This window comes from Amphiura filiformis, chromosome 3, assembly GCF_039555335.1.
Source record: "Amphiura filiformis chromosome 3, Afil_fr2py, whole genome shotgun sequence".
Taxonomy (NCBI): Eukaryota; Metazoa; Echinodermata; class Ophiuroidea; order Amphilepidida; family Amphiuridae; genus Amphiura; species Amphiura filiformis.
Window position 1 is genome coordinate 75,267,597 of NC_092630.1, and position 288,358 is coordinate 75,555,954.

General features: G+C 36.8%; 9 protein-coding genes across 10 annotated transcripts in view; 3 read left to right on the forward strand and 6 right to left on the reverse strand.

Moving 5' to 3' along the window:
- Positions 1–5,917: 5,917 nt before the first annotated feature.
- On the reverse strand, positions 5,918–12,562 carry LOC140147770 (uncharacterized). The gene is made up of 3 exons (XM_072169522.1): positions 12,263–12,562; positions 6,728–6,873; positions 5,918–6,178 (listed from the first exon to the last, which is right to left on the reverse strand). Exons 1-3 carry the CDS (start codon positions 12,345–12,347, stop codon positions 5,993–5,995), a joined length of 417 nt encoding a protein of 138 aa, XP_072025623.1. The 5' UTR covers positions 12,348–12,562; the 3' UTR covers positions 5,918–5,992.
- Positions 12,563–34,760: 22,198 nt separating this feature from the next.
- On the reverse strand, positions 34,761–37,251 carry LOC140149124 (uncharacterized). The gene is made up of 3 exons (XM_072171305.1): positions 37,034–37,251; positions 36,042–36,186; positions 34,761–35,217 (listed from the first exon to the last, which is right to left on the reverse strand). Exons 1-3 carry the CDS (start codon positions 37,226–37,228, stop codon positions 34,916–34,918), a joined length of 642 nt encoding a protein of 213 aa, XP_072027406.1. The 5' UTR covers positions 37,229–37,251; the 3' UTR covers positions 34,761–34,915.
- LOC140149123 (uncharacterized) lies at positions 37,251–106,494 on the reverse strand. Its single transcript, XM_072171304.1, has 28 exons — positions 106,395–106,494; positions 86,453–86,610; positions 85,975–86,109; positions 85,470–85,556; positions 83,080–83,214; positions 79,140–79,250; positions 77,872–77,953; positions 77,127–77,224; positions 76,609–76,803; positions 73,755–74,049; positions 67,368–67,464; positions 65,886–65,988; positions 65,139–65,223; positions 63,668–63,739; positions 62,211–62,363; positions 60,910–61,086; positions 59,941–60,118; positions 58,692–58,986; positions 57,580–57,838; positions 56,938–57,106; positions 55,827–56,260; positions 55,043–55,265; positions 51,923–52,365; positions 50,363–50,953; positions 48,277–49,167; positions 44,985–45,857; positions 43,827–44,573; positions 37,251–37,755 (listed from the first exon to the last, which is right to left on the reverse strand). Exons 2-28 carry the CDS (start codon positions 86,554–86,556, stop codon positions 37,255–37,257), a joined length of 7,533 nt encoding a protein of 2,510 aa, XP_072027405.1. The 5' UTR covers positions 86,557–86,610; positions 106,395–106,494; the 3' UTR covers positions 37,251–37,254.
- LOC140147501 (uncharacterized) lies at positions 86,990–89,427 on the reverse strand. Its single transcript, XM_072169281.1, has 3 exons — positions 88,869–89,427; positions 88,024–88,704; positions 86,990–87,216 (listed from the first exon to the last, which is right to left on the reverse strand). The coding sequence occupies exons 1-3, from the start codon at positions 89,425–89,427 to the stop codon at positions 86,990–86,992; spliced, it is 1,467 nt and encodes a 488-aa protein (XP_072025382.1).
- Positions 106,495–107,008: 514 nt separating the features above from the next.
- LOC140149125 (coiled-coil domain-containing protein 186-like) lies at positions 107,009–138,748 on the forward strand. 2 transcript variants are annotated; one of them, XM_072171306.1, is made up of 19 exons: positions 107,009–107,088; positions 112,522–113,698; positions 116,435–116,564; positions 117,110–117,238; positions 118,324–118,536; positions 119,033–119,152; positions 120,626–120,730; positions 121,251–121,349; positions 121,944–122,030; positions 122,722–122,864; positions 124,598–124,778; positions 125,570–125,644; positions 126,220–126,384; positions 127,329–127,571; positions 128,205–128,374; positions 128,568–128,637; positions 129,926–129,946; positions 134,189–134,338; positions 135,509–138,748. In XM_072171306.1, exons 2-19 carry the CDS (start codon positions 113,649–113,651, stop codon positions 135,599–135,601), a joined length of 2,244 nt encoding a protein of 747 aa, XP_072027407.1. In that variant the 5' UTR covers positions 107,009–107,088; positions 112,522–113,648; the 3' UTR covers positions 135,602–138,748. The 2 variants fall into 2 exon arrangements, with proteins under 2 accessions (XP_072027407.1, XP_072027408.1); XM_072171307.1 differs by lacking the exon at positions 129,926–129,946.
- A 22,296-nt stretch (positions 138,749–161,044) lies between these two features.
- Positions 161,045–171,720, reverse strand: LOC140147502 (uncharacterized). Its single transcript, XM_072169282.1, has 5 exons — positions 171,287–171,720; positions 170,041–171,149; positions 167,803–169,792; positions 165,302–165,389; positions 161,045–161,494 (listed from the first exon to the last, which is right to left on the reverse strand). Exons 1-5 carry the CDS (start codon positions 171,718–171,720, stop codon positions 161,261–161,263), a joined length of 3,855 nt encoding a protein of 1,284 aa, XP_072025383.1. The 3' UTR covers positions 161,045–161,260.
- A 20,916-nt stretch (positions 171,721–192,636) lies between these two features.
- Positions 192,637–210,350, reverse strand: LOC140147771 (metabotropic glutamate receptor 5-like). Its single transcript, XM_072169523.1, has 2 exons — positions 208,183–210,350; positions 192,637–193,450 (listed from the first exon to the last, which is right to left on the reverse strand). The coding sequence occupies exons 1-2, from the start codon at positions 210,040–210,042 to the stop codon at positions 192,851–192,853; spliced, it is 2,460 nt and encodes an 819-aa protein (XP_072025624.1). The 5' UTR covers positions 210,043–210,350; the 3' UTR covers positions 192,637–192,850.
- A 24,918-nt stretch (positions 210,351–235,268) lies between these two features.
- On the forward strand, positions 235,269–239,593 carry LOC140149126 (metabotropic glutamate receptor-like). Its single transcript, XM_072171308.1, has 2 exons — positions 235,269–237,523; positions 238,526–239,593. Exons 1-2 carry the CDS (start codon positions 235,478–235,480, stop codon positions 239,042–239,044), a joined length of 2,565 nt encoding a protein of 854 aa, XP_072027409.1. The 5' UTR covers positions 235,269–235,477; the 3' UTR covers positions 239,045–239,593.
- Positions 239,594–280,103: 40,510 nt separating this feature from the next.
- Positions 280,104–288,358, forward strand: part of LOC140147503 (uncharacterized) — a 12,293-nt gene continuing 4,038 nt past the window's right edge. Inside the window, exons 1-5 of the mRNA XM_072169283.1 lie at positions 280,104–280,232; positions 281,387–281,613; positions 283,574–283,802; positions 284,084–284,416; positions 284,836–285,048. Of these exons, the coding sequence (XP_072025384.1) occupies positions 280,104–280,232; positions 281,387–281,613; positions 283,574–283,802; positions 284,084–284,416; positions 284,836–285,048 (1,131 nt within the window). The remainder of the gene's footprint in view (positions 280,233–281,386; positions 281,614–283,573; positions 283,803–284,083; positions 284,417–284,835; positions 285,049–288,358) is intronic.

The following is a 288,358-nucleotide window of genomic DNA, read 5'->3' on the forward strand; positions in this document are numbered from 1 at the left end:
GTGAGACCGTGAGAATGTTACCCAATGCGTGAGACTCACGGCCAATGCGTGAGAGTCGACAGCCCTGAATTGAAGACATGTGTGTATGCCACTTACGAGATTTAGCTCCATAGGGTATATTGCTGATCCATTAATTATCCTTTTCTGGTGCATTGTGGGATTGAAAAGGGGGCAAATCGATCGCTAATTTGCTCCCTTTTCTATCCCACAATGCACCAGAAAAGGATAATTAATGGATCAGCAATATACCCTATTATGCAAGTGTTATGATTATGCTCTCATATTATAACTGAAACAACTTCAAATATGTAACCAAACATCAAGTTAACCAGTTACAAAAATGCATTTTATCTTTTATAAAAAAATAATCCCAGCATCCAATTTATACTGTTATATCTGATAGAGCATGAGAATATGTATGATATGACTTTTTAAGTTCGCCTGAGAGCTGAAACATAAATATAAAGACACACAACCACTTTTTGTCACTTGCTATTTTCAAATTAGTTTCCTTGGTGTTTAATGACCAAGGTGCAATTTCCATAACAGGTTTAATATGCTTCCAGTTATCCCGTTTTCCAATACAGACAATTTCTGCATAAATGTTTTTTGGACATTTTAAAGAAACACATTAAATTTGAGTAGGCCTACAGTTCTATGCTCTTATTTTTTCTTCGCTAAAAAGCAACCGTTTTTGTCAGTGAAGTGGTATTTTTTTATTTATTTATTACACTTTATCACTGGCACAGAATTACAAGAAATATATAATATTGCACATAAGTTACATCAAAAATTACACAATATTATGAAAGGAACATTTGTTTTAAAAGTCCAGTGAATGGCTGGAGCGAACAGGTGCCAGGCACCTCTAAGACCGCCCCACCAAAACCAAAAAAAGAAGGGAAGGAAAAATAAATTAGAGGGGAAAATGCAGGTAAGTTACATTTGCCTGCAATTTGGACAATTACAGCTTCATTTGTCATTTTATATAATTTTCAATATTTTTTCTTATTCCAGCTTCACTTTAAGCCATCTGAAGGTACTAAATCGTATTTTATGGTAACTTCAAGTTGGTCTATGTCTATGTGTTCTTTGTGGATATACGTACGGATTTTCTCCGTTTCCGTTGTCCTGAATCCTGGTTTAATTTTTACTACGCTTACAGCAAACGGGGAAAGATATTAAAACAACATTTGCTCGTATAGACGAATCCAATTTCACGCATTCCTATACCTCAATGGCTGCCAAAGTTGGGTCCCCGTCGGCTCAATCTCACCTAAAATGTGGAATAATGCGGCCTTGGAGGGTATTTTAAACTGCATTCTATCGCCCGTGTTACACGTAGACAAAAGAATGATGAGTTTACAACACAAAAGAATCTAACATCGATTTTTAAGCGGTTTTTTTGGTGTTGCGGGGACCCAAAGATGGCCGACCAAATCCTGACCATGACTTGGCTCGTTGGATTCGTCTATAGGTTATCATCATGGAAAATATAAATGGGTTGCTTCTTGCAAAAGCTGAGATATGAAGATGTGGGTAGAACTTTTTGAATGACCCTCGTATAGTTTGATAATAACTGTTTGCATTTAATATCAGACACCATTATCATGATTATGATGATCGTAAATCGGTATTCAATTAATTATGCATGTTATAGTCCATATGCCAATGTTAGCAAAAGGAAACAAATACGAACTTAATTGACAGATTCGAGTACTATTTGTTTTTCAAACAATTTCAAACTCGTCATTTCTGTAATTTGCGCTCGACAGATGGAGTTTGTTATTGTGGTTATTGTTAAGGGATCTGGAATGAGCGTTTTGAGCGTTTCGACAGTATTTTTGTGGGACATGAGAGCACATCAGACATATCGAATTGCATTCTGAATACGAAAAATGTCTTTCTGATATCAAATAATTTTCATTTTTTGAAAATCACGATATAATACAAATTTGATGACAAATTATTAAAATTTGATATTTTTCACAATTTTGATATATAACAGTCCTCGAAGTAAATTTTATAAATATAATGATATATTCTTAAAGTGTATGCAGCTAGGAGGAAAAGCCGACGATCAATTGAAAATGTTGACCTTTCATATTGAAGATATGGATTTTTTCCCCAAAAGACCTAATTTTTTGTGTGTGTTTTGGGAAAAAAATCCATAGGCCTATCTTCAATACGAAAGGTCAAAATTTTCAATTGATCGTCGGCTTTTCATCCCACCTATACATACACTTTTAGTATAAATCATTAGATTTATAAAGTTTACTTCGAGTAGGGGAGAGCGGGGAGTGTTCGCCCTATTTTTTTCTGACCAGCCTAGCGATGTCAATTTTAAGGTTAGGGATGACCTGATTAGCCCATATGAAAGCCCTATGTCTTAGCTATATACGACCACAATCCCGGAACTATAGGCCTTACAATAGCAACAGGATAGAGCAAACAAAAAAGTTTTGCAAAGTGGCGAACTTGCCCCATATTGGGGAAGGTTCGCCCATATGGTGGGGTAAGTTCACCCTAATCACAAAAAAGGTTTAAACATTGCGTAACAATAACATATTCAATGCTAACATTTAGCAAGAGTATACAGGGCATTCATTCTCTTCTGGTGAATCACTAAATTTGTTGCAGGGGTTTGGTCAGGGTAAAATGTAGGGGTCCAAAGTGAGCTTAAACGTATCATGTTTACAACTTCGGGGGCATTATGGATTAGGATATAAACGGTGGTATGAGTAATACTTAGACCACATAACTTTAAAAAACATGCTTTTCAGTAGTTTTACCTTGTTTAATGGTATAATTATCAATATTTTGCATAATACGCCGATGGGGCAGGCCTGCCCTCCACCTTGGGGTAAGTCCGCCTGGGGAAGATATAGGGCGAACATGCCCCATCCTCAAAAGGGCGAACGTGCCCCTTGTGGACATTTTTGTATTTTCTTCAGGATATGCAAAATACAATTCGAATAAGGACTTTATAACTGCATTAAATCTTTAACAAATCCCATATGTTCCCAATACAGATTTCCATTAAAACCATCTGTATTTATGTATCAATGATAATACAACATTATTAATGCAAAGAAAAATTACGTTTTGGTGTAATTTTTTTGTTTTGGCTGCAGTTCCATGAACACGTCCCTATATGTCGCGTAGCTAATATGAGAAGTTTATAATGACCTATGTCACCTAATTTTGCCATCACCAAATTCCCCGATAGCCGTAGTGCTGAGAAACAAGGGGTGGGCGAACCTGCCCCTAGGGCGAACACTCCCCGCTCTCCCCTACTAGTACTGTTAAATATCAAAAATATCAATTTTTAATCATTTGCCATAAAATGTGTATTACATTGCGAATTTCAAGAAATCAAAATTATTTGATATCAGAAGGACATTCTTCGTATTCAGAATGCAATTCGATATGTCTGATGTGCTCTAATATCCCACAATAAATACTGTCCAAACGTTCATACCCCATCCCTTAAATGTATTTTGAAAGGATTTTAGGGCGAGTTACTTTGGTTTTTCTTTGGTATTTTTACACTGAACGTATACTTTTTTCGATGGGGATGTACTTTTAGTGCATATCATTAAATTTATAAAGTTTACTTCGACTGTTAAATGTTAAAAATGTAAATTTGTAACAAATAAAAAAAATATCCTGATTATTTGATATCAGGACATTCATCGTATTCAGAATGTAATTTGGTGTGTCTGATGTGCTCTTCATGTCCCTCAAAAAATACTGTTCAAAGGTGGGTGGCAGAACTAAATAGTTAGGTTTTGTGAATGATTTAAGGGGGTACTACACCCCTGTGGTAAATTTGTGACTAGTTTTGCATTTTTCTCAAAAAATAATAACACACTGGTAACAAAAGTTATGTATATTATTGGGGCAACGAATCCAATTACTACATTGAAATTTCAGTGACTCAAGACAAGCGGTTTATTATTATATGATAGGAAATGAGGTACATCCTAGCGGTACCTTATTTCTTATCATAAATAACGAACCGCTTGTCTTGGGTCACTGAAATTCCAGTGTAGTAATTGGATTCCTTGCCCTATAATATACATAACTTTTGTTACCAGTGTGTTATTAGTTTTGAGAAAAATGCAAAATAGAAAACAAATTTATCGAGTACCCTTAATACCGATATGGACCACAATTAGTCTGGCTGCAAACTATATTGTTTTATCAGGTTAGATGGTTTTACCAGTTAAAGTGTTCTTTGCTGATTATTATTTTATACGTGAACACAGAATAAGATGGGGGGGGGGGTTGTAGAATTGTCACCCCTGAACAATTCAAGATTTCGAAGGTCAAAGTTTATATAGGGGTAAAAATTAAAAACTGCCGAAATGTTCCTCTGATCATAAAGCTTCAGAAAATTGATGTTAAGGCATTTTCCCGCGTTACCTAGGTAACGAAATGTCGCACATAGTAAAAAATATTCTTTTTCTGAATTATTATAACAAAACAAACATTTTGAGACCTTTTTTAAAATCAAAATCGGATAAATTTTCTGTGTTTGACCCATGTTGACCCCAAATTTCAACCTTTAACCTTTTCGCTAATAACTCCAGACTGATTGGTCGTAGGTCAAACTATATATTTTCTGAATCCTTGTGACCTGAGGAATATTTTGGTAATGCTTTTAACCAAATCGGAGCAATTGTGAGTTTTTGAGTTTTGACCTCTCACCATAATAGGCATCAATTTTTAAACAAGAAAATGTTAGTCATACGCAACTTTTACATTGAAGGAGAAAGAACAAAAGGCATCGACTCGACTACAGATCGAATGACGATCAAAGTAGTAACCGTATCAATTATTTATTTACAAATTTTCATTAGCATTAGTCGTGTTACTCTTCCGACCCGGGGGTTACCGCAGTATGTTATTAATTTGACGTGGAAATCTAAATATCAATTGAATACCTGAGTGGAAGAAGGGCCCAACTCCATCAAAACTGTTTTTTGAGATATTAAGAAAAAACTTAATATTTGGAAAAGTTTTAAAGACAGAATGTTTTCATCTTCAGGGGACCTTTAATACATGAACATACAATAGTACATACATTCGAAATTATATATGATGCATCCATGGCAACGGTACAGGTCTTAATACGAGCTGGAGTTGGGCCCTTCTTCCACTAATATACTGCAAGTGCCAGTTCCGTAAGCAGATATGTTATAAATAGCTACAGAAATGTGATAATTATCCATTAATTGCACAAGTAGAAGCATGTAATATGTTAGCAAGAAAGTTTATTGTAGTGAAAAGCAGATTTCCTGGATGAACAAAATTCCTCTTTAACCTAATATTTGTGGAAGAAGGGCCCAACTCCATGGATTTGGGCCTTTCTTCCATGAAAACAATGATTAAGTGTACGTGGAACACTATTTAGAGAGTGAATTTTGGCTCATCTTTCACGCACAAGGAAGAACAGTCTACTGGCAATAAAATGCTGGGTCTAACTCATTTTTGTAAAAAATTGGAGTTGGGCCCTTCTTCCACTCAGGTATTCAATTATTTATTGACAATGACAAAGTTAATCTGTTATATAATTTTGATCTAATTTGAGAAGGGATTCTTGCTAAGAACAAGCTCTTGAGCATGTTGTATATGGTATGACATTGGAGAAGCATTATTATACTCTGTGCCCGACATTTCTATAATTCTACTTCAAATGTCATTTAAAATAATGTAATTCATATATATTAGACAACAGTAAAAAAAGAGTTATTCTTATCCAAACATTATTCTGCCGGAATGAGCCCTTTAGTTATGCTATAAAACTTTGCAATACGATACTAAGAAGTTATTTACTTAATTTTTTCATTCAAGATCCAGATTAAAATAATTAGACTTTGTTAAAAGCTGGTATTAAATGCTCCAGCGTGAACAAATTCCCGCGTTAACGAATTTAGTATTAAACGTTGTATATCCCGAATTAAAATATCAGGGGAGAATTCGAAAATCACACGCGTGGTTCAAAAAAGGGCACTAGTTTGACATCTGCTGTCAGCCCTTTGAGTTTGTGGAAGGTATCTGCTACAAAGAAGGCACGAACACTATCTCCTGGTTGAAATGAATTGCCGTCACACCGGCTTCGAACACGGAATCTCTTGTGGTTGAAGTGGTCCACTATATCGGCGTTGCTCACCTGTAGATAAAGAAAGAAACAGGACATTTTTAATTTATATATGATGTACCAGCAGACAATTCAAATCCAAATATACAATCCATTCAACATACTGAGATCAGTGAGATGATCCTCTAGGATACATGCTTCAACATGGCGGCACAATGATTTGTTCCAGGGGGGGGGTTCAATGGGGTCGGATAAATTGCCTACAATTTGACAGTTTTGCCCAAAACATAGTGGGTTCTTTGGTGATTTCTTATTCTGACTGGGTACAGGGGGGGGCACGGGGATCTCACATTCCATCCCTTGTCGTCGCCACTGGTTTCAATCCACTGGTATACTAACGATTTATTTGTGTGTGGGGCTCATTTTTTTATACCAACAACTTGTTAAAAAGGTGCTCAAAATATTTTACGTTGACGTTTACGTTGGAGAGGGGGACGCACCATATCGGCCTCTTCTATAATGAAGACTCTTCCTTTGTACGTTTTTGATGTTACTGTGTAAATCTAATGCTCTATATAAATGTTATATATATCATGGGTCTGATATCTGCATGTAACATACCTCTAAATCAAAGACTCTGCGAGGGAACGTGATGATAGCGTCCCATGATGTAGCTGGATTCTCCAGTTCAATCTCAAACTCTCCTACAAATCCACTGTACCAGGCCTTATGGACTGTGGTCTCACCGTAGACAGGCTCACCACGGACTAGATAGGGATGGAAGAGAACCAACAAAAATCAAAATCAATGACATGAAAAAGTTATTCTTACATTCAGTGTACCCAGGGTTATATCATAAGGGTATACGTAATTGTAACAAAGGGTATAAAATGTTTGAATAACATTCAAAAACAGTTTCGAAAACTGATAAAAATCATCCATTATTTGCCATGAAATAACTGCATCAGTCTTCTAATTCTATGTCATTCGTCATGTTCGTAAGTGGTGCAGATTAGCTTTCCATTATAAATTCCAATATTCTGATGATGCATATGTTGATGCAAAAAAAAAAGGCATAAGGTGGTCGCTGAACTTAATATTTTGACTTTATTGTTTAGTCGACAACTCGTCGACATCGAATCTTGAGATTTGACGATTGTCGACAATGTCAATCTTATACTCGACAAAAATGTTACAGCCCTTCTTTCAATAGTAAAATGCAGCAATTTGCGTTTGTATTGCTAATTTTATACCAGTGGCGTAACTACGGGGGGAGGGGGGGGGGGCAGGGAGGCAACATGCTCCGGGCGCCACTCTTAGGGGGGCGCCAAATTGACCAATTTAGTATCGATTCTGCGCCCCTCCGAGCTCCAAGCGATGAAAGTAAACATTTTCAAGCACGCGAAGCGCATTTCAGCACTGAATCTATTGAAAGAACATTTTAAGACCGCTATTCAACTTCTAGTAACCAAAATTAATTAGTGGTAGGCCTAATTTTTCCAAAAGTTCACGCGCTCCGCGCGCAATTGTTTCAAAAAATGCCCGCGTCTAAGATATTCTCGGGGGAGGGCGCGAATTTTGTTTCTTGCCCGGGCGCTACCAACCCTAGTTACACCACTGTTTTCAAGACTGTTTTATACACGTCATAGCTCATCGACGTCGTTTGGTCAGATAATTTAAGGGGCTTTGCAATAATTATGCGCCCGGGGGAGGGTAAAGTCATAAGCGGTCCCCTATATTGTTTCCATGGGAGTCCCTTATAAATCCTAATAGAAGAAAAACTGAAGTAATAATTACCCTGTGCATTTTCCTTTATAGCCCGAAAAATAGTGTATTTTGGGCCAAAATAGGTTAAAATAGCACAATTTTGCGCTTCGCTCGCACTCGCTAGTACGTCAACTGACAACATTCACCTTCATAGGCTAAGGCCATATAAAATTAATATTTTGGTTCTCGTCCAGAGGATTTTCTTGAATTGATGAGGGAGGGAGGTGTTTTTTTTTTTTTTTTTTTTTCAATGTAAAATCAGCATTGTCAGTAGTTTTCGGTCTTTTCCAACAGTGCTTGAGGAAACGATGAGGCACTTTTTTTTTTTTTTTTTTTATATTCTGTTTGATAAACCCCCTAGAGTACCACAAAAGACTTGGAAGTGATCCCTGTTCTCTAATAAACTTATTTATATGTATGAACAATTCATAACTCATTCCAAAGTCTGAAATAATTGAAAAATCTATAAAAAAAAAACGAGAACGGACGAGAACCAAAACATTAATTTTATACGGCCTAAGGTTAAATTGAAAATTTATCGCCCGCAAATGTCCTAGTAAAATCGGAACAAAATACTATGCTCGCACCCCTTAAATTTCAAGCTGAAGGGGAGGGGCTCGCCGGGGATATATTTTTTGGTAAGCAGAAGGGGTGGCAAGCGATTTATGGCACATATTTTATGAGGACACCTTTTAAATATAACGCTCTAAACAGGCTTAGGGAAACAATACTATTTAGTAAACGTTTAGATATTTACGCATAATTTCCTAGACCATTTAATGTTTATAGGTTTGGGTTCCCAAACATTTGGCATGTCGGGGGGGGGCTTTTGGCAGGGGTGAGCAATAAAGAAAGTTTCATAGTAAATGTAAACCTGTAATTTCAGATATAGTATCTTGAGAGGGGGACAAGCAATTTTAGCTTTCAGATAGAGTACATTATCTCGAGTTATAATAGGCCCGGGGGGGGACAAACAATTTTAGCACACCGTTTGTGGGGCCGTATTAATATTATTGCTCAGCACCTTGGTAAATTATGGAAGATAATATGCAAAATCACCGTGAACGCTAATACATATCACATCACTCAGTCACATTTTCTAATTTCTTGTGTTTCGAAAGATGTCTGCTGACCCCTCCCCAGTTCCAATAATTGAAACTCCCCGCTCCGACGGGGAGTTCCAACAGGTGCTGTGTATGTGTTTGTATGTGTTTAATGTGCATTCACATACACACTTAGCCGTCGGTACAAAGAAATCGTTGCTCCAAAAATGATTGCAAATTACACATTTGTTATCATTTTTCACCACAAAATATGATATGAAAACACAGGTGAGCAATGTATGAATATATGGAGAGGTGAAACAGGTTGTTAATTATTGTCAATATTAATATTTTGCGACATTTATAATGAAAATGATTAAGGTTACACGAAGAAACGTATAAAAAACGTATAAAAGACGTATAAAGTTGTTCTCTAAAACCGCGTTTTCTCAGCAATCAAATATCGCAGTGAGTCAAATGTTGGTGCATGGATGTATCTTAACATTATTTTTGTGTGTTTATACAAATTTTTAGAATCCGTTTGAAAATCCTTCGTTTAAATCATTTTTACGCACCATGTTCACAAGATCAAAAACACGTTCCATGCAGTTTTTTTCAAATATTCGCTCCGTATAAAACCACGCCGAGTGATTATTTTCTCCTTTTTGCTGAACCATGAAATGGTATCAGCCTATATGAGTGAATGTTACTAGCTTACTTACTAGCTTACTTATATCTTACTTACTAGCTTACTTACTAGCTTACTAGCTTACTGACTAACCATTTGGTCTGAAATGGACATATCTCTAAATGCCACGAAGGTATGACCCCATGAGTGGTGTCATATGAAAGAGGAAAACATAAAGAATATAATAAAAATATTTCCAAACGTCAGAGGTCATCCTGGGGTCACAGGGGTCAAAAAATGTCATTTTAACCGAAAATGCTCCGATTGAGCTCAAATTTAAAAGCAATGATCCTTCTGACATTCTAAACATGTTTAAAACATTTAAACATTTATTTAAGAACATTAAGGGGTCATAAAGGGGTCAAAGGTCAAGGTTTTCAAAATGCTCCAATTGAGCTGAAATTTAAATGCAATGATCCTTATGACATTGTAAACATTTAAAAAATATTTTAAAATTCATTTAAGGTGATTAAGGGATCATATAGGGGTCAAAGGTCAAGTTTTTCAAAATGTTCCAATTGAGCTGAAATTTATATGCAATGATCCTTATGACATTCTAAACATTTTAAAAACATTTTAAGATTCATTTAAGGTTATTAAGGGGTCATAAAGGGGTCAAAGGTCAAGTTTTCCAAAATGCTCTGATTGAGCTGAAATTTAAACGCAATGATCCTTATGACATTCAAAACATGTTTAAAATATTTTAAAATTCATTTAAGGTCATTAAGGGGCAATAAAGGGGTCAAATGTCAAGTTTTCAAAATGCTTCAATTGAGCTGAAATTTGAATGCAATGATGACAGTGGTATTATGCCTACCACAATAAACTGCCGAAGCCACATGGTTCAGCTATGGTGCGGTTATCGCTCTAGTTTGTATTGTACTACAAATCGACCAAAGAAATAATGTTGCCATGGGGAAGAACCAAATACAGTACCGATTAAATTTTATTAGCCCGTTTTTGGGAACAATTTTCGAGAATCTTGTACCACAAAACACTGTTATGTTACATTATCGATATCTGGATTGTGGAACGTTAATTTTGATTTCTAACTGCCTACATTATTTCTCAAAAGTATGTCGATTCCTTTACCATTTGGATTTCACTCCAAATTTAAGCTACTTTTGCAAAAATCGAGGTTTTTCGCCATCGATACCTCCGACATTTACAGCGGTGATGAGATTGTTTATCATAAGAGCCAGGTATATGCACTATTCCATAATAGTCAGTTTGAGATCAATCGATTTCACAGATCACTCAGTAGCTCAATCGGTTAGCGCGCTGGACTCACGATCGACTTTATAATACTATAGTTTTGAGCTGGAAAACTTTGGTACGTGTTCGAGTCCCTATGTGGTCCATTCCATCTATTTTATTTTATTTTTCTCTCACTTTTTGTAGATTTCTTGTTCGTTTCTTTCTTTCTGACTGCAGCGATTTTGCCCGTTTTTTTTTCATTATATAATTCAGGAATTTTTAGGCTATACTATACTAGTCTAATAGGCACGGCCTATGAATATATTTTTACAAATTAGATTAACAAAATATTGGTTGTTGGTTTTGTTACTGTTGTTGTAGTTATTGTTGTAGGCCTATATATTGCATAATCAGGGTATAAATATGCATACTATAGGCCTATTATAGCCTATAGAAGCATTGATTTATTTCACGACAGATATCATCCAGGATAATTTTAATAATTGAAAATTTAGAAAATCCAAAGGAAAATTGCCGAAAACGGCTGCCCACAATCAGCCCCCCCCCCCATCAGCCCATATGGTCCTATCATGGTCGCCCCTTCCCTATCCCTGCAACATATAGGATGACTCACGAGCCGCGGTTTGTCCGTGGCCCTAGTTCAGATTGATACACTATACGCGTGAGTTCATTCTTTTCTGCATGGCTGTTTCCATTATTAACTCACGCCCCTCTGGAATCAAGCCTTGAAAATCAATTGTATTTAACCTTAACACTGAAGACACCCTATGGCACCTTCTACAACTTGAGAACAAGTCCTCAAACGTTCGAAATTTGTAGTTACTACAACTGGACCCCTCCCTCATCTTTGGAGAAATGCACCTATAACATGACCAAAAAATGACTTTGCGGAACGGCCGTTAATTAGTCTTCATTAGTCCCAGTGCCGTACTATTACGCTGACTTTCGTATTCGGCGAGGAGGACGATTTCGACCTCCTGGTTTGTTTACAAACAGAGAGGTAGACAAAAAACCGTTCCGCTTGTCCAAACACTCAGGTATCAGAAGGATGGTCCACAATAGCGTGATTCACGTAACCTGAATAGGGATTAAAAAGCTGTCACGTAGAACCATGTGCTTCTATTGTCCAATTTGCCATCAAGATTTCATATGGAAACAGTTCAGACCCAGTACACGATCATGTCAGAAATTAATATTTTGTTCTGGGTCTGATTATTCGGACTACATTAGTCCGTCGTTTATCTACTTGCTTTCCGAGAATTTACAAGAGCTGCGTGACTTCAAGATAAAAAAAAGTCATGCGTTCCGGTGGGGCATCATTTACTTTCGTTCGAGATCTCTGCCAGGTCATGCGTTCCGGTGGGGCATCATTTACTTTCGTTCTAGATCTCTGCCAGATCTTGTAAAAGATATAAACTATCGCCTATAAATACTACTTACTTCCTCTGTTGTCATCAATGACATCACACTCAACAAATGCAAGCAGAACACTCAAACTGCACAGCAACACTAATTTCATCGCCATCTTTCCCTTCTTCCCCAGGAAACTTTGCTGGAGAGTACAAAGTCAAATGTAATTCTGCACTTCCAGGAGTATAAATCCCTTGCAATCGCAGCCTGCTTTATGTTTTGTATTATTCCAAAAAGATGAACACCTTCGGAAATCCTTCTTTACCTATGCGATCTCTTTGGGTGTACCCAATTTGAGCTACTTTATTCACGATGTTGCCGTTACTTATTATTCATACCAAGTCAGGCATTACATTGGAAGAGGCACACAATGAAAATAGAATTCATGTTGCATAAGATGTGAATATTCATTGACATTTCTTAAATCCACTTGTCTGGAGAAGGCCTTCATGCTTGAGTGGATACATTTGGAAGATTTCTGGATTTATCTTTTTTAAAACGACAAGGCTTTATATTTATATATCGTTATTATATACAGGGTGTCCCAAAGAAACAGAACCTCATTGCGCCCTGTTTTTCTCTTATTTCTGAAAAGTTGGTCAAATATATTTAGGTATGTAGGCCTAAAGAAATCATTATTCGTTAGCTTTAATAAACCGAAAAAATATTTCAATCGGCTCACAACTTACGCTCTTTTAAAGAGATGTACCTTTTTTACTCTGTCCACGGAGGAGGTTTGGTTGCTTCAAAGATTGAAAAGAAGTACCGTGCATAAATATCAAAGTATACATTTCTTCCCCCAAAAGACCTACAAATTTCAAGTCTTTTGGGGAAAAAAATGTATAACTTCAATACCAAAGGTCACAATTTTAAAATGACTGTTAAATATCAAAAATATCAATTTTTAATAACTTGCCACAACACTTTGTATTATATCTCGAATTAAAAAATAATATAATCAGGACATTCGTCGTATTCGAGCGGCAATTTGATGTCAGTGGCGTACCGTGGCCGCTCCTACCCCGGGGTGGGGGGCTGAAGGAAATTCAATTTTGTGCCGCCCCTTCTTCTACAGCCCGAAAAGGTTGACCCCAATTTTTTCCGGTCGTTTGAAAAAGTGAAGAGCAAAAAAAAAAAAAAGGATTATAAGCGCAAGCGCCCTATGAGCGACACATTTTGATGTAGAGTACGATTTTTCGAAATTTTTATAATTATCAAAATTTTTCCGCCCTTTTTCTTTAATAATTCTTTTGCCGCCCTTCTTCTTCCACCGCCCTTCTTCTTCCGCCGCCCCTTCGTTTTGGCCGCCCCTGCTTTTACCCCGGGGGCTGGCGCCCCCAAAGCCCCCCCAAATACGCGCATGGATGTGGCTGATGTACTCTCAGGTCCCGCAAAAAATACTGCGCAAACGTTGCTATCCGATGATTCCTAAAGGGAGAGGGTGAAATTCAAGTTAGGGGTTGAGTTACAAACCCATCTCATTTGGGAGTTCACCCCCCCCCCGACCACACTGATTGGTTATTGTGAAATAAAGCAAAATAACACAACACAAAACTATACAGCACATGAGGTCACCATACTATTTATCATATTACCAAGTTTGATATAAAATTGGATGGATTGAGCATATATCGCAAGATCGCTAGAGTTTGCAAATACCATGTGAGACAAAGTCGAGAACGATATTCAGTTGAAAACTCTAGCGAGACTGATAAATTCAAGTATCATTAGAAAAATCCATCCAATTTGGTAGTTGTTTTAATATATTTTCAGAATAAATAGCCTTAAGAAATATGCAAATGTGGTTACTGTCCAAGTGGTGAATTAATCGGACAGATGAGTTATGTACAATGTGCCCCAGAAAAAGGTTACATGTAGAAAAGGGGATTTGCCGTTTGGTCTAATACCATTTGGTCTAAAATCCATTTCATCTACATCCATTTCGTCTAAACCCATTAGGTCTATATCCACTATGTCCAATAATCATTTGGTCCTTTAACCATTTGGTCCGATAACCATTTGGTCCGATAACCATTTAGTCTAATAACCAATAAGTCTAAAACCATTTAGTCTAACAACCATTTAGTCTAATACTCATTTGGTCTATCACCAATAGGTCTAATAGCCATTTGGTCTACACACCATTTAGTCTTACAAGCATTTAGTTTATTAATAAATAGACGAAATGGTATTAGACTTACTGGTTATTAGACCATACGAGTATTAGACCATACGAGTATTAGACCAAATGGTTATTAGACCAAATGGTTATTAAAGAAATATTAGACCAAATGGTTATTAGACTATATGGTTAGTAGACATATCGGTTATTAGACCAAACGATATTAGACTAAATGGACATTAGACTAAATGATTATTAGACTAAGTGGCAATTAGCCTTTCTGGTAATAGACCAATTGAATATAGACTAAACGGAAATTAGACGAAATGGTATTAGACCAAATGGCAATAGACCGTAGAAAATGAACCGCATTTTGTGATGGTACAACAAAACAATGTAATTTTTTCAGATATTATTTATTCATCCTTCTTGTAACTGTTTGGTAAGTTTCCATTCCGTATCTTAAACGCAAGATTACAGGGGTGTCAAGAGTGGCTAACCATCAAAATATCGCACAACGAAAGTTGAACACAAGCAGATTTGTTTCTTTATTACTCTTTTATGTTTCTCTTATTTTTCATTGTTGAACTTATTGCACAAAAGAAACATATTGAACAATTAAATATTTCACACTGAAAATAAATCAGTTTTAGAGCTTTCTTGACTCTTAGTGGTAACAAAATAAAGATGGTCATTAAAGAAAAACAGGTTTTTGGTGAAAGCAGTTCTGTACACTGTATATCCTGTCATCAACATAGTGAAATGAATAACAATCTTTTTCATTTAGGCTTTGCTTGGATTTTGTTGACTTGAAATCGCTGCTGTTTGTTTTTACATTTCTGACTGAACTCTTGAAATAAAACTGAACAAGTTTTATTCTTTGCTTCTCAGATTAAAATACTGCATCTGCCATGTCATGGCTGGGCCTACTCAAGTGCCCCGCCAAATGCACTGTGGCTGTGACAGTGGTATAATGAACCTCGTGTTGCATTATGTCACGTAAAGAGCTTGGTCAGGAATGCGGGCTAAGTACGTAGGTTGTGAACTTGACATTCACAGGGGTACTAAGTAGAGGGTACATACATTATGTCATGAAAAGGAAATTTATATTTGTTAACATTAACTTAGATTATTTTCAAAACTCTACATGTAACCTTTTTTTGGGACACCCAGTACATGGTATAGGATTCAAGATTCTGAAATTGATCGCATTTCGGACAGACAGTTGACCGACCAACCCGCGCTATAGGGCATAACAAGAGCCCCACATCACACATGGGGGGGCAGTGTACCTTTCAGGCAAGTACAAATAATAGACAAATCACAAAATGGAACATATACAATGCAATACTGTAATATGTTTATTTATACTAACTTATTTTGCTTGTGAGTAACTTCTGAGTGAAAACTGAACTTTCAGTATTTATACTGCTGCAAAAATCTACAAACTACAGGTATATAATTGGTGTGGTTAACAAAATACAAAATAGTTTGGGTAACTTAATGGTCTGGGTAACATATTTACAAATACTTCACCTCCTCTTGTGTGCTGCTGCTGCTGCACACTAAAAGAGTAACCTTGCTTCCAATAGCATACCATAAGTTCAAACTGCATAAAATTCAATACCTGTATGTTTCAAAGGTTTGGCTAAATACTCACCACAACAAATTGGCTTTAGTTTTAATGATACAATACTTTTCAAATTGCTGAAATTCCAAAAAAAAAAAAAAGTGCACCATTAGAGGCAATGTTTTTCAAAACGAGTATCTCTTAAATTAGTTGCTTGATTATGTCTTTCTAGCCTAAAAATGAATTGCAAAGGTTTGTCTACATGCAATGTGAACAAGGTTACATAACATCCTCTACTCTACTACCTTGCCTCAAGTATAATACTTCAAATGCTGTAAATCATAAAATAACTGGGAATGCTCAAAGAAAGTCTATCAAAATATGACTTTATGACACATCAAAACACACATTAGTAATGCACACAGATTTAAGAAGTGTCAAGTTAAAGCCATATTGTAACATTTCCATAAGAAATAGAATTGCATTTTTCCCCCACAAAATGTTAGTTTATACTGTTAGATATGTCCTCTTAATTTTGGCCAATACAGATGAGGCAATAGCTATTTAATGGCGCATACGTCACCAATGCAAGCCATTCCTTAGAATGTGATTTGGATTGGCTCTTTTGATGTCTCGCACTGTGTGTACGTACTGTGTTATGAACATCGCATATGCGTTTGACTAACATTTCCACCACAATAATTTTGTTCAAAATCTCAGATTTTCTCACAACTGCAGCACCTAAAAACTTGATTTTTGAAGGTTATATATATATTAGTTTACTAAAGTACATTAAGTAGGTAATCAGTGGGAGCTGATAGCCTAATGGATAGATCGTCCATCTAGAGATCGGAAGATTGTGGGTTCGAATCCCATGCCAGCACATTCCCGTGCTTTTTTTTTCCCTTCAAGTTGGGTTGTGTGCCGGTCAGAATTTGTGTTTACTTGTCTTGTTTAAATTAATTGTAACACTTTGGGTCGGTAAACTGTTCTTTCTTTCTTAAAGTACATTACAGTCATGTGAAAACAGAATTTTGAAAAACATTGAGGGCATCCTCCTCAGCAAATGTTTCAATATGGCTTTATCATGATCATGCTCTCCTGCATTTCAAGATGATATATAAAGAGTGGTATATTTTCGTGGATTATTGAAACTATAGCCCAAACATGCAAATATGGTTATTAATATGCATACATGTGAATAAATATGACACAAAAATAAACGGTATTTATTTTGCTTTATCACTCTGATCATGCAACTAAGTTCCAAATTAATCCAACTTAGTGTTTTAGCAGGTGACCATTACTGATTTAAGTGCAATTCCTGTTTGCATCAAATGAGCTACACTACACCATGGGGATAGGAGTTAATATCACCATCTTATTCACAACTTATTCATGAAGCTTCATGAATTCTCTGTTGTTGATGATTCCTCTTCTTTTAACTAACCAGTTATCAAATTATTGAATTAATGACATACCGTATTCATTCTAATAAGAGCCCAGGGTGCTTAACAAAGTCATTTTTGGTGGGCGCTTATTTTTTACCTGGTTTACCTAATTTTTTCGGCAGGGGCATTTATTAGAGACGAATTTATGTATATTATAAAAGGGTCCTGAGACGTTCTAGTAGCTTTTCTGATGCAGAAAATGTATTGCAAGTTTACACAGGAATTCTAGTCCTCCAGCTATTTCACTGTATCCATCACTTCAACATTGATGGTACCCTTTAGCAAATTGAAAATACCCTGGATGGGCGCTTATTGGGGCATGGGCGCTTATTGGAACGAATACGGTAATTAATTGGGAAAAGAAGATTTTGAGGCACTAACACATTGTTTCCCCCATTCCAAAATAAAAATTGAGTTCCCTCAGATTTATGACATGTCTGTAACAGATCCATGGATGATGATTGGCATAGAATTAAGATCTTAATAAAGATTCAAGATGAACTCTCTTCATGAACAACAATTAGACTCCTCAAACATGACTTGCATAACAGAGCGAATAAAAGTGGATGAAGATTACTTTGTGATGACCAAAAAAAAAAATCATTGTAATACCACCAGTCCATACTGCCAATACAGCACTGAAAGAGACAACATGGGAACCTTACAACTTCCCTGAGTAGCCAAAGGCCTGACCCACAAGCTACTTTACTACTTGGAATATTCTATCAAGTAAATAAAGAACTTGAAAGATGCAACTCAAAGGAGACTACTCACCCTTTCACAGTTTTTCAGAAATTGACATTACAACCCTAGGTGCCGGGAAGATACAAATTTGGGCATGATTTCACCTCCTAACAAGACTTAGTATCTTTCTCCAAGAATTATGTGCCTGTCTTAACAGTAGAAGTCTTTCCTTTCTATAAGACTTAACTACCAAAGCAGCGATCATGGAAGAACTAATTTTGGATTAGTTGTTGGATTTATTGTGGCACAGAATCTATTCAGAGTTCCAAAGTTTGGCTGTTACCATAATGGAGCTTACAGAAACACAGTCTTATGTTCTATCACTATGGTCTTCAATGATAAATTCTCAAGAGAAATGACAAATGAAAGATGGACGTGAGAGGGAATCTTAGAGTACAGGAAGTACCAGGCATGAGACTGGCTTTTTTGAAAACTGCCTTTAAAGCACAATAATCGGCCTTAAAAGGCCCAAAACAGGCTGAAAAAAAATCAAAATGCGTAAATTTGGACACCAAAACTGCCTGAATTCAGGCAAAAACCTAAAAATTCTCTTGCCTGAATTTTTTTCATTAGTGGAGCATATATGTTATATACTTTGATGTAAACCTCTCATCTCTCCTAGAGCTCTGACATGTATGAAAAGACGGATACCCAAAATAATAAGCATTAGATCACAAGGATATGTTCTCAAACAGTCACTACTACAAGAACCACACTCCTGAGGCAAAGGTAACCTGTTCATACCAACAAGGATATGCCATCATAATTTGCCAGGGTAAATAAAACTGAAATTATGTTTCCACTGTAATCCTTCAATTTATTGACTTTTTCAATATAAGGTCTGCCTGGCTTTTTGAAAAATAAATAAATAAATAAATAAATAAATAAATAAATAAATAAATAAATAAATAAATAAATAAATAAATAAATAAATAAATAAATAAATAAATAAATAAATAAATAAATAAATAAATAAATAAATAAAAGAATGAAGAATAAGAATCGGTCTCAATACCTAAAATGAACTTGATTGTACAAAGACACTATGTACAAAGACACTATGTACCTCATGAGTCTGTAATTATTATAGGCAACCAACCATTGCTGATCTGTAAATTAATAAAGAGGAGTCAACTAAAACGGTCAAACTCAACCACTTTTGCATGACTTCTGCATAGGAAAGACATTTGCAGTTCTCATGGGGACATTTGTGATAAATGTAAAAGATGAACCAGTTATTAAACTGACAGAGGCAACCGATACATGCCTTCAGATGCAAAGATATTCCTGTGTCACTGAGCGTGTTTATAGTGAATATACCGCATTTTGAGTATACCGTATACGATAATCCTTGTATATGTACCGATACTCCTGCTGTTTATAGCGAGACACAGTTACCGCACAAATTATATACCAACTAACATTATCGTACATTTGCAATGACTCCGAGGTCACACGAGGAATGTGTAAATATTGTGGCGCGAGCTATAAACAGCCCATTCAACAATATGATCATGGCGGCAAACATGTAGCTTCTGTTTTGATAACTCGTGGGGATAAGAATCGTTCCGAATATCCTGCGCGCATTCTACGCATCATGAAGAAGTTCCTACTTCCGGTAATACCGCATACAATTTATACTGGTGTGTTTATAGTGCAAATATCTCGCAATAATATCCTTCGGTTTTGAAGGATATCGATGTACCGTACATACATATACTGCTAGTGTTTATAGTGGCCAAGTATCCGGATAATTTCTGACCGGATAGAAATTATACCGCAATGTACCGCACATCTGCTCCCACTATAAACACGCTCACTGCGAAGACTTCCTTTCTGGAATTCACTTGATACTGCTAATAAAAGTTGACTCGAGTTTAAACAAGGCAGTTCGCGAACCACACTATCCCCACCTATCACGGTACATGTAGTAAAAGGGGAAAATTAACTGAACATCAAGGTCACAGGAAAGGTTGTGATGGAAATAGGATTTGACCTGGTGACAAATGACACTCAACCACCACCTACTAGTATTCCCTTGTCTCTGAAATGTGCCCCAACTGTTGACAGTTTTAAGGCAATGCTCAAGATGCATCTTTTTAATTATAATGGTATCTTTTTATCATGTTTACTGATTCTGTACATGTTTGATATTTGTTTTCAAACATCTTTGCTGTAATACTTGGTTGTTTTAGATTACTTTTTAAGGTGCAGTTTTTAATATCAAGTGTCATCAATTTTGTACATTTGTTTCTCTTGTAATTTTAATCTTCTTGAAGAGGTTCATTAGGTTTGTAGAAACTCAAAAAAAAAAATTTCATCTTGACAAAACCAATTTGTTGTAAGGGTAAATGTCATATTGTATTTTATGTATGTACATTTCCTTTTTTAGTTATAAAGCGCAATGGGGCTTCTGCAATGCCAATTAAGCTATAGAAACATTGGTTTATTATTATAACTATTCGAGATACATCTATGCTGTGACAATGACACCCATATACTCACTTAGATCAAGAGATATTGCGTTGAGGTTTATGGCAATTTAATCCTATATGACCCCATTTGAACCCATCTCTTAACTCAACCAATGCCTAAATGAAATACATGTATGCTGCGAAGGTGGAAACCCGTACTCACTTAGATCGAAAGATATTGTGTTAAAAAGGTAGGGACCCACACACGGATGCTAGTATTTCTATAGCATCCTTCGCCAATTCTTGGTGGGGGACAGAGGCAGGAGGCCTCAGAATCAACTTTAATTAGCCCGATGTCTTTTCTTATTAGTTGCAGTGAATTCAAATTCTCACACCCAGATGTGCAATGGTTTTTTGGGCTGTAGTGAGTAGGGGTGGTTTGGGGTTAGGGCATATAGACGGTAGTGGTCGCTGGGTACGAGTCCGAGTAGCACACATTTCAGATGCAGCAAGACACATTGAAACACTTTTGAATAATGCCAACCCTTTAGTTGCTGCCACTGCTGCAGAGCTCCATGTGCACATTTATCTCCCTCTTTCTCAACCACAAGCTGCAATGCAACACGCAGAACACTACCAATGCTTCATTGATACCACCAAGCACAAACCAAACATTGTTTTTCAAAGTCCTAGCTCAAAAAATGCACCAGCATTTTCAGTTCACTTGTTAACAACAATGGGTACATTCATCACTGAACTAGATTTGTATCGTGGGCCAGATGCCGCAACTGCTTTTCATAATGCAGGACTGCTTATCAATAACCAACCCAATGAAGAAGATGTGCGATTGCTCTCAACAAAGATGAATCAAACATGGATTTGAATCTACAAAATAGCCATATGTACAACGGAAAATTTGGGTCTGGACCCAAAATGCTGAGAAATCAATTTCGATGAGTTTGACTATTGTTGTGTATCCAAATCAAACATGTGACATTTCTCACAATTTTCACAAATACTGTGTTTTGTAGGACATGGTCAAGAGGATAAAGGGGGCAAATATGTTGATTGGTTGCCATTCAAAAGCTTGAATCGGAGCCCCAAATTTACAAATGTTATTGACACCATTACCTGGCACTCTCCCAAGACCTAACATTCTGGCACTCAGTGCCCAGAGATTGATGAGGAAGATGTTGTCAACACCACCATAATTTATCTGGACAATTCTGCAACCCAGTACGGCTGCACTTTGGTGTATGTTGTACATACGCAAGAAAAGTTAATTTTGTAGGTGTCATTGTGGATCTTGGTCTTGGATCCCATCCACCCAGGCAAACCGATCATATTGTTCCCAAATACAAAAGGGAAAAAAGAGAAAATGGGGAAAAAGAGAAAAAAAAAAGGGGAGAGAAAAAAATAGAAAAATGGGGAAAAAGAGAAAAGTGTAAGGAGGGGGGGGGATAAAATGCTTTCTAATAGCAAGCACATTTCTTGCTTTCAGCAACAAGATCAATCCATTAATGAATGTGTGAATTTGCAATGGAGTTGGTAAAAAACAAACAAACATTCTTTCATGACCTTGCAGTTACAATGTTGGTTTATGACATTCTTTGTTCTGAGAATGTAAGACAACTTAACAACTGATGAGAAAGAATAACAAAGTGCCTATACTATGCCAACTCATTGAACTCAGCTCCTGGAAGATTGTGGGAGACTCAAGATATTTATTCCTGGTTTTAAGAATGATGTACCACATAAATCTATCTCTTCACTTCACACAGCAAGATGGGAAATTTATGGGACAACATTATAAACTTGCACAATCACACAATTCTGTTATTTCACATAGATAACAAGAAGATTTGGATCATGATCATGCTGATCCTCCTCACATTGGTCTCATCCATAAGAGACTCCAATCCACTGAAGGTATGTCTGTGATCCAGATGGCATGGTTCTTCCCAAGAACATCATAGTAATATTTAAAATGGACCATATCCACTGATCAATACCATAAATTATTTAAACAGGATAATTTAAAACAAAATATCATCGTCAACACTTTTGTGTTATTCAACACCAGATATGAAAATGAAGTGGATGCAACATACAATTTAGTTTCCGTATTTTGATTCTGTTATGTGACAAGTGCCAATTAAAGTGGGAGTGATACTTCAAACATCACAAGTCATCATTGAAATGAAATAAACTGGCATGATGATGGAGAATGAATAAACCTACACATTGAGACTATTCATCATCAGTATGGTGCACAAACCACAAGCTTCCTCCAACTGCTGCAATTTTGGGCATTTGATTCAACTTGACCCTACTAGCATTCCATTAAGATCTGATCTCCATAGACTTGAATATGCTGTAAGAATTGTGTGTACTGTCATTCAGTCTTCCATGTGGTGGAATGTACAGGGCATTTACTTTTTATTGGCCAAAAGTGAGAGCAAAGGAAATTTTGGAAACAAAAACCTTCCACACAGGAAACAGAGACTCTCCCACTAGAAAAAGAAAATGGACATCAAGTGTCATCAATAAATTATTACTAATTATGGCAGAACCTGTATAAATGGAAATGAAATACTTTATGATAGGCAGTATTCACTGTTGTAGTGCATGTTATTATAAAATGACAGTTGCTAGGTCAACTGGATCACGCTTTCTTTGTTACGGACCACTGAACGAAATGATCACAACTATGGCATTTCAAAATGCGGAACAGGTGTATGAGCCCAGGCTTGGAGCAGTAACCAATGGTTACTAACGTGCACCATGACAGTGAATACTTGAATTTAATTATATAATTATTGAAATATTTCTTTAAACCAATCTACCCACCAAAGTGATGGATGCACTGCCTGGCAATTATCATTTACTTCTTTTTGTTTTCAACCAATCTTAGTGGAAAGAATGGATGCATATGGCAACTTAGCAACCGCATTAGCCGGTGTCTAATTCATTACCACATTGCTACAATGAGGGTGACTAGAAAGATGAGAAAACCAATAATCATGCCTGCATGCAGAATATGCACACAGATCTGTATGACACAGGGCTTTTAACAAATCTGATAAAAAACTACATGGATGCATAAGGCATATAGCAAACATGGAATAACAACGGTCAGCCAAGAGAAAAAAAATCATGGGAAGACACCTCCTTGTAATTTCAACCAATTTGTGACACAAAGTACATGGACATACTATCCTGATTTCAGAAACCAGATACACAAGTTCCACATGCAATGTTTTCATTCAGCACAAGAGTGCAATGTAAGAAGGGAATGATGGCAATTTCACATGGGATACATTCCTGTACAACTTCATCATACACATTCATTGTTGTTATATTTCCATTACATTCAAACCCCAAAGGAGTGGTGTGGCTAAACACCATCCACAGTGAACAGCTTCACAGGGTGCGCTTTTCAATTTTCCATATATATTTTGTTTCTTCTATTTCCAGATTTGACTTCAAATTATGGTGCTATTCTAACTTTTTACCACATTGTATAAACTTTGAAGTAGGAATGCATCTTTTTGTTACTTCTTGCTTTTTAGCTGTATTTATAGGTAATGACTATAATATCAGTCTTTTGGACTTTTCTTTTTCATTTGTTATAGGCATGGTCTATAGCACAGTGGCTATACCCAATCCATGGGGAGTGAACATTTGCCTAGAGACTGTAAAGACATGCAGAGAGATTTTGAGGTCATTTTAAGAGAAATTTCTTGTAAATGGTTGAAGGTTGATAGATTTCGTTATAAATAAATTTGTTAATTTCCAGATCTCAATGGATCTTTTTTAACAACTGGTTTGACAAATTATGCCAAATAAGCCAGACAACCAATCATAATTTGCAAAAGATGCATGATTGGGTCTCATGATTTTGGTGGTTTTAACATAAAATCAATATCATTGTTTGTCACTAAAGAACTTGCAGTTGTCTCATGTGGCTAGAGAAGACCGATATACAGCCCAGCTCCAACAACATGCATGTAATCAACATTGCATGCATCTTGTTGTTACTTCTTTCTTTATAGCCAACTATAATATTAGCCTTCAGACAATGCTTTATCATTTCTTAGGCATGGCCTATAGCACACTGGCTATACCCAATTTATGGAGAGTGAACATTTGCCTAGAGACTGTAAAGACTTGGAAGCAGTCTACCCCATTGACAATAATGGAACTAGACTACTCGAACAGACTTCCAAGAGTTCAGTAAAGACCAGAAGCTGTTTGCCGTACTGGCAAAATAATGGAACTAGGCAAGCCGCAGAGACTTTTAAAAGCCTGCAAAGACTTGATGACATCTATCCCATGTGCATAATAAGGGAACTTGACACATAGATATTAAGGTTGATGCAAGACATAGACATTTCTCTGCCCACTTGATACAAGCGGCAAGGTGTGCACATTTCTGAAAAGAGCACTTCTTTGCTCACTTTGATAAGAGCCATTTTTCTTCTGTTTGATTTCGATGCAAGATTGGACATTTCTTTGCTCACGTTGTAAGAGTCTTCTGTTTGAATTTGGTGCAATGTGTGGATCTTTCTTTGCCCGCCTGGATAAGGGTCATTCTTTTCCCGTATTATTGCGATGCAAGATGTGGACCTTTCTTTGCTCACTTTGATAAGAGCCATTCTTCCATTGTGTTATTTCGATACAATGTGGAGATTTCTTTATCCACTTTGATAAGAGCCATTTTTCCTCTGTTTGATTTTGATGCAAGGTTGGACATTTTTTTGCTCACTTTGTTTGAATTCTTTGTTTGAATTCAAACTTCTGTTTGAATTCTTTTCCCGTGTTATTTCGATGCAAGATATGGATCTTTCTTTGCCCATTTTGATAAGGGTCATTCTTTTCCCGTGTTATTTCGATGCAAGATGTGGATCTTTCTCTGCTCACCTTTATAAGAGCCATTCTTTTCCCCGTGTTATTTTGATGCCAAGATGTGGATCTTTCTTTGCTCACTTTGATAAGAGCCATTCTTTTCCCGTGTTATTTCGATGCAAGATGTGGATCTTTCTTTGCTCACTTTGATAAGAGCCATTCTTTTCCCGTGTTATTTCGATGCAAGATGTGGATCTTTCTTTGCTCACTTTGATAACAGCCATTCTTTTCCCATGTTATTTTGATGCAAGATGTGTATCTTTCTTTGCTCACTTTGATAACAGCCATTCTTTTCCCATGTTATTTTGATGCAAGATGTGGATCTTTCTTTGCTCACTTTGATAAGAGCCATTCTTTTCATGTGCTATTTCGATGCAAGATGTGGATCTATTTTTGCTCACTTTGATAAGAGCCATTCTTTTCTTGTGTTATTTCGATGCAAGATGTGGATCTTTCTTTGCTCACCTTTATAAGAGCCATTCTTTTCCCGTGTTATTTTGATGCCAAGATGTGGATCTTTCTTTGCTCACTTTGATAAGAGCCATTCTTTTCCCGTGTTATTTCGATGCAAGATGTGGATCTTTCTTTGCTCACTTTGATAAGAGCCATTCTTTTCCCGTGTTATTTCGATGCAAGATGTGGATCTTTCTTTGCCCACTTTGATAAGAGCTATTCTTTTCCCATGTTATTTTGATGCAAGATGTGGCTCTTTCTTTGCTCACTTTGATAAGAGCCATTCTTTTCATGTGCTATTTCGATGCAAGATGTGGATCTATTTTTGCTCACTTTGATAAGAGCCATTCTTTTCTTGTGTTATTTCGATGCAAGATGTGGATCTTTCTTTGCTCACTTTGAAAAGAGCCATTCTTTTCCCGTTTATTTTGATGCAAGATGTGGATCTTTCTTTGCTCACTTTGATAAGAGCCATTCTTTTCCCATGATATTTTGATGCAAGATGTGGATCTTTCTCTGCTCACCTTTATAAGAGCCATTCTTTTCTTATGTTATTTCGATGCAAGATGTGGATCTTTCTTTGCCCACTTTGATAAGAGCCATTCTTTTCCCGTGTTATTTCGATGCAAGATGTGGATCTTTCTTTGCTCACTTTGATAAGAGCCAATCTTTTCCCGTGTTATTTTGATGCAAGATGTGGATCTTTCTTTGCCCACTTCGATAAAAGCCATTCTTTTCCGTGTTATTTTGATGCATGATGTGGACCTTTCTTTGCTCACTTTGATTAAGAGCTATTATTTTCCTGTGTTATTTTGATGCAAGATGTGGATCTTTCTTTGCTCACTTTGATAAGAGCCATTCTTTTCCCCGTGTTATTTTGATGCTAGATGTGGATCTTTCTTTGCTCACTTTGATAAGAGCCTTTCTTTTCCCGTGTTATTTTGATGCAAGATGTGGATCTTTCTTTGCCCACTTCGATAAAAGCCATTCTTTTCCCGTGTTATTTTGATGCATGATGTGGACCTTTCTTTGCTCACTTTGATTAAGAGCTATTATTTTCCTGTGTTATTTTGATGCAAGATGTGGATCTTTCTTTGCTCACTTTGATAAGAGCCATTCTTTTCCCATGTTATTTCGATGCAAGATGTGGATCTTTCTTTGTCCAATTTGATAAGAGCCATTCTTTTCCAGTTTTATTTCGATGCTAGATATGGCTCTTTCTCTGCTCACTTTTATAAGAGCCATTCTTTTCTTGTGTTATTTTGATGCAAGATGTCGATATTACTTTGCCCACTTTGATGAGAGCCATTCTTTTCCTGTGTTATTTTGATGCAAGATGTGGATCTTTCTTTGCCCACTTTGATAAGAGCCATTCTTTTCCCGTTTTATTTCGATGCTAGATGTGGCTCTTTCTCTGCTCACTTTTATAAGAGCCATTCTTTTCTTGTGTTATTTTGATGCAAGATGTCAATATTTCTTTGCCCACTTTGATAAGAGCCATTCTTTTCCTGTGTTATTTTGATGCAAGATGTGGATCTTTCTTTGCCCACTTTGATAAGAGCCATTCTTTTCTTGTGTTATTTCGATGCTAGATGTGGATCTTTCTTTGCTCACTTTGATAAGAGCCATTCTTTTCTTGTGTTATTTCGATGCAAGATGTGGATCTTTCTTTGTCCAATTTGATAAGAGCCATTCTTTTCCCGTTTTATTTCGATGCTAGATGTGGCTCTTTCTCTGCTCACTTTTATAAGAGCCATTCTTTTCTTGTGTTATTTTGATGCAAGATGTCGATATTACTTTGCCCACTTTGATGAGAGCCATTCTTTTCCTGTGTTATTTTGATGCAAGATGTGGATCTTTCTTTGCCCACTTTGATAAGAGCCATTCTTTTCCCGTTTTATTTCGATGCTAGATGTGGCTCTTTCTCTGCTCACTTTTATAAGAGCCATTCTTTTCTTGTGTTATTTTGATGCAAGATGTCAATATTTCTTTGCTCACTTTGATAAGAGCCATTCTTTTCTTGTGTTATTTCGATGCTAGATGTGGATCTTTCTTTGCTCACTTTGATAAGAGCCATTCTTTTCTTGTGTTATTTCGATGCAAGATGTGGATCTTTCTTTGCCCACTTTAATAAGAGCCATTCTTTTCTTGTGTTATTTCGATGCTAGATGTGGATCTTTCTTTGCTCACTTTGATAACAGCCATTCTTTTCCCATGTTATTTCGATGCTAGATGTGGCTCTTTCTCTGCTCACTTTTATAAGAGCCATTCTTTTCTTGTGTTATTTTGATGCAAGATGTCAATATTTCTTTGCTCCCTTTGATAAGAGCCATTCTTTTCTTGTGTTATTTCGATGCTAGATGTGGATCTTTCTTTGCTCACTTTGATAAGAGCCATTCTTTTCTTGTGTTATTTCGATGCAAGATGTGGATCTTTCTTTGCCCACTTTGATAAGAGCCATTCTTTTCTTGTGTTATTTTGATGCAAGATGTGGATCTTTCTTTGCTCACTTTGATAAGAGCCATCCGTGTTATTTCGATGCCAAGATGTGGATCTTTCTTTACCCACTTTGATAAGACCCATATTTCTTCTGTTTAATTTTGATGCAAGGTTGGACAAATCTTTGCTCACTTTGTAAGAGCCTTTCTTCTGTTTAAATTCTTTTCCTGTGTTATTTCAATGCAAGATGTGGACCTTTCTTTGCCCACTTTGATAAGAGCCATTCTTTTCCTGTGTTATTTTGATGCAAGATGTGGATCTTTCTTTGCCCACTCTTGATAAGAGCCATTCTTTTCCTGTGTTATTTTGATGCAAGATGTGGACCTTTCTTTGCCCACTCTGATAAGAGCCATTCTTCTTCTGTTCGATTTTGATGCAAGGTTGGACATTTCTTTGCTCACTTTGAAAGGGCCTTTCTTCTGTTTAAATTCTTTTCCCATGTTATTTTGATGCAAGATGTGAAGATGTGGACAAACTCTTTTTGCCCACTTGGATAAGAGCCATTCTTCTCTTGTGTGTTTAACGATGGATGGGGTGTTTAGGTACTAGGTATTTGTGTATTAGTAAACAAATTCAACAAAGGACATTGACCAGAATACACTTCACATAACAGTGGACACACACCAACCGTGGACATCTTGGTAATGTCTTGTGTACCCATGTAAGGTCAGGTCTCAGTTGGATTGTAAAACTCAAACTGGGTCTGTGGCTTCAGGTGCAGAGTTTCAGGTGAACAAAGTCCTCATGTGGAGAGTTAAAGACCCTCTGAATATGGGAAATTTTCTGATGTATCTGCATTCAGGAGCAGCTGATGTGGTGTGAACAATTGGACTATCAAATAAGTCTTCCTTGAAAGACCTGTGTCACTTCAAATATTCACTATTTGAAAATGAGACTAACATCATTTTGAAACAAACCTGTAATGTAAGGTTTATGCGGGAATGGCATCAAATGGTATCTGAGGAAAGATCTTCATATGGAGTATGCTATTGAAGTTTCATACATATTCCAAGAGGTGTGTTGAAATGAATCAATGAAAAAAGGCCAAACAAGCTTGTCAGCATCAGCCACAGAGCAAAGATATCAAAAGAGGAAGAGAAAATATAATGACTACAATTATTTAATGAGAATCTAGTATGGATTTAAGACAGAATTTAACATACTTTGCTGCCATGCTATCACAAAATATGAATAATCAAGGAATGTAAGCACATAATCCAGACTAAGCATGATTGGGCAAAGCAAATTTGGACCAGATAGCAAAAGTCAGAATTGGATCTTGGCGCTAAATCAGTCAATACTTGAAAACAAGAAACATCTCATATTAACTATTTGAGAACCATTCAAATAATTGTTTAGGAAATACATATATGCATCAAAGACTATCAAGAGTCTAGTTGCAAATTGGTTGATTTTGATGCTGAATATTTTCCTCCAACTGGAAAAATTATTCTCTTCAGCAAACAGGTGTTTAAGAAATTGAAGATGGAAATAAAAAAAAAGGCAAGAAATGTGAAAGGCAAGAAATGTGATAGAAAAAATAAGTACTTTGATAGTGAAAAAAAACTGACAGGAAGAAAAATGCAAAGGGAGCAATAACCCTAGGAAGTCAAATATGTAGACTGAATTCTGTTAAGTAACCTGAAATCATAAGTTACACATCTTTTTCACAGAAATGTCTTCATCACTGGCATACAAAACACAACCTGCATATGGGGCAAGATCTAGTCTTACCAAACAAAATGATATGCTTGAAACTAGAAGAACTATTAATTGTAAGTTTCACATGAAGACAATCAAAATTGAAACTTGGTGAACTCAAGGAAAGGATACTATTCAGTCAACGCTGAACTGTACAGCATCATCACAACTCCCAACCACCTTAACCATACCAAACACAAACAACTTGAGTCAGTTTCTTTACTGACTATCTGAACGCAAAAAAGACACACTTTTTATAGTGTAAGGCACTGAACTTGTTCAGATAAGAAATGTAACTTGGTACCCACCAAACTGCAATATAATTAGTATTAGATACATTTTAGCAGAAACTATATACCGATATATAAAAGAAACATATAAAAGAATAGTTAAGAAATAATATGTTGATTAAACTCATCTACTATAGGTAAGAATCCCTGCTATATTCAATTATACATATTCATTTCTTTTAACAAACTTTTTGTAATATGTTGTTTTTAACTTAGGAAACAAATACATTTGTATCATTGTTTTTATCTTCAAGTAATTTCACTAGCTTTTTAAACATCCCTGATTAGTGGCAAATTGTTTTATGTGGACTTTTTTCTCCTCCATTACCTGTTTAGCAGGAATTCTTACCCTTAAATTTCTACAAATATAGCTTTACTGACTAATGTTATTAACAATATTAGAAGCAACATATTATGAATATACATAAAAAGTTAGGTTTCTCACCACCATGTTAATACCAAGATACCACATTACAACTCTTCTGTAATGTCGTCATAAAATCTTATACAGGCTCTACTTGATGTAAACAACCATATCTACTTGATTTGAGTAAACAAATTTTACAATGAACAGAGTTTCGAACACAAATTATGGGTTATTATCTGTCTCAGCCAGGATGTCAGCCCATCATTTTTGAGGAGGTATTGGAGTAGTCAGATGTAATGAGACAGGTGCCCTGTTCAAAACTGACATTCCTGGGTAATGCTAAGATGTAGTGAATCTACTTTATTTACTCCATTGAAGTCAAATCAATAAATCTCCTCTGAATGGAATGTGTTTAGAATAATGTCAGAGGTGATAGCCTGACCGAGATATAGTACATGTACATTAGTCATTCTTGAAAATGAATCAACCCTGTTTTCCATTTGGTAAAAAGGTTATTTGTGTAATGCGATTCTTGTGACATTGCAGTTTACAAATCGAAAAGACAAGCATGCTGTTTGAAAATAGAACAAGTAGGCATACATTATTCAATATGTCAATGCAATGCCCAATGTTTAATCCACACTGAAATTCTAGCTGCAGTTGTGATGATTGGTTGATGGGAAATTCTGGGTTATGTTAGAATCAAAATTGGTTTGATTTGACCGTGATATCAGTGTTGTATGCAGATTGGCATTTTTGGTGATCACATAAAATCTGCATCCCACACATGTAATGCACTTCCGCATCACACCCTAGAAATTGTGAAATGGGTCAGCTTCAAAAAGGAGGTAACCACTTACTTTGGCACTTATCCGCCAGCTTTACCATAAAGATTAAAGCAGTTAATGCCCCGATGTCTTTCTAGCAACATATCGCATGGGGCTCATATCACAATGTTGGCATAGAAAATGATTACTGATGATAATATAATAGTGGAGTATACATTGGGCTTCACATAGCAAAGTTCTGTATCTTTTGTGGGAGTATGTTGACTTATGTCCAATAATAACACATAATAACAATAATTCTACTTCATATTCCCTTCTCTGTAACAAATTCAACATTATCTCTCCACCTAGGAACTCGACTAGCTTCTCTATCTTAGCAGTATTGCAATTATTTTATTTTAATCTCTGAGATTGGAAAATATGTTGCCATCCTTTAATCTAGTAATTACACACCAGTGGGTTCGCTCCTGGTTTCTTGGCCAATTGTTATAAATATACTTCTGATATACAACCCAACTTAGCGGAGATTGGTCCATGATTACGACAGGTGTTTGCATTTGATAATAAAATGATTTGCTATAGCTTTACCTCAGTATGAATAGTAGAGATAAATTAATGTTGAACAAGCTACAGATCAGTGGTTTGTGGAACAAGTCACATAAATTGGTAAACTATTCTACACTACTTTTCCTTAATAAAAAAATCTTAAATCAAAATATCTAAACCATGTCAAAGTAGACAGTGTTTACAATAACTTTCGCAAGACTATCTTATCTTTTTCCTCTATATTTCTAACAGAAAACTTAAAAATATAAAAAGGTATTCTCTTTACCTTTAAATTATGGCACTTAATTTTAAGCTGACTTTGAAACAAACTGTTTTGAGTTTTTTTAATATAAAAAAAATAAATTTCATTAATTTCAGTGGAAAAAAGGTGTAACCTAATGAAAAAAGGTGTAACCTAATAAATGTGTACATTATTGTCATAAATAAATGCTTGAATACTTCAATTCAATCATATCTAAGAAATTAATAACACAATTCTCAATGACTTAACATTATATGAACTATGGAATTTCTGATAAATTACACACAATCATGCTGAAACCAGACAATAAACAGTGTGGGATTACTAAACTCATTACTGGTACAACCAACTGAAGTATCATCAATGTTTACATCAAAATCATTATTATCAATGTTCTTCACTGCTTCTACACCAATACTTGGTGACAACAACAAATTCAGCTGTATCATTCTTGTGTTTTCATAACTATGAATTACTAACAGATTTACCTAACTAACAGACATAATTTTTTTTAATTAGTTTTTTTTTTAAATGTAACTGTAATTAAAGTTTTGATCTCACATATTTTGTCCAACATATTAATTTTTAAACATAATTTTGTTTAAAGTTGAACTTATTGGATAATCACTTTCATTATTAAAAACAATCAGTTACCACTGATTTTAAATTTACTTAAATGAAAATAACTGTTTCAACAAATTGCTCCCTGCAATTTTAAGTTTAACAGCAACAAACAATACTTCTTGTTCTTAAAAAAAGTCAAGCAACTTAGAAATGAGGGATGCTACCCCAACCTTCACACTAACTACCAGTCTCAAACTACTGCTAAGAATCCGCTTGTTTATCTAACACTATACAAACCATAAGCCTAACTATACTCCTACAGGAACCCTACACCTGCCAAGAATCCTCTTGCATAATCTAACACTATCTGAACCATAATCTTCACTACACTCCTTAAGACTTGAAGTAGCAACCCTTATTCTGAAGTCATGCAAAAACTAACAGGACTTCGGTGGTATAAACATCATATTTGTAACCGCCAAGACAAATCAGACTTCAATTAGCACCACATTATTTCCTTTACGCAACATACATACTATAAGCATGACATGCAATCATATCAAGGTACAAGTTTAGTATGTTTCATACAATGATAAAAACCACATGATTGGTTGACTTACAGCCTCATGGCAGCAAACAATTTATCCGCACTTTGGCAAAGAAAAACAATTTTCAACGTACAATTTTAGTATCATTTTTAAGTTAGTAATTCAATGAATGTAACTCTTGAACAGATTATACAATTAAGTACTTGCCATGATTATAACATTTCAATATTTTTCATACAGGCAAACCACCTTAGCAGTATTATATCTTACAAAATTCTGATTCAAAATTCAGATGTCAGGATGGAGAATGTCACATCAAAACGGACTTGGTTGGACATGGGTCTATTGGCCTGTATAACCCAATGTGCCATACTAGCTTTAGTCTTTGCCTTTATATATGATACTTTACATAATTATACTATACTGTATACTAATACAGTAACAATAAAATACAAGTCTTTTTAACAGTTACCTTCAAAATGGTAATACTAACAAATGACATACACAATTTGGGAATGTCACACACAGTCATTGTAACGACACTGTCAAATTATGATTTTCTGCATGAGTTGTACTTAGTAATGACTGAATTAAAGAAATTTTTAGTCTTTCCAACTTGCACCCTTTTTTATATATTTACTCACTGGAATCTAATCAGTCCTGTATTTTGCCTCTCTATTTAAATGTTTAAAATATAGAACCAATCATAATGAAAAAAATGTTAAGATCCAGGTTACTTACAATAGAGGTTAATAACTGCGCATCGGTTATTGGAGGGCATTGTGAAAAATCTAAACATTTTGCCTTTGGAACCGAGGAATATCCCGAGGGGCGTAACCCCGAGGGATATTCCGAGGTCCAAAGCAAAATGTTTAGATTTTTCACAATGCCCGATATATTACCGATGCAAAGTTATTAACCTCATTCATAACCGTCACTTTAATCTCATCACCTTACAAAATAACACAATTTTGCTCAAAAGTTTATAAAAATAGATGATTTTTACATCTTCCCTTGCCAAAAATCGATCAGGCTAAACAGAACGACCAATAACAAAAGTGCGTATCACAATCTGTGCAAATATGGTAGCGCACAATCCAAATACGGCAGCCAGCGCAGCAAGCAGTTTGTTGGACGCACAATACCGCGCACGCAGAAGTCAATTGTGTGCGACATTGGAACAATTACGCATTTTGCGGTCAATTGTGAGATATTAATGACCTCGATTTGCGTTCGCGTTTTGCAAATAATAAAATATGATTGGATCGCACGCATCGCGTTTATTAATGAGGTTATGAATGCTCACTTAGTTCCCTAAATTAATACTAACTAAAGCATTAACTTGTAGAATATATTGGAGTAGTCCAATTTTAGCATGTAATGCTTCCTTCAGGATACACAGGGATGACTCATTTTTACTTGGCCAGCTTAGCCATCATCATCTGTGTTAATGCTTCTAGCTTTCTCTTTTGTTCTTCCATTTCTCTTTTTGCTCTTCTCTCTGTCTCTCCATTTCTCTTTTTTGTTCCTCCATCTGTCTCTCCATTTTCCTTTTTTGTTCCTCCATCTGTCTCTCATGCTCATTCAAGGTCCTCTGCTGTACCTCAAGCTGACGGTCTTTCTCAGTAAGCCTTGCATGAAGCGACTCCACATCAGACTCACCTGATCCTATAGAAGCTCGTGATAGAGAGCGAAGACCATTGCTGGCTGTAGGGGATGGTAGTGTGACATTGTTGGGACTGGGAGTAGATGGTGCTCCTGTGTAATCAAATGGAATCTTGACTTAGTAATGCAACTTTATCATCTTTATAGTAAAAATCTCAATATCTAAAGTCTGCCCATTGCATTGTTTTTCTAAAGTGAACTTCAACATACAGGATTGCAAAAATTAATGCCTGCAGCTCCAGCCATGAACATTTATTTTGGTGGTATCTGTGTTTTTCTGATCGTTGGTTAAGTGGTGTCTGACAGGCACCTTTGTTCCATAACCATTAAGGTATAGGACACTTTTTGTTTGTTTTTGCTATAATAGCCCTTGAATGAAATGTATTTAATTATGTTCGTAGCATTGTGTGTGAATTTTATGGCAATTCCATATTCTATTCTAAAATGGCCCAAAATAAGGTTTTTTTAATATTGTTGTCCATTTCTAATCCTCACCCCCATAGACTTCTACATTTAAAATAAAAAGACCCATAAAAATTGAACAAATTTTGGTTCGGATGTAAAATTCACACAAAATGCTTTACGAGTCATTACAAAGATAATTAAATAATTTTCATTCAGGGCTATGTGGATTGTTTTTACGTATTGCTTGTACAGTGAAATATAGAGTCCTTTCACAATAAAATGTCCATCTGAAACAAATGTGCAGGGGACACTAGCTTAACTTCCTTGGTGAAACTATGTTCTTCTTCTTGCATATGAAACCTAATAACCGAGAGGTATTTAGACCTCAGGATGCTTACTGAACAGCCAGTCCCTTATTTCTGCATTAACTTCATTGAGACTAGTTGCTCCATGTTGAACACTTGCTTTGTGAAACCAATACAACATGATGGCGAGATTTACTTTATACTTACCATTCTGTTGAATGGGTTTGGCCAATCCTTTGGTGATCATCTGTTGCTTGATGGTACTGCCACTCTGGGGTTTGATATCTACCAGTATACCTGGGATACCTTCCTTGTTGCCTGCCACTCTCATTTTACATGGCTGGTTCAAGAACTGAAATAGGCAAATAAATAAACAGTAATAATCATTATTTGCCTTAATGATCAATCACTTTCAAAAAAGGACATTGTCAACAGGAAGTAAAGTGCATACATCAGTCATTCACCAGTATCACACCGCTGATGACGGAGTATGGTTACTCTGAAATTATTCGGACAAAAACGTGAGTGTTGTTGACTAGTTTTAAACTCAGCACATGTCGCTATAGCCTTGTGGGGTATGAAATCTGTAACATGCTCTAATAATGGCAAGAACTCTAATATCTTTTTTCAAAGAGAAAGATTGAAAATACAAAGCTTACTTAATTAAGGCAAGCTTCACACCATACCAATTTAGTCAAACATCCAGCTTTAGCCAACATGAGCATCTTTTTTCTAGACATCATTTGAACAAATCACTGAATTAGATATAGACCAGGAAATTCAGACTTAAATTTGAGGTTTTGTTCCAAGCTGGATAAAGTTGTAGATTTTAATTACTTTTGCTTCTATTGAACAGAATTTATTTTTGAAAATTGCACCCCAAAAAACGCAATTGAGGCTGTGAATACTCTGATCACGTTTTCCTTCGGTGCCGACTTTAATGTAATGAAGGCAATTTGACTTATTGCTATAATTTATATATTTATAAAGGCATGCATACCTTTTATTGAACTACAGAATTATAGATTTGACCATTTATTCTTGATTTAGTTGGTGGAAAATGGCAAGAAATATAGACCACCCTATGTGTTTAACCCTAAGACAAGTCAAACCACTGACTTATCTCATACCCTTAAACGTGGTAAAAAGGTTATTCTATGCATATACCAATCTTATTATTATCAATATGTGTGTTTTACCTGGGCAATAAATAGAGTTGCTTCTTTATTCCAGCTGCTCCCAACAGGTGTCACTCCAGCTAGAGAGCATCCAAATGACAAGGCTGGTACATCTATGATAAATTTATCATCCAGCTTACGTGACATTCTCACATCCAACAACATCTGTGTTACCATAGTCAACAAAGAACACTTTGATTTTATCCTTGGACTCATACTCCAGCGCCACTGCTCTACACCAATCACCTGTTTCTGCAAACAGAGCTGCGCATACACTGCCTGTGACTGGGCGGTACGGGTGGTAGCGCATCAACAGCACTTGAGTAGTACATGGAGGCTTCTTGAATAACTTTATTCACAGCCTTGTTTTTGTCGCATATTACAGTGATGTAGAGATCTTCAGGAGTATTCACCCATGATATAGCACCTTCAAAAGTACCCGTTGGTGGTTGTGCTTGCTGGATCTGAGTGGCTGATCCTCTTTTGGTACTGCCCTGTTGGTTGTCTTGCTTAGGCTTTGCAGCTGCATCTTTGGGTGTGGGAGTTTTCTGATGAAGGTTACTTGGAGATGGTTTAGGTGGTGCACCAGCCTGGTTAATAGCACCATGGCTGGCTAAGTTTTTCTTGATCAGATCTTCTGAAAGTTTGGTTGAATTTCCAGTTTCAGCATCATATACAAGCTCAACAGTGACTGGATTGGTAGAGGCATCCACAACTTGGATCTGACAAAGCCCATTAGTAACCTGAAATCATTACAGAATAGAGTAGAATATGAGAAACCAATCTACAACTATCATGCACCTTCTCAGTAGTGTGTGTAAGGATATTACAGTTAATTTTTTATTTCTTCAGTGGTCGGAGATGTGTGTATCGCGTACATGAGCGTAAACACACAGGAGATAAACAATCACGCTGATTGGCTGATCAACAGTCTTGACAACAAGACGGTTCACCCATTGGTTGTTGGCGTGTATAAAGGGAGGAGACCTTGCCACTTCTACGCGATCGCCAATCACCAACGACCTCAACCACAGAAGAAATAAAAAATTAAACTGTAAATGCACTTGAAATGAAATTGAATATCAGTCAACTGTACTTGTTGTACTTTACTTAGACCAAGAACAAATAACTGGCATGTGAATCAAGGTCAAACGTTTTTAACATTGCAAGCAATAATGGTTGGGACCAATGCCTTGATATCATTGATGTTGCAACTATAGGCAAAATATTAAATTCTCGATCATGAGAGCAAACTTGGGTATGCACAGATATTTGCGTCGAGCGTACTACGCAAAGACCGGCGCTTACGGCGCAAACACAGCTTTTGAGAATTGACCAATCACACGATCGTTGCTAGGCAAGGTCAAGGTCAAGGCGCGATTGTGTTATTCTATGAAAAGTACGCTGACGCAGAAGGTTCATCCTCTCATGATCGAGAATTTAATATTTTGCCTATAGTGACAGGTGGGATACAAAGCACATTCTAATGGATTAGTATCCTTCAGGTAAAACTTGCTTGTGAGTGTAAAGTTGGGTATGACTAACATGTTTTCATTGTTTTGCTTTAATATTAATATCTGGGGTGTATCGAACACAAATATAATGGGTGCCCAATGGGCACCCTTGGACATTCCCAGAAATTCAGGGTCAAAGTTTACAACTCAAAATTGTTTCGATTTGGTTTAAACATATTCCAAAATATTCCTTAGGTCACAATGATTCAGAAAATATATAGTTTGAGCTACCTACAAATATGGAATTATTGGCAAAAAGGTCAAAGGTTGGAATTTTGCACCACCTTGGTCAAACACAGAACAATTATCCAATTATGGTGAAAATGGTCTCAAAATGTTTGTCTTTTTTATAATAATTAATAAAAGAAATAGTTTGCGCTACCGGTACCTACGATGTTTCGTTATCATGGTAACTCGGCAAAACGAGTTGAACCCAATTGATGTTGACTTATTTTTCCACGTAACCTTGGTAACAGAATGCTGCACATAGTGAAAACTTTTCTTTTCCTGAATTATAACTCCAGACTGATTGGTCATAGGTAGACCTAACTATACAGTTTCTGAATCCTTGTGAACTGAGGACAATTTTGGTATATGCCTATCTGTTAACTAAATCAGAGCAATCTTGAGTTTTTACCCCTGTTTAACCTTTGACCTTGTATTTATTTTATTGCCCAAGGGTGTCTACTGGGCACAAGCCATTTTTGGGCACCAGCCATTTTTGGGCACCAGCCATTTTTGACCTCCCAACCTGTTACGCATCAACTTTAAACAACAAAATGTTAGTCATATGCAACTTTACACAAAAGGGAAAAGAACAAAAGGCATTTACTAGACTACATACCCTAAACTTAAAATCACTTGAGAAATTAGTGGACAATCAGTATATGACAGTGTTCAAGCTTTGACTTACGTTTGGCGGACAAAAGTGTGAAAAAATTATTTAGGGGTGAAAACAATAAAAATTCTTGATTGTTTATATGTTTCCAAGGGTAAAATATCATGTAGTTTCAGATTTTGGCACTTAAAACTCCCTATCTTTTATAGATTTCAAGAAAAATTCAATTTTATGTCCGATTTTGACTGAAAATAGCCGTTTTGGGGTGACAAAAAATTTGACTTGCAGATTTCCTGTGAGTGTATGAACATGAACACTATTAAATAGAGCCTAATTTTCTATACTAATTGTGTTACAAGGGTACAATTGTGATATTAAAAGCATTGAATGGGATCAACATCTTTCTTTATTTCCGTAGCAGCAGTAGAAACTTGAGTGTTCGGGTGACAATTGATTTGGAAAAAAGTACGATATTTGCCTCATTTTCTATTTGAAAAGGCCATATCTCCTCATTCGTATGAGCTATAGGGATGCTTTAAGTGTCTTTTTGCTCAGTATTTCAATAGCTAAATGGTAATATAATAAATAAGTAAGCTTCATTTACAGAAAAGAAAATAACTTGCAATATGCTACCCCCACCCCTAAGAATTTTGAGGCGTGAAAAATTAATGGATTCTCTAAAAAATAAGTCCTTCAAAACTGGGAGGTTTAAGGCTAAACAAACACAAACTTGCTCTTGCCAATACCTCCCTCTAGAGCAAGTTTATGTTTATTTAGCCCTAAGTATCCCCATTTTGAAGGACTTATTTTTTTTTAGAGCAAATTTTCATGATATTTGAGGATTTCGGGCAGAAATATGCCTGTACAGTGCTATGGGGAAAATTTTCAAGTTGATAATTATGCATTTTTTATGTCAGATTCAGATTCTACACAAAATTTCACCCTAGAAAATGTTCCTTTAAGTAGGATATCTTTCACTTTATGTTTTCACCATTCTGTCCACAAAATGTAAGTCAAAGCTTGAATGCTGTCCTATGTGCATGTTAAGGGGGTATGCAGGATCACTCAAGTGCGAAGTTTTAGACATCTAGTAACCCAGCATCGTCCATGGATGTTGCACATTCAGCTTTCACAAGGCAAACAATTAGACTTTCCTTTATACAAATTCAGAATCAAATTGGTGTCAACATCAACTACGTTTATAATCAATTTATCATGCCAATTCAGATATAATTCAAAACACAATTCAATAATGACTTTTGCCTAATATAAACATGGTATTGGGATTAGGGATGAGACTTGGGATTAGCAAAAGATCAAGAGAATTGAAGTTGGGAAAGGTTCAGATCAGATCAGAATTTGGATGATCTCATTTTAGTTTACGTTTCTTCTTTATAATTGAAGTTGCCTATTTCAAAATTCATCATAAATTCAGGCTGTTTGAAATGCACAATTTGGACAAGAGTTAGAAGAAAACCAGTTGCCCCATGTCTCTTATATCTGAACTGAATGCAATTATTCAAGATTACTGTGCAAACATCAACCTTACAGTACTACAAGGTGTATCATAATTAAGTACACAGTTAGAAAAATGCCACTACTGTCTGTTCAATTAGCTTAGATTCTTGAATTTTTAAGATATTTGAAAAAATAACAAATTGTGGCCATAGTCATCAAAGAAAAATGTTAACAAATACTTTTCAAATGCCAAAGTTCAATTTAAAACCCCATTTCTTTTGAATTTTGCCTCATTTTAGGCAGTTACTTGGGTCCACCGAAAGGGTTCGAGACCTTTTTACAAATCGAGTGGGACGGTCCATTATCAACTTAGGGCATAGACCCTATCCAATTTAGCAAAACAATCTGTCCACCAATCTGTCCTGCCATTTCAATTGTTAAACCGTTCCGGTTATTGGATAGGTTCTATAGGTGATGATGGTCCATTGGTTTTTGTTACACGAAATTGAATGGTGCGATTACGTTTTATGCATAACATTATTCTGAGCATTATTTTTTTCCTAAACAATTACATTAAAATTATGGATTACAAATGTAAGATTATTTTAAAGGGCATTTCGTGATCCACAGCCTCATCCCCCACTTTTCTCAAAAAAAAGTTGAGATTTTTATATCACTGGAAACCTCTGGCTACATAATGTTTATGTACAAAATATTTCTTGCAGATTAATTCGCTTTGCAAAGATATCGTGAAATTTGAATTTCGTTATGGTGCACCAGAACGCAAATTACAACGCATTGTCTATGGAGCAGTGTAATACACATAATCATGCATAACTGCATAAGCGCAAAATCGGAATCAACTGAAATTTTGGGAATAGGCTTTTTTCGTGGAAATGTACTGAAAAATGTCATAAAAAGAGGATGCTCGGATCACGAAACACTCCTTTAAATAATATTTTCTTGTACAAAAGTTCATTAATTTCACAGTTTTTCAGTTTGTATTCAACAAGCAAAACGAAATAACAAATTGAAAATAAATGTGTAGTTTTATAATAGCCTACACCTTCTCAGACCCATTCTCAGACCCATTCGCACAATAAATAAATAAATAAATAAATAAATAAATAAATAAATAAATAAATAAATAAATAAATATATGCATGGAATATATTTATATAAGCTGGGCCTATAAAAAACCTTAGTTCATAAATAATAACGTAATGTTTCAAGACGGGTTTCAACACAAATTAGGCATACTGGCAAATATTTTGCTGGACAATACTTCCTGATGCGGATGGTCGAATAAATACCATCTCTGCGCATTGTTACATTCGCCCCCATGCTCTAAATGGATTGATTCAAAAAAGTTTATGGTACCTGACGTTCTACGGCTTTTTATAAAAATATCGCGGGAAAAGACCAAAATTGAAACTTTAGAATTTGAAAGGTATAAATCACGTTAGGTCTAAGGCTGTGCTAACACATTTCTTTGACGACTTTGACCACAATTTTTTATTTTTTCAAATATCTTAAAAATTCAAGAATCTAAGCTAATTGAACAGACAGTAGAATTAAATGTATGAGGTATTTGGTCAAAATGCTTGAGTCGATAGCTGAATCAACATCTTGTCCTCCTACAACTGTAAAATCACTGGTGTGTGACCATTAATAAAGACTCCATGGCTGTGTAAAAATGCACTTATCACACAACTGCATTTTTACTTGGCTCACAAAAATAGTCAGAGTCCTTATTAATGGTCATAGCCAGTGATTTTACAGTTGTGGGAGGACAAGATGTTGATTCAGCTATCAACTATAGCATTTTGACCAAATGCCTCATACTTTTTTAATCTAGTGGCACTTTCCAAACTGTAAACTTTATTTTGATACACCCTGTATTGATATTATTTTCAAATCACTGCATTGACCATAAAGTTTGTATGATCATAATGTTAAAGCCATGATGTGTGTTTTTGCTCCATAGTGACGCCCTCAATTTTTGTTGAATTTCTACTTTTTGCATGATTAAAATGCCCGATGGTGTACTAAAATACCATGCAAAAAGACTAAGCCTGAAGTGCTTTAATTGCAGTAAATTTTAAGTTTTTATATTAAAACCGGAGATCTCAAGTTTTATTCTGAGTTCACTGATCGAGTGGTGGCTAAACACATCGTGTGCATATGTATTATTGAATCATTTTTGTTTTTCGTCCTAGTTGTGTGAAGCTACACCAATATTCATGAATATGATTGGTGAGCGCATTGTAGGGGCTGGAATGAAGTAGCAATTTTTTTTCGTTTTATCTCATTTGTTTGGCTCAAAATTTAAAGGGACAATGTGATCAGCGAAAACTAACATTTAAATAGGAATACAATTATTCTTTATGCAAATCACACATTATGGCTTTAATTGCTATCACACATTATGGCTTTAATTGCTATAAAACAAACTTGTTAAACTTCACTGCACTGGACACAATTACGTGGTAAAAATGTTAATTGCTTTAAAGAAAGGAAAAAAGTTAAGATGTGTCAATACAAACCAAACATGGTCACAAACTTGCAAAAACACTATTACAACACAAAACTACTTGAAAACTTGCAGAAGATAGAAAATTAACTTGCTCCACATTGATCACTATCTACACCTTTGAAATAATAGAATAACCCTAACTCCGCTGAGGCTTTTCAGCGGCGGGGAAGGAAAGAAGGAAGGAAGGAAAAAGATGAAGAGAATTTTTATTTTCTTGGGTGCGGTTTTGAACCCCCGACCCCTCGGGTGCCACACACGCTCACGTCCATACCTAGCCATGGGGGATTGCCTTGGCTGGCCAAGCTTTCCGTCACCATGTGCTTTTGCATGATGACGCAATCGCATCACATTGAATACTTGCGCTTGCAGTTTCTTGCTCTTGTAGATTTTTGTGGCTTTTGGTGTGGTTAGGGTTATTTAGTAATGTGAGATTAGTTGAAAGATGTCCTCAAGTCTGTAATAAATTACCTGACGACGCATATATGTTGCTGCTGCCGATGATGAACTCCACTGGCCTCCTTGGTCTGCTCGTGGTTGTACATTACCTAAACAACAATGTTGGGCCATAACTGGTATCTTGTGGAACTCCTCACTCAATTTCTTAATGGCAGTATGATTCACTACTTCTTCATTACCAAAATCTACAAACAAGACTTTAGCTGAATTGTGTGAAGCTGCTCCAACCACCTTCGCCCTGTACCAACCATTGTCTTGGCTAAACTGTGCAGCACACAGTCCCCCTTCCTTTGGCATGATGCTCTGTCTATCAGGCTGGCTATAATAGCTGTTCAAGTCAGAACCCAATTTTGTTATGGCATGTGCGTTCTCTTCATTGGCTATGTGGATGAAGAAACTTCCTGGGTGATTCACAAACACCACAACTGCTTGGAATTCACTGGATGGTAAAGGCAACTTTGGTAGAGAGATTGTCCTTTCTGATGGTTTGCTGCTTGATGCACTAGAACCATCTCTGGTTTCAGCCTGATGAGTGACTGCTGCTACCTCCTGGTCGGGGAACTTAATAGCCAAATCTGGGGTTCGTCTTCCAGTGGGGCTTTGATTAGCAGCTGTGGTTGATGCTTCTGTAGCCATTGTGCTCTTAATCAAGTCTGCTTGTACATCTATGGTGATATTGTCACCAGTAACAATCAGATTGACTTGGCAAATATCACCTGTGTTATCTATCACCTCTACTTGACATAGTTGTTCCAATACCTATTTATGTGTTAAACAAAATTGAAAGCAATATCACAACCTATTTATACATCACATCATACACCTATAGGAAAAAGATGTCCGTAAAGTAGATTGAACAGTGCACTTCGAAACTTCCTGAAAATAAAACACTATTGAGAATTACACTTCAAAACAATCAAACCATATTATGTGTCTGCTTCATTCCATTATTCATGCAATATCATAGGAAATTGTTTTCATGGTCAATGCTTACAAACAACATTTCAGGCATCATTTATTTCCATTGACCATAGCATAATTATAAATGGTTAATTTTGTCATAAAACTTAGACAAGAGGATTATGCATTATCATCATTTTCTGAGGTTTTGATGCAAATGAACATTGAATTAAGACTTTTGCACACAGCAGTTGCAATGGATTGCCTTACCTTTGGTTTGATCATCTGAATTGAGTCTTCACTCCAATTCTTGCCACCTGATGGCACTATACCCGCTACAGCACAATGTAAAGTAAGTACCGGCATTGCTCCGATTCTATCTGGCATCTGGCGTATTGCATTTGTTGGAATAGTCTCCTCATTGCCATAATCATAAAACATGACCTTGGCTGTAGCTCCTGTGATGCTTTCCACCATTGCACGGCACCACTCGTTTTCATACTTGGCCACTACCAACTTACCGACAGTTGGTCTGTATCCAGGTTGAGGATCATCTGTGAGGCTTTGCAGGGCCTCATACAGCTTTATAGCTTGCTGAATGAACTCTTTCGGTTGGACGTAGAAACTTCCAGGGTGGTTGAACCATAGAACCGAGCCAGTGAATGTCTTAGAGGCTGGAACCTGAGCCTTTGGTATTTGAGATGACTCGGTGGGCTTAGTATTGGGAGTAGGAGATACTGATTGTCTTGGGCCTCTTTGGGGATGCTGTTGAGTATTGGGAGTAGGAGATACTGACGGTCTTGGGCCTCTTTGGGGATGCTGTTGTACACCATCTGGAGACTTGGAATGAGCTGGTTGGTTCTTTTGGTACTTCTGGAATGCACCTCTATTAGATGCTATTTGGTTGGAATCAGGTGATCTTCCTTGTTGGCTTTTGAATGGTGGTGATAGAGCTTGGTTTGGACCCCTAGCATCAGGGGATCTGGGCATGCGATTTGATGGAGTGGCTAGCTTATACTTGATCATTTCATCCCTGACCTGGAGAGGCTTGCCATTCTTCATGGTAACTTCAAGTTCCACAAAGTGCAAGCCAGACTTTGGTGAGACTCCTTTCACTACAGCTTTGCATGGACAGCCAAGAATCTGTTGATAACATAGGGAATGAAAACAAATATTATAAAATTACTGCAGCATTTGATCTAAAAATCAAGCTTATTCACACTTAACTGCACTTGCAGTGTATTGTACGTGCCCTGTTTTAAGTTGACTATAATATTTTCATTATTTTGCTGCCATTCCATAGTGTTGGAATAGCCAAGATCAGTTAAAAGAATGATTCAAATTATTGTGTATATGGTGCAATGTGTTATGCTGTCAATATCAGCTATACTAGGTTTAATCAGCCAGCAGAAAGGTAACCATCTTTGTGATGAATCTAATGTGTTTCAATACAATGTACTGGACCACTAGAGTTTCAATACACTGTAGTGGTCAAGTAACATGTATACTGTACTCGGCCCACTTCAGCTAAACAAAGTAATTGGTAATTGATATCTGCCCCACATAAATGCAAATCACTGCTTGAGTGATCAAATGTTCTGCACACTTAAATCTTGCTTTCTATAGAGGGATGTCAATTGGTCAGTGCCTAGATTTGTGGTTGGGCATACAACACCAGGATGCTCATTTCTAAAAAGGCACAAATGTAGGTCTGTTTAGCTAGCCTAACCAGGTTGCATAATAGTGTGTATGCAATAAATCAAATGGAATGGTGTAACAATTGAAATGGCAGTAATATTGGAGGACAGTTCTAAGATAGCTTAAAGCAATAATGTGTGATTTGCAAAAAAATAGATTCCTATTTAAATGTTTGTTTTCACTGATCACATTATCCTCTTTTAATTTTGAGCCAAACATATGAGGTATAACGAAGAAAATTGCGATTTAATTCCAGCGCCTACAATGCGTGTACTACGCTCGCCGATCGTAACTTGTAATACTGCACGGAGCATTGTACATATAAGCTGACATCCACAGGAGATGTTATATTAGCAAGCAATCGGTCGATGAACTCTGAATAAAACCGGGTCGACCAGGTTTTAATATAAAAAGTTAAATTTTACTGTTATTAAAGCACTTCAGGCTTAGTTTTTTACATGGTATTTTAGTACACCACTGGGCATTATAATTATGCAAAAAAGTAGAAATCCAAGTACAATTGAGGGAGTGGCTGTGAAGCAAATCACACATTATGGCTTTAAGATGACAGAGGGACAGGTCTCTAAATTGATTCTACAACCATTCATACCCAACACCTGTTTTACTGTATTATCAATTTATCGTGCAAATTGCCATGTGGTACCTTTTGGAGGAAAGAATTTTATTTAAATGAGGATGACTCTGTCATGAGTGATGTCATATTGAATACCCTCTACTGCAGTGCAATTGTCATTTCAATCTGGAGGGCAGCAATTTATTTACGCAACATAATTGTCTTCATTCATAGCATAAAATGCATGTTCCAATGATATTTTGGGGTTAAAATTAGTTGTGGTATATATATATCTCATGAATTGCCCAAATTTGTGACAATGTCATTGACAGCTTATGGGTTTAATAGCACACATTGTCCAACCTATAAGTGGTGAAATTGATGGGTTTTATTACTGCGGGTGTCAGTAAGTACCAACTTGAACTTACACTCGCATAAATTCACATAGCCCATGCCAGTCACACATAGCATACACATTAAATAGGTACTACCGTAAAACCTCGTCTACAAGCATATGTGTTTTTGACGAAAGCTTAATTAATACGAAACAAGCGTAAATATTCCAATACAATAGATTGGTCTTACAATAATACTTGTTTGTATATGCTTGGATCTGTAATTTATTTGTTCAAACTCCATAATGCCGCATGGAAAAATTTAGCTTTTATCAGAGGCACTCTATATGCTTGTAGACGAGGTTTTACGGTATGCCCGTATATCAATCCACAAAGTTATGTTTTGCCACTTTAGGTTGAACTTTACAGACCCAAAAATTGCCTCTGAAAAATACTGAAATGCTCAAAAACCTTAAAACAATTTGGAATAAACATGGACATGGTAAAATAGCTCAATTTGGCTGAAAATAACAGAAAACTCTGAAATTTCTATATAGAATGCCAGTATGTAACAATCCAAAACATGTCTCTGCAGGGCACCAAAACATTATATGAAGAGCTTTGTTTCAAACCCCTTACATCCACTTGCCCAATTTTGAGAACACATCAAAAAAATCATCAAAATAATCACTGATATAAGGTGTTTTTCAACAAAAGCAGTTTTTGGCAGGATGCAAACTGCTTTTGTTTCAAACCCCAGTGATTTTTTTGATGATTTTTTGATGTGTTCTAATAAATGGGCAAGTGGATGCAAGGTGTTGTGAAACAAAGCTCTTCATATATGCATCAAATTATGATTGATGATATCTTGGATCATCCACCACTAGTTGATAGCAATTGGACTTACATTCATCTGATATCAACACAACTTTGTACGATTCAAGTCATACTGTACCTTTTCTCTGACTATGCCGCATGTCTCTTGTGGCCAGAATTTCTTTCCTGGAGTAGTGTTAGTGATGTCCGCGAGCCCACAACGTACAGCCATCATTGGCAACTCAGCAAATTTAGCTTCCATCTCACGGATGTTGTCATACTCAATGTCATCTTTTATGCCATAATCAGCAAACAGAAGTCTTGCTTTGTTTGGGATAGGTTCCCCTAAGACTAGTGCTCTTCCCCACATGCCTTTTCTCTCTGCAACTACATGATCACCTATCCCTGGTTTGTAACCTGTCTTTGGTGCACTGCTATAATGTTCGCTTAATTCACTTTTCAACTTCTGCATGGCTTGTTCATTCTCTTTAGTTGTTCCATGCAAACCAATGTAAAAATCAATAGGGTGCGTCACCATTATCACCCGTCCTTCAAACTCTGGACCCGCTAGAGATGGAGGTGGAATGCGAGGTTTCAATCCAGGTCCACCAGATTCAAGTCCAGCAGCACCTTGAGATTGTCTAGGAGAACTGTATTGTGAACTTTGACTCTGCACATCCTTTCTTGTTTGATTGGGCTTTGGAGGTGACACGCGAGGAGCTTGATTGGTCGTTGGCGGTGATGCATTTGGAGTTTGATTGGTCTTTGGTGGTGATACACTTGGAGCTTGATTAGCCTTTGGAGACAATGCATGGGGATCTTGATTGACCTTGGGAGGGAATGTACGGGCAGCTTGTTGTTTCACCTCTTTTCTGGGTGGGGATTGAGAAGGATCCTTAGCAAGCATTGTGCCGATGAGCTCTTGGCTAACTGACAATGATGGACCATCACGTTGGGGAAGGTTTATGGTAACCGTGTAAGTACCAGGTGACTCCTTGACCACCTTAGCTAGTATCAGCTGGCCCATTATCTATTAAAAAATACAGAAATAAAAGTATCAAAATTTATAATGTGCCATTCCAAAGAGAAAGCACTAACAAAATGAATAAACACTACTTAAAATTTAAAGGACAATAATCTGACAATCCTGATTTGCATTCTCCCTTTTCTGATCTCATGGTGTTGACCAAAGTGTTTTTCAATGTCATTGGACCTCAGTACTCAGTAGCGCAAGTGCTCTGTTGCTTGAACATTACTGAATGAAAGGACATTCATCTGATTTTTAATGTTAATGTTGTTTTTGAAAAATGCTAAGAAGTCTGATGCTTTAAATACTTTGAGAAGTATATAAAAAACAGTAAGAGCAAACATCCAGTAAAATGGATATAAGTATGACTTTAACATCTTTTTGAAAACTGGAAAAGAGCATGCCTCCCTGAGGCAATTCCACAGCAAGGGCGAGTAAAACTGAATATTTTGAATACAGTATTGAATTGAGTATTACACTTAATTTCAGTATATTTGTTTCTCAGGCATGAGACTGCACCTTCCTAAAAATAACTGAAAAAAAAATGAAAATGTGCGTGAAATTGGGCAAAAAGTACCAAAAACTGGCTGAAATTAAATAAAGGTTAACTATAAAAAAAACTGAATTCAGTTTTTAAACTGAAAATTCTCATGCCTGGTTCTGTATAAGTTGTATTGTACAGCAAAATGCTCCACATTTTAGGAAAAGTGCAATTAAATTTGGTACAAAGCCAAATAGAATTTTGATGTGCTGGTTTTGTTAAATGTTCTTCAAATATATCTCTATAATGACCAAATTTGTGATGAACTATCGTATAGTTTTAATCACAAGACAGTGATAAAATTGCATTTTCCAGTTTCTGCAAAATTGACAGACAACACAGACTCATATCAACTTCGGCAAACAAAGCCATTGGCCTTTGACCTGTTTTGGCACATAACTCCACAACCACAGTTCATAAGCACACAAATTTTACATTTATGTAATCCTTATGACCAGGCAGATAATTTGATATGCTTTTGAATAAAATAAGGAGCATGTGTAATATTTGACCTCTGTATAACCTTATGGGGTTATTTTGGGTCAGAATGGACCCCATAAGACAATATTTCGTGATGGGTATATGAAAATTTGTTAAATACCGGTACTATTATCTATTCCAAATATGTTCCATGATAGCCATGATTACAACTCTCACCTTGTTATGCAAGAAAGATGTGGCTTCCTTGCTCCAAGTTTGCCCGCCACCAGGGGGACACACATTGGCCAATGCACAGCGTACTGCCATGGCGGGTAACTGCGCAAATCGTTCCAACAATAGGTGGGTATTGTTGCGTTTCACCTCTTCATCATTACCAAAATCAACAAAGTTGACTTTGATGACATCTTCGTTGTGGCTCTCTATGACTCTGGCTCTATACCACTCACCATCACTGGCTTTGGCCATGCAAAGATCTCCAGTGGCCAATTTGCTCTGTGAAGGACCAAGATTGGGGCACAGAGTACTCAAGTCAGTAGTAAGCTTTTGGAATGATCTGACTTCTTCATCTCTGAATATGCTAATGAACATATCAGAAGGATTGTTGATGTGTAGCACCTGCCCCTTGAACTCTCCTGCAGGTGGTTTGATAGTGCCAAGTGTGAGTGGTTTAGCCACTGGCTTTGGTGTAGGCGCTGATGGTTTGGCATGTCCTGCTGCTATCATCTTCTGAGCAATGCTGATATCTTCTTTCAAGATGGTGATGCTGTTGTTTTTATCTCTTCGTACTGTTACCGGTTTGTTAATTAACTGTAAAAAGATTAAATCAAGTGGACATGTGTGAATCCATCTAATTATTATAGTTATGAATAAAGGATGCTATCCATGCTGCTTTATAACCCTGAAATGAATATTTGGCTGCATTTTTCAATTCTTACCTGTGTACTGAGAAACAATTCTAATTTGATGACTTAAAAGTGTGTGATCCGATTGACAGACTCATCTCCAACTTTATCCCATAAAAATCCAGATTTTGGTATCAGGTAAAGCTCATATTTTTTTCATTAAAACATATTGAAATTAGGCACTCCCAATTAGTATATTTCTGAAGAAATCATCAAATTAGTCTTGACTGTGTTAAACCATGTTTGAGACTAATTCAACAATTTTTTGATGATATCTTCAGAAATACACAGAATAGGAACTCCTAAGTTCAATGTTAAGGGCTCGGATAGCGATGTTTTCACATATTTTTTGTGGGACCTGAAAGCACATCGGACATACATGTACCAAATTGCATTTTGAATACAAGTAATGTCCTTCTGATATCATATTTTGAAATTCACGATAAAATACACATTTTATGGGACAAAATTTTTTCAAGTTTTATTCTCGCTTTGTTAAAAAAAATAAAGACACAAAAAATGAATTTCTTGATTTTCAAAGAGGACTATGTGCATGATTTTCCTAATGCCCGAGGTAGCTTTGAGACACAGGATTCAATTAAGATGGCCTAATATCACCCTGTCACGTCATGATTGCATAATTTAATTATGTGACATGCTTGTTTGAAAATTGAACTGCAGTAAATATACTTCAGACCATTTCACATGCATGCATTAAAACATTTTGTCCTTGCAATCTGTAATTTTTTAATTTAACATCCCAATTTCATGCATGCACAGCCTCAAATAGACCAGTAGGACTACTTACACATACAATTTGGTTTGAAACATTCCCAAAACTTGTCTTGGCATGGTTCAAATAATAAACACTAACCTCTGTATTGAGCCACTCTATGGCTTGTTCACTCCACTGACTCTCACCAGCTGGATCAATATCTGACAGAGAAACTTTCCCTGCTGCAGCGGGGTACTTGGTAAATTTGTCATCCAGCATACGAACATCCCCTTGTACAACTTCTTCATTTCCATAGTCAATAAACTGGACTCTGTAACCGTTTGGTGCCACGCTGCCAAGTACTCGTGCACGCAACCATTCATATGTTTTGGTCACACATATTTCTCCTACTTGTGGTTTGTATGTCCCTGGAGGTAGTGCTTCATAGTGGCTTTGAAGACCAATGGTCATCTCACTGAAAGCTTCTATGTTTTCCTTGAATGCAATCTGGATGAATATCTCTGATGGGTTATTCAACCATGCCACCATAGCTGGAAATTCACCAATGGGCATCTCCACATCTGGTACCCGAGTCAATGCCACTGTTAAAATACAAAATATGGCTCAAGTAAAAATGAGACCAATTTGGAATCTTGATGCACACCTATATCCACAACCTTTATCCCCTTGCCCACTGTAATACTCCAAATGTTTAAACAACCATTCAACCTTGTAGGCATGTATTACAGCAGATTGGGATAAATCACTTCTAACAAACACATATTGCTACATTATAATATTTGTTTTCATTTCAAGAAAATGCAACATTAATAGGAATTGAGTGAGATATTGGATATAATTGGGATGATACACCCCCCCCCCCCACACACACAAGGGAAAAAACCTTTCTTACATGGGTAAGGGTAGCAGAAAGACAGCAACTTGCAAGCATAATAACACTAACAGCTAGGCCCTTCACAATTGATTGTGAGCTTACTGTTTCCGGCTCGCATCCCAAATTGAGAATTGCAAAGTATTATAATGTAATATGTAATATAAACCACACACTTTCCTTTATTAAACCCATTTTTTTTTCAAAAGTCACTCTCTAGCAATGAATGTGTTACAAGTGGACTTTTATACATACTGGATTTTAATCAATGTGTTACAAGACTCAAATCATGGAATTGGGTGATTCTTTCATACATGCTATTTTTCACATGCTCAATAGACACAGAGGATAAATTTGAGTTGTTCTTTCATACATATGACAGGCCTATGTATAGCAACACTTTCCCATGCTTAACTCAAGTTGGCTTAAGTATGGACTTGGGTGGCTTTTGTATTCATATATTCAATTATAGGTCCAATCTAGTCAGTGGTAGTAGTATGAGATGTTGTTGCTCAAACCACAAGGCTACCCCTGCAGTGTAGAGTATTCCTACGGGGTCTAATTATGATAAGAGAGTCCCCTGTATGACACAGCAAGTCAATTGTTAAATAGATTATTGTAATGTCAAGTGGTAAATAATTATTTTGAAAGAATAATTTATCTAGATGTTGGAAAGAAACAGGAATTTTTGAAAGTCATGGTGAAGCCTATATGTAATTTTCATTCTCTAACTAAGGACACTGAAGGCCTTGAAGCAAGTCCATAAAAATATCAACACGTACAGAAGTCCTCTCTGTTTGAATTTGCCAAAATATCTGTGCGTGTAAATAACAACTGATACAGGAATCAAGCGGTTATGCACTGGATAATGACAGTTTGTAAATTATCAATTGTTATAGTTGTGTCAAAATTCTCATCCATTTGAACTCAATTCTCAAATATCCATGTATGTACGTCATCCACCAGTGGAGCTCCTGCGCCCCTCCGCAGAACTTCCGGTAGTGGATGTTCTGCGCTCGGGGCGCAGAACATCCACTGTCGGAGTTGATGCGCCCGGGCGCAGTCCCTTATATGTAACGGTGGATCATTGCTGCGCTCGGGCGCAGAACATCCACTGTTGGAGTAACTGCGTTCGGAAGTAAAATAATAGATTTTCTTATTATAATAACTGTGGATCATTTCTGCGCTCGGGCGCAGAACATCCACTGTCGGTGTTGATGCGCCCGGGCGCAGTCCCTTATATGTAACGGTAGATCATTGCTGCGCTGGGGTGCAGAACATCCACTGTTGGACTAGCTGCGCCCGGGCGCAGTCCCTTATATGTAACGGTGGATCATTGCTGCGCTCGGGCGCAGAACATCCACTGTTGGAGTAGCTGCGCTCGGAAGCAAAATAATACATTTTCTTATTATAATAACGGTGGATCATTTCTGCGCTCGGCGCAGAACATCCACTGTCGGAGTTGATGCGCCGGCGCAGTCCCTTATATGTAACGGTGGATCATTGCTGCGCTGGCGCAGAACATCCACTGTTGGAGTAACTGCGCTCAGAAGCAATATAATACATTTTCTTATTAGGCCTATATTAATAAATATGCACGGCGCAGAAATGATCCACCAGTATTATAATAAGAAAATCTATTATTTTGCTTCCGAGCGCAGCAACTCCGACAGTGGATGTTCTGCGCCCCAGAGCGCAGCAATGATCCACCGTTACATATAAGGGACTGCGCCCGGGCGCATCAACTCCGACAGTGGATTCTCTGCGCTCAAGCGCAGAAATGATCCACCAGTAGTATAATAAGAAAATCCATTATTTTGCTTCCAAGCGCAGTTACTCCGACAGTGGATGTTCTGCGCCCCCGAGCGCAGAACATCCACTACCGGAAGTTCTGCGGAGGGGCGCAGGAGCTCCACTGGTGGATCACGTACATAACTCAAATATCTACTAAAATTCCTAATTCTCCTAGCATATATGCTCAATGTACATTGATGTACTACAGTGCTTATAAAATGCATGAGGTCATAAATATGCATTAAAATTCAAATTACTTGTTAAAAACCTGCAAATGAGGTGACACATGACAACAGTGAAGTGATCAACTGATCACATGCTCTTATCTCAAGACCAGATGCTACCCTATGCTTATAAACAATGAAGTCACCTCATACACTGCAAGAACTCATCAAATCACCCGACCAACAAAAATCACCAACAACTCTTTACTACACCATAATCAGCCGATACAAAAATTATTTTGTAATGACAAATGATATGCAAGTGTCAAATACTAGTAATGATTGTATTTATGTAAAACAAAGCAAGACAATACTGGCCCAACAACATCATTACACCTGCTAATTAAATGTCATCACACCTATCCTTACCTGGTGTAGGTTGTGCCTCTACAACTAGTTGAACCTTGGTCACAGCTTCCTCTTTGTCTGGTGTCGGCAGAACAGGTGAACCCAAATCCTCCATAGCTACCACTTGTGCCAGCTTGGCCTTCACCAATTCATCTCCTATGTCCTTCTGTTCTAGTACTGCCTTCACATAACTTTTGCCAGCTATAACCCTTGTAATGTGGATTGTACATATTTTGTTCTCAAGCTAGACGAACGGAGAAAAAATAAACAGAATCGTAAGCATTACTTACCAGTTAAAAACAATCTTGACTTACTCAACAGGCAAAAGCAATGTTAACCATTAATAACCATATTGACCATGTAACTTGATTGAACACATATACATACAATATTTTTTAGAGCACATTTCCAAATGACCATACAAAATGCATGAAAAGATAAAATAAAGATTACGAAACAAGCAATGCAGTTTGAAAAACAAATGTATTTTCAACCATTATTTGAATGCAGGCAATGAAATGGAAGTGCGTATTAAGATTGGGAGCTGGTTCCATAGCTTTAATGCGTAGGAGAATGTGTTGTCAGTTGCAGATTGAAGTGTCAAGATATGCATTTTGGGCTCACAAAATCTTGCAATTTTACTGTGTTTTTCTGCAAAAAAGGATGAAGCAAAGGATAATTCTTGTTAATTTTTCTTGGGGTTTGAGGGAGGGACACAGCCAACAGAAAAAATGAAATTCAACTATCACATTTTATTAAGTTGTTTAACATTTAGACAAGTCAGCCATCAAGTTCAACTACCTACCATTTCTTTCATTTTCACTATGCTTTGTTCACTCCATTCTTTCTGCCCACTTGGCGGTGCTATCATGTCCAAACCACACATCATAGCTTTTGGTGGTATATCCTTCCACTGTGGCTTCAGGGCACGGATATTGTCATTCTCTATCACAGACTCATTACCAAAATCCAGAAAGAACACCTTAGTACTGATAGGGCCCATACATTCCAACACCTTTCCACGGGACCAGAAACCATCAAACAGAGCAGCGCAGAGATCGCCAACAGCAGGTGTATAGTTGTCATTGGCAGAGTTCTCATAAGAGGTCTGCAGTTCAACAGCCAATGTTGCGAGGATTTCTTGATCCTCTAAATTCTGAATGAAGAATGTGGATGGATCGTTGACCCATACCACGCTAGCAGTGATGGCTGCTGGCTGGACTCCACTGGGTGTACTTACTGCAAGAAGAAAAATTGTTGGTAAATATTTAGTAAACATACCATATTTCACAAAATAATATTACAGATTTTTGTTTTATTATTTCAACACATCAGTTCGGGGCTTTATTGACAAATTCCTCTGGAAATATAACCCTTAGGCAGTCCGTTTAATACATTAGATAGTTAATGAGCTTCAAATTCATCTGTGCAAATTAAAATTCTATGTGTGCAATTTTTTTAAAAGAGCAAAATGACTCAATGAAGCAAAATTAGCTGAAAAACTTGCAGCATAACTTTGTTCACTATTTTTTAAAGATACTATGTTGTTGTATAACATAGGAAATATTTAAAGCACAACAATATAAACAACCTTGTAACAAAATGAGCTAAAAATGTAATAAGAAGTTAGTGAGAGTATTTGAATTCAGAGATGTTTATGAATTCAGAGGTGTCTCTGAATTCACAGCACCCCCAAACTGATATTGTTACAATTTTTTAATCACTTCTTTACCTTTAACACTTCCAAAACTACCCATTTGTTTATGACTAGCCCTTATAATTAAACCCAGGAGTGTTGAACAAATTTGAACAAGATCTCCTGCAAAGTGACATATGATGACTCTTTGATGGCCACCTATTTCATTTTTATTCTAATAAAATTTTATTGCATGAGCATAGCCAGTTGGTTATTTTACCTTGATGAGTAGCTGCAGGTTGCTCAGCAGAAGTGAAACCAGCATCAGCAAGTATGCTGTTGAAAGACTTGGGTGGATCAGGACCTTTAGGGTTAAACATCTCTACTTCAAGATATTCATCATGTTTGCGTACCACCATGCATTCAACATCCCCTTCACCTAACCATACCTGTAAATGTATTGAATGAAAAGGTCATTGGTTAGATTCATTTGAACTTGACCATGATCACACAAAATGATAATAGCAGGTATTTTATTACAAAAATTTCAGCACCAATAGGAATGATTTCCAACCATGCATTGTACATAATCTCCACTAAAATGTGACCCATAACTTATTAATTAGATATTCCATTCAATAATTCAAAATTGGAGTCATAATAAAGGGAAGTCCACATATTCCAGGTAATTCATTGCAACCATTCCTATTTTATCTTTTTCTTTTCTGAAAATTTCCAAAAGATTTTCTACATATTAATATTTTAGACCTGAAAGATGAAGATATGGTTCCCTAAATATGGAATAGTAGCTAATTTGATGCAAGGATTGGGTATCCATGTGATGTCAAACTGAGCATGACTACATTGTGAATCTATTCTTTCAGTCATAATACTCTTTTCTGTACAGTGGAATCACACATACCTTGAATGCATCGTCTATTTCCCTGCCCCAACCCTTCTGGGGGCGCTGTATGCCAGCCAAAACCAATCCCATCGCCTGGTATGGCGTTGTCTCAAACTGGGCAGGCAATACTTGGCAATCTTTTATGGCAATTTCTTCTCTGTTGCCATAATCTACAAATGACACACTACACTGCTGTGGTGTGGTAATACTGTTGACTCTGGCACGATACCACATTTTGTCAGTGTAAAGTGCAGCAACAAGTTGGTCACAACTAGGTCTGTAATGAAAAGAAAAATGAGTGATTGTAAAATATACAAACAGAAGGAATACACCATCACAATCCCTCTTACAGCTAAAGGGTGCAGAGGACAAGACCAGGGATAGCATAACCCCCTTTCTACTTCTTGTCAAAGGGGATGGAAAGGAAGGGAGGAAGAAGAAGAAGATGAAGAGAAAAGCTGTTTATACCAGTCCGGTTTTGAACCACCAACAACTTGGTTGCAGAGGACAAAACAGGGGATAGCAAGCCATGAGGGTTGACACTGCCCAGACATTGTTTTAGTGTGTATATGTGTGCTTGGATGATTGTGCAATAGGATCATATGGGATGCTTGGGCTTGCAGTCACTTTGTGCTGTCCGTGTTAGGGTTAGTTAAGGCCTCAATGAAGGGATCATTAATCTTAATTTACCCCAACTCTCTTTCTGCTTTTTGCCAAAGGGGAATGAAGTAAGAAAAGCAAAGCTGTTTTCACAGGTCCGGTTTTAAACCACCAGTCCCTTGGGTGCAGCGGACAAGACCAGGGATAGCAAGCATTGTGTTGAGCGTTTTTGTGTGCATGTTTATTGGAACGATTGCACAATCTGGTCATGTAGGATGTTTGAGCTTGCAGTCACATCATGCTGCTGGATTTTTGTGGGATTGGTCCATGTTAGGGTTAAAGCTTGGTCCTCTTGCTGTATCATTTAATTTTACTAGTAGATTTTTGTTTTATGGAAACATTAACAGTAAAATAGTTAGTAAAACAATGTTTCTATAATGATTGGCATAAGATGTCAGGATATAAATTTGAAACGGGTAGTGTTATGGAACACATCTTTCTTTGATTAAATGTTTTTACATAAGACTCACAAGAAATATGTGCGAGATGAGTCAGGCACCACACCCGCTGTATTGAGTGATGTTTGCAATTCTGCTATCTGGCTAGAATTCTCAGCTAATTGTCCATAAATCAGGTCCATTGATGCAAAGTATGTCAGCTTGATGTCAAGTTTACTGCCTTCTGCAATGGTGTCCATTATAGACACTGGCCTTTCAGTATCCACTGCTGCTGTAGCTGCTGCAGCTTGGGGAGATGGGCTGCTGGTAGCACCTGTTGTGATACCTTCAGCTAGTTGGGCTGAAATCAGTTCATCTGAAACAGAAGCTAATTAAAGGAAAAGATGATGACAAGAAAAATGCATGTTAACAGTATACCCAGTAGCATATTAGTCAAGGAGTTTTAACAGCTACTGAAATCAGTTTTTAAGTTGAAACAAAGATGCATAAAATGGCAACCATCAAGGCATTACTATGTAGCCCATTCAGAGTGTTGACATTCCAAATTATGAATTACACACTATGGTCTATGATAGAATTATAATGAGTTTAGACTTTCATTGGGGTAAAAGACTTGTGATGCATTATATAACTCAAAAAGTGAAATGCACCATAGGTTAGATTGTATGTATGTGCATAATGCTATGGGACTGTAACAAACTGTCACATATAGCCCCAAACATTTAAAGTTCAAACATCCAAATCAAATGACAATTAGTATCTTGGAAAGTGTTAGTGATTAAAATGTTTGCAGATGTCATATAATGCTTAGTGTGCATTATCGATATAAATGCTTCACATAGCGATTGTAGACAAGCATGCTAAAAGTCAAATTTTGCTGAGAGGAAGACAAAACCAAGTCAGATTTACAATTTCCCCTGCCAAAATGGCAGTCTATCTTCAACAATATATTCTAGAGTTATGCTAAATGATTTCATCCACAAAATATAAGTCTCACTACAGCCTGCTTGGTGAAGTGTGTTTGATTCCTAAAAATAAAAAAGACTGCCTAGAATTTACATTAAAAGGGCTAAAAATATGCCTAATTTTGGCCACAATTAGGATCAGTCTAATGTTTGTATAAATCAATAGACTGGGCTTGCGATATTAGAATACATAGTAACACCTATATTTTTGCTTGGCATGTGCATAGTTAATAAATGACAGGCATCAAATTTGTGTAGTTGGCATTGCTGCGTAAGAAAAAATGGGTAAACAAAGCAACTCACAAAGCCTTACTCAAAGAGAAGCATAAAATCTGCATTCTAAATTAAACACATACCTTGTGCACCTTGGGAGGCAAATAAGTTGATCTCATGCCCTTTCTTGGCATCATAACTTTTGAACTTTGCACTGCACTCTTTCTTCAAAATTCGTGCTCTGAGGAGTTCTCTTGCTCTTGCTGACCATCTGTCATCACCTTCTGAAGGACGAATTCCAGTGAGGAAACACTTCACACCCTGCGGTAAAAAGAGTCGATGGCATTGCCTTGGTTTTAATGATCCAACAAATGAAACTAATGAATGAATGGATCATTCCCTTTGCATATCCTTCAGGCTTACTTGCAATCCCCAAATTCTGCACCTTCATTTTGATCAGGTTCCATTTTTCTGTCAGGGGATATACATGAATGCATATGATATGTGTTTGGACTGTTTCAGTCCAGCTGAAAAAGAAAAATCTAACAAAGGCCAAAGGAGGTGGATGGATTATGTAAGGTTTATTATTTATTTTATTTATTACAATTTATCACTGGCACAGAATTACAAAAAAATATATAATGTTGCACAAAAGTTACATCAAAATTTACACAATATCATAAAAGGAACAAAATTTGTTTTTACAAGTCCAGTGAATGGCTAGAGCGAACAGGTGCCAAACACCTCTAAGACCGCCCACCAAATCAAAAAAAGAAGGGAAGGGAAAAATAAATTAGAGGGGGAAAAATGCAGGTTAAATTACCTTTCCATGCAATTTGGACAATAACGAGGTCCAAGTGCAAACACAAGTGGCATCAAAGGTGTGAGCAAATTTGGACTGGTAAAACTCCAAAACAACAGAATTTGTAGATCTGATAATACTAGGGAGCTGTACATCAAGATCTTCCAAATTATGTTTATTTCATGACTATAGACCCATGTTTAGCCAGTATATTCTCAACATGAAAACAAATGGAAGTACAAAGAAATAATATTAGACAGGATCATATGTGTTGCAAAGGAAAATTCATCATGTGACTAATTCCTCTAACCTGTTTAGGCAATTTGACCATCTCTTCCTTGAGCTTCTTCAAATTGTTTCTGGGTACACGCATGCGTTCACCAAAGTCTACCAGCATGACATCCACTCCCTCTTCAGGACTGTTGACTGACAGGATCTCTGCCCTATGCCATTTACCTTTCCATTCAGCTGCACAAAGTTCACCAACCTGAGAAGAAATGTGTATACCATTATTACATCTCTAAACTTCACAACCATGTTTTTCTTCTGGATCCATTGGCATTGTTTTATGCTAGCTCAGAAGTCTTTTGACATTATACTACACAGCTGAATGAATGTAATTTATTGACAGTGAAACAAATTATTATAATATAATACATGATTATTTTCTCATTCAAACAGATTTACATTCTATATAGGATTCTGTTACTAACAAAATGTAAAACACTCGTGCTGTACGAGGCATCAACATGCTTTAAATTTGTGAATGTAGGACCAATGTTACTGTTTAAGCACTCCCATGACAATGTTGTGTCACAAGAAGACTTTTCCCCTATATCCACCATACATTATTCCAGAAGTTATGATGTAGTACTCGTGTGTAACTGATGGTAACCAAGTGGTCTTAATTTTCTTAATATGGGCATACTGATTTCATATGTGGATCATCACAATATATGACAATGTTACATATATATGTGATACGGTTGGAGACTGGAGAGCGATGTATAACATCTGTGTAAGAGATGAAGGTTTTGACATTTTTGCTGGCAGGGGAAAACTAATGTGCTCTGTTATTAGATATGCACCTTCAGATCTGTTAATGTATAAAAAGTTAGGTTTAAGCAAGTGGAAACTTTAGCCAAAAGACCCCATGTGAATAATGCCTAGAAAAACTGTTTGCCTCATAACAGTATTGGTCACCTTCTGCCATTTGTATGAACTACATCGCTAAGGAGATTCCTTTATTCCTATGAAGGCACCAGCTAACATATTTGTATCATAATGAACATAACACCCCGCGCGGATGATGTCTTTTGTGACACTCTTTCGATGGAATGTGGAGAAAGTACCCCTGGAGTGATGCATGATGGGAAATAGGGAACAAGGTCTACATACTTTTGCTTAGAATACTTCAGCATCCCATACAGAAATGTTCTATCCCAGGGCCGTAGCAAGGGATGTGAGATGGCCTCAAATTGAAATAAAGATATAAAGAAAAACCATAACAAATTTCTCAAAAAATGGGACGGCCTTGGCCTTCCCACGGCCCTGTTCTATCCGAACTTGGCCTCCCCACTTGCTACGGCCATGTTCTATCCTAACACTTACTTGTGTGAGGTAAAAGTGCAACTCCTTAGCGGTTGGCAGACCAGGATATGTTGCCTTCATTAGGTTGGTTAACTCAACATATGGTAGACAGCAGGTACGTTGTATCAGGTTCACATACACACATTCCGGATTTAGTACTGCTGTTACTAGCACCTAGATGGGTGGGTGGTTGGGAAATATTGTGTGAAGTGGTTAAGTTGTAAAATTGAATGACAACATTTTCAAAAACCAATACTTTACCTGCAATTTTAGCCACCTGGGCATAACCCCTATATTTTACATCAGTTAAGTTCAGTTTATTTCATCCATTCAAAATACATGTTAACATAATACAGAATCATATTTTCTTTTATAAAATAGTGTGGAACATTTTAAATTATATGACAAAAGTATGAGAAACAGAGGATGAGGATGCCACCAAACGCACAGCGTGATGTTGTGGCACCCTATACATATGTTTCAATTTTACAATAAGCAAAACAAAATTAATACATATCATACATACTATAACTAAAACATTCAAGAACAACACTCATTATGCTGTTTTCGATATCAGACTTTAGATACTTTCAGATATGTAACTTTGCAACTTGCAATAGTTAGCAAATATTAAAAAAGCCTATTTATTATGTAAATTTGCATATTAGCAAAGAGGAAAATGACTCTAGCAGACATTTGGAACACTGACCCAAGTTTCAGGTAAAATACTGCAAGATAATGGAAGATTGTGAAGTACTGGTAAAAATTGACATCCCAAAAACTTTCAGTCAATTAAGCTCACAATGTACCATTTATAATATTTGAATTTAATGATTGAATACTGTATTACTTAAGGGGGTACTACACCCCTGCCCAATTCTGTGCCTATTTTTGCATTTTTCTCAAAAAATATAGTGTATTGGTGACAAGATATATATATTATAGGGGCAAGGACTACAACTACTGCACTATAAATTTTATTTCTGCACAGACAACAGTTGTGGAGTTACATTAAAAAATGAGGGAAAACCAATATTTGATCAATAAATCAATAACTACTTGTCTTGAGTTGCTGAATTTTCAGTGCAGTAATTGTAGTCCTTGCCCCTATAATATACATATCTTACTTGTCACCAATGCGCTATAATTTTTGAGAAAAATGCAAAAATAGGCACAAAATCGGCCAGGGGTGTAGTACCCCCTTAAAGTGATTACTTTATGCTTCTTATGTATCTTTGTAAACGCAGGGTCTCCTTGGAAATCAGTTTTTTGACATTGAAGGAGCTACCCTGGGTAAAGATAGTTGAAATAAATTAATATTGATCAGTGTACTTGGGGCCCTCATGATGAATCTGTTTAAAAGATGCCCACAACACTTTCAAAAAATATCTTTTAAACTTGACTGATCAAGGACTTATACTTTAAATTATGTCAAAATAAAAGCAAAGATCATTATACATGTAATTATGTCTACTTACATCCAGTGTTTTTTCCTCTGGCTTTGCCTCTGGGACATCCTTGGAGAGAAATCGTCCATACACAGCACTTGCCTGAGGGTGAGGAACATAAGCTGGTTTACTGGCAAACAGGGGACTTTTTGCTCTTGTACTAGGCTAGATGAATGATAGAATAGATGAGGAAATTGCATAGATGCAAGGAGGCAAGAAGCAGTGTTAATATAGCACAATACAAGCATAGGCAGAAGCAATGGAATATAATATACAAACACCACAACAAATTGCTACATTAGACAATACACAATAGATGAAGTAACTGCAGTAAAGATCAAATACATTGCTTATTTTCTCCTTCAGTTTTATATAATTGCACATAGCTTTAACAACACTTCAGTTAAAATTTTGTTTTGATCCTAGAAAATACATTAGGAACAAAACAATGTAATACTAATTAAAAGTAAATCTTTGTTTTTTTAAATTTTTATCAAGTTTGTTATGTTGTAACATGAAGAACACAATGTATTTCGCCCAGACCTCTATGCACAGGGTGCAGCAGGTCATGTAACAGTGATTGCATCTGCTGGCGCAACATTTAGCATTTGTACACAAAGGAATCAAAAGCTGAAGAGGGAAGGGTACGGATACCGGTAAAATACATTTCTGGACAGGCTGAAGTAGTGTTAACATATTTCAGGTTTATGCAATGAAGCAAGCAACATTAAAACTAACATTAGAATCATGATTCCCTTCTGCAGAGCTTACTTCAGGTGAGAACTGTATCAACATGCACTAAGCCCAAAGTTGCTGCTGTGTCATGTACAGCACACATGCTGTTGTGCACACAGTTATCCCAGTCAGTGATCATTGATAGTGCCTTGTTTTAAGGAATCTGTGATTTTCATTTTAAATGTGACATTTATTTAGGGCCCATACCTATTTACCAGTGCACAGCCTTCCCTAGCCAAGCTGCAGCCACAATGCTTGCTCCCATTCATTGAGGGATTCTGCAGCAAAGCTGGGGAAAGCTGCACACTGTTACTTAGGTATGGGACCTTAAACAGACAGAAACAGAAACTTTAGAAATAGCAACAAGAATAAGCTAGTTTATTGGAACACATGCAACTATTTTGGCTAGATATGGCCTGTTAATGTATCCAACAAAAATGGAGGAAGGAATTGGACAATTAAATTAATACAAATGTTGAATACAAATACCAAAACAATTTGCACAAAATCATATCATATTGTTTGTATTATTGATTATATATATATTTATTGACACAAGATTGAATTCCAGTAAATTTTCTTTAAAGAAATTGTAATTAGTGAATCGGAAACAAAATTTAAAGGAACTGCTTATCCATGTCATCTTTGTGAAAACACATTGAAATGCTTGTGCACATTACATTCAGAAGGCTTTATTTCTTGGGGAGGGGGAGTTATTTGATCCATGAGGATCCACTCTTAGTATGGAATTCTGCCTTACGCTTACCTTCTTCACCACTTGCTGTGGCCGAGGTGGTGGTGGCTGAGGTGGTGGTGCCTGTTGCACCTGAGCAGGTTCTGATGGCATTTTTCTGAAGAAAAAAATAAGTCAGAAAACTTTATATAGCAACTTCCTTTCCTTGAATCGATTACCTCCCACGTTGCCATGTTATTATAGATGTCTGTGTTTATCATAACATACACATAATGGTATGCAAGTGTTAAGGACATCAACACTCCGATGATACAGAATTGAGCCAAACGTATCATACCTCTAACCCTAACCCAACCCATGTTTTTTTTTGCTATCAAAAGGGAAGGAAGAAACAACAAAGGGGAGAAGATGAAAGAAGAAGTCGCTTGGCACCCCCGAAAATCGAACCTCAGACCCCTCGCATGCCACGCAGAAGACCACCGACCTGTAGCCAAGGGGGTTACGCGGGTATATGACTTGGCAGATTGCGTCATCGCATCATGTGGAATGTATGCACGTGCAGTGGTTATCATAATGAGCTTTAGTGAGACTCAGTCGGGTTAGGGAACAAACCAAAATTTTCACGACTTAGGGTGGAAGGGTGTCAAAAAATCTGATTACATTGGTATGAAGCTAGTAAAAAATTGATTGCTTGCAACCATTATACATCTTAGAGGGCATGTGATAAATTAATGGAAATCTGAGAGCAATAATTGGCTCATCCAGTCACTCAGCATATAAAATTGCCAGATCTTTTGTAGCGTGTTTGTGTATACATACCCTTCAGCAATGGCTTTACATTGAAGTTTGTGCTTTGGCCAGTGTTCAGCTTGACATTCCTTGGTACAGTATGGCGTCTTGCACTTTGAACATTTATGCGATCCTACAGAAAACAAATATACACAAACATAATATATAACCTTCCAGCGTACATCATACACTACTAGCAGGCTTTATTGGCATCCAACCTTTTTTCTCCCTAATATGAAAGTTAAGATGCAAAACCCGATATATCCATTTTTCTCAATTTGAGATATAGGCTATTACTTTTGATAAAAGTCTCTTAAGATTTCCCTTGAAATTGTTAGAGTAGGGCATCAATTATTTACAACCAACATTATACTGAAGTTTGAAAATGAGGTTTATCAGCTTTTGCATTTCAACTCTTCATAAACTGGCCTCAAAAAGAAACTTATAATTTTTCACAAGGTCATATCTTAAAATCCTCTCCATAAAAATGAACAAAAATTGCACACAGGATTACTTCAATAATCTACTCTAAACACATGTCAGTAACCAAGCAGTTGTCCAACTAACACAACAGCAAAATGCATTGACATGGAACACCGTCCTGGACCAAAATTTACATCCCAACAGATTTCTTTTGTTGGGTTTCAATTATTCGCCTGTACATGAACAAAAATTACACACAGGGTAACTTCAATACTCTACTCTAAACACATGTCAGTAACCAAGCAGTTGTCCAACTGACACAACAGCAAAATGCACTGACACGGAACAGCTTCCGGGACCACATTGACAGGCGAATAATTGGAACCCAACAAAAGAAATCTGTTGGGATGTGAATTTTGGTCCAGAAAGGTGTTCCATGTCAGTGCATTTTGCTGTTGTGTCAGTTGGACAACTGTTTGGTTACTGACATGTGTTTAGAGTAGGGTATTGAAGTAATCCTGTGTGCAATTTTTGTTCATTTTTATGGAGAGGATTTTAAGATATGACCTTGTGAAAAATTATAAGTTTCTTTTTGAGGCCAGTTATTTGTTCCTTTGGATAAAATCTGTTTTGACATTATTAATTTAAACTTTCTTTAGACAGGGTAGACCCTTCAATGACAAAGCACTGATTTCCATGGGGGCACTTATTGACTTATTAAACTTATTCATCGAATTGTATTTTACATATCATGGAAATAAAATAAATTCGAATTATTCTGAAATTAAGCTGAATATAGCAAAACTTTCATACAGAATACAAGTTAAATCTCCTGAAGATTTATATGATAGCAGAAGGACATTATTTGTATTCAGAATGCAATTCGATATGTCTGATGTACTCTCATGTCACACAAAAATACTATGCAAACATTGTTATCAAAGCACATATAATAACTGCAAGCTTTCTCATAAGATTTCCAAATAACAATACATTATCTTTTAAATCTTCAAGTGTTTTTGTATCATTAAGTACTGTAAAACTTAACAACCTCATATTATTTGGTGTACTAATAGTACTAGCACTCACCTAGTCCACCACAGTTAGCGCATGGCGATCTCTTGCTTGTCTTAGAAGGGCTAGGGGTCTTGGATGTAGCACTGCTATTAGCCCTTTGTGGTGGCTGCTGTAATATTCAACAATATCAAGACAATTTAGGCACATATATTACACAGGATTCATATACAATTGTTTTGTTGCAGTTAGTTCATTAATTCAACATTTTTTGTATTGGTTGGTCAATCAGTCTAGTTCAGACAACCACTACAAAGTATTTGAAACATTTGGATAAATTTGGGTTAGTTGCACAAAGATTAGCACCTAAATAGACAGCAGTAGCATATACATTATCCTTTATTTGTAGCATGCAATGATATGCCAATATCATGGCCTGGTACTGCAAGCCAAATTGACGAGTGGAAAAGGTGAAAAAGAGTTTTGCAACAAAAATGTAACTAACTACCAATTATGGATAACAGTATTGTTAAGATTTCTCCAGTGGCACATATGGGCTCCCCTGACATAACTGGAATTTTAGACACAAACTAAAAATGCCCTTCCATAAAAATCTCACCCGCAAATATGGGCATGGACCCTTGATTCTTATTGGAGTCTCAGAGGAGGGAGCTCTCTATTAGTACCTGAAATTTACCCATATGTGCCACTAGGAGAATCTTTACGGTATTAGTTTTGAAAAATATGTTCATAATTTTAAGTACTACTGATATAAATTATTTGGAAGGGTATCAAATGTTTGCAATTATGAGCAAATCAAGACTAATAGGCAAAATATGTCTAAGCGCTAAACTGAATATAAATAAACCAGTGTAATAATGAAAACTGTCCCCGAAACAACTAAATAAAATATAAGTGATGTGACATACTCTGCTCAACAAATACAGGTCATCTTAGCCATTTAAAAAACTTTTTAGTCATTATATAAGTACTTGTTGCCTTGTATGTTATAACAAAACATGTCACATGATCAGTTCATATACAACAATCTTCTATATAATTGGGGCATGTTGCCATTTTATGAGGTATCAAATATTTTACATATTTTTATCTTCATAAATTGTAATATCAATAATTAAATATCAAAACAACAGCATATAATGCAGATTACAGATCATAATCAGATTTGTCCTTTTAACAAAATACTTATAATCACCATGAACAGGATTTAATTATACACTACTATAGTAGGAATTCCAATTGAATGAACGCAGCTTTCAGCAGCTGTACTCGATCCAACCGCGATCGTATATCGCGTATTTCAAATTACAACACGAACGCACACCTTGGATACAATGCTAACCAATCACGAGTGCGTTGCCATGGTTGATTCACTTCATGCGTTACTCACGCACAGTCGCTGCACGCTGGCGTACATATCGCACAGTGTACGCAAAAATTAAATCACGCTATTGAAAGCTGTGTTCATTCAATTGGAATTCCCACTATAGAAATATTTAAAAAAAGATCAGACTTTAATTATTGGCATTTTTCAAAAACAGCATTAATATAGTAAATCGAATTAGTGTTATTTCATATATAAGGTCAGGCAACAGAACATTTGCACTGACAGTGTACTTAAGTCCCACAACACTTCGGTGAGCACCATGAGAACACAAAAGGTAGGATACAAATCAGAATTGTCAGTGCCTGATCCTTGATTTGAATAGCGTAAAATAAATCACCCAGGAATTGTATGGACACTATGCTCAGAAAGGGTAAAACCAAGATACAGCTTGTGAGATGGTTTCTTTTGGCATAGGACACTCTGAACTATCTGTATTATATGCTAATGCAACAGAACAATTTAAAGTTTTTAACAGAAAATACCAACAAGATTTAAAAATAGATTTGCAACAATTTTAAGTTTTAAACAGAAAATACTAACAAGATTTGTTAGTAAATCGAAGTGGTGAAAAACAAAATACGGAATGCAAACATGAATAGAACTAACGTAACAGACTGTCCTATGCCAAAGGGAATTATTCTAGAAATGTCACAACAATCTACTTTGTATAACATACATTCAAACTTTAATGTTTGATATTTTTACAGTATTTTTTTTAAAATTTAGCTGTGTAATTAATTGACAGTGTCCAAATATGGATATGGCTTTTCTCATAACCTTTTTTTTTTATAAATGTCCTGTCCTGTCCTCCATGAATGTTCTTGTTTTTGATGTGTTTAAAGTACGACATTTCATCATTGCTATGTGGCGGAAATAGGAAAATGAATGCATCCTAACATTAAGTCTGAGTTATAATATATTTTATCTGGCATTGACATTTGCAGTCAGGGCCACAAATAGTGCTAAAATAATAATTTTACAAAACAGTGATTCAATTGGAATCTGACCCACTGCTTAGATGTAATCATCTGACACAGTACTCACTCCCTATTCCAAGAAATTACAGCAATATTGCTTTTTGGGATTAAACAATATAATCATGTTTTACCAAATGAAACATAACTAAATCTTAATCATTTAGTTAGATCTAACTGGCAAATAAAAGTAAAATTTGAATAGTTTTGCCATTTCAGGGGAAATGGACCAAAACATGCAATTTTGCATGATTTCTGACAATTTCAGTCACAGAATTCAAAGACTTGGCACAGGTCTAAGCATTTAAAATTTGTTGTATGCTATGAGTTTGTTCATGAATTTAATATTCTATATTAATTTTGATAATGGGTTATAAAAGATACTAGACAATGTGTTTTCCAAAAATTAGTATGCATATCCTGAAATTAGAATTAGTACAAGTCTTTCAGCTTGATTATCACAGCACACACTATAAAAATGCATGTTTTTGGCTCTTATTTCCAAAATTTGGCCAAATATTAAAATTGGACTTTCATTGTCAGTTAGAATTAACTAAAAGATTAGGATTTAGCTATGTTTCATTTTGCTAAACAAGATACTGTATTTTTCTGGAATAGGGAGTAGATGTAGTAGACATATAACAAGAAATACCCATGTCATGGACAGTCAGAAAATGTTCTAAATACAATACATATAGCTAGATTACTTGGCAGTTAAAATTTCATTGCCCTGAATAATGGCATATTCCCTCAAGCATAGGACAATAAATATTACAAACAGAAATCATATTTCAACTGTATGAACAACTTTAAAACACAATGCTAAATAATAACCAGAGTTAAAACAAAGTTATAAAAATCTATGAAACCCTTCACATGGTGACATTTCTACTTTTTGAGTTTTGTAGACAAAAAAAGTGGAAATTTAGACTGTGAATGAACTGTTTTCATTTTATGGCTCTGACTTCAACATCAAAAGTTATGAGCAAAGAAAGATTTAAAAAGTTTATTTATTTATATTTTTATAAAACAAAAGATAATGCGACACATGAAAGGTTTTCACAGATCACATCACATTTATGGGAATTTATAGAGTACTCTACAATGAACACAACACATCAAAACCCTTAATATATCATTTTTGTCCAGCATGTACCCTCAGTGGTGTAGCCAAGGGGGTCAGCAAGTCCCTGTGAGAAGTCTTGCCCTCCTTGTGGGATGCTGGCCACAGTAATATTTAAGATTTTTAGGCCTGTTTAGAATTTTTTAGCCCTTTTGGTCAATGTTTGTCCCTGGCTACACCACTGTGTACCATGCATTTGAAACAAAAAAACAAACATGTATTATACTACTTTATAATACAACTTCTACTGCAACATGCACATACTTACAGATGCATAATAACAATCTGATTCCTATTATTTAACAAAATTAATTGCCTTGTTCAACAATAAACAGCTTTTAAGAGCTCAATAAACTCTAAAATTGAAGCAAGTTGCAACTGGGTGATGTAAACTGTAAAAAGGCTGAAGTGCAGAGGTGTACAATATTTGCTTTTCCTTACTTTTCTGTTTCCTCACTCAAAACTCACTCTTCTAAACTTAACATCCAAAATGAAAACAATTAACTGAAAACTTTGAAAGTCAACATTAGTCTGGTCCTGTTTTATGCAGTGAACCATTGAAATAACGATAGTTTATCCCTTCAAGCAATCAACTTATAAGTGATATATTCTGCTATTTATAGATTGATCAAATATTAATGATTTTATGAGACCAGGTTGATTAAGCAAAAGAGAATAAAAATAAGAAAGGTTCCTTCCAAATTGCATTCAGTGACAGATGGAAATGGCCATCCATAATATAGTTCATTCCAGTTGCAAACTGGTACACCTCCACATATCTCACTCACCACTACCTCACTATCATTGGTAACTGTTTCTTTGCTATCAACTTGTCTTTCGCTAGCATTTGTCTCTTTCTTGATCACTTCTGGTGCATTAGAAATCTCGGGCGTTATCACAACAGTCTCTAGGACTTTCGCATGAGCCTTTTGTTTATTCTCACTAATCTCGGATACCACCTGAACCTCTGGAGTTGTGATCAGAACATCTGGAGACATGATCTGAACCGCTGGAGATGTGACCTGAACCTCTGGAGATGTGACCTGGACCTCTGGAGATGCAACCTGAACCTCTGGAGATGCAGAATGAACCTCTGGAGATGCAGCATGAACTTTTGGAGATGCAGCATAAACCTCTGGAGATGCAGCATGAACTTCTGGAGATGTAGCATGAACCTCTGGAGATACAGCATGGACCTCTGGAGAAGACGCACAAACCTCTGCTGTTACTATGTCAGCATCTTGTGTTTTCCCATCAACTTCTATTATTTCACCAGTCTCAACCCAATGCTGTATTATCTTATCAGCCTCACTTTCAAACACTTTATCAATGTCCATCTCATCACCCTCTGGTACATTCACATCTTCTCCAAATGTCATCCCTTGAGATATCCCATCTGTTTTCTCATCAGATGCTTGCGATGCTTCTGATGATGTTTCACATGTCTCCACAAGTACATCGCCTTCTTCCTGCACTATTGCACTTGGTAGACTTGGGCTGGGTGTCCGAGAGAGTTCAGTTATCTGTACATTATTACCTAACTGATTGTGATTAAAATATGATGGTGATGGAAAACGAGGTCCATGTACATTGGGTGCATACATCCTGTGAGCTGAGCCATAAGGTCTTTGCTTATATCGGTGAACAGGCATTAGTCTATACTGATGTGGACTTCTTGGAGGAGGTGGCATTCTATTCATACTTCTTGGATGGAAGTATTGAGGTGCATAGCCACGATTATGAAACCGCAGCCTTCTAGGTCTCCATATCGGCATTGGTTCCGGAGGGTAGTATCCATAGTAACCACTCCAAGGAGGAGGAGGAGGGGGATATGACCCAAAACCATATGCAGGTGGTGGTGGCGGCGGCGGTGGTGGAGGCGGTGGTGGCATGTATGGACTTGGATTGGGGTATGTTTCAGGAACATCCCTGAACGGTTGCGGAGGACTGCGTGTCTGTAATTTCTCTTCAAAATCAGAGCATTCTTCAAGCACAGCCATGTACTTGGCATTATTGTCACGATCATACAATACATACTGCTTCTCCTTCAATACCACAGGTCTAGATTTATCCTTTGTCATCTCTTGTTTGTTCTTGGAATTTGTCATGCTCACTACAGCTTTGCTATGCCCGGGGATTGGTTGCTTATGATCGGTTTCATTTTTGCTCTGAATAGCCACCTTTCCTTTTGACTTTACATCTTTCACAACTTCCTCCTTCAAAGACATCCTCTTTTCTTGCATTCTACTATTCTGCATCTTCAATTCACCTTTGACCCCTTGTTGTATCTTAATATTTTTTTTATCTGGCTGATTCCTGAATTTCCCATGCTGTTTGGCTCCTTGCTTATTTTGCAACTGTGTGCTCTTAGACTTATTCTGTGAACCTTCACTTCTCTTTAAATGCTTCATCTTGGGTTGCATTCGCCAATCCTGCGAACCACTGGTTCCCTTGCCATGCTGCTTATTCTCATTCTGCAAACCACCAGTCCCTTTACTATGCTGCATCTTGTCTTGACCTTTCCCATTCTGCAAACCCTCAGTTCCCTTACCATGCTGCATCTTGTCTTGAACTTTCCCAGTCTGCGAACCCTCAGTTCCCTTACCATGCTGCATTTTGTCTTGAACTTTCCCAGTCTGCAAACCCTCAGTTTCCTTACCATGCTGCATCTTGTCTTGAACTTTCCCATTCTGCAAACCCTCTGTCCCCTTGCTATGCTGCATCTTATCTTGCATTTTCCCATTCTGCATATCATCAATCTCCTCACCATGCTGCATCTTGTCTTGAACCTTCACATTCTGCAAAGCATCAGTTCCCTTACCATGCTGCATCTTGCTATTCAACATACTGACATATTCACCATAGGAAACTACACTGCCTTCAGATGTATCATCATCCTGCTCTTTGTCTAACTGAAACTTAACATGCTCCCTACTTGCTTCTGTTTTACTACTTACTCTGCCAACTGGTTCACACTGTTTTCCACTCATAATACTTTGCAACACATGTCCGCGCCCTTTGTTAGGCATAGTTCCATCTCTAGCACCTCCTGCAGCACCAGTCTCCTGATGTTGTTTAGCATTGTACATATTACGAGTGACTGACATTGGTACCATATTAGTGGCACTATGCTTGATTTCATCACCGCTGTTATGCATTCCATTCTGCAACTTGTGTTCATCTCCTGTTGGTGATTTGGGCACTGCTTTACCATAGCGGTTCTCCAAAGTTCTTGGTGTAATTGGGCGATTTCTGTAGGAAGTTAGAAATGAAAAATTCATTGTTAAAGGTGGCATCACACGTTTTCTTGCTTTGCTTTGGCTTGTCCTGAGCAATTCTACTTCAAAAACTACAACTTAGTTATATTTATGTTTTATTTCAGGTTCCTATCACTACTGTCTCTGGCAGAGAAGAATGGCTCTTGTTTACATTTTGAGAGTGTGAACATGGAATTGGGGTTATGATTGGCTGATTCAATTGTCTGACATTCAAAACAACAAACCGATAATCTGATTGGCTGATTATGCATCAAGGCATTGGTTGGCACAGAGTGGAACTCTTAAAAGGAAAATACAAAGCTCTGCGAATGTTACTCATTAACAAGGCGCTTGCGTCAATCAGAGCAAAAGTTTGCAATACTTCTCTTGTCTTGTCAGCTACTGCACAAAACGCCTGGTGTGGCTATCAGCGTACAGATCATGCATCGATTCGCTGATAACTTATTAAATTTTCTTTACTATTGGCTTATAATATGAAGTAAACAGACAGACTAGTGAGACTAGTTTGCATCTGACGTCACACAGTGTATTTTACCCATACGAAAAATCATTCCGTACGGACCGTACCGTGCATGCACAGATCACTGACAGTGACGCAATCAACCAATCAGCAGTTGGAAAATCGTTAACCCAATGACGCCATCGCTGCATTTTCATTGATAAAATTCAAAATCGCTCAAAAACACAAGTTTTTAATTGCAAATATTTAATTTTTGTGTGTGTGAATGTCAATGTCTATCTCAAATTAGCATTGTGTATTATCGTAGCGTTGAATGCGTTGAAGCTTGTGAGGCGGATCCGTTGCAAATTTGGCGGATCTTTTGTTATTTGTAACATTAAAAATCCATCTTTCGCATGGCCGCTGTGTGTGTGTGTGTGGGAACGGGGTCACCCCTGCACGCACCTGCATGCATAAACACAAGTACTGCTGACTGAGTGTACCAATCGTAGCAGGGTGTAAAATATAAAACAAAGTCAATATTTAATCCCAAATACGTTATGGGGTAAATATAAGCATTTGAATAATTTAACAATAATTTGAACCTGAAAAATAAATGAACATGAAAGTTAATGAGTGATTTTTCAACATATTTGACTGTTGGATAAATATGGGTGCTGCAGCTTTGGAGCTATGGCAATATGGCGCATTACTTTGAAGTTGGTAATGGGTAAATTACACTGTGCGTCAGGGCAAAGGAGCGGCGTGATTGGTCGCTGACCTGCGCAGTTCGGCATTTTTTGGTCTGGTTGACAGGACGTCATACGCAAACTAGTCTTTTTAACTGTCTTCATATACAATTCCCACGACTGGGACAACGTGCGACTTGAGCTATGATAAAATACATCATCATGCACGGCTTGTGCATAACCCATCAATACAATACGGAAAGAATCATTATACATGTATCAGCACTTTCGGCTAGCAACTTAAAAATGAGAATATCATGTGGCAGGAGTGGGTGACAGGCTGTTTCAATCGTTTCTAGGTTTCTGTAAGACTTCAAATTGACAAATACGAATCAAAACACTGTGCACAAAGTGGGGATTTTTTAATAAGGTATACGCAGCACCAAGACAAACCTTTTTCTTCCTTCTTAGAAGTTGTTGAATTAGTTTAGCTTTTCTTACAAACCGAATTTCTATTTCATTACCAAATGGTATGTCTCAATTTCATCTAATATAGCACCTAAATACAGACATCAAACATGGACCAATTAAAAACATAATATTGCACAGATTTATAAAATACAAATTCACAGTTACAAATAAAAAACAGGAATGATTACATGTTCCTAAATAAAGATGGCACATTACAGAATTTAAAAACTTGGTCAGGAAAAAAACAAATAAAAGCTAGGGCTGTTGTCGACAAGGCTGTTGTCAACAATATTGTTGACAAAGCAATTTTCCTGATTGTCAACAAGCATGGACTAATTGTCGACAAGGACTAGTCATTAAAAATATTAGAGATAAACTTAAGTTCAGCATTTTTTACCGTGAAATAATTTTTAGGTATAAAAAAGTGATAAAATTGAGCATAAGATGACAATGATAGACTTCGACTTTTGTAGTGGTTAGTTACCTATTTGATTATGCGTAATTGACGGTAATATTTTGATGCACATAAATGACACATAACATGGTCTCTGAACTTCATATTTGGACTTTATTGATGTATTGCTTTGTCGACAACTGCCGATGTTGATCTAGAGATTTGCCGATTGTCGACAATGAAAGTTCTACTCGACAACAGCCCTAATAAAAGCACACACCAAAGTTAACGATTTGATTACGTATAGTTGACGGTATAAATATTTTGATGCATATAAACAACGCATAACATGGTCTCTGAACTTAATATTTTGACTTAATTGATGTATTTCTTTGTCGACAACTGCCAATCTCTGATCTTTATCTTGAGATTTAATGATTGTCGACAATGAAAGTTCTACTCGACAACAGCCCTAATAAAAGCACACACATGCATCCCACCTAGATACACAAGCATATAAACATAGCAATATTGTCTTACTGCATTGTGTTGTTATTCATCTGAGATTCCTTTGGTCTTGCACCGTAACTCATCCCTCTGGGACTACCATCAGCTCCTCTTGTGGGCTCCCTTGGGTTAGCAAGACTTACTTTCAATATCTTCTCCTTTAATCTGTACCCATCCAGTTTAGCTATTACTTTCTGTACCTCATTCGCTGAAGGCACACTGAAAAATCTGTTAGGAAAAAAACATCAGCATCTGAAATTATTTTGTAATAAACTCCTCATGTTTATATATTTCTTTAAAGTGAAAAAAAAATACTGAATCAGTGTCAGTAATGCACAAGACAAAACTTTGATAATTGTTAGAGTCACATCAAAAACAAACTGAAGTTTGGTGTAATTTGTTCCTCACTTGTATAACTTCCACATTTTACTACCATTGCTAATACTGACAAGGCAAAAATTCTGAAAAGACCTTGACAATGACACATTTTAGTTCACTTTTACTTAGTTTGCAAGTGTGCACAGACACTAACTGCCACACACATAACTTACCCATAGGCAAATGATTTGGTCTCATCTGTAGGATTGACAACTTTGATATTTCTGACTTGGCCTTGGCAGACTTGTCCAATTAGGCTAGCAAGACCATCCTGTGAAAATCAACGGTAATAATTGACATTTTACTCATACAGTTCTTCTAACCTTGAGTTTGGGAGTGACGTCATAACTCATAAGGCGTTGCTACACACACAAGAGCATTTTGATTATCCCACATTTTTCAGACGAGCATATTATGCTGCGATACCGATAACAGCATGCGGAGTTCAAAATAGAACTAGCTCAGTTCCCTCCAATCGTAACATCCAAATACGAGTGCGCAGTGTGAGCATTGAGCACGTTGGCGCAAAACCTACACATCAGCTTGGCAAAGCTGGCTGTTGATACTCGACTGGTTGGGATTTTGCCATGGCTCTAAACTAGAACTAGGTTCAAAAGTTTGGTTTTGGTTCATCTGCTCGCCAAAGTACATTACTATTTAATCTTATCCTACTACGCTCAATCATTACCAAATAAGTAAAAAAGTTTGGTCTTGGATCATCTGCACACCAAAAAAATTTGCTCATACACACCCAATTATTTTAACCACACTCACAATTCACATAGAAACAGTTTGGTCTTGGTTCATGACATTGCAGTTGTTGTCTTTTCACTGCAGTTACAATATAAATCTTAAGTCTTGTAAATGATAATTTGGGACTAATTGACATGGTATTATCAATCATTCAGATATATTTACCTCAGACATTTCTCTTGGCAGACCACCTACATGAAGCCTAGGCCAGCTTTCACTTCTTTGATGTGACATGTTGATATCTTGCCTGTAAGAAAATGATGTGCTATTAGCTATTTCCATTAATTCACTCCATAGACAATGGTATTTAATAGAGGTTATCCACTTTACTCATGTTTGACTACTAACAAAAGGCGCTGGTTATTTTTCTTGTATAAAATCTTGGCCTGGATAGAGGGATTAATGGTCGATTTGATGTATGTGATAAATTAAGTTCATGGATGCGCTAAAAAGTATTAAAAACAGCTGTTCAACATTTGAAAAAAAATGCGCTGTAGCAGGCTTGAAAAAGTCTAACCGTGGATGCAGCAAGCAGCGATTTTACGGGTAATTTTCATTACTTAAACGCGGAGCACGGACGCGATATAGCCGGTAGAAATCGCGGTAGTGTTCCAGGTCTACGCGATGGCAGGGTAATGGCGGCTTCCATACTTTATTACCTTCATAATGAGCTGTCATATCCCAAGAATGCATATGTTTTACCATCTGATTAAACAAACCCTACATTTCTATTACTATCCAACAAAGGCTATGATGGGTTAAAAAATGGTTTGCATGTCTGCTTTTACAGCTCTGTTGGGTAAATTTTGACTGATAATCACTTGACCATGGAACCTATTATAATGGGCTGTGGCACTACATTTTATTCAGGGCCTTCTTTCCTGATAGGCTTTATATTTAGATTAAAAATACCATACATATTGGTTGAACTTGAAGAGACATACCGCATCATACCTATACCGCATCATACGTATAACGCAGTCTCAGCATTTGAGGTAACCAGTTCCTCCTTGCACTGAATGAATTGACTTTGATCTTGTAACAGCTTTATCACACTTGTGAAGATGAAAAATCCTTGCCGATTCCTAACCTATTACGGATAATTCATACATATATCTCTAAACCAGACCATTTTCTAAATTTGCTGAAGGGATCAATGCAGTATGCCACACAAGTGATCTTTCTGCACATGTGTCAGCTAGCAAAATGACACACTATATTGCTCTTTTGAAAATGATAGATTTAGTTCATGGACTACCTATTTTTAGGCCTTTTAGGCCTATATAATAAGCTATAATATGGGGAAGATTTATAGTTAAACACTGTTTAGATCAGATCCAATTGAAGATATTGATCCAAAGATGATCGAGCCTACTAAACTTTTCAACTTGATATTCAATTCCCTAACTAAGCATGCAAAAATATTTGCTTACCTGCCAGACAGTCCTGCAGCAGGTCCACTGTTGTAAGAGTTGAAGCCTTTGGACTCAAAGTCCTCTTTCATAGGATCCCAGTCATCCATGGTCAGTTCCTTGTTTGGATCTCTACAAAACAAGAGACATGCATCATTAAGTTTTGTCTTATAGTAGACTATGCTATAGTCCATTTTTGAGAAATGAAAATGTTGTTAATCATGAGGAACACATTCAGTTTACGGTACCACTAAATTATACAGATATTTATCACAAGAATTCAATCAATAGTCATAAAAAGGTAATATTTTTTATATATTATTAGTTACAATACAAATATATACAAGTACAGTATACTATACATGTACATATATCTAATGCAACATATCTTGACATAATTATAATGAGGACTCACAATTCTGTTCTAAGATCTACTGTTTATTGACCATGAAACCCCAACTACATGTATACTATTAAAATTTATCAGTGACTTTGAGATATCAGTCATACACGTCCAGCATCTATTTGATATCAATTCAATCTAACTGCAGTGACCAAGCAAGAGTTTAACTCTCTCGCCAACACAAAGCGCCGCAAATTAGACTTAAGACTCGTGAGGTCTCCCTAAGACCACAAGCACCTTGGTACAATGACTCGATCAGAAATGAAAAACGCAAGAAACGACAACTTGAACAAAAGTGGTTAAAATCTAAGCTTGTTGTGGATGAGAACGCGTTCAGGGATCAATGTCGCCACTACAAGAGAGTTCTTGACGGTGCGAAGACTGATTATCACTGTGCTCAAATCGCCGCCAGACACTCTGTCAGATGTTTAAGCTTGTGAGCAGATTGACTGTCTACAAACCTGCTAAAGCTCTTCCTTCACACAGCTCTAAGAAAGATTTGGCTAACCGGTTTAGCAAGTTCTTTGACCAGAAGATCAGAAAAGTTCGGAATTTGCTGGATGATATGTCTGTCAAATCCACTCCCACGACAGATATTAATACTGACATTGTTTGCCAGAGTAGCTTCGAACACTTTCAACCACTGAGTTGTGATGCAGTCCTCGACATTATCAAGAAGGCGTGTGTGAAATCATGCCCCCTTGATCCTCTACCTGCCGTCATGACTAAAGAGTACTTACATGAACTGCTGCCGTCAATCACTCTGATTGTAAATACATCTCTTCAAACGGGGTTTTTCCGCCAGCCTCAAAGAAGCTCTTGTTACCCCTTTGCTCAAAAAAGCAAATCTCGACATTGAAGACTTAAATAACTTTCGCCCTGTATCTAACCTCCCCTTTCTGGGGAAGGTTATTGAGCGTGCCGCCATGAGTCAACTCCAAGCGTACATCAAAGAACACGATCTCTACAACAACAGTCAGTCTGCATATAGACAGTTCTACAGCGTTGAGACCGCATTACTTCGTGTGACCAATGATTTGCTATGTGCTGTGGATAATCACGGGGAAGCCATCCTCGTGTTACTTGACCTATCCGCGGCATTTGACACGGTAGATCACGATATTTTTGCTTGGTAGACTACGCTCAAGGTACGGTGTGTCAGGGAAGGCTCATGAATGGTTTGCGTCTTATTTGAAAAACAGAAAACAATGTGTGATCATCGATGGTGTGGTTTCCGATTCAACTGGACTTGATTGGGGCGTCCCTCAAGGCTCCGTTGTTGGCCCTGAAATGTTTGTACTCTATTCCGCTCCAATTGAGGACATTATCAGGAAGTATGGTCTCTGCAGTGTATCGTACGCTGATGACACGCAATTGTATGTCGTTATTACTCCATCAAATCGTGTTAAAGCACTGGCCAAACTTGAGGATTGTATTGAAGATATTCGTACTTGGATGGCTCATAACAAACTCAAGCTTAATGACTCTAAGACGGAGTTACTTCATGTCAAATCGCGGTTTGCCAAGAATGTTTCTAATGTAAACATCAACATTGGTGACACTATGGTATCTCCTTCAGAGGTAGTTCGTGATCTTGGAGTCCTACTTGATAGTTCTCTTTCTATGAGCAGTCACATTAACAGCGTGTGTAGAAGTGCATCATTTGCCATCAGGAAAATAGGCAAAATTCGCCGCTACCTTGATCAAGCAAGCCGAGAAATTGGTTCACGCTGCTCATCTCGTCCCCGGTTGGACAACTGCAACAGCCTTCTCTTTGGACTTCCCAATAAAGAACTTAATAAGCTGCAACGCATTCAGAACATGGCGGCTAGAGTCATCACATTGAGTAGGAAGCGTGACCACATCACTCCTGTCATGCGCGAGCTTCACTGGCTGCCAATTCATGCTAGAATTGTTTTCAAACTTCTGCTTCTGACTTATAAAGCCCTGAACGGTCAGGCACCCGTATATCTCGGAGCTAATTTTGGAGTATCAACCTAATCGAACTTTGCGTTCTTCGTCACTTCATCTCCTCCAAGAAGCTCCTGGTAGAACTGTCACTTACGGAAGAGGATTTACGGCTGGCTGCCAAAGCTATGGAATTCGCTTCTCTCCAACTCAGGACTCCGCAATCTGCATCTCAGTTTAAATCGCTTAAAGACTCATATTTTTAAAACTGTGTATAATTGATCATGTTTTTAATGGTTCACGTGTATTCGAATTACGCCGCCTTGTATTATTGTATCGGTGGCTGTTTTAAGCATTCTCTCTTGTGTTTACTGTAGATTGTAATTGCTTTAATATGTACTTTTTAATCCATTTTTATGTTTTTCGTATGCCTGTTTTTATCTTTTACTTAGCCTGCTGTAAAGCGCACAGATGCCTTTGCTTGATGCGCTATATAAGTCTGTGTTATTATTATTATTATTATTAAATTCCCCACATATTTGGGTACGCTGTCGTTAGTGAAATCCATGTACATTCCTGTCAAAAATTGATTTTGGGTTGTTGTTATTAATATTAATATATTATTATTACTATTACTCTTATTATCATTATTATTATTATTAGTCAGATCTGTGTAAAGATGCATTACAGCATAGCCAATTTTAGTAGTTCAGTTTCTGGGATTTTCCTTGATGCCATGTTAAGAATTTTTAAAGAATTGAATGAAAGTAGTCCACTTAGGAACTAGCAAACAGAGGGAGTACGGTCATTGAAAAGATCAGACATGGAAAATCTATCAATTGAGCACAAATTATCAGGGTTTATATGTATAATAATTGCATGATGGGCAAGTGGACTAAAGAGAAGTATCTAGTCTTATGGGAGAAAATAATTATGTACAATATGATTGTTTATGCAATGAAATAAAATGATATCTTGTAGCACTTACATTCTTGTCTTCTTTTGACATGCTTGAAAACTAAGCTTTTTAAGGTGGGTTGGAAGGGAGCATGACCTGGAAATGTTTGCAATCAAATATTAAGACAACTAAAGCTGTCACACAAGAGGAATGGTATGGATTCTATAAAGTAGATCCCAAGGCTTGATATAAGGGATGTCATTTCCGCCATCATTTTCTCAGGTGGGGGAGGAGGAATTCCCAAAACTTTGTGATATTGGGCCTGACTCTAGAACCACAAGACCTATGGAAGTATAGTGTGATTATTGGGTTCCTTGACTCATTTTCTATAAATGTACTAATGTTAAGAAGTAAACTGCAGTTCTTCAGCTAAATGACTAAAACTGGACAAATATGGCTCCTTATATATGGCTCACGTAAAATATTTCTCTACATATTACAAAATTTAGTTTAAAACCTTACAAACCAATAAGTGCTTCCAGTGATTATTTCCTAAATTGAAAATACATTTTACTTGTATTGTAAAATATTGTGTATCTTATTGTGATTAGGTTTTTGTAAAGTTTTGCCAGCTCAGAGTGCGTAAGCACAACCGAGGAGGTGATGGTGAACAACAAAAACATCAACAAGGAGGTAGAAATAAGAGACACAGTTTCATCACACAGCATTATATAATCATCACCCTTAATTACCTTTGTGGAACTCTCTCTGGAATATATGGGATTGGTTGAATACTTGACTGTTCAACATATGCTGGTGGCTCTTTGGTATCTACTTTTGGCTCATTCGGTTTGTTTGGAGCAACACTTACAATATATGTTATGTCCCTGGAAATAAAAATGTATTCAACCTAATTAAAGCATGTTCTCTAATATACCCCTGTGCTGGTTGGCTATTCAGAAATGACATGTGCCAACAAGCTACTGATGTGGAGCAAGGTAATTCCATGTGATATTCAACAACAATAGATCTGAGATCTTCATCCCTGTTACCACAGACGGGGCCACAGACTAGATACTGGGCCACTTTGGATGCAAGTGATTTCTATCTATTATCTATTCCAGCTCTAGTGACATCTCATTAATTGAGTGGCCCAGTATAAAAACGGCCCATCGCACATTTTTCGTCATTGGGAGAAATCGGCACTGTAAATGTACGAATGTTCAATAAAATACATAAGAAATTTGATGCTTAATAGATTAAATTGACAACATTCCCGAGTTACATTCATGATGTGTTATGTTTGTATGGATGACCTTTGACATTTTTCAACAGCGCCCTCTATTTTTCAAAAATGTGCCATGGGCCGTTTTTATACTGGGCCACTCAATTTAGATGCATGGTAATAGGTTAGCTATTACCTTTTTATTTGGAACTAGAATTACAGAATTTGTAATTAAGATGGCCCCACAACAAATGGTTGTAAATACAAGAATATGCAATTGAAGCAAAATATGCAAATGAGATCACAAATATTAATAAAAATAAAAATAACTTAACACAAATACGCCACCATATCCTATCATCATGTCAAGGCCAATAAAAAAGTTTGCTTGTCCTCAAATCACTTTCGTAAATATTCTGCTATATTGTTTACAATGTACATTCTTCCACAATATGCACGTTACAATGAGACACTCATACTAAATGCGCTGTTTTCAACTAAATGCGCCACTTTCAATAGAGCCAACATGCATGGCTCACAAATTGTAGAGATGAGACGCTATAATGAAAGACAGAGATAAATGACTTGTTCGCATCTGACATCAGGGCAAAGCCGTGCCATGATTGGTTGCGGACCTGCGGCATTTTCTGTCTAGTTGTCAGAATTTCAGACGCAAACTAGTCTTTTTTATCTCTGTCTTTCATTATGATATGAACAGCAGCAGATACAACTGGACATGGTAATATTGTTTTTCTGTATGTTGGTAATTTTTTGAGGAGAAACGTTCATGATATTTTATCCAAAAAAAGTTCTACGGTCATAGCTCACGAGATGGACAAACAAACATTTTTTTGGCCCAAGTTTGAAGTTGATTGGTTTATTAGTGGATTAATGAAAGTTGAGGCAAAATATGTGAGTAAATAAGCTCATTAATAGTCACAAATATGCAAATAACATGACACATAACTATACAGCATTATGAGCTAGCTACCATACAAAAGTGTATCATATCACCATACTAAGGTTAAAGTTGATCGGTTATTGTGTTAAAGCTGCAGAATAAAATTCTGTCATTTGACAAAGATATTGGCGATTAGTGTTTTCAGGCTATCTACAAGTACTAGAGTCCAAATTTACAACACAGTGGCCTATCGAGCACTGTATTACAATGTACATGTATTTGATACAGAACTCCCAAGTTACTCAATGTCCCAATCAACTGACATTTTGCAAATAAGCTTTTCCTGTGGATATCTATTGAACCAAACATTTTAAAATCATGAAATACCCCCTTAACTAAACCTAGATGTGAAGTTGTTATAAAGTATGCTTGCATTAAGCATAGCCTATGTGCAGTTAGTCTAAGGTGTGCATTAAGGGGGTACTACACCCCTGTGGTAAATTTGTGACTATTTTTGCATTTTTCTCAAAAAATAATAACACACTGGTAACAAAAGTTATGTATATTATTGGGGCAAGGAACCAAATTACTACACCGAAATTTCAGTGACTCAAGACAAGCGGTTCAGTATATATGGTCGGAAATGAGGTACATCCTAGCGGTACCTTATTTCTTATCATAAATAACGAACCGCTTTGCTTGGGTCAATGAAATTCCTCCTTAATAATTGGATTCCTTGCCCTTATAATATACATAACTTTTGTAACCACTGTGTTATTAGTTTTTGAGAAAAATGCAAAAATAGACACAAATTTATCGAGGGGTGTAGTACCCCCTAAAGACTGGGCCATTGGATGTCAATGTTTTCTAAGCCATTAGCTGGCCTATGTGCAGTTGGACTAAGGTGTGCATTAAAACTGGGCCACTGGATGCCAGTGTTTTGTAAGCCATTATTTTTAGCAGTTGGACTAAGGTGTGCACTAAAACTGGACCACTGGATGCAGCCATTAACTAACCTATGTGCAGTTGGTCTAAGGTGTGCATTAAGACTGGGCCACTGAATACCAGTGTTTTCTAGGCCATCCACATCCTTGTTTGGATCTCTATATAAAGAAACAACAAACATGCAGTACTAGTTTGATCTTATGGGAGAAAATTACTTATGTACAATGTTTGTTAGTTACAAAGGAAATAGGTTTGTGAGGAGAGTGCAATTTGCAAACATGTTGTATTGAAATGAAATCTTTAGTACAGCACATACTACAATCTTACATTCTAATATTAATTCAAAACTAGAAGCTTTTTAGATATTGTTCTACAGATTGATGCAACATGCAGAATTACATTTTAGTGAAATCTTAGCGAAATACAAAGGCAGCTCATTCACTATTTGTTTGATTTCTTCTTTGGCCTGTATTACTCATTCAGTGGATGTTTTTAGGTATCCTCCAAGCCTTGAAATAAGCGGATAAGCTCCTTTGTTGTAATGGGTCACATATAATCATAATCATCTTTAATTACCTTTGTGGAACTTTTTCTGGAATATATGGGACTGGTTGAATACTTGACTGTTCAACATACGCTGGTGGCTCTTTGGTCTTTACTTTTGGCTCATTCGGTTTGTTTGGAGCAACACTTACAATATATGTTATGTCCCTGGAAATAAAAAGAATATTGAAACAAAAATAAGAATACAAGCATCCACCAAAATATATGAAACCTAGTAAATGCCACAAGCCCCCTCCCATATGGCCCATACTTGTCTTCAGAGTTTAGCTATAATGCTCATACCACTGTGCTGTTTGGTTATATGCAAATGCAAAAATAGGCAAAAAATTGGCCTGGGGTGTAGTACCACCTTAAATACATGAATATACATGCACTGATTTTTTCCTAGCACTTCAAAATCTCCTCACTAATTAATATGCTGTGTATGGTTTTAATGAAAACTGTATGTCGCTCACACAATTCACAGATAACCACCACAGATATGACTAACCTATGTGCAGATGGTCTAAGGTGTGCATTCGCACTGGGCCACTGGATGCCGGTGTTTTCTAGGTCATCCACATCTGTAGAGACCCTGTCAGCAAACTCCGACATGAGCTGCTCAAAGAATGAAGGTTGGTCACACTATCTAGCTTGCAACAGGGAAACCTATTCAAAATAAACCAAAATAAGATTGATTTATTATTAATTTATTATTACATTAGTATGATAAAACCTGAATGTCTAACTATAAAAGGGAAATCGCTAGATGATACCAAGCCGGGGGGAGGGGCAGGGGGAAACACATGAGAGTGGAAGATACCCCCCCCCTTTGCAGAGAATCCTTCAGCTTCCACACACAAGCACCTAAAATTCTACAGATGGTGAGAGCTTCTGGATGCAAGATTTTGGAAGCTCAAGATCCTGGATTTCCTGGAAGCTCCCAACCTCATTTATATTTAAGCTTAAAAAGTTACCTTTTCAGAGTCTGAGTTGAGCAAAGACGTAGCTTGCGACGCCATCACGGCGTCTTCATTCAGCGTAGTGATTACACTCCTCCGGTCACCTGACCACCCTCTGGGTGGTCAAGTGGCAGCAGATCGTCATAGATGGCGGGCAGGTCGTATCCGGCATCCCTGTTGAGTGTAGGTCTTAGGGTCTTGATCTCTAAGGCTTCTCTGATCTTTCGGTTCCAGAAGTGGTCCTCCCTACCGATAACTTCAACATTGTCCAAACTGATGTCGTGCTGGTGATTAGATTTGTGTTCACCAACCGCTGTCAGAGGAGCTGTGGTTCTAGTGTGTTCTTTAACCCTAGTGGCTAGGGCTCTTGCTGTCTCTCCAACATAGGTGTCCGTGCACTCGGGGCAGCTGCTTTTCTATATCACTCCACATTTATTGGCGTCCGGGGTTTTGTCCTTGGGATGGACAAGAAAGGATCTTATAGTGTTGACCGGCTTGTGGTAGGCATTGACCCCGTGGTCACGGAAGATGTGGGTCAGCTTTTCCGACAGACCCTTGACATATGGGAGGGGGACATTGATCTTTCTCGTTTGGACGGTAGTGTCTTTGAGATCTTTCTTCTTCTTAGGCTTAGGCGTTTTGAGCATCCAAGTCTCAGTATCCATTCGCTTTAAGCGCCAGATTTGATATGGTTTCTTTCTTGCTCTTTGTCGCCCTCGGAGGTAACAAGTTTATCAACTCTGTCCAGTAGCGTTCTCACGACTGACCGCTTATGCTCAAGATGGTGGTTAGAGTCAAAGTTCAAGTACTGGTCAGTGTGTGGGGCTTTCTGTAGATTGTGACTTTCGTACTACCATCATCGTTGACGTGTATGCAGGTGTCCAGGAAAGGGAGTTTGCCCTCCTGTTCTGGTTCCGTAGTGAACTTGATGTTTGGATCTAAGCTATTGATGTGAGTGGTGAAAACATCAATGTCGTATTCATGAATGAGCACGAATGTGTCGTCAACATAACGAAACCAAACAGAGGGAGGGCGGGGTGCCGTAGCGAGGGCCCTAGTCTCAAAAGTCTCCATATATAGGTTCGCAACAATAGGGAGACTGGCGAACCCATCGCCGCACCGTGGGTTTGTTTGTAAAACTGCCCTTGGTAGACAAAGTACGTGGTGTTGAGACAGAATGTAAGGAGTTCAAGGATGTGATTAATTTTTAACGGCGTGCGGTCTTTGAGAGTGGTATCGCTTTCCAACTTCTCCTTAACGGCTTCAATAGCATCAGGTACCGGGATGCTCGTGAAGAGGGCCGAAACATCATATGAAATAAGTTTTTGGCCAGGGGGTACTTCTAAGTTTTTGATCTTATCGACAAACTCACCGCTGTTGTGGATGTGGTGCTCCGCTTTTCCCACCAGAGGACTTAGGATGTCAGCAATGACTTTTGCAGCATTGTAAGTCAGACTGCCCATGCTGGACACAATAGAGCGAAGAGGAGCATCCGGTTTGTGAATCTTTGGAGTACCGTAGATTTTTGGAACTTCTTCAGTAGTTGGATAAATCTTGTGCTTAATATCCAGAGGTATAGGGTCTTTGTTTTGCCATTTGCGAATAATTCCAACAAGCTCGCGTTTGTAAGTTGCTGTGGGATCCTTATCCAGCTTTTGGTACGTGTTGGTGTCATTAAGCAAAGCTTCCATCTTTTTCTCATAGTCATTGGTGTTGAGTACTACGGTGGCACGACCTTTGTCGGCCGGTAAGATGGTGATATCCGCATCTTTTTTCAGATCAAACAAAGCTTTTTGTTCTCCTTTTTTGATGTTACAAGGTGGTAATTTAGATTTTCGTATGCACTTTACCACTTCACCTCGTAAGCTTTGAGCTTTTGCCGGCGGAAGTTGTCGACACGCTACTTCCGTGTTGACAATGTAGTCTTTGATTGGGATTTCTCGCGCGTAACCGCATAATTCAAACCTTTTTCCAGGACTGATCTTTCATTGTCGCTAAGTATTCTGTCAGATTTATTTATAACCCATCTGTTCTTATCGATCTCACTATCCTGAGCTCGCTTTTTGAGCAATAACTCTTGCTTTGATGACACCAATTTCGCAAATTTATCGCGTTGTTTACCTTTCACATTCTCAAATTCTGTACTGCGCATGCGCGATAAGTGAGTTTCCACTTGTTGTTGTTGTTGGTGATCATCTATGGCGGAAACCAGTTCGGTTTCCGAATTTTGCAGTTCGTCCTGTAACTTGGAGATGGTAAAAGAGCAATTTCTAATCCGAATATCCAGTAACTGCTTCTCCGCTTTGTGGATCACTTTATTTGCTTTTATTCCCGTGACTGCGGACTTCAATTTGATGCTGCGAGGTGTAATATCCGCCTTAGCACATCGGATGTTGAATATACGATGGTTGGTCCATCTCGCGATTTTCAAGGTGGTATTTTCTGCTTTCCGGAGGATTTTGAGGACATCGCGTCCATGTTGACGTAAAATAGCAGCATGTAGACTGATATTGGACTCTGTCATATTGGCAGCAGATCGTCATAGATGGCGCCATAGCAGACGTATCTGTTGCCATCACTCTGACCACCCAGAGGGTGGTCAGGTGACCGGAGGAGTGTAATCACCCTACGCTGAATGAAGACGCCATAGATGGCGCCGCAAGCTACGCTGCGCTCAACTCAGACTCTGAAAAGGTAACTTTTTAAGCTTATGTCAATATGACAGAGTCCAATATCAGTCTACATGCTGCTCATTTATATTGTCTTTAAAAATAATAACTTGTGTCACAGTACTTGTATATTGCGTCAAATCTTTGCACCTCAAATTCAATAAATACCACAATCTTCAAGGGCCCATGAAAAATGCAGTTTGTGTTGCCATTTGCTTAATGTTGGGATGAATGCAATTTGGGCATCTAAAATTTGGTAACTGCCAAGGGCTTAGTGTGTGAGGAGTTTGTTGCAAAGTGGGTGCTTGAAGATATTTCGAGTGCAATTTGTTTCAAAGGTACTGACAAAAGAGAACTGAAATCCTAGTTGTGATGGACTTCTCCAAGGCACTTGATTGCATCAACCACACTTACATGTACAATGTAAGCTATCCAGAGACTCTACCAACCCACCCTCCAAATTTTTGTCTTGGAAGGGCAACCAAACAATTGTTTTTTGGCCTAATATCATGCCAATAACTCAATTTCAGCCAGAAGTGGCTGTAAGGGCTTTTGCAACAGAGCTCTTCATATAAAAAAAATAATGTAATTAATAATCCTTTGTTTTGTACAGTTAACAGAATTTTGTGAGATACAAAAATGTATTTTAAATCTTTCGCTGTGTACATGTATTTAACAGGATTTTGCCTCAACAAGTGCAATGAATTTCTTTCAGTACCGTAATCGATTATGACTATGTTTTTAATTGAATTTAATGTAATTATGTAAAATTCCATGTAATTTGACCTTAAAAGTCATGTAATTTGACCTTAAAAGTATGCATACATTTACCCCTAGGTAGTGAATTATAGGGGGGGCAAAGTTATGGCAGGCCAAAATGGAGGCAGGCAAGCATTTTAAACATAGGTCGAAAGAGATGCCCACCAGTGATTCATCCCTGGACCCATCGTATGCATAGTGTGTATGCTGAGCTTGGACACCAATGCTTCCTAAGTTTGCTTCCAATAATTATTTGTCACACACACAAGTACATTTTTGAATATACATTGTCAGCTGATATCAATGGTTAGGAAAGTTATCATGGTTCAGATGGTACTTGTGTGTGCAACTGTGCATACTGCATAATAGGCCTATTTGGTGTATAGGGGGAGCTTATGCAATACCACAAGGAGAAAGTACCACCCACCTGGTGCTGATTATTTTGATACAGAAAATAAACTGCTTTCAATAACCTTGTGTTCAATTATTCACTACCTAGATTGTTGCAACAATAATAATAACTAATAATAGTCCCAAACAAAAATGTTTGGTAGACTCATAACCGTGCGATCTTACCTTTCCGATGTTGATTAAGATACTTCTTGCATCGATCCCGAGATGCGGAAAAACCAATAGTCATTTTGTCCCACATAAATGAATAAATAACAAAAACCCCGATCCCCGGTGGACTCACCCAAAAGGTGACGTCACACCATATGATCGCCTTTATCCGACTTGGGATCCCCTACTCGGACCAAACTTGTAGGGGTGGCGGGGTCGGGATAATCAACATCGAAAGGTAAGATCGCACCGGTTATGAGTCTACCAAACATTTTTGTTTGGGACTAGACTCAGTACACGGTCGATCTTACCGCTTCGATGTTGATTAAGATACTTCTTGCATCAACATCTGAAAGATCGATCTAGCAAGTAACCGACGGATGGAGGTACAAGATTGGTCAGCATCAGATCAGGGATCGGGAGCGGGTAACGATGGTTTTCGCGAGGTCAGAAAATATTTTCCCCAACGGTCGGGAAACAAAAAAGACCACGCGATCACAGACATAAACCTCCTTACTTAATAAGTTTGGTGGTTAAGAATAGCGACACTGGTTCTTACCATGCTGAGTATTCTGTATAGTCTGAAAACCTGGTACCCGTACACCACCGTATTATGATCGCCGCACAATGTCCCGGTAAACCTCCCGCCCGTCTCTGATTACTAACGTAAACGGAAGTATCGTAGAGAAGAAGGCGAAGGTGGCTTCCGGGACACCGCCTGCTAGATCTCCTCAAGGGACAACCGAACGGTATACCCAAGATGATGAGATAGCTCGTGTCGAGTGGGTCGTGGGACGCCAAAACCTTCGCGATCCCCGGACCCCACCAACACCTGGACCAGCCATTGCGACAGCGGCTGGACCGAAAACTCTGTAAGGGTGATGAATGCGGTCGTGAGTCCCTCGCAAGGCTTGTGTTCGGAAGAAATAGTGCTGCAGCGCCTTATCGGACACCCCAGCCTATCTTTGGCTTCAGCCGAACCTTGCCCAACCCTGGGGATTGGAGAGGGACGAATGTCGGTATGCACCGCGCCCGTCAGTAGTCACGAGAACAGAGCGCCCGAAACAGTGTCGCTCCAGTGTTTGTGAACACGGAAGCTAACCTCGAGACCGTGTGCAACTCAGCACCGCCGTCCCGAAGCCAACGCCAAACCGGAAAGCCATCTTGAGAGTTACGTATTTAAGCGTCGCTTTTGACGGAAGGTCAAAAGGGTGACCCTTAAAGTAATCTAAGACTGTGTTGGGATCCCTTAGGAGGATCACTTTCCTTTTTGGTAGACACTCGTTGAACATACCGTCGAGGCGTAGACTAATAAGGTAACCATCGGCTATGATAGTCGACCGCCTCGAAACCTCGGTGAATGGAGAGGACAGCTGACTTATAGCTGGCCCCAGTGGCCCGCTGAAGTCTTGCTTGGAACTTTTCTGTCAGAAACTCCGGAACTAGCAGCACAGAGGTTCTAGCGGGAGAGCTATTTGTCTCATTGCACCAAGCGTAGTATGGAGCCAGACTCTGGCTATACGTGCGGAGGGTAGACTTCCGCCCTAGCCCGGCGATGAGAAAAAACAGCTTCTGATGAAAAGTATCCCTCCGCTGCGTGTTCCCTGGTAAGGGCCATGCAGCTAACTGCAGGTGCTCTAGTGATAGACTGGTACCTCCGCTCCGGGCATCCGGAGTAGATCTGGTACCTGGGAGTGCCAGCGGCCTTGCCGCTAGCAGAATGACAATGCAGTCTTCCCACCCGATCTTGGCCACCACCCTCATGAGTAGTGAGATCGGAGGGACTGCATAAGCTGTCATCCTCCCCAGTCTATGGACAGAGCGCCCACGGTGAATGCTTGGGGTCCGTGACCCTTGAGCAGTACACCGGCAGTGGATGATTGCGATGAGATGCGACCAGATCTTTCGAGGGGTGGTACATCCCCTTGAAGATCGTCTGAGCGACCTGCGGAGCAAGGGACCATTCTGCTGGTCCCGACACCCTTCCTCGTGACAGATTGTGCGCGAGGATGCTGGTGACGCCAGCGTGTGTATCGCTCATCGTAATCTGCCTGAACTTGCACCACCCTATCAGGTGTCGTGCATGCAGGCTCAATCGTGGTGGCCCGGAGTCCCCTTGTCTGTTGGGGTAGGCTACCACGGTTGTGTTATCCGTCAGGACAACGGTATGTGATTCCACGATCACCTCCTCGTAAGCGAGGGAGGTTGATGTGAAACTCTGTCTCTATGGCCCCATAGGCCCGAGACGGAGTCTCCGTGGATGTGGACCCCCAGCCCCGCTTTTGACGCTATGGTCGTCACTACGTGACATACCGGGGTGCAGGAAACCTGACACCCTGGGTCAAATTGGGCTGATGGGTCCACCACCAGAGTTCCTCTCGCGCGATCTCCGACAACGGAACCGCGAGGGATATTGGTGACGACTGGGCCTGCAAGCAGGCTAGAAGGTGTAGTTGGGTAAGCCTAACGAGAAACGGCAGTACAGTACGAGGTCTACCATACTGGCCATTAGGCCTACCACCTTCATCCATGCCACATCGGGTTTTGCCCGAGACTCGGCCAGGAGTCAGGCACACCGCACCATGTTCGTCACCCGCTCGGGTGAGAGCACCGCGAACCCCTCCGTGAGGGTGATCTGGGCCCCTACAAATAGTGGTGACTGCGTCGGGACCACGCTGGACTTTTTGAGCTGATCAAAAAATCCAGGGTCCCGCACCCTACGGACTATCAACCCCATGAGACCCGTAGTCTTCAGTGGAGTGCGTCCGTATATGAGCCAAACGTCCAGGTAGCAACTGATGTTGACACCCCTGTGCTTCAGGTACGCTGCCACCGCTCTGACCAAGAGTGTTAAACACCCTGGGAGAGATGGTCAGGCCGGATGGCCGGTATCAAAACTGGTAATTTTGATCCTGTACCTAGAAGCGCAGATGCCTCCGATCTTGAGAGGCGATTGGCATATGCAGATAGGCGTCCGAGAGATCTAGCGATGCTGTTCCCATGCCCCTGATGGAGCAGGCTAGCACCGAGGCGAGAGTCCCCATTCTGAACCTCGTGGGCCTGAAGAACGTGTTCAACAGTCTGCGGTTCCGGATGGGGCTCCGTCGCCGTCTTCCTTGGAGCCAATGGCTCCAAGATCACCCGTAGAACGGGGTAGACCGACAATCGCCCGCTTCGTGAGAAGCTGTGTGATCCCTGTCAGTAGTGCCCGACGCTGGGGGCCGCCTGACGGCACTACTGTGGACCTCTGAAATGTGCAGATGAATGTGGGGAGACTGGGTTGCCAGTCTGTAACCCCCACTCACCACTGACCATACCCAGGCGCTCAAAGAGATGGTTTCCCACCTCTGGGTGAAAGCCATAAGCGGTGGAGTCCACTGGGAGATCCCCTGTGGAAAAACCGCTGAGTCCCCAGGAATGCTCTGCCTAGCTTCCCTTGGAAGAGCGCTTGCTCTTCTTCGGGCTTGCCAGCTGTTCCTGTGCTACCCTTGCGCCTCCCAGAAATGGGTGCTGCAGAGGTAGTGGGCTCGGGTACTGTTGGTGGTGCACGGCCTGCTGAAGTCGGAGCTCCTACCCATGGTAAGGGCAGTTTCCGACCTCTTCAGAGTGCTCCCGTTGGTAGCTTCTTTGCACGGTCCTCCACCGTGCGCAGAAGCATCCAAAGAGAAAAAGGACCCTGCCTTTCCATCGCGTTGAGCGATTGGAGTGGCAGGCCCCTCCCCCCGCCGCTGAGTGGACACCCTATGGGCTAGGCCCATGGAGCTCTCGTTGAGGCTAGCTGTTAGCACCGCTAATAGGCTCACCTCGCGGAAGAGCTCAGATGTTGTCTGAGCGTGATACGCTTGACGACATCTGGGTCCCTCTCGGATCCCCTCAGGTAGGTCCCGTGGTCCTCCCGCGTTACACGCAGAGGAAGCGCAAGCAAGCACGCGGCGCCATAGCTCTACAGCCCTCACGATATCTACCCGTGAGGTTTGCCGGAATGAGAGTGTAGGCGTCCCTGTGAGGAAGCAGCAGCTGAGCATCCTACTGAAAAGGATCCCCTGGTCCTCCTCCATGGACTCCCCCTTAGGGGGTGTCCGGAGGAAGATCAGTGCTGTTGCTCCTTCAAGGGCAGCGGGGAAGGAGACTGTAGTGATGTCACTACCGGACTCAGCTTCCGACTCCTTTCCTCGCCCACAGTATCCGTATCATGCTCCGATGATGACGGTAACTGAGGACGGGCATCTGAAAGCGGGTAAGAAGGCATAACCACTGTGTGGCTCGCCGACTACCTGCCAGCAGAAGAGGGAGTACTCCCGCAAGACCCTGAGGTATCCGCCATGGCACCACTGGGTCCGCCTGCTCTCGCAGCCGTCGTCCTAGCGCTAGCAGCACGGGGCCTACCCTGATCAAGATCTGGGTTAGCCCCATGCCGGCTGGCCTGGTCAACAGCTGATGTTGGTACTGCGTGGCCATCGCTAGGCGACACTTGCCACGGTGCTAGGCCGTGGAAGAAACACCTGCGGCGGGTACCACGGGCATACCCGCCGGCAGCTGACCCTGAAAGGATCCGCCACCAGGGTAACCCCATGGTACTGCAGTACCAGCACCGCCTCCCCTTGTTGCCACAGAGACTGTGGCGACTAAGGCGGTGCTGCGGTACCGGTCGCGGTATCAGCGTGGGTACCGTGAGGGTTCCCAACTGTGGACCGCTGTACCCTCGCCACACTGCGTTCCCTGTTTGGGGATCAAGCTGTGTGCTGCCGTGGTACCGGCGCGGTGCTCGCGTAGGTGCCCGTGAGGGCTCCCGGCTGTGTACCACTGTACCCATGCCTCACTGCGTTCCCCGCAAGGATCAAGCCGCAGTGTATGGGTACCCCGCCATACCGCTGTCCCTTGGCTAGAGGGAGCTTGCCTAGTACCACGGGTAGCTGAGCGCAGCATACCCCGATCAATCACCTCGCCACCTGAATAGGCAGCGCCAATCAATGGAGCTATGCCCTGTTGATTTGACAGTGATCGATCAAGAGAGGGTAATTGACCCATTGACGGTAATGGATCACCCACGCCCGCTGGCTCTCGAGGACATAAGTGGGTTGTTGATCAGCTAGGCTGTTCAAGCTACTTACTGTACCCTCTAGAGCTTCGCCCAAGGTCGCTGTGTGTGGCGGACCACTCACGGCAGCTATGGGCGGGTGCATAGCGGCTACCACTGAAGTCAAGCCGTGCTCGCCTTTGTAGCTGCCACCGAATGCACGTGGGTCGCTGTCCCGTGAGAGACTGCGAGCCCAACCCCTGAATAATCGCCAGCCAGTCCCTGTGGACAGCCAGCAGCTATTCTAGGGCCCAGGGTATCACTCGGCGGTCCCGCCATGGAACGCTGCCGTGTGACAACCCCAGTTGGTTCTGCTAAGACTACACCCACAGCGTTAGCCGCGGTATCGTCTCTGCTGAACCCATGCATGCTAGGGTTCAACCCAGGCAAGCCCGGGGTGCCCTTGCATGCTGCCCGTCGCTGGCTACTACTGTGGCTGTTTGAGCCTGTAGATATGCCTGCAACAGACGGGTGTCCTCCTGCTAAAAACCCGTGAGGATTTTCGCTAGAGGACTGGTATCCTCCTGCTACAAACCCGCTTAGGGTTTTCGCTGGTGGTTACCGCTCTGCTGCCTGCTACTTTGCTCCGGACGTATAGTCAGTGCTTTCGCTGGCTGCTGAGCCTTTGGACGCGCTTAGCAGTCCCGAAGGAACCGCCTTGCTTGTCCGGGGACCGGAGCCCCTTAAGCAGACCTGCCATGACCCATAGGGGCTGTCACAGCAGAATCTACCGTGTCGACTGGTATCCTCCTGCTGCAAAACCCGCTAGGGTTTTCGCTGGTGGTTACCGCTCTGCTGCCTGCTACTTTGCTCCGACGTATAGTCAGTGCTTTCGCTGGCTGCTGAGCCTTTGACGCGCTTAGCAGTCCCGAAGGAACCGCCTGCTTGTCCGGGGACCGGAGCCCCTTAAGCAGACCTGCCATGACCATAGGGGCTGTCACAGCAGAATCCTCCGTATCGACCTTACCAGTGTCCTTGGTAGATTTCTTCTTCGTCTTATGGCGATGACGGAGCCTATCCAAATCGTCAAGCTGGAACTCGGAGAGTCCTAAGCAAAAGAAAGACATCTAGAAGATCGTGAGCACTCCTGTGGGTGAAACAGAGCGGTGTGGGTCCCGCTCCGTCACCAGGGAAGGGCAAGCCCGACAGGGCCGAGGCGAGCGAGGAGAAAAGGGAGGGGGGGCACTACCCCCCCCCCCCCAACACGCGACTCAAGCCCAGTAAGCAAACCTGAGCACGGAGGCTGGTCGCTAACGTTAGTGGTAAAGTAAGGACTGGCTAACTTTATTACTAAAATGTCAGACGGGTCCCTACCAATCCCCACCGTATGAATATCTGATTAACTCGTCTTTATTGGACGGTAATGAAGACATAACGATAGAGTAATCACCCTAACATAGCAACAATAACCTACCGTACATGAAATACAATGTGTATGTACAAACATCTATTGTAACTTACAGGCTGCAATGGTTGTTTTACGTGGAAACAAAATGAATGGCGCGTCGAGCGGCCATTTTGAATTGCTCGTGTGTCCCGTATACAAACGGAGGCACGATATGTAGCTAAGTTTTGGATCGTTTTTGTCACTTTTTCGCCAGAAAATGCCGTCAAAACTATCCTCAGCCGAACAATACCGGTTTGGTTTTACCTAAGGTGTGAAACTACAACCGTATATCTCGCCTTGGTCGAGAAATTGATACACAGTGCTATGAACAATCGATAGGCACGTCTGTGTCAGTCGGAGACCAAGGAGGATAAGGGCGATCATATGGTGTGACGTCACCTTTTGGGTGAGTCCACCGGGGATCGGGGTTTTTGTTATTTATTCATTTATGTGGGACAAAATGACTATTGGTTTTTCCGCATCTCGGGATCGATGCAAGAAGTATCTTAATCAACATCGGAACGGTAAGATCGACCGGTGTACTGAGTCTATTATTTTAAAAGGAAATAATCTATTTTCGGAGCACTCACTGGTAATTACTTGAGTATCCACTGGCAGAAAACCATTCAGCATCATTCAGGCATGTCTGATGGCTCAAACACACTCATAATCTGCAATTCTGCATAATTATGTCATCATCACCAACAAAAAAACCTGGTGTAGAATATACACCTGGATTTCACTACCTACACTCAGCATACTATATCTGTGGAATTTACAGCGCTTTGTGTTGGTGCGAAACAGGGTTGGCCGGTTAAAACCGCCCGGTTTAAACCCTGTGGTTAACACCCATAAAAACCAGGTATAAACCGCCTAGTATTGACCGCTTAAAAGTGGTCAAAAACTGGTCAAAACCATTTTGATGCTACAAAATCAAATAAAATAAAGGAAAAAGACTGAAATTTACCTCACTTGACATTTATTTTTTAAATACATTGTACAAACACTCAAAAATGTTGCCAATCTATAATAAATTACTGAGTTTGGCGAATTGGTAAGGCTAAAAACTTCTACGTTTTACATTATTTCGGAAAACGGATTTTTTTTTTTTTTTGAGTAAAGTTGTCCCCACCCCAATAAAATGTACAATTTTGTTTTTGTTTACGTTAAGGGTGTCAAATTATGTTAATTAGTTTCAAAGGCAGGGCAAAGGCAGTGGCAGCGCACCTGCATGCCAACACAATACACTAATGTTGACATAGCCTGAATTAGGCCTTCTATCCTGTCATCGGTGTGAAGATATTATGCCTGTAGTCTCAACTATTACATGACACAGTAGAAGCAACTATTACATGACACAGTAGAAACCCAATTAACATCTATTGTTTATTCAACTAATTGATCAACATTAGCATGTATTCTGTGTTTTTATGGAGTGAAGGACAAATTAATCAGGGTTGCCAAACCACACCATGAATAGGCCTTCTCTGCTTTGTGGTATAGTAGTGCTATGTTTAATGTTATCAGCATAATGTATGATCAGGTATGATCATAACTTTATATGAAATAGAGTGTAAGGAAATGTGAATAAAATTGTTTCAGCTGCACAGTGGTGTAGTCAAGGACTTTTTCAGAGAGAGGGGGGGCGAGGCAAATTTCATGGGGGATTGTCACAAATGGGCTAAAGATAAAGAGTACGACAAATTTATCCAAAATCGGCTAACAAATAAAAAGTACAACAAAAGCATAGAAATCTAAAATATCAGATCAGCCAGCAGGCCACAGCGGGCCAAGAGGGATGTGAATAAAATTGTGTTCGTCTGCTCAGTGATGTAGCCAGGACTTTTGCAGGAGGTGGGGGCAGCAAGGTACATTTCAAGGTGGGGGCCAAACTTGGATGAAAATGATAAAAAATGAGCTAAAAGGTACAACAAATTTGTCCAAAATGGGCTAACAAGTACTGTTGAAACAAATCCATAAAAATCTTAAATATCAGAGCGACCAGCACCACACAGGGGCAAGACATGATCTAATTGCAATTTCAAGCCATTGCTTTATATGGAAAAGATACTAAATATTATACTTCTAAGTTCTAACTGATAATCTCCTCTCATACCATTAATCACATTAAATAAAACATTTACATGTACACAAAATGTACAAAATTTACCAACCGCGAAAGACCCTGACCGCGAAAGACGGGTGACCGCTAGTATCATATAATTACAACAAACAAACAAATTGATATCACTGTAGTAGGCTCTAACATTACTTTTTGTTACTCTATAGTTTTATAGTGACTATGCTAGAGTTGGTTTAAATCTATTAGCCTAATTATCCAAATTTTATAAACAATGTTTTCCCCCATTGGTTTTAGTAATTAACTAGTCCATGTTGAGACTAAGTTATTTGACACATTTGCAATTCTTCCACAACTAATTACTGTGACAGTAACCTACTACTTGATGTCTTATTTGACAACAGATAACAATACTCAATTTATTTTTATATAATTTGCATTGCATCCATGCATGTAGATCATCATTGCGGCATGCGATTCACTTCATCTTTTGCTCAAAACATGACAGCAAAAATACAAATTTCTAAATTGTGGTACAGTGTCAGCAAGTTTGCATTCACACAATTTGTTATTGATAATAAAAAACATAAATCTTAACTCTTTTAAACATTTTTTTGTCAACCTTTTGGGCTGTTGATGAAGGGAACTGCAATATTTACCTTTTCTGTAGCCCCACCGGTACCGGCCACGGTACGCCCCTGGACATAATGAATGGATCATTTCCAAAGTTTGTTTATGTTGTGATGAATTTTGGAAGTCAACATATAATGTGACAATGGAAAGTATAAATAGGCCTACAGGTGTTTTAACAACATGGTATATTGCAGAACTTTGATGTCCTTACAAATTTGGCAAACTTTGAATATGGAATTTATTAAAAACATATCAACACTACAGGGTTCCCGTTAAGGTTTTAAAATGTAATAAATCCGTAATGACGCCTAAGTTTGCTGACGAGGTTGCAAAAACTCTTGCGTCCGGACAGATTTTTAAAGCGCCCATCTGAAATTCACGATTATGACGATACACACGCACTGCGGTCTACACCTCATCAAATGTTGATTGTTAAAAAAAAAAAAAAGTGCATTTTCGCCATGATATTCCATCCCCATTCGCTATGGTAATTTTTCTCATTTCTGTGTCAGTTTTGGTCCGAAACGTGGTCAAAAACAGGTGCAAAAACATGCGCAAAGTCTCTCAATCTTGAACAAATATCTCGTTCGTATTTTACTTCCGCATTTCTTTTTTTAAATTAACGTGGTGTTGATGCTACAAAGCTAAAACTAGCGCACTGCCACAAATAATACGAAAAAGGGTTATCATTTGGATTTTGTCTTTAAAATTGCTTTTATTCATCGTAACAATAATACTAATAAAGGAAACCTAGATTATTTATGAGAAAATAAACTTAAAATATTACAAATTGAATATTGTCAGGTTGTGATAAATAATTAAATAAACATTAACCACACGTTAGCTTAGCGGCACGTGTTCAGTCCAGCCAGCTGGCTTGTAAACAAATCAATCGGGACTTCCCCAGGCCATCGATCGTTCGGAAAGCATGCAAAAAGTGCACGATTTCCTGACGTTGCATTTACAAATATTGCAGAATTTACTTCAATTCTTAGCAGGTGGGTCAAAATTTTGGGGCTTTTATTATCTTAAAAATATAAAAGAATAAAAATTTCTTATTTTTATCATCAATTAATGATAAAATTTTGAAGTTTTGTCTGCGTCCACATGCATGTGACATGGACGCAAAATACTTGATTAGCCATGTGAACTTGCGTCCAAATTTGTAAAATACTGCGTCTGGACGCAATGACGCTTACACTAACGGGAAGCCTGCAACACTATATTATTCAGCTTGCAAAATGCGTCCGGATAACAGAGATATCCGCCTCCAGATAATTGAGGGCGGATAATCGAGGTCAGACTGTATATTAGGGCTGCTAAGAATACGCCAATTAATTATTTGCGCCGCAATTTGCGTATTTTGGCTCCAATTATGCGTTTTTTACATTTTTGAAAAAATCTAAAAAAAAATAAAAATAAAAAATTTTTGCGACCATCATTAAAAAAAAAAATTCCAAAAAAAAAAAAAAAAATAATGTGGAAAAAAGATACAAAAAATTACAAGTTTGTATCCAAATGGGACCAATTTGTAACTTGTGTTCACTTCAAAATCTATCTAAGATGACTTGTGTACAAAACCAATGCATTTTTATATCTTCAATAGACTATGCAGTGAACACAAGTTACAAATCGTCCCATTTGGATACAAATTTGTAATTTTTTTGTATCTTTTTTCCAATTTTTAAAAATCAACCACAAATGATTGCAGTCTAGGTCAAGGGACTCTCTAAATCCATAAAAGTTTTTTTTTTTAACGCAATTTTTATTTTTTTAAATCTTTTTTTTTTTTATTTTTATTTTTTTCAAATTTTTTTTAATGATGGTAGCACTTGATGTTAGGCCCAGGGACTCTCCAAATCCGCGAAAAAATAAAATAAAAAATCGCGGATTTTTGCATTTTTTGGAAAATCAGGGTGCGTTTTTTGGCCTCCAAAATCGCGTATTCTTAGCAGGCCTACTGTATATCAATATCATTATAGCGCCATCATTATATTTTTGCACAGAATTGGTATTGCGGTGAAACATCTCAAATTAATCCTGATTTCATGTCTTGGCTATCCATATTATTATTAAATTCCCAGGCATGTGAAATTACCCTAAAATTGGTAAGAAAATCAACTTTTTTTTGGGGGGATCTGAGGTCACATGTAGCGCCTGCTGTCACAACTTCACACACAAAATTTTGGGCAATTTGGTGACAAATTTTCATCATCTTTCCTCCTCTCCTAACCCTTACAACCCTCACCCCCGGCCTTCACTACGTATTCTGAACTCCCAAGCCATCGTTCCTCCTTTCCGTCGTCTGACCTTGTGCCAAAATCCATCCACCCTCATGCTCCGACACTCTGGAACTACCTCCCTGAGGTCATTATCCAATGTAATTCTCTGCAGTCCTTTAAGTCAGCCCTCTCTGCCCATCTTGGCTGGCTAGAACTTCCCTTGTTTCGTTTGGTGTTTTTGTTTTTTTCTGTGTTTTTGGTTTAAGTTTTCTTTTTTTGTTGCTGTTTTGGCCTCCCTTTAATTTATTGCTTAATGCAATATTGGGCTGTGCCAGGCCTATGGGCCGAATGATATAAATAAATAAATAAATAAATCTGTAACTAAAGTGTAACTTCAACAGTATATGCACTAGAAACATGATTGACCCCTTGTTGCTTTTTAGGTAAATTGATTCTCTTTGGAATGAAAGAGCTTTCACTTTCAGCTAAAAAACTGAACTTGAAATTTTATGAACATCCCTACCATACCAATGAATGAATGTTTACAAACAGAGGTAGACAAAAGATCTGTCAAAACTGTCAAGTATCAGAAGGATGGTCTACAATAGAGTGATTCATGCAACATGAATAGGAATTCTAATTCAGTTGGTGCATCTTGTCAAGAATACATGTGTAAGCGATTTGATTGGTTTTCACCTAGATCCATAAGGCCCTTCGCACTTGATTATTAGTTTCCTGTTTACCGCCCGCGTCCAAAATTGAAAATCTCAAAATAATTTTTTTTTTTTTATAATTATTTTTATTTCTAATTTTCTCCTTTTAAATAACTTTCAACTACTTCTACTTGCCATTTTCTGACTTAAATAATATCAACAATAATGATGAATGAACAAAGAGTACAACTCCACCTTCACTTATTTATAAAATCAAATATTATTGTGAAATAATTAAATGCCCACTCTAGTCAAAACGAGTCAATAGTTGCTTATAAATAGTTCAAACCAAATAAAGAAAATAAAAGATAATTAATAATTAATAATTAAAAGTCACCTCATCCCTCTTTCAAAATCTTCAACAGGAAACTAATAATCAAGTGCGAAGGGCCTAATGACTGTCACAATAGTGGATAGTCATATAAGACAGTGAGCACGCCGACATGAAACGGTGGCACGCTTGTAGATCCTCAATGATCGGGCGATTATGCGTTCGCGTAATACATGTGCACGATTTAAGAACGCGGTTCGGCATCTTAGATGTTTGTGACGGTTTTGTTCATTTAAAACAGTGGGGATGTACTTACAAACAAAAGTAACATTTTTTCTGGAAATTTAGCACTTTTACTTATTATTATTAAGGGGGTACTACACCCCTGCCCAACTTTGTGTCTATTTTTGCATTTTTCTCACAAATTATAGCGCATTGGTAACAAGTAAGATATGTATATTATAGGGGCAAGGATTACAACTACTGCACTGCAATTTTATTTCAACACAGATAACAGTTGTGGAGTTACAGTCAAAAATGAGGAAAAACCAATATTTGATCAATAATGCTGAATTTTCTGTGTAGTACTAGAACTGTAGTCCTTGCCCCTATACATACATATCTTACTTGTTAGTGCCGTACTAACGCTGCTACTTTCCTAATCGGCGAAGAGGTCGATTTTGACCTTCTCATTTTACATTCGACATTTTACACTTTACATGCTATTTCTGATGTTATATAATTCCCTATAATTCCCTATGTGAACCTATAGGTATAACAACTTACTTCTCACTCTTCTGCAATACTTGAAACTTCTCGATGTGCACTGAAAAAGTGAATTTTTTGGCCCAAACTTTCTTCGACAATATCATAATCACACTGTGATGTTTTAGCTGTCAAAATTCATCATGGTTGACCCGGTTATGACCCCGTATGAACCGTGTTATCTGCAAATTGATAAGGGTCATTCCATTATTTCTTGAAATACCAACCGCGTGGCCAGGCGGCATAGGAAGCGCAACACGTGACGCATGAGGCTGGCGAAGATACAGGGCTGACAGCCCCATTCAAAATACACGGTTAGCAATTACAAATGGAAAATTAACATACTTGCAGTGTGGTACACGGTCGTACCCCGACGGTTTTAGAGTAAGATAATTTTACTTTGACACCACATAACAAATTTAGAATTGTTTATGAAGATTTCATGATTTATGTGTTAATCCAATGGCGACCTCAAAATTGGCGATATCGCTTCCATCACCGCCTGATGAAATTATCAGCACGCCCATCAATGTGATCAAAACACCCCTATTTGAGAAATGGACTGATCAATATGCATTATGCATGCGATCAATCCGATCATTGATCTATGATTGACCTCTTCGGTCAGCCATTTTAAATATACAAATAAACAGGGACATGCGGAGGAAGTCGGTGCCAAACGAAAGCTTAAACATACCTTTTGTGCAAGGAATGTAGGATGGTTTTTGACGTCGATTGTACAGTAAACCTTTTCTGTTAATGCAAGCAACAATTTGGAGTGTGTTATATATCCAAGTGAGTACTAGTGCAACTCAAAAGTGACATAATGTTTGCCATTCAAATTGCCGTTAAAACCCATTCAGTCCCCATATACAGGTTAATGTCAGCAAGTGAATTTTGTATTGGGGACTGATTATTCGGTCTACTTACTTGTCACCAATGCGCTAAATTTTTGAGAAAAATGCAAAAACAGGCACAAAATCGGCCAGGCGTGTAATACGGTACCGTACCGGTAGGCCTACCCCCTTAAACTGAATTTGAATGAGAATAAAAGATAGGATTTTGTCTTTTGCCTATTCAATATCGTGTCAAAATGGATGGGCTGACCAATACTTTTATCGTAGTGGAATAAGTGGATAACAGCTGTGCCGGCATACTACTCAAAATATTCGGCGTGATCGGCGTTGTTTACTTCTGAATTTCCATTGCTTTACACGATGACGATGTCATGCTTCACTGATTCTGACGTGTTTTGATAGCTCCACGTTCTATCCTCATATCCATCGTCGGTTATCAGTAGCCTGGATTGAGGATAGACTTTCGATCAAGTAAATTTAATACGGACCTTATGTCAGACTTTTAATTCACACTCACATAGACTCGCTTGCCAGTCCTATATACGCCGTACCTATGTATATTGAGGACTAGCTCGTTCACGTAGCGTTTTCGTTGTCCCACTGGCCTACTACAACGTTAATAACGTAGATTGCCTGGCGATCGGAGTGTTATCGTCAGAGCACCTCGGACTAATTGAGGACTGGCTTACGCCATTTTGGATGTCAATGGGAAATACACACTTAACGATTTGCGCCGGTTAGAAACTTGTAAAAAAATCTTTAAAATTTCATCAATGTATATAAAAGTGGTACCAACCTTATTGTGCTTGCTAATTTTAAGACTCGGTTGAAAAAAAATTAAGTATCGAATGCATTTTAGTGTCCAAAAAGGCAAAATTATCGTCAAAGTTCTGCCGAAATCGGCACCCTTGCGAAGGGTTCAAAATTCGAATCGGGAACGAAAATATCCGATCTTTGCGATCAAAAACACAAAATTACAACTAGTTAAACATACTATTGGCAAAAGACATTATTACCAAACAATATAGAATAGAAAATTTGACATCATTTTCTCAAAATATTGAAGAAATTTGCTCACTAGACATCGAAGAAGTACGCAATCCAATTCCCGTTCAAACGCGTGGGAAACTGAAAGTGCACAATCCCCACTACACTCACAGCATTTTGAGCTGGGGATATTGATATTGTATGGACGCGGGGACGGTAAATGTTGCATGATCAGACAATCAGACAAAAATCACATGCATGCCATTGGCAATGATTGGCTATTGCATGATTGAATGATTCAAAAACAGAATTTGCAATTTGAAAATGAAATGCATGAATCATGGAATTGCACTGCCGACTGCCACTGCACTGCAGTGCAGATGCATGCACTGACCTGCATGCCTGGCCGGGAATTTGCAAATTGCATTTCAGAATTTCCGATGCACATGAACAACACAATTGATATAACAATTTCGTTAGTACAAATGTATCATAATAATATTAACTTACTACTGCTCAACTTTTTTGGTATGTAACCTATTCCGGGGAATTCCGTCAAACTAAACCCCCTGCAAGAGCACGCACATGAGCTCAGCAGCAGTAAATAAACCAAAACCAGAGCCAAAACGTGCTCAGAGTCTTGGGTAGATCGTCCAGAGACTACGAAGCCTTGTCATTGGTTTAAAAGTTTAAAGGTCTGACAAAAATAACTTGCATTTTATAAGTGTATCAAGTAAACATATATAATACAACCTTTGGATGACAATATTATGGATCAAATACATTGATTTTTAGGCTATATTTTATTTATTATATGGGAAAAATATGGTAAATTGTATATTATAGATATTGTCTTGAATAGTAAAATAACCAATCAAAAGAGGTTTTCTTTAGCCTCGATTTGCCTGTCAATTAAGAAGTGTGGTGGTTTAATTTTGTTAACATTATTCAGTTATTTTGATAATAAATGTAATGATATAAGCAAGTTTAGTCACAAATATACATGACATATATTTATTAGAATATATACCTGAAAAATATTTTCTTATTTTACTTGAATAAAAAACTTAAGATTTTTTTTTACAAAATCAAGACCAACCGAGCACATTATTCTGTTATGATCACGTGACTGCAGTCGTGGAGGATCGCCATCGGACAGCTGGTAATTGGGCACCGTTTAACAGGATTTTGTACGACTTAAACTGTAAGTATTCTATATTTGCATGCATTAGTGGTTACAGTTTACGATATTCTACAGACAAGTATTAAAATTAAGGCGTATTTGTCAATGTATTTTATTTTATTCAACTTCTTATTTTCCGTAAGCATAAATGGTAGTAGAATTCGGAAGCTCAGTCGACAGAATTGCTACTTCCGGTTTGTTTTGTTTACATTGAAGACCCGCCTACATTTTCTCATAGAATTGATTTAAAAAGGGACATATCTGACAGTAAAAGCTAACATTTTATAGAAAAGAAATACTAATCTATTTTTTTATGGAAATGTTACAACATGATCGTCAGCCAAATTGGCCCAACATGATGACATGCCCAAACTTACATTTTAAAGTTAATTTTTTTAAACTTCCGTGGTCCGAGCTGCTAGCTGTGCGCCAAGCGTCTACGAGCGTACACACAGAAAAAATAAGCAATCACGCTGATTGGCTGATCAACGCACTTAACAACAAGTCGGTTGACCCGGCCATTGGTTGTTTGTTCGGCGCGTAGTAGCAGACATGACTGTATAGGTATGCCAGGCAAACACATTTGCTAGTCAGCCAAATTCGCCGAAAATGTCAATGCATTTTTACATAGAAATTTAAAACAACTGGCGAAGAAGGAAACCTACATAAATATGTTTTCTATACTTCACTTGACCCAAATATATGATTTTTTATGGTGATAAGACACTCGCTCATGGAATTTTAGAGGATTTTGATAGCAGTTCCATTAAAAAAGCTGCTATCATAATGAGACAAAAGATCTAGAAACACCCCCGAAATGCCGTTTTGGGGAATTTTGCTAGCTGAATCTTTTTGACATTGTTTGATCAATCTTTGACAAGATGCAACTTTGCTACGGAAAGTGCTATGAAAAAAGGGTTTTCAGTTTTGGCTTTGTTTACTCAAGGGCTTTAATTTGATATATAAAATGATGCAGTTTGATGGCAAATTTGAATTCACCTAGCATACCTAGACTGTAAGGTACTAATTTCGAGGAGCATAACAAACACCAAATTGGTGTCGTATGATCTGACATGCATGCATTCTTTTGTCGAGAGTTAACATGGTCTTTCAATTTAACTATGCTTCAGTGGTCATGAAAGGATTCAATAGATAACCTCTGCCCCACTAATCCCCAGCTATTGTCTGAAATTGCTCCTCAGAAAATATATTATAACAACTCAGTCCTCAAATGATAGTCATATAACGACCAAAAGATAAATGACTGACTATCATTGTGGACTGAGTTCCGCAGTCTAGCGTAGTAGGCGACCTTGTCACTTTTACGCGATCGCAATTCACCAGCGCGTACCCCGACCACGGAAGTTTAAAGAAAACAACTTTACATTAAACAAACAAACACCATGACACTGAACAAGTCATACCAAGTCAAGTCAAGGCAAGTAAAACTTTATTAAATCCACAAGGGAAATTACACTCATTAGTGCTCATACATACAAAACACATAATTACTACAAAATATCATATCATATCAAAAACACAGTGTAAAAGATGAAGCTCTGTCAATTACATGTAGTTCATCACGTAAACTTGTATGGCTCAAAATTTGGACCGCTCGCCATTAACTTGACTGATTTCTGTGTTTTGAAATTTGTTGAAGTTTTAATGATCCCCGATTTCCGGTCGATTATTTTAGCTGTGTCATGTCACGTGCATGACGCTGGTGGGTACCAGCCAAACTTCAGAAGAAAAAAAACATGATCGCTGATAACGATGTGATATGGGACTTACATAGGATTACACAGAGATATTTCTTGCCAAAATTTGACCATTTCTAGGCAAGTTGGACCTACTTTGTCTGCGTTATGTGAAAAAGGACAGTCTTAAGTCAAGTATACGTGCAACGCTTTTGATGTTTTGGGAGACTGGGAGGGATCCGAATAAAAAAATGATGGAGCCTATTCTTGACTGTGTAATATTCCTTCACCACGCTGCCGTACGGTAATAGTCTTAAGGTTCGTTCATACTACCACCGCATTTGCGATGCTTTGCTTTGCGATGCGTTGCGTTGTCGCACTGCATCGTACTGCAAAATACTGCATTGCGATATCACAATGAAGTTAAATACATTTTAACTTGGAAATGCGACGAGTTGCGTTAGGTTGCGGCAAAAGTAATCGATATATCGGCATCGCAAAGCAACGCATCGCAAATGCGGTGGTAGTATGAACGGACCTTTATACGATGGACAGATAGTATCAGTTTGTGATGAGGACATCGTATAAGTTCCTTGTACTAAATTACATGTTAGTTACTAAGAATGGCGCCCCATGTGTAGTTAGAGTTATTATGAAGTCTAATAGTTTGTGGAATGAAGGAGGAAAAATACCAGTTTGTCTAAAGGCAAAAGACAAGCGCATCTGACCAGATCTGTGAATCGGCTGACATGAGAAACGATCGTGGAGTGGATGACCAGAGTCGTCCATCACATCAGTCAGCTTCTTACTCAACAGATCAGCTTAAACAGCTTCGAGGTCCCGCCTTGACACACCTTTAATCCTTCCAGCTTCCTTCACAATTCTATCAATTTTGTCCTTGTCCCCTTTTGCAACATTCCCTCCCCAACATAATAAATAATATCTCCAGACACTTTCAATAATGGAATAAAAAAACAGAGCAATTAATTTTACATCAACATTAAAGTAGTTCAGTTTTCTGAGACAATACATTCTGGAGTTCAGTCTCTTGATCAAGTAATCTACATGTGTATGCCAATTGAGTTTGTCATCAATCATAGTGCTAGAATATCTAGAATATTTTCTCAATTTGAATTTTATCCTTTCTAGGTATGACTGATTTTACCGTAAAATTTGCATAAATTCCCGATGTCATGATATATATATGCGACATGTTTTGTAGGCTCCAATTGCCGATTACATACTACATAGTCATAGACAAGAACAACTGGTAACGGGCGGCACTGTGCAGTACCGGCCTGCTATTAAATTGTGTGGTGCATGGGTTACATGTATTTTACGTGTAAAATACGGTGAATCCCGGTGATCCACCCAAAAAAACAAAATCATCGTATATAGATCCCTGTACATTTTCTTGAGAACTCTAGCTTTGAATTTGCACATGATAAAACTTTACGCATTTGATGCTAGAGTGCTTTTGTATGGTTTTCCGTTCGGTCGGACAGCAGTGCAATTTTTGCACCAGAGGTTATTTATTCTGTTTTAAAATGTTGATATTTGGATGAAAGTTATTTTGATGAGTCAAAGTATCTTTTGAGCAAGATTTGCCTATTTTGGACAGTCTTAAATTTTGGACAGTGTAATTTTAGTAACATTTTTAATGCAATCGCCTGACGTGATCCCGATGTGTTTACTTCTGAACTTCCATTGCTTTATACGGTGTCATGCTTTGAACAGCGAATCCGACTAGATTTTGAATGCAATGATCTCTAGCCTAGAATGTGAAGCTATCGGTGAACAAATTCTTGGCTAGTCTTCTCAAGCAACCCTGTACTAAAACAAATACGGTATAGAAAATCAAAAGTAAAAGATACAGTACCGGGGGGTAGTATAGTTTATTCTTTCTTTGACAACTTCAGTGACCAGCAGGCCCTCAGTCTTGTTTTTATACAAAACATAATATTTATAACTAGTATAATACAGTATGCAAGATAGATTAGATGTACATGTATGTGATGCGATCAAGCAAAATCAGTCGGAACTTGGAAATTATTAAATTTTCAGTTCCTTATATTAAGATAGTAAAAAGCATTTACAAAGCTGGGTTTTGCAGAAAAGCCCATTGAAATTGAACAGCAAGTTCCAAAGATATGAGCAATTAAAGAGTTTCAAAAACAACAGGAAACAGAAGGAACTATTTCTTTTGTTTGGCTATATCTCTAATAATGTTTCTGAATGCTCGTCTTGAAGAAACCAGTTTACCCATGCCGAGAATGGTTACGCCCATTAAAAATGACTTTTAAGGTCATGAACTAGGAGGTCAATCGGGTCATTGTCATGCGGTCATCGATCGGCGTTGTTTGGCAACGGGTGGGCGGCCCATTCGCAAGGCAGATTCCTCCTAGTTTTTTCATTAGCCAATGAGAGGAAGCCTTTTTTAGAGAGATTGGCTTTGTCTTCTTTTTCAAATATCACAACGCATTCAGCTCTCATCCGACTAGGATCGGAAAATTTAATTTTCCCACCCGCCACTCCCATAAGCGTGTCATCATGGGAGGCCATGTAATTGTAATCAATGACAACAAGATGTGGTTGACTAGACTTGTTTGCCAGTCCTATATACACCGTGCCTATGTATATTATGGACTGACATACACCATTTTGTGTGGCAATGGGATTTACACACTTTATTTTTTGCACAGCTCAAACATTTCAACAAATTTCTTTGCAATTTAATTTAAGGGGTACTACACCCTGGCCAATTTTGTGCCTATTTTTGCATTTTTCTCAAAAATTATAGCACATTGGTGACAAGTAAGATATGTATATTATAGGGGCAAGGACTACATTTGTACAACTACTGCACTGAAAATTCAGCAACTCAAGGCAAGTAGTTATTGATTTATTGATCAAATATTGGTTTTCCCTCATTTTTGACTGTAACTCCACAACTGTTTTCTGTGCTGAAATAAAATTTCCAATCCAGAAATTGTAGTCCTTGCCCTTATAATGTACATATCTTACTTGTCACCAATGCGCTATAGTTTTTGAGAAAAATGCAAAAATAGGCACACAATTGGGCAGGGGTGTAGTACCCCCTTAATACATATGAAATTGGTATTCGTATATGATCCTCAGATCATAGTTATCTTACCTGATGTATCCAAGTTACATGTAGTTAAACTTGGACTTCGTGATAGTTAAGATGATATATAAGTCAGTGACCCCACTGTATTCAAGCATGGCCAAAACACAAATTGGAATCCATGCATGCACAGTGCTTTTCATAGTAAGCTTTAGTGAGTTTCGGTTAGGGTTAAGGAGGCCTAAATCTATGAAAAACATGTTAATTAACCCTAACTGAACCCATGTTTTTTTGCTATTGAAAGGAAAAGAACAAACCGAAAAGGAGAGAAGATAAACAAAGTAGTCATTTGGCATGTCCGGGATTCGGCCCTCCGACCCTACGCATGCCACGCACAAGATCACCGGCCTATACCCACGGGGGTTTCTCTGGCCCTGCCAGCGATTCCCTGGGTATATACAGCTGTATGAAAGGAAATAAATAACAAAAACACACACATTGTAAATGAAAAGAAAGTAAGTTTCAAAAAGCGCCCACCTCGGCTCCCTTTTTGAAACTCATTTTGAATATCAACAGCATATGATTTAGATTTAGCAAGACATAGCAATGTGTAATTGTAATACCATTCACTTGCAAATCATTGAAATAAATATTGTCTTTTTTATGTTTCAGAGACAGAGAAATCCAGATTGCAAGCATGAGATATTACTAGTGGGGTTGAGTGTGTTGTGGAGAGAAGACGATGGCAGACTATGATGAGCCAGAGCTAGCTATGGAGGCATGTGATGAAGATATTATTATCACTGATGAGTCTAGCAAGATGTCTGGAGAAGAAAGTGAATCCATGAATGAAAACAACCAGGGTAGTTCTAATGAATCAGGAGTGTCTCAAGAACAGAGTTTGTCTAGTCCCCAGGACGGGGGTGTTGAAGGTGCTGCAGGAGGTCCTGTATCTGAAAATGGTGCTACAGAGGATGATGACTCAGCAGAAGCTTCACAGCATTACTCACATGCTGCAGATGAAAAGCATATTCCAGAAGATACATCAGCAGAGAATGGAGATATGGTTGGGAGCAATACGGCCGAAAATTCTGAAAATTCAGAGGAAGGAAATGAACAGAAAGCAGATTTTAACTCGGCTTTGCCAGAATCAGAGCGTGCAATAGAAGTAGATAGAACAGAATCTGAAAACTGTGCCGAGCCAGAAAGCCTGCAAGAATCTGCTGATGAAGTACATGTAGCACAGGGTTTAGAATCGAAGACATCGCTTGTTGTTGTACAATTAAATGTGTCCAAGGAGGGGGACGTACAATCAGAAAATGTTGAAGCTGACCTAACCTTGTCAACCCCAGATAATCATCCTGAAAGAACACCAAAGGAATCAAGTACTTCCAACAATGATCATGACAATGAAGTAAATGAAGATTTGCAAGTATCAAATCAAAATATAGCTGCAGACAATCAGGACAGTTCAATCAAATTAAATCAAAATTGTGAAAGCACCACAAATACACATTTTACAAATTCCAGCCAAGAAACGGCAGCTGAACAGTCTTCATCATCACTAGAAAATCCTTCCAAATTAAACGTAAATCATTCTGCCAGCCAAGTTGGGACTGTTGATTTACAAAAAAAGAACTGCTAGCAATGTGGATTCAGATGATGATACATTACTATCAGAACTGGATGATCTTTTGCACAAAAGTGAATCTAATGAGAACACTTCTGTTGGCGATTTGCCCAATGGACTGAGAAGAGAAGCTTTGGAATCAGGTGATTCCAAGAAGCTCCTGCTAGAGATGGATGTGTTGAAAAGAAAATGCAGTGAACAGGAACTAGAAATAGCAAGGTTAGTGGCATGAAGCTAGTTGTTGTTTGTTTTACATGTATGGTCTGAGGACACATGTCTGGCATAATAAAATATTAATATGCCATCAGACTAGCAGTCAAAATGTCCTATCATATACTTTGCCAAAGTGGATAGCAGTCTCTTTTGTAAAATATCACTGATAATGCAGCAGTACTGTAAAACAGAATTTTATATAAACTCATATTTTCAGTAAAAAATAAAAAACCAACAAATTAGGGTATGCACCTGTTTCATATGTATAATTGTACATGCAGGACCCTATGTAAGTAATAATATCAACAACTCATTATGAAACTAATGTAAATAGCTTGGTTCAGGAAGCTAGAGGATATGATCAATAAACGTTTTGAAGAGACACTGTAAATCAATAGGTCCTTGTGAATTGTGAGGGTTTGACTGCAGTTAAGGTTTTGTTTAGTATAGCTCTATCTTTCATTAAATATATGCTAAAAACATGATATGTAGCATTAATCTTTTCTGCATGTACATGTAGGAGATTTTTCCACAGGGGCGGGGGCCGGGGGGGGGGGGGGGTTAATAGAAACCAAATAATGTACTTTTTAAAGGAATGTATATGTGCCATGTTTGTGTGTGTTTTGTGTTTGGCACTATTTAGTTTGGTTGATTTTAAGCACCTGGCTATCACTGTCTCACTGTCATAAAGGAATGCCTAATGGAACGATGTGTATGACAATTATATGGTTGGCCTCTAAACAACACTTCCTATCACTACCATAGTAACTCCCTATTGGTGCAAATTGTTCCATAAGAAACACAATAACTTAGTCTGGCAATACACTGATCAAATTATCGATACCGCACACCTTAAACCCAATGCAAACCAATGCAAAATAAATAAATAAATAAATAAATGAGTGGTCTTTACTTTGCTTTTTATTATTTTAGATATTTGCAACACAAAGGAAGGCCTTTTGGTTTTTGCACAAATTTGTACCGTACACGTATTTATCGATGTAATGCTTTGCATTAAACACATTTTTCATCATAGTGAGATGGTCATTTAACCCTTTGAAACTCTGAGTATGGAGTCAGTATCATAATTGGTAGTAACTACATCTGTGTGCAGCGTTTTGACGTCATCAATAAAAACCTGCCAAGTGTAAACTGTGCACACTGAAATTGGTAGGAAAAGATATTAATGATTTATTCAGTTTATTTATTTTGTATAAAACCATTATTGATTTGTTAGTTGATTTTAAAACTTATTCATTATTTATTTCAGTTTGGATTCACTATTTTTTATTTTTTCCACTGTCCACATTAAAAAAATGTAGTAAGAGAACTACCTACATGTACATGTAGGTACAAATCCTTGAAACATTTTTAGAAACCACACAGCATTTACATCACATCTTTAAAATGATGAAACAAATAGTTTCAAAGTCATTAAAACACACATTTCTGAAATAATATATTTCTAATGTATATGGTTTGTATTATGTTTTTGCTTGTTTTACATATGTAGGCTTGGGGGATTGTTAGAAACAATCAATTTTGATGAATTTTTAATGGTGGCAGTGAACATTTTGCAATAAAGAATCAAAATTTTTGTTATAATAATGCAAACATCATTTAGCTTTATTCTTAAAGCTAAGGTAAAAATTTTCTTGCGTAAAAAATACAACAACACATGTAGTGGTAAGATTTTGTGCAAGTTTGCCTGTAAGCCTAATGTGGTTAGAAATTGACAAGTGTGTCACAGAGATCTCAAGAGAACAAGACAAGGTGTTTTTGTGCTGGGAAATTGAATTTAGACTTGATGTTGAGAATGGTGTATGCATGAAGCGACATATATGCATGGCTAGCTTGTTATGATTGCAGTAATAAAATGACATGATGACGTGAGAGGAATTCAATATCAGGTATAATTATTACAATTGATAGTCACTTGAGATAGTCGCTGTGTCTGTGTGTACAAAATACAAATGTATGTATGTGTATGAATGATGTCAACATTGATGCAATAGCCTAATAAGTCAAGTCAGGAGAAGGTCACTTTTAGATAATAACATCCATAAGTGTACTTTTTTGGGACAATATGCCAGAATCTGCCAGGTACTTGTAAATGCAGTATAATACACCTTTTGCGAGGTACAATCATGGAAAAACAAATTGGCACACTTTGACTGTCATTTGGGGAATCTCTGCCCCTGCTCCCGCAATTCAATTTTGGACAAAATCATGTTGTTAGCAGGTCTGTAAGACCCTCCAAGATTGAAAATTGAGGAGCACTTGGAGAAGGGTGAGAAGAGTCTGTGCTTCACTTGCCTCTTCATTTTGATAGGGCTAGCATTTGAATTATTTTAGTACAAGTTTGCCAACTGTTTTGTTTTCCTGGATTGCAATAAAATAGTGACTACGTCAGGTGACTACATGTAGTACAGTGTTTCAGAAATCATGTATTTTTTGGGATTGAGATTGCTTGTGGTGAATGGTGGTGTGTGTACAATGTATGTGTGTGTAAACTCTATCTTGCATTACTTGTACTGCAAACTAGAGCATTCAACTCAATTAGAGAGAGTGGATTTCACCACATTAACTTATTGAATGTAATTGCAGTAGTGTGATACATGTACATACAATTAACAGAAAATCTCAGAATAAAGCTCAGAATCTCTTATTGCAATCACACCAAATTCTGATATATGTATGTATGATGATTCTTGTTCTTATATTCTTCTTGTCCCTACATAGAATACAGGAGGACTGTATGCAGAAGGAAGCTCATATCAGTCAACTTATGCAATCAAGTCAAGTATCTGTATCAGAGGTGGTTACAGATCATGGCGATACCAAAAAGGCACAGAGACTTAAAATAAGAGAGGTATTTACATTTGTACATTGTTAGTCCCACGTTCGCCCAGACTCTAGTCCTTCATGTTTATCCTCAGACTTGACTGTGTAGTTCTGTTTAGTCTTTTCTTCAAATCACTAAATTTCTCATATCCAAAACATTGGGTATCATCACTAAGTCCTTTCGTAAATATCAGTAAAAATACCACCACGCCGTCACTGATCATGCATGGCACCGTGCTCGCGCAGATTGCCGACATTGCCCTGGTAATATTTTTCCATTAACCCATTCACTGCTACAACCATACAACATTCAATAGCGATGTACACATGCAGTACTGATTTTAATGGAAGAGTTTTAATTCTCCTTTATAAATTCTTCTCAACCAATTAATGTTCACACATGCTGCATATATTTTGTTTCTTTTAAGGAGTAGTCATTAAACACAAAAGTACATGTGTACAAAGATGAATAAAAATGTGTGAATTTACATTTTTTTAGTAAGGCACCATTTTAGTTTGACCAAATTTTGATTTTGAGAAAGATGTTCACATTTATATTTTTCACATTTGCAGTTAGAGGTTGTTGTAGAGCAGTATAAGCAAGACTTTCAGTTAGCGAGAGATCGGCAAATAGCACATGACCATGCTGCAAAGAAGGCTATATCACAGTTACAACAGGAGATGATATTGAGAATAGACCAGGTTTGTACATAAAGCACTTTTTTGGTTGAAGTCACTGAGCAGATTTCCATCTTAAGTTATAATGTTTTTAAATATCGTTGCTGTGCAATAGTATACGTAATTGCCCCAGTGGGTTGGAGGAGTAACACCTCTTGGTGACACTGTTGTGATGCTTCTGACTCCACCAGGCTAGCCCATTGGGTCTATTTTCTTTGTTTCCTTTTGTATGTGTTTTGAAATTTTACTTTGCTCTTTGATGTATTTTAACCGAATTTGTAAAATAAAATAATAAATTATGTACATGTCCATTCTGAGGGTTGCTGGCTGACTGATGTCAATGCATATATGGGTCATCCATTTCTCATGATGACCTCTGTATGTAACATACATGTAGTAATGCAAAATCTCACCATGGTAATGTGTTTGGATATGCAAATGAACCATTTATGCACATGTGCATATTGTGTGAGTAAGCTGCATTGACAATTGATTGGTTGTCAAGTGCTTGAAATGAAGCAATGAAAAAACAAACTACTCCAATTTAGATTTAATTGAAACCAGATATATTTAATTGGCTAAGTAAATTGCCTTAAGTAAGGTTGTTAGATTTAATTGGCTGAGTAAATTACTTAGGGTTGCTCAGTCATTTATTATGATCACTTTCTTGGCCATATAGCAATTTCAGCAAACATACCCATAATATTACCAATGAAAGTGAAATTGCAAACATGTATTGATAGTTGATGTACTCGTGTACATGCAGGACCTACCTAAATACACTGGATAGCTTATTTAGAAAGCAATACTGAAGAGAGCTTAAATAATTTGATTATGTGCTCAATTTAATACTTCTATGTAAACTAGACTGGTTGATATGTGTTGGATAATATGAAGTAAGTTATCAACACCATCACATACTGTTTGTAGGAGTGAAAAATCAATCTTGATATTGATGGGCACATTTTGTTTGGTATTAATTTGAGGCAGTGGATGTCATTTTGTTTTTAAAGATGTGAAATACACTTTAATTACTTCATCACATATTTGTGTTTGAGCAAAATCTGATGAGAGAACGAGTCAATAATATTTATTGTAACCCTTTCTAGGTCAAGAAATTATATGAAGAAGCAGTGAAAGACAAAGAAAACATGGTGATCAGATATGCCAAAAGTGAGAAGGAGGTGCTGGAGCAGAAGAAAGTAAGAGAGGCGTTAGAACACAGACTACGAGAGGTCACACAGCAATCAGAAACACTACATGTACAAATCAAACAACTCAGGAAAGAGCTATCCAAGCTTAAAAACTCTACAGAAGTAAAGGTTAGTGAAAGGGTTGTTAAATATTGGCCCCTAATCTGTATTATAATATTGAAAATTTTAGAAGAGATGTTTCATAGGAATATTTCAAAAAAATTACTTTTGAAAATGTATGATTTTTTGGGGAATATTTGATACATCACTGTAGCATACTGAATTGTAAGTATTTGAGAAACATGATCTTTATTGACTCCTAACTACAGTGTACATCACCCAAATCATCAAATGTCATCAAACAGGTCCAACCAGTATAACAGCATATCTTTTTATTATTAAGTCATGGCATTCTGAATCTTGAATAAAGAATTTTTTGTTTACTGAAACATGTCAAAAATATTACTGTGCACCAAAAAAAAGACATTGATCAATTCCAAGAGTATATTTATTTGTTCATGTAAAATCACATGCATGTAAAGAAGGGCCTTATTTAAAGAATGTTAAGCTCATTTTAGCTGATATTGTGATTATAATTTTTAGGTATTGTATCATTTCTTTTTAGGAAAATGAATCTTCATCAAGGCAAAAGGAGATGGATCAACTAAAAGAGGAGATCAGTTCACAGGCAATCAAGGTCAAATGGGCCCAAAATAAGCTCAAAACTGAACTTGATGCTCATAAGGTAAGCTACTCTTGTTTCATTATTTCAAATCAAACCATCTTAAATAATTGTAAGGATATATCACTTTAAAATAGACCTACATGTATGAAACTGTTTTCTTTTTTGCTATTCAGGACAAATAACTGGGTATCAAAAGTTAGAAATGAATCATGAATAGTTTGAAAGTCACAGCATAGAAATTACCTGTCCTTTTATGCTACATATGCATACCTGAGTTGGCAAACATTGTTGACTTATGTTTAGTTGACACACTGACAAAGTTGCATTTGACACTGTTATGTGGTGGATCCTCTTTGCATATTGCAGTTGGCTAACACATTGACAAATTTACATAATTTGACTTAAATGGCAATGTTACATGTATTTTATTTGCCATCCTACAACTACAATAATAATAATGATATGGGGGTATATTTTCCAGAATTATTAATACCTATAGTGACCATAATAATGGTGTTTTTGTTATGACCATGATAATTCATGTGACAGTTTTTATGATATTACTCTTGACCATCAACCTGATGATAGATTAATAAACACACAGATTGGAATTTTTCATGTCTGTGCCCTCTAAGCGTACTTGAATTCAGCTGATGCCGGTACAGCGTTCAGACCTGGCGACTTAAGTTTCTTTTGTGTATGCTCGTGCCATTTGCATTATTTTTGAGTTTGCTCACACAGTACCTAACTTATGCTGGTTTCATACTTTCCTGCTGCTTGCCACTTCACCGCTCTGCAGATGATTTTACTTCACTGTGCAGTCGCACCAGAAACGCTAGCGGTGACCATCGGCAAGCCGATAAATCGATCACTCCACCGCTTTGCAGCGGCGGCAGCACCGCTGGGAGTTGAATTCAAATCAACTCGGAATGGTGCTGCTCTGACGTATGAGAACAAAATATGGTTTCATACTTTCTGCCGCTTGCAGCTCAGCGGTGTGCCACTGTGTGCATGATGAAGCGTCACGCCGCTCATTGGCAAGCGGTAGAAAGTATGAAACCAGCATAAGCTTCAATCCCCATAGGCAACATGCCATGATTCCACGGTATGCATGATATAATCATTTGAGTAACCAATCTAAATAGAGCTTTTAGATCTCTTAGCAATTTTAAACTTAATAATCCCATCAGCCCTACTAACTATTATTACCATATCTCTGATTGGTTCACACATGAAATAGTCCTCTTTGTAACCAATCAAAATCATCCTTATGGCTGGTAGTGCCCCATGGAGTTAATTGGCACAACGCAAGATTCACCTTTGATATGATAATAAGATCACCAAAATTAGACTTTGTAATTTGACATAGAACAGATCCCATTTAAAAAGGTTGTGCTATGTACCGGTACAAAAACATTTTGAGATGCCCTTCTTACATCCAGAATTGTTTTATGTTCCCTTTTTATGTGAAATGGTTTGTTTTATGATTGTTTGATTTATTTTCTTTTGGACTTGTTTTTTTTTTCTGATTAGGAAACCAAAGTGATACTAACCAAGACAGAGCAGAGGCTCAAAGAGGCTAAGGAAGAAACGGAGCAGATCAGAAAAAATTGCCAAGAAATGATCAAGACATACCAAGTAAGATGATCATTAGAACATCAAAGATACCATCATAGTGGATTTGTGATCAGATCATTCAGAAGTTTGTTTTCATATTTTAACTAGTCAGAAATGAGAAAAGTAAAACTTGAATTGGCAAATGATGATGATGATTTGAGTGAATTTTGTGCCATCTTATTATGTGTAATTACATTCATATGCTTGGCTCCATCTTATACCCTGTTGTCAATGTACATTTTGATCTCTGCTTCTAATTTGATTGGAATTTACTTGAGTCAGTGCATGGGTGTTTACATTATCAGTGAAATTTTATACAACTTTAATGTTTATTCAGTAGATATACAAGAGAAACAAATTAATTTTGACTCCCAGTATAGAAGTTGCAATTTAATAGTCATTAAGTTGATTTTAAATTAGACGAAATATCCAACTAACAAACATTTGATAGCAACTTTTCAATATAGTGACTCTACCTGTTTATGCTATGCTTGGCACTTGACCTAATAAGGTTTGTTGTCTTTATGTGATATTTGAACAGGAATCTGAAGAAATCAAATCCAACTCATTGGATCATAAATTGAAGGAGAAACAAGTGGAATTAACACAGCATCTGCAGGAAAAGAGTGACCAAATGGAGGTAGGAAATAACACATGCTATTGAAAATTGCTTTTGTAGCATTATATGAGGATTAAAGTAATAAAAACAAAGTGATTCATAATGGTATAAATGCAGACAGTATAATGCCAGATTTAGATAATATTTCTATTAACCAGGTGTTTTGTGAGTGATAAAATTAAGCATTACATCCTGTAGGTGGTTATTGTGGCATGTGATTTGAATTTTATTACCTTATTGTTTTGACATTTTAATTCACTGATATTTAACTATGGTCAGGCATAAAATATGCTTGTTTGGTATAATGGACTGAAAATTAGATTTAATTGGTCCTGACATTAACATCATTCATGTTGCCTTCACTTAATAAGTTATCACAAAATCTAATTTAGATAATTTCTTTGAAGATAGAATTCAAAATTACTGTTTTGGAAAGACGTTAATAAAAGTCATCTTTCTCCCTATGATTATAAATAGAATGTTATGAGAAGGCAAATGTTTTGCATGTTTGTTTCATTATTGTTTTTGTCCTGTTAAATGGAAACAAGAAAGTGGCTTGGTAAGTTTCAAGCTTATTCATATTTGTTCATCCTATCCTCTCTCTTTTCCATGTAGCTTCATAGTGCAAAATTAAGGGAACTAGAAACTCTGAAGAAAAGATATCATGATAATATGGCTGAGTTGGATTCATTGCAAGTTAAGGTATGACTACAATATATCTAAAAACATATAGATAATGAAATAAATTGCAGCAAACTTCTAACTATGTAAGGGAACTTACATAGCACCATTGGTAATATCATCACACTTTACGACAGGAAAAACAAAAAAATGAGCAATCAATCTTTAATCAACAGGATAAATATGCCAACAATGAAGTACAAGATTAAACTGACATGGAACTGCATAATAGACAGTGTAGGAAATTTTATGAAATTAACACTTGGTGTACTTCAAGAACAAAATAAGTTACCTATTTGAAAAAAATCATAATATATACCAAGGTGTCAAGAAATTGTAACTAATATTGTAATTGCCAATTTGTAAGTGATTTATGCTCAAACATTTTTCCTACCCCCCCACCTTTTTTCGGCCTTGGTGTGACGACTCTGAGAGATGATGTGCACCTACATGTACCTGTTCATCTTAGCCAATCGCTGGTTCTGATAGTACTTGCCATGTATTTTAACTTTCAAGTATTTAATATGTATTTTATTCGTGCAATATGATCACTTGTTTTATCTTTCATGTATCTTAAGATTTGTATGCTAGCCTTGAAATGTATTTAAAGAAAAAAAAAAAAAAATGAAATGAAAATGAAAGATACCATGCAAATAAGCAGATGAATGTGTTGATTAGCCCACTTTCCCCATTATTTTTCCAAATATAACAGACTAAGTGTCTTGAAGATGAGAGACTACAGAATGAGGAACTGCTTTCCAAATTCAAGGAGTTACTCAATTCTCAGAAAGAAGAAAATAGAAGGCTAACAAAGCAAGTAGATGAGCTGAAGGCATTACAGCATAAATTGCAAGAGTAAGTTGTAGGGGTTCTTAATAGGCGGCTAACAAAGCAAGTAGATGAGCTGAAGGCATTACAGCATAAATTGCAAGAGTAAGTTGTAAGGGTTCTTAATAGGCGGCTAACAAAGCAAGTAGAGCGAGCTGAAGGCATTACAGCATAAATTGCAAGAGTAAGTTGTAGGGGGTTCTTAATAGGCGGCTAACAAAGCAAGTAGATGAGCTGAAGGCATTACAGCATAAATTGCAAGAGTAAGTTGTAGGGGTTCTTAATAGAAGGCTAACAAAGCAAGTAGATGAGCTGAAGGCATTACAGCATAAATTGCAAGAGTAAGTTGTAAGGGTTCTTAATAGGCGGCTAACAAAGCAAGTAGACGAGCTGAAGGCGTTACAACATAACTTGCAGGAGTAAGTTGTAAGGGTTCTTAATAGGCGGCTAACAAAGCAAGTAGATGAGCTGAAGGCGTTACAACATAACTTGCAGGAGTAAGTTGTAAGGGTTCTTAATAGGCTAACAAAGCAAGTAGACGAGCTGAAGGCATTACAGCATAAATTGCAAGAGTAAGTTGTAAGGGTTCTTTTATAGATTAATCAGAAATGTTTCAATCCGTATCAGAAATGGTGTCTCTTTGTTATTATTGGCAATTTCCAGTACATTTCATTGCCATGTGCATGCACTGCATGCAAAATGGTTAATGACATATGGTGAGTAGTTATGCAGTAGCTAAACAAGCAAGGTTCCAGTAGCTTTTCAAGACTATTTGTACACTTATATCCGGCAAGTAAATATCAAGAAACATAAACTAATCAACTTCATGCTTAATTTCATAATCGTAGTTATACTAACTCAGACAAAGAATGCTGCATTTTTAAGTTGCTGCCATTATATCAATACTGTGCATGCAAATAAAACGCCATGTCAATGAGCTACTATATGTGCAATTTATTATGTTCAAACCCCAAATGCCAATCAATTTCATGATGTCAGGTATTTGTGTGTATCTCCTTATTTTCCTACCCAATTTCAGTCAGTAATAACTTAAATTACGGCCGCGCACACTGTACTTACAGTATGTCCAGCACCTCCTGGGAGATACTGAAGGGATGCTGCTGCAGCCAAACAAAATTGTTTCGCTTGCCCAAGATCGCATTAGTTGGAGAAAGCTTGATGATGATGATGAATAACTTAAATAAGATAATAATCTAGTAATTGTCTAATTCAAGGATCTGCAAGTGGGGCGCTCTAAGTCAGAGATCCTCAACTGGGGCACGCGAGCCACTTGTGGCATAGTGCCGCATTCCAAATGGTGTATGTCGGCTAGTATGGGGAAAAATGTGTTTTTATACCTTGTTACTTAAGCAATTATATCCAAGGAGAGTCGCCCTAAGCCGTATAAAAAGGATAAAATCCAAGAGCTTCTGGGGGATGGCCCCTGGACCCCCACCAGCGTGTTGCCCATGGACCTCACCAGAGGCCCCAAAAAAGAGTCCATGAACCCCACCTATTAGTCAGTCCTCTCTGTTGTCATGGATATAGTGGTGTTTTAGAATTCTTTGCATTTTAAAGGAGCACTTTAAGAAATTTAGTTGAGGACCTCTGGTCTAATTATTTTCATATTTACTCTTTAAGTTGAGCAAAATGGGATCCTATTTATTGTGTTGGTTATGGGTGTGATGTGGTGTGCTTTGATTGACAAACATTTGCATGTTTATTAACTTATTTATATCCTTAATGATTTGTATGAACAGTGCTAAGGAAGAAGTAAAGAAGATGGAGACAAATATGTCAGGTCAAAAAGAAGAGTATTCAGAACTGGAAACAGAGCTACAATCACATAGGCAAAAACAGATTGAATTACTACAGTTTACTGAGAAAATCACTGCCAAAAATACTCAAATGAATTCGGACAATTCTGCACTAAGTGATAAGGTAAGAAGAAGTGATTTTTCTTTCATGATTCATTAGACAAGGGATTGTGTTGAGTTGTGACAATTCAGTAGGATGTTTGTTAGGAATGGGCAGTAATGGATCAACTGGACTATTTTTGCCTACCAGTTATTCTTGAATAGTGAAGGCAGTCATGTTTCTCAAGGATGAGATTTCTCCTCAGGTAGGAGCATTCCTCCCATTTCATTTCAAATTTTCACCTCTGTACAAAAGTATAGGAGATCAATTATTTTCCCTCTTTTTTGACCTTTTCCTCCTTTTTTGCAAAACTCTAGTCTCATGCCTGTGTTTCTTGATTAATTCATGACTAATATAAAATCCTTTAAAATTTATCCCTGTAGTTGACAAACTTGAAAGTGTTTCTCTTAATCTCTTACTGGATGAGAATGGTTGTCAGCTCTCATGTAGGGAAAACATCTTTTATGTAATTATAGTATCTCCAAGTTTCATAATTGTTTATCGATTTGCCCAGTTCAGAGCTGTAATCGGTAGATAGTTGCTGTAATATTCATAGCTTCAAGTATTGGGAGCCATAAAAAATGATGGCCTACAATGGTAAATTTAAGGAGGGATAATTGTTAGCCAGGCCAACTGGGTATGCGACCTTATCCTTACATGTCACAGTGTTCTTTTATACTGGCCTGGACCTTGGCAAGTTGGACACTTCAATTATCAAGATTGCTATAGAATGTTGAGCTTGTTGAAACACTTTATGAATAAATCCAGATGTGTTGTTTTTTCTTTAAAGGACTTTAATCTATTCTATATTTCAGGTTGATGCACTATCTGCTAATCTGAAGAAACTTAAAGAACAGATGGAGGAATTGCAAAAGCAACACAGCCAAGTGGTAAGTCACGTAGAGGAAGCAACCATTATTAATTACAATTGTTTCTTGTGGGTATGAGACATTAACTGACATCAGTAATATGATCTATTAAGAAGAAATCAGCAGTCATTCATCACAGACGTTCAAGTTTCTTTGATGCTACACCAGCTTGCAGACTTGCCATTATATTGTTCATGGTTTTGTGTGTACATATCACTGTGACATCTAACGTCTCAAGGAGATAATGAGCACAACCTCCTGATTATTTCTGCCATTATGAAGTGACAGTAAGATGATACACCATTCAAGCAAATCAGTGATAGAAGTATACTGATTATGTGTATTGATCTGTAATATATTGATGTAGAAAATTTATTATTACAAAACTTATTATTCTAGATTCAATTTGCCCAGATATTATGAAGAGTTATTTGTCAGGTTTCTCATTGCTATCACTGTTTATTTTTTCCATCAACAAGAAATGACATCTCACCTACAATTAACAAACAAACATGTAAACAGACAAAGCAAGAAAAAAGTTGAAATTCAAGTTATTGCTGTGAGTCCTAACTAAAAACTCCCTATTTTCTTTTCAGACCATGGAGTTGAAGCAAGAGAAGCAGTACAGAGAGCGTGAGTCGACCATGCTAACATCCAAATTGACAGAAAAAGCCAAAGCAGTAGAGCAATTATCAATCCAATTGGAAGATGCTAGGGATGAGATGAAGACACTCAGAAGAAAACATACAGCTAATATCAAGGTAAGATGCTAGGGATGAGATGAAGATACTCAGAAGAAAACATACAGCTAATATCAAGGTAAGATGCTAGGGATGAGATGAAGATACTCAGAAGAAAACATACAGCTAATATCAAGGTAAGATGCTAGGGATGAGATGAAGATACTCAGAAGAAACCATACAGCTAATGTTAAGGTAATATCAGAGATACTGGTTGTCTTGAATATAAAGGTGTTGGTTAATGGGGGTTATAAGTATTGAATCAAATGGCCTTATCATTGCTAGTTTATACAGATTGTGGAGTTTACTTAAACAGCAATTGTTTGGTATCTTCTTTTTAAAATGATAGAAGCAAGTCTATTTTTAGTGCTTATGCTCTTTGAAAGTGATAACAAAATGTTGACAAGCACATTATTTATTCATCTTAACACTTTTGTATTTTGATTGATGTAATTGAGTTTGTTGGTCTCCTTGTTCCATCCAAAAAACCACTAATAAAATATTAGTACCAATAACTAATATTCATACACTCCTAGATAGTGAGAACCAATCAGAGCCTCCGTTAGTAAATTACTAGCCGTGCATAAATGTTGTACAATTGCACGGGCGCGCACTCCAAATTTTTAGTGACAATTTTGTTATAAAAATGCAAAAATCACAGGATTTTTTTCACGCGTATGAAATAGGTTAATAAATCGTATCACTTGTTGTTAGAAATTGTACAAAATAATGCACTTGTACTGAGATGTTGATGCGTCTAGTGCACTCCCCCCTTCGGGGCTCGTGCATTAGACGCATCAACATCTCAGTATGTGTGCATTATTTTGTACAATTTAACTCCAAACAAGTGATACGCATGTATTAACCTATAATCGGTGTGATCTTTCTCTATCACCAGTATTTGGTTTACTTATATCTCAATATTTGTGTAGTATTCTAAAGCTTATATTATTTTTTCTTATCAGGATCTTACCCGTCAGCTTCAGCAGGCACAGAAGAGATTAGACGCTGACTCTAAAGATGGTAGTCCAAAAGACAATGGAAGCCTTGGATCTCGAACCAGCTCCTGTGGTTCCCTAGATACCCTTCCCACTGCTAACAGCAGTAGTAGCAGTCATGGTGTAGGCAGTATGAGTCATAGTAATTCATCTTCTCATATTAATTCAGCTGTGAATAATAGCAGATTTGAGGACCATCATCCACCTCAGGTAAGAACAAATAAATGCCACATTTCTTGGGACAGACAGCAGCCATTTTTGTTCATTTCAGCATATGAGCAGCAAATTGACTATAAAATGTTTACTCTTATCTAAAAGACAAACCACAACCAGGCTCTATCACAAATTTCAGTCATGCTGCAGACTGCTGTTGAACGTAGAAGACTAAGAACTTCAAACTCCTACCCACCACGTCTTGTTGAGCCCACAACCAAATATTTCTTTTGGTGAATTTTCTGTCTGTGCCTCAAAACTGGAATAAACTGCTGGTGCATATCAAAGTTAGCACATTTGAAACATTCAAGAATCTCCCGAAAAGCACATCTTTTTCAGGAGGCATATGAGCATGTTTTATGTTTGTGGTGCTATATAAATGACAATTGATTCTGAGCAGATCAAAAACTAAACAAAGTGTGTGACACTTTATAAATATAGACTCATACTACATTTTGACCTCTCATTGTCATTTAAGTAAGATTATGGAAGGTGCAAAAACTGAATTTTGATGATATTAACAATTTTTTGAATGAGCAAATTGCTGCATATGCCTTCTTAAAGTGGTGTCTATGTTTGAATTAAGGTTATGGATATCTTCAACTCACTGCCCATCTATTTTTGTTTCAGGATCAGCACTCAGTAGCCATAGCAAGTAATGATTATCCAGGTATTGATAAGAACATGTTAGTAGAGAGAATAGTGAAATTACAGCGAGCCCAGCAGAGAAAGAATGAGAAGATTGAATTTATGCAGGAACATGTCAACAGTCTGGTGGAAGAAATCAAGAAAAAATCCAAGTAAGTCATTAGGAAATGTGTATGACTATGTAATTATAGGGACAAGATTGTTGTTAACTGTCTTCCAAAAATGAGTTTCTCATAAAATATAAATGGTACCAGTGTACACAGAACAGTATTTGTTCAAGAATTGAAATCACAAGAATCTTTATTATTGATGCAATCCCTTGCTTCCTTTATGCTCCTTTCACAGAATCATCCACTCATATATCCTACGTGATGAGGCAGGAGCCCTGGCACCAGCAGCAAGTGATGCTAATAAGGTATGGTCATTCCCTGCCATGTACATAATAGATCCAATGTGCCTGATGACATATCAATCTAGCATGAGTTCATGGGTTACTCTTTTGTTCTCAGTCAGTGCACATTCATTATGGAATCTTTTGACATACTGGAAACTGGCTGTGTTATTGTTTCACACTTTTATTTTCTGAAGAATGTATAACAGCATGGAAATGGGGCACACATCACCTTGATTCTTACATTTATTTTCAATCTCTTATTTTTGCCACTGAATGTGGCTTGTGCTTCTGGATTTCCTGATTACGGAAGCATTGATATTTGCTTTGTAGATTGCCTTTTCAGATTAAAACAAAGCCCCAAAATTATCGCCCCAAATGTACATATTTTGCTGTGTGTAGATTGCAGTATTGCTCCTTTTCAAAAGAAAATGTATGCAGTAGTGTAAAATCATGCATTGATATGAAAATTAAATTTAATTTCATCATTGCTTTAATTTGGTTCTTTTTATGATTTCATTCAAAAGTGTTTTATATTTTGTTGTTAGGAATATCACTTTTAAGTTAATGCAAGGCATGTAATTTTGTTCAAAATTTGCTAGACCACCCAGGGTTGACCACTTGTGTTGAATATCAAATCAGGAGTACCACTTCAATGAAATTATACCTTGATTACAGTTTATGTTTTAAAGTATTTTATAAAGACAATACTTTATTGAAGCCAGTCCATTACGGTAGTAGAATTTAATTTTAACTGCTTAGATTTATATGATTAAAATGGGAAAACGTTAGTTTTTTTCCCCTTATAACATTTGGACAGATATGTTTTAGTATTTGGTATATGTCTTTGTATGATAATGTTAAAATAACTAAATTCAACTTGAAAAGTACATGATCATGGGTGTAATGTCTAGAGTAGCATTAGTACAATGTTATGTGACAACATAGTGTTGTGGAATAAATTGTTCTCACTTGAATAGAAACACTTGCTTTGCATTGGTACTATTTTTATCCTCAACTATTGTGCTAACCAAATGAAACCTATCTGTTAAATGTCAATATTTCACTGTGAATTCTTGTGATGATGAAACTTCAATGTAAGAACGTCTCTTACAGTTCTTTTTTAAAATTTCTATACAGTACCAACAAAAAATATTGTCTAAATAACATACTGAGTATATCAAAATTGTACCGTATGTAAACTAATGCTACTAACATACAAGGAACCCTGGGATACATTGCATTTGTAACATTGCTACTACATTGCCTTTCCATGCCGACACATAATGCTACACTGTATATATCCCAGCAGGCACTGGTGCGGAGAACCATGGTAAGGGGAAGACTGACTGCAATGCATGTGCCTGAATGTTGCCTCTCTTCCCTTGTTTAATGGTCCACTTTCAGTCTCTTTAAAATCTTGTTTGTAAGAAATCAAAAGAGGAAAGAATAAGTGCAACCGTAATCATATCAGGTTGTATAAATGTCTGCGCATATATTCAAGTTTCTTGTTCAAAACAAAATTAGCAACTTTAAAGGAATCTGTTCAAATCAATGAATTAAATAGGAGAAACATGCTCAACCATGTTTGCTTGTTGCTTATTGAGTGCAAAGAATAGCATACCTCCGGGCCTGCCTGATAAATTTCCCTTTTGTCTACAGCTGTGTAATGTTATCATGCATTTTGTGCATAATGTTATGTTGCTGATAGCACTGTATGCATAAACTATTGTAATGTGTATACTTTTTAATGAATACATTAAAAGACTGACAAAGCTTAACATATGTAACTAGTTTGTTATATAGCTGACCTTTCAATCTGTTACAAAACCTGAAGTAGGAGAAAAAATCAAGTGTTTTAGGTGTAGACAAGTAAGTTAACCAGCATTTCAACTACCTCCATAAAGACACTAGTTGTGTCATAGGGCTCAATGAGTTTTTGGAGTTGTTCCATGAAAACATCCAAGTACCGTAAATTTCTAGCTTTTCTGGAAACAGTACCAGGTATATGCAATTTTAATCCTCATACAAGACAATTCAATATTATATCAGTTTTTTATTTGAGGCAAGTTTAGGCAACATGAGGAAATTTGGGACATATACGTAGTCTCCTTTTTAAACTCCTTGATTGAAATAAGATTCCATTGGAAGTTTTTCCTCCCAACTTTTGTAGTTTTACTTTGAGAGAGAAGAGAAGTGGACCTTAAACTATCACAGCAAATTTTGTTTTAGTTTGTTTCAGTATTTTTAGTTAGTTTATTTAAATGCACCATAGACCATGTAGCTATCACACTACACAAAGTAACATACAGGGTGTCCCAGAAAAAAATCACTGGGTGAATGAATGTGGACATGGGCATAAACAGCATATAGCCCATCTTATTAGCCTTATATGCTAATTTTACTTGAATCGGTCAACTGATTGCAAAGAAATGAGCGATTACAACATAATGCATGCGTCTATTCACTTCATTCTAAGTTTGAAAGAAAGATCCTTCAACACAATGCGCACTAGTGGTTAACATGTCAATGGACTTTATATGTTGTTTGGCGAAATCCTTAACGTTCTTAAACACTCCGTTTCTTGAAAACCATTTAATAAGGTTTTGTTCAACTTGTGAAAATACTGCAAAATATTAAAAATTAAACATTGCATGTAAGATGATGCTAGGTACTTGTAAATATATATTTTTTGTTAATGTTAATATAATTATTGCATAAAAAATTCCAGCTGGCTAAAAAGTTTAAGTTTTCTCACACATTAATGTCTTTGGAAAATTTCCAAGAAATGGTAATGCAAAATTTAAATCTGTTTAAATTCAACATAATGTTGCACAATATCAAAAGTCACATGTAAAGATGTAAGCACTTAATCATTGTTATTCTTGGCTCAAATGTTCTTTGGAAAGTTTAAATATAACATATTGCACAACATAATGAATAAAAGCTGGGAAGCTTCCAATTCTCGCTATTCACAATAAGGGCGCCGCCAGCGGTTTGCTATGTAATCGTGATGTATCATGGGAAAAGGTCGACATCCAAGTCCGCGCAATACGAATATTACCATGCTATTACATAGGAACATGTGACAATATTTTTTGTTTGTTTAACGTTCACGATATCGATAGAGAAAAATTAATTGTGCACATTTCAAATCACATTATTAAGTATTATTGAGTATCGATTCGCGTGTAACACCTTTATTTTGACAAACTAAAAAAATATTATCACTTGTTCCTATGTAATAGCATGGTAATATTCGTAGTTGCGCGGACTTGGATGTCGACCTTTTCCCATGATACATCACAATTACATCGCAAACCGCTGGCGGCGCCCTTATTGTGAATAGCGAGAATTGCAGAAATCAGTCTTCCTGGTTGAAATGTTGCTTCAAATATTGTCATGAATAATGAATGCAAATGTTTTAACTTTAAACAAAAACTGAAACCATTAAACATAATATTGCATATTATTAAAAATTAGAAGCTAATTCATTCACCCGCTATTTTTTCCTGGGACACCCTGTATATGATTATAGCTAAATATTACTTACCTTATTGAAGTGATAATCATGTATGTCAGAACTTGAAATAAGCAAGGGTTCTGGGTCATTTGATATCATATCATATGCAAATTACTACATTTGTGTTGAATGTGTTCATGTGGTTGAAGTGTTGTGCTTGTCTTGATGACTAGAGGAAATGGTTTGTAAGGTAATTACGACCATACACATGTTCATCATTTCTGATAAACTATTTAGAGAATGTTCAGTTCAATATCAAAATTAATTGTATTTAGAACAACAAAAAAACTCTCCCATAGTCTAAACTGAAAGAACCCATCACAAATATTGTTTACAACTTAACAACAAGGTCAAACATAGACAGCACTTTAAAAAGGCATATTCAGCAATTTGCTCATTCGGAACATTGTTAATATCATACAAATTCAGTTTTTGCCCCTTTGTATGTGCTAACATGGCCTGCTAGTGGGTAAGCTGAAAGCAGTGTATTAAAGACATTTTATATGACACTGCAACTTTGTCAATACTCCTGTTTTCCTCATTTGTTTTTGCCAAATTTTCCATTTTATGACAATTTTAATGCCTTATCCTTCACTTTAAAGCAATTTTTGCACAATTTATTTTTCTACACTTTGACTGGGATCACTGAATGGGATTTTAAGCTAAGGGCACATTTCAAGCACAGTTAAAAAGGCCTGTGAATGCTTTTATGTTGAACATTAATTGCTGTTGGTATTGTTTGATCAAGGAAGGAGACACAAAACCTAGTGTCATTTATGAAGCTCCAGTTAGTCATGACAAATTTTATTTTTGACAATAAAAGTTTAAAACCTTTCAATCAATTATAATACTTCAATACTGATATGTGGCATGTAACATTACTCTTGGAGTTAATGGAGCATACATGTTCATTGATGCATCTGCATTGACATGTTTGTACTGTTTTATTAACCATGACTTCAGGATTGTTTTCAATTCAAATAATGACATATTAATATGATGAAAAGATGGTAGTTGCTTTGGAAATTGCACATGACCTTTACATTTTGTTAGAGCCATTGATGATGAAACCACCTTTATCAGCAGGGATAAGGTGTGGCACCACAAGCATCACACGTGGCATCACACATGGATATATGTGACACAATCTGGTCCAAGGAGTCCAACAGTGGCAAATTTGAAATTGAGATGAAGGCAAAAAGTACTTTTTTTTTTATCACAAAACTTCGTAACTTTAGAACCAATTTTATGTTAGTATTATAGATAACCCAATGTTTGTCTAAGGTAATAATTATAGTAAATTGATTTTCAAAGGTGCCTCCTTTGGCGACTCCATTGCGACTTGCATACTTATTTCAGGTTCTGCATATTTAGCAACCATCTCAATATGAACATGTGTTTTGTTTGTGAAAAAGAAGTTTGATGTTAAGAAAACATTGTTGATTTCTGACTCAAGACATGTATCTTACCTATATATTTGTTCAGTTTTCATAGTTTTACTATTTAAGTACTGGATCCATATAATTGTGTTTAGTGTCAGATGTGATCCACATACTGTATTTGATATTCAGATTGCAACATTATTTCACAGAGTATTCTATATCTACCGATTTTTGAAATATTTGAACATAAAACCTGTGATACTTTTTCCCAGTGTCTCATCAAATTGCCTACTGATGGGACTAACGTGACACAGAATGTACATGGTACCGCATCCAATAAGGAATTAGCACTTGATAACATACTTATAAGGGCTACATGCACTCTGGGAAAAAGAATCATGAGTAATAATATAGACCTACATAGTAATATAGCCAATCATGTGATGTGTGTGTGAAACAGTGTGCATGTGTAGCATATTTAACCATTTTGCTTATTGTTTCCCCATCTTTAACCCTGTGTCATCTTCTGCTTTGTAATCCTTGTTCTTGATTACTGTTATTCATTTCATTTTGGTTGCTGTGGTAATTTTTCTTTTTAATATTTTTGTTTATTTTTCTGTTTGTGATCACTATTCCCATCCTATTCCATTTTGACCTTTGACCTCTTTAGGCACAGATGTCGAAGCAAACAGGAATCATGTCATCATTGTACAGCTCCAAGGCAACAGATAAAACCATGACCCTTGACCTTTCACTGGAGATCAACCGGAAGTTGCAGGCTGTTTTGGAAGACACTTTATTGAAGAACATTACACTAAAGGTGAGAAGATTGTAGTTTAATTGTTGACCTTTCTAGGGAGTACAGCCAAAATGGTTTGCTGAGCTCACCAAGCTTTGCTGCCTTCACTGACGGTTCAGCTTCTCTAGGGCCTTTGATACTAATAAGCGATCAGTATGCCAGTTTGCTTATTTGTATCAGAGCCTTCAGCAAAATAACAGGATTATAAATACAGGTTGATGACACAACCATAATCAATTTCCTTTTTGTTCAGAAAGTACATAACGACCCACGCATCAAATGCTCAAGTGGTCATTAAACATTATGTCTGGGGTCATTGTCTATGGTCAATAGAAAGTCAATAAGGTGGGTTGTCAATTCAAGCATGGTCGTAAAATAGTTTTGATTGATTTTTGATCAACTGTAGTATTGGAGAGGTGTGTGTAAATGCAGGGAAGCCTGCCAGTTTCCTACAGGTTTTTATGGGTTCGGACTTTGCTAACAGCCGCGTACCCCTTTGCTAGAATGTGCTACCAAAGGCAGCGAAGCTTGGCTGAGCTCAGTGAACCATTTTTGGCTATCGTCCCTTATAACTCCTGAACAAAAAAAGCAAGGTATGAAGTTTGGTTCAGTATCATTCCACTTGATGAGGCATTTCAAAGTGATCTAATCCATCATTTAATGTACATAGAGTTGTATTAGTATATAGCAACTCATCTTAAAGGCAGAGATATTCTGTACAAGTTAAGAGGGCATAGTGGCCTAGCAGGACAGACTCAGACTCATAATGGGAGGATTGCTGGTTCAAACCCCCAATGCCGGGTGCTATTGTGTTGTGCCTTTAGACAAGGCTCTTAATGTCTGTTGTCTCTCCTACCAGGTGTATCAAATGGGTACATAATGTTGGGAAGGTAAAACAGACCAGGAGTCAATTCAGGGTAGTCTGGCCCCAAATGCCATGAAAAAAAATGATGGGCACTTTGACCTGTGAGCATTGCTCTGGCATGACTTTACCTTACCTAGTATAGGTCTTACTGCTCCATGATTTCATCAATATTCATTATTTCATCATAATAGGCCTTAAATGTCCATTGGCCCTAGCACACAATAATACTTTCCCGGACGTACATAATTCTAAATATTATACTGCCATGATCATTGTATGATTCTAATATAAACTGATTGCATTTTTTTTTTCATTGCATATGCCAGGAAAACATAGAGACTCTTGGTTCAGAGATTGCTCATTTGACACACAAGCTGAGTGCGGTGCAGCACAAAGAACAGAGACCAAAGAGAAAATGAGAAGCAGCCATCAAAATCAATTGGACCAATCACCAAGGGCTGAATCTTAATATCAATGACCAGAAGTAGCTGTTGTATATAATGACCAAAGTGTGTGTTCATTGCCAAGATTGTCCATTATTGTGTGGGAAACCGATCTGTAGGTGCTTACTAGTGGACTCAGCCCCAGGAATATGAACAAGAAATATGTTGTATCTGTCAAACTTGGACATTTGATGCAATGATTCTCATTTGGTCATATCAAAGTTTGCTTATCAAATTTTCTCTCATTCAACAAAAGGAAACATTTCTTCACACTTAAATAGTCAACTAGATTGATGGACGGATGGATAAGATTGATTTCACCCAAGTATTCACATGATGAATATGCAATTCATTTATTTATTTTGATCAGAAATGTTTGTGACAACCTTGTCAGTGGACAAGAGGACCAACTGTAAGTAGGTCACTCTAAAGCAAGATTATTTTTAACAAAGATTTATTTTTATGATAATTACTTTAAAAATAATTTAGGTGTTCCACTGGCTATGCTTATTTATACATAGTTTTCAGTTAAATAGTGCACAAAGTGGTTTAAAGTTAGTTCTTTTAAAATTTATTTTTGAAAGTATACTTCTTGCATAGACTGGTCGTGGAATGAATGTATTCATAGTTCAGCAGTGAAATGTTCATTTTAATGGTTGATTTAGTATTCTAGGATTGAGGGCAATGATAAGTTGTCATTTACGTAGCACAGAACTGCCATTGAGTCTATAAATTCATGCAATTAGAGGGCCACATACTTGGTGATCATAGATTGGATCATGATTATTTATACTATCAGAAAACATTGCATTTGTATCTTGTAGCATCTGACTTTGAAGTATGTATATGATTGCATGTCATGTAAATCCACTTAATTGTTCCTGTAGCACAAGTTTAAGTATAATATTTAGGTTAAGATTTCCCCATCCTGCACAACTGGTATATTATGTTTGTATATGTTGGCATCAATCATGGCTACATTCCAAAAATAGTGCTACAGGAACATTTTGTTGTTTGCTCTTTCGACATTAGTTGAAGATTAAGATGTAGATCTATGAAAGTTGTCATTTGTTTAGAAGAATCTTACAATTACAAAATGTCACTTCATTGAAAAATTTCAATACTTGAAATTCAATTCTGACTGATTTCACCAGAGCACAGACTTAAAATGTTACCACCGTAGTCACTCATTTTCCTTAGTTCTGTGCATTTCACAAATTTTGTAACTGTTCTTGTGAAAATTGAAAATTACATTATGTATTCCACAATTTAAATTCTGATTCAAAAACAGAAAGGATATCAATGTGTCAGGGTTTCTTCACAGGCCAAAAAGTTTGTTTTCCAACTATAATCAAACAAAAAGATGTTCAGAATTTTTGTATGATTTTATTTGTCAGAATATTAATTAAGTTTGGTGAAAAGACTGGTAGAGAATATAACCTGTTAAACTGTGGTCAGTATGTATGCTAACTTGATCTTTGTGTACTAGAAGAGTGCTACAAATAATAATATCAAGAAAATCATTTCTATAATTGGAAAAAATATTTGTATATATAGATTGATGATTTCAATGTTCTAGTGCAATTAAATGTCCAGATTATTCTAATAATTGGAATTGGACAAAAAATAATTCTATGAAATTATTGTAATTCAGAAATGTAAGATTTTAACCAGGATATGAGCGGTAGTAATTGTGTCCAGAGTATTATACTGATACAGCGTATATTATTTATGTTATTATATTTTTACTATATTTTATGTTAGCACAAAACTATATATGTGCATCATGTACACTAGCTTATTCAGAATTGATGTCAAGAGTTAGTTAATTCCAAAGAGATTAGACCCAAAGAGAACCCATAAAATAATCAGAGGTACACTATTTGCCCTCAATGAGTGACACCCAAACATGGTGGAGTCTGTACTCTTTGGGTGTAATTTCTTTAGTTAATTCAGAGATTGTGCTTGCCAATTATGACATCAGCATTACAAGCTCCTAAAGCATTGTGGGAAGGTTTTGGCAGTTATGAGACACATTGAAATCTGACCTATCAGGGAAATTGCTTTAATTATTATTCATTCATTTATTATCATTGTAATAATGTTATCCAAAATATTTAAAATAATTAATTTATCAAATAACCATGTGTTTTTTTTATTGTGGTAAAACATTTGAAACAATATTTTGTATGCACAGAAAATTTTTCCGATAGGTCAGAGTGCAATGTGTCCCCAAACTGCAAAAATTGTCCCAAAATGTGTTGCAAATTTTAATGCCGATTTGGCGTATATGGTGTGCACTTAATTATTCTGTTGAAATCACTGTGTTTTAACTAACCAGATTTCAAGGTGCAAGCTGTAATGCCTATTTCATACTAGCAATCACGGTGAGTGACAAAGATCGCTAATGATTTTACAATGCTGACATCATTTAGAGGGATTTAGATGCGACTACATGTAGTGTCTGTCGCTAGAAAGTTGCCTTAAGATCAATAGGTAGAGATTTGATGCTTGGACATGCTGGTGACTTTTGATCGATGGGTAATCACTTTTCCGATCAGGCAATGGATGCAGATGCAAAAAGTGTCATGAAAAACATGGGACTGTTTAGTATGATATTGGCATTGGCAACATCAACAAATCACCATCTACATGTAGAATTAAAGTACATCTGTGTTGGTAGACTGCATAATTCATTATTTTAACTATGATCTCAACACAGTCACAACTTTGACCTTTGCCAGTCGGTTGCCAGAAGGTTTAAATTTTGACAATTTGAGGTACATCTTTTAAACATACCATAAATGTTTGGTCACAATTTAAAAATATTGTTTTGAGGTCATGTAGGTTAAAATAATCAATTATTAAATCACCATCTCTCAAACTATAAAAAAAAAATACTGGTGCTTAAGAAGTTGGATGTGATAATGCAGAAATGTCCACATAATTGGAGACGTGCATAGCCTAGAAAACTGACAGACTTTTCAACATATTATGAATTTTGAGATTTGACCTCTTTTCTGTTAGTACCATTCACAAACGGATAAGGTCTGCCAAGCAGTCACCACGGACAAACATTAAAATGCAAAACAAACTGTAGTATATCTAAAGCAGGGCTTTTGTTTTTGTCTCGCCTGAATGTTCAGGGAGAGACTTAGTAATCACTATGGTGTGTGTGTGTCCGTGTGTGGGGGGGGTGGGGGTGTGCGTGTGTGTGTTCGGAAAAAGCTTGTGAACGCGTTATCTTGAGAACCGTAAGTGCTATGATGATGAAACTTTATAGGGGGTAGCATGACCAGAGGGTGTCGACCTGATTAGATTTTGAGCGCAAAATATGGTAATTAAGTACCTAATTTGCATAATTTATGCGTAATAAGCAAAATACCTTGTGAACAGATTATCTGGAGATCCGTATGGGGTACAGTGACGTAACTTGGTGGGGAGTAAGCGTGGCCAGATGTTCTCGACCTGATTAGATTTTCAGCGCAAAATATGCTAATTAAGTACCTAATTTGCATAATTTATGCGTATTTGATGCATATCAAGCAAAAAAACCCTTGTGAACAGCTTATCTGGAGATCCGTATGGGGTACAGTGACTTAACTTGGTGGGGAGTAAGCGTGGCCAGATGTTCTCGACCTGATTAGATTTTCAGCGCAAAATATGCTAATTAAGTACCTAATTTGCATAATTTATGCGTATTTGATGCGTATCAAGCAAAAAACCCTTGTGAACAGCTTATCTGGAGATCCGTATGGGGTACAGTGACGTAACTTGGTGAGGAGTAAGCGGGGCCAGAGGTTCTCGACCTGATTAGATTTTGAGCGTAAAATATGGTAATTAAGTACCTAATTTGCATAATATATGCGTAATAAGCAAAATATCTTGTGAACAGATTATCTGGAGATCCGTATGGGGTACAGTGACGTAACTTGGTGGGGAGTTGCGTGGCCAGAAGTACTCGACCTGATTAGATTTTCATGAGGGCAAAGGTCACATACAAGGTCAAAGGTCAACTGAGGTCACCAAATCTTTTAATAATTAATTTTTAACTGTGCATCACATATCCCAATAACAGCTTGATCGGTCATGTAATTAAGGAAATATGACGACTTTAACATAGTCGCTTTCTTTGTAAAGTATAGCAAAGTAGCACTTTCAATGAGTGATAACTCGTAAAGGAAGCATCTTTCTGTTTTGATTTATTTGATGAAATAGTTCTTTGGTATTGCCAAATTTGATTTTTCAGCGCAACATACTTTTTCCAATTTCGTGAGGTCAAAGGTCACATACAAGGTCAAAGGTCAACTGAGGTCACCAAATCTTTTAACAATTAATTTTCAACTGTGCATCACATATCCCAATAACAGCTTGATCGGTCATGTAATTAAGGAAATATGACGACTTTAAGATAGCCGCTTTCCATGTAAAGTATAGCAAAGTAGCACTTTCAATGAGTGATAACTCGTAAAGGAAGCATCTTTCTGTTTTGATTTATTACTTTGATGAAATAGTTCTTTGGTTTTGCCAAATTTTGGAAGGTCATTACGGGTCATCCGAGGTCACCCAGGGGTCATCTGAGGTCAAGTTATTAAAAACTCGTATGGGCATGAAACTTGGTGGGTACAGTCATCATTTAAAGCCAAATATTTGGAAGGTCATTTTGGGGTCACCAGGGGTCATCTGAGGTCAAATTAGTAAAAACTGTCGTATGGACATGAAACTTAGTGGGTACAGTCAACATTTAAAGCCAAATTTTTGGAAGGTCATTTTGGGGTCACCAGGGGTCATCTGAGGTCAAATTAGTAAAACTGTCGATGGACATGAAACTTGGTGGGTACAGTCAACATTTCAAGCCAAATTTTTGGAAGGTCATGTTGGGGTCATCTGAGGTCAAATTAGTAAAAACTGTTGGATGGACATGGAACTTGGTGGGTACAGTCAACAAATAAAGCCAAATATTTGGAAGGTAATTTCGAGTCACCAGGGGTCATCTGAGGACAAATTAGTAAAAACTTCAGTATGGGCATGAAACTTGATGGGTACAGTCAACATTTAAAGCCAAATTTTTGGAAGGTCATTTCGAGGCCACCAGGGGTCATCTGAGGTCAAATTAGTAAAAACTGTCGTATGGGCATGAAACTTAGCACGAGGGGTACAGTCAACATTTAGAGCCAAAATTTTAGAAGGTCATTTCAGGGCCACCAGGGGTCATCTGAGGTCATATTAGTAAAAACTGTTGCATGGGCATGAAACTTGGTGGGTACAGTTACCATCGGCCAGATAATCGTGCCCAGCCGATAACCGCCAAATTCATTTACCTCTCTACCAACAGTTATCGCAAAAGCAGGCGGTCACAAAAGCAGGCGAGACTCGTGGTTCGAGAACCGCCTTGTTATGGAAAAGGAGCCAATGAATATGTTTTTGATGGTGACAGGAGAAGTAAATTAGATTTCCACACCATGGAATGGTGCTATTTTTGTTATTATTATTGGATTATGGAGACGATCTTGGTGAAATTTGCCATGTAAAATGACAGTAACAATATTTGTGTTGAAATAATTTCTTTTAATTTGTCCTTTGTTTGTATTTCTTGATCACAGCATGTATTGTATAGAGGCAGACACAAGTTACATATAGTTATTTGTTTTTTCAATAGAATCAAATTTTGGGAATTCTATTTATTATATAAATACTGTGTAGAAAACAAGGTTTGTGAATTTCACTATAGGATGGCTTGTAAAGAATTGGAGAACAAATATGCTCACTAACATATTTACTAGTTGTATTTGTGAATACAAAGAGAAATGTGGATCATAATCGGTTAAACTTTTAATCATGTTTATGAAAATATGAATGCATGACGGATATATAGAAAGTAAAGAAATCTATGATTGCCATGAATAATACTTCAATTAAAGTAAAATTTAAAATCTTTTGTGCATTGTGTGGTATGTGCTGTGCGTCAAGTGCATATTGTGACTTCTCTCTAGTCCGAAGAGTCGCTAGTCCAAAGGTTCTCTAGTCCTAATAGAGAATAAAGCTTAGGGTTTAGGGTTATGGTTAGGTTCAGGGTTAGGGTAAGTGAACCTTATTCTATATTTGAGAGAACCCGATATTCAGACTAGCGAACCATTTTCAGAATTCGGCCTAGCGAATGGTAAATTATGTGTTAGGAGCCTTCGGACTAGGGAACCTTCGGACTAGAGAGTTGTCACCGTGTATATAAGGGTGAACGCAGATAAGATAAACAATCACGCTGATTGATTGATCAACGGTCATGATGACAAAATGGTTGACCTGTTGGTGATCGGTGTGTATAAGGGGCTGAGACCCTGCTGCCTTTATGCAATTGACGATCACCAGTCCGTATCCGGACAAGGAAAGAATTAAAATGCTACCAGTTACGCTCTAAAGCTTGAACTCAATTGTTTAGCTTTTGTTCAAGTTCAGTACAGGTTGTTTGTACGTACCTAATATTGATTAAAGCATCAAGCTGGTATGTTACTTGTCACCTGAAATACATAGACTAATCACTGCCTACCAGATGAGTCTATTGATTTACAAATTAATTTACTACTCAAATGATCGATTTACAAAATCCAATTAATCCAAGACCTGTCGGCTGAATCTGTTGTCAATTTGTAAAGCTTGAGTAATTACACTAGAACCAACAACATTGTATGTCATGAAAATGAACTTGATTACATGTGACATATTTTAATCACAGATGCACACAGCCTTCATTTGTTGCATAGGAATGTGAAACAATTATGACAAGCATAGTCTTGTTTTTTGCACAAGCTGTCAAGCATAAATTGAGGGTGAGAGAATCAAGTATGATTTGAGACAGCTAGACAGAAATAGGCTTATATATCTTGCATACATTAGTTCAAAAAAGTGTTCAAGTAAGATCAGTGGATCCAAATATAATAAAAAGCTGGAAATATAGAAACTAGTTTGTGTCTGATGATCCCTTCTGTCAAATTCCAACTGCCTGTTATTAGGTAGTATCGTGCAACTAAAAAGTGCATCACTACCCGATACTAACCAATCATGGGCTGTGCTGGAGTTTGATAACTTGAATTGACAGAATCATCAGATGTGAACTATTATTGTTATTTTTGACTTCTATTATACAAGACATCAATTATTTGCCTGATGTTTTAAAAATATGTGTGTATTTTATTTCCAGATAATTTTATGAAATGGTTTAGTGTGTGTGGCCTTTTTATGTTTTCTTATTTTGTGTTCAAAGGAAGAACATGTTTTTTATTTCTCATATAAAGTATATTTATTTTGTCACTTGGAAAAAGGAAAATGATAGTGTATCATGAAATGGCAAGCAAAATTGTTACTCATTGAAAGTGTTATTAAAACCAGGTAACGGATTACAGGACATAATTGTGCCATATTATAATGGGTCAAGTGGGTTTGGAAGCTTACTTTTCAAACCTCTGGTGATGCAGCATGTGATTTTTGACATATCCATATATCCACTGTAGCTTTTTGTTATTAAGTTTCAAAGTCAGTCCAAACGCTAACAAGCTAATATGTGATGCGATATAGCAAAATCAGTCGGAACTCGGCCATAATAAATTTTCAGTTTCCTAAAGGATAGTAAAAAGCATTTACAAAGCTGGATTTTGCAGAAAACCCCATTGAAATTGAATAACCGGTTCCAAAGATATGAGCAATTTAAGAGTTTCCAAAACAAGAGGAAACAAAAGGAAAAACTTTCTTTGTTTGGCTATATCTCAAAATCAATATTTCCGAGTTCCGACTGATTTGGCTTGATCGCATCACATATCTTGACTATAGTATTGTAAGTAGATGTATTATAGTATTATACTAGCAAGGTTTAGTAGTCAACAATAATGTTGAGGGCAAATTGATTAAACAATGAAGATCCTAACAAGATCAGCATTTATGGTTCTAATAATGGTTCTTATCTGCAGTAAATTTCAATTAATCAAGTATACATATTTATTTCTTAGTTTATGCTGTATAGGGTTAATGTTACTTTGGATTACTGCTGTATTCAAGTAAAGAGAGTTGTAGTATAACCATAGCAACTGTGAAGCACAGGATTGTATTTTGGGTCATATAGAAGTCAGTTTGTACCAAAATTCCTTCCATCAAGGTAATAGGCGCATTACATAACAATAGATACAGCTTGGGGATTGATCCATATGCTTTGTTATTGCAATACACATATTGTAATGTGGGGAGGAATTTCGGTCGAATTGACTTGCGGAAGACGAACCCATGATCCACATATTGTAAAATCAGAAATATAAAACTAAAGAAATGTCAGGGTAAAAGGTAATTGTTTAGATACAGTTTCAAGTTAATAATGAGCTTAATTTAAATAAGTCCCCCTCTCAAAATTTTGACATAACATTATAAAATAAAACTTTGTACCAATAAAACTAACTATGAAATAATTATATGACTGTTTACTAAGTGTTGTGTGAAATTGAAAGATGTCCACGGCTGAATGAGCCCAAATTAAAGACAAAAACTGCCCTTTCCAAAAGTCACAAAGTAGGCCTATAGGCGTATTGGGACAAGGAATGGAACTGGCCATCTTACAACTCACTGTGCTGAACTCTGCACTAAGAAGGGGATTTGCATGGCTGACACATTAAGCATTTAAGAGTAAATGTACACTTGGTGAGCATTTTAAATTGCACTCAACCACATGGGTTTTTCCATTAGTAACAAGACATGAATCAACTTTTGTGACAAGCATAGGCCTACTTTGTGACTTTTGAAAAGGGCAGTTTTTGTCTTCAATTTGGACTCATTCAGCCCTGAAGTCATGGACATCTTTCATTTTCACACAACACTTAGTAAACAGTCATATAATTATTTCAGTTAGTTTTATTGGTACAAAACAAAACCTTACAATGTTATGACGAAATGTTGAGAGGGGGACTTATTTCTTGTGTTGTGTTATTCTTCTAACAATGTTTTTGTTTGGGGGCACTTTTATATCATCAATAGGGTAGCTTAATCACACTGACGTTACTCAAAAAAGGCTAGATAAACTCTGTACACTTGATACAACCAAAAATCAGTTGAAATGGAAGTCCATTTCAGCTCCAATTCCAAGGTGAAATTCTGTGTTGTTGATGTTATGGCTTTTTTTTAATTCATTTTTTTGTCAAAACATTAGGCATGAACAGCTTTTATCATTACAGTAATGCTGATGGGTTGGTGCCTTAGATAGCTGTTAACCTCCTGGGTGTGAGGTGGGAGTACATTCCATGTGCGTGCTGTAGATGGAATGAAGGACCATTCATGATTAACAAGGTTAGGACTTGGAATTTGAACTGCAAGGTTGTGAGATCTAACATAGCGGCAAAGACGAAGGTCAGTCTGGAGCTGGTCAGGAAGTATTTGCCTTCCGCCCATTACTGGCCTCCATTCCTTCTGTGTTCCTTCCTTCCTTCCTTCAAAGTACAGGTTGCCACACAAATGAATATGATTGCACTGCGGAATATTATCACAATATTACCTGCACCAGGTAATTGAATGTTGTTGATGCTGTAGCTCAGCCCAGCATCTTTATTTTTTTTATCAGTAAACCAGGCTGTAAACACAATAAAATTAATACTTTTCTGTGGTGCTGAAGTTCTTTAGCTATTTGTGCTAGTTCCTAAGGAAGATGCTGATAATAATTAGGTTAATTCTGCTCCCTATTTTAGGCAGTGGTGTATGACCAGTGCTCTTCAACTTTTCCCACACAACTGCTTAGATCAATTTGAATCTTTACAATCTATGAAAGGTTATAGTTTGACAAGGCGATTGCTCCGATATTTCTAGTTATCTAGTTAACTGATTTCCCCAACAAAAAATAGTAACCCTATTGCAGAAATGACAATTAAAATGAGTTGTCCGTACAAGAATGAACCAATTAAATTGAGATTCAATGAAGAAAGCTCAGTCCCCTGTAAAATTTTAGACTGGCCGATGTTATTAATGAAAAAAAGTGTTACTGATAGGAAGCCTCATTCCTGGTATACCACCTGTACTGTCCTATGGACCACTGTGATTCTAATATTGCTTTTAATATCCAAACCGTCAGAGCAATTGAACTCAAAACGTGGAATCATTGTATGGTGAAAGTCAATTACGTAAGGTAGAAAACCATATTAACAAAATCAAACCACCCAATTCCACCGTAACAAAATCGTACTGCCCACCTTTGAGGTTGTATTCAGCTAAATACCTTTGTGCTTCTAATGAAAACAAGCGAAAAAAAAGAGTGGTTTTTTTTTTCAAACTTAATTTAGACACTTCTCCCAGTAAGCATACAGGATCTGTTGAGTTCAGTGCAATATTTTAATGTCTTCACACTGCTTTTGTCAATATGTGTGTAAGAGCCCCCTAAAAGCAACAAAAATAATGGACCCAAATAAGATCCAGTTTATGAAACAATAATAAAGTTTCATTGGATATGAGCACCGAATATTGTGTGATAACAGGGCCTTCTGGATTATGGAACTTGTTGCAAAACTGTATTCCTTTATTATTAACACTACAAAATATTTTGCTATACCCATTTTTTAACAGGTACACTCTTATGAAGTTGTTATCAAGTCTATGTCCGAGTCTTCATACACATACAGGCTGTATCAAAGTGATTGTTCTTGACATATTTTCAAGAAAATATTGGAATGCAAATTATACCAGTTTGGAGATAATGTTCTTTGAATGAAGGAATGTGATACCGCAAATTGCACATGCAGTGCAATATAATTCGTTCACTACATGCAAGGTTTATTACACAAGTGCTTCCACTGTGCCAAACAAAATGTTAATTTATGTACTCTGTGGTCATAATTTTGTCTTCATTTGTTCAAACAATATACTGAAATACTTGGGTTGTAAACATGTTTAAAATGACAAACGAACTTACTTTTGATTTCCTTGTGAAATCACATTGTAATATAGGTTTTCTCAGTTAATTTAACACATTTTTCGTTATATTTAATATCCCGTTACGTTTGAATTCGTCCTTAAAATTTGGAAATGTCTATTTGTAAACTTAAATTTCGTCTTTGGTTAAATGAATTCATATTTTGATCAAAAAGATTCATACAATGTTCATTTGATTTCGTCCTAGAGCGTATTGAAATCGCCTCACCTGCTGTATGGACAGTACTTGCACAAATATAATTCGTCTTTGTTCATTAATTTTCATGCTTTGATCAAAGCAATTCGTCGTCCATAATGCATTGTAGGCCTTCTTCATTAATTACATCTTAGATTTCAACCACTGGTATAGTGTTATTTCGATTCAGAAAATGAATTTCAATTCAATTCAGATTCACTTTCTTATTATATAAAATCATTTTGATGCAATTTCAATTCAATTCTTCTCTACTTTAAATCAGTTTTATTCAATTCCAATTCAATGCATTGAAAATAAGTGCTAACCAATTTCAATTCAAATTCAAATTCAATTCTTATTACCAACACTGATATATTTTACCGGGCATTAGGCTAAAAGCAGTTCAGGGAGAAAGTTCATTGTAACTGATAAGCTGACAATACAGGTGAAATGGTAGAATCAAAATACATGTTGTGTGCATTTTCGATTCAATGAATTGAATTGAAATGAACAAAAAATACATTTCGATTCAATGCATTGAAGTGAAATGAAAGAATAAAAACATTGAATTGAAATGAATTTAATTGAATTCAAATGAAAAAAAACCAAAACATTTCTAATCACTTCACTGAATTGAAATGAAAAATGGCCTGAATCAAATTCAATTCAATTCCTATTCTAATGCATTGAAATAACACTAGTTCTCACCTTGCTGATATAAATCCGAACAGACGTGTCTAAATTTATTCTGACCAAATAACAGTTATCACAATAATATGGGAGCGAGACAAAGAGGGCCAACAACCACGTTTGAAATATATAATGATATAAAAATTAGAAAGAAAAAAACCAAAAAAACAACAACAACAACAAAAACAAAACAAACAAACAAAAGAAAAGAAAATAAAGAAATATGAAATATATAAAAATGGAAAGATAAACAGAAAGAATGAAAGACAGAAAGAAAAAGAAAATATGCAGGCCTACTTCTACATGCTTTATGTTAAAGACGAAATTAGATGACCTGAATGTGAAAAGATTTGATCAAAGACGAAATATATTTACACATTAAGTTGATAACCCCTACATTGGACGAAATTTAAATACATTTGGACGAAATTAAATGAACATTGTATGAATATGTTTGATCAAAATATGAATATATTTGATCAAAGACGAAATTTAAGGTTACAAATAGACACTTCAAAATTTTATGGACGAATTCAAACTTAACGAGATATTAAATATAACGAAAAATGTGTTAAATTAACTGAGAAAACCTATACTAGACCTTTAGCATGATTAGAAATTGCCCAACTTTCTTCACAAAATGTGCAATTCTCATAAGGTAAAATTCTTATTAAATCTGGCATTTTTAGCAATTTAAATATTTAAACAAAATTGCCATCAGAATACAGGGACATGGTTAAAACAATTTACTAAAATCGAAAATATTCGGAGAACAATCCTTTTGATAAAGCTTATATACGAGGGGGTATCAAAAAGTTTTAGAAATCGCCCAGAAGTGAAAGAGCTATATCAATGAAATTTTGTCAGTGCAATCACTGGTCCTTATGTGCATTATGGTCCAAAAATGGTCTCATAGGTATGTTTACTTTTTTTACAGGTGGCACTAGATGCCAATAACCTGCTGCCCCAGTTTACTGCGCATAAACTGCAAGATTGAGAAAATTGAGGCAAGCAGCATTATTAAGATCCTGCTTTTGAAGGGTTGCAGTGCCTAGAAAATTGATGATGAAATGAAAGTTATCTTCGGTGGTGATTGTGATATATGTCACTGTCGCTTTTGGAAAAGGTATTTTATTTCATCACAGATTTTCTGGGCACTGTAACCCTTAAAATGGAACTTAATCATGCTCTGCATGCCTCAATTTTCTCCATTTTGCTGGTTATGCGGTTACATAGGCAGGTAGTAACATCTAGCTCCTGTAAAAAAAGTAAACATACTTATGATACCATTTTTTCACCATAGTGTACATAAGGACCAGTGATTGCACTGACAACATTTCATTGATATAGCTCTTTCAGTTCTGGGCGATTTCTAAAACTTTTTGATACCCCCTCGTACTTCTTCACGTATTACGTATTGTGTATAAATTATTGTATGTAACATTACCAATGAATGACTAGTAATTTATCATGTTGTAATAGATAAATTTCTACTTAATATACGAGTATATAGCAAATGTGTAATTGGGAAGACACGAGAGATGCGTGGAATGTGGATGTATGTTAAATTAAAACAGACTACGGTATAATTATTTGAAAATATGATGTGGTTCGTGTTTTTAATTAGCTGTTGTTTCATGACATGTATTGCATTTTGTTTATTTATGAAATTAGCCCGTCTCGTGAAGGAAATATCAGTTTTATTATAGAATGTAAGATCAAAGTACATTGTAAAATCGGAAGTTGAACCCTTTGTACAAAAATGGTATATTGGACCGCAACCTTACCGTTATCTATCTTACATATAGACGCAGCATCGATTTTCTTAAAACCGTTCAATAAACTGGTTCCCTAAATGCCTCTTCTTCTTTCTTCTTCCAAATTTGTGACTTAAATCTGCAAACGCTCTTAGTAAATTTAAAATAATGAAGTTCGCAGGAGGGTTCAAATTTACTGTTCCCAAGAAATCCAACAAATGTTTGTTTCGACGTAGCAATTAGGTTAAGGTTATTAATTATTTTAAACTGCTGTGATTTGGTAGTTCACAGCATCTTACGAATGGTAGTGAGCTTTGGCAAAATTGCTCAATTCATAGCGAGCGTGTAGAAGAATTAAAATATCACAAATATACTTTTATAGGTGCTGCGGTTCTTGAGTTACGTTGTGAAGAGGGCTGAAACAACACTTTTGTAAAACGTACATAACTTATTAACAACAATAAATTAAGCAAGTTTGCAGAGTATACGATTTGTAGAATGAACTTTTGCAAAACATCAAGGTGTTAATTTTCAATAATATATTGATCTAGATAATGAAAATCGATTTTTAGGTTGCTTCGACCAACAATACCTCGTCTACCCTTAATGTAATGCCATTACTTGATTCATGGAAATAATAGATCAACTACTATTTCCATGCTTGATTCATCATCATTTGAAACCATAATGGATTAAAATCATCACCATGGTAACGTTTGTTTACTTAAGGCCACAGCAATATATTTGTAATCCTATTATTTCATAGATAAGAGTGGTATTCATTTAAATTCAAAATAAGTGTAAGAAAGCATTACAAGTAGTTGATAAGATAATCAAAAATAAAAATAAGTGAAGTAAATTCAAATTAAATTAAGGGCTGGGGTATGAACGTTTGGACAGTATTTATTTTGGGACATTAGAGCACATCAGACATATCGAATTGCATTCTGAATACGAAGAATGTCATTCTGATATCAAATAATTTTGAATTTTTGAAATTCGCAATTTAATACACATTTTATGGCAAAACATTAAAAATTGATATTTTTGATATTTAACAGTACTTGAAGTAAACTTTATAAATCTGATGATTTATACTTAAAGTGTATGTAGGTGGGTTGAAAAGCCGACGATCAATTGAAAATTTTGACCTTTCGTATTGAAGATATGAATTTTTTTCCCCAAAACACAAAAAAAATTAGGTCTTTTTGGGAAAAAAAAATATATCTTCAATAAGAAAGGTCAAAATTTATTGTGATTTTCAAAAAATGAAAATTATTTGATATCAGAAAGACATGCTTCGTATTCAGAATACAATTCGATAGGTCTGAGGTGCTCTCATGTGCCACAAAAAATACTATCGAAACGCAATAAACGCTCATTTTAGATCCCTTAAGCATACAAAGTAAACGTAAAATTAAGTAAAGTAAATTACAGTAAACTGATAATATGATATGATTGCTTCTGAAATATTTATAAACCTGGATCCCTTGCCTTCTGATATAGGATCCAGTGAAGTTTGCTGATAGCTTTATTAATTCCGAACACCGCAATATTGTGAATAATAATGGGACCTGGGACTGCATTTATATTCCTTTTGATTCATTTTATTGCCCTGACCTACTTGTGCGCAATTTATCCTTATGTTGAAAGAATGTTAATACAAATAATAAATTTCAACTTGATTTTCAAGACGATTAGGAAAAAAATCATTTCCACATCTTCACCTGGCTAGTATTGGACTTCGCCATAAAAATGTTACAAACGGAAAGAAAGCAGGTTTCAAAAAACCACTACCTCGACTCCCTTACTTGGTCACATTTGAATTTTAAACATCGACAGCAAATACGTGCTGTTTGTTAGTTTATTTTAAAAAATGGCCCAACGTTTTAACTACGATTAACCTAGAGACCAAAGTTTTCTGTTTTACCGCCGTTAAAGAAAACGGAATTCAGCGTTTTGGTGGAAAACCAGTTCATGTCATAACTTCTTGGAGAAGACTTTGTCAGACTAATTAATAAGCTTTGCCTTAAACACTCCAAAGTCGTGCTAACAATAATGGTGTAATTTTGCATTTTGAAAACTGTTGGACACTGGTATTGCAATCCACAAACCGGAATTTGCCTTTTAGAAAACGGAAAATGTTGGTCTCTTCATTAACCTACTACCATTGACCTACTGTTATTAATATTCTCAATCACTTATGGATTAATTATAAAACACGAATAAGATACAGGTGTACCATACAAGAACAAGCAAATAATGACCTTTTAATGTGGTTCAATTTTTAGCAAACAAATTATTAGCAAATATCGTAAGGCAGTATACATCACGACTTGAAGATTTCAACGAAATAAACGAGGATAAGTTTTATTGGCAAACAACCCAATCAATAAGCATGTCTCCCACAAGATCCCATCCTATTACTCAAAATATTAGAAGTCGCGTGAAAGATTAGCCTTGGTTCAAGCCCGTATCAGGGTCTGACACTCTCATTTGCATAACAAAGTTATAAACAAACTAACCACCCAGTTACCCTCCATTGTGTTTGATCATTTGGGTATGACGAGCGATTCTTGGGCGTAGACAAAAGAGAGATTGCGAAGAGGCGTTTACGGCTTACGCTTGACGGCATTCACACGTTCTAACATCTATATGATCAGATTCACGTTGTGATATTCGATATTTCAATTTTTCTTTTTGATATTAAAAGCATCAGTCAGGTAATATAAAGTAGTGCAAACAAATAGGCTCAACTTTGATGGTGGTTTCTAGAAAATGGGTAAATTTATTTTGTTGCAAAAACCATTACATCCACAAAAGGCGCGATATAAAAGAAGTAATAAAATTAACAAGAACGCTTGAAAATTGTACCAAACCTATTCTTTTAGTTTAAATAGAGGCCTTGCATGTGACGTATCATCCCGTAAATATGGCGGACTACTCAAATGCATTCAACAAAAGCATGATTGCAATCTACCGTGACAGTTCGTCTCACACACATAACATTTGATTGAATGGACTGCACTCCGCCATAACTATGGTGAAGGACACCGGGTCAAATCCTTTGTTTGGACTCAATCGATAATTTCATGCAGGGCCTCTATTCATCAACACTTTATCCACTAAATCAAATCGAACAAGTATATTTGCACAATTAAAAAAAGCTGTTTTTCTCAAAAAGTCAAAAAGTGAATGTAAGGGCTTTGCAACAAAGCTCTTCATGTAGACGCAGCATCGATTTTCTTAAAACCGTTCAATAAACTGGTTCCCTCAATGCCTCTTCCTCTTTCTCCTTCCAAATTAGTGACATAAATCTGCAAATGCCTTTAGTAAATTTAAAATAATGATGTTCGCAGTCCAAGCTTTAACCATCAAAAGAGGGTTCAAATTTACTATTCCTATTAAATCCAACAAATGCTTGTTTTGACGTAGCAATTAGGTTAAGGTAATGCCATTACTTGATTCAATTTGAAACCACAATGGATTAAAATCATTACTATGGTAACGTTTGTTTACTTAAAGGCCACAGCAATATATTTTTAATCCTATTATTTCATAGATAAGAGGTGTATTCATTTAAATTCAAAATAAGTATAAGAAAGCATAACAAGTAATTGATAAAATAACCTAAAATAAAATACAGTGAAGTAAATCAAATTAAATTAAGCATTAAGTAAAGTAAATTAAGTAAAGTAAATTACAGTAAAATGATAATATATTGCTTCTGAAATATTTATAAACCTGGATCCCTTGCCTTCTGATAATAGGATTCAATGAATTTTACTGATAGCTTTATTAATTCCGAAAACCGCAATATTGTGAATAATAATGGAACCTGGGACTGTACTGCATTTATTATTATTTTGTTTTTGTCATATAATTTTAGATTCATTGTATTGTCTTGACCTACTTGTACGCAATTTATAAGTAATAACATTCAAATTGATTTTCAAGACGATTAGGAAAAAAATCATTTCCACATCTTCACCTGGCTATTGGACTTCTTTCAATTCGTAGTGTAATCCACCATACAAATGTTACAAATGGAAAGAAAGCAGATTAAAAAAAAAAAAACACTACCTCGACTCCCTTTTTGAAACTTGGTCACATTTTAATTTTAAACATCGACAGCAAATACGTGTTGTTTGTTAGTTTATTTTAAAAAAAATGGATTTGCTAAATTAACAAGACACAACGTTTACTACCATTAACCTACTACCATTGACCTACTGTTATTAATATTCTCAATCATTTATGGAGTAATTATAAAACACGAATAAGATACAGAACTACCATGCAAAAACAAACAAATGACCTTTTATGTGGATCTATATTAGCATACAAATAATAAGCAAATATCTTATATCCTAAAGATTAAACGACTTGAAGATTTTGTTTTGGCCAAAAATAATCACATTTTCTAAAAAATGATTCATTGACATGTACGGCGTTTTCTGGAAGGTTTAATTGAGTCGCTGTTTAAAAAATGGTAAAATCAATTTAGGAGTTACAAAACATTTCTTTGCATAACTTGACATTTATTTTGTTGATTTGAAAAATTAAAAAACATGTGAATAGAAAGAACGAACCAAACAATAGTCAAATTATTAGGAGTAGTAAATAATTAATATTGAAGAGTTGTCTGCAAATTATGAACCAAAAATGGACTCGATAGAAAAGTCAATAAGTCAGAGCTTGGACAATGAGAAACCTTTCAATGGCTGGCAAAATACTCATAGTAAAAAAATGATGGCATCAAAATGTTCATATAGGTTCATATATAGGTTTACCACAATGTTTTGTAAATAAAGTAAATGGTATGTTTTAGTTTGTATGAGGAGATTCGAAAAAGGCTAACGAACAACATTAGTAAATGAGTACGACCGCGGTTGGTTTAATAAATAAGTTAATTAAATAGGTTTAATTTTAACATCCCAACTTGCACCTAAACGGAATCAGCCAAATATCTTGCGTTTGTATGTCAACAGAGCGAAGTTCGACATAAAGTCATAATTCATGAACTATGACTTTATGTCCTCCTATAGAATTAAATTGCATGTTAAACGGCCAAAATAAGCAGTAGGGTTTCTTTCACCTTAAATGGACAGAAACCATTCCCGACAATTATTACGAGTATTTTTTTCAGCGTTTTGAGTATAGAATAACAAATTTAAAATTGGAAGGAAATCGTACATTATGGATTTAAATGTTATGGATAAAAAAATTCGAATATTCCTTAATAAATTATTAATAAACTACTGATAAGTGTAACTGCAATTTTGGGAATATGAATGCAAATTTTGTAAGATCTATAATCCAATATGATAAATTCTTTTGGGGAAGGTAATTTAAAGACATTAAATTAAATAATTGGAGTAACATTTGGCAAACTGTTCATGTAGCGAAAGAACCTTGCTTAATGGAAAATAACCACTAATATTTGTGCAACAAAAGACCGTCTTTACAAAATAGGGAAGGAAAAAGTAATATAAATTTGTAACGAAGTGGGCTATATTGAATAGTTCGTTTTAGGCTGCAAGAAAATTAAGAAGATATGTTAAAATTAAAACCACACAATCACGTGTCATTTTTAGCTTTTAGCTATTATACCGTAGAGGAAAATGTAATACTACGAGGGTCATTCAAAAAGTTCTACCTCGATCATCACATCTCTATTATCTTACCTGCCAGGATTTTGAAATTACCCATGCTTATACCTTTAAATCTTGGCTACAGAATAAAAGTTATTTGCTGAAAATGTTTGGTTCTTAAGATTTGTTGGTCAAAGCAAATACATATTTGGTGCATCGGAAACGGTTAGCCAAAACAGATTGACAGAAGCCAAAAGTTTAGTAAGCATCATATTGTAGCTTTGGATAATGTCCATGAAAATATTTTCAGGAAGTGGTTGTCCAACTACTTGCTCAGGATAAATAGTTGGGTCCTATTTGAGATTCCTGACATGCCTTGGGACTTCAAAACAAAATAAAACATGTGTTATATGAAAAGAAAACATCGAAGGGTTTAACAGACACACAAATGTTAGTGAAATTTGCCAGATTTCGACTAGACCCCACGTTTAAGGATAATTCGTAATTGCGTCCTATTTTTAGCAATGGGTTCATCTTGATGTGGAAATAAGATGAACAATTTGTTAATAACCTCGTATTTACATAATTCAAAAACTGTGCATAAGACTTATTTGATTTTAATTAATGTGACTCGATCGAAGTCAACAACCTATGGAAAAGGGTAAATACGAAGGCTATTCTGAACAGTTTTGTTGTGCAAAGATATGATATCCAGTAAAACTGCTCCTGTTTTTTGCAGTTGAGCACTTTCTGACTATCTCCGATAGACAGACTGACTCTGAATAGACTTTGGCTGTGTTGACACCATGGAATGTATATTCTTTCACATTCCTAAGAGATGGTAGTCCACCCAAAGCATTTCATCGTGTCGTCTGATGATTGCCTTTTAGGCATGAAACTCAGAGTAACGACTACCTATTCTGTCTGTAGGTCTGTTCTTTGAATTTGAATTTTTATACGCTCTCCCTTTTGGGATTGAGCACTTTATTCAAAAGATAGTCTAACTATGAGTAAAATGTTGTTATAGATATAAATATATATTTTAAAAGGTGCTTATTCCGCGTCTACAATGTCGAAATCGAAAACAAGGAAACATTACCGTCAAATCGGCGTCAATATACACAATGAACAGGTTTGTCTAAATAAAAGAATAGATGCATTAATTTAGAGAAATAATGCACCGGCGATTAAACATTTAACAGTTTGATACATTGTGGAATTGTTTCAGTTGACATGTATCAATCATCTTGCACACGCAATTACAGTCTCCCCGGATGGATATTTCCTATTCCATTAAGAATCGTACTCCATACATTTAAAGATATAGCTATCATGATATCTAAACCAACTGGAAGGGCGTTAACACTTACTTCCATGGTCATCCTTTTGGACATGTGTTGGTCGGGTCATGTTTGACCACTAGATTAATCGAGTGTTTTAAGCATACTGCAGTTACTGTCCGTTTTCCTATGCACAATACACAGTGCTCTTTCCCATTGACGCGTGACATCTACAAATAGCCCTACGTTATAAGTATGGGGATATGACTAGTTAACGTCGCTGTGTGAAAAATATCCGGCCAATATTAAAAGTACTCTTCTAAAATTCTATGAAATATATTTTTGTAACATGTCCTATATTTTTTGCTAATTTAGATGTTTGGAAATATTCGTACTTTGGTGTTTTAGTTAATGTTATAGGTAATAGTACATTGCCTAGTTAACGTCGCTGTGTGAAAAATAACCGGCCAATATTAAAAGTACTCTTCTAAAATTCTAGACAATATAGTTTTGTAACATGTCCTAAATTTTTAGCTAATTTAGGTGTTTGGAGAGGGTCGTACTTTTGTGTTTTAGGAAGGATATGTAAACGACAGATAACACCAAAAATATGAAGAAATTATTTCCAAACCGTGTTAAGTCAACAATCATTATGTTGCTCATTTTCAAGAATGCTGGTTTACAAAAGCACGCCATTGTCTCATTTCGTGAACAAAAGTACACATACCATTGTTTCCTTTCGTTTCATTTATAATCGGTTACCCAACTGAAGCTATAATACAAACTTTATTGCGATATCGCACATGAAAACAGTCACATGTGCACAGCCAGAGAAGAGCCGATTTAATCAGTTGAGCTGTTTCAATGAGTGTTATCTTGGTTTAATAGCTTTTAATGGGGTTAAGTCCTGCAAAGGTCGAGATGAATTCTACTGTAGACATGACTGCATCATGGGTGACCTTTTGGTGACGTTTCTGGCAAAAAATTAAAAAAAAATTGAGGAGGAAATTGAATCTTATTGTCACTATAATAAATATGTACTACCCACGGTTTGTATCCGTCTGTATGTAATTAATGTAATGTAATGGATTGAGTCAGTGTATGACAAGTCTCAGCAGTCATAAATACTTTCAAACATCTCTTAGAACAAGAACATAAAGGTCGGTAACGTTTGTGATTATTGTATGTGCAGACTGTAGCTGTGTTTGAGACTTGCTTATAATAATTCAATAACTTACTTTTTCGAGGAAAAATAGATAAAATGGACGTATTACGGACAATATGAGCCCTGTCTTTTATGACTATGGTCCTGTGTCACAACCTGGGGTACCTTTGTGTTACATAGTAAAAAATGAAATGTTTCAAACATTTTACCTACACGTCTCATTTGAAGTGGTTCGCCCTCCTGACGCTACTATTCAGATGACATGTGAAAATGGTAAAAGTGTCAATGTCGGCACTCTTTAACACCACCATGGTATCGTCCACATATCTTCCCCACTAGGAGGGCTTGACAGGTAAAGTATTGATCGCCTCTTCTTCAAATGCTTTCATGAAGATGTTGGCAACCACGGGGCTTCATGGGGAACGCATTGCAGCCATTTCAAATTTGTTGGTATACTTAGTCTTGGAAGGTGAAGTAGGTGGTTGTCAACACAAAACGCAGTAATTCCACAATCTATGAAGGATTCAGATTCGTTCTTTCATGTAGCGTGGTGTCGTACTCAAGTCTGGGTTGGATTATGTCCAAAACTTCCTCAACTGGGGCACTCAACATTCATCATTTTTATTTTATTTTCTCTGATTCACCATATTCACCTTTTTCTCTTTTCCATTTTCCTTATTTTCTCCGGCCAACTTTTTACATGTTCTATCCTGCTCTCCGTATTAATCCTTATCATTTATTGCCTTGATACAAAGCTTCAGCTCTTCTCCCTATTCTTTATATTTTTGATTCCATTCGATCACTATGACCTGTTCAGTATATTCATATTTAAATATCCCTTTTCATTTGCTGTTAGGGTTTCTACTTATACAGCTAACTGTGGCTAAAGCACTAAAGGACATTGTTGGCCTGTTCCATATTTTTAGGAGGCCTCCAAAATTTAGGAGGCCACACTTTTCGTTACTCTTTTAAAATGAACACATCAAATCAATAATGCATGTCCCCAATATGTAGTGTTCGAGTTCTCCTAAATATACGGAACAGGCCCATAACAAACTGCCTATAATAATACCAGAATATAGCACATTGCAAAGAATGGCCATTGACCTGCCTTCACCCCACTCCTCGTCATCATCCCTGTATCTTCGTGTCAGAAATTGCAATGCCGTAGGGCGAATCCACTAGTTCTTCAACAGCCATGTATGGCAATTTTGTTCGATATAGGCCGAGCGATTCGGGCTAAGCTACACCACCTGTACGATAAAAAGGTACGTTTCTTTCCCACTATGAATGCGGCGTTGCCATTCATCAGCGGAAACGACTCATTTTTTACGATATGCGCAAGCTAATTACGCATCTTCAACGAACCAAGTTAAGAAAAAAGCGCAGACTGGAAGGTCAAAGCGCAGACAGGAGCTTACCATATTCTTTCAACACATATATTTAACTGCAAGTCAAGCAATAGGTTTTTACAAATACCAAAAATAACGGGATATCTTCGAGGAATTGAGATATAATCATACATTGAATATCAAAAGAATATACACCACCAGACCACCACATGTAGTCTTTCTTCATTATAGCTAGGAATAAAATCAATTCATCTCTGTGGTTTGATGCAAGTGGAATTTCTATTGGTTCGTTTACTGCCTATACAAAACAATGCTTTACCAGTACGACAGCAACTTAATTTTTACCGGCGTGACCTCTGCTGTTACGTAACGTAATGTTGAAAATCAGGTGGCAAATACAGTTTTTCAGAAAACATCAAAAAAATGGAATACACGAGTCGTTTCTCCCTTCATTTCCATATTGAGCCCATAGATAAGATATGAAACATGAGTATAAGGCAAACAGTAACGTGTAACAGTCCAATTATTGTGGAGAAAATGAATGTTTATTGTGCGCGAAGTAGCCTAAAAATGAGAAAAAATGCATGTCACGATCACCAAAATGGTTATATCTGCAACTATGAGCCAACGCCGGTCGTATGCTTTTCTGTAATGATAGATATTAGCTAACTTGAGCTTGTATTAAATTTTCAGCGAAAATGATTGGTGGAATAATCGAGTCGTAGGTTGGAAAGTTGCTTTCAAAACGGCTTCCCCTCGCAATCGTGCGTGACCATTAGTGACCAGTGTCCAGCAGGAAAATTAACAGCCGGCCTTGTCCATATAATCGATTAATAATTGTCAGGATCGTCCAGTTGACTACAGTGATATTAATTTATTCATACAAAATACTGCCCTGTCTTATTAAATATCGAAGTCAATATAAAACGTAATTTCAAGCCATTTGACTGAACTTACAAACAGTTTATAAAAGATTATTGTTGAACGAGACACTGAATTAGAAATAACATTACCGCAAACGATATGAAAATAAGTTAGCAGGTTGTGATGGTCTAGTGGCTAAGGCCGTGCCTGAAGTGCGAGAGGTTGGAAGTTCGAACCCTACCATAGGGTTTTTTTTTTAAATTTTTTAAAAAATATTTATGATAGTAGTAAACAACTTTCAGGAAGGGTTTTTGATCATTTGAAGCAGAAAAATGAGGTAAAATAAAAAAGCATTTTTTTTATCTTGACCGCTTATGGTGTTCTATTGAAGATAATTAAAGTTACTCTAGACAACGAAACGCTGATTCCAATTATGTGTATGTCTGGGTAGGGTGTAAGAACGGTGAAAATTAAAAATAATATTATGCCAAAATATCAGGTTTGAAATTCGTAAATTATGGCTGACGCTATCTTATTTTTTAATATATGTAGGCCTACGCATAAAGAAAAACATTGCAAACGTGTCGCATTGAAATATTTTCAATTGATCATAATACTGACGGGCCTACACACATACACCATAGGCCTAACAGATCAAGATTCGAACCTTCAACCTCTCGCACTTCAAACCACGGCGTCAACCACTAGACCATCACAACCTACTGTACCATACTTGTATCTTTTGCAATCTTATTTCTCATTCAGGGACTCGATCAACAATAATATTTTTAAAACTGGTTTTAAGTTCAGTCAAATGAGATGATATTACTTTTTATATTGACTTCAATATTTTGTAAGTCAATGCAGTATTTTGCTTGAATAAATAAATATCACTGGAGTCAACTGGACGATTCTGACGATTATTATTTGATATAATGACAAGGCCGGCTGCTATTTTGCTAGTGACACTTGTCACTAACGGGACACGCACGATTGAGACACGGGCCGTTTTGAGAGTAACTTTCCAACCTACGACTAGATTATTCCACCAATCATTTTCGCTGAAAATTTAATACAAGCTCAAGTTAGTTAATATCTATCATTACAGAAAAGCATACGACCGGCGTTTGCTCATAGTTGTAGATATAACCATTTTGGTGATCGTGACATGCAATTTTTCTCATTTCCCCGGCCACTTTGGACATGTTCAAGCTTCTTTATTTTCAATATTATTCAACTTTTACTCGTTTTTTGTTCTTTGCACAAATGTTTGGTATCTTATCCGTGATCATTGTACGCAATTTAAGCAAAAAGCGACCCGTGTCTCCCATTTCTGGAGCTATTTCGCTAAAACATGTTTGCCGGCCAAATTTTCAACATTTAGTTACGTAACCCGTGTTCACCAACCCGTAAAAAATTTCTATCGAACAAAAGAGGTCACGAAGTTGCCGTCGTACTGTTACCTGGTGTGGACGATGTGTCCCATAAACACACTGCAGCTTACATGTCACAGGCGATAGGGTATTCTTATATTAATGCTGAGTTTGGGCAGATATGGTCAACCATGGAAGTATACAGAATCAACTGACTGATTTGTTGAAAGCTTACTGTATGCAATTTCTAAAATAAATTGGCCTATATGGTTGAGTATGTTCTGTTTCTGAAGAATTGAAAAAACAATATATGGATTAAAGGACATGCCTGAGGACTTGCAGGAAATCTATATCATTTACAACCGGTGGAATTTTTATGTATTTTAGTCGCAGTTCATGAGTTATTTGACCAAAAAATAAGTACTTTCTTTAAAGTTGTCATGTAGACTTTTGACGATCTCTCGATTGGAAAAGTTGTCGGTATTCGTGACGTCCCGTTCTATTGACCGTTTCGTCATCGTCATTGGAGTCTCTTCTATGGTCCTCATCACTCGAGAATCCCGTCTTCCAATATCCTTGTGGTGTAGCAGATCGTTGACTGTAACGGTGCTTGGGACAGAGACGAGCACCTTCTTCAACTCTGTCATTTGCTTCCATTTGATTGGTTGTTTCCTGTTTAATTCAAATATAGCAACAAAAGTAAAATTAAGTGTTACATGCTAATACTACTAGTTGTCACAAAGCTAACACAATGGATCAAGGTTCCATCTAGACCGAGTTTTGGGGTTATGAGGGATTATATATTTTTATAATATGGGTTCCACCTGCATCCCTAATGTTAGACTAAAACTTGACAACCCTTTCACCCAGGATAGTGTGTCCACATGTCAGGATAAAACCCAAAACAATTCTTCAACTTGGGACTAGCTCCATAATTGTCAAATTTTTCAATCATATTTGCGCTTCCTCGAAGTTTAGCGCCGGGGTAATACTTGAATACCGCGAAAATCAGCAGTTATAATGCCCAGAAGAATAAGTAGATAATTTTTACAAAATCGAGCTACGTAGGAAACGCATGCAACATACAAAGTGCACGCGAACCGTGTTATCTAATGTTTTTTCAATCGAGTTATCGTAATGTAATTGCGCTTTCCCATTGCAGACGTTCCGTGAAAATAAGTGTTTTCTTACTGACGATAGATAATACTTGCGCAAGCTTAAGATTTTACGTACATTTAGGTTGGAATTCTGCATTATTGAAAATGGCTATTCATTTGAAACAAGTTACAGCAACCTGTTAATTGGATTTGAGAGCGCTAAGTGCGCAGGTGGCTTGTAAGTATATTTGATAGATACTCGGATATGTAATAATGACAAAATAACCGTTGCTTCCCCCTAACAATGCCTAAGAGCCTTATCAAATTAAAAGGAAATAGCCTATAGGTAGATGGCATTTCATCCAAGCAAATATGCCACCTGTGTTACATTATACCAGGTATCCCAAAAAAGGTTACATGCGGGTTTATTTAAATAATCTAAATATAATGTTAACAAATATAAATGTCCCTTTTCACGACATAATCTATGTGCCCTCTATCTTTAATAGTACATCTGTGAATGTCGAGTTCACAAGTCACAGCTTACGCATACTTAGCTCGTGGAAATGCACCGTCGCAGCCACCGTGCATTTGGCGGGGCATTTGAGTAAGCCCAGCCATAGCATGGCAGATGCAATATTTTTTTCTGAAGAATATTGAATAAAATTGTTCAGTTTTGTTTTAAGAGTTCAGTCAGAAATGGACGAACTATTCTTATAATATATAACACAACATGATTTCAACTCAACAAATCCCAAAGAAAGCCTAAATGCAAAAGATTATTATTAATTTCATCAAGTTGATGACAGGAGATACAGCGTGCAGAAATGACTTCACCAAAAGCGTGTTCCTCTCTTATGAACATCGTTTTTATTAATTTTGTTACCACCAAGATTCAAGAAGTTCTAAAACTGGTTTATTTTCGGTGTGCAGTATAAAAAATGTCAATAATCTTTTGTATAATATGTTCAACCATAAAAATTGAAAGTAATAAAGAACAAAATATGAAACCAAAATGTGTGCGTGTGTTTGACTTTCGCTGTGCGATATTTTGATGGTTAATTACTCTTGACACCCCTATCATTGCGCGTTCAGAAGTTAAGTCGCTTTTAAAATACGTAGTTGAAACATAACAGACAATAATATAATCTGAAAAAATATATTGTTTTGTTATACCATCACAAAATGCGGCTTATATTCTCAATGTAATCTTTTTATGGGACACCTTTCGATGATATTCGTTTGCATTACCTAAATAACATGATTGCGTTACGCATTGATTAATCACATTTTTCGTTTACATTTTCATGTGATAAATTTCTGAAACTATGTTTAAAAGTAGCACGTATTTGCTTATTATTATTAATTTCTTTATATTATATCAGTTATATATAATATTTCAAATCATTGAAAAAAGGGATATATCGGTTTTTGTATCTCAACACTTCATATATCTTCGAATAAATCGACTATTTGCTGAAATAAATCATTTCCTATAAGGGCCTCCTGTAACCATCGTTTGCTATTTCAGGCTCAAATGATTGGAGAAGTGGCTGCGAGCCATCAAGAAAATCGATCAAGAATCTTTTGATATTTTGGCCATATGATTGAGATTTCCTTCCACATTTTTCTGTCTTAATTAAACCATTATGCAATGAGTCTATTAGTTTGACAAAAACAGGACAATTTTTAAAATGTCACTGGAGGGTGGTAGGACACCTGATTGCAAATTCGTATAATGAAGCATATCATGATTATGAAATCCGGATTGATTTTTTTCGGGGAGGGGGGGGGGGGGAGCAAAATGAATTTCAGGATGGGCAAAATTGAAGGAACTTTAGCGAAATAAACTACATGTAGTAAATTGGAGACCCATAACGATACTGCATTTAGGTTACAAGATTGCAGCAAAGGCGCTTGCCTCAACAATAAATCAAGTTGTACCCAACACAAATAACACAAAGCAAAAGCGTGGTACAGCTTCAAGCACACGCCTTGTTGACGATATTTGATATACAGCAAAAGAAAATGGAGGTACTACCATGGAAGAAAGAGATCTCTTTCTTCCATGGTACTACAGACCCCGACAGGTCAGGTCCGGATTTCAATAAAAGTGAAATGGTGTCATAGGCGTAGATCCCGGGGGAGATGGGGGCCAATATTTTGCCAGGGGGATGGTCCATACACTTATCCATCCCCCAATGTTGACGCCTGTATGTGGGTTTCTGACCAAATTAACCTCATATTTGACAATTTTAGCACCAAAAGTGTCAAATTGATTCCGGTTTTAAACCATATTTCAGCAGTTTTGCTTCAGACGCCTTTTTTGTCGCGCATTTGTACCATAAGCTTATTTTGTCGGCAAAAGGTGCTGGATTCACATTACTTCAAAAAAAAAAATCTAGCCCACCCCCAATGTCAACAAGAAATCTATGCCACTGAATGGTGAAGGCATTTCATGTTAACAGTGAATGAACAACATTTAGGCTGAATTGAGGGTGCTGAATTCACAAACGTTGTTTATCACTTTCATGTTAGGACCTTGATTCTAAAAAATTAAATTCAAAATTTTCTTCACTAAGAAGTTTATGGTAAGCTGTTGTTCGTATTGGGTAGTTTGTCAAAATGTTGCCTGTTACTTATTGGACTTATTGTACGTATAGAGGTTATCCACTTGACTCATGTGTGACATCTAACAAAAGGCGCTGGTTCCTCATCTACATCTATAGAAATACTGGACAGGACCAATTGGTATAGAACGTCCAGATGTCCTCTTGACCTAGGGGGTTGTGTGCAGATATCAGAAACGGGGATGGTCCCCCTTCTCTTTTCGAATAGCTCTGACACTTTAACGTGCACAAGGATGACTTCCGAATCACGGACGTCGCACATACACTACCTATATCTGCACGTGCTAAGCAGTGTATGGGGGCGAGAAGAAATGCTTCAATTAAATTACTGAAATTAAATTACTGAACTTAATGGGAGGGAAGAGAATTTTCACCTAAGGCAAGCCCAAGGCTCGAACCCTCGCCGATCGTATCACCCGGCCGGCAGCGCAACGCCTTAACCGCTCGGCCATCTCGCCATCTCGCCTGTAGTATTCCTCATTCAAACCAATTCAATGCATGACCTCGAAGTTACCTGCAGGACTTTGGTGGGCTATTTTGAAACAGTTATGGTTACACATGCAGGTACTTCTTTTGAAAGTCCTAAACAAGGTATAGTAGTCGCTGATAGGATATGCAGCTTATAGAACACGGATAACCTCTATTGGGTCGCTACAGTTTCTTTTGGACCTTCATACATGAGGGACGTCAAATCACTTGAAGATTAATATAGTTATAAACATGATCTAAATGTACATCGATTTTATAAATACCTGTATGCATATCGGACAAGTCAATGGTTTTGGTTGCACATGTGTAGTCTGAAGCCAATCACTGTCACAGGCAATGGAGCTGACATCTCTGTAAAGAATTTTTAGAAAGAAGCACATTTTATTGTAAACGAAACGAACGAACGAAAGAAAGTAAAATGTCGTGATGTGACGTGCACCTTTATCATGTGATGGGAGAATCCTCTATGTTTAATATCATGCCACAGAAAAAGTATTACAATGACACCATCAAACAGGGTTTTTTCGGGGTTCCCCCAGAGATCAAAAAAGCAACTAGATTACATACTACCATGTACTACTGGTAAACCCTATTGATTAAGCAGACTTGCTACGCTACCAGTGCAGTTCTAGTACGCAGTTTTATTTTCTGTATTTAGTGCTGTCCCATCATGCCCGTATTAACGAATTACCGTTCATGTTATCCCGGGGATGTTATCTGAGTCAAAGGTCACGTATTTTCTAATCCTGCGAGCTAAACCATGGACTGTAGAAAAAATTTATTTCTACAGTCCATGGCTAAAGAACAGAAAATAGAGAACATGCGCGCTAAACAGTAGATTTAGTTTGGAGCATCGGAGGGGTAAGCATGCGGTACTACAATCCAGGAAAAAAAGGTTGGCACACTTTGCCTGTCTTTTGGTATATCTCTTTCCCCGTTCCCCCAATTCAATGTTGGACCAAGCCATGCTGTCAACAGGTCCGTGAGACCCTCCAACATTGAAAGATGGGGGAGTGGGGAAGGGTGAGATATAGGGGGGAGTCTGTACTTCACATATATATATATTGCATGCATGTTTCACTCGCCTCTCCAATTTTGATAGGGCACACATTTCCATTGTTTAGTGCAAGTGTGCCAACTATTTTTTTCCTGGATTGTAGAAATATTTCTGTATAACTGAATTCGATATATCGATATACCATAATAAAAGTAAGAATATAGTGGTGTTTAAGTCCTGGTTGTGGTAATTGAGGTATATTTTGAAAATCCCTGTAACATTTGCTGAAGAAGCCGCCCTCAATGTTTTTTTTTTTTTTTTTTCGATTGTTACAGTATTGTAATGTACTTCTGAACATGGAAGAAAGAGATGAGAAGGAACCACAACGACTTCGATCGGCCAAGTTTTAATCCGCTTATCTATTGACGCATGAAAAGTAAAGCTATCAATGGTACTTACTTTCATGTATGATCCATTTACCGCGATCGATGCTTGGCAAAATCATTACTGGAAAAAATTTATAACAAACCCATCCACGAACAAACAAACGCTACCCAGAAGTAAGATTATGGAATTTCACTGATGCTCTGAACATGTATAGTAGCTTTGTTTTGGGATCTACAGTCAAACTGTTTTCTTGATCGTGTTGTGTAGAAAATGTCCTATAAAACATCGAAAAGGTAATCAAAATCGGCCGTTTTTTGCTGAGTTTCATCTTTAGCAAATAAGGTAAGATTTTGGTGACTTTTCGATGAAAAATAGATGTAAAATGTTCTTAAATAATGCACAATGTTCCGGTTGAGTCCGGTACATAAAACCTGTTTAATTTAATAGTTTATATGTGTATAATCGTAACTAGCTAACTCGTTTCAGTGCCAAAGACTGCCAACTCTGAGAAAAAGTCATCAAAGTTCGGAAAAATTGGGCAAAATGGAAGAAAAAGATGTAGGCCATCAATGACCGATGATCACGTCACCAAAGAAAATCCTATAGGGTGCTTGCACGGAAGGTCATTAGTTCAAATCATCCTTCACACACGCTCCAGAAGACATGCAAATACATGGAATACAATACCAATCACCTATTTAACGCGGGGTATTGATCAAAGTAAATCCTCATGAATAACAATGTCAACTAAATGTCGGTAAAGGGAGTGGACAAAGTGAATGCGTTCGTTGTGGTTCCTTCTTATCTCTTTCTTCCATGTTCTGAACTAACATGCCCTCCAAAAATCAAGGCTTTAGGTGCTGTATTTATGACAAAATCACGAGATTTTTAATAAACGACGTATCTTGTTGTTTTATTTATAGGATAAAAATTCGCGTACGTGATGTTCATAACACTGTACATACGAGTAAAGGCGCTCGAAAGGCATAAATAGCGATTTTCTTTGTTTTGCCTGTTTTGTGGGGCTCAAAATTATAAAATTAATGGGCGATATCTGATAGTGAAAACTAATATATTTTTTTTGGTAAAGAAATATGAATCTGTTACAATACCGTAAAGGTTCGCCTAATGGCGCACATGGCCACCTTTGCCTTGGGGTAAATTCCATGTACACAGAGAGGGCTCCCTCCTCAGAAAATTCCAATAACAATAAAGGGTACTTGCCCATATTTGCTGGTGGGATTTTAATGGGAGGACACTTTTAGATTGTGCCTTAAATTTCAGTTATGTCAAGGCAGCCCATAGCGCCATTAGGCGAATCTTTACGGTATTGCTTTAACGTTTTGTATTATATACATATGAAAAGGCTGAAATAAATACCTGCGTATTTCTGACTGATCGTCTTCAATACTCCCACTATCATAATTCTCTTCATTTCCTTTGGCATCAACGTTACCATTGCTATCACTCGGATTACAACTTTCGCATGTTGTGGAATTTTCTTTGCTATGCTGATTTTCACCAGTAAAAAGAGAGATTGTTAGAGGTGAATCTTCTTCACTGCTGGTGTCATTAGATTTGACGTCCATGTGAGGACATTCCGTCAAGGAATCTGACTTATTGTTGAACATGCTGTTCTGATCGGTACTACAATTTGCTAATTGTTCTTCTCCAGCAGTCACGTTACATTCTCTGAGATGGCTGGATTCTATCGGTGAATTTGCTAAATTTGGAGACATGTTACATTTGTCTATGTCACTAACATTAGCCTCTAACGTAGATGTAAATCTGCGAGGCGATTCTTGTAGCTGTAGGCGTGGTGTGACACACTCATCTGTCCGGTTTGATACATCATTTGGCAAGGATAGCATGGTGGGTAAAGATGGAATATGCCGAGGGGAAAGTAGAGACGTGTTTGATGCCAGTGAATATGAGTGAGGATTATTCACGGCAATATTCTGGACGTCTGAAAGATCTGCATTCAAGAAACAACGTGTGCCATTCTCTGGTGATAAGTGCTGAAATTTACCGCTTGTTGATATCGACTCCATCATTTCAGCTTGGGCATAAGGTGCAGATTCCTGATTGGTAACTGTTGCCTGAGTGGTTTGGGGTAACTGTAGTGGTAGCTTTGTCACGTATGTAATGCATGGTTTACCTTCGCATGACTTTAGGGTAGTGTGATCCGGGTTATTGTTACAGTCTTGACTAGACATATTAGTATCCGAGGGAGAGTTCGAAGACACGTGGAGGATAGAAGTTTGAGCTGTCACCGTTTTTAAAGGAAGCGAATATGGTCTTGATGGTATCAGATCTTCCATGGAAGTATTTCTGCCAATGGAAGAAGATGGATATATTACGTCGGGAGAAATGAAATTCCCAATATTGCAAGAAGTACAATCTTGTTCATTTGTTGCATACATTGTGTTATTATTTTCTTGATTTGATGTGTTGGTTTCTGACGAACGATTTGAAGAAGAGAGTGCAAACGAAGAATCCGAAATATTGGGATCTTTCGTTGAATTGTTCATATCGATTGACGATGGCGGATCTGTATTGTAGCAAGAAATTAGATTGCCAACATTTCTAGAAGATAAATCATATTCATTTGTGGTACACATAGCGTTATTATTTTCCTGATTTGATGTGTTAGGTTCCGAGGAAGAATTCGAAGACGAGACTCGAAACGAGGAGCGCTGAATATTTGAAAGAAGCGGAAATGATCTCGATGGCATTTGATCTATAACTGAATTATTCAAGTCAATACAATTCCCAAAGCTACTAGAAGTCATATTTTGTTCATTTGTTGCGTGCATATTTGACGCTACTCTTCCTGCGATCAGTTTTACTGAGCAAGGAGTACAGTATTTTAACAAAACATGAGTTTGATCCTGCCTAGGATACCTAGGAGAGCGTGACGAGTTCAAATGGGTATTGCTTACAGACGACGAAGATGAAGATGATCGATGTAAGCGGCGCCCCGACCTTTTCCTGACTTTCCACTTGTCTGACATAAAGGAAGAATCTGTGTCTATGTCGCCTTCATACTCAGAATCTGAAGGGTTATTTGGTACGTCGGATGGGCATTGGTCTGCGGAATTATTTCTCTGCAGAGTAGATTCTATCGAATATGCTTCAGAACTAGGAATATCGTAGTTGTTTCTGTCTGATTGAGACTGCGAGCTGTCATGCTTGTGTTCTATTGTATTCTTCAACTTTAATTTAGTTAATGGTACTGAACATTTGACACATTGTTTCAACAAATCCCTGATGTCATTTGTGACATTTCTGTTAGTCGCCAAACCGCATTGAGGTAGTGTGGATTCAGCACCGTATGCTGTAGACGGTAGCAATGACGAGCGAGAACGATCTGAAGTAAATATTGAAGAGTCATAGTAATCTGATGTATCATTTTCCGATACTTGTCTTTGTTCACCTGCCGATAAAGTTGATCCTGGCTCATCGGATGAAATGGACATTTTTCACTGGAATATGATGATATAATGTCATCTGAATTGGCAGTTAATGATATGGCATTTGAAGCCTTTGAAATGGACGACGACACTACCTGCATATGATAAGTTGTATCATGTTGTGCCACAGACTCGATAGTTTCACCTTTGTCCCCGATTGTGCGTTCAGTAACTCTACTGTTATGTTCAAGATTACAATCTTTCTTTGACGAATTTTCATCGTTGCCGGTATCAAAAGACACGCACATCAAAGACTGGTCTGTATCAATGTTAACACGACGTCGTCTTTCTGTAGCTATAGGATGTAGTTTCTTTCTCCCGCTTCTTGCCTGAAAAGGTTGTTTTGAATTGGTTTGATTTCGAGTTCCTTGGCACAGCGGACTGGTTGCTTCTGTAGTATCTGGAGTTGCACGGATCAGAACCTCCACATTAGTGTAATCACATGTAACTGTTGGTAGTGGATCCTCGTTTATATCTGATAGATGAGGAGAGGGTAAGGACGAAGAATCTGTATTGCTCTCCGAAGTATACGGCAATGGACGGATTAATGCTGATGGAGAAATATTGCGAAGAGAGTTGGCCTCCATTGATGAGAAACTATGGTAACCACTTTCCAATGAAAACGACTGGACATTAGTTGTTAATGGCGAGTTTTGATAAGTGCCTCCAACATTGGAAGTGTTTGACGTGGCTCTTTCAGTCGTTTCTCCAGTCTTATCTGGAGTTGCACGGATCAGAATCTCCACATTAGTGTCATCACTAGGGAAAGATATAGAAGACCTCTTTTGCGAAGTCAAAGTAACTGGTGGCAGTGGATCCTCGTTGATATCTGATAGATGAGGGGAGGGTAACGACGAAGAGTCTGTGTTGTTCTCCGAAGTATACGGCAATGGACGGATTAATGCTGATGGACGAATACTCTGAAGATAGTTGGCGTCAAATGATGAGTAACTATGGTAACCACTTTCCAATGAAAACGATTGGACATTAGTCGTTGATAGCGAGTTTTTATTAGTGACAACATCGGAAGTGTTTGACTTGGCTCTTTCACTCGTTGCTCCAGTCTTATCTGGAGTTGCACGGACCAGAATCTCCACATTAGTGTCATCCGTAGGGAAAGATGTAGAAGACCTCTTTTGCAAAGCCAAAGTAACTGTTGGTAGTGGATCCTCGTTGATACCTGACAGATTAGGGAGGGTAACGACGAAGAGTCTGTATTGCTCTCCGAAGCATACGGCAACGGATGGACTAATGCTGATGGAAAAATATTGCAAAGATAGTTGGCGTCCTTTGATGAGTAACTACGGTAACCACTTTCCAATGAAAACGATCGGGCATGAGTTGTTGATAGCGAGTTTTGATAAGTGCCTTCAACAATGGAAGTGTTTGACGTGGCTCTTTCAGTCGTTTCTCCAGTCTTATCTGGAGTTGCACGGATCAGAATCTCCACATTAGTGTCATCACTAGGGAAAGATATAGAAGACCTATTTTGCGAAGTCAAAGTAACTGGTGGCAGTGGATCCTCGTTGATATCTGATAGATGAGGGGAGGGTAACGACGAAGAGTCTGTATTGTTCTCCGAAATATACGGCAATGGACGGATTGATCCTGATGGAAGAATACTCTGAAGATAGTTGGCGTCCAATGATGAGTAACTATAGTAACCACTTTCTAATGAAAACGATTGGTCATTAGTTGTTAATGGCGTGTTTTGATTAGTGCCTTCAACATTGGAAGTGTTTGACTTAGCTCTTTCAGATGGAGATATATGGCCATATCCGTCGGATGAAGAATCATTTGACTGCGATCTCTCACTTCGATGCATTGCTGGATACAATGTATTACTGACGGCTATTAAGAGATCCACACCATAATCCACACCATATCTATGCTATATGTCTTGTAATTATTCACTTCAATATTGCTTGGTTAGTATAAGTTCCGATCATGTTCATTAGTTTAGCCTACAATTGCAGATTTACCACCATTTCAAATCACATGATACTGCAGTAACGTATTACGTGTATAAAGAAACATTGCACTAAATTTTGAAAATAACGATTACGATGACGTCATATACGAAAGAATGTGTAGACGACCCAACGGTTTTATTGTGCACCTAGTATGTGGTACCCATGATGTTTCAGTTGAACTATTGACTCCTATATGAATAAATAAATAAATGGGTATTCCCGTTTTGGCAACGGAATAAGGCTATATATAGTTTCGATTTTAATAATATGAAATTATTAATTTCTTGCACTATTTTGTGCACTATAAGATAAATGCTTGCACTAAGGCTCAAATAAATTATTGAGAGTATTGATTTTGTTGTTCAATTTAAATTAAATTTCAATTAAATAATATATAAGCATTCATCCAGTCCTATTAAACGGACGCGAAATATACAAAAAAACCTAGGGTGCAATGATACGTGTACGGATATCGCATACAAAGTTCATTACTGATTGGGGTTAGTTCAAAGTTCAAGTAGCTAAGCATAGACCTTTCCGATCAATTAAACAATATCTAAAGCATACGTAAAAGGGACAATCACATTGTTTTACCCTGACCTTTAATATTTACTGTTGAGCTTGAATATGTTGAATCAATAATTATAAGTTACTGTATTATCTCTCGCCCAAGCGAGTAACTCGAACAGACCCTAATGTAGAGTATTAAAGCAATGTAGGGACGATAGAAATTGAAATGATATCTATAATGATTAAAAAAAATTGTCACTTCATATTTATTTATTTATTTATTTATTTATTTATTTATTTATTTATTTATTTATTTATTTATTTATTTATTTATTTATTTATTTATTTATTTATTTATTTATTTACATATTATGTCATGGATGTGTTACACGTCGACCCTCAAGAAACGTGGGAAATCTCAGACATTGTTTTGATTGTCTCTTTAAAAGTAATGATGATAAGTACATTATTATTATTATTATTATTATTATTATTATTATTATTATTATTATTATTATTATTATTATTATTATTATTATTATTATTATTATTATGCATTTATATGGTGCTCCACAAAGCACAGAGCGCCTTACAAGATAACATATACTATATCAATTCAAGCAAATATAAAAAGCAATTCCAACAATTGAAGCAAAAATACAAAAACAAGCAGCAATACTAATCTGGATAAAGATGAGTTTTGAGCATGCGCTTGGACCCAGACACCGACTCCGCCTCTCTGATCTCATTCCATATTTTGGGAGCACCTATGGCAAATGAAGCATCCCCCACCTTTCTAAAAGAGCGAGGAACCCAGAGGCGGGTGAGATCAGATGAGGAACGAAGCCGAGATCTGAGACCAAGCGCAACACTAGATGAATTAGATCAGCCAGATAACCTGGAGCTTGAGCATTAATGCATTTGAAAATGTACAGAAGTAATTTCATAGTGCAGTGTCGTCCACGGCAAATTCACCGTGACCTTTCCAGCCATAAACCCGCTTATTGAAGATTAAACCGATATATGCAGTACTAAACCATTATATAGTAATCTATTGTCCAATGCAAATTTATTACCACCTGATAATATTGATCCAATGAGTGACCGAATTGTCCGCTACGGACGACTAATCCAATTGATAATAACGCTATTGACATGTACGAGCGGAGCTCCACTGACCGAGTTTTGGGGTATTTTTCACTGGTTTACAGCTGTTTGCAGCTGGACCACCGTTATTATAAGGACTATGCCAATTATTTAAAGATTGACATGTAGAGAATAAGCCATAATATATTGACAGAAAGTACTAAATTTGTACCTATGACGGTTTTATGACACCAATCTTCCAAATACGACCAATTTGGATAGATGGTAGGATTTAAAAAAAATAAAAATGTATGTTCCCCCGTTATTAAAGCTTGTACCGGGTTGAAGATTCTGATATTTGGAAAAGAATAAGTAATTGAAACATAGAGCAAGTACTAAAATCATAGCTTTTATACTTTTTGATATATGATGCTAACTAGTTCATCCCATATAGCTACAACACAGCGCTACCAGTAGGGTTCAATTGCCTATTGTGAGTGGCCCTGTGTTGTGTGCATACATGTAGTTAACAATAACTGCATGATGTGAAATGAACCCTTTGTTTTACTGGAAGCCAGTGAAGCTTGTCAAGTATGCTGGCAGAGGGCTGGCCCGTCCACAACTAAAAACCAGGCACGCAGCTTTATTTTGGAGGCGCTGCAAACGCGTAAGATCTTTCGCACGTGCACCTAGTAAAAGCGAATTTTCGTAATCTAGACGAGAAGTAACAATCCTCTGACAGCATTGTGACAAACTTCCTGTGATATAAAACGGCGAATACGCCACAGATTACGTATATGAAAATTAACAGAACTGCATATTGAATTTATGTGAACAGACATGTCTAGAGAAGAATCAAGCATAACACCAAGATTTTTCACAGATGATTTTGGATGAATACACAGATTACCAAGTTTACATTTAAAAAAGGAAACGATGCAAGAAATCCAATTAGCACAGTATATTCGGCATGTCCTGGCCGCTACCCACAATTCCCAGGGGCGTGTGAAATACATCGATTTGGAGTGTCAAATTTCAAGATGGTAATGAGAACAATTGGATCTATTGGCCCATTCTCCGATAAAGCGTCCAAGTTTGGGCTCAGGAATTGCAAAATGCCAACCACGAAGAATTCGTGAAAATCATTCAGAATCGTAAACTTTAATAGTTTCAGAACACAAAACAATGCATGGGTGATTTTTCAACAATACTTCATTTTTGAGCAATATTACTTGTACGCATTGGGGGTAACGTATCAGTGGTAACGTATCTGTGAAGCCCTTTCCCACTTTTGTCTTAATCGTGCAAGTGTAAAAACTTACCGACTTAATACACATACTTGATCAGTCATCACCCAATGTACTAAAGTCTGGTATGGTATTTGGCTTCATTTATCACAGCGTTTTTTCCGAGGGGAGTAGAATTTAGGTAACGTATCTGTGAACGCATGAACGTAACGTCCGGATTTTTTGCCATTAATAGACCTGATTTTTTTACTTTGAAACCATTGTGTTATGTACCACATATATAATATAACTATAGAGCCTGCTTGATCCATAACATATGGGAACATTCATATAGCCAGTTATTTTGACAGATTGTTATTCATTAGAAATATGGTAACGTATCTGTGAACAATTTTGGCGACATAGTCTCAAAGACCTGTTGGAAAAAATTAATAACTTGCGTTGTGATGTTTTATACTTTATAATTAGGGCATGATACCACTAATGAAAAGTACCTATAATCCATTATTATGCGCGCATGTTTAACGAACAGGGACACATTATACGGAACGTACCTTGGCTGGCGACATGGAGGAAAACAATGGACATGCATAATCAGCTTTATTGTTTTATTCGTTCTAGGCATGTTACAACCTCCAGCCCCACACATTTTAGAAAGCAACTCCTAAGTATTAGTTATATTAATAAAAGTCATTTCTTTCTGACGAAACAAGTCTGAATACGACTTGACACTATGGGCGACACAGATTTGGCTTTTTGGACACTTTATCGGAGAATGTGCCTATTACATGATGCCAAAAGCTCATTAATAATGAAAAAATCGGGTCACGGTCCTTTAAGAACACCAACGATGACAAGGACATGACAAAACAACAATAACTAACATAAAGGAAACGGCATCAGAAACACTTCCACCACCTCCAGCTTATTGAATTGAAATTCAAAATATATAGCCTAACCTTTATTTCACAATAAATTGCGGTAATTTTTAGTAGAATTGTGTTCCTAGTCTTAATATGTCATTTAATACCAATAGGCAAGGTAATTAATGATTACCATTCAATTTCCTGTTCATTTGATTGAATTGATTCAAAAGGATGACAAGGTCAAGTATTTGCCATTTCAATACTCCATTACTTTATTGACCAAATATACATAACAATAACCTATTATTATGTTTTGATGAATCCAAGTATTTGTTATAATCATTTCAATACTCCATTACTTTATTGACCAAATATACATAACAATAACCTATTATTATGTTTTGATGAATCCAAGTGTTTGAAATTATTGGATACAAAACATAATGATGATAAAATTGGATGTTTTGTGCCTATTGGACTACGACTACGTTGGGCTCAATCGATCCAATTTTATTATACAAGTTGTGCTAAATATAGTGATAAATATTAACATTCAGGAATGTTAGACACGCTGACAAGAAATTGGAGTACGGGCAATTAAGAAATGATTAACAAAATGTTGCCATTTGCATGACATTAGCTTGTCGCCATGTAAATTGGGGGAGAAGTTTACCTTATTTCCGTTTAAGGAAATCCTCCCAATAAAATGGACTTCCATAACATTTATCAAAAAATATGCGTTTGTATAGTTAAAATGAAAAAATAAAACTGTTAGAAAACCATAATGAAAATTACAAAAAGCAGCATCAAAAGCAGCAAGCGATCACGGAACAGCACTTTACAAATTCCATTCACGTGTAGGCCCTATTTCTATCAGTTTGTGTTGGTTGTCGACAAAGCAAACAAATAAACGCACAAACACACACGCAAACAAACATACACAAACAAACAAAGGATAAGAAATCCGAAATCAAATTTATTTATTTAAATTTCCAAGTACAGACCTCTGGAAAGGCAACCGTTACTAATATTTTCACGGCATACCCTCACTTACGATCATTGCATACTGCAGTTACTGTCCGTTTTCCTATACACAATACACAGTGCTCTCACCATTGACGCGCGACCTTTACAAATAGTGTATGTTAGAAGTATATTGCATTTGCCTAGTTAACATCACCGTGTGAAAAATAACCGGCCAATATTTAAACTATTCTCCAAACTTCTAACAAATATATTTCTCTAACATGACCTAAAATTACAGCTAGGTTAGATGTTCAGAAATAGTCGCACTTTCGTAGAATATGAGTGAGGGCAAAGCATAGCTAGCTCATAGCTAGCCATCTCCCCGTGTTAATTGAATGGAGATTTGACCGAAAATATTGAGCTATATTGGTAACGGACCGCTCCGTTCTGAAGGATGCCACAAAAAACGGTACAAGCTACATTTAAACTATTCTATGAAATTCTAGAAAATATAGTTTTGTAACATGTCCTACATTTTTAGCTAATTTAGGTGTTTGGAAATAGTCGCACTTTTGTGTTTTAGGAAGGATATGTAAACGACAGATAACACCAAAAATATGAAGAAATTATTTCCAAACCGTGTTAAGTCAACAATCATTATGTTGCTCATTTTCAAGAATGCTGGTTAACAAAAAGCAGGCTATTGTCTCATTTCGTGAACAAAGGTCCACATACCATTGTTTCCTTGCGTTTCCTTTATAATCAGTTACCCAACTGAAGCTGTATTATAGCACCTCATAGCGATACCGCACATATAAAACAGACACATGTGCACAACCAGAGAAGATCCGATTTAATCAGTTGAGCTGTTTCAATGAGTGTTATCTTGGTTTAATAGCTTTTAATGGGGTTTAAGTCCTGCAAAGGTCGAGATGAATTCTACTGTAGACATGACTGCATCATGGGGTAGAATACTAGTAACCGATCATCAGACGGATGATCGGTATACCCAATAGAGGTTATCCATGTTCTATAAGCTGCATATCCTATCAACGACTGCTATACCTTGTTTAGGACTTTCAAAAGAAATACATGCTTGTGCAACCATGACTGTTTCAAAATAGCCCGCCAAAGTCATGCAGGTAACTCCGAGATCGTGCATTGAATTGGTCTGAATGAGGAATACTATGGGAACCAGCGCCTTTTGTTAGAAGTCACACATGAGTGAAGTGGATAACCTCTATGATCGTAAGTGAGGGTATGCCGTGAAACTATTAGTAACGGTTGCCTTTCCAGAGGTCTGTACTTTGAAATTTATTTCTACGCTCACCTGTAATGGGTTTGAGCACTCTTAATTACAAAGATAGTCACCTGTGCAATAATACTTTCAATGTCTAAGTTGTGGTCTAACTGAAATGAAGATAACAAAGAATCAGTTAATTCAAACATTTTGCTGGGCAAATCCAATAAAAAAGTAACTCACTACTTTAGCTTTCGCCATCTTGGCTGACGGCTTGATCACAAGTGTCTTGGTCCACTGCTTTTCCCGCGAAACGGCTTGTTGACATTTCCCGGAAGTGATGTTGTTTTTGTTTTGAGCAGTGGGACAAGGTTTGGGACAAGACTCAAAGAATACAAGAAAGACTCTGAAACAATAGCCGAAAGAAAATTTACAAGAGCAAACAGAAAAGAATCAACTTCTGAACAACACAAATCCGCCATTACTGACCACATCGTTCAAGAAAACCACGTCATCGAATGGGAAGGGGCAAAGGTACTTGACACGGACTCGAACGCATTCACCAGAAGAATAAGGGAAGCTATTCAATCCACTGCTCAAAACAAAAACAACATCACTTCTGGGAAATGCCAGCAAGCCGTTTCGCGGGAAAAGCAGTGGACCAAGACACTTGTGATCAAGCCGTCATTCCAGATGGTGAAAGCTAAAGTAGTGAGTTACTTTTTTTTATTGGATTTGCCCAGCAAAATGTTTGAATTATTTAATCTACAATCATACAAATGCATCTATTTACAGAACAAAGAATCAGCTTTTCCCCAGGCCGCATCAGAATATTATCATACTGACTGATCGGAGAACAGGTTTGGAGTTGTTTCGCTTGAAGTTAGCACTAAAATGTAATATGGCATGATAGGGAGCACGGTGCCCTAGCGGAACGGGCACTGACTTGGAAGGTTGCAGGTTCGAGCCCCGGCGACGCCATCGTGTTGTGCCCTTGAGTAAGGCGCTTTATCTCGATTACTCCTCTCCACCCAGGTGTTTAAATGGGTACCGGCATTCTTAAATGCTGGGAAGGTAACAGACTCGCTGTAGAGGAGGTGTAGCGATCCCCCTATAGCAACATTACATGGAGGAGTCTGACCCAATCGCCAATGAAAGAGAGATGGACAATCCGATCACTGTTTATACAGGATCGTCTCCTTTACCCTTTTATGGCATGATGGCAGGACCCAATAGGAGGCAGGTATTGAAGCTCACTAATTTGAGTATCATCATTACAATAAATATGATCAAGAATGGAAGGGTTACCATGTCCAAGGCATGTTGGCTAACAGACATGTTGATCAAGGTTGAAAGTAGCCTTCAAGTCAGCAAGCTCATCAAACAAATAATGGTATTTGTCTAATAAATTGACATTGAAATCCCCCATAAGAACCATTTAGGTTCCTGGAGGTTGGTTACACATGGATAGACTGATACTTAGGGGGAAGAGTATTTGTGGTGCGATAAGGAGGACGGTAATAAATACCAACCATGAGGTTTGAATTTTTAGATCTGCATTTCACCCATATGATTTCACAAGAGGTAATACTAAGCTGAGGGCAAGGAGATGGGTCTAGCGACTTGTGCATAATTGTGTATGTGTATGCATGTGTATCCCGTACTGTGCATACGTGTTCGACTAATATTTCCATCGCAATAATAAAACGCCGGTTCCATTGTTTTATTCAAAATCTCGGATTTTGACTAAACTGCAGCACCTAAAGTCTTGATTTTTGCAGAGTATCTTTATTGACTAAAGTACATTACAATCGTGTAAAAACCAGAATGTAACAATTTTCTGAGGGCGTTCTCCTCAGCAAATGTTATAATATGTCTTTAAGCAAGTTTCAGTTATTCCAGTTATATATAAGTGGAGTAGGTTCAAGAGAGTCCACAGTACAGAACAATTCGTCGAGTTTTTTGGTGATGCTGCCAGACTTGAGAAGGAGAATGGATGTCCCAAATTTGGTCCGATGGTTGTTAAGGTCTATGCTATCATTACTGGTGGTTGACGCATCACTGATATCGGTGGGTGTATCCGAATCACAATTGATAGAGCAAAGAAAGGAAAAGTATCTGTCAAGTTTGTCAACTTCAAATTTGCTATTAATGTGCGTTTTCCAATTACTGGTAAACCACGCCCATTGTTGGTTGGGGGTGTGTGTGTGTGTGGGGGGGGGGGTGTGTGTGTGTGTGTGTGTTTTTCTTTTGGTTGGCGGGGTCGCTCAAAACACTGGCTAGGTCAGACCTTCCTTTGCAGCTAGTTGTAAATAGTTGAATTAGAAATGGGCAACAAAATCAATATCGCGTATCAACTACTATGGAAATTTTAAGGAGTTCTAAATTGAATGTTTCTGATAGGAGTTAAAATATTAAAACGCTTTCTATCGAGTAAAATTAATGTTTTTCCTAATAATAGTAACCTTTTATATAAGATAATAACATAGTAGCAACCTTTTATATAAGACGTTATTTATATTTAAGCTTATGTAAATTCTTGATGCGCAGATGAAAAAGCGATAGGGCCTATAAGATATTTAATTTACAAACTATATACAGGGTGAGTATAAAAATGATAATTCATTAGTGACCTTGTGTGAAAAATAGCATTAGCATTTAGGAATTAGCATTTAGCATCTTGTTTTTATGACACATTTCAGTGTTAGAGACCTAAAAAGAAGAAAAGCACTAGCCTGGGTAGCTTTCTGGTAACTGGTACGCCTTTGGAGAAGCCCTTCCTTGCCAATCGAAACAAAAATCAAGCTGTTTGAGGCAACGTGTGTTACTGTCTTTCTGTACAGGTGCGAGTCATGGGTAATTACCAAGGACATGGAAAACAAGATCAATGCCTTTGCAACATCTTGCTACAGGGTCATGTTAAACATCAAGCGTGTGGATCGGATTCCAAATGAAACCATCTACAACCTGACCAACACCACTCCACTGGTTGCCAGAGTCAAGATTCATCAACTCAAATTGCTCGCCCATATATTGCGTCTTGAAGATGACGCAAGAATATGCCCTTTATATTCCACCACATGGAATGAGGAAACCGGGAAGGCCGCGCACACTGTACTTACAGTATGTCCAGCACCTCCTGGGAGATACTAAAGGGATGCTGCAGCCAAACAAAATTGTTTCGCTTGCCCAAGATAGCAATAGTTGGAGAAAGCTTGTAGTCGCCTGCTCCGCAGCCGACTGATGATGATGATGACTAATGATATTCTTATTATTAAATGTATTATCATGTATATAATAAAAAAAGGGGTCAAAGAATTTAACCTTCAGGTACACCACAACTAGTTTTGAAACTTAAACTTTAAACATTTAATATCATTATTATTATTTTTTGTTACATTTACAATTTTTCAAAATCTTGGCGTATTAGGAGGTGTTGTTGTTTTTAAGAATATTTTACATGATTGGTCACACGATTTAGAATACCGTATTGCAAATAATAAGCATATTAATCAAACGGTTCGTTAGTCTACCATTACCATTATTTTGTGATGTGACCATTATTTTTTTTCTGCCAACTTTCTGTAACTTACAAATCTGGGGTTATTTTCATTAACATTTACGCTGTGATCTCAGTGATATATGTGACGTGTCATGTCAAAAGCAGACACTTTTGGGCAGGATCGTAAGTGGAGAAATAGCCAAAAATTCTGTCCGGGGTGATTTTTTCACAATTTGGGTTTGTTGCGAATTTGTGATGTTATTGTTTAAAATATTGTCTGATAGTTTCAGACTGGAATATAACTGGCATCTGGTATTTTTTGAGACAATTTTCAAGATAATTCCTACTCTTAACATTGTCAATAATATTTTTAAAGGCCGATATCTCAATTTCCAATTTTCTAATACCATAACTTACGAATTCAATATCTTCGCTTAGGAATGTCCGTTTCATTGGGGAAAACGGCGTTGTGGAGCAAAATATCTCTATATTTAAGATTTGTAAAATCCTCAAAATTGATAACCTGCCCAAAAGACCTTACTTGTCTGATAAAGCAACATCATGTATGGTTAATTCACTAATTCTTTCGCGGCTCGATATCCGCAATTCCATCTTGGCATGAGCTTCACTGGCTGTCCGTCGAATTGCATTTAAACTTGTTGTTCTGGGTTTTCGTCACTTCGATGGCACTTTACCACCATACCTGTAATCTGCGCTTTGTGCTTATCAAACTTCCTGCTCCCTTCGATCATCCTCTGAAAAAATACTCAAATCTTATTATTATTATAATTGTTGTTGTTGTTAGTGTTATTATTATTATTATTATTATCATTATTATTATTATTATTATTATTATTATTATTATTTGGGTCATTGCAACAAAGGTGTCATAATGCGCAGAATTAAAGTCTGCTTCGACTGCATATTCCAAATTTTGGCATACCATCAACCATTTATGAGTACTGGCCATTAGTTAAAGGGGGGGGGGGTAATTACTTTTTGGTAGATGTTTATATAGTGTACTAGCGCAAATTTGATCCTAACTCTCAACTAAAAAATCCATGCAAATCTTGAGTGCAGATAAGGGTAGAGCTACTTTCATATTAGAGGCCACCGAATATGAAGAAAAGCTTGGTAATCTGCTTAATGACACCGTCACGTATAAAGAGATTAAGGAAGACCCCACCCAGATATTAAAAGAAGCTTGTCGCCATCTTAGACAGACTTTTGCGTGAGGGAAAATGGAATTTCTTTTCCAAACAGCTGAGATTGTCCCACGCATTTATGGCAGTCCAAAGATCCATAAGAAAGACACTCCCTTACGTCCACGGACACCTTAATCAACAAGAAAGACGATGGGTCCCTCAAACTGTGCATCTGTAGAAAACCAACACATACGGACCAGTACTTGCAATTTCAATCGCATCATCCGTAATTACACCATAAGTGAGGACTCTTATCGACAGGAAAGATTCCATTGTCTCTGAAGAAGCGGATCGCCAGAAGGAAAAGTGCCATATAGAGCAGGCTCTCAGTCAATGTGGCTACCCCCGGTAATCAATCAAGAAAGTTGTTGAGGAAAAAGAATAGCAAAGCTAGCGACAGCCAATACAAAAGCAATGGTCTCGTAGTGCTACCATATGTGGAAGGCTTATCTGAACGGGTTTCCAGAATTGTCAAAAAACCATGGTTTTACATGCAGCATCCCTAAAACCGCATTCCAAGGGTAGGTTTTCATTTTAAATATAAATACATTTAATTGAAATGTAATTTTTTACCTAGCTGTAGCTTGATAAGAGATCAAGGCTAGTTTACTGATATGAAATGAAAATGTTAATCAGAATGCAAAAACGCCTCAAACTCTGCAAAGGTGCCTGCAATTTCTTAAAATGTCGCAAAATTAAGATTTCTGTACATTTCGCAAACATAAGATATCTGTTTTATACAATTTGTCAAAGTTGCATACAAGTATTATTACAAAAGATTAAACGCACTAAATGTCCAAATAGTGCTTAACTTTAAACACTAAGATGTTCAGGTCATAAACATTGTGTTAAGTTATCTACAAGTAATGCACATAAAGGTTTAATACCCAAATGATTTGAGGAGTTTATCATTTAGTGTTCAGAAGCTTCTACAGGATATCTCAATAGAAATAGGCCATGTGGATTGGGGACTTAACTTCAAATATCGGCAGTAAAAATAAAACGTTCTTAAGATCCCAAAACCAGAAAGTTTATTCTTAACAATGGTGCAAAAATCACCACAATCACTAATCTGCTCGTCCCGAGGCTTATTCTCACGAATGACCAAACAAATGGGGAGAAAAGGGAACCGCTAGAGATGTTGGACGACAATAACATTGCTTGAATTTTTCGCAAAATGAAATCAATGTTTGACTGATTATCACAAACTATACACATTTTGCAGATGATTTTTCGACTCGATCAGTCTTACATTGGTCTTATCCTGATCATTTGTCGGGTTGAAACTTGAATATAAATATTTTATGCACGTATTTTTAATTCTCATAGCACGTATTTTTATCCTCACTGCACGAGCGTGCCAGGAGGTACGTTAAAATAGCCCCTGTGTACCAATAATTTTGTTACAGCTTGTGGCAGCCAATCAGAAAGGTGGCTTAATAGAAAATACTGGTATGGGCGAAGTGTTCAAGGAAGGGGCATTGGGACTTGTAATATGTCTAACTGCAATCACCTGCACTCCTCGTGTCACTTGCAGTGCTTTCAAACGCGTTCGTGTTATTTATTTATTTATTTATTTATTTATTTATTTATTTATTTATTTATTTATTTATTTATTTATTTATTTATTTATCAAAAGTAAAAGTAATTACCCCCTTTAAATAATGGCCATCGTTCCTCTAAACGGTTGATCGTATGTCAAATTTGGAATATGCAGTCGAAGCAGAATTTATTTCCGCGCATTATGACAGCAAATTTTTTCCAGCGATATAGAATAAAACTAGATAACTAAAGGACCAATCACAGGACGAGCTACCTGGAGGAATGGCGACCATATGCTAAATAGGAGATTGTTGTTTATGTCCGTGATGTCATTTTTTGCCAAAACATTTTGTGCCGAAAAATGACGAACAATTTTAGTTTTCTTTCCATTACTGTTATATTGTAAAAAAACCATATAGCTGTGGAGTTAGTCCAATATGTTAAGAAAATATTATGTGCGATGACACCATGTTGACACTGGCTAAATAAGCTGTATTTTCACTCGCAAGGGTGACAATCACTGACAGTTCTTGTCGCAATTTCGACATTTTGTTTTTAAACAGAATACTTGACCTTTTGTGGTCATTTAGTAGACTTTTTACCAGCCGTTTTGTTTTCGTAACAACAGTTCGCACTTTGAAAAGTGAACTTCGACGTACGTGGTGCGAAACTTTCTTGCCACCACTTGCCAAGTTTTTTTACAGTGCTTCCCGATTCCTCTTATCGTGTGGTTGATCAGTGCATGAGCGGTAATGACACACGGCACCAGGGCATTCGCTTAACTGCCTTGATTTTCAATGGTCCCAATTTTGATGTCGCAGCTTGCATTTAAATAAAAGTAACCCAAGATTTGAACGTTGCAGCAAAGTCCTATTGCCCTTGTATTCAGTAGGCTATCCATGGAAGATAATATTTTTGGCGCTCATTGGATTCTTCTTCTTTCGTGAATATTTTGGAGGAGGTAAAAACATGTAATAATCAATAAGAAAATGGCATTATTCACATCAGTGGTCATTGGTTACTTAATTCCATGTCAAAATGTTACAAGCCCGGGTTACAAGTTTAACGTGTTTTGTGACCAGGAAAGTCACAAGAAATGGAGACCAAGGATTGCATCTATTGTGAACACCTCTTAATCAATAAATTTTGAATCTAACTTTACCACTGAAAGAACAACTTGCAATTGTAGGCCATCTTAGTCAGAAACAATATTGAAATCTTCATGTTTCAATTTGAAATTAAGTGAATAATGATAACTGATATGAATAATGACAATTGCTATTGATTATCAAATGTTTTGATCCTCTCCATATGCATAAAATAATTATACGAATAATCCAATGTGAGCCGGACAGATTTCCGTCAATGGATATTGAATACAAGGCAGTAGGATTTTGCTGTAACCTTCAAATCTGGGGTTATTTTCATTAAAATGTACGCTATGATCTCAGTGATATATCTTGAGATGTATTGGCTGCATTCGACCTTACTTGTCTGATAAAGCAACATCATGTATGGTTAATTCACTAATTCTTTCTCGGCTCCATATCCGCAATTCCACCGTAGCAGGTATCACTGCTGATCAACTCAACCATCTCTAACGAATTAAAATTGTGCAGCCCGTCTTATTGTCAAAAAAAAAAAGAAAAAAAAAGAAAAGAAAAGAAAGCATGAGCATAATTACAACAATCCTCATCTAGCTTCACTGGCTGCCCGTCGAATTGCATTTAAATTTGCTGTTCTGGTTTTTCGTCACTTCGATGGCACTTAACCACCATACCTGTCATCTGCGCTTTGTACTTAGGGACGCACCATTTGATACTCAGGGGGGGTAGGAAGTTAGGGTCGGGGGAAGAAATTTTTTTTCGCCGCCGAAGGCGGCGAAGTTTTTTTTTTCGCCGCCAAAGGCGGCATGTTTTTTTTTTTTAATTTCATGCATTATACACAGTTAGGTGGGGAAGGTTTTTTTTTTTTTTTTTTTTAGTGTTGGTGGGGAAAGTTTTTTTTTTTTGCTCATGTAGTGGGTGAAGTTTTTTTTTTTTGAAAAACTTCCTACCCCCACCCTGAGAATCTAATGGTGCGTCCCTTATCAAACTTCCCGCTCCCTTCGATCATCCTCTGAAAAAATACTCAAATTTCCTCGGGGCAACCTCAAAACAAAACGCTCATTTCATTTTGTTGCTCCAACTGTTTGGAAATCGCTTCGAAACAACCTTCATAACATCACCATACTTTCTCAATCTAAACGTCAGCTTTAATCATTATTATTATTATTATTATTATTATTATTATTATTATTATTATTATTATTATTATTATTATTATTATTATTATTATTATTATTATTATTATTATTATTATTATTATTATTATTATTATTATTATTATTATTATTATTATTATTATTTTTTGCAACAAAGGTGTCATAATTTGCTCCAAACTCTCTTAAGAGTCATCATGGTCATTGAATTCAAAGCGTCGTATTATATAATAGAAGCCACATCGTTTCCACTACGTGTGTAATCAGTGTGAAAAAATATTGTCAGACGTGTTGCTTGTGATTATCTGTATAATTTATTCCCGTTTGGGTGTGCATATATATTAAGACGGTATATTTGCTTTTGAAGTAGACCTAATATCTTTATACTAGAATACTTTCTTTATACCATGTAATATTTTCTACGGGTAACACCGTGTCAGCTGAGCATTAATAGCTATTTTATTAAACTACGCAGTTGCATTACCGACATACAATCGTGATATGTGGGTGGTAGGGTGGGGGAGGGGGGGGGGGGGCTGTGTGGTGGTGGGGGGGCGTCCTTAATTGTCAAAAGTGGCTAAAAAGAACAAAAAATTGGTCCCCCTGTCCTCTCAAGATTGACGTCCATGCGCAGTTGAACACATGAGCACATGATGCTGAGATTTTGCACATTATTTAGTATCCATATACTATGAGCCTGTTCCACCATAGATTGTTGACACAGTTGCTTTGTATGTGTAAAGTTAAGGGGGGGCAAAGATCTTTTGGCATGTCAAAGGGGTGACAAATGTTTTTTGGCACGTCGAAAGATAGGGGGGGTGCATAGATTTTTAGCAGATCATTTTGAGAATTGACCATTGGTACACATGATAGTTGCACAGCCCCTTATAGTATCAATTCTATAATAATCAAAGATCAGGGCGACGTAGGCTCGTAGGAATACCATGATCCGATAATCGCCCTCCTAAAACTGAGTCTAGATTGTTGTTTTTATTTGTGGAGTTAAAAAATACTATCACGTTAATGGCAATAATATGTACTAGTACTAGCAATCTTACACAATTGTGTCCTAAAATTGGTATTAATGGATGTATAATCATGCAATGAACATAATCAGTTTCGAGTTAATGAAAGTAGGCTATAATGATGCATTGTCTCACTTTCAAAAGGTAGTGTGTCGTCTATATGGCGCTAAATAAATTATGTCAACGCGTTAGTCTGTGCCAAATCAAAATCAAATAATCGTGTTTTGCAAGCTGAAAGAGGTAAAACTTTCACATATAATTGACATATACATTAGTTGATCATTTCCTGCAATTTGTAATACTTTGATTACTACTAACAGTTCGCCTATACTAAGTATTTATTAAAATTATTTGTTAAGTTGGGTAAATGAAAGTGCAATCAAGCATTGTCTCACTTTCAAAATCTAGTGTCGTCTATTTGGCGCTAAACAAATTATGATAACGCGTCAGTCTGGGCCATTCAAAATCTCTGGAAAAGTGAGGCATAATGGACTCTATGGGCAAAATGGAACCATTAGAAAAACCAGGGCTTTTGACAATGCTATTATATCATGTATATTGAGGAAAATAAGTATAAGGCAGGGGAGTTTGCTAAAGATTAAACGCACTGTCTAAATGTCCAAATAGTACTTGACTTTAAACACTAAGATGCTCAGTTCATAAACATTTTTTAAGTTGTCTACAAGAAATTCACATAAAGGTTTAATACCCAAATGATTTGATGAGTTTATCATTTAGTGTTCAGAAGCTTCTACAGGATAACTCAATAGAAATAGGCCATGTGGATTGGGGACTTAACTTCAAATATCGGCAGTAAAACTAAAATGTTCTTCAGATCCCCCAAACCATGAAGTGTATTCTTTACAATGGTGCAAAAATCACCAAAATCACTGATCTGCTCGTCCCGAGGCCTATTCTCACGAATGACCAAAAAATGGGGAGAAAAGGGCACCGCCAGAGACGTCGGACGGCAATAATATTGCTTGAATTGTTTGCAAAATGAAATCAATGTTTGACTAATTATCACAATAAGTATAAGGCAGGGGTGTTTGCTAAAAGTTGCCTTAAACGTCAACATTGCTGAAAATTCTACAAAGTTACAGCTCGCTGCATAAAATGGACAGCAATCTCTGGCAATAATCGGCACCTTGTTTCACCATTATGGTAACCAATATCAAGCTATCTGACGCTAACCTTGCGTGATTTGCTGTTATCTTCCGCAACTTTGAGTAAAGTTGAGCAATTTTTCAGAACTTTTTCAAGTTTGTGTAATGTTACGCATTTTTGCCAATATAAGACAACAATATAAGACAACTACTCCCCAGCGACATGGCCTTGTATGGATGGCCCCATAAATTGACGACAAAATGTTGATCCGCAAATATTGAGTATGGTGCCAAATGGAATACCTAGGGGTGGGGCATTATGGAACCAGTTTGCTCCAAAGCTGTAAAATTACTCTGAATGCTTAAAACAAATTGAGAAGATAATGTTGACTCAATGTTACATTTACAGCTTTAAGCACCTGAAAGACCAATCTCTGGTAATTCGGAAACTAACTTCTAATGGGGCAATATGGAACGGGTGCCATTTTATCCCATCGATAAATACCATTTGTCCACTTTGTTCCGATGGCAGGGCAAAATGAGTAAAGTATGATTGTTGGTCAATGACGTATTTAAGTTAAATACAGAACGTATCATTTTTCATATTCTTATTGCTGTTGGTGACCTCACCGACATCACAGAGCAATCTCAAAGTTATTCGTGTTACGTTATGCCTCAGCTTCCCATATATTGTTTCATCAACGACAAAAGTAAATGCAACAAAAAAGCATTTACAACGCTATCTATCTTATTACCTATATAGTATACAGCGTACACAATCTATTATATTTTGGATATAGTATCAAACCATATTGCAATTCTCATTTCTTTCAATGGGATTTTTATCGGAGAAACGACCTTGAATATAAAGATAGCTTTCGTTAAAATTATTTGGGGCTATTAAAAAGTATTTTAAAATGCCTTCTAGACCCAAGAAAAGCAATAAACTGGTCGAAATATACCAACATTGTTGCATATTTTACAATACTACATCACACACACAAAAATATCCAAATAACTGCTATTTTTATTAAAGAGCGAAAGAGTTTATAATACTTGAATATATATAGGCACTCCTGCCACATGCATATCAATTAAACTGCTTACTGATTTACTGATAGTAGTGATCTTCACTTAATGTTTTCATTTCATGAATTCATATTGTGCTTGATATACGCCCGCATTTGTGATACTTACCGTATCTAGTGTTTAGACAATGTTTACTCAACCATTGCTATCAAAAGACTGTGGATTCTGGATTCTAGTCCAAGTATTAAATGGCATTGTATCAAAATATGCCTACTGCGGATGAAGCTGCATACCATAATTCTCCACTGACGTATAGAGAACATCATTCACAAACTTTCACACTTTTTGGAAGATTATAATAAGGGATTAAAACACTTGAATGGTGTTTTATTCATACTTGCATCTACCGCCGATATCGCCGTCGCCCGATGCTAGTCTTTCCAATATGCTTCTTGCGTGGAGTGTGTAAATTAACAAGTTTGGTGTGAAGCATGTACGAAAGGTTAACAACGTTACTCGTCTGCAGATGCCCATAGGTGCTAGTGTGAACTTATATTTGATATTCTAAATACCATTTTAAACCAAGCCCATGCACCTCAAATCCACCTTCTACCTCTTGGCAAACATAGTCCAAAGGTTCCTTAAACGTGCTATAGTCGGAATTGAAAAATGGTGCAATCCAAACCAAACTTCTGACAAATGTATGACATATAGCCCAATATGATGTGCTTTAGAAAGTTGGGACATGTCTAAGCGAACTATGTTACTTTGAAAAGCAAAAACGTTGACCCCCCCCAAAGACTCATGGAGCAAGTTGAAGCACGTGAAAATCGAAAATCTTATACTAGAAGCCTAAATTTTACTTCTAGGTTTAGCACCAGGGTTTGAAAAAATATACAATACCAAGCAAGTTTTTTCTCTGACATTTACCGAAGAAATGAAAATTATTGCTTTCATTTAACTGAGAAAATTAATTATGAAGTGAAAAGGTGTAACTAAAATTTAAATACCGAATTCGATCGTTTCCAGTGCCTTATTAAGTAACCAAGTGGGTCTTGTGTAACACTAGCCATCGACTGACTGGCGTTCTGAGTGTACAATATTTCATCCTTTACATCAATTATAAATGGATGAAGTCCTCCGGTGTGAAGGACGAAATATTGTAGTGAGTAAAAATTCACTTGGTTTTGTCAAGCAAAATGCATGGAAATAGTCAATTCCAATATTATCACGTTGCTGATGTGGTATACAATGATTATATTATATTATATGTTAAAATTGTGATATTATATTAATTTCGTTACTTATTGTAATACTATGTAGTGAACATACTCTGTTTATATTACATGACGCTGAATGGGAAAAACATTAAATTGGATTGTACTGAATATCCTTGGCCATGGGCAAGGATATTCTGGAGGAGACACCCTGTCATTATATCATGTCCAATGATAAAAAAAATATGACAATTGACCTTTTTATTCCCTGTGATGATAGTATAGTAAGGTTATAGTAGTCGAGTTGGGAGGAATAAGCAAGTCGTTTTAAAAGCCGGTTCGGTCCTAGCACTGGTTGTTCCTATCAAACCACGTCAGTTTGGACCCGTACGAATTGCCGGCTCGCGATGAATAAGTCCAAATTTCCATTTTGTCAAGGACGCTTGTGAGGAAGCAATAGGGATTTCCACTTTGCACCCAGGGGACTAAAAAGTGTGCTACGCGCAGGCAAAACGCCTAGAATTGATCCATAAGCCTCAGCACACTTTACAGGTTGTCGCTGACCACTACAGCCTACATCATTCCATAAACCAATCCACAATTCAAAGACAATCCACAAATGACCCTCGCAACCAGGATCAGCTCCGAGTTTCTTACTGGTAACAACGAGTCAACTAGTAGTAAGTTCCTTGTCCAGGGGAGTTTCAACCCAATTTTTACACGAGAGCGTACTAGCCAACACCAGGGTTCGAACCCGCAACTTCCCGCACCATAGCCGAACGCCTTATCAAATGAGCTAGATTGACTTCTGAAGTCAATGGATTACCATAAAAACGAAACAGTAGGGGAGATTGGGGTTAGTTGGAACGCGGGGTAAGTTGAAACATTGTATTTTTTTCTGACACAAAAAATTAATTTGGTAAAATACTGGCACCTAGTAATAGGTATTAGTAAGGGTCATCCACCAAATTAACAACAGCACTGATGCCCCACCAGTGTTGGCTTGGGAAAGGAATATCTGTTTTTTGACTTACTGACTAATTTCTATACCCCTCAGAAAAGATGCGTTATCTCCATGTTGTTTGAAGATTCAGGGGATTATTTTTTGAGTATCATAAGCACTAGTAGTAAGTCCCAGAATAATGTTAAATAAAAGTTTTATTGTATTTCTTATTTTGTGTAATGAACTTTGAAATGTAAAAATAGGCATCGGGGTTAGTTGAAACTTTTGAGGTGGGGTTAGTTGACACATGAAAATCGCATAGAAAAATATGGTTAAAAATTTGACTTTTTAAAATTTGTAACATGTTTACCATTTCTTCAATATTGCTTTAAAATGGTTAAAAAGCAATAATACAAGCAAAAAGTGCACACAGAAAGTACATTTTATAATATTTTAGGCTTCTCATATTTTGGTCCATGGTGACACTCGTCACCTTGTGTCCAAAGTATTGACCCACACATTTATTTATTCATTTTTTCACACTGATTGTATGTTAAAGGGTGCCTTCAATGGAAGTATAACCCTAACAACATAATAATAATTATTTTGAAATTTTTACAAGCCGTGTTTCAACTAACCCCACCCTATGTTTCAACTTACCCCAGGGGTGGGGTTAGTTGACACACTTTTTTCAAATTTTCAAATTGGATTATATGAATAATCATAAGCAGGTCCAATAAAGTTTAAGGCTGTATTTGTAGCATGTATGTATATGTTTATACTGATATGGTTAGTGTTTCTTGAAAGTAATCGGTTTGCGTTAAAAAGACGATTTTGTGAAAAATGTTTCAACTAACCCCAATCTCCCCTAATCTTTAGCGAGGTTTTTATATTGATATTTAACAATATTTTCATTCTTCATTTTCACTCAATTACAAAATATATGGCACACATAAAATTAAAATAAATATACTCTGCCGTCTAAACCACATCAATTGTACCTCGCTTGGGTATTGGAAATTGTTATATATAATGTACAGTTAATATTCATATATTCTGTTATACATATCAATTTTTACACAAAAATATTTCATTGAAAATCCTCCCACTCGGCTTTTGCTAAAAAGTAACCAGGCTTTAGCCTGTACAATATTTTAGCGTTTTTATACTGCTGTGGCATTATACGGAACGTATCATAGGTGGAAAACAAGAGATATGCCCAATGCTTTCGAGTCAAGCTATTGTGACAAAGTGTCTTTTGTTGTTTCCCCATTGCACTCTTCGCAGGTCTTTTGAGAACTTGATGTACCTTTGCTAATGCCAGCAACATCACCAGAAATAGCAGGGACCACTCGGATCCTGTTATCGTTGGCCCCAATATTTCGTAGTGCCCTTCCTGAGTTAGTTGCTTGGAAGGTGCCCAAGGTGCCACGACGAACCATTTCGTCTGGGTCCACAAATTGAACAGCATAAAGTTTAATAAAGTACACACAGAATAGATTGAGGTAGGCATTTACCAAAAGAGCCAAACTGAGTGTGGCCACTTTATAAAGTGCAGAATTTGACGTACTGTATACAGGTATTATGGACAGAAATACTACTGATGTCGAATACACACTTATGGCGATGAACTTGGACTCGTTGTAGTTGTCAGGAACTTTCCGTGCCCGGAAAGCATAATAGCAACAAGCGAATACGATGAGCGCATTGTAAACGCAGGCTGCGAGAAACCCGTATCCAAACCGACAATATGTTTCCACGTACGGTTTTGACTTACTTGGGGTTAATTTTTCACGTACAGCAGGACCCATTATTGAACCAATTACAACGATGATAATCTGAAACGAAACAAAAGAAAAAAGACAGACTTATTAGAGAAACTCTGCAGCAAGTATATATTTTACATATCATAACAAATGCTTTAGATTTACTTCTAAAATCGGCTTCACTTGTTTTGGTAGAAGTTTTGTAGAAGTAGGAGAAGAAGAAGACGAACTAGAGAGCACTGTGTTGGTGTTTGAGCAAACACGAATATCTATATCTATATGATTTCCACCCTTACACCCATGACCTTGACATGAACTTGACCATTTTCGGCACTCGATAGTGATCACATGCATCAAGTGTGGTGGCAATCCAACAATTTTTACTCGGATGACCTTGATATGACCATGGCCATTTCCAGCACTCGATAGTGATCACACCCCCAAGTTTGATGACAATCCAACAATCTATACTCTGATGACCTTTACATGACCTTGACCATTTTCAGAATTCGATGGTGATCCCATCCACCAAGCTTGTAGAGAAGGCAAAACAGGTTTACGCTCAGATAGTTATTAACATCCTTGCTGAAACTGGCCCGAGGTCTGATGGCAGGGATATGCGCAGGGAGAGCAATCCATATGGGGGTTGTGGATGGTACAGCAGCAGATCTTTGATGGTTGAAAATTTTGATCGTAGTATCTTAGAAGGTGTATTTCTAATCCTCCTGTTCTGTTTACTCCTGTTGTTCATGCTGGCGCATGGCCGTTGTTTACGTTAATTTCCGCGACCTTTTCGATGCTTACAGACTATCGATTTATTCCTAGAAATTATGTAAGTCTTTGGTTTCCTAATGTTGAAAAGATTATTGCATTTACATTCGTTTGTCTTTCAAGTTGGAATGTTTGATAGACTGCAACAATATACTCTTTGATGTGATAAATATTATCATGTATCTAATATTATTGGAATTAATACTGGAAACAAAATTTACTTTATAAATATAAACTAAATATAAAATGAATATGTATTTTATTATTACACGTCCCTGCGATTGGAGCAGTTATTTGCTTTTAAAATTAATCGACTCAAGATCTTTATAGAAAGATAAAAAATTATACGAAAGAAAAAAACCCTTTTATTCAAATTTCATCAGGGTCGTATTATTAAGAGAGCATCTCAAGTATAAGATTTATATTGGTTTTATATTTCTTTACATTAAGGCCGTACTACACCCATATATTGGTTTGATTGGTCTAAAAAAATATTTTTTCATTTATAGCTAGGCGATATATGCACGGATCATGTGAAATAAAAAAATAATTATGAAACAACTTCGTAAAAGTGTCCTATTTCACCCATTTGTCTTAAAGTTGATTGGTTGGTAAGGACGCTTATATCCACTTTTTACGTCTGTGACAGGCGGCGTAGGAAGCGCAACACGTGACGTACGAGGCTGGCGAAGATACACTGACAGCCCCATTCAAAATACACGGTTAGCAATTACAAATAGAAAATTATCATACTTGCAGTAGGGTACTTTGTCGTACCCCGACGGTTTAAGATTAAGATAATTTTGTTTTGACACCGCATAACAAATTTAGAATTGTTTGTGACGATTTCATGATTATGTGTTAATCTAATGGTGACCTCAAAATTGGCGATATCGCTTCCATCACCGCCTGGTATGTGATGTCAATCTCCGTAGGGATGGGCAATACCAATTGTCGATCTAGAGCAGTCAGGGGGGTGGGGGCGTAATTTTTAGAAAAAATTAAATTAAATTAAAAAAAATGGCCGCGGAGCGCGCTTGCGCGACGCAGGAGGTTGTCTGAGGGAGGATGTTCCCCCCTCAGAAGTAAGAAACTTGTGCAAAATGAAGATCTAATTGAAGCGATTTGGTGGACAATTTTGGCACTATTACTAGTGTAAAAATTTAGGTTTGGCGGCCGAAAATTTGTGAAATGTGCGGTTCATGAAGCCTTTCTTGGACAAGTTTCCCTATTGTCGTAGGCCTATAAATTGTTTTAAACATAAATCGGCGAAAGAAGAAGCGAAAATGGCCACTTGTATATCGATTACGCATGGGGAGTGTAAAATGAAGAAAATTGAAGTGTTTTGGTGGACCATTTTGGTACAAGTGCATGTGTAAAAGTTTAGTTTGAAAAAGCCGCAAATTTGTTAAATGATAGTCCATGAAACCTTCCTTGGACAAGTTTTCCCTGTAAGCCTATACCCTTATAAATTATTGTGTTAACATAGGGCTTAAATTGGCAAATGTTGGAAGAAGAACGAAAATGATCATATGTTTATCCACTACGCAAGGGGGAGTCTGAGGGGGATGTTCCCCCTGAGAAGTTTGAAAAATTTGCAAAATGAAGGTCGAATTGAAGCCATTCGGTGCATTGTTTTTACACTACTATTTATTGAATCAATTGCTTTTTAACAGAAAAAAGGGCCCGAACTCAATTTGCAAAACTTGAGATTGGCAATTACTAAAGCATGCATAAATCGATGAAGTCGGTATGGAGTCCGTCTTAATACTGACATTGGTGGCAAAATGTGAGGGGCCCTGCATATCGGCGGACCCGCAGTAATTTTCACATGCTTTTAGGACGAGGACCCGCCTTCAAGCAATGCCTAAAATAATCGCAGGCCTATATAGGACCTACTTCCAATCGTCCCGACTGTGCGGTTATTTACACATGGGCCTACTCAATTACGTGCAATTTAGTTTCTCTCCTCCTTTCCACCATTTTCTCTTCTCTTTTCTCCTTTCTTCCCCTTCTCTTCTCTTTATTTTTTGGGGGTGGGTCCGTCAGCCACCTGAATCCGCGCCTTAATTGAGTCAATGTGTATGTTGGGACCGGGAGGGGAGGGGGGTACTGAGGCGAGGCCTACCACATTTAATAACGAACTAAGGCTTACTCTTTGTGGGATTTCGAATCGCAACACAGGTAATAATAAAACCAGTAGCAAACTTCACTTAAACCAACAAGATAGGCCTACAACAAGTTTACAACTTTCTTTTTAATTAATGAAACAAAGCTTATTTTTGACTCAGAGTTTAAATTTAAGATGCTAGCCGAAGTCAATAACTTTGCACATTCTTCGGGTTCCTTTGTTTCCACTCTTGTTAAAAGAAGACATAAAACCTGATGATCAGCTGACTCTTTCTGTTGACAATTTAAGTTTAAAACATTATTAACACAATTATTTGTTTTCAATTTTCTAATATTTTTTTCAATACGTTCCATTAAATAATTCTTTAGGCCTATTCTGTCATGTCTGTAAAGTACGGTATCGTACGCGTACCGGTATCAGAGAATCCGCGATATCGAGTACCGCTCAACCTTAGTCAAAGGTCAAAACAAATTATAAAAATATGGCGTCATGTAATTTCGTCGGCTTCGCTTGTCTTCGAAGCGAGCAGTGATTTTCACGGATTTTACAAGCTTTTACACATCATTTTCTCAAAATGGAAGGAATACACACCCGCTACAGGTAAGTGACGAAACCGTTACTACACATGACGTTTTAGGGTGTGTCCAACACTTTAATTTTGAGGTTTTACCATTGTGAACATACCGATTCACATTATAAATCGTATTTTGTAAGCTTTCTATTTTCTCAGAAAACTGAGCAAAAATTCACCTAATACTGAAAATTGACTGTTTTGACTGTTCTTTAATTTCAACCTTATCAAACCTGAAACAAATGTGCTGCCTTGCGAACACAAATTTTGCATATCATTGTCAACTGGAAGGGGAAAATAAGTTTAATTTCATTGATAACATGAAATTGATGCATATTTGTGTTTTCAAAGCTGTGCATAATTAATGCATTTCCAAAATAAAAAATATTTTGGTACTATTAGGGTCTGCCATTGATGATAAATAAGTGTGTGTAGGTCGATTCACGCTAGCAGTTATGAAATTGCAAATATGATCAAAATTGTGATGGGGTCATCATGTACCTCTCTTTGGCTTGTACAATTAAAAGCATGTAAGCTACATTATTATCAATACCACCAATAGAACGAGAAGATTTGCCCCTTCATTATGCATACCATTTTGACCAATTTTGTTTCTCATTTCTTCACAAAATGCAAAAAACCCACAAAAAATGTGATGGGTGTAGTACCCCCTTAAGACCACTTCAGAGCACACATTAAGACTCCTTTTTTACTTTTCTTCTCTACTTCCTTATGACTCGTTTTTTAGTTTCTTCTTTAGCGAAAAGGAAGTACAAGTAACGTATAATTTGCTTTATATTATATGAAATTAAGTCCACTTCGGAGCACATCTGAAGGCTAATCTCAATTAGCTATAATATTAAATACAAATTTTGCTATTGTAACGCTGCACATAAAAGCTGTATTGTTGGGAGTAAATTAGTGTCATTGTACACCGTATGTTAGAGCTTGGAAATTACGTGCTGAATATCGTCAGAGTGATAATTATAAAGGTAGCTACCATATAAGTATACTGCCTTCTTGTGTAAGGTGAATTCTATATTAGGGAGTTTAATCCACGCGTACACTACCCACTCGTTTCTACCTGGAATTTCGTTATTTTATTGTGTTGACGTGTTATGATGTCACACTGTTATTGTAACCATAAAATTACGCCAGTTTTGCTCAAATTGTGATAAAACTAGTCCGGTGACTCCTAATTTAAATTAATTTAAATCAAACATCACATCAGTTCGCATATTTTATCAAAAATTCAGCAAGAATGAACAAGTAGATTTTTTGTTATAATCCAAAAACATGTTGGAAATTGGTATTTTCCATTATAACGCCTGCACTGACTTTACCCAAAACAAAAAGGCTTTTTAAAATTTCAATTTCTCAAAGGTTAGCCCGTGACACTCCCCCCTTTTTTTTTAAATAGATATTCAGAGTATATTCATACGTCAGTTCCAGGATGGGCTATTCTATGGACTATACCCCTAATTATTAAGCAGCATTAGGCTATGATAATAACACTTTTGTTACTGTTTATGAATGTGTTGGTGGGCTAAACGAGTTTTGGAAAAGCGCTCTTCAACTATTAGAGTCACGCGGTAGCTGCAGTAACCAGTAAGTTTTAAAAATAAACGACTGATAATGAAGACTAAACAGATGCTCCGCGGTACTATATTTGATTACCTTTTTATCAAAGAAAGATGTTTGATTTTCATTCACACATGATGCAGTCATGTCTACAGTAGAATTCATCTCGACCTTTGCAGGACTTAAACCCCATTAAAAGCTATTAAACCAAGATAACACTCATTGAAACAGCTCAACTGATTAAATCGGATCTTCTCTGGTTGTGCACATGTGTCTGTTTTCAATGTGCGATATCGCAATAAAGCTGGTATTATAGCTTCAGTTGGGTAACCGATTATAAAGGAAACGGAAGGAAACAATGGTATGTGCACCTTTGTTCACGAAATGAGACAATGCCCTGCTTTTTGTTAACCAGCATTCTTGAGCAACATAATGATTGTTGACTTAACACGGTTTGGAAATAATTTCTTCATATTTTTGGTGTTATCTGTCGTTTACATATCCTTCCTAAAACACAAAAGTGCGACCCTCTCCAAACACCTAAATTAGCTAAAAATTTAGGACATGTTACAAAACTATATTTTCTAGAATTTCATAGAATAGTTTAAATGTAGCTTGTACCGTTTTTTTGTGGCATCCTTCAGAACAGAGCGGTCCGTTACCAATATAGCTCAATATTTTCGGTCAAATCTCCATTCAATTAACACGGGGGAGTTGGCTAGCTATGAGCTAGCTATGCTTTGCCCTCACTCATATTCTACGAAAGTGCGACCCCTTCTGAACATCTAACCTAGCTGTAATTTTAGGTCATGTTAGAGAAATATATTTGCTAGAAGTTTGGAGAATAGTTTAAATATTGGCCGGTTATTTTTCACACAGTGAGGTTAACTAGGCAAATGCAATATAATTCTTCATACACTATTTGTAAAGGTCGCGCGTCAATGGTGAGAGCACTGTGTATTGTGTATAGGAAAACGGACAGTAACTGCAGTATGATTTCCTTTCACCATCATGAAATCGAACATTTTCCCAATTATATCCCTTTGAAAAATGTCTACAAAAAATTAACGGACTAATAGCCCAGTACAGGCAAATATCTGAATTTCACTGCAATCCATTGATAATAATTATGTCAATTGTTGTCATCAGGAAATGATTTATATCACGGGAATTATATGCATGTATACAATATTTTTTCGAAGATTTCCATGGTTACTTGGTTCATGAGAAGAAACATGAATAATTTCCTTTGTATTTTTGCAATGATCCAATAACTCGTGAACATGATGAATGAGTTCTATATAGCTAAGAAGTTTATTAAAAGTTAATTAATTAAGGTGTTATGGGAGGGATTGAGATTTTTTCTTTATGATTATCACAGTAAATCCATATTTGGTATGTATAACAAGTATGTCTTAACATAAGTAAAAATGTTTAAAAAACAAATTACGCATATTATTAGCGCAAATTGCTTAACATTGACAAAAATATAGCTCGACAATAAAATATCGTGTCAAGTTGGTTGATGAAAGCTTGTGAAAAGATCTAGAGTTTGGTCTTGGTTTAAAAAGCACCACAGATTAAGGAGGTTAATACCAGGCATATACTGATTTTGAACCACATGGATCTTTGATTTTCTGTCCTGCTGAAAAAAAGCAAAGACTTTGTGAATTTCAAACCAAGACCATGCTCTAGCTTATGGTTTAGAGAGTATTATTGCCAATTTTTAGCTGTGTAGAGGGTGTACCTTTGCCTCCACATTAAAAAAAACCACGCATTTACGCTATAATATGAAATCTACTTTAAAGTTATAACATTGAAATATGAATATTAATTAGCTAATTAGCATAATATTATGATTAGAAATAGTTATTTTTACTGTTATATCACTTAAATTTTATACGAGCATATGCAGCAATTTGTTCTGTTCCATTAATGTATTTTGGCCTGTAATTAATTTCTACTAGTTGATTTACTTAAATAACACTGTTTGAAAACAATAGAATACATAAGAAATATAATGCATGTGTTAATTAGAGAATAAAGGTATTGTTTTTACCCCTGAGTGCATCTATCGTCTCATATAACACGGGCGACATCATTATTTTAAGTAAAACAACGAGGAGAAGCCGAGTTGTTTTGCCGAGTTGTTTTACGCCAAAAATAATGATGTCGCCCGTGTTATATGAGACGATAGATGCACGACAGCGGCTAAAAACAATACCTTTATTCTCATTCTTAAACACTTCAATTCAAATAAAAATATCATACAAATTTTAATCAAATTAAGTCCTACATTTTGCAAGGAATTCCCTAGGGCTTAAAATCGATCAGTCCCATTGTTGCTGTGCGCCTCCGATTGGTCCAAATAGCGAGTACGCGTATCGCGTCGACGCACACGCGCTGTCCCGTGTGATATCGTGTCATATCACACGGGTAAAGCTGGGTAAGAACCAATAAGATTGCAGGAACGTTCTCAAGTGTTTAAGAATATAGGATAAATTCTCATTCTGACAGTTTTTTGCGTCATCGGTTGAAAGTTTTCCACCCGCAACTTTTGAACGCGATGTGCGATTTCCATCAAATAAAAAGTAAAAAAAAAAGGTAGGTAGACAATAGGACTATTTAAATTTATTCTTAAAATTCGCTGTTGTATATTAAATGTAACATATAGAAAGGTGGGATGTTATGAGTCCAGCCGCCTATCACCATGATTACGACATTATCATAATAAAGGGTGTAAAGGCTTGATCAATAATCTAGCATTGTCACACTCCCTACACAACCCCATCCCTTATAGTGACGGCCCTAGAAATACGGGTTGGAATTTTCGATATTTCACCGTACGTTAGATGGAGGGTGATGGGTTCAGCTTCCTTTAACGAAAGGACTAATAGGACTTCATCGAAGTTTTGAGTTGTTCCCTTATGAAAATCCCCGTGGCTATAATAATGTGAATGTGACAGAATGAGCTGTTCTTAGAATGGGTTTGTCCAGTTTTACTACTTTGGTATAAAGGAGAGCTGCAAGAGATTTTCGTGACAGATTTTATCATGAAAGTTGTTATAGGCTTTCTAATGTGTTTGTATTCTTTGTGCCTTCAAAATAACATGTGAGCCAGCCAATGTGCTATTAATCCAGCAATATATAACTTGCTCTTCTCTTCCCAAATGGGGAATATATTCTTCTGTCGACTTACTGAAGTCAGGTTTATGAAACAACACATATGTCAATGTAAGTGGAACAGTCAGGAGGAAAACCTATTTTACAAGTAATTGATTGGTGATAGCAGCACCATTGTGGACATTGTTATCTGTGCAAGGATTTATACGTAAATGATATCTACATTCAAGGCAACAGTGGACTCTGCTGAATAGTTGTCTTCGCAGGACAAGTTTGAATAAGGATATACGTCAGTCGTGCAGAACATTGAGTGCAACAGAACTTTGTACTCAATAACAAGAGGAAGACTGTCGGATAAGTTAAATTATCAGTGTGATTCACAAAGTGTATACATTTATATTGAACAGATCTTTTTTCTCTAAACAGCTAAAATAGCATACCTTTGGGTACCTTTGTTTATGTAAAGGATCATTATCAATCATGTTATACTTTTCATTAAAGATTCAGATTTTGTTAACTTCTACAAACAGTGTATTTTATTGTACATTCTGAATTTGGGTACAGTGTTTTCGCATTGAGTTATTGCAACTCGTAACAATGTTGATTATGAAAATAACAATAAAATTGGTTTAGTACAGAATATTCAAGGGGTAGGGATGCAACAACAACCCCTCTTCGGTAGACATTACAAAAATGCCTCAAGTTGTCATTTTTTTACTTAGATTAGTAAATGTATTGACAAAAAGTATGCATCGTAAAATAATACTTACAACACAAGCACATTTACATTTTGGATTGGTTTTGGGTTTTGAATCTGAGACTAATATATTAGTCTCAGGTTTGAACAGACATGTCGAAACCATTACCATTAGATAAAATAGTCGATAGTCGGCTGTTTTATGTTCATGGTAATGTACAGATAAACCTTGAACATGAACGTATAATCGTTAGAAGTTATTAAGATACGTATTTTGGTATTATTTGTAACAGACTAGTGGTTTTCCTAACATTTCATTAAGCAATTCGAGTTTCTCTGCTATATTGGTGCAATATACCGGGAAGAATAAACCTACACAGTATGTATCAAAATCACTATCATAAAGTGACCATGATATAAAATGACAAGTGCTCATTTGGATCGGCAATTTAAATCATATTATTTATATTACAATTCTGTTCTGAAATTAAGCACTTATCTTCGATATTCAACATTTGAATCAAGTACAACATGCATTTGTAGCTGGCCGTGTAAAACTAGACCGATTGCAGAAAGAAATCTGGTTTTACCTTCATGTAAGCATTATCACCAGTTCTAAGATTTGGGTTTAGGGTTCGGGGTAAAAAATTCCGCGATGCTTATATGAAGGCAAGACCAAAATTCTGCACTAGTTTACATTTAAAATGTATAAGAGGACGATTATTTTGTGTTTCAAAATTATTTAATCATTTCAATCCGACTGATTATTTGGATCCAGAAAGTTTAATCCTCATTGTATTACTTTTGGTTATTCGACGACGACAACGACGATGCTTTCGACAACCAACCGCGTCGACTTTACTGCTATAGCATTCCACGAATTTATCTTTTTTAAGCACCTGTTCCACCTCTGCTATGATCTTCTCGCTTTCGTCCATCATGGATAGGCTGAGGAATTTTGCTCAATTGGCCGATCTTCGGAACATGCCATACAATCTGTATTTAAATCACGTGACATCAAGTATTTTTTTGTTATTGGATAATGGAGAGCGTTTCCCTCTGCAGCGAGCGAGAAAGTTCAACCAGATAAACTTTTTCGTTCTCCGCGGCGGAAGAGTCGTTGCGGGTTTGGCGAAAGACGCAGGAAAGACACAGTGGCTCCAGTGTCTTCCATTTGAAGCTCGGCGAAAAACACGGCGGAAAAAATGGTCCCCAACGGAAAACGCGGCGACAAAAACGACGGACTAATATACCGGGCTTTAGCAGAAAACATCGCGTCCGTCGCAACGGACCTCACGTATTGTAATCAGGTGCTATTATCAATTGAGGGGCTAATAGATGTCGGTCGTTTCCAAGTTATGAGTTTCAGGATTGGTTTTGGTTTTGGTCACGTGGTTTCCTGGTGTCCTTCCTGCCTAATCTCTTGACTGACGTCATTATCTTTGTCTGTACCCTTTGTTAGAAACTTCTAACACAATCACAGATACGTTTACTACATTGATGTCCTGACAAACAATAGAGGTTATCCGTGTTCTATAAGTTACATATCCTATCAACGACTGCTATACCTTATTTGGGATTTTCAAATGAAGTACATGCTTGTGCAACCATGATTGTTTCAAAATAGCCCGCCAAAGTCATGCAGGTAACTCCGAGGTCGTGTATTGAATTGGTTTGAATGAGGAATACTACGGGAACCAGCGCCATTTGTTAGAAGTCACACATGCGTGAAGTGAATAACCTCTATAACCAATCGAATTAATTAATTAATTAATTAAATATTTACAACATCCGTTTGAATATTGCATAACCTTTCAAATCCATCCGGTTTCAATGACGTATAGTATCATATCAATTACCAACATTACAATGAAGTATTTTATTATTATATATCTCAGCAAGTTCTTTGTGAAATCATAATAATTTAAACGTGCGTTATTGAAAAGAAATAAAATTCAAATGTTTTTCCTTCAATATGAAATAAATAAAATTTTTGAAAATGAAATCTAATCAAAGTTATTCAATTTTTAATATTTTTTTAAATTAAAAAATAATATGACATGAAGTTTTCAAGGGACATGTTGTGTTGAACTAAACTCATATTACAAAATAATCAAAAATAATAGATGGAATTCATAATGGAATTTTGATTTCCTATCTGCATGACAAAAATAATTTTTGATCATATTTGCAAAGCTTCAAAAAGAAACACGACAATTACATGCAATAGTCGTTTCACTGCCATGATAATGTGACTAGGTCAAGGTTACCAGAATTCATAATGTGGTGGTAACATTCATAATAACAACCATTGTAATGTGGGTGAATTGGCCTGAATATTCGTTGTGACAATGACCTATAGTTTGCCAACAATCATAATGTCTTGATATACTTTGACATTGATCGACACACCCCAATTGCTTATTGTGCTGATGAACGTTATGGCAAAAAATCCTAATTAACAACTTTTAATGTAATTCGTGCCATACTGTGCGTTGTTTGGTCTACACTTTCCTCTACAAATCATTGTTTGCGGGAGAATGGCGTAAATATAGGGTCTATTATCCTGTTTAAAATGGGTGCATTTGTTCATCCACAGTGTCGATTAAAGCATGGCACTATTTTCTCTGGCGTTCCCCAGGGTTCTGACTTTGGGACAAGATTTTAAGCGCGTTAAAACACGCTTAATCAAAATAAATAATTTTGTCTACCTTAGCTTGCTCGGTAATTTCCCAAGAATATGAAATAGTGATTTAGATTTGTTTGCTTTGTGTACGACATCTCTGTCTTAAAAAAAGGGTTTCTCCACGCATACTTTTCGGTTTTGTACAATAAAATAATTATAATGATTACAATAGTCTCTATGAATTTCAAACTCCTAAAAAGCGATCATCATCCTCATCATCATTTAATCATCATGGATATGTATTATGATGAAATATTACGGAAAACTAAAACAATCGTTATTTTGGCAATATGTTAATGAAAGTTGTTATCAACGTGCCTGTAGGGGCTGTGCAATAATTCTGAGCCCTGGTGGAAGGGTAAAAGGGGGGGGGGGGCGATTTTTGGCAGGCCGAGAGGGGGCAAACAATGTTTGATACGCCATTTGTAAATTTTACCCCCGGCTCATAATTATTGCACAGCTCCGGACACTTCAAGGAATACTGCACAAAAATGTAATGCACTCAGCTTTGTCGGATCCATTGTGGCTATATGCAAGGGGGTGACACTAAATTCACGGTTGTTCTATCAAGCACGCAAACGAATGACAAATCCCGTTGGTTTGCTATCTAGAAAATGAGGCCAGTTATCAATCCGTTATGAACCATTATGAATAATTCATATTCGACCCCATGATCAAGTTGGCGAATACTGACGCCGTTAATTTTACGAACTTTGTCTGTTCAATGAGAGTATAGCGCGCCCTCAATACATCTGGGCACAAAACACTCGAAAACGATCCGATTTAACGAAATGGCGGACAGGCATTTCCCATCAGGCATCGTGATATGTTTTTCAAAGAAAGTCTACTAGATTAATTTGGAAATGACTGTTTGCAATAGTAGTGTCGAAATAAGGACTTGCTGTCAGTAATGCGAAGAAAATGCGTGACAGGTGTAAGGTATGAAATACATGTAGAATTTGAAGTATAGAAAATATTTGACATCACATCTGACCTTCCATTTTGGCGCCATTTTGAATGTGTGTTTCTATTCGTTTCCCAGTCTGCCGCCTGGACAACCAATTCTTTAGAAATGCTTAGTCGCGCTAAAAGTCGATCGATACATGTAAAAATCAGCACAATTCAGAGATACACCTTTTTGCTATGAAATTAATTTTCTCGGTCAAATATAAAGCAATATTTTTTTTTTTCTTCAGTAATGTCAGTTAAAAACTTGGTGCTTGGATATACATTTTTTTAAAATCCTGGTGTTAAAATTAAGCATCAAATTGTGTCTTTTAGTGTGATATTTTTGATTTTTATAGGCCTTGAATTCGCCTGCGAGCTTTTTACGGAATTCATGTTTTAGCGTCTCAAACTAACATAGTTTGCTAAAGAAAGATATTTCCCACCTCTGTAAAGCACATCGTGTGGGTCTATATGTTATAGTTTTGTCAGAATTTCCGTTTTGTTTTACCCTTTTTCCATTCATGATCCGAAAATGTCAAACTAAGTAAAAGTAGGCAATGGTGAGTACTTTTATCTCGAGAGCAACCAGCAGAAATAGTCGATATTTCCTTTGTTGTTATCCAGGTCAATTTTTCATTGAAAGCAAATTGCCCGACCAGCGATTAAATCCCCAATTGGGTGTTCTGGTTAAACATGATCAGTAGGAGCGCTATAGGTCTGGGAATTTCTTTGCTATATTGAAGTTCTGGCAACACTATAGCCATGCCGGTATTCCTATTAAACCCAGGGATATCGATCCACAATGCTAGTACTAGCCTTTAGATTTCACGTGTTGATTTAGAAATTTTTCAGCCGACAGTGAAAGATGGTGAAATCAAAACGGAAATTCTGACAAAACTATGATATATAGCTCACGGTGATGTGCTTTAGAAAGTTGGGGAAAATCCTTCATTAGCGAACTATATTACTTTGAAAAGCTAAAAGGTTGATCCAGAAAAAGCTCGCGGGCCGAGCTGAAGCCTATAAAAATCGAATATCTTACACTAAATGACTGAATTTCAGGCCTAAGTTTAACACCAGGATTAAAAAAAAAAATCAGTATCAAGCATTATAGTTTTTCCAGCCATTTACTGAAAAATGAAAATTATTGCTTTTCATTTGGCTGAGAAAAAATTTTACACTGAAAAGGTGTAACTCAAAATTTTGCTCATTTCAACACCAATTTCGATCGTTTGTATTGCCTCATTAAATGACTGAGTGAGCCTTGCAGAACAAAAGAATCGGTTGTGCAGGTAGCTGACTGTTCCTTGCGTGATAATAATTATCAATCTGCAATTATCAGACATATTGGCACTTGGCTTCCGGAGTGAATAAGTATTTTTTAATGTATGTAAAGAATTTCATAATCATAGTGCCATTTCAGCTATGCATACACAACACCAAAATGAACCAACTTCTGATTGGTCACAGTCTGCGTATTCCGAAAATCGAATAAATCAATGTCCTTGAACATTTTAAGATCCATTGTTGCTTTGACATAGCTGGATGACACTGTGTACACTCAATTATATATCATTGTGAACTAACATGTCTTTTAAATGCAGACGAACCGTGTTTGCTTCTAATGTATTCGATAAAATTCCATATTATTGGGATAGGATTCTATGATGCATTGCCACCAACTGGCTTTAGCTGTAGTTTCAGTCACTGGAGCTCTGCACTTCAGACGATAAAAAGGCATGTAAATCTCAAAGTGTATACACTTGATACATTTAATATTTGGCCTTTCTTTTATAACGAAACGGTATACGAAATACACCAGCTTATATTTAATAAAGAAAGGTGATTATACGTATTCACTTATCAATTTGGCATGGATGCAGGCCCCGTCTGCATAACATGACTACCGCCCGCAATACGTCAGGGCACAAATTTGAATAACAATACGCTATTTACATATCAATGCGCCTCATGCTAATGAGTTGAGCCCTCTCCGGGAATTGCTCTATGCTCTATGCTTTTCTTTTTTGTGTTAAAAGTTGATCATTAGAGAATGAATTTGGAGAAAACCTTCTGATAATTACAAACACTCGCTGAGCAGCAAGACTCTAAGCTTTTAATCCGATAAGCTGATTATCTATTTGTATTCATGAATTGGAAGACATTCTTTGATGTATTACTGAGCTCAATCATCTGAAATTACTGGAGCGTGAGCCACCCAGGCTCAGCATAGTATTTTATTAACAGAAGGTTTTTTTCCAAATTCGTTTCCTAATGTTTACATTATGTTACTTACCTGTATCGCAATAACAAAAGACACGATAACCAGTTGCTGCTTTACCCCAACCATCTTGGGTCGTCTTACAGATTTCTTGCCTGCACGAAAGATTCTATAAATTCTATTTACTTTGAGAAGAGTTGGTGCGTAAGTAAGCGTAAAGCACATGGATATGACGTTATCTACAGCCATGCATGTTGATGAATTAGGTGGCAAGACTAGAATAAAAGTACACATATAGGATAGGACGATGCCGAGTATATTAATAGCACTGAGTTCACGACTACATGCTTTAATGATGGGTTGGTCCGCATACCAACTCATTCCTATTACAGTTAATGCACAGAGGACGATTCCCAAAGCTGATATGATACTTATTATCAATACCAATGGGTCGACCCATCTCAAATGTGTTGGATGTATTGGGTGACATGAGGTGAAATTAACACTTGGCCAGTACGCGTCTAAACACTCGACGCATTTAGTAGCATCCACGACAATGGCGTTTGGTAGGCATTTGTGGCAACCCCAGCAACATTTCTTTTCTAATGGGATAACGATTGATCCAAGGTCACATTTTAAACGACAGGTAGATTCTGGTATTCTATTCGTTCCATTTAGAAATCGTACTTTATCTTGCTCAATTATTAACTTGTCATTATCCTTCGCAGAATCCCACAATCCTATTTTCACCATACGGTGCTCTCCGTCTACAATTTGCCAATTTCGTAAGATGTATTTTCCAGGTGGGTCCGCGTTTTCATCAAAATTGAAAAGTCCACTTTTAGCCATAAAACTAACATTTCTTAAGTGATAGAGTAATTCCTCGCCTTCAACATCAGAATATCGACAAGTATTCTCATTACCGCCGCATTTCTCTGTCAGAAGTGAATGTAAACCATGAGCAAATACATAAACAGCATCAATAATTGGGAGCGTTATATAAATTGCGCTGAAGTCGTTTTCTAGAAATGTTGATATACACACATCGACATTAGTGCAATTGTAAAGGGTTGTTTTCTCTCTCCAATAATCCTTATACCACGGACTTAACATTGGATTATGAAATTGAAGGTTCCTCACGTATCTTTCGTATTCTGGGACACTAACGCTGTAAAATCTAGTAAATATAGCTCCAGTAGTTAGATGCTCGTAACCCCTTTCTTTTAGATCGTAGCCCCAATCATCAGACCCTATCCAGGTCATATCTCTCGTAAATTCTTCTATTTTCATCTGTTCCAGCACCGTATTAGCTACTTTACCAGATGAGAACATCACCACTGTCTTCGCCTCCGGATATTCGTCAAATTTCTGCACCACTTCGTGAAGTTCCTTTTCTGTGGCGCTATCTGAAACAGGAGAAATGAAAGCAATGCAGATACCTCGCGATTCTACCAGTGTCTGAAGCTGTCTTGCCCCATGTATTCCATAGCTATCGATGGAGTGTATAACAGCAATATAATCCCACTGGTAGAGTTCTAAGAGATCAACAATGGCACCAACTTGTAAACCATCTGGTGGTACAGTTCGCAAGAAATATTTAAACTGTATTTTGTCTGTAAGTTCTACGCTACTAGCGTAATATGAAATCATTGGCATGTCGAATAATGCTGCTAATCGTGTGGAGGGTATTGTAGTTGCACTTCTAGATGTCCCTATTATGCCAATGATACCAGAGTTAGACGATTCTTGATCAGCTGATTGATTGGTACAAATTTGATCCACAGCCTTGTAATCAGTCACTAAATCTAGTGTATTTCGTAAAGCAATATCCTCCGACCAGCCATCGTCTAAAATGTCAAAACCGAGAGTTATATTTGGTAGTAATTCCGAGCTATTGTTGATTTCTTCAATTGCAAATCGCATAGATTCTGCCATGAACACTCCACGTGGTTCAAGACCATCTTGACATGGGAATTTGGGGTTGACAAATAAAAAGAAAAAATACCGCCGATGTTAATATCACCAGATTTGCTAAAACGTAAGCACTCTGTTAGAGGAGCAGCATTTCCCAAATTGATGCATCCACTGAAACTAACAAACGTCAGGAGTACAGGCAACATGTTTCTTGCAGCTACTCAGCAGTCGACAGATAATATTGATATCCAGGCTTAAGTTGCACGGAGTGCGATCAGTTTAATTGGACGTATTTTCATCATATTTCACATTGCACACATGTACTGCTAGTCTTGTCACGGCACGTGAAGCAATACTAACAGTTACTTGAATTTGTAGATGTTCCATTTCGTCGACGGGGGTGGTATTGGATTCCACTTGACTGTTTTATGAATTTACTTTGCAATTAATGCCATATTATCTTTAATAATCACATGTACATATTTGTCGTCACATAGCTGTAGTACCTTTAAGTGATAATAAGAAATGTAAAGAAACGTCAAGTGTTTCTGATATGCAACATTGAAGTAAATATATTTCACGGCAAATTACCCTTGGTTCCCGTTCTTGGTCTTATATATTGTCAAGTATAATGGTTTACAAAAACTCCATAATGAGGACGTCAATAGCGAATGCATTATTGATACATGTATAAATGGCCACCTGTCTTGGAGACTAGGGCAAGTGTATCACTAACTCACGTTATGATTATTTACTGAATATATTTTTAAACATTTGTACTGATCCTATGCAGCATTTTGCTTGCCTTTATACTCGACTACATCTTGCCCTTTATTGGTTGTGACATTTTACGTCACGCACATCGTTCGAGATCCTTTAAAATGTATAGACGGGGGTGGTTACACACTACTATTATTCATTCATTCGTTCGTTCGTTCGTTCGTTCGTTCGTTCGTTCATTCATTCATTCATTCATTCATTCATTCATTCATTCATTCATTCATTCATTCATTCATTCATTCATTCATTCAATCATTCACTCATTCATTCATTCATTCATTCATTCATATTATAGATTGTTACATCACACCAATAGATCCACCCACACCCACTGAAACCCTTGCTTGAATATACAGAACGATACAAAGATTGCCCAAGAGTACTCTTTCCATTTTGGCCAAACACTTCTTTCAATTTCTTAAACTACCAATCTTTCCGTTTACATGCACCTCAACACATACACATCACCCACCCAATGCACCCCTGCACACCTCCTCGCCACAAAAACCCCACTCGTCTCGATTGAGCTCTATTGTATCCTAGTGTCAGCAAGTAAGACATCTTGTACCCCAGTGTCAGCAAGTAAGACATCAAGGTAGAATTCCCTGTTTTTGGATGTCTTCACAATAATAAAGCAATGTTATCAATAATTACCATCCCCACACCCCCCCCCCCACACCACACTCGCCTACAAATACACTCATGTTATATGCTCCATTGTATCCTGGTGTCAGCAAGTACGGCGTTAAGGTAGATTTTCTTGTTCCTAGATCAATAATGACATACACCTTCACCCACAACCCACACTCACCACACATCCCGACACAAAACCCACCCACCCCACCCCCACCCTTACCCACACCACGAACACCCACAAATACACTCCGGGTGTTTTCCATGTTACCCCAGTGTCAGCGAATAAGATAAAAAGGTAGACCTGTTGTTTCTGGATGTCCTTACAAAAATAAAACAATGTTATTCAATATTAACACACCCCAACCCCCACCCAACACATTCAGCGCACACACCCCAAACTCACCCCCACCATATCATACACCCGAACCTAACGTCTCATTTGAATGACAATATCGCATGATAATGCATTAAAATGTTGATACTGCATATCACAATATTTGCAATCATAATTATAGAAGAAAATCACATCTACGTGCATTAACAATGAAAAATGAAACCATACGCAATGAAGCACAAAGTCATTAATGCAGAGGGCAAGCAAACAGACAAAATATGGAGCCAATAGATAAGTCACCAATCACTGTTTTATTAATATTTTCATGGTGTAATTGTTTAATTGGTATAATGTCGCACGTAATTTCCACACAAGGAAAGCCTCAAATGAATAGCGTATAAAAGAACCCAGCAAACACAAAACGTTTTCGACATCATTCGCAAAAGGTTATAAAAGGTTGTCAGAAAACGTTTAAATGTCGGGTTATATAAAGGGTATATTAAGGGTATAAAACTTTTCATAACATTAAAAATCATTTTTTGATAATCTACTGCTCAGCAAACAAAAAATGTTTTAGAGAAAACGTTTATATGTCGGGTTATATAAAGGGTATAAACGTTTTAATAACATTCCAAAAACATTTTTGGAAACTTGATACAAAACATTCTAAACAGAATGTTATTTTGGGGTTGAAAAAATATTTTGAGAAAAATGTTTGCCCAAAATATTTACAATAAAGTAATAAAAACGTTTTCATGACCTTTATATAACCCGACATTTAAATGTTATTAAAACGTTTTGAATAAAACATTTTAAGAACATTTCTGTGTTTGCTGAGTGCAAATATTTTAACATAATGTTATTTAAGTGTTGACAAAATATTTGGCAAAAAATGTTTGCAAAAAAAATTGTTTACAATAACATTTTTGAAAACATTTTAAAAATATTGTTGTAGTGTGTTTTCATACAAAACGTTTTAAAACGTTTTCATGACCTTTATATAACCCGACATTTTAATGTTATTAAAACGTTTTGAAAAAACATTTTAAGAACATTTCTGTGTTTGCTGAGTGCAAATATTTTAACATAATGTTATTTAAGTGTTGACAAAATATTTGGCAAAAAATGTTTGCAAAAATAGTTTACAATAACATTTTTGAAAACATTTCTCGCCACAAAAACCCCACTCGTCTCGATTGAGCTCTATTGTATCCTAGTGTCAGCAAGTAAGACATCTTGTACCCCAGTGTCAGCAAGTAAGACATCAAGGTAGAATTCCCTGTTTTTGGATGTCTTCACAATAATAAAGCAATGTTATCAATAATTACCATCCCCACACCCCCCCCCCCCACCCCCACACCACACTCGCCTACAAATACACTCATGTTATATGCTCCATTGTATCCTGGTGTCAGCAAGTACGGCGTTAAGGTAGATTTTCTTGTTCCTAGATCAATAATGACATACACCTTCACCCACAACCCACACTCACCACACATCCTGACACAAAACCCACCCACCCCACCCCACCCTTACCCACACCACGAACACCCACAAATACACTCCGGGTGTTTTCCATGTTACCCCAGTGTCAGCGAATAAGATAAAAAGGTAGACCTGTTGTTTCTGGATGTCCTTACAAAAATAAAACAATGTTATTCAATATTAACACACCCCAACCCCCACCCAACACATTCAGCGCACACACCCCAAACTCACCCCCACCATATCATACACCCGAACCTAACGTCTCATTTGAATGACAATATCGCATGATAATGCATTAAAATGTTGATACTGCATATCACAATATTTGCAATCATAATTATAGAAGAAAATCACATCTACGTGCATTAACAATGAAAAATGAAACCATACGCAATGAAGCACAAAGTCATTAATGCAGAGGGCAAGCAAACAGACAAAATATGGAGCCAATAGATAAGTCACCAATCACTGTTTTATTAATATTTTCATGGTGTAATTGTTTAATTGGTATAATGTCGCACGTAATTTCCACACAAGGAAAGCCTCAAATGAATAGCGTATAAAAGAACCCAGCAAACACAAAACGTTTTCGACATCATTCGCAAAAGGTTATAAAAGGTTGTCAGAAAACGTTTAAATGTCGGGTTATATAAAGGGTATATTAAGGGTATAAAACGTTTTCATAACATTAAAAATCATTTTTGATAATCTACTGCTCAGCAAACAAAAATGTTTTAGAGAAAACGTTTATATGTCGGGTTATATAAAGGGTATAAACGTTTTAATAACATTCCAAAAACATTTTTAGAAACTTGATACAAAACATTCTAAACAGAATGTTATTTTGGGGTTGAAAAAATATTTTGAGAAAAATGTTTGCCCAAAATATTTGCAATAACGTTTTAAAAACGTTTTCATGACCTTTATATAACCCGACATTTAAATGTTATTAAAACGTTTTGAAAAAACATTTTAAGAACATTTCTGTGTTTGCTGAGTGCAAATATTTTAACATAATGTTATTTAAATATTGACACAATATTTGGCAAAAATGTTTGCAAAAAATTGTTTACAATAACATTTTTGAAAACATTTAAAAATATTGTTGTAGTGTGTTTTCATACAAAACGTTTTAAAACGTTTTCATGACCTTTATATAACCCGACATTTTAATGTTATTAAAACGTTTTGAAAAAACATTTTAAGAACATTTCTGTGTTTGCTGAGTGCAAATATTTTAACATAATGTTATTTAAGTGTTGACAAAATATTTGGCAAAATGTTTGCAAAAATAGTTTACAATAACATTTTTGAAAACATTTTAAAAATATTGTTGTAGTGTGTTTTCATACAAAACGTTTTAAAACGTTTTCATGACCTTTATATAACCCGACATTTTAATGTTATTAAAACGTTTTTATGTAAACCAAACGCCAAAATTTAACTTATTAAAAGCGTTTTTAAAACGTTTTTGTGTTTGCTGGGAAATGATCTTTCGGAGCAAAAAACCTATTTGAATGATATTTTTAGAGAAATTATCCCATGGAATAAAAATCTGTTCGGAGATTTTTCGGATCAAACATTTTTCGGAATAAAGTGCTTTCGGAGCATCTACAGCAATATATTCGATATTGGACAAACGATATGAATCGGTAAAATTTGTGATATACGTCAGGTGCTGCATCCTGAGTGGTGCCCGATATTCTTGTGATACTGGTTCTGCAGCCTTTCCTTTTCAACGTGTACCCTTTAATCAGTTACTCAGATATTGTGTCTTAGTTACTAGAATTACTAACAACCAGTAGAAGCGTTTCAAAAGTCGTAAGCTTTGAAGTATTATCTCATCAAGGGAAGTAGGTATTTAATACACTGGCGTTCCCAAGCTTTAATTTAATATATAATTCGATAAATTCTGGGAAAACAATTTTGAGGTGTCATACCTAATTTAAGCAGTTGACACCATAACAGTGTAGATTCATCAAGAGTCTCTCATATGGCGCCTAATATCGAATTATTTTGAGAAATCCAGGATTGCAAAGTCTGTCTTGTGTGATTGTGACTACTCAACCACACCTTTGGGATTCGTGAAAACAATGAAAACAATGGGTATTCATTTTTCAAGTATGCGCTTATACAATTCAAATGGAGTCAATATCAAGCGTCTATTTGCCCTCTCCCTGAAAACATAGAACTGAACATGAAAGAAGACAAAAATGGTTGTAGACAGAGAGCAAAAAAATGATGAGTCTGTGATAGACGGATACCAGATTGAGGAGGTGAAGCAATTTGAATACCTGTGTTCAATGAATAACAACATTGGTGATAGCACTACTGAAATTAAAAGAAGACTGGCTATTGCAAGGACAATTGTGCAAGGCATGTCAAACATACGGAAAAGCCAGAAGAGGAAAAAGGCCACCAATTTTATGAATACATTAAAATAAAATAAATAAATGTTGGTATTTATACAGCGCCTTTCACATGTGAACATGTACCAAAGCGCTTTACATTTATTCCGCCGTCGTTAGAATATGTCAGCTGCCATACAATGCCCAAGGCGTGCGCATACCTTTAGGCGGCGCTCAATTGGCAATATTCATAACAGCTCCCCATTTCACACCTGGGTGGAGAGGAGTAATCGAGATAAAGTGCCTTACTCAAGGGCACAACACGATGGCGTCGCCGGGGCTCGAACCCGCAACCTTCCGATTATGAGTCGTAGCCCGTTCCGCTTGGCGACCGTGCTCACGCTCGGCCACCGTGCTCACCAATTTTGTCACAACGCCAATAAAAGGATTAGGGATTAATCTAATGTGATAATCACAACCAGGCACATGTAGCTTCCACGAGTGCAGAGACAGAGAGAGAGAGAGCTCATCCAGGCTCAGTACACCTTAAGGGCACACAACTATGAATCAACCGGCGTAACTACCTCTTTCTCTCTTTTAAAAAAAAAAGAAAACAAACAAGATCACTTTCCTCACAAGGAAGTGAGGAAAACAAAACTAAACAACTACTACTAACAACTGACTTGCAGAAACCAATCTAACAGCGTATGTGAATGAAGACACTGTTGGTTAGAACACTCAAAATAGGCAATGTGCCAACAGTCAATAACATCAACAGTTCAAGAGTCTTTTTGTCTGCAATGACAAACTGACATTCAACATGAATGTAAAATGGTTCAAAGTTCAATGAAGTGACCATAGGAGGACACCGGTGATGGATTAAAATGTCATAGTACACAGTGACCTGTCCATTTAGTTTAACACATAGTCTTTCAGGGGCTCAGGAAGTTTGTGAGGGCGCGCGGAACGCCTTTGTGTGAGCAATGGTGGCATGATCTCAGGGCCAACCATACTAGCTTGGGGGATACTTTCACTAACCTCACTGCTGTTACCGGTACATGGATTAGACTGTGCAACCAAACCGGAGGTATTGCTGGAGCTATGACCGCTATCGCGCAAGGGATCGCGAGGATCTGACTCAGAACTGGGGTGCGAGTGATAAGCATTCCTGGGCAGGGGGTCACAAGTAGCAGGTGTGGACAACTCGCCAGGTATGAAAGGAGGCTCTGGAGGAGTACATTCAGGGACCACTTCAACAAACTCGGAATCCTCGGTGGGTGGAGACGACTTGGGAAAGGGACGAGAATCCAGGTCAGGATAATACTGGACCTTAAAGCACTCAGATTTCTTGATACGATAAGAAGTATTCCGAAGCTGAGAACCCACAAATTTGCGGATGTTGCACCATGGGCCTTCGATAGTAGTGACTAAGTAGCGATCTCTGGCATGAGATTTCTTGCGATCTGAGTAGAGGTAGACAAGATCACCAACCTCCAACTCTGCTGCTGGGGAGGCAGAGGCTAATGGGGCCTTTGAATGAGCACTGTGTGGGTGGTTGGCTTTTCGCAAGGCATGCTGGGCCTGAATCATTTGACAATCAGTGAAAGGAACCTGCTCATTGGTAAACTGGTCTCGCTGAAACCACATCTCACGGGCTGAAAGACCTCGGGATCTGATGCGAGTATTAAGGGCTGCAGTAGCAATGGCAAGTGATAATGCTGTAGCCGGACCACCTGTAGAATCTTGTCTGAGCAACTCTTCTTCAAGCTCACGAATGGCTTTCTCAGCAACAGGATTCTTGTTATTATTTTTAATACGACCGATCTCAACCGATAGATGGTAACGTGTGAGAATTTTGTCACTGGCGAGTTCGAATCCCACCGCTGCCACCACGCCAATAAAAGGATTAGGGATTAATCTAATGTGATAATCACAACCAGGCACATGTAGCTTCCACGAGTGCAGAGACAGAGAGAGAGAGCTCATCCAGGCTCAGTGCACCTTAAGGGCACACAACTATGAATCAACTGGCGCAAAGTACAATAAATTATACATTTAATTTGACTAAATTTACTTTATAACGACATTTACTTGATAAGATCATTTGATTTTTATTTGCCTTTCCGGATGACGAAAGATAGGTGTTTATTTGTCGCGATACTCACGTTAATTTTGAAAATTTATTTATAACATTCGGCCGAAGCCAGGCAAAACTCAATAGTGCTCAGAAGCTACTAAATTCAAAGGATGCCAACCGACCGAATATGACGGGACAGGGATATCGGAAGAGGTCCGATTTTAGATGCCGGAGGAAAACCGGACCACTCGGAGAAAAATCCTGGGAGGACGAGCATGGATCAGCAACCAAACTCACATGTGGTAACGCGTGGAATTGAACCCGGGCCGCAGAGGTGAGTAGCGAGTGAGAAAACCACTACATTAGCCCGTTCTCCCGGATCCTAATAAATCTTTAAAATAGGGAATGAAGCTGTCAATCGGGACACACACCTTTAAATTTCTAATTATGTGTAAGATCTATATCACGAAATTATTTATTTTTCTGGGTGTTACTGGAGCCTAACAAGCATTGTATCGTAATGTCTAAAGCACATTATGCTGCGTGCAATTGATCTTAATCATGTGCACTAACATGACTAATGTGCAATTAGTAATGTTGTGACATCTTTTTTTTAACACGATCTACTCTCTGTTTTTGGTTAACATTGTCACACACTGAAACACTTTCAAAATACAACGAACATATTGGCCGCTGATAAGCATGGCACAAAATATTTCTAAAAATTTGAATATTAATTTCCATTGTTATGTACAACGAGGGGTATGTTGTTTTATTCGTTTCGTTTAATTTCATAAATTGTGTATACTGTTTCATGAGTTTGCTATAGATTATAAATCTATTAGTTAGCGCGAAGGTTAGGATTAAACTTGTATGAATAATGAGCAAGCACTATTACTGGCAAAAGTGGTAGTACAGTATATAAAAGGAATAGCACCCATACGCCAACACATTTATAATTATCTACAGCAATTCCGTGACCTTGAGAGCAAAGGTTCTTTTCTCAGTAGATTTGTCTCCTATGTAGTTTAATTAGATTAAATATTTTGGCCCTATGTCCCTCGCAAAAATGTGGGCTAACCCCAGGAGAAGGAATTAAAACACATGATTCAGGGGGTCAAATTTGACAAATGCTTAATGCATATCAAACAAACCGTTTGTCACAAGGATTAAAATATTATATAGTTTCTACTATACTAAGTATCTGCGAAAATATGGTTACGGATATATAAGACAAAATGTGCCAAAGATGTAACGTACAGGGTCACAATTTTAAAATTCTCCGATTTCTTTAAAAGATAGACTATTGTTTATCTTATCACAAGGTTCAAACATATAGTTTGCACTATTTACTGCGTTTCCTTTACTGAAATTAAAAGAACAAAAGTCAAATATCAACAGAATTAAATGGCGATTGACCTAGGTTGTGCTGAATCTCGATAAATATAGATGACAAATTTGAGCCTATAACGGTAAATGCGTGTACAGTGTTAAAGTATTATACTAATTTCATGAACTTTGCCGTTCGTATCTCGTCCCTGGTTTTGAGCAGACTGTCAAAAGTCTCGATAAGTAGATCATCGGTCAGGTTTTCAATTATCTGACTTAATATCAAATCTCAAATCTGTGCACCGCACCGTAACATCTATCTACTTATTGAACGATGTGGGCAGACTATTCAGATATAAAAGAGAGACATCAAATGCAATAGCAGTATTCTTGTAGTGTGGTCGGCTACTAATACGCCCTCTGTTGTAGATGACAATATGCTTGTAATTCTAATTGTTTAATGTGACGCTAATGCAACTCGTAGTTAATGGAATTTGTTGTAAATTTTATTTGTATTTGAAATGTCACCTGAAGTTATTTATTATCTGCAGGAAATTTACATTTACAAACTATCAAGCAAATGTACTAAATTTGCAATATTTGTAAAACATAAAAAGTTTTGTGTAGAACTTTACTTGCATAGTTTGTCAACATTGGGGAGATCAAACTATTACACCTGAAATTATTCCTGATATCAGACATAAACTATTGTTTGTTTGTTTGTTTATTTGGTTATTACACCTGAAATTACACCTGAAATTACACCTGAAATTACACCTGAAATTATTCCTGATATCAGACATAAACTATTGTTTGTTTGTTTGTTTATTTGGTTATTTATTTGTTTTCTTCTTTAACCTGGGACGCTCAATCAGTTGAAAACACAATTAATCATCTCTTTGAGACAACGGCCTCTATTTCTGATGTCACCCATAATTTCTTGGTACTTGGTAAGACCCTTTAGGTAATTCCACTGAATTTATCTCTAATATCATAACCTCTTGTTAGTCCTCTAGGAAATGACAACTTAATATATTCTTGATATCACAAACTCCTGTTACTCACAAAGGTCCTCTAGGTAATGACAGCTGAATTTATTCTTCATATCATAAACTCTTATTACTGACAACTGAATATATTCCTGATATCACATTCTGTTACTCACAAGGCCTTTAGTAATTACACTGAATTTATTTCTGATATCATCAACTCTTGTTACTTATAGAGGTCTTCTAGGTAACTCTATTTATTCCCGATAGCATCAGTTATTGTTACCGTACTTCTAGGTCTTCTAGGTAACTCTGTTTATTCCTGATAGCATCAGTTATTGTTACCGTACTTCTAGGTCTTCTAGGTAACTCTATTTATTCCTGATAGCATCAGTTATTGTTACCGTTCTTCTAAGTCTTCTAGGTAACTATATTTATTCCTGATAGCATCAGTTATTGTTACCGTACTTCTAGGTCTTCTAGGTAACTATATTTATTCCTGATAGCATCAGTTATTGTTACCGTACTTCTAAGTCTTCTAGGTAACTATATTTATTCCTGATAGCATCAGTTATTGTTACCGTACTTCTAAGTCTTCTAGGTAACTATATTTATTCCTGATAGCATCAGTTATTGTTACCGTACTTCTAAGTCTTCTAGGTAACTATATTTATTCCTGATAGCATCAGTTATTGTTACCGTACTTCTAAGTCTTCTAGGTAACTGTATTTATTCCTGATAGCATCAGTTATTGTTACCGTACTTCTAGGTCTTCTAGGTAACTGTATTTATTCCTGATAGCATTAGTTATTGTTACCGTACTTCTAGGTCTTCTAGGTAACTCTATTTATTCCTGATAGCATTAGTTATTATTACTGTACTTCTAGGTCTTCTAGGTAACTGTATTTATTCCGGATAGCATTAGTTATTGTTACCGTACTTCTAGGTCTTCTAGGCAACTATATATATTCCTGATAGCATTAGTTATTGTTACCGTACTTCTAGGTCTTCTAGGTAACTATATTTATTCCTGATAGCATTAGTTATTATTACCGTACTTCTATAGGTCTTCTAGGTAACTGTATTTATTCCTGATAGCATTAGTTATTATTGTTACCGTACTTCTAGGTCTTCTAGACAACTATATTTATTCCTGATAGCATTAGTTATTGTTACTGTACTTCTAGGTCTTCTAGGTAACTCTATTTATTCCTAATAGCATTAGTTATTGTTACCGTACTTCTAGGTTTTCTAGGTAACTCTATTTATTCCTGATAGCATCAGTTATTGTTACCGTACTTCTAGGTCTTCTAGGTAACTCTGTTTATTCCTGGTAGCATTAGTTATTGTTACCGTACTTCTAGGTCCTCTAGGTAACTCTGTTTATTCCTAATAGCATTAGTTATTGTTACCGTACGTCTAGGTCTTCTAGGTAACTATATTTATTCCTGATAGCATTAATAAACTCTTGTTACTTACATAATCCCTTTAGGTAATGACAACTTAATTAATTTCTGATATCATCCATAATCTCTTGTTACTTATATAAATTAAAGGTCCTTCCGCTTGCGTGAGGGGAGAAAGTAAAAAAATCCGATTAGATAAAATATCGGTTAAAGTAGATCTCTCTGGTTTGAATTTTCAACATTTCATTAGACTGGAGAGTGGGAGGCCTAACGAAAGGAGTTTCGCTTATAGGGCGTCATCGAACTTTTGATCTGTTCCCTAATGACGCCTGAATTTATTTCTGATATGATCCATTAACTCTATGCAACTGATTCTGATTCCAAAATTCAGATCATGCAATGCTCCGCCACCCAGGCCAAGCGAACTGAGGGCATAGAAAAAACAAAAAGAAAGGATGCGGAGATCAGAACCACACAACCTTTGATTAAAAGTACAATTATAATGCAAGTTCTAGGCACACTGTTAAAATACATCACCCACAAACTCTTCTTACCGTTGGGTAATGACACCTAAATATCTTTTAGATCCACCTATATACTTTCTATAACCTCACCCTTTGGTAAGTGTTTTGGAGCAATAAATGAATTTTTGCTGTAGTGTTTTTCATGTAAATGCTTCTCGCGTTCATTATTTTTCACAATAATATTTTGCTTTTCTTTACTGCAATGTATTTTCACTGAATGTTCCATAAATGATTGGGACAATTTTGTCAATTGAAGTTGAAAATAATGTGGTTTTCCGTCATAATGACTTGTTTATGTTATTTTTCATATCACCATGATCATAATTGGATAATTATTTTTGTAAAGCGCTGGAAGGTACTTTTTTGGCATTTTTAAAATCAGGGCTGTAGGAAATATTGCTTTCTTTAATATATTTTTGATGTGGTTAGAGATTCATTTTTTTACAATCATGAACTTCTTGTTCTATTATTTGGTAACTCCTAAATGAACTTAAATGAACGTGACATTACGTTTGTGAAGATTATCATTCAATCCAGGTAGCTAACAAGATTCTCTAGTCAACCGGATTTACTATTTTTGAGTGGAAATGTTCACGTCCAATCCTGAACGCATCATCAGCCCTACTGATCATCTGGCGGTAAAAGTTCATGTGACATGTTATTTGAGATCTTCTAATGCAATAATATCTTGAATATTAGCATTATGTTTGTGCTTATGGACTGCGCATCACTACTACTACCACTACTACTACTACTACTACTACTACTACTACTACTACTACTACTACTACTACTACTACTACTACTACTACTACTACTACTACTACTACTACTACTACTACTACTACTACTACTACTACTACTACTACTACTACTACTACTACTACTACTACTACTACTACTACTACTACTACTACTACTACTACTACTACTACTACTACTACTACTACTACTAGATGGATAGATAGATGGATAAATGGTTTATTAATATGCACTCGCAGTAAAAACTGAATTGCCACATATTTACAAAATATAATAAACATATTAACACATTATTCATTAAAATTGACATAAAAGATAGCATTTTATCAACACTCATGTACAAACGCTTCGAACAGTAAACTCACCACACTACTACGACTCAGACTCCTAACACATTCACAGCGCCCGTCTTCACACACACCCAACACACCCCCTTTACAAACACTCACACACCCCACTCACCATCGCCAACACCCCGATCCACACCGGCGACACTAAACGCACAACCACCAAACTCACCCCATCACACACCCACTCACACACCCACACTTAAACCATTTACTCCATAAATTCAAGGTGAAAAACATCAAAATACATATTTGTTCATAATATTGCACATGATAATAATGATAAAAGATCACATTAGCTGGTCATTGTACAGTTTGGTGAGATAGGGTATTGGGCTTTCTTGGTAGCGTTTAGTTCTGCAACGCACAGTGGTCAGATGATCTGAATTACGAAGTAGCCGACTTGTGCTATTGCCGCGCAGGGGAGGTAGCCATTCGCGGAATTGATGAGAACTCATCATTGCATTGACGAATGTTACACAGATATGTTTCCTTCTCTCAGTCAACACAGTAAGGTTGCATGTGGTCAAAGCCTCATCATAGGTGGAGTATTTGTTGCCCAGGATGATCTTGCAAGCCCGCTTTTGCACACGTTCAATGGCGGATTGTTGTTTGGCGGTGATGCTTGAATGCCAAACCGGGGCAACGGTGATGCTTGAATGCCAAACCGGAGCAACTACTACTACTACTAATAATAATAATGATAACGATGATAATGATAATGATGATAATAATAATAATAATAATAAGAATAATACTCATAATAATCATAATGATAATAATAATAACAGTAATGTACAGGCATGTACGGCAAATAAGAAATTTTGAGTACAAAAGGATTTTCTTCAATAATATAATGTGCTGTATAAACATGGTAAAAGAATATAAGTCATTTCTATATTGAATTTCTATCAGTTTTCAATCAGTTCTCCGACAGTATAATAACCTCATCTCTTGATTGAAATAGAGTAACAATAAGCAATCTTGCTATGATTGCTGTACTTATATCGGGTCACTTGTTAGATTGGTTTGTACGAGTCTCTCTTACTTCTTCAATACTGTCTTCTCAATATCAGCGCTAACATTGAAATTGGATTCTTCCTTTATAATACTGTATTTTACTCGGCCCTTATCTAGCAGGGGCTCGTGTATTTTTAAATGCAGATAATTATTTCATCATTCCCGGGAAATGATCGCGTAGTGATCGCATTTCTTGGGGTGCATTGGGAGTAGGGCTCTCATGACACGACGCCAAGTGCGTGTATGCTGTTTCAACCTATATAGCTCTTTTACTTCATTTTTCCACAGAACATTTTTAAATCACACCCGTTGTTCAAATTTGAACAAATTAAAATTTGTGTTGAAACAAAATAAAATGTGTGTCCACTGATGAAATATGAAATTCAATCTCCTCTTTCAAGGTCAGCGAATCATGTCACATGATCAAATGCCAAACAATTTTTGTCAATTTCATTAACTAGGAACGAATAATTCATTGAAATTGTTTCATTTTCAAACCCATTTCCCAATAGCGTGAATAATCTAATTTTATAAATAATATAGTTCAATACATTTCAGGCACGTGTTACAGCATATAAATACACTGCGCATACCGTATTGACCAAGGAGGATAGATAGAAAGGAGAAGAAATAGATTACGTAATGCTTTGTTCCTTTGATGCTGATTAGAGATTGCGACAGGCAATTCATAAAAGTGGTACCATTGTTTCGAACAAAGGGGTTCCGCCATTAAATTGGTAACTGATCCGGCATCATATTAACGCTTTACCCAACAGGCGAGTATAAATAAGTGTATTGTGTCAATATGAGTTTGTTTTAAATAAAACCATGTGATTCGTGCTTGATAATTATTTTTCTAACATATAAGGCATAATGTTATGATTGCCGGAGACCCCAATATCAATTCAAACTCGACAGGAAGTCATATTGAAAAATGTTCCTCCACAATCTGATCGCTCTAGCAATAAGATATAATTGTCGTGTATATATATTCATTGCATGTTGTCAGGTTGTCAGGGCGTTGTAACCTCTTTTATCTCCTCTTTCTTGTTGTTTATTTCATACTTGTTTTTAATTCCTAATGAAACAAAATCATACAAATTAAAGTTCATCAGTATTCCCATTGCATTTAGGCTTACGAGCAGTAAAACGTGAATGGTTTTTAAAAGTGTATTTATATCTTCTTCAATATAATAAGCGCCCGGAGTGGAGTAAGCGTTGCAAGTTCAGAATCAAAAGTGTAAGGCAAGTAAACCTATAAGCTGACTAGAATAAATACGAAGCAAACCCGTAAACCAAAAATAAGAAAATAAGAAACCCGTTTGATAACATTTGATAACGCGTATCCTCAAAGAAACACATGAGAAATAAAATAGAATACAGTTATAGGAACATGAGATTTGTGGCAGGAACCTTGTTTTTCTCAATAAGCTTCAATAGACTGTGATTAAAAAAACGGAATGTATTCCGGAAAGTTCAAACACAGCAGATGACCTGGAACATACACCAAAGAAAATAAAAATCAAAGAACAACATCAGACCAATTACACGAAGATCGAAGTTAAGTATATATATACATGTAGGTTCTTTATCTGGTTTCGTATTGTTGAGTTCCGAGGCGTTAATACTAACATGGATGGCGTGTAATTGCGCACATAGGAGAACTATTTTGAATTATTTGTGACACGAATCTATTTCTATGCTGTTATGCTATAGCGTCAGTTATTTTGATAGGTAAAAGGTTGCTTTAAACAGTGTCTTAAAATCATAGACTGCCTCGGAGAAAAACTTGTGGTGTATAACTGATACAAATATCGTTCGTTTGGTACTGAGGGACAAAAACTACCTGGTGAATGTCAGTTGAGATGATAAGATTGAAACGTATTTGTGCCTCAACTTGGAATTGTGATATCGAAATTCATTAGTATATAGTTAGCAAATAAAATATGAAGATATTTTTGGTAAATCACTTTAATTGTTTCAATATAGAAGCACAATTGCATAAGGGAACTTACCGCGCCGCAAGCCTTGGTGTATTACGAATTTAATACCATATTAAAAATACGGACAACTAACATTATTATCCAAAAATCAGTTGTGCCTTGCAAGTGTGGTTTATAATGTGATTAATGCAATATTCTTGCTTAACTTCCATTATTTTCCATTTTAAATTAGATTAAACACACATACTACTTAAAATTCGACTAAGCCAATATTATTTCAAATAATTGGTTTGGCAATATTCGAGATTTGGGATTGGTGAATGTGTTTGGTATGAAAATATATACACACCTGTCAGCGAAGTCTACGGAATAGCTTTTACATCGATTGTGTGAGGTGAGTATTATACTCGATCCAATTATAAACACGCTACCAAATCCATTTATATCTATTCATAAAAAATAAGAATATACAAAATAAGAATACAAAATGATATTTGAGTTCTTACTAAGGAGGTATAAGCTACATTTGCAGAGTAAAAGCAGAGTGAGGTGTGTGGGTGTCAGGGGTGTGGGGTGCGTTGGGGGAGGTTGCATGGGGAGGGGTTAAGCGATAAATGGCGGAGGGACTTGAGATGTTTCAGGAACGACTTTCACCACCTGATGAACAATCTCAAATGCTATACTTCTTAAATCAACATTACAGTAGATTATAAAAAATAGTTTTCATCAGTTAATAGTTATAGTTTATTATTTTGCTTTACCAAAATAAAGAATTAATATCAGTAATAACTGCCAAAAAAGGGAATATCCATTTCAAGCCAAAATAATGGGATAAAATAAAAAATAAAATGCACTATAGGCCCTGCTATATTTTGGAGCTGTACACAGGGAAAAACTACACCAACAAACAAATAGAAAAACATCAAGAAATAGACAGCCATATAGAAAACGGTCTTATCACACAATTGTGACACAAACACACACCACACGGCCCCGTATACACCAAATGACACCACAGCAAAGTATATACTTTATAACTCACCGATAAAAACTCACTTACAAGAACGCTATATTCTGCGATAGTTCATATACTTCGGCGAACACTTTTGATTCTCGTTTATACCAATATCACAGCTGATCTAATGTTATTTGCGGTTGCAATACAGTTTAGACTTTAGAGAAAGAATGTGGCTAGTTGTTTGGTAAAAAAAACCCGATGTTTAAAATATCCATCATGCAGTTATTGTTAACTACATGTATGCACACAACACAGGGGCACTCACAATAGGCAATTGAACCCTACTGGTAGCGCTATGTTGTAGCTATTGGGGACGAACTAGTTAGTATCATATATCAAAAAGTATAAAAGCTATGATTTTAGTACTTTCTCTATGTTTCAATTACTTATTCTTTTGCAAATATCTGAATCTTCAACCCGATACAAGCTTTAATAACGGGGAACATACATTTTTTATTAAAAAGAAATCCTACCATCTATCCAAACTCGCCGTGTTATTCCAATGCACATTTTACTTCACCGGGCAGCCATTTTTTGATCATATTTTGAAGATTGGTGTCATAAAACCGTCATAGGTACAAATTTAGTACTCTCTGTCAATCAATTATGGCTTATTCTCTACATGTCAATCTTTAAATAATTGGCATAGTCCTTATAATAACGGTCTTCTGCCTTGATGAGTAAATGACAGCAAACAGCTGCAAACCAGTGAAAAATATCCCAAAACTTGGTCAGTGGAGCTCAGCTGGTACATGTCAATTAAATAGAGTCATTATCGATTGGATTAGTCGTCCGTTGCGGACAATTCGGTCGCTCATTGGATCAATATTATCAGGTGGTAATAAATTTGCATTGGACAATATATTACTATTATAATGGTTTGGTACTGCATATATCGGTTTAATCTTCAATAAGCGGGTTTATGGCTGGAAAGGTCACGGTGAATTCGCCGTGGACGTAAGTGCACTATGCGGGATTAACGCAGTTACGCAGGTGGCCCATCTAGTGTACAAAAGACACGCAATTATCGATACAAGAGCTTATAAATTAAAATCACGGACAGTAAGATCCACAATATGTATCTACATTCCAAGGGGAAACGCTTTCAGACATTAAATCTTTTTTCAGCAATCGCTAAAACCTAAATATGCAATTCCAGGCGATCTGTAAAAAACAGCGTGAGCGTAAATGACTATGAACTTGGGACACCGAAACAAATGTTTACATTGGTGTCAGACCTATTATAATAATACGATAATTAGGCTCCTAATAATAGCTTTCATTTTAACCGTAATTGGTTAAACTGAGATTTTTTACTTTTAGAGAAATTAATGACTTTATCGAAAAACTTTTCGGAGAACGATACTTTAATACCAAGACCCCTTAAAACTTTTCGGAGAACGACACTTTAATACCAAGACCCCTTAAACAGTTAGATTAGCCTCAGTAAGTTTGAGAAATTCCGCACCCTATAAAAATCAACGTTTCGGGCATGATGATTATTAGGTTATACAATTTAATACAAATGTAGGTTCCTTCAAATTGTTATATGTAAGTCTTTCTTGTTGTTTATTTTTTCATTAATGTTCCAGTTAGTGTTCTTCGACCTTTGTTATTTTACTTGTTAATTATGCTATTGTAAATCCTTTGGTAAGTGTTTCGGGAGCGATAAATAATGAATTTTTGCTGTAGTGTTTTTCATGTCAATGTTTCTCGCGTTCATTATTTTTTACAATAATAGTTTGCGTTTCTTTACTGCAATGTATTTTAACTAAATGTTCCATAAATGATTGGAGAAATGTTGTCAATTGAAGTTGAAAAGAATGTGGTTTTCCGCCATAATTACGTGTTTATGTTATTGTTCATATCACCATGAACATAATGGGATAATTAATTTTGTAAAGACGTTGGAAGTTACTTTTTAGCATTTTAAAAATCAGGGCTGTAGGAAATATTGCTTTCTTTAACATATTTTAGAGATTCGTTTCTTACAATCATAAACTTATTGTTCTATATTTGATAAGTTTTAAAGGACTTTTTAAATGAGCGTGACATTATTTATAGTGGTTAGATTTGAAAATAGTACACATCACTAATCAAACAAAATAGAATACGTGAATGATATAATACATCGTAGAATATGTCAATGATGTATAACAAATTCTATCATTTTGAAAAAAAAATTGTGCCGAATGTGGAATTGTCTGTAAAACATTTTGTGTTTACTGGGCAGTAGATTATCAAAATATGTTTTTTACTCTTATGAAAACGTTTTATACCCTTTATATTTATACCCGACATTTAAACGCTTTCTGGCAACCTTTTATAACCTTTTGCAAATGATGACGAAAACGTTTTGCGTTTGCTGGGTAGACATACTTTCTTTGTTTCGTAATAAGAAATAATAATCGTACAAATAAGTGAAGTATTGTGCGTCAATTTCTTCTTCAAATATTGAATGATAAAATATGAGTGAAGTAGAAACCGGAAGATCCTTGATATTTTATTTGAAAGCTGTAACAATAAGGAGACAAAAATAACTTTTCATAAAACAAGGATAAGCAAAATACGCTTGCAAGCAGGGCACAAGATGAATGTCATTATTCTGAAATCAATTATATCTACTTGTATTACATTATTATAATGTTGATTCCATTCAGAGGAAATGTAAACAAGAGAAGAATATTGAGAAGCATTTTGCACTCACTTTACTGGAGCTGTACGATACGAACATTCTTGTGCGTTATGAATTATGACAGTCATCATCATGAAGACAAATGTACAAAATTGCTGGTTGGTAAAATCATATGATAATTAAAATAAGGAAAATGGTAAGAAGGCCATATCGTCTCTAAAAAACAAGCACTACCAATGTGTTGTTTACATTGCATGAGCTGTTGCATTTATTGCATATTCTGCGAGGTTCTTACACACCCACACAGCTAACACAACCCTACCATTGTCCATCCACCCCCCTTGCACTACAAAAACACCAACAAGCTCACTACACACGAAAACACATTCACACAAATAGCATATACCAATATTTTAGATTGTGTTTTTTATGTTTGCCATTTTATTTCATAAAATTGCTTTCAATTTGCTTTTGCGTATATTTGTGAAGTTGTTTCAGCAAGTCCAACTGTGATGAAATAAAAATAAAAAACTTTTCCATAGCACTTTTCACTCTATTTCTATCGGTGACTTGCCATTTACTACTACTACTACTACTACTACTACTACTACTACCACTACTACTACTACTACTACTACTACTACTACTACCACTACCACTACCACTACCACTACCACTACCACTACCACTACCACTACCACTACCACTACCACTACCACTACCACCACTACTACCACTACCACTACCACTACCACTACCACTACCACTACCACTACCACTACCACTACTACTACTACTACTACTACTACTACTACTACTACTACTACTACTACTACTACTACTACTACTACTATAACAACAACAAGGAAATAGCAACATGGTAAACGAATATCACCAATATCTACATAGAATCAGTTTTCAATCAGTTCTCCGACAGCATAATAACCTAATATCTTGATTGATTTCAAGAGAAAGTAACAAGAAATCTAGCATTGATTGCTGTACTTATATCGGGTCACTTGATGGATCTGTTTATTTGAGTCTCTCTTATTTCTTCAATACTGCCTTCTCAATTTCAGTGCTAACATTGAAATTGGATTCTTTTTGTACTGTACTTTATTTTACTCGGCCCTTATCTAGCAGGGGCTCGTGTATTTTTAAGTGCAGATAATTATTTTATTTCCCCACAAAGGGAAATAGAGTAGAGCATGATGTAGCAACGAGAGACTCCTGTGATGCGCATCCATAGTATAAAGTGTCTACACGGCAGACGAATCCGCATCCGGGAAATGATCGCGTAGTGATCGCGTCATTTGTAAGTACGTTACAGTGCGTTGTGTGTAGCTGTGTGTAGGGCTCTCATGACACGATGCCGTGTGCGTGTGAGGCGCTCATGATGCGATGCTGTCTGCGCGCAAAAGAGGGGATAAGAAGAGATCACATTGAAACGCGTCCGAGGAATCCATTTCAATGCAGATCCCGCTTCCCGTGTAGAATCTCACCCATTGCTGATCTATTTCATCGCTTGGAGACTTTTCCTGTCCATTTGGTAACACAATTTTATGGTGAAGCAAATTGTGGCTTAACAATATATTTTCCATCCAAGGCTCAAATCAATCTTTTACTTCATTTTTCCACACAAGGCGGAACATTGTTAAATAACACCCATTGTACAAATTTGTACAAATTAAAATTTGTGTTGAAACAAATTAAAATGTGTGTCCACTGATGAAATATGAAATTCATTGTCCTCTGTCAAGGTCAGCGAATCATGACATATATAACATGTCACATGATTAATAATCAAGTGCCAAACAATTTTGTAAATTTCATTAACTAGAAACGAATAATTCATTGAAATAGTTTCATTTTCAAGCCTACTTTCCAACAGCGTGAATAATCTAATTTCATAAATCTACAATGAATAACAAGTATTTCAAGTATATAATTGTTCAATGCATTTCAGGTAGGGGTTACAGCATATAAATACACTGTACATACCGTATTTTGTTTGACTCATGATGATGGTGTTGGTGATAGTGCTGCAGTGCTGCAGTGCTGCTGCTGCTGCTGCTGCTGATGATGATGATGTAGACTATGCCATAGTCGAATTTTGATGAATAAAAATATGTTATCTTTAATCACGATGAACGCATTCTGTTGAACTCAAAATTATACTGACGTTTAATTAAAATTAACTTGTTCAATAGTACAATGGTCATAAAGTGTTTATATGATAAGTGACAGTAAAATGTTATTGAATAATGGCCCACTTCAAATTATACTGAACAATTCTGATTTTGGAATCTTTGGGCATGATTTTGTATAAAACAATATAATTATAGGAAAAAGCCTTGGTTGTGGGTCTTCGAATAGACACTAAAATCTGTGTTAAAATCTAGCCTAGCAAGTCATATATTATTCTGGGATTGTAGTATAGTCGGCCATTGCATATTTCTCATGGGAGTTCTTGACTTATTTTAATGAAGACTTGAGTTTCATATAGATTCAAATATGTCCAAATAAAGCAGAGATTTCCAACTGAGAGATGACGGTTATCACCTGATCACTAAATATTCAGCATATCGTCGTTGGTCCTGTCATTGGCCCCTGAACATGTTTAAAGCCAAATCTCCAATGTAACCTCTTGGTAGTTTTGTTTTAAACATGTTCAAAGGCCACAAGTAGGTTTTTCCTGCTCAACGACGATATGTTGGTTAGATAACGTAATATAAACATATTTTATAACATATTTGTCACAGCATAATACCTTATTCATGTGTCAATCTTTAATAATGTTTATAAAGTGAAGCAGTTATGAATAGACTCAGCTATTGAGCTACCCGTGAATTCAAACTCGACTTGGTAACTCCCTTTATCTCCTCTTCCTCGTTGTTTATTTCATACTTGTTTTTAATTCCTGATGAAACAAAATACAAATTACAGTTCATCAGTATTCCCATTGCATTTAGACTTACGAGCAGTAAAACGTGAATGGTTTTCAAAATGTATTTATATCTTCTTCGTTATAGTATGCGTTGCAAGACTGCTTATTCAGAATCAAAAGTGTCAACTAGGCAAGTAAACTGATAAGAGGACTAGAATAAATACGAAGCAAACCCGTGAACCTAAAATAAGAAACTCGTTTGATAACATTTGATAACGCTTATCCTTAAAGAAACACATGAGAAATAAAATTGAATACAGTTGTAGGAACATAAGATTTGTGGCACAAACCTTGTCTTTCTCAACAGACTGTGATTAAAAAACGAAATGTATAATTTCTACCACAGCAGATACATTGGAACAAACACTAAAGAAAATATGCATAATAAAAATCTAAGAACAACATTAGACCAATTACACGAAGATCGAAGTTAAGTAGGTTCTTTATCTGGTTTCGTATTGGAGTTCCGAGGCGATAATATTAACGTGGATGGCGTATAATACTGCAGGCAATTGCGCGCTTAGGAGAACTATTTTGAATTATTTGTGACACGAGTCTATTTCTATGCTGTTATGCTATACCGTCAGTTATTTTGATAGGGGAAAGGTTGCTTTAAACAGTGTCTTAAAATCATAGACTGCCTCGGAGAAAAATAGTTTAAAACTGTACTGATAAAAGTATCGTTCGTTTGGTATTGAGGAAAAAACTACCTGGTGAATGTCAGTTGTGATGATAAGATAAGGTTTTAACGCATTTGTGCCTCAATTTGGAATTGTGATATCGAAATTTATTTAATAGTATAGTTAGCAAATAAAATATGAAGATATTTTTGGTAAATCACTTTAATATTTCAATATAGAAACAAAATTGCACAAAGGAACTTACCGCGCATGTAGTATATTGTATTACAAATTAAATTCATTCTATTCGGCTGCGAAGCAGGAGACTACAAAGTTTCCCCATGTACAACGATTTGAAGCCAAGTGGTAATGGCATCTGGCAGTATTCCCCCAACAGTATTTGCATATATGACAAGTAAGTAGGGCGTTCTTTGCCTTCCAGGTTCTCTTTTGCCATGTAATGGGGTGTAGAGAGCATATCTACTGCATGGTTCATCTTCCTGCATCCTCAAGATATGTCCCAGGAATCGTAGTTGTCGTGATTTGACAGAGTTTATAAGAGGCACAGTGCTGGTGATGGTATAGATCATTTCATTACTAACATGGTCAGTGGGCTTGATATTCAGCAGTATCCTGTAACATGATGTACCAAAATCTTCTTTTCCATGTCAGTAGATATCACCCAGGACTCACAGCCATAGAGCAATAGGCCTACTGTAACACAAATGGTGTGAAAATCATATCGGATGTGTTTCAACACCACTGTCAGTCCCCTCGGCCTGCATGATTCCACGGAGGATATGCGTTTGCTGTGTACAGCTTCTGCCTGGTCGAAATCCGGCCTTTAAGAAATTAATATCATATTAAAAATACGTACAACTGACATTATTATCTAAAAATCAATTGTCCTATGCAAGTAAGGTTTATATAATGTGATTAACCCAAGAAGCCTGAGTACTACAAAACACTACAAAAAACTTCACTGCGCGTGCGTACGTGCATCCCACGCAATCGCCCTAAGTGATATATGGGCACGAATTCGCTGGCCCGGCCAGCGTAAGACTCGTGGCTAAGTGTCGGCAACTTAGTGCCTGGCATGCGAGGGCTATCGAGTTCGAAACCTACCCAGAGCATACAACTTCTTTGTTTATTTTCTCTCTTTATTTATCTTTTCTCTCCCTCCCAGTCGCCAAAAACCTTCGGGCGTTGGGGTTAATGCAATATTCTTGCTTGACTTCCATTATTTTCCATTTTAAATTAGATTTAACACACATACTACTTAAAATTCGACTAAGCCAATATTATTTCAAATAATTGGTTTGGCACTATCGAGATTTGGGATTGGTGAATGTGTTTGGTATGAAAATATATACACACCTGTCAGCGAAGTCTGCGGAATAGCTTTTACATCGATTGTGTGGGGCGAGTATTTATTGGCATACTCGATCCAATTATAAACACGCTGCCAAATCCAATTGCATCTATTTATAGGTTACTTGGAACACATTCATATATCAAAATTAATGTTATCCAACTTTTTAGTTGCTTCGTTCAAATAAACTGTTTAATACAATCGATCATACTTTCACGATTAATAAGGTATACAAATCAACAGTGACACATCCGATTTCCTTGCACTTTATACAATGATTGTTCTGTAAACAACTTTATTTTATGCAAATTTAATCTAATACTTCTATATTGTCGTGTTTAATTTTTCAGGTGTATTTGATTCCCAATTTCTGTTCAAATATGCCAATCTTGTTATTGTCCTATAGGCTAATATTTGTATTTTACTCAACTTTAATCAATACTTCCATATGACCATGTTTATATATTTCAGGTGTATTAGATTTCCAATGAAATTGAGCCCATATCTTGTTATTTTATCAACAATTTATTAAACCTGATGCGGTTTTGATATTCATGCACGAGCTGACTTCTTTATTGGTAGAGAATCAATCGCCTTTTAGAGTAAATACGAATAGCAATTCTCAACTTCAATTTCCATGGAAACCTATAGTTATCGTGCGCCATTCTCATGTGGCCTATATTGCATGACCAAACTGTTAAATACTGCCTTACTGATCACACACAACTATAGCTTGTGGTATACTTTGAGCATCGCAAACCCCGCGATACGAAATACAGATGGGATTTCAAGTTGTTTGTCATTTGCCGTATAGGTTTTCTCCAACGATACATGTATACAAATCACCTAGGCACACTGCTAGTGCTACCACATAAGTCGCCATGATGTATAATTTCTTTGTACTTTTGTGGATTATTTTATTATGGCTTACTACGCGCACAGAACCATCATTTCTCGCTCGTCGCCAACAGTGTGTGATGCGCGAAAAACACGGCTCCTTTAGATTGGCGGGATTATTCTCAATCCATACCGATCAAATGTTTCCATGTGTGAATAATGTGTCGACTACTGGAGTTTTCCAAGCTGAGGCAATGGTATTTGCAATAGAATCGATCAACAAACGATTCGATTTGCTTCCTGGAATAACACTTGGATATGAAATCTGGGATGATGGCTGGTCTGAATCAATGGTTATGGCTACAACTTTGTCACTATTAAACGGACTTGAATGTTTCGAAGAAAATCAATTTGGCAAAGATGCTGAGCTTATTGGTATTGTTGGAACATCTAGGAGTGCTACGACAATCTTGATCACCAGATTGGCAAGAATATTTGAGACGCCAGTCATTTCTTACTACGCTACCAGCGATGAGTTGAGCAACAAGGCACAGTTTCCTTACTTCATGCGCACAGTCCCCCCTGATGTGTACCAAGTACAAGCCATAGTAGACGTTATTGCATATTTTGAATGGGACTACATTGCCGTGATTCATTCCATTGATTCTTATGGAATCCAGGGTGCTCAGCAGATATATGCAAAGACGGTAACCCATGGCATTTGTGTTGCCTTCTTCGTGCCCATATCAGTCTCTCCCAATATCAATGAACTCGATGATCTGGTTGATAAAATCCAGCAACACGAGAAAATCAAAGTGATTGTCATTTTTGCAGCCACTCAGGTTGCTTACACAGTTTTTAAGCATGCCATGCTGACAGATATGCGTAATGACATCACATGGCTGGCAGGGGATGGAATCAGCTCCGATCTTATCGATCACGACTTTCGAGCGGTCACCAAAGGAGGGCTGTTTATGGACTTCTACAGCAAAAAGGTAACAGGCTTCGAAGATTACATTAGAAACCAGATAGCAGATTCTGGCTCGCTGAGTCCATGGTTAAGCAAGTACTGTCGTTGTCAATCTGTGTATGGAAACTGTAGTAGTTTTCATCCATCCATCCAACAATGTCTGTCCAGCTTGCCAGATGGTTTCAGCTCTTCACATGTTATTGGTCCTGTGATCGATGCTGTAAGCACATTCGCTATAGCGCTAGATTTGTACTTACGATCTCAATGCCTCTCGTCAGATTCTGTTTGTGTTACTAATGATTTTGATGCAAATGTATTGCTTGAGTACCTGCACAATGTTTCATACGTTGGTGAGAGTGGTGAAGTCAGTTTCAACACCAATGGTGATCCACAAGGAAAGTACGTCATGAAGAATTTACAAGTCGTTAATGGAAGGTATGAGTTTGTGGAAGTTGGAATCTGGAGCTCACAAAATTCAAGCAAAAGATGGGAGATTAAAACAGACCAAATACAGTTCGCAGATGGATCCAATATAGTTCCAAATGCAACATGTAAAACAGAATGTGAGGTTGGATCTTATCCAGCTCCGCTTGAAATGAAATGTTGTTGGAAGTGCGAAAGTTGTTTGTATAATGAAATAATTGTGAACTCAACTATTTGCCTGCCATGTGAATTGACATATTGGCCAAATGATAACCGCACATCATGTGTGTCTATCAACCCGACACATTTAAACTGGGGGAGCCCTCTACTCATCAGTATTATTACCCTTGACTTTGCTGCTATTATCATATGTGCCATGACGGTTGCTGGTATATGGATCTACCGTGGACATAGTATTATCAAAGCTACCAGCCGTGAACTGAGTGCTGTGAACCTTTCCGGAGTCCTGCTAGCGCTCCTGACGCCATTCCCATACCTATCAGTTCCAGGATTGCTGTCATGTACAGCTGGAGAAATATGCCTTATGATAGCCTTCTGTCTCATCTTTACTCCTACCACGTTGAAGGTCAACAGGATTTATCGGATCTTTCGTGCAGGACAAAAGTCAGCCCGTGGAGCTGGGTTTACGTCTCCCAAATATCAGATGATATTGGTTGCTGTTATTGTAACGCCACAGGTATTGTCTTGCTTTTACACAAAATATTACAAAATAGATGAGTATGGGAGGAGATTTAAAAATGCACATACCCCCACGCACAAAGGAGCATATTAACAAACTGTATTTACTCTTATCAAAGCTTTTCTTAGGAAGTTCTCTTCAAAATCATAAAATACAATGAAAAGACAAAATTCGATATTCGAAAGTGCAATAAATTACTTTAAAATAAAGCAGCAAAGATGTTCTTTTCTGCGTAAATTGTCAATATCGTGTAATATCATAATACCATGAATAGCGATGAATGTTTTATCAGGAGTTTTGTATGAAATGAACGTAATTTAACCGTTAATATTCAAAACTGCATCGCTGAATTAGACCCCCGGGATTAGACCTTAAGAAGATAAAAAAGAATTCATAGTATGAAGAAATACTAAAATTCGGCAAGCAGTTAGGACCAAGTAATTCATTATACTTAAACGGAGTGTTATTATAATGTAACACATTAATTTCTTAAAATGAGACATACATGAAAAAGAACATTAAATTTATTATACACAATAGTCCAACAAAATATTTCAAGATATTGCCTGTTAATGCATTTTGTTGATTTACCTTGACGTATACTTACATGAACAAAGAAGTAAGGTACACTATTGAAAATGATACAAATGGTAGACGTGCTTTTAATTAAGGTTTCTCAGTGTAATCAACTGTTTACCTTCGACATTAATGTTAATTTGGAATAAATTTTGATATTCACTGATATTGGCCGTTATCCTAAAAGCTTTGAAAAATCGCAGCATATACAATATCAAATTTTTCAGAAATAGATAAAAAAGGAGAAAACAAATAGTTGGTTGAGAAGATTAAGAATGGATTGCGAAATTACCATATTGTAATAATTATAATATAATATAATAAAATATAATATAATATAATATAATATAATATAATATAATATAATATAATATAATATAATATAATATAATATAATAACGTGTTTTCTTTTCATTTTTGCAGATTTTGGTCGCCATTATCTATGCCATCATCTGGCCAACAAGAACTGCATACATATACTTTCACAACCAAAATAAACTAGAACAGTACTGTCAAATGGACCATTTCTTCATCATCGGAGGCACTTACAACAGTCTGATAATTCTGTCATGTTGTTACTACGCTTTCAAGGCCCGTAAAGTGCCAGATAATTACAATGAATCAAGATTCATTGCACTAAGTGTTTATTCCACTGTGGTAGTATGCCTGGCAGCAGTTCCCGTATTCGCAACAGCCACTACGGTGTTACAGAAAGTCGCAACTATTTCCTTCGTTTTACTGGTTAATGCATACATTACACTAATTTGCCTCTATCTTCCCAAAATTTACGCCATTTATTTCGATAAAGGTGAAACAGAAACCAATAATGGAATGAATATGTTACAAAATCGAAATAGGTTTCAATTTAATGTCAGCTCTAAAGCAAGAGTTGGGCCAGACAGTCACGGTGATGTCACTGAGGGCAATGTTGATTTGCATTAATTGGATTTTACTTAAGCGTTTAACCGTGAAGGATATTTGCTTAATATGTTACGACAGCAGAAATGCCTGCACTTTCTACCATGAAGATGACTTGCATTTAGAGAATATACGATACGAATTTTTGTTTTCACTATACTCTACCTTGTGATAACGATAAGAGGACCAATATTTTGAGTAGTGAATGCTGGTCCAATTCTTAGTTAGTCAAATATTATTTTAAACAACCAAAACTAGTTTTTTAGGAAAAAAATATTTACCATCATGAAAGTGTCCTTCGAACGAAACTTACGCAACACCCTTACAACTCTCTACATATGCGCAGCTAGTGCATGCTTCGATATCTGCTCGCCTCAACAACCGTGTTCCGCTAGGACGCGTTCACTGTCGTCTACTAGATGACATCTAGGAATTTCCCACAGTTGTTTGATGGGATCATTTATTTATTTTTCATCAAAACATCATGTGCAACCAAATTTTAGGCATTAACAGCTAAAAGTGATATCATGCTAATGTATACAGATGCTTTTGAGTCATTCTCAACTTTAATTTCCCCTCTTTTACAAAATTATTCCCTTTAATAGTATTTTTTAAAGCTTTTTCGGATAAAAAATGTATCTATTAATGACAAAATTGGTGGCGCTATTTAGTTACTGGAAATTACTCTTTCAAGCTTTTAATATAAATAATTCCTTTTATTATTTGATAAAATATATTTATAAAATTTCCTTCTTGCTTGTTTCACCTATTCCAGCTGTTTTAATGGCAGTATTAATCACCTAACCCTTGCCAATAAAGACATATGATTTAGGATAAATAGCGCCATCTATAGTTTGCATTTAGTTAATAATGAAGCCAATTCTGTATTCATCAAACAACCGTGGGAACAAATGAAATTAGGCGCTTACAAGCTAAACCACAGCCTTTTGCCTAAGAATTTATGTTCTTGCGCAATTAAAAAAGTAAATTTGGACACAACTTCTTTTAAGAATGTACTTGTATTAGGAATATTTGTAAATAAATAAAAAGCTTCTGCCAGATTGTTTCTCTCTCTTTACTATAATAGACACATAAAGTATCTTTACATTTCAAAACAACAGTGACTTCTTAAGACATTATATCTAAATCACATAATATAACCACTACTCCAAATATTAATACCTGTCAAATTAATGTTTTAATGCAAAATCTTATGTTTGGCCTCCTACAACTTCCAGCTTGTGGTGGGTCCATTTAACAAATTTAGAATTAAGTAACATTTGACAGATATTAATATGTGGACTAATAGTGGAACATATTAAGGCATATGTGCACAAAGTCACTCTGAGGGCTTATGATGCACCATTGCACACATTATTGTATGCATGTTGGCGGCCATTTTGAAATTTCAAGGTCAAGGCGACCATTTGGATTTTTAAGCACAGTTCTCAGTTCTAATATTAAAAATTGGCACAGTTCTTAGTTCTTATATTAACAATTGGCTAAACTAAAATACATATGTGGTCACCAAAAGTATAGAGGTGAATGGCATGAGGTTTACTGCAGTATTTTTGTAATGTACTCTTCGTGATGATAAAATAAAGTTTGTTTTCCCACGCGTATCATGAAAGTCGAATGATTTGAAACCCAGGTTTGAAACAGGTCTTTCTCCAACTCCAGGGGTGAACATTCCTGTGCCCTTTCAGTCTTCTTAGCTAATTTCATCTATTTCGTACATATCTAAGTTATATAACGTGTTACCGGAAATCGTTTCCTCTTGTTCCATTTACCAGCCGTCAAGTCTGCTGACAAAGCACACAACAACGACAACACCTGGTAAATAATTATATTGTACAGGCAGGGAAACTAAATCACGTGTATCTGCTATGCACGATTTGATATTCAGACGATAAATCTTTGGATACCGGGGTATAAAATGATGAATATCTCCCGTAATTTTTGCTGTCTAAAGAAGCCAACTGTAAGGCTTGCACTTGAATATATGTGTTGAAAGAACATGATAGTCGGTAGCGTGCGTATTGACAAACAACCTTACGTTTTGAAATAAAAAACTGACAAAGATTCACTCAGATTGTATAATGCAAAACAAAACAATGACAAATCAGTAGTATTTATTTACATTATCCATCACAGCAAGTATTAAATGCGATCGTGAAACAACTACAACAACTTACTATACGACAACAAAAACATGGTTAAACACACCGGAGAAGTGCACAGAGTATCTGAATCATAAAAGACAAAAATTGAGCCATATGTAATTACAAATATGGTTGAATAGATTGAAATTATTCTCCCATTGTATGATTCCCAGATGATTAAGAGTATTCACAATTTAATTACATAATACTTTAACAACCCTTTTGAGAGCCCCGTTCAAGAGCAATATTGACGGTGGGGATGTTACATTGTTTCCTTTGTTAAATTTTGATGTACTGAATATTCGGTACTTCTTGTCACTTTCGAAATGAAATTAGAATAATTGTTCCTATATCGAGTTTCCAATAGCTTTAAAGCTAACGATAGTTCTAACCCTGACCATATCCTTAATTCTGTGCATCTTTGAATTGCAGCATTATGATTGGTTGCTATTATATGACTATAATAAATAATGTCACTGTAACTGACATGAAATAGTGCCAATTACTGTAAGTAAGTTAATACATCAATCCTCAATATCTATTAAAATAAAAGGAAAGGCGATGTAAGATATATGTATCGATCACGTGTGCTATACACTAGTGTGCTTTGTTATAAATAATTGTTGTCGTTCATTACCAAGAAAACACGCACCATTAGTCAAACCGGCCATGCTGACAGGGTTCATACGATATGCATGCATGAACGAGAACATTAATGTTATATATATATGATCTGGGGAAATCAAGTGTTATATGATCTGGAAAAATGAGACCTAGAGAGACATTGAAATTGACATTTCTTTGGCAACCGTTAAACATTGTGCGTGATAACCACCAAGTACCGGCGGTGTTTGCACATAATAGAGCAGAAGCAGAAGAAGCATTAGACGCAATCATCGAAAATGTTCAAAACGATTATAACTTTTTAAAAGGTAATAGAAAATATTTGTAGTCATATTACTGCTTTGACCATGTTCCATGAGAATCTACAACCTTTATTTTTTATTCTTAAACTGACGACAATGCTATTCTGTCGCCAAGCAAAAACTCACAATGATAGCCAGATGTAAACACAGGTAAACTTGTTTTGCGGTTGTGCGATTTAGTTCCATGAGTAGAACTGCATGCGCGGTTAAAATATATTTTATTTAAAAAACCCATTAAAGTTGAGATTTTGGCATCTGAAAACCCCTCCTATTTTCTCATGTTTGTTTCGCTCAAATGTATCCCTTAGATAGTATGGAAGTGGTAGGTGGAATTCTCGATACGAGAGGAATACATGCGCGAAATAAAATCGAGGTCAACCGAAGTCAAGCTCATCTAGGGGCTAAATTTAAAATTGCCCCATTGGGATTAAACTTGGTTGGGTAATCCTTCATATGAGGAGAACACGTAAAAAATAGAATCTAGGTCATCCGAGGTCAAAGGTCATATAAGGGCTAAATTTTAAACTTCGCGCAATTGGGCTTAAACTTGGTGAAAGTAATTCTCTATCATCCCTATATCTTCGTGTCAGAAATTGCCATGATAGTAGGGCGAATTCACTAGTTCTTCAACAGCCACGCATGGCGATTTTGTTCGAGATAGCTGAACTGATTCATTTTTACGATCTGCGCATGCTCATTACCCTCTTTAACTATACCAAGAAAATTCGATTTTTTTTGTTTTGTTTTCAATACGCAGAGTGGGTTTTCAATATGCACAGTGAAGATTATTACATTCTTTCAACACATATATTCAACTGCAAGTCTTCCAAAGGTTTATTACAAAAACCAAAAATAACGAAATATGTTCAAAGATGTGAGATCATAACCATACAAGAGTAAATACACCAACATAGGCCTACATGTAGCTAGGAATAAATACCAGTAATGATTTCAAGCATTTCAATTCTATAGAGACAGTGTAAATTCAAGCTTTATTGTCCGACATTCAACAATAGGACAGGGCCTGGTATTTTGAAAGACAACTCATAGCTAAATTTAATTACATCGCTGTGCTATAGCGATTAGTTTTTAGCCAATGAGATACCAATACCAATCGCTCACCGCGCGCGGAGTATAAGTTTTTAACTAGTAGTAGCTACTCTCAGCAGCTGGCGGGGCATTTATAGACCGGTTCGTTTACTGCTATATACAAAATAATTATTTACCTGATGTGGACAATGTGCGAGGTCAAATGTGGGGTCAAACGTTACAAATGTGGTAACAAATAATCCTCAATATGACGGGAACATGTCAAAAGGGTCACCAGGGGTAAAACAGTATCGCTATCATGTTGCCGGTGCTCTAACGGCTACAGGACCCTCACAGCTACAGATGGCTATGTAAACACACACGCAAAGAAACATATTATTTACTTTATTTGCCCTACATGATATAAAATTATCAAAGCTTTCTTCTTTCCTAGGGAAGCTCTCTTTCAAATCATAGTACAATACAGTATCATATTCATTTTCTTGCCAGGTTGGGTGTTTTCTTTAGAACCATATAAAATAAAATAGCTGAATCGCACCTTTGGAAGATACAAAATAATTCATAGTATGAAGTAATACTAAAATTCGACAAGCAATTAGGACCAAGTAATTCCTTATACTTAAAGGGAGTGTTCTATATAATCATGTAGCACAATTTAAGTTCTAAGGGGGCTGGCATTTTCTTCGGAAGGGGGGGGGGGTCCAAATATGTCGGTGACCGGAGTCAATTTTTTATGACCCCCTATCGCAGCCAAATTTTTTTATGACCACCCTTTCCACCTACACAGACTCAAGACAAATAATCCATTGCCGGAACTAAGGCGTGGATCGAGCCAAAAGCTAAGAGCGAAGAAAATGTGCGGAATGCGTTAAATTTTTTTATTGTATTAAAGGGTAAAGAAGGAGCGAGAAGCGCGTAAAGATTTTGCATTATGTGGCTATAGATTGTATGTACATTTTGATTGTGAAATCAAAGAATGCGCGCGCAGCACGCGAAAATTTTGAGTCACCAGCCCTTAATAATTCTATAACCCCCTATTTTGGGTGTTAAAAAAATATAACCCCCTACTTTTGGTCTAAAAATTATATGACCCCCAGTATATTTGGGACCCACCCCCTTCTGAACAAAATGCCAGCATCAAAGTATATACCTTTCGAAAGTAAACATTTACGAAGAACATTAAATGCACTGCCATTAAAACTATAATTAGTCTGGCTGCAAACTATTGTTTCATTGGGTTAGATGATTTTGCCAGTTAAATAAACAGTGGTGTATACAAAGTGTATACAGGGGTCAAAATCTAAAACTGCGCAACTTTTTTAAACCCATACCAAAATGTTCATCAGATTCTAGGGATTCGGAAAATGTTAGTTTGACCAACCTCCGACTTATCATTTCTGAGTTAAAATCCAAAAGGTCAACAGTTAAAGTTGAAGACCCACAGGGGCTTAGAGATAAAATTTGATGAAAAAGGTCTCAAATTGTTGGCACTGTTATCTCAATCTAATAAAGAATAGTTATAACCACCTGTAATTACTCGTTACCATTCAGGGAGGTACCAGTAGGTTAATTCAATCGGTAGATTTAATTTGCAATAACCTATTTTTTAACTAGGCAACAAATCATTCTAGGTGGTTCAAACTATTCTTTATTAGAGTTGTTGGACAGAAAGAACAATTAAAGACCATTTTCACTAAAATTTGAGCATTTTATATTCTAACCCACGTGGAGTTCTTTATTTTAAAACCATCGGCCGTTTAACTCCATAACGATAAGTCGTAGATATGTGAAACTATATATTTTCTGAATCCTGTTTTTTTTTTTAAATTAAATTTTGACACCTGTATAAACTTTGACCTTGGTCATCTCGAATTGCCCAGGGTGATACTTTTACACCCCACGGAATCTGATTTTGTACCAACTGTAGAACAATAATCCACAAATTAAAAACACTTTACTGCTAAAACCAGTCTACCTTAGTCTGTCACCGGACTATATTACGACAGGCGGGAAGTCTTTTTTGAAACCTGTTCCACTCGTAAAAAAATTAATGCATTTTGTCTTCCTTGACGTACAATTACTTAAAAGCCATAATAATGATACTCTTGATAATGATCAAAACTGAAAACATTTAAGCAAGGTTTCTCAATGCTGTCTTCGCCATCAATGTTAATTTGGAATATATTTTAATATTGACTGATATTGGCCGTTATCTTAAAAGCTCTTTGGAAAATCGAAGTATATACAATACAAAATACATAATTATGGTTAAAAAGATAGGGAAATTTTTGTCATACCTAAATATAATATAATATGAAATTAATTGGTATGTTTTTCTTTGAATTTTTGCAGGTTCTGGTCACTATTATCCATGCCGTCGTCTGGCCTACAAGAGCCGGGTACATATTCTATCACAACCAAAATGGAAAAGTACTGTCAAATGGACTATTTATGTATTATAATTCTTTGATGTTGTTCTGTTCTGTCTGTCAAGGCCCGTTAAGTGCCCGTTAATTTCACTGTCGTAGTCTGCCTGGCAGCGATTCCCGTATTCGCAACAGCCACTACGGTGTTACAAAAAGTCGCGACTACTTATACTCCAATTTATTGGTCAATTCGTACATTACACTTACTTGTCTTTACCTACCCACCATTTACGCCATTCATTTCGATTAAAGTGAACCGAAACCCAATAACATGAATAATCAAATGAATTATGTAACAAAGTCGAAATAGGTTTCAATTTGACGTCAGTTCTAAAGCACGAGTCGGGCCAGGCAGTCACGGTAATGCAACTGATGCAATGTTGATTGCACTAATTGGATTTCACTTAACCATTTGACCTTAAAGGAAAATTGCTTAATATGTTACGATAGCAAATATGCTTTCTGTATCTACCATGAAGATTCAAAGTATTCATTCACTTTTATTTTCTTTTCTTTAAAAAACAAGTATGATAAAATGGCTTTTTAAACATTCATTGAACTGAATATGTCAGCAATATTCCATAGTATTAAAATGAAAAACTTCTACCAGATTGTCTATCTCTTCGCTATAAAATAACGCTGTTATTCGTCCACAATGATTCGAGGTAAAAGTTTTAAAACTTTGACTGTTTGCTGGGCAATAATGCTTACATTATATCAGTTCCATTATCTGCCAAAGGTCGTTGATCAATACCCTCTATTAATTCTCGTCATACTTTTAAAGGGGAGAGAATTGGTACAAACCCCCTTATAGTTCAAATAGAAGAAAACAACATACCAAATGACTTGAGGTAATCTCAGGACAATCCTTCGCGCGCTGATTTTAGCTGTATAACAATTGTTTTGGCATGATTATACCATCTTACCCAGAGGTTGGGTGGACGATCAAAATTCGAGTGTCTTCATAGTCATGATAGTTGTAATAAAATACTCGTAGTTGTTTCATTTCATTTATTTTAGCTATGCTTTGTGTATAGCTGTGATTTCCAAATTTTGCGAGGGTGCACTTACATTACGATGGTACAAGCTGGTACAGTTACGTCATATATGAAGAATGTTCCATTACGGGATAGGAGGTCAATCCATGGGTAATAAATAGAATAACATGGGATGTTTAGTATAGAATCCCCCTTAGCAAAGCGTGTAACCAAACATACAGGGTGTTCCTGAAAGAACTGTATCGTCGGAAACTTTAAGTTGTGAATATTTTAATGATCGAACAAAACAGAATTAAACGGATGTTATTGAAGAATAAAACATCTATCACCATACTTTTGATGAATGTTGACAATTGACCGCTCCATTCTTGAATTATAATAATTTGAAAATCATACCTCATTTTGAATTCATTCCAATGAGCCACATAATTATATTCTACATGACATAATCACGACAATAGACATGATCAGTGTTTGGCACTCCTTCATTGATCATTGATTTGAATCCGAGGAACATATCAAAAATTAGATATTTTTTAATCAAATTCTAATATTTCCAGAACGAAACGGTCAATTTGCTTTACAGTGCAATTGCATAAAACATTTTCGGGCATTAAAAAACCCAAATGGTAGAGTTTCTGGGACAGCCTGTACTTCAGTAAGACGGGGATTTAGCCTTTCCCCAAGCCTCCAAGATAATATGGAATATTTTATAGTAGAGCACCCTTTGGGCCTGACAGTCATAATCATCTCAAATTGTAATATCCTTTCTGTAACATTCTGCGCAGTCCAGCATTATGCCTCTATTTTTCGTAACAAAGGTCCATTGTAGCAGGAAGATGAATCGACAATAGGTATCCTGAGGAGATGATGTATGATTTGTCTATTTAAACTTGACAGGAAGGTACTAGGGCAGATTTTAACTTGATCTAAATTATTTGTGTTGATGTTTCGTAAGATGTGATAACCTTATAAGAAAATCCTGATATAATTATGTAGCCAGTGCTTAATCGAATGGGTATTCACTGACATATTATGCTGTTACCACCCAAATACGAAACGAGAGAGAGAGGTACAAACAAATGAATCTCAATGAAACTTGTGGGGATTTTGTTTATTGGAAAAAATAGTGATTTTGTCCTTAGAATTGGTAAATTCATAAATGAAACTTTGAATGTGTTGACACACTTCAAAAATATTCAACGAACAAAAAATGACATCACTAATTCCCAATATCAATGCTATATCCTTTAAACCTTGTCGAAACACAAAGAACTCAATATACCTAATTGAACAATATCATTTCACAATGGAACAACTGACTGATGAAATAGTGTGTGTTTATAGCTTTAAATCCCTTACAATTCTCCGATATGTAAAAATATAAATGAAGCAATTATTGCAGGTGATGAATTCATAGTTGCATGCAATCTCGGTAATTTGTTCTCTGAAGTTGAAATAATGATTTTAAACCATTTTTTGCTTTTGCAGTTGCTGTTGGATATCACCACCTTTGTAACGCGTGATTGAATTTCAACCGTGCTCTTCAATTTTAAATAACTATTATATATGTGCCAGCCAGAGGAAATAGAGTGTCTTTCAAAGCATGCAATTCGGTCACGATTAGATCTTTCGAAGGAAAGTAGCTATTTTATATTCCCATTTATCCCAGACTGGTGAATAATGTTTACGTAAACACATTTACCGAATACGGTAAGAACATTTACCGAATACCTTTTTGATGTGATCTGTATAACCATCTCAAATTGTAATAACGTTTCTGTTGTTACAATGTAACATTCTGCGCAGTCCAGATTCCAGAATTGTGCCTCCATTCTTCGTTACAAAGGTCCATTGTAACAGGAAGATGAATTTGTAATAGGATTGCAATATCCCGAGGATATGATGCTTGCTATATAATATGCTTGACAACAAGGAACTAGGCTAGACTTAAGGGGGTACTACACCCCTCAATAAATTTGTGACTATTTTTGCATTTTTCTCAAAGACTAATAACACCCTGGTAACAAAAGTTATGTATATTATAGGGGCAAGGAATCAATTACTACCCTGGAATTTCAGTGACCAAGAAAAGCGGTTCGATACTTGTGATAGAAAATGAGATACCGCTAGGATGTACCTCATTTCCTATCATATTTACTGAACCGCTTGTCTTGATTCACTGAAATTTCAGTGTAGTAATTGGATTCCTTGCCCCAATAATATACATAACGTTTATTACCAGTGTGTAATTAATTTACAAATTTACCACAGGGGTGTAGTACCCCCTTAATATTTGCGTTAACATGGTTCCCTTTTACGGATTGGAAAACAAAGTTTTACATTTTGTGAAGAGTAAAAGCCATTTTTTGAATCACCTACAGTGCAACGTTATCATATCAGAATAGCTTATTAAGGGTAGACGAGGTATTGTTGGTCGAAGCAACTTAAAAATCGATTTTCATTATCTAGATCAATATATTATTGAAAAATAACACCTTGATGTTTTGTAAAAGTTCATTCTACAAATCGTATACTTTGCAAACTTGCTTAATTTATTGTTTTTAATGAGTTATGTACGTTTTACAAAAGTGTTGTTGTTTCAGCCCTCTTTACACCATAACTCAAGAACCGCAGCACCTATAAAAGTATATCTGTGATATTTTAATTCTTCTACACAATCGCTATGAATTGAACAATGCAGTTTTTGCCAAAGCTCACTACCATTCGTACGATGCTGTGAACTACCAAATCACAACAGTTTAAAATAATTAATAACCTTAAAGGTGTTTGGATTGAGCAATTACCTTCAACTTGGAATCGGATAATGAAATAATTGAAGACTGAATGACGCACTGTCAACCAGACTAAAAATGCTGTACTGCGCAGGTCAGAAACCAATCACGCGCCTTTGCCCTGAAGTCAGACGCAAACTAGTCTTTTTAATTCGGTCTTCATTACTCCTCCAATTGTTAAGGTAAGGTAGGCAAAAATGAACAAATCAGATCAACCACCATTAATTCGGCAATATATATAGTGGAATTAAATAGGAGAGAGCTAAAAGGCAAAGAATGAGAGAGGGAGATTGTAACGCCACATGTATTGTTTTTTCATCGTAAAATAGACATGATATATGGGAATGGGGGTTATTTAAAGTAAACTTGCAAAGAAACATATAAACTTTATTTTACCCTGCATAATCTAAACTTATCAAAGCTTTGCTCGGGATGTTCTCTGTCAAATCATGCAATTCACACGAAAAACTAAATTCTATTGAATATTTTATTATAGTGCATTATTAAAAGAAGATCCTTCAGTACAATAAATAATTTTCAAATAAAACAGTAAATATGAAATAAAACAGTAAATATTAAATCTCTTCATTTAGTAAAGATGTTCTTTTGAGCGTCAATCGTGAATGTCGTATAATATCATTCGTATCATGAATTTGTTGTCACATGTCTTCTATGGAAACGTATAAACTAAACTCATTTACTTAGGTGAATTGCGCAATTGAACTTTTGGAAGATACAAAATAATTCTTAGTATGACGTAATATTAAAATTCGACAAGCAGTTAGAACCAAGTAATTCCTTATACTTAAAGGGAGTGTTATAATCATGTAGCACAATTTAATTTCTAAACACCTTTTGAAATTAAACATACATGAAGAAGAACATTTGATGCACCTGTACTAACACACTAGTCCATCTACGTGATCAGATCAAAATATCGCAACATAGGCGGCAAGTCGTTTATTCTTCACATTTTCCACTCATAAGACGATTACTATGTAATGCATTTTCTTGATTTTTCCTTCACGTAGGTCTCAAAATATAAAATTATAGGTCTCAAAAATAAAATTATACTATTGATAATAATTAAACTTGATCAAGGTTTTCTCAATCTTAATAACTTGCTATCTTCGACATTAATGTTAAGTTGGTATAAATTTTGACATGTTTGATTGACTGACTTTGCCTATTACCAAAACAGGTTGTGATAAATCGAAGCACATGTACATGTAATACATACTAATCCACTAGAAATGGGTAAAACAGGAAAAAAACAAATATAGTTAAGAAGATTAGAAGATGTATAATACATAGTTTTAGTAGCAATTGTATAGGATGGTCTTTTTTCAAATCAAGATTCATTGCACTCTGTGTTTCTTCCACCGTGGTAGTAAGCCTGGAGGGCGATTCCCGTATTTGAAACAGCCATTTCGGTGCTACATTTCAGTTTGTTGGTGAATGCATACAATACACTTATTTATCTTCACCTACCTAGAATTTACGCCATTCATTTCGATAAAGGTGAAACGGAAACAAATAATTGAATGATTATGTTACCAAGTCGAAATAGGTTTCAATTTGACGTCAGTTCTAAAGCACGAGTCGGGCCAGGCAGTCACGGTAATGCAACTGATGCAATGTTGATTTGCATTAATTGGATTTCACTTAACCATTTAACCTTAAAGGAAAGTAACTTCGTACAAATATGTTACGTTAATAGTATATTGTATAGGAAAATTATTGCAATGCTGAATGCTTCAGTATATACCGTGAGGATTCGAAGTATAGTATTTCATTTGTATATTATTTCCTTTCACAATAAACATAGTAAAATGGGAAATTATACATTCATAGCACAAAATATTTCAGCAGTATTTGAGTGTAAATAAATAAAAAGCTTCAACCGCGACCGGATTCTCGCTTTCTCTTCTCTATACATGCTATAAACTGACACTAACTATAATTCGTTCCCCATTGATTTGGGGGAAATTGGGGCTTATTGAGGGTTTCAATCGTTAAGAAAAATCAAGGAATATTCACATTGATGTCATTTGTAAGAAGGATCGTAAAATAATTACCCTGATCCACCGGAATTTTCACTATAGGCAACATGTAGTATGGTTCCTCCCCCTGCCCTGGACAACCGGTACACACGAATTGTGGAACCAAACATTTTTATCCAGGGACTGTCATGTACCGACGACCTGTAATGTATCAAGGGCCCCCACCACCACTGGATACGTCACTGCTGGCCTTCGTTCTCGATTGTTGTTGGCCTTTCCAGTACTCCTACTGTTTTCACACCTCACTCTCATTACAACTCCAGATGTATTTCCGTGCCCTCTTTCAGCCGTCTTAGTTATTTTATTTCACTGTGGACCTAAATTGTGGAATGAGTTGCCCAAAAATGCTGTCTGTTGTTCCACCTTTTTGCCTCAAAGCTCCTGTCAAAACACTCCAGGATTAGTTTCTTGCTTGCTTGTTTTGTTCCTGTGGTATCTTCTGTTTCCAACTCACCAAATCTTGGTTTCAGGAGAAAAAGGTCTTAAAACAAAGGTGTATAACAAGTTTTGTATCAAGAACAAATATTAAAAGGCTACATATAAAGAAGATATACAAAAATTGAGGTAGAAGTTGTGAGGGACCCTCGGATAGGTAATGGCTGTATACTTGGTATTGTCAGTAGTATTTATTTACTTACATTATACATTACTAATGCGCTCCTTCTGTAAAACTATCAGCGTAAAACAACTAACACGACAACGGAAAACTAAGGTAAACACACCAGAGGTGCCAGAGTAATTATAAAAGGCAATAATTAGGCCCTATATGGTTGCAAAAATGTTTTGACACCCCTTTTGAGTGCTAGATTTGATGTGGGATGAAAATTGTTTCCTTTTTAATTATTTATATACGAGGCATTCCGTATCTCTTGTCATTTTTGGAATGAAATTGTGCAAATTTGTTTTGCTGTATTGAGTTTCTTATAGCTTTAATGCTAACCATAACTACAACCCTGTATATATTCTTGATTCTGCCATGTCTGTGCTTCCTAGCCCTAAGACAGGGCCCTTTTTTACACACTCTATACTCCGAGACGCCATCTTGAGAACTCAGGGACAGCTCACAACTCAGTGGGTTAGTGCTTCCGTGAAATTGTAGTGTCATGATCTGTTCATATTATAGAACTATAACAAAGTGTATCACATTCACTGACATGAAATATTGTCAATTACGGTCAATAATCAATCATCAATATCCATTAAAATAAAAGGAAAAGCGATGTAAGATATATTTCACTTTACACTAGTATGCTTTGTTATAAGTCTTTCTCTCTTATAGGTCTATATATTACTGAACAGCCTACATATACATGTACAGCCCTTTGATATAATCGTTAGTGAAACCGGCCATGCTGAAATGGTTCGTACGATATGCATTAACGATAACATCAATGGAAAAGACTTAAAATTTTCATTCGGCATTTCCTGGTCAACTGTTAAGAATAGACGTAATCATTGCAAATGTACAAAACGAATACGATTGCTGTTAAAGTAATGTTAAACTAGATACCTGATAATCTACACGTATGTTCTTTTATTTTGTATTCTTAAACTGAAAAAGCTGGTCACTATTTTGTGACAAAAGAAAATAGATCATCAATTCAAAATGATAGCCAGCTGCAAATATAGTTAAATCTGTGTTTGACAAGTGGTTGTCTAATTAGTGTCTATAGTGTCTAAATATTGCAGTGGAACTGCACGGTAGAAGAAAATTGTATACTCATTTCAAGGCCAAAATAAATCAAATTGATGTTTTACTTAAGGCGTGGGGTATGGGCGAACTTGAAGTAGAGGTATCTGGAGAGGGAAAGCAACGAGTTACCCCAAATCACAGCGACAGGTAGTGACTGGGCCGCCGAGTGCGAATATGTATTTGTTTTGGAAGTTTCGTGTTTGTTTTAAATTTTGGGGCGTTTTTCCAAAATTTGATATTTTTAGTGATATTTCAAAAAAGCGACATGCCAAAGACAACTCTTTGTGCACATACTTTGTTATTGCTATTGCACTTCTTTTCCACATACCTACGTTACCATTCGTTTTAGTGATTTACTAATATTATATGACTGCAATTTGACGTTTTCAATGCAATTTAAGCTTATCATGAAATTAAGAAAAATATCTGTTCAAGCTTCTTTTATAATTTTTACCTGATCGTCGGCTTTTGTAGGCAACAGAATGCAGATTGGCTCACGATAGATGTCGTATTCCTCTATGTGGGTCACTTGATGATAAAATTACTTTGAATTCCACGCAAATGTCCGTCTGGAAACTGTGTTTCGGACTAAATTATGGAAGAGCTCTAGTCTTCGGCGCCGTATCAAATTTATGTATGTATTTATGTTTCCCGCACGAAAGCTTGCGTCTACTTCTGTACTCTACTTCTTTGGAAACGTTGACCTTTGACCATTCTTTGTATACTGCCCTGCTATGACCTTGATATGTACACTTGATTGGGTACTGTTAAAGCATCGACTTTAGTACCTGGTCAGAAGATGATCCTGGAGTATATAGTATAGTTTTTTTTTTGATTTGATTTGTTCGGGTTTTGACAACCCTGGATAACCCAAGAAAGCCTCTATTGAAGCTTATTTCCATTGGGGTCCATTTGAACACCGGGACGGGTTGGGGGGTTGGGAACAGTCAGGGGTTAACACCCTACTCTTTTCGAAACTGGCTGCGAGATACATGTACAGGTATGGCTCTCTGTACACGGAACCGACGGCTTAACGTCCCCTCCGAAGGACGGAGTACTTTCATGATTCATTTACCAAATTCTAAATGAACCATGGGGAGAGCGGAAGTCTGAATTTAATCTACAGAAGTTGCCAATTAATTTCAGACTTTTTTTTCCAAGTCAATATCCCAGCAAATTGCCACCGCCGGGAATCGAACCCGGGACCTCATGCACTAAAGGCAAGTACCCTAACCATTGCGCCACGCTCTCCCGCGTGTTTAACTATTGAGTGAACATAGTGAAAGACCCATTATTGATTAGGCGCGGATATTAAAAGCACAGGTCCTAATCCCGTGTATAGTACTTAGAAAATTATAAATAATAGAATAATAGAATTTTGTACCTAAAATAATACCTGCGTTCTGCATTATGTATTTACTTCTCTTTAGGCCTATGTCTATTTATTTATTTGTTTATTTACTGACTAGTTTGGTAGATTGGTAATCCATGTATTCCAGCCGTTCAAGGTACCTATGAATAATTAAGCAGATGACGTATTTACCAACTCTAAGGACGTAGTGTTTCGTCTGTTTCGACGAATACAACTCTTTGAATGTCAATTCTAATGAATATTACTTTATTCATCATTTTTTTCCTGCTTAGTTCGTTCTACATGAATGTATGAAAGAGGGTGGGGTGTTTGTATGTATGTAATTGTATTTTATTAGACAAATTAAGAAACTTAGGCTAAGGTTAAGGGGGTGCTTGTTCAGGCCTTTTTGGCCTTCTGAGCATCTCCTCATTCAAATGTGTTGTTTTGCTGTTATTGTATTGTTGTATTTTGAATGAAATAAAGATTGATTGATTGATAAAAAAAAAAAAAAATATTACTACTACTATCATTCAATCGTTGTTAATTATTAAACAAAAGAATTATTATTATTATTATTATTATTATTATTATTATTATTATTATTATTATTATTATTATTATTATTATTATTTACATTACTTATATTATTATTATTATTAGTGTAATTGTTGTTGTTATTATTATTATTATTGTTATTATTATTATTATTTACATGATATTAATGATTGCTATGATGATGATGTGGATGATAATAATTCTGATGATGGGTTGGATGATTCTGATGGTCATGATGACTCTGATGATGCGAATGATGACTTGTGTGATATAGGGATGCTGATGCTGATGCTGATAGATGATGATGATGATGCTGATGATAATGTTGATGATGCTGCTGATGGTGTTGCTGCTGCTGATGATGATGCTGATGCTGCTGTTGATGATGCTGCTGCTGTTGATGATGATGATGCTGACGTTGCTGATGATGATGCTGCTGCTGATTTTGCTGCTGCTGATGATGATGCTGCTGACAATGCTGATGCTGCTGCTGCTGATGATGTTGATGCTGCTGCTGATAATGATGCTGATACTGATGATGCTGCTGATGCTGCTGCTGGCGATGCAGATGCTGATGATGCTGATGATGTTGTTGTTGATGATGATGATGATGCGACTGATGATGATGATGCTGCTGACGGTGCTGATGATGATGCTGCTGATGATACTGCTGCTGATGATGTTGATCCTGCTGACGATGCTGATGTTGATGATGCTGCTACCGATGCTGCTGCTGCTGCTGATGATGATGATGCTACTGATGAAGCTGCTGCTGCTGATGATGCTGCTGTTGATGATGCTGCTAACGTTGCTGATGATGATGATCCTGCTGACGATGCTGATGCTTATGATGATGCTGATAATGATGCTGCTGATGATGCTGTTGACGATGCTGATGATGATGCTACTGATGATGCTGCTGATGATGATGCTGCTGATGATGATGATGATGCTGCTGACAATGCTGATGTTGATGCTGCTGCTGATAATGATGATGCTAATGATGATGATGCCGATGCTGCTGCTGATGCTGCTGCTGATGCTGCTGATCATGCTGCTGCTGATGATGATGCCAATGATGATGCTGATGATGCCGATGATACTGCTAATGCTGATGTTGCTGTTGATGCTGCTGATTATAATGCTGATGATGCTGCTGATTATGATGATGTTGCTGATGATGCTAATGATGCTGATGCTGCTGATGGTAATGATTCTGATGCAGATGATGGTGATGCTGATGATGCTAATGCCAATGATGATGATGCTGATGATGATGCTGCTGATACTGATGCTGCTGATGATGCTAAAAAATGGTGATGATGCTGATGATGTTGGTGACGTCGACGATGCTGCTAATGCTGCTGGAGCTGATGCTGATGCTGCTGCTGATGATGATAATGCTGCTGATGATGCTGATTATGCTGCTGATGCTGCTGATGATGCTGATACTGCTACTGATGATACTGATGCTGATGATGCTGCTGATTATGATGCTGATGCTGCTGCTGCTGCTGATGGTGATGATACTGCTGCTGATCATGCATGTCATCATCATGCTCCGGTCATCATGCAGCATCATCATCAAGTCATCATCCGAGGCATCATTGTCATCATCATCATCATCATCATCATCATCATCATCAGTCATCATCAGCAGCATCATCAACATCATCATCAACATCATCAGTATCATCATCAGCATCTGCATCGTCAGCAGCATCATCAGCAGAATCATCAGTATCAGCATCATTATCAGCAGCAGCATCAACATCATCACAGCAGCATCATCATCAGCAGCAGCTTCATCAGTAGCATCAGCAGCAGCAGCATCATCAGTAGCAGCAACATCACATCAGCATCGTCAGCAGCATCAGCAGCATCAACATCATCATCAACAGCGTCATCAGCAGCATCATCAATATCATCATCATCATCATGAACATCATCAGTATCATCATCAGCAGCAGTATCCGCATGGTCAGCAACAGCATCATCAGCAGCATCAGCATAATCAGCAGCATCATCAGCAGCACCATCATCAGTTGCATCATCAACATCGTCATCAACATCAGCAGCATCATCTGCAGCAGCATCATCAACATCTGCATCGTCAGCAGCAGCATCATCAGCATCATCATCATCAGCAGCAGCAGCCGCATCATCATCAGCAGCAGCATCAGCATCGCCAGTAGCATCATCAGCATCATCAGCAGCAGCATCATCATCAACATCATCATCAACATCAGCAGCATCTGCATCTGCATCGTCAGCAGCAGCAGTATCATCAGCAGCATCATCATCAGCACCGTCAGCATCATCATCATCATCATCAGCATCATCATCAGTCCCATCATCATCATCATCTTCATCAACATCATCAGCATCATCAACAGCAGCATCAGCATCTGCATCGTCAGCAGCAGCATCAGCAGCAGCATCATCAGTATCAGCATCATTATCAGCAGCAGCATCAACATCATCAGCAGCAGCATCATCATCAGCATTGTCAGCAGCATCATCATCATCAGCAGCAAAATCAGCAGCAGCATCATCATCATCAGCAACGTCAGCAAGATCATCAACAGCAGCAGCATCATCAACAGCAGCATCAGCATCATCAGCAGCAGCAGCAACACCATCAGCAGCATCATCAACATTATCATCAGCATCATCTATCAGCATCAGCATCCCTATATCACACAAGTCATCATTCGCATCATCAGAGTCATCATGACCATCAGAATCATCCAACCCATCATCAGAATTATTATCATCCACATCATCATCATAGCAATCATTAATATCATGTAAATAATAATAATAATAACAATAATAATAATAATAACAACAACAATTACACTAATAATAATAATAATATAAGTAATGTAAATAATAATAATAATAATAATAATAATAATAATAATAATAATAATAATAATAATAATAATAATAATAATGATTCGTTTGTTTAATAATTAACAACGATTGAATGATAGTAGTAGTAATATTCATTAGAATTGACATTCAAAGAGTTGTATTCGTCGAAACAGACGAAACACTACGTCCTTAGAGTTGGTAAATACGTCACCTGCTTAATTATTCATAGGTACCTTGAATGGCTGGAATACATGGATTACCTGGTAGATTAGTAAGTAATTAATAATATTCCATGATTCATCGGTTTATTATTGATTATTGATTGTTGATAACTTGAAAACATGGTTGATTGATCGATTGATAGCCATTTCACACATATTCCTAGTTTATAGGCCCTTTTAATTTTGAATTGCATTGTACATTAGATAAATAGGGCTATAAATATTGATTCATTCTATTCAGCAATATCAAGGATTACTATCAAACTTCTCGCAGCTAATAGTTACTTGGCTCAGCGGTATGCACTGAGTTTTACAAACGGGAGGTCCCGGGTTCGATTCCCAGCTCTGCCTGTTTTTTTCAAGGCTAAAAAGAAAGCTATTTCTGTAATGCAAACTTATTTGGCGCGCGATCTGAGCTGGTCCTTTTCTGATGTCTGTTACTTCTTTACACCCCCTCTGGAATCCAAACCGGGTTCACGCTGACATGGTCCGTGTCTTTATTCAAAACATAATGAGTGTCACTACTCGCCATACTCACCTGAGCTAAGCACAATCCCAAAATTGCAGCTAGAGGTGGTCAGAAGCTTGGGGCCCTAAGAAGGGTAGCAAACAAGCTTGACGTGAAAGTCTCAGGTTCGGAGTGTTATCATGGTAGCTTATGGTTATGCGCCTGTCACACTACATCGAATAGGTCTTCCGTACAAGAAACGGATGGTTTTTAGTAAATCCGTTGTTGTTCGTCAATGATCGTTTTATGTTCTTTTTATGTCCTGCTATCATCCGCCAAATGCGTTTCGTGTTAGGTGATATTCGTTAAGTTCGTCGGCAAGTTTTGTGCATGCACAAAACTTGAAACGGAGTGTACCGAATACACATGTTCGGTATTTATCCGATGTGTGTTCGTATGGTGCTGCATATTGCCGGAATTTGTTCGCTCTCCTTTCGTTCGTGTTCGTTCTTTGTTCGTTGCACTCGGCCCGGGTTCGTTGCAAATACGTTCCTGTGAGGCCTTCACCCCCAAATATTCTTCCGAACTGGTGATTTCGCCACCGGATAGCATATTTTTGCATTCGGTTGCATGTACGTTGACCCAGATCGTCTTAGTGTCACACTACACCGGATCGGTCTTCCGTATAAGAAACGGATGGTATTTTAGCAAATCCGTTAGTGTTCGTCAATGTTCGTTTTATGTTCTTCACATGTCGTTTTACCATTTGCGGCTTTTTCAAACTAAAATAGTATCCAATGTTAGTGCTAAAATTGATCCACAAATGGCTTCAATTGGGCCTTCATTGTCCAAAGGTTTCTCACCTCTATTGTCCCCCCCCCCGGACGCTGGTTGCCATGATATGTAAGATTTGTAGCCCTTTTTGTACTTGTTAGTCCATTTTTGACCATTTTCGTCAAAGTTTTCCCCTTTTTCTGATGGGGCCGACGTCCCTGCTGGTGCCACATGGGACGGTTTCACCGGTCATTTATCGGACGTTGAACGATCGAATATAAGACGCCTGCAGGATTATTAGCGGCCACAACGCATAGAGAGACGAACGAGAATCGGACCCCCAAATCCGGTCATTTGTCGGACGTTGAACGATCGTATATAAGACGCCTGCAGGATTATTAGCGGCAATAACGCATAGAGAGACGAACGAGAATCGGACCCCAAATCCGGTCATTTGTCGGACGTTGAAAGATCGTATATAAGACGCCTGCAGGATTATTAGCGGCCACAACGCATAGAGAGACGAACGGGAATCGGACCACAAATCCCACCGAATCTCCTGCCGGACTGGTGATTTTTCCAACGGATAAAATATTTTTGTATACGGTGATGTTCGTTAACCCAGTCCGTCGTAGTGTGACAGAGCTATTATGGAGTATGCTTCTGGATGGGTACCTCATCCACCACCCTGAAGCTCCTTGATTCCATACAGAGCAAAGCATTGAGGATTATTGGTGTACTAAACTAAACTAATTTAATAAAATGAATATTAAATCTGTTCATCTGGACTTACTATTTTTGATAGCGACAGTATCGCGTCTCATCCAAGACGCATCATCAGGCTGACTGACCAGGTTGTTGACTATTGACCTGTGACGTACTTGATGGTATGACGTCACAGGGGAGTCGCCGGGGTAGTTTCCGGATGATGCGTCTTGGATGAGACGCGATACTGTCGCTATCAAAAATAGTAAGTCCAGATGAACAGATTTAATATTCATTTTATTATGTTTATCTACCTGGATGACTGAGAATATTCACAAATTAAACTAATTTACTTACATGAATTGCGCAATTGCACTTTTGGAAGATACAAAATAATTCTTAGTTTGATATAATACTAAATTTCGACAAGCAGTTAGAACCAAGTAATTCTTATATTTAAAGGGAGTGTTATAATCATGTAGCACAATTTAGTATCTAAAATAAACGCCTTATGAAATTAAACATCTTGAAGATGAACATTTAATGCACCTGCACTAACAAATAAGTCCATCTACGTGATATCGCAACATAGGCGGCAAGTCGTTTAGTTTTCACATTTTCCACTCATAAGACTATGTAATGCATAAGACTATGTAATGCATTTGGTTGATTTTTCCTTCACGCATAATAGCTCTAAAAAATAACATTATGCTATTGATAATAATAACTTGATCAAGGTTTTCTCAATTTTAATAACTTGCTATCTTCGACATTAATGTTAACTTGGTATAAATTTTGACATGTTTGATATTGACTGACTTTGCCTATTATCAAAACAGGTTGTGAAAAACGAAGTATATGTAATACATACTAATACACCAGAAATGGGTAAAACAGGAAAAAAACCAAATATAGAAGATTAGAAGCTGTATAATACATAGTTTTAGTAGTAATTGTAAGGAAGGTCTTTTTTCAAATCAAGATTCCATCGTGTTAGTAAGCCTTGTGAGCGATTCCCGTATTTGCAACAGCTACTTCGGTGCTACAGAAAGATGCAACTATTTGCTCAGTTTATTGGTCAATGCATACAATACACTTATTTATCTTCACCTATCCAGAATTTACGCCATTCATTTCGATAAAGGTGAAACGCAAACAAATAATCGAATGAATTATGTAACAAAGTCGAAATAGGTTTCAATTTGACGACAGTTCTAAAGCACGAGTCGGGCCAGGCAGTCACGGTAATGCAACTGAAGGCAATGTTGATTTGCATTAATTGGATTTCACTTAACCATTTAACTTTAAAGGAAAGTTACTTCGTAGAAATATGTTAGGTTAATAGTATTGTATAGGAAAATTGTAATGCTGGATGCTTCAGTATCTACCGTGAGGATTGGAAGTATAGTAAAATGGGAAATTATACATTCATAGCACAGAATTTTTCAGTAGTATTTTGGGTCTAAATAAATAAAAAGCGACCGGATTCTCGCTCTCTCTTCACTGTACATGCTATAAAATGACACTACTAAGTAACAATAATTCGTTCCCCATTGATTTGAGTAAATCGGGGCTTATTGAGGGGCTCAATCGTTAAGAAAAATCAAGGAATATTCATATTGATGTCATTTGTAAGAAGGCTCGTAAGATAATTACCCTGATATCGGAATTGTCCAATTCTTGGCAACCTGTAGTATGGTTCCTCCCCCTGCCCTGGACAACCGGTACACACGAATTGTTGAACCAAACATTTTAACAAGGGACCGTCATGTACCGACGACCTGTAATGTATCAACGGTCTCCCACCACCACTGGATACGTAACTGCTAGCCTTCGTTCTCGATTGTTATTGGCATTTCTAGTACTCCACTGTTTTCACACCTCACTCTCATTCCAACTCCAGATGTATTTCCGTGCCCTCTAACTTTCAGCCGTCTTAGTTAGTTTATTCCATGAGTTGCCCAAATATGTTGCCTGTTGTTCCACTTATACCTCAAAGCTCCTGTCAAAACACTCCAGGATTAGTTTCTTGCTTGCTTTCTTCCATATATATTTGTTGTTTTGTTTTGTTCTTGTACAGAGTATGGTGGTATCTTCTGTTTCCAACTCACTAAAATCTTGGTTTTATTTTATACTTTGTTGTCTACAACCAGGAGAAAAGGGTCTTAAAACAAAAGTGTATAACAAGTTTTGTATAACAAGTCCCAGTTTATAACCAAGAACAAATATTTAAAAAAAAACATATACAGAAGAAGGGATACAAGTTGTGAGGGACCCTGGGATTGGTAATGGCTGTACTTGGCATTGTCAGTAGTATTTAAATTACATTATACATTACAACAAGTATCTAATGCGCTCCTTCTGTAAAACTATCAGCGTAAAACAACTAACACGACAACAGAAAACTAAGGTACATACACCATAGAGGTGCGCAGAGTAAATTATAAAAGGCAATAATTAGGTCCTATATGGTTGCAAAAATGTTTTAACACCCCTTTTGAGTGCAAGATTTGATGAAAAGGTGTTTCCTTCTTAATTATTTACATACGGGGCATTTGGTATTTCATGTCATTTTTGGAATGAAATTGTGCAAATTTGTTTTTGCTGTAATGAGTTTCCAATAACCATAACTACAACCCTGGCTATATTCCTGATTCTGTCATATCTGTGCTTCCGTGAAATTGTAGTTTCAAGATCTGTTCGTATTATAGAACTATACAAAGTATCTCACATTCACTGACATGAAATATTGTCAATTACGGTCAATAATCAATCATCAATATCCATTAAAATTAAAGGAAAAAGGCGATGTTAGCTATATTTCAATTTAAACTAATTTAGTAGGCTTTGTTATAAATTCTTTCTCTCTTATATTACTGACAAGCCTACATCCCTTTGATTAATGCATCGTAAATGAAACCAGTCATGCTGAAATGGTTTGTATGATATGCATGAGCGATAACATCAATGCTATACTTGATCGGGAAAAGACTTAAAATTGTCATTCGGCATTTCCTAGTCAACTGTTAAAAAATAGACGTAATCATGTACAAAACGAATATGATTTTTGTTAAAATACTGTATAGAAAATGTTTTGAATCATTATTACTATTAACCATACCTGAGAATCTACACGTATGTTCTTTTATTTTGTATTCTTTTAAGAATAAAAAATAAAAGAACATACGTGTTTAAAAACCGACAATGCTGGTCACTATTTTGTGACAAAAGAAAATAGATCATCAATTCAAAATGATGACCAGCTCATAGTTAAATCTATGCTTGACAAGTTGCTGTGCGATTGATTTCTAATTAGTGTGTCTATAGTGCCTTTATCCAGGTATCTAAATATTGCAGTAGAACTGCACGGTTGAAGAAAATAGTAATCAAATGTTTTTTTACTTAACATGATGAGATGATTTATGACCTTTCGGATATAACTCAAGAACGGTACGACTAGGGGAATACATTGGAATGGTTTGTAGCACAATTTAAGCAACCTCGTACTTATGAGATCTGTACTATTCCACAATACATCGTCATACCGCTATAGACTAGTCAATTTTAAGTACAATGGGCATGATGGGTTTTACATTTACGAAATTGAAACACCAATGTTTTTCAAGTTAGCTCAGTCGTTAAGGCGTTCGACTCGTGGAAAAAAAATTGAGTTAGCTTGAATTTCCGTCCCCTGGACAAGGAAGTTACTGCTACTTTGTCTCGTTGTAACCTGTACGAAACTCGGGGAGCTGATCCTGGTTGCGAAGGTTATTTGTGGAATGTCTAGGGTGTGCGCTCTTGAAGCATTAAAGTCCCTGAATTGTTGTTTAATGGTTTATGGAAAGATGTGGGGCCGTGGTGGTCAGCGACAACCTGTAAAGTGTGCTGAGGCTTGTAGATCAATAGGCGTTGTGCCTGTGCGTAGCGCATTATAAATCACTGCGCTTTTTTTGCTGAACAACATATCAAAAAAAGAGAAAACAGTGGAAACAATTTTTTATGCTTATTGTATAAAACAAATATTGCCGCTGATGCAGGGCGCAAATTTCAAAATTGGGAGAATATGGATAAAAAAGAAACCTCTATATTGTATTCCTCTCATTATCAGGATTTAGAAAAAATTTCCGGGCAAAAAAGTCAAAGGCCATTGAATCGCGTTAACCTTTGCTTATTTTGTGCTGTTACCCAGGTAACAAAACATATGAGATATGGCAAACTATTCTTTGTTTAAAATGTTGTTCCAAGCGAAACAATTCAATGTTTCAATTTTGTCTAGCTCAAACGGAAATGGACTCGTCTATACATGCTATAGGAAAGTATCAACACATTTCTGCCTCCCCTATTCTGGCAATGTACATTGCATAAATTCTAATGCCCTCTTAAATTTTGTCTTTGCAGCCAATATTTTTGGCCTTCGACCCCTCTCTAATAAAGCTCCAATTCGCAAACGTGTCCTTGTTTTTGTTTGTTTTCAAATTGTTGACCCCAATTGACAAATTTAGCTCTGAAATGAATATTTATCTAACCTTTCCCGAAAGCTATAGGATCCACAGGGATGTGTTATAAACACTTCTATAGCTATAAATATATTTTGTCATAAATAAATTAACACGGTGTGTATATAGTTATACAATTGACTACTTGTGCATGGACTGTACGTTGGAAAGAGAGAATAAATTATTACACATTTGCCTCACATAATTATGCTGACAGTCATATCATATGTTACCTACCAAGAGAGGAGAACGCATTGAAAGTGCCCCAACTAAGACCTTCCCTCGCATGACCTGCTCCCTTATTACTTTTAGATGAACTACAGAATCTATGTTGGCAGCATTGCACTCTTGCGCGTGGTGGCGACGGTGGGGAAATATGATGAACAACTGCGGCGCTCTTACTCGGGGCTCAGTAACAAAGTCGTAAGTTTACATTAGTGAGTTATTGAAATACTACTCGCACATTTACAAAAAAAAAGCGATGGTACCAGTACTGCACCTGAAGAAGGTGAGCAGCTTTTATAGATTACTCTCAAGTTCAAACTTTCACCAGCCTAATAGGCTATAATTAGCTTGATTTGAATCACATTCTTCATACAAGTTGCTACTTCTCGTAAGATTTGGAGCTCCTTGCTGTCGTTGTAACGTCCACTGATTGTTTGCTCATGATGACCTTTGGTTGGAACAGGAAACTTTCTGGGCTTGATCTTACTTGAGGTTGCAGGGCACACACTGACATCGCCCGGTTAATAATTACATTATACAGCAAAGACACTGAAATGAATACCCGGGATCGATACACGTGAATGTGCTATGCACGATTTGATATTCAGACGATAAATCTTTGGATACGGGGTAGAAAATGATGAATGTCTCCCGTAATTTATTTAGTCTAAAGAAACCAGATTTTGTACCTTGCACTTGAATATATGTGTTGAACGGATATGATAGTCGTTAGCTTGCGTCTTGATAAATATAAAGCTTGCGTCTTGAACTCAAAAAATTCAGATTTTATATTTGCCGAACTATAGCGCAGTGTAGGACACTCGTGGATGCAGTCTAAAAGCGGATGACCTAATGGCACATATCATGCTCACTCACACACAGAAAGTCACCGGGCTATTGTCAATAGCCTTAGTCGGATGTCCCTCAGCCCATTATGCATGTCAGAACTATTAAATAGGTCGGAACAAAATGGCCATGCGTGGCTGTGGATTCAACCTACCATGGCGATTTCTGTCATGAAGATATCGGGGCGATGACACTGTGGGGCATCTGGTGGTATTAGTAGTGGACTTAGCAGGATTTAAGGTGTCCGGATTATTGTTAAGCTTCCTTGTCCGACAATCACTAAGCAGCTTATGAACCAATACCTTCAGTTCTTCCTGTGATGGTTGAGGAGGGCATCTGTTGGCTTCGTTGCATTGAGCTTCCACAGTAGGGTAGAAGGTTATTTTTCTTCTTCTTACTAGTCTTATTCATTAGTATAGGTGAGTGGAAGAGTAGTTCTCTGCTCTCTCTTTGCTCGTGTATGATCTTGGGTTAATCCGGCTGGATGAAATTGGCAAAGAGTTTGGAAAAGATCTGTTTTTACAGCCTGGGGTATTTCTGATCCGCAAGCACTATAGGGCTGGCTGTTTATATTAGAATAGGCCTTGGTTTGTGCAGCTTCTTATTGCCTTTCTGAGTTGATTGTGGATTGTCTCTTGATGTGCTAGTTAGGTCAGAAGCTTGGATAATTTCAACACTATGGCTTGGTTGAACATGTTTTGTCTGGAGAAGAACAATCAAATTGGCGGTAGAGTTCATACTTCATATCTGGAATTGGTGGTTTGATCAAATTACGTTTTAATTCCTGGGTGGAGGTGGAACACTTTTCAATGTGACTTGAAGAATGACCATTTGTATTGCTTCTCCTTTGATAGTTAATAAGCAAGCTTTGAACTAAAGCTTTCATCTCTTCTTTGGTTGGTAGTTTACGATGTAATGGTGTTCATTCGTGAGCTGTACAACCAGCAAGTTGGAGTGAGTAGTTAACTATCAGTACTTGATAATTGTCTTTGATGGTCTGGAACTCCTTACCATTCATCTGCTTTTGCGCATTAACAAAGTATTTAGCGGGTATTGGAGTAGTTGGATGGATTCAATACGTGGATCAGGAGATGCTGACGTGTTGTTAGAATAGGTTTATTAACACTTTGATGTTCACTGGTAGCTTCATGTGCATCATTGGTACTATGGATGCGGATGGCTTAATAACGTTGGCCCAACATCAAAGATTTGTATTAGTGTTGGGTCAACGTTGGATCGATGTTGGCCCAACGTTAGGAGCGTTGGGCGCCCGGCCAAAATCACGTTGACCAATGTTAAAAAAAAGTTGGCCCAACGTACAAAGGTCAGCTCGCCCACGTTGGGCCAACGTAGTGTTGTTAATCTGGGAATGTGAGCATAATTTATGATAGTATCTGTATAATTTACTTGTGTCCGGGCTATGCATGTTTGGTATTAGGCCTTTATACATTAACATTCATGAAATAGCACTTGGCAAAAGAGTGTAGTGATTGTTGCTATTATAATAAGGAGCTATGAAATAATTATCTGTCCCTCGGCCGATCGAGGGGGGATTTCAAAATAGCCTGCCCCTGCACGCTTTTTTGGTAGATCGAATAGGGGTGGTACAAGTGATTTTTTTTGCAGGTCAAAAAGGGGAGTAAGCGATTGTGGCACAGATGTTTTGGGCACCGTTTCTATATTACGCCCTAAAAATGTGTAGAAGTAGTTGACCAGAATTGTAAATAAGTGACATTTCGAATGTAAACATACCCTGTGCACAACTTCTAAGTTCCCCCTAATTTATTTTTTAACACAAGTCGAAAAATATAAAAATGTAAAAAGATATGTATAACCCTATTTGTTTTACCCCTGTAGACCAATTTATATCGTCACGCATCATTGCATTCAGTCATAATGGTTCATTATGTAAGAAAAGAGCGCTGTTTTAAAAGTTGCACCTGAGCCCATAGCAGTCAGATTTTCCATCATTTTCAACCGTAGTTCATCACCGATTAACAAAGATGCGTCTGCTTCGTCTGCGTGGTTTACTTCGCGAGGACAGCTTTAGACAGAGATAAAAGGAATTTATCGCGTCTGACGTCATCTGTCAATCAACTCGAGCACGGTTTGTTTACAAATGTCGTGATGATGACTTGCTAGATGCGGCGGTATATTGCCGGGCGCCTTATTGTTAATTTTGCACCTTCAAACATGCAAACCATCTCAAAAGTTAGGTCTTTATAGTAGGAAACTTTCTTTCGCGAAAGCACCATGTCAACAATGCCTAGAAAAGCTGATGCTTGCCTTGTAAAAGTACGTAATTTTTCGCCATTTCCTGCTATTACTTTTTTCCGATCAACACCAGATAGATCGGTCTTCCTTTTACGCGCTATTAACCTGTGTTAACCAATCAAGGATCGTAATTGACAGTGACACCAGACGCGATAAATTCTTTTTTTTTATCTCTGTCTTTAATCATAGCTGCCCCTCGCGAAGTAAACCACGCACACGCGCCAGACGCGAGTTGTTAATCGATGATGAACAACGGTGAAACATGATTGAATCCCTTTCAGCAACGAAAACAAGCTAAAGATCTAATTTACACGATTATTTCAAGAGGAATGACCAGTTTAGTGATTGCCACTAAAGATACAAGAAGATCGATGCTTTCCTGCTGATAGCAGCAAAAGAACTACAGAATAAAAGGGTAATATTTAGCCGCTTCCTCCAAAATAATGAAAACAACATGTAACGCACACAAGTTCCAGATATGGCAAATTTCTGACGATTTTTATCGCGTATACGCGCTTCTATTAACTTGCGTTCGCGTATACGCTACTGGCAAAGTGTGGATTCATCATGGATTAACAACGGTTGGCGCCTGTACAAAGGTATAGGAATAGTTGTTGAACAAACACATGAATAGGTATGGCCTGCTGTATTGTTTAAGAGTTGACTCCTATGGACCCAGGTGCAACTTTTAACACAGTTTAAAACGGTCTCTTTTTTACATAATGAACCATTGTGTCAGAACGCAATGACGTGTGACGCTATAATTTATGCCATAGGTTTAAAATAAATGTAACCGGCATCAGAATGGCTGGTCTTAATAATAAGGGTGTGTTTTGAAATGTTAGGAATTAAGGTAATATCATTATTTACCATGTTTATTATTTTGTTCATTTTGATTGTGTCATTCTTAATTAATGCATGTAGGCTTTTGGTTTCATATCAAATTATATTTCTATCTGTTGTATGACTGTAATTAATCGATCATGATCATCATCAAGTTAAGTTATTTTCCATCGTAATCATTATTGTCTTTAAAACTGTTTTAATAGATCATGGTTTATCTTTAATTTGAATAGGTCATTCACCTCATTGAGTATGAACACGCTTCATCCTTTGATTCTCAAGTTTATGAGTATTTCAAATGTTATTTATTGTCTTCCATTCATATAAGTTTTAAGAGCACTTTAGCAATTGATTCCTTTTATATGAGTGTGTATTGTTATCCTAAAAACTTAAGTGTGGTGTAAATTATTGCCACTTATCTTTTGGCTTAAGATGGTAGGTGATATACTTATGAATTATTCATGAAAAAGTTTTATCTCTTTATCAGGTTATGTATTGTTAAGAGTAGTCATTAAGTAAATGCTTAGTTAAGGTTATTATTTATGCTGTTGCAGAGATGGTACTCAAGTTGGTTTCCCATATGAACTTGTCTTAGATCATTTTACCTCACTTCCATCCGAGCATCGAACTGATCAACATCAAAATATTCCAACTTAGCTTCCAACTGGTCAACATCAATTCAATCGTCATCATATTCATTAAATATATATTTATAATATTGCATCCATCTTCATTGGTTCTATCATCATATATTAAAGCCGGAGCATTAACAGCGTATATTTACAAGTCTTCCATCGTGTCTATTTATTTTGTGTAACGGTATTGGACATTTATTATCGCCCGAGTAAGCCCCTGGATCCAAAGTTGAACAAAAAGAAAATCACCCTAAAAATCTCTACCGTTACATTGGCGCCCAACGTGGGGCTAAGCTTGGCGATAACTATCTTCAACAAATTGGATCAGGGCACCCACGACCCTTGGACTACATCATGATAACTGATATTATCTCGCGGCTGGAAGCCCTGGAAGCTGAAGTGAATCATCTTCGCCAGCTCCATCACCTTAGACAGCGTTCATCTCCATCATATCTTGCTCATCAGATATCAGGACACGTAAAGTGGTTCAACGTGAAGAATGGGTATGGGTTCATCACCCGCGATGACACCGAAGAAGATGTATTTGTACATTGGCGTGGTATCACTAAGAACAACCCTGCAAAACTTCAAGCAAGTGTCGGCGACGGTGAAGCAGTTGTATTCGACGTTGTGCTCATTCCTGGAAGAACTCCTGAAGCCATTCACGTCACCGGCCCTGGAGGCATATGTGTTCGTGGTAGTAGCTATGCCATGGACAGACCAGATAATGTACAGCATCAACCTGTGACTTCTTATACGCAGACAGATGTAGGCCGGGATGAGAGCCATGTAATGACTGAACTTGAACCCCAACTTGATCCTAGTGACAACTCCCCTTTGGATATATTGGACGCTGAACCTGATCATGTTGATACTGATGATATGTTGGAATACAACTCTGACGATTTTCCATGTGATACTAGTGATGTTAGTGAAAACTCTGTACCTGTTCATGATAACTTGCCGCCAACTGATGATATTGTTCCCATGGTTGATACTATTTCTGAAGAATTTCCTGCTGAAGATCCATCATCTGAACCATCTGAATCTGACACATGTTGTGACTCTGAGTCTGAACTAATTTCCACACCAACAGCTATCAACCATGCAGCAACTCTTGATAATCACCTGGTTAGTGAACATGACAAACTTGCTATGTCTCAAGCTTGGGAGAAATTTTGTAATTTACAGACTGATGATTGTTGCGACCAGTTGCTGGACAGGAAGTTTAATTTTCTTATATTGTGTCAACTGGAAGATATTTCCCGTCGTGTCCCATCCCAAGATATTTTGGAAGTACTGTTATGTTTATGCCAACACCTTCTGGACATTGACCACCATGGACATCTTCATGATATTATACCACCATTTGTGACAGTACTTAGGAAGTACCATGCTTTTATTTCCTGTGGATATGTAGCCATCAACTCTCACCCCTCATATCGCAGTTTATATTCTGATGATTCTGCCGTCCTTACATCATATTCAGACTCAGAAATTGCAAATGCAACTGGTACACATGCAAGTAAAACACTGCTGAACTTTCAAGGTAACAACCTAGAACAATATGGACATTTGCTGGATGAATTATGTCACCTATTTTACATTAGCAAGGAACAAGAACTCATCACCACTACATTATACAACTGTTATCGAAGATGGAAGATATATTACCAGCGAGCAGTAGAACAACAAAAGTAAACTGACTTTTGAAAAACACTTCAAATGACATTATCATACAACATTTAAATTTCAAATTATTGTGCAATTTGCATATTTTTCTCATCTGAATAATATCATTCAAAGATTGACTCTATCAAAATATCATATGTAGTGTATGTTGCTAAAATCCAAATCAAACATTATTGTCATCATGTCTTAAACTGTCATAATTATATAAATGTCGAGGACGCCATTTCCTCACAGCAGAGTTGAATGTAGGTGTCACCCCTATCTCAGTAACTTTATATTATGTTTGTCAAATAATGTTTCTTAATGCTTCATTTATGATCATGATTAAGTTTGTTGTCTTCTTTGTGTACAACTTAGGTGTTTATCATGTGTATATAGTTTCGCAAAGAGTAGGTTTGAAGACGTGCACTTATTCAAGCTTACATGTAGTTCCTCTTTCAAATTAAGAGTTGCGGTCCTCTTTTGTGATTCTATTATTTTGCTCATAAAAATCTGAGTATGTCATGGCATTTTATTAATCATATTATTGCTTTAGGTTTGAAGCGATTGTTTGCTTTATTGTTTTATTTTACTCCAAGTGTTTATGTAGGCCAAAGGAGTTGAGTTGAGCATCATAACTGCTCATATCCAATTTCTCTTAAAAAACAGAGTTTTTGATATTCTCCTGTTGTTTTACATGTTTATTGATTTTCATTATGCAAACTGATGTTTTATTAATTGATTTGAACAGGTTTCCAAATTAAACCTATTGTTGTGGTATTTTGTGTTTTGGCATATTTTAGATCATTACCAAAATTGATCCAATTTGCATGCAATTGTCAATCCAAAATTATCATCAAATCATCTGAATATTATATCTTTGGCATCAGTTATTTAAACAAAAGCATTTTTTTCATTTCCATCATGATACCATCTTGAGTAATTTGTCAACCAATTTATCTCATAATTTATTTTTCTTTAAACATGTCATTTGATATGAGCTAAGTTATGAACCTTAACATTGTGTTGTATTATTATGTTCAATAATCATATCATAAAGATTATGGTTTGCTGGGATTGTTTTCAGAAGTTTTATAAGCCTATATTTTGTTTGAGTAGTGTAGGTTTTAAAAATTAAACCTATATTTTATTAATTATGTTTTTGGCATGAAGATCACAGGAAAAAGATGATCTTAATTTGCGCAACATGTCATCACATTTTACCAAAAAAGCTACTCACCAAATGTTTTATTATTTTATGATATCATGTCTCATTCATTATCATGATATTGATTTTATTGATTTGTCATCTACATTAAGGAGTTATAGTAGAACCATCAATCATGTTTTCTATTAATATTTTGTTCTTGGTTTCATTGTCAGGAATGTTAATAATTGGTTAATTATGTATCCTCCATCTTAAGTTCGTTAAGTTCATAATTATTTTGTCATCTTATAACTTGTTTGTATTCATGCAAAGTTATTCACTTGTTTATTTTTGATCTGTGTCATTTTCACATGACCAAATTAAAGGTAGAATCTCAAAAATGTATTCTACATTGATGTAGGCCTTTATTTTCTTCCAAATTAATCTTGTTTATCATGCTTAATTTAAAATGAGGCATTGCATTCATGGCATTGTGAAGTTTTGTTTCTTCCAAAGTGATAATTGGTTTATCATGAAAAGTTTCTTTTGATTTCTAAGTCAGATTTGGATGTGGTCATGAAAGTCATAAAAGTGGAAGTGTGGTTATTGATTCTTTTGTATTGTTTTGTATTCAAAGTGTGCCTTTTGGATTTCATACCAAATTAGCAGGTCATAATGCACTTTAAATTGTAAAGAGATAGTTACATCACTTAAGTATGTACATGTATTTCATTATTATGTTTTGTTGAAATTTGTCATTTTCTCTGCAGCAGGGGTGAATGTAACCGGCATCAGAATGGCTGGTCTTAATAATAAGGGTGTGTTTTGAAATGTTAGGAATTAAGGTAATATCATTATTTACCATGTTTATTATTTTGTTCATTTTGATTGTGTCATTCTTAATTAATGCATGTAGGCTTTTGGTTTCATATCAAATTATATTTCTATCTGTTGTATGACTGTAATTAATCGATCATGATCATCATCAAGTTAAGTTATTTTCCATCGTAATCATTATTGTCTTTAAAACTGTTTTAATAGATCATGGTTTATCTTTAATTTGAATAGGTCATTCACCTCATTGAGTATGAACACGCTTCATCCTTTGATTCTCAAGTTTATGAGTATTTCAAATGTTATTTATTGTCTTCCATTCATATAAGTTTTAAGAGCACTTTAGCAATTGATTCCTTTTATATGAGTGTGTATTGTTATCCTAAAAACTTAAGTGTGGTGTAAATTATTGCCACTTATCTTTTGGCTTAAGATGGTAGGTGATATACTTATGAATTATTCATGAAAAAGTTTTATCTCTTTATCAGGTTATGTATTGTTAAGAGTAGTCATTAAGTAAATGCTTAGTTAAGGTTATTATTTATGCTGTTGCAGAGATGGTACTCAAGTTGGTTTCCCATATGAACTTGTCTTAGATCATTTTACCTCACTTCCATCCGAGCATCGAACTGATCAACATCAAAATATTCCAACTTAGCTTCCAACTGGTCAACATCAATTCAATCGTCATCATATTCATTAAATATATATTTATAATATTGCATCCATCTTCATTGGTTCTATCATCATATATTAAAGCCGGAGCATTAACAGCGTATATTTACAAGTCTTCCATCGTGTCTATTTATTTTGTGTAACGGTATTGGACATTTATTATCGCCCGAGTAAGCCCCTGGATCCAAAGTTGAACAAAAAGAAAATCACCCAAAAAATCTAAACCGTTACATAAATAAGGCTACACAAATCTTTTTACAAGTTTGCTTTTCATCAAATGTTTTTCGATTTATTCTAAAAAGTATTTAGGGGAGAATTTAGAAGTTGTGCACCCTGTATATATGCAATCCAAAAGAACTCAGTAAGACTAATTGAATACCTGAGTGGAAGAAGGGCCCAATTCAAATTTCTTACAAAAATGAGTTAGACCCAGTATTTTATTGCCAGCAGACTGTTCTTCTTTGTGTGTAAAAGATGAGCCAAAATCCACTCTCTAAATAGTCTTCCACGTACACTTAATCATGGTTTTCATGGAAGAAAGGCCCAACACCATGGAGTTGGACCCTTCTTCCACAAATATTGGGTTAAAGAGGAATTTTATTCATCCATGAAATCTGCTTTTCACTACAATAAACTTTCTTGCTAACATATTACATGCTTCTACTTGTGTAATTAATGGACAATTAACAAACTTCTGTAGCTATTTATAACACATTTGCTTACGGAACGGGCACTTGCAGTATTATATTAGTGGAAGAAGGGCCCAACTCCAGCTCCTATTAAGACCTGTACTGTTGCCATGGAAACATCATAAATAATTTCAAATATATGTAATACTGTATGTTCATGTATTAAAGGTCCCCTGAAGATGAAAACATTCTGTCTATGAAACTTTTCCAAATAGTACGTTTTTTCTTAATATGTGACCGTACACCACGAATAAGCCGTAAATGTCCTCAATTGTATTCTGAGTTACAGTGTAAAATGGGCATGAAGGTCATATTCATAGGTATTTCAATTTGATGCTACGTGTACCTCATTTAATGAGATACACGTAGCACCAAATTGAAATACCTATGAATATGACCTTCATGCCCATTTTACACTGTAACTCAGAATACAATTGAGGACATTTATGGCTCATTCGTGGTGTACGGTCACATATCTCAAAAGCAGTTTTGGTGGAGTTGCGCCCTTCTTCCACTCAGGTATTCAATTTGAATTATTACTTGATAACTTAATAAGAATTTTAATCTAGTCAACCAGACATACCTATTTTTATTACGGAAGAACCGACGTAGCGACTGAAACCTTCAGTCTTCAGATGGGTTGTGATGCAAATAACCTTGAGTACCGGACACTTCCGGCATTGATGACAGTTGGCGAGGAATGTCCTTATGATTCTGTCCCACCTGTGTGAAAGTTTAGCTAGCTCAAGTGGAAACGACATAGCGGTTTTTTTTACATCTGGAAGCCAGCGGACACCATTTCGATACCAAATATTTCCTAATTTTAAATCGCGAGCAGCGTTGGTTTAAGCGTGGCGTAAAAGCGGCAATCTGGGTGAGGGCCGAGCAACCATCCCCCGTAGAGGAGGCGTCCAAACTTTCACACGGCTGGGACAGATTCATAAAGGACATTCCTCGCCGACTGTCATCAATACCGCAAGTATCCGATACTCAAGGTCATTTGCATCACAACCCAGCTGAAGACCGTAGGTTTCAGTCGCAACGTCGCTTTGCCCGTCAAAAATAGGTATGTCTGGTTGACCAGATTTAAATTAAATGTTATTTTCAACATGATTTGATTTGATTTTATTCAGCATGTTAAAATATACCCAGATGAATGAGAATCTAGACAGTTTGATAACCTTGTAACGCCCTTAACAATTAAAAAGGTCTTGTTTCATAGGTCAGCGAACAGATGATGGTAATCAATTTTGATATGATGATAGGCTGTGCAAGGCTATATTCATTCTTAAAAAACTGAAACCTTTTCTAACGTTATGATTGGGATATCATGTCAATAACTTTGTTTATCAGGACACAGATGTGAATTTCACATGACAAATGTGGACATGGATCTTGGTGCGTCAAATTTTTGGAACCGTCGTAATTCTAGAATTCCAACTTTGTCAGAATTATGGAATTACGTCAGCTGTCAAAAAGTTAGACTAATTTTGAGTTCATGCTATTCTCTTAATCAAAGTTTAAAGAGCTATTATTTTTTAGTCTTTGTCCACAACTGACCCTGATACGCTTCTAAACATGTAAAATACTTCTCCTCTCAATTTTTTTTACAAAGACCACAATGCTTCTGATGCTTTAGTCACCACGCAAAATACCCTTTTAAATATCGTCCATAGCTCAAGTGTATTGTAATCTCTCAAATAAAGAAGGTATCTGTAAAATTTCAGGAATTTTACAGTTTTTATTGTAAAAATTCCAAACATTTTACAATGCCTACTAAAAAAGTGATAAAATGAATAGATAAAATAAATAAATAAATAAATATAAACAGAAGTAATGCAAAAATTAAATTTTTATGCAACTGGCAGTTTCATCCATGATGGAATCATCAGGCATACTGGTCTTAAAACTACAGTACAAGCACACACATATATAAATACAATCGTTATACACTTGACATAAACTGCTTGAACTTAAGGTTGGTCTGAACCCTGGAATTATGGAAACTTTCGGGCCTCATAACTTCTAAATTGTTTGTCTAAAGTATAAAAAGTATACATATTAAGAATGGCAAAGACTGGATAAGTTCATCTGTGAGGTCAAATTTGGGCCAAAATGGCACTTTTGGCCCAAAATCCCAAAAATAACGGTTTTTGGCCCACTTCTTTTTTGTGCACCGTAACAAAAAATTCTTGGGCCAAAATTTAATTTTATTAATTTTTAAAAACTAGATCAAAATATCTAGGACCCGTTTTTCATTTTTTTAATTTTGACCAATTTCACCAAAAATATTTGAAATTTGTGCCAAAATCGGGCTTTTTTTATGATTTTTTTGAAAAATCAACAATTTTTGACCATTTTTGGCGCAAATGTCTCAAAGTTAGTCGAAATTCAAAAAAATGAAAAAACGGGTCCTAGATATTTTGATCTAGTTTTTAAAAATTAATAACAAAAAAAATTTGGCCCAAGAATTTTTTTGTTATGGTGCACAAAAAAGAAGTGGGCCAAAAACCGTTATTTTTGGGATTTTGGGCCAAAAGTGCCATTTTGGCCCAAATTTGACCTCACAGATGAACTTATCAAGTCTTTGCCATTCTAAATATGTATACTTTTATATACTTTAGACCAACAATTTAGAAGTTATGAGGCCCGAAAGTTTCCATAATTCCAGGATTCAGACCAACCTTAAAGGGGCATTTCGTGATCCACAGCCTCATCCCCCACTTTTCTCAAAAAAGTTGAGATTTTTATATCACTGGAAACCTCTGGCTACATAATGTTTATGTACAAAATATTTCTTGCAGATTAATTCGTTTTGCAAAGATATCGTGAAATTTGAATTTCGTTCTGGTGCACCAGAACGAAATTACAACGCATTGTCTATGGAGCAGTGTAATACACATAATCATGCATAACTCGCAAACGCAAAATCGGAATCAACTGGAATTTTGGGAATAGGCTTTTTTCCTGGATATGTACTGAAAAATGTCATAAAAAGAGGATGCTAGGATCACGAAATCCTCCTTTAAGCTACAATAGTCCATCATAAAAAGAGTTAGTTGAAGTTGCGAAAACCATCAATAATCACTTGGCCAACCAAGAAAAATGTCATGTTACTCCAAAGTCACTGAGTTTGTATTTTCCCTTATGTCTGCATTTTGATACCAGTTCTGAGCGTTTATTTAGGGTTGAGTCTTTTATCAGCTGTCAAGATATGATATTTTTTCTGATAGACAAAGATTGCAGCGTTTGGTGGCTGGATTATAGGGGGCAGCTTTCTGTATGATTGACCATTTAATGGTGTATTGTTCGCCTTTGTCCTTTAAGGACCATATGAATTTGGAAAGTTCTGTGGAGGGGGACCATGGGTTTGTTTTTGAAGGACGCCGTATGGTTCCCTAATCTCTCCTTGAATGTGGTGCTGGCGAGGCCGATGTATTGCTTGGGTGGGGATGATTCTGGAGCAACGGATGCTTTATATATGATATTTCTTGTTAAGCAATGGCCGTTCAGCGGGCAAGTTGCCTTTGCTTTCTTTGGGCAATTGCATGTCCTTTCTTCGTTGCTCGCAGAGGGTGTGTTGAGGGTCTGTTTGTTGTGGGTATTGATGATGGATTTCATGTTCTCCATGCATGAGTAGCTTAGCTTTACATTGTTTCTGTTGAAGATTTTGTGCAAGGGGGATTCTTTTGGGAAGTGATGGTCCAAGAGCTTGAAGAATTCTTTGCCCACATTAGTTGTTACGTTTTTTGAGTAGGGTGGGTTAAACCAGATCACGTTGCGTTTGTGGTGTCTCCTTTCCTGATTATTTGGCTTGGGGTCACTGTTGAAAGTGAAATCGTGGGAGTATTCTGATCTGGACAAGGCTTCTTTATAGGGTGGAATAGCATCAGTGAAGGATTGTTCTGAGTTTGATAGTGAAGAGATTGTTCACAGAGTTTGGCACTTCATTGAAAATCATCGGTGGATGGTTTGACTTGACGTTTATGTAAGTCTCCTTTACGGATCGAGCACTTTGTTTACTGGCAAGTCAGCCTTATTTACTTCGTAAATAAATAAATAAATAAATCAATAAATAAATAGATAAATAAATAAATAAATAAATAAATAAATAAATAAATAAATAAATAAATAAATAAATAAATAAATAAATAAATAAATAAATTGTCAGAAGCAGTAGTGTATCAAGCTAACGTCAGCTCCAGTAAGGGTTGTAAAACCTATGTAGGCCTTGCTGGTGGCAAATTCAAGGAAAGGTATAATAACCATGTTAAGTCGTTTACCCACAAAAAATACAAGAACGAAACCGAATTATCTAAACACATTTGGAGTCTGAAAGACAATAATGTTAAATATGATATATCCTGGGAAATCATCCTCAAATCAAATACTTTTAGGCGCAAAACGGGTATGTGCAATCTATGCCTCGAAGAGAAATTGGCAATCCTTAATAATACAAAAGTCGATCCAAACAGATCGTTAAACAAACGGACTGAATTCATAAGCAAATGTCGACATGGCAACACTGCCAGGAAGAAGAAAAAACCTCCGTAGTTTGTAGTCATTCGCCTGATGATCGTTTAGCAACGTGAAACACAGTGTAGCGAGTCCAATACATACTGTATTGATATACGTGTAATAAATAAATAAATAAATAAATAAATAAATAAATAAATAAATAAATTCAAAGTATAGACCTCTGGTAAGGCAACCGTTACTAATAGTTTCACGGAATACCCTCACGATCATTGGGTATAACGATCATCAGACGAATAAGTTGTCATAATTTCAACTTAACAGAAATATTTATACATACATTCTGTGGTGTCAAAAACATGACAAACCAAGCCAACCAGCACAGTCTCTACTCCAAAAGTAGTCGAGAGTGCTCAACGACTAAAAATAGTGGGGCGTAATATAACAAGTTTACTTTACAAGTGACTAAAGGTCCGTTCATACTACCGCCGCATTTGCGATGCGTTGCTTTTGCGATGCGGTGTGGTGCGTTACCGCACTGCATCGTACTGCAAACTACTGCATTGTGATATCGCAATGAAGTTAAATACATTTTAACTTGGAAATGCGACAAGTTGCGTTGAGTTGCGGCAAAAAGTAATAGATTTATCGGCATCGCAGAGCAACGCATCGCAAATGCGGTGGTAGTATGAACGGACCTTAACTTTGGAATTAAGAGTGCTCAAACCCATTACAGGTGAGCTAAGAAACAAATTCAAAGTATAGACCTCTAGTAAGGTTACTAATAGTTTCACGGAATACCCTCACTTACGATCATTGGGTATACCGATCATCAGACGGATAATTTGTCATGATTTCAATTGTTTAAGTGTCAAACAGGAAGACCTTATGCCACCCCTGGTTCATCGACCCTGTTTGGAACAACCTCCAGACACCCCGGAGTGTACCAAAGCGTAGAAGTATAATTTTGCTCTCCATTTATCACTTATACATAAATTCTAGATAGACAGTTAAATAGTTTTTACCATCCCAACAATATCTATTTATAAATGTTACAAATGAATAAAAAGCGATGATAAATGTTGAAACCGATTAGGCAATCATTGTGTAAATAAAAAGTACACGTAGACAACGGACATAAAATACAACGGTCATTGCATTTTCAGATGAGTATTTTGGATAATAGTTTTCACTTACGATGCGCGTGTAAAATGAAACTGTGATGGATTTCATGATCTTTCTCGCGTTCTTCGCTATTGTTGCAGACGCAGCGACGGTACCCCCTCCTCCAAACTACACGGATAATCAAGCTAAGGTGTTGATTCTGGGTGGTGGAGCTTCAGGTTTACAGGTAAAATTAATAACAAGTTATCAAACTGAAATTATCAAAATACTATTTCAACATTCTGACTAAAATCTTGAAACTCTGTCGATGCTTATTAAGCTTATATAGAATGGATGGTGTGCTCTTCAACTATTTAGTCTTTAGTTTGTCATTGTCTAGATTAGGGGGTTAATGAAAAGTTTCATCTTGAAGATTTGAATCCTTACGGAATGCAAAACATACACATTCAAAAAATGCTTAATGTACAGGGTGTATCAAAATAAAGTAAACAGAAAAATGCCACTAGATGGTTGATAGCTGAATTGTTCTCTCACAACTGTAACTTCACTGGCGTGTGAATTAATAAGGACTCGTGGATATTTTCTAGAGCCGAATAAAAATACAGTTGTGTTAAGTCAAGTAAAATCAAAGTATCATGAAAATCATGTATTTGACCACTTTTCAATTGACAGTCTTAGTCTTCCACATGTCCACCGTGTATGGCCACCATTCCTGTGTATGCAGCTCCTGTGCATTTCAGCTCTCTTTAACATGGCATTCACACTACGCATTTAGAGAGGTCTGTCCTGCCTGAGGGTTTCAGCTTGTGCAATTATGTATCTCTGGAGTTCATCAAGGTCTGCAGGTGGACTTGTGAAAACCTTTGATTTCAGATAGCCCCACTTGGTGCTTCATTGTCAAACAATTATTCAAGGCTTTCTGGCCATTACTTTAAAGCAAGTGGTGAAACATGCGATTTTCATATTATTTTAATCGACTTAATTGCGCAAGTGCATTTTTACATGGCTCACAAAAACAGCCACTGTGAGTCCTTATTAATGGTCACACGATTTAATCTACTCATACTATTTAATCTAGTGGCATTTTTCAAACTGTTTACTTTATTTTGATAAAAAATATTGTGGTCTTTGAGATATACGCCAATGCGAAAAATATTTTAGAAAAGACGTACAACTAATGATGCTTTAGTTACCAAAATGACCGATGATTGGATACGATTGACATTTACATCGTAATAATAGTATAAAGGTATGTGGAATATCTATTAACATGTTTAAATTCAAGTTTATCAATGATCAAAGGCAAAAAGCAACATTACTTCTGTTCTTTCATCGTTTCATGTGTGATACTTATAATAGTATTATTCATTTAAATTATAGGCTGCTAAGGTCCTACAGGAAAATGGGATGGATGACTTTCTTGTGATTGAAGGTGCTGATTATTTAGGTGGGCGCATGCGTCCTGTACAATTTGGTGGCGTCACCATAGAACAAGGCGCCAACTGGGCTCAACCACGTGACGCCCCAGTGGTTAATATGGTACTGAACAAGGGAATGGCATGTCATATGTCAAATTGGGACTCTATGGTCATATTAAATTCAACTGGGTACGTACAGAAACACGATTAGACCAGAATCATTCAATCTGTCATGCTGTATAGTGTATTGCATTTCTTAGTGAAAATGTTCGCAACATACAGAGTGTCCCTAAAGTCTCGATACCATTTTGGACCGTCATACCTTTCACTAGGATTGACCAAGGGGAAAGCAAAATACATATTTGGAAAGAATAAATACATGTAATTATTTGGATACCAAACATGATACATTTTCCTTCCTTAATACGACATGACCAATGAACAATGCGACATGTCAATACTGGTAAACAAAAATCTGCGTTTCTCGTTGAGAATTATGAAATCGATTTTTAGACTTTGCTCTTCACCTTCTTTACTAGTAAAACAATATCTTATTCTGTTAATATATGGCTGATGAGGATAGATTGAAATCAATTCTTCATAGAATTTCCAATGGTTATATATTCAGATATTCTGGCCCTGATTACACTGATGAAGTTGAGAGGAGGTACTGTAGTAGATACTTGGGAACTTATTGTATGGTTTTGTGTGTAATATGTCTAACTATTTCACCGTAGATTATCTAGAGTTTTCTCTGTGCAACGATACATTCATGTTTGTTGTCGGTTGCTGTATAGTAGAGTTATAGAGTTACGTTTAAAATGGTATCGATACTTCAAGTTGTACACCCTGTATAAGCTAAATAAGAACTAAAAGCGAAGTCTCTTTCATGATAACTGAACATACTCTCCCGACGAAAAGTTTTTCCGCAGTAACAATTGTTGAATTTTTAGAAAATAATACTAACTTGAAACCTATTTATTTACTTCAATATCATCTATAATACCTTTAATCAGTTTTAATCAACTTTTCAACATCAAAACATTGCTGGAAAATAACGAAGCAAACTTTCTTATGATCTCATGAAAAACCTGTACAAAATCCCCATAGGAAACGTGGCGGCGCTCTGCTTAATATTAGCTAATTATGACGTCAGTCCTTGACGACCACCATAACAACAGATGACGCCCGGGGTATTTGAACTCTTTTTTAAAACATGTGATGCATAACAAATGATCAAGGTTATGAATTGCGATACTAGAGGAATAAAGCTATCCCCCGATTACAACGGATTATTAATTGTTATGCGATTATGTTATTTGCCACGATCCAAAAGAGATAAATTCCATTCAGTTAATATCATGCAGTCTCACTACAGGGATTTCCTATCTAGCAGCGCATTATATTTTTCGACTTCCAAAATTGCTCAGTTTTAACATCAGATCAGGCTCAAAATGCCAAAAATTACCGATCACCAGAAGGAAATGATAGAAGCATATCATAGTGAAGGAAAATCTAACCGTGAAATTGAAAGATTATTGAATATTGACCAGGGATCTGTGCGATATAATTTGAGAAAAAAAGGAGATTCATGGCTCAATGGACAATCGACCGAAATCTGGACGGCCGAAAAAAAACCCAAGATAATGATAACAACCGAACCCAAATAGCGTTTGCATCAAATTTAAACCACTGTTGCATCAAACATTGTTGATGATGACCAGCAGTGCAGTCGGGATAACTGCAAGTCGATCATGACAACTTTTTGATAGCAACAGGGTATTGACATCATAATGAGCCTCATTAAACAGCGCCGCCAGTTTTCTGAATGGAATTTTACTGTATAATTTACCGCAAAATAAGAATATTTTTTCTTTCTTTATTTTTGTAATAAATGAGGGTTCCAAGTTCCTGCAATTATGACTATTATTGATTAAAGGGTTTATATTTTAGTGACAGTTAGGTTTGATACGTTTTCCATTTGTAGTATCATTGCAATTTAACAATTTCTGCGGTTATAGAGGGTGCGGAAAAACTTTTCGTCGGGAGAGTACGAGACTAATTCGACCAAGTTGGTTATCAAAAAAGGTTTATGAAGGAAAACAATTTGGTCTTGTAATTTAATCGATTTTGCCATCGTTTTCTCCAGCCACGACCTGACACTTGCTTCTGATCCTATCTGGGAAGTTATCGCCACAACCCACGACGATATGTACTTACGCGCTGAAAAGATTGTCAACGAAAACCTTCCCGATATGTCACAACGCGCAGCGATGCGATTGGCAGGATGGTTTCCTATGACACCATTAGAGAAAAATATTGAATGGTTCGAATTTGATTTTGAGTGGACTAACAGACCAGACATTACGTCACTACAGGTAAGTTTAACAAAAAGTCTGTCAACTAATAATGTCATGAATGTACACCAAATTGCATCCTTCGTGCCCTTATGCAGTGACTGGTTATTGCAATAGCTTATATCAAGCTATATGAAACTGGCATAAGTGTTTAATGTAATTGTCTGAACATATGGTTAATTTCTATATGCCGGCAATTGCAGTATGAAGTTGATTCTTTTTTTATATACTTTTATTTACTTGCAAGCAATATCACAAAAGAATGTATTTATCATATTCTGACCTTGTCGTCTTGATTCCAGAGCACTGCTCTTCTTCCAGCAACAACTGACATCTATTTCATCACAGACCCTCGTGGATTCATCTACATCTTGGATGACATCATACAGTTATTGTTGTATGATCCTACTTACAAGTACCATGCTAGATTCAAACAAGTTGTGACATCAATTGATCAAAGTAGTCCTACGGAGGTGTTAGTAACTACCAGTGATGGTACAAAGTACACGGGTGAATATGTGCTCGTCACATTTTCTCTCGGTGTTCTCCAAAATAACTTGGTCCAGTTTATACCGACTCTACCAGAGTGGAAGGTCCAGGCTTTCTCACAATTTAACATGGGATCCTTCACCAAGGTAAGATATAACCATAATTTGGCATTCTGCGTGTCTTTTTTACGCTAGTATTTGCAGCACAATTGTGACCACTGGAAAGTAAAGTGCCTTTCAGCTGGTCTCACAGCGCCGCTGTTATGCTGACATCGACAAATTACCACCGGTGGTACTAACCTGGATTGAACCCGAGACCACTGTGCCACGCTCACTAAAGTATAACCATAATAACCCACTAACATTGAGATAAATTACAAAGATAATTTTTTTTCTTGATTTCATATAATATGCAACAGTCTCTCAAAGTATTAAACCCGTCGTTAAATTGTGTTTACATGACACCCGAATAGTTCGATAACATGCACCTGTTTTAAACGTTACTAAATAAATTCTCACTCGAACATAAACAACTTATCACGTTAAAATAATTCGATCTCATTCAGATATTTATCAAGTTTCCATTTAAATTCTGGGGTGACGAGGAATGGATACTTCACGTCAATGAACGCCGAGGCTACTTTCCTACATTTCTAAACGCCGAGGCGGCAGGTCTGTTTCCCAGTGGCACAAACATACTAGTCGGATTTGTAGTGGATGAAGAAGCTAGACGTATAGAGCACCAACCTAACTCGGAAACCAAAAGCGAAGCTGAACAGGTAAAAACACTGTAGCATTCTCTAGTAATCATTTCATTACTGTGCTTACAAATTTTACCTTGCAATAAGAGTATCATGATTGTTCCGGTTAACAGAAGTATTTCCGACATCTTGTACTGTGTACTGTTTTTTTTTGTGCAATTCAGAGCCTTTATTCACATGATTTTAGTCTCTCGTCAACCGAAGGCTACATGCCCAAAGTTTGGGAACATGAAGAGTTGACACCGGAAAGTCGTCTGTAATTGCTGTACAGAAACTGGGCATCAAAGGCATGACAGACGTCTCTCGCAGTTCTCTCATAAACACACATCACTGGTCATCGTAACTTGTTTGTGTAACGGAATGGGTTCGAACGGTATGGCAAGCGGGGTAAGGGTCAGGCGCAGAAACCCGGCCAAAGTCCGGAGTGCGAAATCGCATGCGCAAACACAACAAGGCGCTTAATTTGAATAATTGACAAATGCAACATGGGACGCTCCGAAAGCAAACACGATAAAAGGGACTTACTTAAATGCAAGAAAATCACACAGGAACACAATTTGGCGATTAATTTGAATATTGACACAAGAAACATGGGACGTGCCGAAAGCAAACGCGATAAGAGGGCGCTTACTTAAATACAAGAAAATCACACAAGACTCCTTTTGTTTACACCTTGGAAATCATCTTATATTAACTTGAATACATGGATAAAATACACGGCACGATTGATCTCAAAGTCAACTCCTGGTTTCATGTTAAATGTACCAAAAGTTAAACGGTTGGCTTGACTCATAACACTGGCCAACAAAATTTAACTTTTTTTTCTGGTGACTTGGATTTAAGAGTTGTTTTTAACTAATTTGGGGTCGCTGATTTCAAATATGGCATCAGTTTTTCCCTATCAGGTCAAGTTTTTTTTCTATGACAAGTGGTGAAATTTCATGAATTACTATTTAGAACACATATGTTTAATAAGCAAGGACAGGATGAGTTATACTTTTTGCCTTTGTCTTAAAAATATTGTACATTAAGTGGAATTGGACTAATAAATACAGCTTAATAGCAGACAATCATACCTTCCCATGATGCTTTGCACCACATAATGTTGGAGTATTCAAAGAGACTACCCGGACATGCATCACTCCAGACAATCCCGCAGACGGAAATTTGTTCCATAAACATGCTAAGGCAAATCTTATTGCCAAATTAGCGTACCTTTATATAGTTGATATTATTATGTCAATATTTATGCATTTACCTTTTGACTTTGAATTGGGTTCATGTGATTTAGTAACTTTATGGACCCGGGCAATACACCCTCTCATATAAGCGGGGGTATACCATAGAGTGACAATTTGACGTGATATGCAAAAACTAATGCTATATTTGAAATCAGCGACCCAAAATTACCTAAAAACAACTCTCAAACCAAAGTCACCAAAAACTGTAATTATAAATTATAATTTATGACATAAAACATAATGAATATTCACACATCAGGTACAAGCAGGGGAGCAAAATATTGGTTCCAGCAACGATTTAGTCAATAAAATGAAATCACCGGGCCACATAATAAAACATGAAAAAATATACACAATAAAATGGAAACAGAATGTAAACCCGGGTGTATTAATTTATGGCCATTTGTTTATGTCCGAAAAGTGCACAATATATTTTATGTCAGCGCTGAACATAAAGAATGTGTCATTTTTATACACAATCTGCGAACCTGTATCATACATCCCAGTCTATATGCTGTACACAAGATCATGATCGGCGAAATCGACGACTCATCCCTGCGCACCGTCGCTTGCAGACTCGACTATATAAAATGACGAAGCGCCAAAATATCCATTGCACGCTGTAGCTCAGTCCTGTGAGAGGTCTCCAATGTCAAAATAACTCAGAAGCATTCATATTCTGCAGCAAAAATCTCTGTAAATTGATACCACATATTCATTCATCATTGAATCACATTTGCAGCAGCAGTTCTTGTAGTAAATCTGTACAAATCAGTTAAAATCAGTGAAATAATCATCCAAAATCACGTCACCCCCATGATTGTTTTTGATTGGGACGATTGTGATGGCGCAGCAAAAATTTTCAAGTTTTTAACCGCACAATCCTCCTGGTACAAAGTTCAGCGGTATGCCACAACACATGGGCCACACGCTGGCCAGAGCTTTGTTGATGCACGAGAATGCTGCCCTCAGAAGTATAAACAAACTCATGCAATCTTATTAATGACTTATATAAAGGTCAGTGAATCTCACAACCAAAATGAGGGCGCTATGACGGTCTGCCGGTTGATGAAATCCAAAATTTATTTAAATTTATTATGACAATATTAAAAAGAATGCCAGGCGGTGCATTGTACGAGGGGTTACTTAAACACAGGGAAATTCCGTTACACAACCCCCTCCTCCATCGAAGCGCTGTCCCAGCGCTGACAAAACGCCAGGCATGGGGGAGCGAGTTGGCGCAGCGGTTGTTCCCTCGCCGTGCACCACTGATGTCCCGGGTTCAAGCCCCGGCGCGGCCCACGGACTCATGTGCACTTGGTTTATCCCGATTCCATGCTCGCTCTCGCAGGTTTTCTCCGGGATCTCCGGTTTCCTCCTGTATCGCAAAAATCGGTGATTAATTGTTTGGTTATCAAAAACTTCCTTTACCCAATGGAATTTGGGGAGCTGCACAGATAATTGGTGGATGTTACAATCTAAATGCGGGTATAGGTTTGCGCTATTCTGGCTGTACAATGCCTAGTTGATGCGATCTGATTGTGATGAATCACCATTGCAGCGAAATTACAGCGCTTTGAGTCCTCTAAGATCTGGAGAAAGGCGCTTTATAAATCTAAAATATATGTTTTATTTTATAAGAGTACATGTATAATTGTTCCACAGTACTCTTTGGTATGTGTCCATAACAGTGGCGTTTTTAAGTATCAGTTCAGCAACACATGTGCACTGCCAGCACAAGATGGATTAATAGCCGTTTCCCAGCGCTCCTTTGTATGTGTCCATAACAGTGGCATTTTTTATAAACTCAGTTCAATGTTCAATGTTCACTGCCAGGTTTACTTGTCCTCGTTGGCTTGCTCATCTTGTCATTAAGGTTATTAATTATTTTAAACTGTTGTGATTTGGTAGTTCACAGCATCTTACGAATGGTAGTTTGCTTTGGCAAAAACAGCATTGCTCAATTCATAGCGAGTGTGTAGAAGAACTAAAATATCACAGATATACTTTTATAGGTGCTGCGGTTCTTGAGTTACGTTGTAAAGAGGGCTGAAACAACAACACTTTTGTAAAACGTACATAACTCA

Coding starts and splice junctions, on each gene's coding strand:
- LOC140147770 (XM_072169522.1), bottom strand. CDS start 12,347: ATGGCGATGAAATTAGTGTTGCTGTGCAGTTTGAGTGTTCTGCTTGCA. Junction 6,874..12,262: donor CATTGATGACAACAGAGGAA/GTAAGTAGTATT, acceptor ATCCCTATCTAG/TCCGTGGTGAGCCTGTCTAC. Junction 6,179..6,727: donor GCAGAGTCTTTGATTTAGAG/GTATGTTACATG, acceptor CTTTATCTACAG/GTGAGCAACGCCGATATAGT.
- LOC140149124 (XM_072171305.1), bottom strand. CDS start 37,228: ATGAGTCCAAGGATAAAATCAAAGTGTTCTTTGTTGACTATGGTAACA. Junction 36,187..37,033: donor CAACTCTATTTATTGCCCAG/GTAAAACACACA, acceptor TGCCTATTTCAG/TTCTTGAACCAGCCATGTAA. Junction 35,218..36,041: donor CAAACCCATTCAACAGAATG/GTAAGTATAAAG, acceptor TTGATTACACAG/GAGCACCATCTACTCCCAGT.
- LOC140149123 (XM_072171304.1), bottom strand. CDS start 86,556: ATGTCGGAGTTTGCTGACAGGGTCTCTACAGATGTGGATGACCTAGAA. Junction 86,110..86,452: donor CTTAGACCATCTGCACATAG/GTTAGTCATATC, acceptor TTTTATTTCCAG/GGACATAACATATATTGTAA. Junction 57,107..57,579: donor AAATAGACGATGCATTCAAG/GTATGTGTGATT, acceptor ATACATTTACAG/GTATGGTTAGGTGAAGGGGA.
- LOC140147501 (XM_072169281.1), bottom strand. CDS start 89,427: ATGACAGAGTCCAATATCAGTCTACATGCTGCTATTTTACGTCAACAT. Junction 88,705..88,868: donor AAGATCAGTCCTGGAAAAAG/GTTTGAATTATG, acceptor ACATCAAAAAAG/GAGAACAAAAAGCTTTGTTT. Junction 87,217..88,023: donor GTTTTACAAACAAACCCACG/GTGCGGCGATGG, acceptor CTCCTCTGACAG/CGGTTGGTGAACACAAATCT.
- LOC140149125 (XM_072171306.1), top strand. CDS start 113,649: ATGGATGTGTTGAAAAGAAAATGCAGTGAACAGGAACTAGAAATAGCA. Junction 121,350..121,943: donor AAAAGAGTGACCAAATGGAG/GTAGGAAATAAC, acceptor TTTTCCATGTAG/CTTCATAGTGCAAAATTAAG. Junction 128,375..128,567: donor GAAATCAAGAAAAAATCCAA/GTAAGTCATTAG, acceptor CTCCTTTCACAG/AATCATCCACTCATATATCC.
- LOC140147502 (XM_072169282.1), bottom strand. CDS start 171,720: ATGCATCGAAGTGAGAGATCGCAGTCAAATGATTCTTCATCCGACGGA. Junction 169,793..170,040: donor ACGCACAATCGGGGACAAAG/GTGAAACTATCG, acceptor TATTTACTTCAG/ATCGTTCTCGCTCGTCATTG. Junction 161,495..165,301: donor CTTGTCCGATATGCATACAG/GTATTTATAAAA, acceptor TGAATTAAACAG/GAAACAACCAATCAAATGGA.
- LOC140147771 (XM_072169523.1), bottom strand. CDS start 210,042: ATGGCAGAATCTATGCGATTTGCAATTGAAGAAATCAACAATAGCTCG. Junction 193,451..208,182: donor CTTTTGTTATTGCGATACAG/GTAAGTAACATA, acceptor GTTTCGTTTCAG/ATTATCATCGTTGTAATTGG.
- LOC140149126 (XM_072171308.1), top strand. CDS start 235,478: ATGATGTATAATTTCTTTGTACTTTTGTGGATTATTTTATTATGGCTT. Junction 237,524..238,525: donor CTGTTATTGTAACGCCACAG/GTATTGTCTTGC, acceptor TCATTTTTGCAG/ATTTTGGTCGCCATTATCTA.